This window comes from Phoca vitulina, unplaced genomic scaffold (genome assembly GCF_004348235.1).
Source record: "Phoca vitulina isolate PV1807 unplaced genomic scaffold, GSC_HSeal_1.0 scaffold6, whole genome shotgun sequence".
NCBI lineage: Eukaryota > Metazoa > Chordata > Mammalia > Carnivora > Phocidae > Phoca > Phoca vitulina.
The window spans coordinates 28,477,720-28,766,077 of record NW_022589709.1 but is presented as its reverse complement, the minus strand read 5'-3'; the positions used below and the strand labels follow the sequence as shown (position 1 = coordinate 28,766,077).

The window sequence follows — 288,358 nt, the reverse complement described above, 5'->3', positions numbered from 1 at the left end:
TTATTCCCATTGTGATCCCCAACACTTGGTTAAATCTGTTTTAGTTTTCCCCTCAGCAAAATGGAGGTAATTTGTACAGGGGTGTGGGATTAGTGTTTTTTGAAGAGGGTTATCATTTGATTAATTTTTTATTATATTATTCTATATTCTACAATGTAATATATATTAATATATTATTTGATATTATTGAATAGGACTATTATTTCATATGAATTCTTGAAAACTTGATCTTGCAACATATGATAGATCCCCTTTCTAATGTTTAGAAAGCGAGATTTCAGATTTAGTGTTTTAAGGAAAATGATTTGATGTTTAGATATCTAAATCAGCAAAGTAGCAATCTGTAACATAGTAAGATTTTACCAAAGTTTAAAATACGTAGGAATGAAACTGTACAGAAATATATAGCGGTAAAAATAGAGATCAGGCTTTTAAGAAGTTTATGCAAACAGGTACAAGACACAAGTGGAAACATTTAGATTTTTAAACAACCTCGTGTTTACTTGTTACTCTTGCTGGATACTGCGGAAATACATTTTTCAAGACCTTTCTATATTATATGAATTTAACAAAAGGCTCTATTTGTTGTTTCATGATTATTGCTTTCGTCAACAAGTTGGTGACTTTTTTCTCCTAAAGAGAACCCCAAGAGCATGTTTCAAATTCTACACATTCCAGAAATACTCTAACCAATTTACAGGCTTGCTAAAATTGAATGTGTAAAGCACTACAGAAAAATTAAATTATTTCCATTATTTCTTTCCCTTTCTCTTCCTTTTTTTTTTTAGATTCATGCTAATGGATATTCCTCTCCCAGCCCCACTGCCTCTCAGCAATGCTGTTTTGTTTTTTGTTTTTGCTTTCCTTCACCATTCCTGCCTATAAATTGTAGAATGTGCATGGAGCTAAAACTGTGCGTGGGTGGGTGCCATTTAGGAAGACTTCGTTTGTTGCTCATGAACTTGAGTGCAGACTGCTGAGCCCATCATAACACTCAGGTTGTTGCACACAGTTGTCTTTGGAGTGCAGACCCCCTTTGTTTTGTTTCACTTTACTTTCTGCCTCCATTCCTAATTCTCCTCACATATTCTGCTCCCCACAATGGGCACTCACAGAACATGTTTGATATAGGACTGTGGATGCACTCTTTTGTGTATGTCTTTTTAGTTCACATAAATGGTATTATGCTAAGATCTCATTCTATTTCTGTTCTCTTTTTTTTCTCACTCTAAACCATGTTTTTTAGGATCTACCCATGTTGCTGGCTAAATGCACATCTTGTATATTGTTTCAAAGTGAGGCATAGAAGTGCAGAGTATGCATCAATTATTGGTTTATTTATCTATTGCCCCCGTGATGGTCACTCAGACCGCCTCTAACTATTCTCTATCACACAGAACACTGCAATGAACGTCCTTGTGTATGTCCTCTCAGCAGTTTCTTTGGGCTTATATCCACAGAAGAGCAATTGCTAGGACAAAGGATTTATAGGTGCTTCACTAGATGTTGCCAGACTGCTCTCTGAGATGCCAGTAACACAGCAAGGGTACATGAGGATTTTCATTTCCTCATAGCCTTACCAAAGCTGGCTCTAATCTGATTTCTATTCCCCCCCCCAATCTGGTGGATCTAAAGTGTCATCTTGTTGTTCATTGTATTTCTCAGATCACTAACAAAGTTATTTTCCTAGTTTCCGTTATTGACATTATGCTTTTAACTTAAAAATTGAGGTCTTTAATACATCTGAGGTCCACCTTTGTATATGGTATAAAATATAAAGCATAACGTAGGAATGTATGAATCCATCCAATTTATGGTTCTCTATAAAAATGACATAGTAAAAATTTTGTCTTCACCTCACTGTGCTGCTATTTGCATCATACATCAAGTTTTAATAAATATTTGAGTGTTTCTGAGCTTTCTAATCCATTCCATTCCACTAGTCTATTTCTGTAAGTGCCACACTTTTTATTACTTATTATTACGGTTTTGCAATATACCTTAATATCTGGTATGAAAAGTTCCTTTGTCATTGCTAGCCCTATTCATAAATGATCTAGCTATTTGTAGATGTTTATCCTTCTACATATATCTGAGGATAAGTTTGACAAGGCACTCAAACATTTTTAATAAAATTTTGTTGAAAATTTATTATTTGGATTAATTTTAGGGGAATTAAGATCTTTACAAAGTTTTTTTCCACCCATAAAGATACTATATATCTCCAGTTATTTAAGTCTTCTTTTATGTACTTTGGTTGAGCTGTAAATATTTTTTCATGAAGCTCTTGTGTGTTCTTGGTTTGATTAATTCTTTCCTACCTGGTAGTTTTGCTGCTATTATTAATCATATATTAGTTTCCTTTTATTTTCTTTTTGGTTATTACTGGTGTAGAAGAACACTACTGATTTTTATAAGGAGACCTTGGTTTGGTCAATCTTTCTCTAATTAGTTCTAAGCATTGGTGTATTGATTTTGTTATAATCATATAATCTGCAAATAATAACAGCTTTATTTCTTTCCTTCCACGACCATTTACCTTTATTTCTCTTTCTTGTGTTATTGAATAAGTCAGGACCTTAGATATCACAGTGAACAGAAGTTGTTAAAACTGGCATTATCCTTCTCAATCTCAAAAGAAATATGTTTGAAATTTCTCTATTAAATATTTTGTTGTGTATGTACTTTTACATACTTTTTTCTTTTCATGGTTAGGTTTTTGGTAGATAACCTTTATCAAGTTATAAAAAAAGAAACTTCTATTCCTACTATTTCGGGAATTTAAAATATATAAACTTGTATGAATTTTTTTTTTTTTTTTAAAGATTTTATTTATTTATTTGACAGAGAGAGACACAGCGAGAGAGGGAACACAAGCAGGGGGAGTGGGAGAGGGAGAAGCAGGCTTCCCGCCAAGCAGGGAGCCCGATGTGGGGCTCGATCCCAGGACCCTGGGATCATGACCTGAGCCGAAGGCAGACGCTTAACGACTGAGCCACCCAGGCGCCTCGAAACTTGTATGAATTTTATTACATGATTTTTTTGTTGTACTGAGATAGTCATGCAATTTTTTTCTTTGGTCCATTCATGTGATGAACTGTACTAAAATATTTTCTTAGTCGTTCTTATTTAGGGATAAACCCTACTTTATTATATGTATTATATGTAATTTTAATAAACAGTTTGATTCAGGTATCTACTATTTTTTTTAGGTTTTGTGCATCTATACACTCATAAGTAAAATGACATATTCTTTTATTTTTCATACTATACCTATCTTGTTCTGGAATCAAGATTATAGTAGCCTCATAAAATGAGATGAGAAGCATTCACTCATTCCTATTTTCTGGAAAAACTGTGGAATAGGGATAATTCGTTCTTTGGAAGTTGGAATATTTTCATCTGTGAAAGTCGTAGCTTGCACTTTTGAATGGAGGATGAAGTAGGCGTGGAAATGGGAGAAAAGTGAGGTGGTCTCTTTGTTTACTCTATAAATACCTTTATTGTGGTCTATATAAAATTTCTATTTATTCTTGCACTAATTTTGGCACTTCAAATACGTTTGGAAAATGTTCTCATTTATCTAGTTTTCACATTTATTGTTATATAGTTGTTCAAAGTAGTATTATTGAAAAACTTCTGCTTTTTCTTTTTTCTATCCTCTATTTTATTTGCATCTTTTTAATTTTTATTATTTCTCAATTAAAAGCTGTGTTACAGGGCACCTGGGTGGCTCAATTAAGCATCTGCCTTTGGCTCAGGTCATGATCCCAGGGTCCTGGGATTGAGTCAGGCTCCCTGCTCAGTGGGGAGCCTGCTTTTCCCTCTCCCTCTGCCTCTCCCCCCCCCCACCCCCAGCTTGTGATCTCTCTCACTCACTCCCTCTCTCTCAAATAAATAAATAAAATCTTAAAAAAAAAAAAAAAAAGCTGTGTTACAATCAATTAGTCTTAGAGATTAAGCCTGAGGAAGAAGTAATCAACTCCCTAATCCAGCTGGGTTCAAGGGCCACCTAGACGTTTCCCCTGACTACGCAGAACAGGTGCTGCCATTTGTCTGGCTTTCAGTGGGGTGGTTTGGTCTTGGCTGCCCAGCGCCAAGCCAGGGAGAAAAGCACTAAGAAGCTGTCCCTCAGCCATTCCCTGCATGAGGTATTGGGCTGTCTTCTGTTACCAGCCGCACTTCCCCTCTCCCGGAACACACGGAGGTAGGAAATGAACTTGTTTCCCTAAAAGTCTCTTACTGTCCTTACCGTAGTGTCTCAGATCTACAATTCACCTTTCTGCTTCTGAGGCATCTCCACTGTTGTGTTTGAGAAGGTTTGGCAAAGATACAGGGAGGTTCCCTGAGGGTCAGGGTCTTGGGGTAGGGAGGCCATGCTGGCAAGCAAGGTGTGGTAGAAACCAGATTATAACAGTAGATAAAGCCATCCCACACATAACCGCCAGGAATAACACTAGCTAGAGTGTTGAGTTTAGCTCTTCTCCCGTATCAATATTAGTTCATCATCGCTTGGAAATCAAAAAATCCTCTAAGTTTTAGAGATGTTTTCTGCTTTCCATTAACTGACAGAGTGAAGCTGAATGGTTCAATATTAACCAAGAACAGTGAGCTTCTTGGGGAAAAATAAAAGAAGACCTAAGAGTGGAAATATTACCAAAGTCAGGTTTTATTTAACTAAAAAAAACATTGGAAAAATAAATATTTGTGAGAAAGAACCTAGGAACAGCCAAATCCAAAAGTAAGGGGTAAAATCCCCTTACTATAGGGGATACCACCAATTCATTAGTATAATCGTTACCATATTATCTCGATTTCTTATCTCTGCTGCACATAGGATAAATATTTGTGTAGGACTTACAAGGAGTTGCTGCAAGTGCTCACTAATAGTGTCCTTGGATTTCTGATGCACGCAGTACATGACAAGTCCTACAGAGCAAATGCTCAGCTAAATCCTACATCAAAAATGTCCAGAATAGCTTATCAGGATACAAGATTTGTTAGTGATTTTCTTGTCCTGGTCTCCACTAAATAAGTCTCTCTCTGTTGCTAACCCTCAAGCATGATGGCATCACGAGAAAGGACAAGCAATACTTATTGTTCAGCAAGTTATACTTAGGGGACATGTAGCCTATACCTCGTGGGCAGATTTTTGCACACATTTTTATACCTCAGTGCCTGAGAATACATTTCAGGAGCACAGAGATATGTATGCAGTCCTTGGGAGGCCGGGAATAGGACACCTCACCAAATAGTCCCTGGATGGAACCCAGCATTTACCAGTTGTATATTTTTAGGTCTGTGGGGAGATAAGGATTTGTAACATGGTGTCAAAGAAAGTAACTTGTTTTGCAGAGAGGAAGATGGTATTAACCTTTCCAGAGAAAGTGAGGGGATGCAGGGTAGGCAGGGACATGTATTATTATTGTTCTCTTGGTGGTTCCTTCTGGGTCAGAATTGCTTTAAAGGCAGGCCTTAAGTGGCCCTAGGAGAATCTGTAGAAACTCTAGATTTGTGATTTCTTTCCTTCTCCTTCTCTCTTTTTAAAGATTAAAACCCTGAGGCTCTTGACTCTAAAAACTGATGGAAAGAAAGACAAGAAAAGCAAAAAGAAAGGAGGGAGCAAAGAGGCAAGGGAGGGAGAGAGGACAGGAGGAAGGAAGGAAGAGAAACAGTAAATAATTTCTCATAATGAGAATATTATTACAATGACATTTTTTCATGGCAAGGGGTTTAAGGACACATTTTTGGAATAAATAGGGCACATTTTGTGGCCATTTTCTGGTTTCACTTTTGTAGTTGGCCATCGATCCAGAAGGAACGTGGGGGCAGAAACATTTAATTCCTATGAAATACCATGTTGATAACAAGGTATTAAATGGAGCTTCCGGGGAGAAGGGCCTTTGCACCCACTGTGCTGTTGCGTCCTCCCCATGTTCGAATTCCCTGGTGTACCGAAGCTCACTGTGTCTTCAGGTTAACTCTGAACTCTGTGGCCAGCCCACCTACCTTTCCTTGCAAGGTGCACAGCTTCTGCGTGCTCCACGCTGGTGACCTCTGTGCCGTTGACAGCCAGCACCACATCTCCAATCTGGAGCCCGGCTTCCTCCGCGGCGCTGTCTGTTAAGTGGACAGACAACAAGGGTCTCATTGAGGAGGGGTCCCAAATTGAGTGCCCTGCTGTTTGTCCTCTTTTTAAAAGGCTCTTTTCGAAAGGGCCTTTCTTTCCAACTTTAGACAATTGCCTCTGTCATTAATAAGAAGGCAAATGCTATCCTCACAGCCTCCCTTTCATTTCCTGGACGCAGTTTCTTTGCACATTCAGCCAGGCGTCTGCATGGCCTCTTTGCAATATAATAGCCAGGCTGCTCAGAAACTCAATCTATTCATCCACCAGAAGGTTGAACTGCTAGTTCTCATTCCTTCATTGCTGCTAGGTCTCTTTGTAACCCTGAGAAAATCACTTAACCTCAATATCTTCATCCATAAAAAGGGGGGTGGGGGCAGTGCTTCTCTGCAGGATTGTTGAGGGAACAAGTAATTGAAATACTTATGAAGTTGTGGCAAAAACAGATCTGGGAGTAGTCGGAAAAAAAAAATAAAGAGCTGCTTTTACTTTGATTGTAGAGGCTCCTTTCTGAGCCATCTCAGAAAGGAAACCAAAAATAGACTAAGCCTTAGGATTTAGGCTTTGGAAGGTGAGGAGGACCTCTCCAGAGGCTATTTATTTTATCTCCTGGTTTTCTAGCACCTGCATTTATTGTAACATACCTAATATTTCTAAGGGTAAGAAAGGGCGTAATAAGCCATTTCAAGTTTAATTCATTTTAAATAAGCTCTCCCATATATTGGACCAAGATTTTTTCTGTAGCAATTTAAATCCATTTTATTTTTCTTTTTTACATCAGCTTACGCCTATTTCCTCTTTTTAAAATGGTTTTTAATGACCCTTACTTAAAGTTTTTTAAGTTTTTAATTTTAAGTCCAGTATAGTTAACATACAGTGTTATATTAGTTTCAAGTGTACAATACAATGAGTCAACAACTGTGTACATTACACAGTTTTCATCACAACAAGTGTACTCCTTAATCTCCATCACGTGTTTAACCTGAGCACCCCCCCACCCTCCGCCAGCCTCCCCTCTGGTAACCATCAGTTTGTTCTCATAGTTAAGAGTCTATTTCTTGGTCTGTCCATCTGTCTCTCTCTCTTTTCTCCCTCTGCTCATTTGTTTTGTTTGTTTCTTAAATTCCATACATGAGTGAAATCATATGGTATTTGTCTTCCTCTGATTGACTTATTCCACTTAACATTACACTCTTTAGCTCTAACCATGTTGTTGCAAATGTCAAGATTTCATTCTTTGTTATGGTTGAATAATATTCCATTATATATATATATATATATATATATAATGGCTGCTTCCATATCTTGGCTATTGTAAATAATGCTGCAATAAACATAGGGGTGCATATATCTTTTTAAATTAGTGTTTTCGTATTCTTTGGGTAAATACTCAGTAATGTGATTACTGGATCATAAGGTAGTTTTATTTTTAACTTTTTGAGGAACCTCCATACTGTTTCCACAGTGGCTGCACCGGTTTGCATTCCCACCAACAACACAAGAGGGTTCCTTTTTCTCCGCATGCTGGTCAACACTTGTTGTTTCTTGTGGTTTTGATTTTAGCCATTCTGACAAGAGTGAAATGATATCTCATTGTAGTTTTAATTTGCATTTCTCTGATGATGAGTGATGTTGAGCATCTTTTCATGTGTCTGTTGGCCATCTGTATGTCTTCTTCGGAGCCATGTCTATTCATGTCTTCTGGTCATTTTTAAATTGGACTATTTGTTTTTGGTATTTTTTTTGTGGGGTTCTTTTTTGGTGTTGAGTTGTATCAGTTCTTTATATATTTTGGATACAAACCCTTTATTGGATATGTCATTTGCAAATATCTTCTCCCATCAGTAGGTTACCTTTTCATTTTGTTGATTATTTCCTTTGCTCTGCAGAAGCTTTTTATTTTGATGCAGTCCCCATAGTTTCTTCTTATATTTCCCTTGCCTCAGGAGACATATCTAGAAAAATGTTGCTCTGGCTGATATTAGAGATATTACTGCCTGTGCTCTCTTCTAGGCTTTCAATGTTTCAGGTCTCACATTTAGGTCTTTAATCCATTTTGAGTTTATTTTTGTGTATGGTGTAAGAAAGTGGTCCAGTTTCATTCTTTTGCATGTAGCTGTCCAGTGTTCCCAACACCATTTGTTGAAGAGAATGTCTTTTTCCCATTGCATATTTTTGCTCACAAGAAAAAGGTATAAAAGGCACCCAAACTGATAAGGAAGAAGTATTTTACTATTTGCAGGTGACATGATACTATATATAGAAAACCCTAAAGATTCCACCAAAAAACTACTAGAAGTGATAAATGAACTTAGTAAAGTAGCAGGATACAAAATCAATGTACAGGATTCTGTTGTGTTTCTATACACTAATAATGATGCAGCAGAAAGAGAAATTCAGAAAACAATCCCATTTACAATTGCACCAAAATAATAAAATACCTGGGAATAAACTTAACCAAAAATAACTATAAAACACTGATGAAATTGAAGATGACACAAAGAAATAGACATTCCATGCTCATGGATTAGAAGAACAAATATTGTTCAAATGTCTGTATTACCCAAAGCAATCTACACATATAATGCAATCCCTATTAAAATACCAACAGCAATTTTCACAGAGCTAGAACAAACAATCCTAAAATTTGTATGGGACCACAAAAGATGCCAAATAGCCAAAGCAATCTTGAAAAAGAAAAAAAAAAAAAACAAACCTGGAGGTATCACAATTGCAGACTTTAAGTTATATTACAAAGCTGTAGTAATCAAAACAGTATAGTACTGGCACAGAGATAGACACATAGATCAATAGAAGAGAATAAAGAGCTCAGAAAGTAACCCACAATTATATGGGTGATTAATTTTTGACAAAGGAGGAAAGAATAAGCAATGCGAAAAAGACCGTCTCTTCAACAAATGGTGTTGGGAACATTGGACAGGTACATGAAAAAGTATGAAACTGGACCACTTTCTTATACTATACACAAAAATAAACTCAAAATGAATTAAGGACCTAATTGTGAGACCAGGAACCATAAAAGTCATAGAAGGAAGCATAGGTAGCAATTTCTTTTTTTTTTTTTTTTTTTTTTTTTTAAGATTTTATTTATTTGCGAGAGAGAGAGAATGAGAGACAGAGAGCATGAGAGGGAGGAGGGTCAGAGGGAGAAGCAGACTCCCTGCTGAGCAGGGAGCCCGATGTGGGACTCGATCCCGGGACTCCAGGATCATGACCTGAGCCGAAGGCAGTCGCTTAACCAACTGAGCCACCCAAGCGCCCAGGTAGCAATTTCTTTGACATCAGCCATAGCAACACTTTTCTTCTTTTCTTAGATCTTAGTGCTGGGTGCATGTTCATGGACTTGCAGAGCATTATGCAATAATATTCGGCTGTCATTATCTAAAGTGTCCTCAAAGACTTTTAATCTTAAAGCATGACTCAATTGGTGAGGTAACATGACTTTGAATATTTTTAGCAATGACTATGGTTTGTCTAAGTCTCTTTATAATAGTAGGGGGGATCTTCTGTGCTTGAATAAGCAATGGTCAATCAATGTAGGAAGGTTAAGTAAAAAGTAATAATTGATATAGCCTTTACTTACATAATATCATCCTTATAATAAATTAAAGCCTCTTGGTATGGTTGATCATTTGAATAAATTCTTTCCATAGTCTTAAAGGGCTCAAAGGACTTGTTCATGGCAATGCCTTCTGAATTGAATTCCAAAAAGAAAATATATGTCCAGAAACAACTTCTTACCAATTTTTGTACTCCCTGTGGTAACCATATATGATGTCTTATATATAGTGGTCTTCCAGGAAATACATAGTGAATGAACAAATGGATCACCTAAAAATTATACCTTCAAGAAACTTAGAATTACACTGGGGAAGATAAGACATGCACAATCAAAAAGGAAAGTAACTTTGCAATATGGTGAGTGGCAAGTGTAAAATAAATAACAAAGATAATAGGTATTGTGAAACTTCAGAAAAGGGAATTCTCACTCCTATCAGAGTAGTTAAGAAATGCTTTCCAAAGGAGGTGGAATTTTGTCTGACCTTGATGAATAAATAGATTCTCCTTATTGGGGAGTAATGAAGAGAACATGGTGGCAAAGACTGCTGGGTGGTCACAAACTAAATTCCTCTTCTGTCTGGGATCAGCTTTTCTTGGGCTCTCTTGCTGCTGGGTAGGCAATATGATTGAGCTCTAGCCATTGGAATGTGAATAGAAGTGGTGTGTGCCATGTCCAGGCCTGGCCCATAAAAACATCCCATGGACCACCCTTCATATTCTTTTCCCATCTTCCTGCCAGATGCAAATGCCTTCAAGAACAAATAAGTTTGGATCTTGAAACATTATGTGGGACAAAGCCACCCTCCAACCAAGAATAACCACACTGGACAATTAATGTGAGAGACTAATGAGCATTTATTATCATAAGTCATTAATATAATTTTGTTCCCAAAGCTAGCATAACTTCAAACAATCAGCTATCCATGAAGGACATGTTTTTTGAGCAAAGTTGCATGAACAGAATGTTTTAAGACATGCCAAAAATTTAGTGACTCAGAGCAACTAAAACAGAGGTTGTGGGTGGGTAGGGGCAGTGTGGAGGATAAGGTTGGAAAGATAGCCACTCTGTAAAGGGTCTTGTATGTAAAGATGAATTTGTCCTTGATACTTCAACAATAGAGATCCATTAAAAGTTTATGAGCAGAAAATATATATGCAGTCGTTTTTAGAATATTAATTTAGAGTGGGAAAAGATAGAGATAAGCAGATAAGCAAGGCTATTATTATTATTATTATAAGAATTAAATATAATCCTGCACTATGACTCTGGAAACAAGAGCTGGAAATGAATGGGAGGTGTAACATGCTGTCATAGGACTGAAAACTCTTCATTGCACTTATTTGCATATCTGCCTTCTACCCCTAATGGAGTATAAGCAGCTCAGAGGCAAGTAAAATTTCTTATTTATTTATTTAGGTATTTCCCATGCCTAATAATCCCTGGCACATGGTAGCGGCTTAAAAAAAGTTGGCTGAATGTATGTGTTTGTTTTTGATAAACTGAAATAACCATGGAAGAAAAAATAGAAAATGTTCATTGAGCTGGTAGAAAAATAACTTTGAAACCTAGGATATGAGAAGGGCCTGAGAAATTGATTTAGAATTTATAACCAAAGGGACAAGTTTAAAGAGAAAAATAAAGAACATTGAGCACAAAATCTTGAAGAATAAAGAAGAGCCAAAGAAGAACATAAAGAAGATGCAGGTAGATCCTAGAGACCATTGAAGCAAGAGTATAAGATAAGTAAAAGCAAGAGAAGAATTTTAAGATGGAGAGAATGGTCAACAGTTGTACAGTGACAGCACAAAAATAACCACAATGATAGCATTTTAAATCCTAGTCTATTCGAGAAGTCAAGAACAAGGATGGAGGAGAAGTGATTAAATCTCGAGATGGGAAAGTGAATGATAATTACATAATTTTAAGGAGTAGGATGGAAATGGAAGACAAATGTTTAAGCTGTTTGTGCTGATCAATACAGGCTAAATGATTGACTAGATAGAGTTATAAACTACTATAATCAAAGGTAGAAGACTTTGATAAAAGGTAAACCAAGTTTTACCTTTACCACCAAGTAAACAACAACTTTTTGACTTGAATGACCCATCAATGTGGAAATAATTCATTTTTTAACAACTTTGTTAAGTTATAATTAACATACCATATATTTCACCCATTTAAAGCATAAAATTAAATGGTCTTTCGTATATTCACAGAGTTGCACAACCCTCACCACAATCTAATTTTAGATCATTTATGTTACCCTAGAAACTCCATAACCATAGTGGTCATTCTATTTCCCCTAACCTCTCAGCTCTAGGCAACCACTAATCTATTGTGGGCCTCTATGGCCTTGTCTATTGCATACATTTCATGTAAATGAAATTCTACAATATTTATTCTTTTGTGTTTGGCATCATTCACTTAGCAAAATATTTTCAAGATTCATCCATGTTGTATCATGCACTATATTCCTTTGAACTGATGAATAAATGTTTTATTACAAGGGTCTAGCACATTTTGTTTATCCATTCATCAGTGGACAGGAATTTGTGTTGTTTTCACTTTTTGGATAAATAATGCTGCCATGAGAATTTGTGCGCAAGTTTTTTTTTTTTTTTTTTTTTTTGTGGACATACGTTTTCATTTGTCTTAGGTATATACCTATGAGTGGAATTGCTGGCAAAGGGTAACTCTGTGTTTAACTTTTTGAGGAATGAACAGACTATTGTATCTGTAGTATCTGTAATGAAAGTAGCTATATCATTTTACATTCCCATTAGCATTGTATGAGCATTGTGGGTTTCTCTACATTCTTGCCAATACTTATTTTTGACTTTTTGATTAGAGCCATCTTAGTAGGTATGGAGTGGTATTTCATTATGGTTTTCTTTTGCATTTCCCTGGTGACTACTGATACTGAACATTTGTGTGAGTGAGTGTGTGTGTGTGTGTGTGTGTGTGTGCATGTGCGCTTATTGGCTATTTGTTTATCTCCTTTGGAGAAATCTCTACTCAAATCCTTTGTACATTTTAAAATTGTGTTATTTATCTTTGTATTATTTTGTTTTGCAAGTGAAAATGATCCGTGTTTGTAGAAAATCATTTCTGCAGTGTAACCCTTCTTGACAGCTCATTTGAATGCTTTTAGCTATAATTACAGATTGCATTGACTTTGTTCCCATATTTTGCAATGCAACCTACAAATTTTCCCTTTATTAATCATGGTGAAAGTTTGAGGAAGTAGGGCTTCTTGGAGGAGGGAGATATTTCAAGGTGACCCTGTAATATACCACACAGTAGGTAATCCTACTTGAGGCTATTGTAGGGAGCAGATGGAAGTATATACATCCTACATTGCACAGGAAGGATTGAGGTGGTAGGAAAACCAGACCATGATTTTCTAAGTTTGTTTCTCTAACAGGATACTTGACTGCATAGTCTTTTTTTTTTTTTTTTTTTAAAGATTTTATTTTTTTGACAGAGAGAGACATAGCGAGAACAGGAACACAAGCAGGGGGAGTGGGAGAGGGAGAAGCAGGCCTCCCGCAGAGCAGGGAGCCCGATGTGGGACTCGATCCCAGGACCCTGGGATCATGACCTGAGCCGAAGGCAGACGCTTAACGACTGAGCCACCCAGGCGCCCTTGACTGCATAGTCTTGTGTTTATTATAAAGAGTTAAATGCTGAGCTACTTCATCCTTTGATGCATATTTACATATAATGGAGAAACTGAAAAACTTATAATTAAAAGGGGGGCTTGTCCTTTCACTTAAAAAAATTGTACTATAACAGTAGTATTTTAAATTCTACAACTTCCAGAAAGATGGGCCTATCCATAATTTCCTCTATGGTTTACCCATCCCTAAATGTATAGTTTTCTTTTCAAGTTTGCTTGGTATCAAAGTTGGAACATCTGTTTCTTTTGTTTATGCCAACAGATCTCATAAGCATTTAGGCTTTCATAGAAAATGTTCATGCAAATGCCAGCCGGGTGTGGGCAATTAGTTATGTAAGCTACAAGCAAACCCCCTCTCTGTATAGTTATGGATAATCATTTCCATCCCACCTACAGGTCTCCCTGCTCTATCTTTTTATCTTCAGTGTGTAATTAAGCCTCTCTAGTGCATCCCGAACAATGTTTTGTGGTGTGAATGAGATTTTCAGAAGTGCTGAAAATACGCGTAATTTTAAAGTTCCTCAACCCCTCATTTAGCAGATTTGACTAGACAATGGATTTCAGAGGTTGATCTTCAGCATTGAGGAATACATTTTAAAAAAAAGAGAAGTAGACTCAGCAGCTACATGAATCCCTACTTCCCGATGTTGAATAAAATCCTAGGTTAACTCTGTATTGTACCATTTCTGCTAAGTAGAGATCCTTCAGCGTTTCCTTTTACCAAACCTCAAGACCTTCTAAATACAGTCACTTGCAATGCAAACATTTTGATTTGTTTCCCATTTGAATGGATGAGATACACTTAACTATCTCATTTGAACAGTTACAAAGGTTATCAGAAAATATAACATTTTATTAAACTGCATTTAGTTATTTTATCTAGAAAGACAGGCATGAAAAGTGTTTTGGATATTTTGCAAAAATCTTAAGTCAGACCTGTTTGATTTTTAAAGAGTAGTCCTTTATATTTTCCTTATATAAGTTTTATTTCTTTGTTTAACGTTAATCTTGTAAAGTCAGAGGTAGAAAGAAGAGAGTAGGGACAGGGAAAGAGGGAGTGGGAGAGAGAAAATGGAAAGAAGAAGAGGAGAAAGTAGAATGGGAAGATGAGAAACATCCATGAATATGTTCCCTATGAATAAACATTTCTTTCCTTAAAAGCAGAGGTCTTTTAAAAACATAGTAAAAACTCAGAAGCCACTCTAAGATAAAAACTTGCCTATCTTTATGTCTATATAGAAATAATTAAGCCCGCAATTATTTTTGCTCTTGTTAATTTGAAGGACACTAAGGGGTCAAGCAAGGTTGACCTGGCAAAATTTGTAATTTTTATCTTTTGTCACCTGAGCTCGTCTTCTGCTCTCCACCCCACACTTGCGTGGGGTCTGCCTTTCTACCCCCAAATTCCACGAATATTTGGGTAAAACCCCTCTCTTCCACAATCATTAAGGGATTTATTTGCTAAATAATCATTTATATATTTGATTAACTGATTAAACTTTAATTGAAAAAAAAGAAAAAAACTTCACTTAAAATTCATTCACATCAAAAAAAGTAAAAATATATCCATGCATTTGCATTTTAATATCTAATTATAGAGTAAAAAGGCTTTTTCCCAGATGAAAGAATTCTCAGCTTAATAACTTGGCCCTTTGCTTTCCTATAAACATGTTAGAATCTCATTAAATTTTTTTTTTAACTGATAAAAACAAAAACAGCTACTCTCCTAGAATTTTAATTAGGAATCCACATTTAGGTCAATTTAAGGAAGAATTGACATCTTTCAATATTAAGGCTTAAAAATGATACATAAGTTTTTCCTGCTGTTAATTTAGGTGTTCTTCAATTTCTTTATTATTTTCAAAGTAGTATTTGTTATATCTTTATTAGAACTATCTCTATCAATATGCTTTTTTTTTTTTTCTTTCTAAGGGCTTTCTGTTCCATACCCTATATGGAGGCCTTATATCTACACTGTCCAGACATAACTTCACCTGCCACACTTTCTGATAGTCTCACCTCCCACTGAGGTTACAATCTTACCAGGAAGTCATCAATTCCAGCCAGTGACTGAATTTGGAGGCGGTACTGGAACCAGGCTCTTTCTGGCCAAGGCAGGACTTCTCAAAAGAACAGTCTTGGCTCTGGGGCTTCCTGAATCAGCCTGTGTCAGGATTTTTCAGAGCTACACTGCAGTTTGAGATTCTAACTACGTAATCCTGATTTCTTCTCTGTCTCCCCTCACAGGTGCCAGACCTCCATTATGAGGCCTTCAGAAACTTTCTCTATGTGTGCTCTCTTTCTTTTGTCTGTTGTAGTGATTTCCTCCAGTCTTTTGCACATCTATTTTCATATCCGTGACTATTTCGCAGACTACAGGAACTGAGCAAAAGGAACTCCTTTTATTATCTTAAAGAAATTTGCATCAATTCCCTATTTACTAACGTTTCTGTAAGCATGAGAAGGTGGGAAAATTGACCTTCAATTGGAAAAGAAGGAAAGGAGGTACAGGTAAAAAATTTGAGTACCTTTGAAAGTGTCAGGGTGAGATTTCTGATGAATGGAGAATAGAGAAGGGAAATAGTGAAGAAGATAAACCATGCTTGCAAGCCTGTGAGGCAGCCTCAGGCAGAGGAGAGAAATTCTAAATTGGATACAAATGCAAAGATTTTGATTATTACACTAGACTAATCTGTAATTCTATCATTATTGTATGGACTTTTAATGACAAAACAACAGTGCTTTTATTGTCTAAGACCACAGAAAATTAAGATCCATCCCAAAACTCACCCAGAGCAGTGAAGTATGGGTCTGTAAGGTAAGCTTAATGGAGAGTATTAAGAAAAAGTTATTTTACGTAACACACTGAATCCTGCTCAACCATACTCAGGTACTTGAGATAATGTCAGCTCAACTGTGTAACTAAGAGGAGTTGGTGTGGTTTTTAAGGTATTGTACATTTTTCTTAACAGTTGAGAATGGACTAGGTCAAATCAAGTCATGAAACAGTCAAAGGCAATTCCTTGCTAAGAATAATAGGATTTTTAAAGAATGTGATTAGATGGAAATAATAAATCAAGAAGAGACAGGACACGACCTTTGTGTGCACTAGGTAATACTTCGTTGGTTTGTGTGACTTGTCACTCGTTGGGTGCAGAGTGTCATGGCGGCAGTATGACTTGAGGCTGAGTGGTTATAGAGTTCCTTGAGGTCCTCTCACATCTTCTTCATCTCTTCTCCATTATGTGGTGGCTTGGAGTAGGTAAAGCAGCATTATTCCACTCTCAAGTCTGGGGCGTGCCCTGGTTTCCTAGCAACTCAGGCAGGCAATGCTATCCCCTTGCATTTGGCTTAAGTGAAATAGTTCACATTGTTCCGTAGGGGCCCAGAAACCGAAGGACATTTGAGGGTTGAAGCCCGTCCCCTCTCTCTTTATGACCCTGATGTGCCATTAGAATGCTAGAACTGCTGAAATCGTTTTGAATCCAAATGGGAAACTTGTAACACCAAGGAAATTGGGGTCAAAGAATTCATACTTTTGATGAAATTGAGCTACGGAAACAAATCAAACACCTGCGCTGTCTCAGAACCTTCAACTTCTGTGAGTCAATCAACCTCCTTCATTGCTTAAACCATTTTCAGTCAGATTTCTTTCGAGTTGCAACAGAGGGTCCTAACTGATAGAAGTCATAGGAAAAGAACTCTGTTTCCAGGGGTAGAAATTCTGAGATCTGAATCCTGGAGTTGTCATGATATAGTTGTATAAATTTAGGCCAGTTGCTTAGCCAGTTTGAGCCTTCATATATTCATCCGTTAGATAGAAGTGATAATGTCAAGTTACAAGTTCTGTTGCATGGGTTACATGGGAGAACATATATCAAATGCCCTGCTCATAATAGGTATCCAATGAATATGATGGTTTTTATATTTAAAGTAAATTTAATTTCCATTTTGATATTATAAATAAGCAAGTAAATTTCCTTTTTAAAAAACATCAATGAATATGTAATAGATAACCAAGTTACTTAGTACTAAATTAATCCCCTCTTGCTTAAAGGAGACTAATCCTCTACATTACACAAAATCTATGCCATTGATCACCTGGTGTAAGTGGTAACTTGTACAAAGAACTTTCCTTAGGAAGGGTTCTAAAAGTATAAAACTTCCTGTTGCATTAGGAATATCTCACATTCTACTTAGATACTCAATATTGCTTTCTTCTATTCCCATGCACTGAGAATTGATTGGAAAATTCTGTTCATATAAAAAATATGTGTTTGTCTGAGCCCACTGTTTCCCACTGGCATCACCCAGGACTGTGGAATGCTGGACTAGGAGGTGACAATTTCATATGCTCAGCTGTCACCCTTCTGGCCTTTACCAGAGCTGAGTAGTCATCCACATTTTTACAGATATGAGAACACATTCCCAATGGAATCACAGAGCATACAATGGAGGAACACCCGAATGCTGACTGGCAAAGGAAAATGAAATGTGACCCTGGGTGATAATGGCACCAGAGAAGGAATTATGACACCGGGGCAAAGCAGGAAGGGTTGTAATCCTGGGGGTGGTACTCCTCCCTTCTTCTCTGCCCCATGCTGCCCCAGCCTTTAGCCCTAAGGTTCTCACAGTCATTCAACAAGCAGTTTGGAGCATCTACTCTGTTTCCTTAAGACACTGCACAAAGTACTGAGGATAAAATGATGTATAAGATAGTTTCTGACCTTGGTGAATTCATAGTCCAGATGGGGACCATAATGTAATTCAGAGACCCCATAGTGGCCCTGGGCCTCCCTCTGTGATAACCTCATTAGATTTCCCCTATTGTAACATGCTTTATCTTATAGTCCTGCCAATTTTAGTCTTCTGGCTCCAATTTTGTCAAAGCATTGATCTCAGATTATTCTCCTGTTACATAGATCAGGGAGCAAAGGATCTAACTTTGATTAGGTGTCTGTGAATTTCTAATTTCCTTGTTAGGAAATAAGGAAATCTGAGAAGCTGTAAGGGAAATAATTTAGGGGGAACGGAACTCCCACCCAGAAACTATTGAAGACAAATAGATTGGTAGCTGCCTCCTCATAAGACCGTTCTTCTCTCCAGAGCTTCAGCCCTGTTTCCCCAGCTACAGGTAGGGCTCTTCTGTGTAGGGAGACCAAGGCCCTATGGTGACCAGGGGACCATGTTCAATCAGGAAAGCATGGTCCTTTAAAAAGTATTTGATCATGATGTGGGCACTTTCAATCACCATGAGTTTTTGATAAACTGAGATTTAGAAATTGCTTCTTTTGCATGTGTATGCTTTATGGGACTATGATATCAGAGGCTATTTATTAACTTGTGTGAGGTTTGATTGAGATAGTTGTTCTGGTCTGAATGAAAGCTGCTATAGTGAGACAACTTACTAGCATCCACTTCAGTTACCACGATTGGTTTGGAGAATTGAATTCGGAATCCCCAGGGATAATCACCAGTTCCTTTGAACAGCCTCACGGTTCGCTCACGAACTAAAGAAAAAGCAAAGAGGGCGTTCTTTTGAGTTACTCTTTAGATACCACAAATATGATTATAAAAGTAGCTAGTATTTATTGCTTGTTTATGACATGCCAGACCTAATAAAAATGTTTTAACCACTTACTAGTATTACCTAATTTAATCTTCATATCAGCCCATTATTACTCTTTTTTTGGAGAGGAGGAAACTGAGGCACAGAGAGTTTTTTGTGTTTTTGGGGGGGGGGTGAGAGAGAATCTTAGGCAGGCTCCATACCCAGTGCAGAGCCTGATGCGGCACTTGATCGCATGACCCTAAGATCATGACATGAGCCGAAATCAAGAGTTGGATGCTTAACTGCCTGAGCCACCCAGGTGCCCCAAGACACAAAGAGGTTAAACAATTTGTCTGAGTCACATGGTGAGTAAGGGGCAGTGCTCACCACCCCAAGGCAGCATGGCTCCCAAAAGGCAGCTGAGCCTTACGGGTTGGAGTCACTCGGATCCATAAACAATAGGACATTTGTTGCAAAGTTATACATGGAAATAAGAAAACAGAATCCTCAGCTGTACATTTAAGTCTTACAGGAACCCAGGGAAGCCTGAACAATCGAGTTCCTCAGAATAAGCAGGAACTGCTGGGTGGACTTTGCAGATATTGTAACTGTAAGGTTGTGCTGTATTGAAGGTGGAGAGTTCCAGAGACTTCACAGTAAGAATTCATGGATTTTTTACATTAGTCTAATGATCTTTAATTAATGTGGCCCTGCTATTTCTCAGTCTGCTTTTCCATGTATCTTCTCCCTTTTTCTCCTGCTACCTCCACAGCATCTTTTCTGTATATGTGTAGGGATGTGTGTCTATGTGCTTGTGTGTGTGTGTGTGTGTGTGTTTATTTCTTCTTCATACCTTCTGCTCACTAATGAGTTTGGCTTATTCATAACTTCAGCTCACTCATGGACCCTCTTGACTTTACCTCAAAGGCATTTTAACTTCTGTGATCACTACCATAAGGGCATCTTCCCACTTCATATTTCTGAGTGAGAATCTCACAGGTTGAAAACAACTCTGCTCATAACTCTTAGGGCTGTTACTCTTCCGGGGTGACAGAAGGTCAGGATTATAAGGCAGAAAATATGTCTCTGCAGGACTGTTCCTTTTGTGGCAGAACAATTTACATAATGGCAGGTGTGGACATTGTAAGCAGTTTGTCTTTTAGTGTATATTTTACATCTTGTTTTTTATTTAGAAAAAAAGTTATGCCTAAGTCATGCTAGAATATAAAACTGAAATAAAACATCTGAAGGGCCTACATGATCTCAAAAGATCCATATTTTTTTAAGTGCTTATAAAATTATCCAGTGAAGAATGATAAACAAAAGGCTTCAAAATACTGAGTGTTTGGTTGTATTTAAGGTCAGGTTCACCAGAGAGAACCACTCACCTAATACTGGGAGAATTAATCTGTCCCCAACAATTATACTTTATTGTGATATACTTTATTGGATGATTTTTTTCTTTTTCTATATGTTAATACCTAAAAATGATAAATAATAAATCATAATAAAGTATAACGATAAACTCCCTGAGCTCTGTAAGTGAATTATTAGTAATAGGCTTATTGTTAAGTCTGTGGGGGGCAAGTCAGGTAATTAATTATAAAATAAGAATACTCATCTATTCATAAGGACAGGGCAGATTCACATCTTAAAATTATAATTTAATAGAACCCCTTTCATTAAAAAATAGGAGTACATTGGAATTTATGGGTAATATATTTTCCTGCTGCTTTCCAACCATTCTTTGATATTTTTGTATTTCACTTCTCATGTCTCAGATAGTTTGAGATCTTCCTCCAGATTAGAGATCAAGGACATTTCCTCTCATTCCTCATTTGCAGGGTTGTATCCTCTTTAGATCCATATTCAAAGGCTGTTATGGAATGCCTAATGTAGGCAAATTATGGATAGAATTAGAAGCAATTAAGAGGTCAAAAGAACTTGGGGCGCCTGGGTGGCTCAGTTGGTTAAGCCACTGCCTTTGGCTCAGGTCATGATCCTGGAGTCCCGGGATCAAGTCCCGCATCGGGCTCCCTGCTCAGCGGGGAGCCTGCTTCGCCCTCTGACCCTCCCCCCTCTCATGCTCTCTCTCTCTATCTCATTCTCTCTCTCAAAATAAATAAATAAAATCTTTAAAGAGGTCAAAAGAACTCTTAAGAATTTAAAATGATTGACTTAACAATTATATTTTGAGTGGGAAAAGACCTTACTCCAGCTTTCTACTTGATGAGGAATCTCTTCCTTGCCATCTGACAGATGATCTGAGTCGGTGAGTCCCTGATCTTTGGAGATACTATTATTATAAATTTACATTACAGTTTAAAGATTTCTGATTACAAAGTTTGTAAGAAGATTTGCCATTATTTTATTAAATTTTCTCTCAGATATTCTGAGGTAAATGAGTGAGTTTTTTTTAAATAAATTTCCTATAAGAAGTGACAAATACAGTAAAAAGTTAGGCAATATGTCCAAATGTGTTTGGATGTGACCTTCTGCTTGGTTGGCTAGGGAACAGAAATATCTGCTAAAAACAAGGAAATACTTGTCTCTGTCTTTAGTGATCCCTTATAGCCTAATAGTGGAAGTCATTCATTCACAAACATTTACTTAATATCTACTGTGTGTCCAGATGTTTTCCTTTGTGTTACGACTATAATGGTAAAGATGGACAAGAGACTTTTTCTCATGAACTTTTCATGCTAGACACTGGCTGCCAAAATTGGCAAACATTTAAAGAGAGGAAGGATAAAGTCTCTTCGTGTGCATTCCTGAAGGAATGTTTAACTTTCCAAAATGTCTGAAGAAAATACACTGTTTTTCTGCTGTTGAGAACCGTATCAGGAAAACATGCCAAAGTTGCTGGGAAGGTACTAGGATGACCCAGCGCTAAAACTCTGTCCTCTGCTCTATTCTATGCTCTTGGGGAAGATTTCCAGCATTTTGTTAATTTCCTTTTGGCAGTCATTTTATATCACTGTTTTGATTGCCATTTACTGGACCTCAGTACAATTTAAGGGACAGAAATAAGAAATTCAAGGACACAGAAAGGGATATTTTCACGATCTGCAACAGGCTGGTAGCCAATCAGGGCAGAAAGAAAATCAGAAATCCTATTTCTGACCTCTGTAGAAATCTTTTCTAACATCTCCACTTGTCAAAACGTTTTGCTCCCTCTAGGTTACCCTCCTGATACTGTCTTCTGCTTTTGACAGATTGATTACCCAACAGATATTTGTTTAATGGAAGATTTTTATTGTGTTGATTCAAATCAAATCATGTTTCTTGTTTTGTTTTTGTATTACATGAGACCCTGAAGATAGCTACTGCTTTCAAGGCCGCGGTGATAGTGCCTTTTTTTTTTTCTTCAATCAGGCAAATTGAATGTCAACAATGTATGTGAAAGTATAAACAATTCAATGAAGTCTTTAAATGGTGAACTCAACTGTAGCATTCTCCTGTGGGAGACGAGACAATCAAAATGTTTTGCAATATGTTCCCCTCCCATTCTCAAGACAATTTTCTCATATTTTAAGATTTAAGGGCCTGGTTTCCCCTGCCACTGTCTGGTGGATAATCTGTGAGTGCCACATAGCTGCTGAAAAGCCACAAATGAATGTCATTGTCTTTTCAGAGACTTTGTGGGCACATCTTCAAGTAATTTATCCCCTCAAATAACACACTTCCTTGGAATCATCTTGTTAGATGTAAAAGTTCAAATGAAGGGTAAATATTTCCATAAACATAACACCACTCATATATTAAAAATACCCCAAAAGCTTTTGTTCCTCCCTCAATATGCTTTTTTTTTTTTTTTAATTTTAAAGAGAGAGAGCACACGAGTGTGTGCGCTTGAGTGAGCACAAGCTGGGGGTGGGGGGGCAGAGGGAGAGAGAGAATCCAAATTGGCTCCGCTTAGCATGGAGCCTGACACGGGGCTAGCTCCCAGGACCCTGAGATCATGATCTGAACCAAAGTCAGACGTATAATCTCAACCAACTGAGCCACCCAGGCGCCCCTCAGTATACTTTGATAGTGATGCAAACCTTTATCTATTTCTCCAACTTCTAGAGGAGCTCTTTTAGGGGATTAAGATTGATTTGTTTTTTAAGTGTAAAATTTATTTTCACAAAATACATGCTGGTAGATATAAATTAGTATTGCAGTACCTTAAGATGGCATTAGGTTAATTAAGATATTTTTTAGTTAAAAATAATTCATTTGCCTCCAGCTCACCTTTCCTCCCAGTCTCTGTTTTCTTCTGTTGATCTCTCAATATCATGTAGTTAAGAATATAAGCATCTGCTAACACTTCAAGTGTAAGGAAGAAAGAACAACTGCCACATTCTTGGACTAAGTTTCAGTCCAATAAATAGTATTATGAAACTCACTGGCCACACTTAAACGTTTTGTTTTTCTTATGTGCGACATGTATATCACACACATGAATGCATGGGAATTTTTTTGGCAAAATTGAACAAACATGTGTATATGCATATGTGTATATGAGATTATGTAGGTATGTGTGTGTTGTGAAATTTTTTGGCAAAATTGAACAAATTTTCTTTTTTTTAACCAAAGCAAATAATAATAAATCAACCAAATGCTTTGTTTTTTTTATGACCATAAGCAGTTGTAGAAATAGTGATAATTGTATTTTCTTACAGATATCATGTATCAGGTGTTAACCAAAATACTGTGAGGGAATAATTGTGTTTATTCATCTTATGTTTTCATACCTGCCTTCCATAAACAAATAGGCAATAAATATTCATAAATTTAGTATCTTAAGTAATAACAATTGTTTAGAATTCATAGAAAATATATATGAATATATACAAACATATATGTGAATATATATTTAATATTCATCCAAAATTCTCATAAAAATTAAGAAAAACGGGTGAGAGAAATAGTCAAGATGGATAGAAATAGCCAATTATAGTGATCACATATATCATTTCATTTTTTATAACACTGTAAATAGGCAGAGAGATAATAACAATAAATGACGTTTCTAAGGTCACATAGCTGGTAAATTTCCAAATAGTACTGAAATCTAGGACTTTTTATTTATTCATTCAACAAATACGTATTGGCTTCCTATGATGAGGCACACACTGTCCTAGGTGCTTGGAATACATCAGAGAACAAATAGACAGAAATCCTAACATCCCAAATTTTACTTTCAGCCTGGTGTCCTTTTCCCTATACTATTCTATTACTCAAATAAAAGTTAAATATAGAAAATCTTCTTAAAAGTTTATTCCTAGATCCTCATCATCTATTTTAATTTTCAAAAATTCCATTCTGAATTCTTTAAATTTTTAGATTTAGAGTCTTATTATACTTACTTTTCAATGAATGGTTAAGCTTATTATGATATGAATATAAATAAATAGTCTAAATGCACAAAATATAAAACTTATTTTATGCACGTGTGCAGGAACTCATTTAGATTTACAACTTTGTACTGAACATGATAAGTACATCTTTGTAAAATGTGTCACTTCTCACTGTATATCTTTAACAACTTCCACTAGTGCCTGGACCATAGTAGGCATGATATTTGTTAAATGCATCATTGCATAGTTAATTTAAAAGATTATTTCCAACCTGAATCTTTGCTTGCTCAAGTTAAATTGTTGACTATTCATCAAGGTCATTTATTTATACCAATAAAACATAAGTTTACAAAAGCTCTACCTCTTAATTTTTATAGCAAAGATTGCATGATATAATAATTTCACATACTAAAACTTGTGATTCAGGTATGAGTCTTTTTTTAATCATTAAGCTATTATTGCATTAGGGAAATATACATAGTTTCATTAAACTAAAAATTTCATAAAAATTATGAAATTATTAGAATATTAATAAAGTCTGCAAAAATATTTATATTATTAAATGAAGATATAATGACTAAATAATTACATTATTAATTGTGAAAAACAGGCTATAAAATCTTATGTATCAAACTATATACATGATAATATAAAATGCATATTTCATGTATACTTAAAAACAAAACTAGACCTATGTATAATAAATAATAATTTAAAAATGCAGAAACAATAAAATGGTTATATTTTGGTGTTAGAACAATAGATGTTACTTGTTCGTACTCTCCAGTACATTTTTTAAAAATAGTATTTTTACCCCTAGAATGGAAAATACTGGACCCTTCCTACATTAATCTTTACTCCAACTTTGGAATTATAATTCTATGTTTGAGCTCTTAAGACAGGTTTTATTTTAATAGCTTTAGATTCTTTCCCAATATTAAGAAATACATTGTATCTGTATATATACTTCCCTCCAAACACTCCACCCTGTGTGCATTTTGCCAACTTCAGAGGCTCCCCTGGAGCTTGGGTTACAAGTTCGCTGAGGTGTTTATTTTATACCGTAACTGTAGAGTCCTTACCAGCTACTGGTCGGGGTTTTTTACTAAGACATCTGGGACTGTCCTCCGGATTCCCATCATCCCCTCGGAAAACCCATGCTGCTGAATGGAAATTCTCTGTGTAGAATCCTTTCTCTTCAAGATCAATTCGAAAGCCAAGATCCACAGAACAACCATCTTCTGAGGTGACTGAGGAACAGAGACGGGATTAGGTGAATTATGCTCTGTCAAGAAAGGAGGAGCACACACGCTGATGGGCAAGGGGGAAAGCAGCTGAACATGTGCGGGGGCCAAGTCTTCACTCAAGGCAGAGTGGCATCCTCGAAAACAAGGAGCTAAGTTTGTTGGACAGTTCCCTTGGGAAAAACTTAGATAATCCTAAAATATCATAAATAAAATGGGCATTGCTTGAGGGCCTAGATGCTGGAAGTCAGTACATTAGAGACAGCACTGTGAATCTTTTTGTTGAGGAAAATATAGAGAAAATAATTGTTCTGAGACTTACATATTAATGCTTAGGCATTAAGAGGAAGCCATGTAAGACTGAGAAGGAGAATCTGTTTCAGAATTCCAAGCATAAGGGAAGAAACGCTATTATCTTTCTGTGCTTTGAAGAGGGCACTGCAAAAACATTCCTAAAAAACTCACTGTGGTCTTACATGTAGAATAAGGCCTATCGGGAGGCAGGTAAAGTTTCATTTGACAGTCTCATTCATAGCAATTTCGGGTTTTGATGTATTTGGAAGTCCCTTGGCTAGTGTGGAAGGCTGTGCTAGTTAAGACAATAACATTGCTTTTCTGTATTTGCTTCCAAGGGTTTTTTTGTCGCCCTGTTTAGGTAATTCAAACCTGAATAAAGTCATGCCCCAAGTCTTTCAGTCTTTCATGTGTGCAGAATTAAGAAGCAGCATTTCAGAACCAAAATATAATTTCAAGAAAAGCCTAAATCCATTACTTGCATTCCTCAGCTATCATGCAGTTTAGAGATCACAGTATGCTTCATAAACAACAACAAAACACCTCTCTTTCAATCTCTTCTCATGGACTACACACAGTTCTTCCTATTCCTTTCCCTCAAAAAAGAGGTAAAATCTCTTCCTCCTTCTCGCAATGTCAAGCAGTGACCAGCTGGACTTCCACTGAAGGTCAGTTATAGAAAGTCCCCAGGAAGAATGGTTCTTCTCCTCTTACTGATTTACTCTGGAGAACCCTTCTAAATGGTTCCTGTCCTAGGCCCTACATTTTCGCATCTGTTCTCTTAGTACCAAAGAGTGTAAATGTTACTTATAGTCCTGACACACAGACAAATGCAACAATAGGTTTCTATCTCATACATTTGTTTCAGTTGTGTAGAAATGGTCACAGGTGGTATGATGACAAAGTATGCAGCAGCATAGTCTCTTGCAGACAGTCAAGAACAAATTCCAATATCTTTATAAAAATGTATTATTGAGGTTTAATTGACATACCATGTTATATTAGTTGAACCCCGATATCTTTAATGCTTGTTCTTGTAGTTTTTATTTTGTACAGCAAATGAGATTTCATGAATCATTTGATAGTAATCCACAGTTTAAATGGTTTCAGGTGCATTCATTCATTGTTTACTCATTTATTGAATAGAATTAACTTAAAAGAATTGTTCTTCTGTCATGAGCAAGGGGCAAGTTAGGCATAATGGGGGTAGAAAGATAAGATAGGGGACTCATGAGGAAGTAAGAGAGTTTGGAGGAAGGAGAGAGGAATTCTGGATGTAGAGAAGGGAAGGATTAAAAGAAGAAGAACTTGAAGAGTGGGCAAAATCTCTACAGGAAGATGGGGTTGTGGATTGCTAAGTAAACATGATACGGACAAGCGGACGGCAGTGAGGAAGTAGGTACTGAAAAGATAGACCATGTTGATTGAATATAATGTTAGTGTGAAAAAATAAAGGGGGTGGCATATTGGAGTGCTATGTAATGATAAAGTAGGAATGTAAATTATATGAGAATGTTATCAGACATCTTGTTGATTGAAATAAAAATGATGAAAACTTTAGGATACTTTGACTCTGCATATAGCATGCCTTCTTTCACACATCATATTTCAAAATCACTTTTTTTGCATTCATTTTTTTAATAAGTCTGAGTGTGACATTTGGGTTTAAATGGTAGGAAAAGTAAACCAAAGAAATTGTAACAATTTGTTGACCTATCTTTCTGAGCTTTAAGCCTAAATCAAAGCTGCTTTCTACATAGTACTTGTTAAAGTTACAGAAACCTTAAAGGATTTTAAAGTATGAAAGCACCTTTCCTTATTTGATTTATATCTTATATCCTTGGCCTTAAATATTCAGTTATATTTTAATATTTATGAATATAAGGTACACAGATTCCTGGGCCTGTGGATTTATCTTTATTATTATTTTTTCCCCAAGCAGTAGGTAGGTCTTTAAATTATAGTGATCTTTGTTTTTATCAGCATGCAAGAGACTGTTACAGCAGCTCACTTATTTATAAACAGATTTGATTATGTGGATGAGCAGTTTTCTGTTCATTCAGTTACCAACACAGAGCTAATCAACATACCCTTACATAAACTGAGACATAAAATTTGTGATAAAATCCAATGAAGCAGCAAGCCACACACCTGCTACAGTTTTGAGCTTCTAGATTTCTCAACAACTGCCCCTGTGGAACTTTGAGCCAAGTAAAAAACAAATCCAAATGTACCTTTGTCACTAAAACTTTGTCTCCAACATTTGGCTTGTGGAGATGAGCCTTTTAATAAATGAAACTTTTAAACAGAATGAGCTCTTAAATATGCTTGGTATTACTGAAATTGGATTTGCACTTCTTGGCTCTTGAAAAACTAAAACTCTTCTTTTCTTTTTTCACTTTAGAATTAAAAACTAAAATACTCAGCTCAGTTCCAGATGGGTTTAGACATTCTCATATCTCTTTCATTCCACTGCATTATTTGAGATAATAATATGGCATCAGAGACCCTGTTTGGGCTTTCCCAGAGATGAATCAGGTTCAGATCTGAATGGTCCAACCAAAGGTAGTGGGCTGGGTCCAAGAGCATACACTCTTGGTTAGGCTATCTGGGTTTGAAACCCAGTTCCACTGCTAATTTACAGCTGAGTGACTGGACAAGTCACTTATCCTCTCCATGACTCAGATTGCTCATTTGATAGAGTGAAGATGAAAATATAGTTCTTAGCTTATAGTGTTGTTGGGATAATTCATAAATATTTTGTAAAGGCTGACATCATAAGCACAATGTAATTGTGAGCTCTTATTTTTAGAAGAGTTCTTTTGCCTGCTTGCCTCTCTCTCTCGCTCTCTCTCTCTCTCCATCCCCTCCTTTCTTATTTCCATGGAAACCAATGTTTGGAAAATACATTTCCATAATAACTTTTGTAGCTGAGTGAAATAAGGGAAATGCTATCAAGTATCCTCACACAATTAGACCCAAATTCTTGCCACATCTGTTTGTGATACAGGAGCCATTTGAGATTATAAAAATCAGAGCTCCATTTTGCAGGCCCTTTCTGACTTTAGTTTACAGCCTTCAAGTTACTTACCTGGTGTGCCTTAGTCAGCATTCCCCACAGCCTCAACTGTGTCCACATTCATAAATATGTCATTCCTAATGTCTTTTCCAGTTACTATGTAGGAAGTCAGAGACGAGTGAGATTAACAGACTGAGAGACACCAGCTGTAAGGACGCTCGATAAAGCTGTCAGGTTTTAAGTCATGGATTAGTAGCATATCCTGACTCTATAAACGAGATAGAATTTAAACCACACATTAAACAATGTTAGCCCCAGCAACTCGGAGTGAATTGCAGCCTCTGTTGAAAAGTTTCTGAAGAAACACGACATGAGGGTGTCTATGGCTTGGATAAACTGAGAAATAAAACGGCAGACAGTTCAATTCCCTCGTGTCTAACGTGAAACCAATTGTTCAAGTTTTCACTCCAAACAGAATTCACCTCAAGGAAAACATAACCATTGTTTTAATTTAAATGATTGTGCTCTTTTGGCCTGAGTGTGAATGTGTGTCAGTGACACCGCGGACTCCTGCCTCGTGTCATGCAGGTCCTGGTAAATGATTAACACGCGGCTCTCCAAAAGGAAAAACGACAGAACAACAACCCTGATTTGTAACGTTTGCCAGTCTCCATTGCATAAATACTCCCACCCTCACCAATTTCAAGCTACCACCCTGACCTCACTAAATTGCAGTGTTAGGAAAAAGTGTGCGCAGGGAGCTACTGTGAACCACCGACAGGCGGTTCCAGCACACCTATGGTAGTTTCTTTTTCTGAAGAAAGACACAGCAGATATGAATGTCTAACAGCGACGGTAGCGGAGGACTTGTCCATCAAACGAAGGATGAAACAGACTTGGACTGAAAGGATCCGGGGAACTCAAAGACATGGTGAACTAGAAGGAACTGGTCCTTCTATATGGGAAGAAACTGAAAACTAGAGAAAATGGTCCCTTTCACTATGCCACATACAGATCGTCTGTGGTTAATCAAAGCTTCCATGCAAACCAATTTTTTGTTTAGATCATTCATAAATTGTTCCAGGTAATAGTGGAAGCTACTGTTATAAGTAATAGATTTTTATTACTGCATGTAACATTGTGTTTCTGGTTTTGTTGTTTATAACCAGATTGTTCTTCCCTCAGGTTCTTCCTTCTTAGCTTTTAAGATGGGTAGATTCAGATTACTGCAGTGTTAGTGGATTGTTGAATACCTCGATAATTTTGGTTACATGGGTTTAGAGGTACGAGTTGCAGTTGAATTTTCCGTGGTATAAAAGAGGAATTTCAAAGGTCCAGAAAGGAGAAAACAGAACTCAATCACTATGGGGATTATATAAGGGAAGCGGTGCTATAAAAGGGCCTCCTCAGGTGACCATAGGGCGGCATAGGGACCTTCAAAGTAGAATGGGATCTAGAGGAGTTTTCAATAACAGCAGGACCTCAGTCTCCTCATTCTTTCCAGGCTCCTGCTGATCTTTACTCTTGGTCAAAGCCCACAAAAAGCCAGGGGGCAAATAATCCCCTTGATATAGTCCGGAGAAGTGAGACACCTAGGGCCGAGTGTAAGGTGGAGAAGAGTGGAAAAGGAAGCTAGAGGGGCAAATGGAGGCTATTGCAGATGTGGGTTCAAGATCAAGGAGTAAGCACAAACCCAGCCTCCAAGTTTGATAAGAATGCTAGAAAACATGTATGTGGATAGGTCCTAATTCTTGCACGGTATTTTATTAAAAGTGTGATAAACTGAATTATACATCTGTAGAAGCAAGGGTTGAGGCTGAATTTTTTCTGCATAATAAAACAGCATTTCAAAGTTCAGAGGAAATCAGCAAAGAGATGGAAGGGAAGGGTGTGTGTGTAGCACAGTATGTGTTTTAAGACCTATAGATGTGTTTAAAAGCAAAAAGGGAGTTAGTACACCAGTAGCTAGGAAATACCTGAAATCCAGGATCAACCTATAAGCCATGAAGTGAAATCATAGCAGAGAATACATGTAAGAAAAATTGTTTCCTATTGAAACATATTTGACATAGAATATTATGTAAATTTAAGGTGTACCACACATTAACTTGGTACATTTATACAGTGTAATGTGATTGCTATTGTAGCAATAATTGGCACCTGTCACATTTCATAATTATTCTTTTCAGTAGTTTTGAATAATGAAGTTCTAGTCTTTTATCAAGTTTGGTGATGATAATACAATGCTGTTGTCTGTACATTTTATCTCTAAGACATATTTACTATTCATTGCAAGTTAGTACCTTTAAGCAACATCTGTCTTTTCCTCCTATTCCCCAACCCTTGGTAATCACCATTTCACTCCCTGTTTTTATGATTTTGGCTTTTTTGATTCACATATAAGTTGTACACTACTTGTCTTTCTCTGTCTTATCTGTGAGAAAGTTTTGATGTAGAACAGTGGGAACACCACCAAGAGTGAGGGAGCTAAAGATGCCCTGGGGTGCAAACAACCGGGTGATCAATTGGACCACCATAGCAGAAACAGCAGGTAGTTTGACGTCCCTACATCACTCACTTTGAACTACACTGTGGGTCAAGAAACGGCAGTGATTGTACCTGTCTTTAGCCATGAGCAATGAGTGTGTGAAAAAGTCAAGGACTGAGAACAGAGGACACCCAGATGGGATATGGAATATCTTGTGCAGGAGTAAGTCATTTATTGCAACCTGAAGCAGGAGACTATGAGAGGAGAAAGGAAAATAGTATCTGAAGAAGTTGTATGTGAGAATTTATGAGAGTTGAAGAAAGATATGAGTCATCAGCATGTAATAGCCTATGGGATGACAAAGATGAAAACATATTTGAAATACACACAGTGAAATACATACTAGAAAAATTTTAGAATACCAAGGTTATAGAGAAAACCCTAAGAGCTAATAGAGACAAGTTGGATTAATAACAAAAGTTTTGAGAATGAGATTGGATTTAGACTTCTCATCAGCACCAATGCCCCAGGAAGACAATGAACCAGCTTTCAGTAGTTTGAACCTAGAATTCTGTACTGAACTATGCCAAACTGCCATTCAGAATTAAAAGGCAAGTAAATACATCTTCAGATATATCAGGACTCAGTTTATCTCCCAAATAATCTCTCTCAAAAAATTGTTACAGTATTATTGTAAGAAGAAAAAGAAATTCTCTTAGAAGTAATTGGTGCATAAAGTAATGATAAGAAAAACTAATTAAATATTAAGTATTGGTTATTAAAATATTTTTTTTAAAATTTGAACCAAATTCTGCAATATATCAATATAGAAACTGATGAGGGGAAGGAGGAATAGAAGTGGAAGAAAAGGAACCTTACAACAAAATGTGAAGCAGTGGGAATATTTTATTGGAAGTCCAATATAACAAAGGTATTCTCCAGGGAGGTATTTCAAGAGTCTATGAACAGAAGAGGGATAATAAAACCACCCTATACAGTAGTATATGTGAAAATAAAAATTTAAGATTTTACAGATCCAGAGTCCTTGCTGCCAAGTAGGAAGATGCACATAATTGATCAAGGGACAAGAATGAAACACTATCGGGACAAAATGGACCACTCAAGTTGTATTCTTCACTGTTCACATGAATGTAAGAACACTGTGGTGGGATAATACAGTAAAGTGTTTTATTATTTAATTTAATAATTTAATAATAATTTAATAATTATTTTATTATGATTTTGCCCACACATTAATAGCTACATTCAATTCCTAATCTGTGCCAGCTCTGTGACTCATTCTGGATAAATTTTACTGCTGCCTTCAGGAATTGTGCTTATGTCATTCTATCAGCTTTTCTGTAGGAAGAGCCTAGGATAGTCACCAGTGTCTCTATCATAAGGACTTCATTCTCTGCAACACAACTCTTGGGTTCCTGGACCCAATGGTAACGTGTGTGTGTGTGCGTGCACACGCGTGTGCCACGCCAACAGCAATTCTCAGGACACTTAGCTGAAAATTCCAACCCTCTGACCACTGTGGTAGGTTCCTCGGGTCCTCAGCCCCACCTAGGTTGCCTAGGGCTTTCAAAAGTCACCTCATTAGCATAACAAAAGACACCTTTCTTGCTCTCTTCATGGAAAATTCTAAAGATTTTAGAAGCTGTGAGACAGGAACCAGTGGACCAAGATCAACTTTATATGAGGATGAATTTGAATGACAAAATATATATTTTATATTTCTTATAAATCACAGTATTGCATCAACTCTTTCTTTTTTTCTTTTCCTTCTTCCTTCTTTCCTCTCTCCTCCGTTCGTTCGTTCTTTCTTTCTTTCTTTCTCTTTCTCTCTCTCTCTTTCAGGTTTCCATATCAGTATTTTTCATGAACAGCTGCTATGTTTTGTAAATAACATGGAAATGACAAATGTCTACTACTTGGATAAGTATCTTCTAACAACTAGCTGCTAGAATTTTGGAGCCAGATTAGTGGTGGTATATACCGAATGTACTAATGCTCCCCTCTATTTTCTTTAACATATTTTTCCCTTCATTTGGATTTCCTCACTGATGACCTACCTTCCATTCTCAATTGCAGTTGATTGTGGGACTGGGGTATAATGCTGATTTAATAATACTCTTTCAGTACCAAGAGAAACACCATCTCATTAAAATACACATTCATTTAAAGAACATTTTAGAAATGTTAAATCAAGAAGAAAATTGTTTCTTTTAATCAAACATACTAATCTTAGCTTTTTACATTATACATATTTTTGTAAGCCAACTCAAATTGTTTGCAGTAGGGGACAAATTTAATTCTGTAAAGAATCCTATAGTTAGTTATTTCAGTTTCTGAAGAGAAAGGGAGACTTAGTAGGTAGTTGTGTTTTGAAGGAGATAATTTACGAAGTTTGGATTCTTTAATGCATAATGAAGAGTTGATTGTTCCAAAAATATCTTTTATATAAAAGCATATAATCACCACATTGTCATGTTCAAGCAGTAAGGTTTATATTCTGGAGATAAGAGGGAGGGGACTTGGTTAGCTTTACCTGTTGCTTTGCTCTGGTTTTGGAAAAGAAGGTGATTGTTGGGGCGCCTGGGTGGCTCAGTTGGTTAAGCGACTGCCTTCGGCTCAGGTCATGATCCTGGAGTCCCTGGATCGAGTCCCGCATCGGGCTCCCTGCTCAGCGGGGAGTCTGCTTCTCCCTCTGACCCTCCCCCCTCTCATGTACTCGCTCTCTCTCATTCTCTCTCTCTCAAATAAATAAAATCTTAAAAAAAAAAAATAAATAAATAAATAAATGAAAAGAAGGTGATTGTCTACTCACTGGATCCTTCAGTGATGTTGCTGGCAAATGAACTCCCCCCTGCTGAGCTGCATCTTTTGCCATCTTTGAATTGCTGCCTCCTTCTGGCCCACTGGTCTATTGCTTCTTCTTGGGAACCATCACTGGCCCTTGTACCTCTTGGAGCCAATTCCTGGGATAACTTGCGGAGGCTATTTATTTCCAAATTCCAATCTAGATTAGAGTATGAAAGTGAGACAACATTTCAAGATAGAATTTCAAATATTTCAGTCTTTGAAACAGAATCACTAGAATAATACAGCTCCTTTATGATTCACTTTTTAAACTTGTATTACGTGAAAAAAAAATCCATATAGATTGAAGGTGGGGGAATCACCATGCATTACCTCAGCTGGATTCAATTCAATTGATAATCCTTGGGTAACAGGAGTATGCCTGATATTATATTAGTTATTCTGGAGGAGCAAAGTGCGCATAAATTGTTAATTAGTCCCCCTGAATTCTCAAAAAGAAGACAAAATATTATCTGAATTAGTTAAATTACAATCTATGATAATAAGTTTACTATTCCACTCAAGTGCTTTATGGTTTAACTTCTGTTAATCACAAGAATGCAAATTTCATGATACTTTTCTTGTTGCATGTATTGATTCAAAATAAGGAAAGGGAAAAAAAAATCAAAATGAATGAGACTTTGATAATTTCATATTTGAATAACAACTTGAAATACTTGATTTACTTCCCAACTGCTGCCTTCTGTCATCATAAGCCATGAGACTGTGTACTAATTAGAAGAAAGAAAATTACAAATAAACTAATTACAGTAAAATCAGATTTTAAGAAAACTAACAAAAGAAAAACCAAATAGCAAAGCACATAATACCTACTAGGTAATTTGATAGGCTGGAATTGGTTAAGATTTTACTTGCTTTTACTTTTTGACACTACATGAAAGGCAAGCAACATCAATTTAAAAAGAGAACAAATCTTAACCTTTTATTCTATTCTAAGGAGCAAAGGAGTTATAAAATTTGGTATTTGTAAATTAAAATCTAATTTATCAGTATCAAAGTTTGCTCTTAGAACTATTTAAATGATAAATGGGATATATCCATAAATAAATTATATCTTTATTTTATATATAATTATTAATGATCCATTTGCATAACAATTTAAATTTCACTTGTCAGGGACAAAGACCTGGAAGATGGGAAGAGTCATTATCCAATTCTTCTCATTTTCTATAACTCTGCTGTTGACCCCTACCTCTTCCTTAGGAGATAAGAGGGGGACAGAAAAATGACATTCATTCTATATTTACTGTTCACTTTCTATACATATATCATTTTTTTTTTTTTTTTTGAGAGGAGAGAGAGCACATGTGCACATGGTGGGGGTTGTGGAGGAGGGAAAGGGAGAGAGAGAATCTTAAGCAGGCTCCATGCTCAGCATGGAGCCCTACACGGGGCTTGATCTCACAACCCTGAGATCGATCATGACCTGAGGAGAAATCAAAGAGTCAGACACTTAACTGACTGAGCCACCCAGGTGCCTCATGTTCACTTTCTATATATTAATTTCCACTGTTACTGGGGCTACAACTATGAATAAGATTACCTTTTTTTTTTTTTTTTTTGTCCTCTGCGATTTTAAACAGTGGTGGAACTTTTAAAAATTCTCTGGCTATTTTCTCCAATGCTTGCTCTAGTTCCATTTGCTGAGATTAAGAGTCCAGGTTGACTCTGAAGGCCTCCATGAGATGAGAAGGAAAATTTTCTAATGTCAACTATTTTACATTAAGAGCAATTCTTGGGGCGCCTGGGTGGCTCAGTTGGTTAGGCAGCTGCCTTCGGCTCGGGTCATGATCCCAGGGACCTGGGATCGAGCCCCACATCAGGCTCTCTGCTCAGCGGGGAGCCTGATTCTCCCTCTCCCTCTGCCCCTCCTCCAGCTTGTGCTCTTTCTCGCTCGCTCATTCTGTCTCTCTCAAAAAAAAAAAATAATAATAATAAAAAAATAAAAGCAATTCTTTCCTGAAATTGCTGGAGAAAAAAGGAAGTTCTATGAGCCTAGGAAACTGTGTGTGATGGAAATATGGCCCTGTGATGTGGTAGGAAAAGTTTTCCTCTAGCCTTTTCTTATGTACATAAATGGAAAGAAATTGTGTGCCCTACAGTATGTTTTGAAGTGCGCTTTGAGAACCACTGTAATGCCTACTGAGTGCAAAGTATCACTCCCCTTGTCCTGCTTGGTATTTATAGAATCTCAGATTTGCAGAAGTATAAGGTAATTTGGTCTCATTATCCTCTGTATGCTTAAAACACTTTTACAAGATTTCTACTAAGTAGTCATTCAATCTAAGCTTGAACACTTCCCATACTCAAATGTATTACCTGTTTATAACTTGGATCAGCATAATCCTTGAATATTTCAAACTGATAGAAAGTTTTTACTTGCTGAATTGAATCTAGCCCAGTAACCTTCATTTACATATGAGCTTCTTCCTCATTCCATGAATGTGGATGTTTACTGAGCCTTTCTAGGAATCAGGCAATGTGCTTGCCTGATTTGGGGCTGGAATGAAGACATCAAGTATTCTGAAGGACTCTATTAAAATATACACAGTCACTTTGTAAGAATAATATGTTAATCCATTAAAAGACACACTAATATTTTATCAAGCATGAATGTAAAAATAGAAAAGTATCACTTTGTGGAAAAAAAAGAAAAAAAGAAAGAAATCTATCATTTTGAAAGCCAAAGGGAGGTCTACAGAGTAAGATGGAGACCAAGGAGAGGAAGATGCTCAGCTGGGAGGAGCCCTGCTGGACGAAGGATGGGCATTGAAAATGGACCCTGGTGTTGGATCCTGGACTTGCTCATCTATTGAGAAATGTTGAAATGGGCAGCAGTGTGAAAAGTACACAATTTCACAAAAGTTAGCTTGTTGGAAATTATCCTAACAGCTGTATTCTGCTATAAGAAAAGGAATATTTTCTTCATTCATCTTTTTATCCCTAGAAGTTGGTGCAGATCTTGGAACCCCCATTTGCCTTGGTGTTGGCTTTCAGAATCACTCCTTCCTTGGAACACAGCAAAATAAAGTATCTTACATATGACTGCAAGTTTTGTGTCATATTACATATAAAGGGCTGCTTAATTATATTTTATGCCATGTAAAATATCATTTAATCTTTCTCATTCTCTCCTTGTCATTCTCACAGAATAGCCTAGTTTTGGTTTCTTCATTAAAATATTTTATGATATAAAATTTTTTCTCTTCTTTGGCAGAAATCTTAAAGATATATTTCAGTCTATTTACAGCTAGAGAAATGAGGCCCTGAGAAAGTTCTTTACCCAGGATTACAGAGACCTGACTTAGCAGGGGAAAAACCCAGAATTTAGTTTTAAGAGTTTCAGACTGGTATCCTTTCCTTTATATCACTGGCTTTTTGACCTCTCACCCCCTGCTCATCCCCACCCCCTCTTTTTTATCTAGTTCAGAGGTCATAGACTGTTTAGTCTGCACTTTGTCTTGAAAGTTTTATAGTCTAGAGATTCATATATATACATGAGTTTATATATATATTTTTATATTTACATATATATTATATATAATTTATATTTATATTTTACATATATATATATAAAATCCAGATCTCCAGCTCTCTTGAAAAATCAGAAACCTGGCAGTACTGGACCTGTATTCTCATTCCCTGTGGACAGAGCTCCCTCTCGGTCACCAACACTCCATTATTTCTCACATGCATCCTGCTTTGCTCATTTACATTATCTGCCTGGCTTCTGGAAGCAGTCCAGATTGTGACCTCTAATCTAGTTAATTTGCAAGCCCATACACAGGTGGGTGGAAGGGACTATATAATACAGATCTTCTTCAACTTATGATAGCGTTGTGTCCTGATAAACTCATGGTAAATTGAAAATATCATAAGTCAAAAGTGCATTTAATGCGCCTAACCTCCTGAACATCACAGCTTAGCCTAGCTTACCTTAGCTGTGCTCAGAACACTCACATTAGCCTATGGTTGGGCAAAACCAACTCACACAAAGCCTATTTTATAATAAAGTGTTGAATATCTCATACAATTCATTGACTACTATACTGAAAGTAAAAAATAGAATGGCTGTATGGGTTCAGGATGATTGTAAGTGTACGGGTTGCTCGTCCTTGTGACCGTGTGGCTGACTGGGAGCTGGGGCCGCACTGCCCAGCATTACGAGAGAGCATGGCACCACATATCACTAGTTGGGAATAGATCAAATTCAAAATTCGAAGTACACTTTCTACCGAGTATGTATCACTTTTGTACCACCCTTAAGTTGAAAAATTTAAATTGAATCTTTGTAAATCAGGGACTATCTGTATTATTGTCAGCACTCTCATGCCAGGGATTCTTAATCTGAGGTACATGGACAGAATCTGAGGAGTTGGAGGATGCTTCCAAGAATTTAGGCGTAAGTTTGTGCTTATAGCAAATTTATAATTTTCTGGTAAAACAGTACAAAGATGTCCCAGTTCCTCAAAGCAATCTATACCTTGAAAAAATTACAGAATCCTGGCCTGAGGTATCAATAGTATAATAATAATAGTATTGAATAAAGTATAGAAATATTCATAACTCTAGGAGAGTCCAATCCATGCAAATATTTAGGGATTTAAATATTTTTAATACAAACATATCTCTGAAGCATTTCCCTGTTTTTTTGTTTTGTTGTATTTTGTTTTGTTTTCCCATGTGAACATAGAGTTTTGCACAAAGAAACCTAACGTGACTTCCCTGAATTCTTGCATTGAACAAATATTCATGGTGTGCCTGCTCTATTGGACAGGCACCGTTCTGGTGTTGTGGATGGAGCAATGACCGAAACAGAAAAAAATCCATGCCCTCATGACTACACCCTTGTGGGAGAAGACAGAACAAATAAACTAGTAAACCATATTAGAAGGTGAAAAATAGTGTGCATAAAAGTAAAACGCAGAAAAGGGATGGATTATACCTGGGCTGGAATGGACAAGACTCAGATTGCAGTTTTAAATTGAATGGTCTGAGAAGTCCTCACTGAGGACTGAGAAGGCAGCACGTGAACAAAAATTTGAAGGGAAGAGAGTGAACCATGTGGGCATATGGGGGAAGGGTGGTCTAGGTAGTGGAAGCAGCCCAAACAAAGGAACTGAAGCAGGATCTTGCCTGGCAGGTTCTAGCAACTCAAGGAAGTCAGTGTGGCTGGAACAGAATGATCCAGGGGAAGAGGAGTAAGGGTGTGAGAGGGAGAGTTGTAGGAACAGCCTTTTGCTGAACCACAGTAACACAGGGAACTAGGAGTTGCAATTGTTCACCCAATGAGACAATTTCAAAGTCTCCTGAAGTGCAGCATCAGCTTTGGGAGGATTCCAAATTGAATTATTAATTTACTTAAGGAAATATGCCTTGCTGGGAAGGGCAGTCCAGGGAGGAGAATGGCCTTGGGGGAAGGAGAGCCAGCCTGGGACGGATATTCATCCACGGGAGCAATGCATCTGTTCTGGGAAACACGAGTGCTCTTACTGCAGATCTGCCTCTTGCTGACTCAAGTAATTATGGACTGAAGCAAAAGTTGGAGTTAATGCCATTGATCTTGTTATCTGGAGGTATGTCGGCACTTGGCAGCAGTCTCTGTGACTGATGGATCTTAGCTTTTGGGTGTTCCTGTTAAGCGGGTGACTACAGCATTTGTGTTATTTTAGGACATTATACCTAAAATTCTCTGTACAGTAAATTTCATGTTTTATGCCAACACCTATATTACTGTGCTTTCTGTATTTTACTTCTACTTCTAGATCGTATTAATTCTATATAAAAAATTAGCGATGGCACAACAAAGAAAAGATAGTTTCATCGTTCCCGGACATGTCAGGAATGTTACCGGTGGTTTGGAAGGAAGTTTTTTATTTGTTCAAGATGTATTTTAATAGATAATGTGAAAAAATGCTAACATTAAATATAAAATATTTTTGACTTATTGAGGAAAAACAATGAGGGCCTTCTGTGAAGTGGCCAAAATGATATAATGTCGACCCAAGATTGAAAGCAGACAGGGCAGTATTATGTACTTAGAAAAGGGCTTCCATCTTAGCCCTCTCGAGGTCTGGAGAGCTGCTGGGTTCTATCAATGTTTTGAGCATAGGGCCAGCCAATGCACAAGGGAGGTCAGGGGTCTGCTCGAGGTCAGACGCCCCCTGGATGGCTCAATCAGGATTAGCCATGGCTGTTTCTGCTTTTTGTCCTTTGCTTTGATGACTATTCCACATGGCCTCTTGAAACATGTACACCACCCTTCTGCAACACCCCAGCAAGGTTTAAGAACATATTTTACCAGAAGCATATCCTTCCTTTTATAAATGTGCTTAGCTTGCAAGAAGGAAAGAAATGGTAGATTATTTAAGAGTGGCAAAAGGCTAACGTTTCCTACAAAATTGATTTGGCAATACATCAACCTTTTAAAGAGAAATTGATTTTTTTAAAACTTTATATTAAACTGCAGCCTTGGTGATTTTGTTATGCACTATTTATGGGTGGGGTAGGTGATAATGTAAAGAAGCAGGCTGAAATATGCTTGCCCATATTCATCTAACTCTAAAATCCTCAATATATCTTCAGCAATAAAGAAAAAATCCCAGGCAATAAAAAAAAAAAAAAAAAGCCCTCACATTAAGACTTTCCAAAGCTCAAACATGTAAGAACAACGAAAGTTAAAGATTCTGTATAGCACTGTACCTGTCAAAGCCTTCTGCTTCTGAGGCGACAGCAATACATCTATTTGGTGATAGTAAATTTCCTGTGGGTCATTTTTACCTCCTTCAGAATTTGGCTTTGTTGATGCACTCCTTTGGCACTCTGCTGGCTCCTGTTTGAAGCTGGTTAGTCCAAGGCCTTTCTCAACTTGGTTACCATGTTGGTCTGCATCACTGGGCAGTGTTTTCTCGATAATCAACAGATTATCTGTAGCACATGCTGTGCAGCTGAACTCAGCGGTGTTCCGAAAATCCATTTGAAAACAGGTGTTCTCATGGTTCTCATTTGATGATAGGTCTTCAAAATCTCCATGGCCTGCATTCTTTACCACTGGCATTACTTGGAATTTGTCTTTTTCACCATTTCCCAGAGTGTTGGGTGAGTCTTCAGGACTTTTCATTCCCAAGGGACAATTAGAATAAACTGTGCCTTCTTTGTCGTTTTGAATAATTAATCTTTGCTGTAACGCGTCAGTTATCAAGGTCATGACTAGCTCTGTTGTGCTGGGAGCAGCTCTCTCTGGACGACTTGCCTGGGATTTTGCTGGGCCCCATTCCACGGTGCTGTGGCTGCTACCGTTGAGCGGGTTGCCGGCAGAAGGGCTGCCGGAGGATGCAGGGCTGAGGGTTGGACGCGGTGTGCTCTTCATTTCCAACAGTTGCTCTGCTTTTGTATGAGTGTCACTATGCAAAGCGGCTTTGTGAAAGTCTCTGTCAGTCACATCAACATGCTCTTCCTCAAAGTTTTTCAAAAACTCAGCACACTGAGCGAAGGAAAACGTATCCCCAGGGATTTCTTTAGGTTCTGAATGCCTGGTGGCCCAGTGGGACGGGCTGAATGAGGAGGAAGACGTCAGAGCATTTTGACTGGAAGGCAAAGATGAAAAATTTGATTTCTCACAACAATCTGCAGGTGGAATTTTGCTGCCTTTGCAATAAATGCTGGTTGCCTTTTCTTCTACAAGCTGCATGCTCGGAGAAGATAAAGAACAAAAGTCAGAGTCTTTACCGCCTTGAACGGGGAAGATGTCAGTCATGGCACTTGGCAAATAATTTATTCCTTCTGTGCTTTGCCTTACACATAAGTCTGATAGGATATTTTCTGGCATATCAAAGATGATCTTTCTCTCTCTGTCCACATCCTTGGGATCCTCAAAAGGCATTTTCCTTAAGCCCGTATCACTTAAATTTGTGGTCTTTAGGGTATCTTGTGAAGTAGGAAGAAGGTTTTTGAGAAGAGTCTCAGCCTCAAAGAAGAGTTTCTTTTTGGGGGTGCTCTGACTAATTTTGAAGTCCTCCTGCTGAGAGATGGCAGATTCTACCTTATGGTGATCTAAAACTGGAGATAGTGTATAAGGCTTAGTATTCTCCCTCTCAGGGGTTGAGCACAGAAAATCCACAGCTGTATCGACATTCTTCTCCTTCTGGACAGCAAGCACAATAGGAGGAGAGACACGCAAACCATCTGAACTCTGATGCTTGTTCTCAAGCTGCCGCTTCTCAGGGTGCCTAATATCAGACAGTGCAGAAGACCTGGAACGTTCTTTAGTAGTGTGATTGGAGGAAATGTTTCTGTATGTAGCTATTTTCCCCCTTCTTTTAGGATGAGTTATATTAATTAATATGTTCTGTTTCTTACTCATGTATTTAACTTTAATTCCTTTTTCTACAATGCTTACTTTCAGAGAAGGTCTCTCTGCTCTGGCAATGTTTTCAGACTTAGATGGCACCTCGGGTTTTAGTTCTTCTACCAACATATTCCTACATCTAGAAAAGCAGCTTCTAGAAGTGTACCATCTCTGAATGTGTCTGCAAGAGTAATGTTGGTGACATTTTGGACATCTCCTTTTTGTTGGGAACTGCATTTCTGTTTTACAGAAAAATCTGTTCTTGATTTCTACTTGCATGCTGAAAGCCCCACATTTTACTTCTGTAATGATTTTGCCTTTTGCTGGTTTAAGGGCTTCTACTGTGTTTGGGAAATCCTGCAGTGTAATTTTTCCTGATAATGATTCTTCACAGGCGTTAAACATGGCCACTGACAAGACTCTGTCTCGTTGATGAGAAATAGATGAAGGAGGATTATCATTTTCCTTCTCCCTACTTAGTTTGCTGTCAGGTGAAAGTTGTTTATTATCTTTAGGGAGGAAAGGGGAATTCTGTTTTCCATTCATAGAAGCAGATGTATGTTCATCTCCATTTTCCTTAGATTTCCCTGATGCCCTAGTCTGATGAAACACAGCCTTTGGGGTGTCTCCTTTGACTTCCTTTTCAAGATCTTTTATATTTTTTTGGTATGCTTGATTAGCAAGCTGAGGTTCACCTAAAGAAGAAGCAAAAAAAAAAAAAAAAAAAGGAGAGAAGAAGAAGAAAGAAAGAAAGTTTTCTGTGTCCATTTAGAGAGCAGATGGGATGCAAATTCTAGGGTACAATTCACTGCATATTCTTTGTATTTTGAGCAACATTTTCATTCATTTCTAGTATGTAAAGGTATTTTACATAAAAATTCATTTCTAATAAATATCTTAGTTTAAATCAGTTATTTTGGAATGTGGAATATTACTTGGTAGTTCTAGGAACTAAGAATGTAATTAAGCTTTACTCTAAAACAGAGACTTCCAAAATGGGTGAAATGAACATTTCAGAATAAATTTATGCAAATAAATTTTAAGAGACTTCTAGATAAAGAATAAGTTGCCATGATCAAGTATTTGAACATGGTGTTATAATACTACATATAATACTACTATAATGCAGGCTAAATCAAGCTTGATTTAATTTGAGAAGGTACAGCAAATAAAGAGACGCAAGTATGGGTTATAGATAGCCTTTTAAATAGGTCCATAGTTTCCTTTGCCCAGGTAGAGGCTTTTTATAACACAGAGAAGGTATCCTAGCATTGCCAGATGCTATCATCTTCCAGGAGAGAACTAGAGCCTGGATTTATTATATTGTGAAATCTCCTAATTTCTAAAGATTGTGTCACATTTAAAAAAAACCCTCTATAGATGGAGGCCAATAAATATAGGGACCAGCTTTGGCCTAAGAACTGCCAGCTTGCAACCTTTACTCCTCTACTTCGTAATTTTAGAATATTTTGCTTGAAAACTTTGTGAATCTGAGTACGAGGTAGCAGATCTTGTGTAAAAAAAGAAACAGTGGACAAAATATGAAGATCTCATATGTTTTAAACTATGTCTGAAAGAGTATTTGGAAAGGAAAAGAAAGAAGAATGGGCAACAAATAGATAGAGATGTCATGGAAATCTATGAACCAGGTCTCCATGGAAATAATTTTAATAAGTTGATTAAGCTAAAAATCGGAAAAGATTACTTATAATTATTTTAAATGTTCTTAATTTATATGTAAGTACATATAAAATCATATTTTATATAAATATTTATGTAAATAATAAATAATTAAATTCTCTTTAACCAGAAAAAGAAAAACATCCTACCAAAGTTTGGCTAGAGGTGGCATACAATACGGAGTGCAGAAATATAACTACTGTTTCAGAATCAAATAAAGAACCATAGGTTTAGGAATTACTACTTTCCAACTTTTGGTTCTCAAGCATCCTGGAGTTCCATGGAGTTCCCATTTGCCTCTCTGCTAGTCTGATTTTCTCATGGCAAGTACTGAAAGACTTCCCCGCAGGCCTGCTTACAATCTGAGAGCTGTAATGTAGAAATCGTGGGAGAAAAGACATGGAAATGTGTCTCTCTAAAGCCCATTTACAATATAGCATGAATACCCTAGTAGTTTATATACTGGTGGACTGCCTTCCAAAACTATAGATAACAGTTTATTCTTAAAATAACACCCTCATGCCAAGAACAGTTCAGTTTATAGCCCTTTTCAATTTCATAATTTTGTAGTTTATAGCCTCTTTCAACTGACTGTACTTCAATTTCTATGAGTAACATAGAACGGAGATAGTTATATAATAAGCCATTGATAACAGATTCTAAGAACAGGGGTCTTAATAGTCTTTGAATAAGTATATATATATATATATATATATATATATATATATATATATAAATTTTTATTATTTGCAATATGTACATACTTACCAAACTTCTAAATTGCTTTATAACATTAATATGTATTTATCTTACTTTTATAGACATTCTGTGATTAAAAAAAAGTACATAGCTGGGTAGTTCATTTTATACATACTTATAAAGCCAATGAATTAGACTTACCTACTGTGGGATACAAGATTTTCAATTTTTTATACACTTTTCTTCTTTTCCTTCTCATTTTGGGAAGCTGAGCATCTTCAGCTTTCACTGTCCTTTGAAAGCATAAAAATTGAAATTATTTTGCACTCAGAATTTAGGTTTAGTAAAATTATTAACTTATTTGCTAACTTGATAGCATAGTACTTTCTCTGGTGTCCAATAGTGTTCTCCTTTGAATATATTTTATTACCATAATTCTATTTTCCTTTCCTGTTTAATTCTACCCCAACCATTTAGTGCATTATTATATCCCATGTGGACATTCAAACATGTATTTTTTTCATATGTGTAGACATTTAGGATGCAAGTTATAAAAACATATTCTGTTTAATCAATTATTTTTGTACTCCAACTTTTATTAGCCTAACAGAAATATGATTTTTTGTGAAGTTGATGTAAATTTATTATCATCAGATTTATAGCCCTGTTAAATTGAGTGGGGTAGGGAGATGGGGAGATGATTTGTCTCCATTACATTATCACCATAAACACTATATTTAAATAGTCCAAGATTGGATACACACTCTATGGTCTTTGTAGAAGATTAAAATCAATTCTGTACCTTTATTGTGAAACAAAGGCTTATTTTCCCCGTTGATGTCTTAACTAATAAAAAGTATTAGGAGGGGGTGGAGCAAGATGGCGGAGGAGTAGGAGACCTGGATTTCCTCTGGTCTCAGGAATTCAGCTGGATAAGGATCAAACCATTCTGAACACCTACGAACTCAACAGGAGATCGAAGAAAAGAATAGCAACAACTCTCTGAACAGAAAAGTGACCACTTTCTGGAAGGTAGGACGTGCGGAGAAGTGAATCCAAGGCGATATTCGGGAGGATAGACGGCAGGGGAGGGGCCTCTGTCAGCCACTTCTGGCAAGTGATTGAGCCGGGGAGCACAAAATCGGAACTTTTAAAAGTCTGCTCCGCTGAGGGACGTCACTCCGGTGGCTAAGCGGGGGGTGGAACCCTCGTGGGACAGTGTGGACTCAGGACCCTCGGGGTCACAGAAAGACCGGGGGTGCCTGAGTGAGGCAGAGCTCCCAGGGATCGGAGCTGGGAAGCCGGCTGCAGAGACGGAGCTCAGGTGCGGGCTCTCAGCTCGGGGTTGTCATAAACCGTGATCTGCGGCACAGTCAGGCCACTGCTCCTCCAGCAGGGACCCAACAAGCGGCAGATCCCGGGAGACTCACGTTCTTCCCCCGGGAGGAGCGGGGCGGGAGCGCACTGCAGGGATCTGCTGGGTTTAGAGACTCCAGACGGGGTTGGGTGTCAGAGATAGAAACGCGCGGTCACAGGCCGGGTGAGCACGGAGTGCGGCCAGAGACCGGGGAGACGGGAGTGAGTGACTGCTTTTCTCTGGGGGCTCACTGAGGAGTGGGGCCGAGTTCTCGGCTCCTCCGGGGCGGAGATTGGGAGGCCGCCATTTTCATTCTCGGCCTCCAAAGCTGTACGGAAAGCTTGCAGGGAACAAAAGCTCCTGAGAGCAAACCCGAGCAGATTACTTAGCCCGGACCGGCAAGGGTGGGGCAATTCCGCCTCTGGCAAAGACATTTGGGAACCATGGCAACAGGCCCCTCCCCCAGAAGATCAGCGAGAACAGCCAGCCAAGACCAAGTTTACCGATCAAGGAGAACGGCAGAACTCCAGCACTAGGGGAATACTGCACATAGAATCCATGGCTTTTTTACCATGATTCTGTAGTCTTTCAAAGTTAATATTTTTTTAACTTTTTTTTTTTTTTGAATTTTTCTTTTTCCCTTTTTCAACCAACATCTTATCAATCCCTTTTTTAAAAAACATTTTTATTTTTCATTTTTAGAGTCATATTCTATCCCTTCATAGTAGTTACCCGTATTTTTGGCATATATATATAAGTTGTTCTCTCTTTAAAATTTTGAGATAGTTTCTTCTAACAGATCAAAATATACCCTAAATCTCTAGTGTATGGTTTTTTTCTACTCCCCTGCCTGATCACATTCTCTCCCTTTTTTTTCTTTTTTTTTTTTAAATCCTCTTCTTTCTTTTTTCAAACAACTTCTTATCAATTCCTTTTATAAAATTTTTTATAATTTCCGTCTTTACAGTCATATTCCATCCCTTCATCATATCAACCCTTATTTTTGTACATATATAAGTTTTTCTTTCTTTAAAATTTTGGGAGGCACTTTCTTCTAACAAACCAAAATACACCCAAAATCTAGTGTGTGGCACTGATCTATATACCAGCCTGAACATATTTGATCATATTCCATTTTTTTTGTTTTCTTCTGTTTTTGTTTGTTTTTATCTTTATCTTTTTCTTTTTCTTTTCCTCTCTTTCCCTTTCTTTTCCCACTGCTTCCGGTCTTTTCTGATTTGTTTAGAGTATATTTTCTGGGGACGTTGTTACCCTGTTAGCATTTTGTTCTCTCACTAATCTATTCTCCTCTGGACAAAATGACAAGATGGAAAAAATCACCTCAACAAAAAGAACAAGAAGTAGTACCGACTGCCAGGGACCTACTCAATACGGACATTAGTACGATGTCAGATCTAGAGTTCAGAATCATCACTTTAAAGATACTAGCTGGGCTTGAAAAAAGCATGGAAGTTATTAGAGAAACCCTTTCTGGAGAAGTATAAGAACTAAAATCTAACCAAGTCAAAATCAAAAAGGCTATTAATGAGGTGCAATCAAAAATGGGGGTGCTAACTGCTAGGATAAATGAGGCAGAAGAGAGAATCAGTGATATAGAAGACCAAATGATGGGAAATAAAGAAGCTGAGAAAAAGAGAGATAAACAACTACTGGATCATGAGGGCAGAATTCGAGAGATAAGCGATACCATAAGACAAAACAAAATGAGAATAATTGGGATCCCAGAAGAAGAAGAAAGAGAGAGAGGGGCAGAAGGTATAATGGAGCAAATTATAGCAGAGAACTTCCCTAATTTGGAAAAGGAAACAGGCATCAAAATCCAGGAAGCACAGAGAACCCCTCTCAAAATCAATAAAAATAGGTCAACACCCCGACATCTAATAGTAAAACTTACGAGTCTCAGAGACAAAGAGAAAATCCTGAAAGCAGCTCGGGAGAAGAGATATGTAACCTACAATGGTACAAACATTAGATTGGCAACAGACCTATCCACAGAGACCTGGCAGGCCAGAAAGGACTGGCATGATATATTCAGAGCACTAAATGAGAAAAATATGCAGCCAAGAATACTATATCCAGCTAGGCTGTCACTGAAAATAGAAGGAGAGATAAAGAGCTTCCAGGACAAACAAAAACTAAAGGAATTTGCAAACACGAAACCAGCCCTACAAGAAATCTTGAAAGGGGTCCTCTAAGCAAAGAGAGACCCTAAAAATAACATGGACCAGAAAGGAACAGAGACAATATACAGTAACAGTCGCCTTACAGGCAATACAATGGTACTAAATTCATATTTTCAATAGTTACCCTGAATGTAAATGGGCTAAATGCCCCAATCAAAAGACACAGGCTATCAGATTGGATTAAAAAACAAGACCCATCGATATGCTGTCTGCAAGAGACTCATTTTAGACCCAAAGACACCCCCAGATTGAAAGTGAGGGGGTGGAAAACCATTTACCATGCTAATGGACACCAAAAGAAAGCTGGGGTGGCAATCCTTATGCCAGACAAATTAGATTTTAAACCAAAGACTGTAATAAGAGATGAGGAAGGACACTAAAGCCTACTTAAAGGGTCTATCCAACAAGAAGATCTAACAATTGTAAATATCTATGCCCCTAACATGGGAGCAGCCAATTATATAAGGCAATTAATAACAAAAGTGAAGAAACACATTGACAACAATACAATAATAGTGGGGGACTTTAACACCCCCTCACTGAAATGGACAGATCGTCTAAGCAAAAGATCAACAAGGAAATAAAGACTTTAAATGACACACTGGACCAAATGGACTTCACAGACATATTCAGAACATTCCACCCCAAAGCAACAGAATACACATTCTTCTCTAGTGCCCATGGAACATTCTCCAGAATAGATCACATCCTAGGTCATAAATCAGGTCTCAACCAGTACCAAAAGATTGGGATCATTCCCTGCCTATTTTCAAACCACCATGCTTTGAAACTAGAACTCAATCACAAGAGGAAAGTCGGAAAGAACTCAAATACATGGAGGCTAAAGAGCATCCTACTAAAGAATGAATGGGTCAACCAGGAAATTGAAGAATTTAAAAAATTCATGGAAACCAATGAAAATGAAAACACAACTATTCAAAATCTTTGGGATGCAGCAAAGGCAGTCCTAAGAGGAAAGTATATAGCAATACAAGCCTTTCTCAAGAAACAAGAAAGGTCTCAAGTACACAACCTAACCCTACACCTAAAGGAGCTGGAGAAAGAACAGCAAATAAAGCCTAAACCCAGCAGGAGAAGAGAAATAATAAAGATCAGAGCAGAAATCAATGAAATAGAAACTAAAAGAACAGTAGAACAGATCAACGAAACTAGGAGCTGGTTCTTTGAAAGAATTAACAAGATTGATAAACCCCTGGCCAGACTCATCAAAAAGAAAAGAGAAATGACCCAAATCAACAAAATCATGAATGAAAGAGGAGAGATCACAACCAACACCAAAGAAATACAAACAATTATAAGAACATATTATGAGCAACTCTATGCCAGCAAATTAGATAACCTGGAAGAAATGGATGCATTCCTAGAGATGTATCAACTACCAAAACTGAACCAGGAAGAAATAGAAAACCTGAACAGACCTATAACCACTAAGGAAATTGAAGCAGTCATCAAAAATCTCCCAAAAAACAAAAGCCCAGGGCCAGATGGCTTCCCAGGGGAATTCTACCAAAGATTTAAAGAAGAATTAATACCTATTCTTCTGAAACTGTTCCAAAAAATAGAAATGGAAGGAAAACTTCCAAAGTCATTTTATGAGGCCACCATTTCCTTGATCCCAAAACCAGACAAAGACCCCATCAAAAAGGAGAATTACAGACCAATATCCCTGATGAACATGGATGCAAAAATTCTCACCAAAATACTAGCCAATAGGATCCAACAGTACATTAAAAGGATTATTCACCATGACCAAGTGGGATTTATCCCTGGGCTGCAAGGTTGGTTCAACACCCGCAAATCAATCAATGTGATACAATACATTAACAAAAGAAAGAACAAGAATCATATGATCCTCTCAAAAGATGGAGAAAAAGCATTTGACAAAGTACAGCATCCTTTCTTGATCAAAACTCTTCAGAGTATAGGCATAGAGGGTACATACCTCAATTTCATAAAAGCCATCTATGAAAAACCTACAGTGAATATCATTCTCAATGGGGAAAAACTGAGAGCTTTCCCCCTAAGGTCAGGAACGCGGCAGGGATGTCCACTATCACCACTGCTATTCAACATAATATTAGAAGTCCTAGCCACAGCAATCAGACAACAAAAAGAAATCAAGGCATCCAAATCGGCAAAGAAGAAGTCAAACTGTCACTCTTTGCAGATGATATGATACTTTATGTGGAAAACCCAAAAGACCCCACCCCAAAACTGCTAGAACTCATACAGGAATTCAGTAAAGTGGCAGGATATAAAATCAATGCACAGAAGTCAGTGGCATTCCTATACACCAACAACAAGACAGAAGAAAGAGAAATTAAGGAGTCGATCCCATTTACAATTGCACCCAAAACCATAAGATACCTAGGAATAAATCTAACCAAAGAGGCAAAGGATCTGTACTCAGAAAACTATAAAATACTCATGAAAGAAATTGAGGAAGACACAAAGAAATGGAAAAACGTTCCATGCTCATGGATTGGAAGAACAAATATTGTGAAGATGTCAATGCTACCTAGAGCAATCTACACATTCAATGCAATCCCCATCAAAATACCATCCACTTTTTTCAAAGAAATGGAACAAATAATCCTAAAATTTGTATGGAACCAGAAAAGACCCCACATAGCCAGAGGAATGTTGAAAAAGAAAAGCAAAGCTGGCAGCATCACAATTCCAGACTTCCAGGTCTATTACAAAGCTGTCATCAGCAAGACAGTATGGTACTGGCACAAAAACAGACACATAGATCAATGGAACAGAATAGAGAGCCCAGAAATGGACCCTCAACTCCATGGTCAACTTATCTTTGACAAAGCAGGAAAGAATGTCCAATGGAAAAAAGACAGTCTCTTCAACAAATGGTGTTGGGAAAATTGGACAGCCACATGCAGAAGAATGAAGCTGGACCATTTCCTTACACCACACACAAAAATAGACTCCAAATGGTTATAAGACCTAAATGTGAGACAGGAGTCCATCAAAATCCTAAAGGAGAACACAGGCAGCAACCTCTTCGACCTCAGCCGCAGCAACTTCTTCCTAGAAACATCGCCAAAGGCAAGGGAAGCAAGGGCAAAAATGAACTATTGGGACTTCATCGAGATAAAAAGCTTTTGCAAAGCAAAGGAAACAGTCAACAAAACCAAAAGACAACCGACAGAATGGGAGAAGATACTTGCAAATGACATATCAGATAAAGGGCTAGTATCCAAAATCTATAAAGAACTTATCAAACTCAACACCCAAAGAACAAAGAATCCAATCAAGAAATGGGCAGAAGCCATGAACAGACATTTCCCAAAGAAGACATCCAAATGGCCAACAGACACATGAAAAAGTGCTCAACATCACTTGGCATCAGGGAAATCCAAATCAAAACCTCAATGAGATACCACCTCACACCAGTCAGAATGGCTAAAATTAACAAGTCAGGAAATGACAGATGTTGGCAGGGATGCGGAGAAAGGGGAACCCTCCTACACTGTTGGTGGGAATGCAAGTTGGTGCAGCCACTCTGGAAAATAGTATGGAGGTTCCTCAAAAAGTTGAAAATAGAGCTACCATACAATCCAGCAATTGCACTACTGGGTATTTACTGCAAAGATACAAAAGTAGGGATCCGAAGGGGTACGTGCACCCTGATGTTTATAGCAGCAATGTCCACAATAGCCAAACTGTGGAAAGAGCCAAGATGTCCATCAACAGATAAAGAAGAAGTGGTATATATATACAATGGAATATTATGCAGCCATTAGAAGGAATGAGATCTTGCCATTTGCAATGATGTGGATGGAACTGGAGGGTATTATGCTGAGCGAAATAAGTCAAACAGAGAAAGACATGTATCTTATGACCTCACTGATATGAGGAATTCTTAATCTCAGGAAACAAACTGAGGGTTGCTGGAGTGGGGGGTGGGGTGGGAGGGATGGGGTGACTGGGTGATGGACACTGGGGAGTATATGTGCTCTGGTAAGCGCTGTGAATTGTGCAAGACTGTTGAATCTCAGATCTGTACCTCTGAAACAAATAATGCAATATATGTTAAGAGAAAAAAAAAAGATAGCGGGAGGGGAAGAATGAAGGGGGGAAATCGGAGGGGTAGACGAACCATGAGAGACGATGGACTCTGAAAAACAAACTGAGGGTTCTAGAGGGGAGGGTGTTGGGAGGATGGGTTAGCCTGGTGATGGGTATTAAAGAGGGCACGTTCTGCATGGAGCACTGGGTGTTATGCACAAACAATGAATCATGGAACACTACATCTAAAACTAATGATGTAATGTATGGGGATTAACATAATAAAAAAATTTAAAAAAAAAAGTATTGGGAAAGGTAGTTGGGGGAGATGCAGCCTCCTAACTTCCCCAGTATCACCTCAGTAGGCACCTGCCTGTGCTATGCTTGATTCAATTGCTTTCCTTTTAGAGGATTAAACTGTCTGCAAAGAGGCAAAGAGAAATAGCTTCACTCTGAAGCAATTGTTTTGAGTGTATTTAGGTAGACTGTGCCTTTGGATACCTCAGCAGAGCAGCTCAACTTTTATCTGTTTTACACATAACTCAAATAAAACGGGACTGTTTTGTGGCCAGTTTTGGCAAAAATTTATTTAAATTCTTCTTATCTCTGTCCTCAAAATCCCCTATATCCTGGAATGTGATGATTTCAAATTGTTTTTCCTCCATAAACTCTCAAAATCTCATAACTTTCTGAAAATTCCTTCTCCTTAGGCAACCTTTTTTATATAGAGTAACTGGCATTCTTTTGGCGTCTTCCAATTATCCTTTCTATTCTTTCCCCCAGTAGGCACAATTAAGTTCCTATGGCTGACTAAGCAAGCAATAATCCTTTCTTCTTAGAAGGCTAACATGGGGGTTGGATTGGGGAGAGGATTACAAACACCTAATTCATATTCTTTCTTTTTTTTTTTTTAATTTCTGTCTTACACATATTGGGTTTTCTAATTTTAAAAAATGCTTTAAAAGCACTTGACTAGGTTATTGATTATTTCTCTGTGTTCCCATATAGTTTGAACAGCAAAATGTAAGGGGTTCCTCTGTGTTTAGTAGAGAGTACTCTGGGCTTTGACTCCAAAGTTCTGGGTTGTGATCTGGCTCTGTTGCTTATTCAGGGCGGGTCATGCAATTTCTGTGAAGCTGAGTTTCCTTTGACTCTGAGATGGAAATGGTAACAATTTTCACCTTACAGAGTTGTCTTGAAGAAACAACTGAAAATGTGTGATAAATAGTTCCAGTCAAATGGCATCTATCATTCTTAACCTTATATTGGAGTGTATATACATATCTGTAAGACATACACATTAGTATTGAGCAGTGCTTGACATGGGGAGAATACCCATCCCATCAGAGCTGTAAGTGAATGCTTAGATAAAGCTTATCAACCCATCAACTCTTTTTGAGCTAGAATATCTAAATGAAGTGTTCAAGATCATCCCATTCAAAATTCTCATTTTGCACGGGAAAAACTGATACCCAGAGAGTCCTTGCTTCCTTTGTCACACTAATAGTGGCAAACTGAGGACTAGAACCCAGGCTGTTAGGAATTAGGCTAACTCTCTCTTTGAGCAGACATGCAAAGTACAGATACCCTGAGATTGCTTCTGATCATACAGAGCAAACTTTATATTCTTTTTGCACTTAAGCTCAGAAAGAGCATGACAACTCTGATCCAGGAAATTGAATGTACTGTTGAACGTTGAATATGTAACCTAGTTTCTAGCACAGTGCCTGACACATAATGGGCACCTAATAAATATGTATGACTAAATGAATTAGATGGCCAGCTCAATCTGCGTCTAATTATGTTTTTAAGAATGTACCCTCTTGTATTTCTAAATGTATTCTTTCTTATTACTGTGTATTAATTTGTTGATTGCTAATAAAGTTCTATTTTTCCTCACTAGTTATCTCTCTTGCTCTGTACACTTCATAAGAGGTACTGAAGTCGATGGCAGTGCCTGGAAAAATTGGTATAGGTCGCACGAGCAGTCTGTCGTGGGTGCTACAAATTCTAGTCTACCTAAATGGCAGCAAACATTTCCCCCATTTGCCTGTTAAACAGGGCATGGCTGCAGTGACATTGTCTTAATTGACCCTGAGCAAAATGAGGAGTGGGAGAAGGTGTTCCTTAGTGTCCCCAGTCTGTTTCTTTGTGGGGAACCCTCTTCTTCCTAGTCAAATCACTGTATTCTCTCCCCTGCCTCTCTCCTTTCTTTTAGAAAGAGCTTAATAAATTTATTCATAGAGACAGTGCTTGCTTAGGACACCAGAAAGCAGGGGACACCAAAATTTTAAAAGATTAAAGAATTTGGTATTTGATATTTCAAAAAATTTCAGAGCAGTCATCACTGGGAAAATCAGAATAGTGTTGGATTTCCTTCCACATACTTTAGAATTTTTAATTTCACATTGGCATCACAATCATTTCAAAGCTTTCCTACAGTGATTTAATAAAATTTGCAAACTGGGGCGTCTGGGTGGCTCAGATGATTAAGCCCACCTGAATCCTGATTTCTGCTCAGGTCATGATCTTAGGATCATGAGTTTGAGCCCGGCCTCAAGTTCCGCTGGGCATGGAGCCTGCTTAAGATTCTCTCTCCCTCTTCCTGTGTCCCTCCCCTCATCGCCTGCACACGTGCGGACGTGCGAGCTCCTTCTCTCAAAAAAATGTTTTTGCGGGGCACCTGGGTGGCTCAGTGGGTTAAGCGTCTGCCTTTGGCTCAGGTCATGATCCCGGGGTCCTGGGATTGAACCCCGTATTGGGCTCCCGGCTCAGCAGGAAGTCTGCTTCTCCTTCTCCCTCTGCTGCTCCCCCCTCCCCGTGTTTGTGCTCTCTCCCTCAAATAAATTAAAAAAAATTTTTTTTTCATATTTCCTATTTCTAAAACAAGTAATTCACACTTTCTCTTTCTCCCCCCCTCCTATCCCTGCCCCTCTTCCCACTTTCCATGATGATGTGGACACATGATCAGAGGAAATAGAAGCTGAGTGAAATTCTCTCTGTTTCCCAATACCAAAACTGCAAACTTCTTTGTTTCATTTGTATCATATACTATCAAATCTCTCTTATTTGGAAGATGAAATGGTCCCTAGGACCATTTTCCTGCAATTATCCCTCTCCTCTCATGTAGTGTCAATTTCTGTCTTCTGTTGCATCATTCTCATGTCAGAGTACAAACATTCCCTGACCACTCCATCTGTTGTCACATGCCTCTGTTCACCTTCACAACAACACATCTTGGAGGAGTTGTCTGTCTATTCTGACCCCACTTTATCTCCTCATATCTCCTCCAAACCCACTCCAAGGAGTCTTTTATCTGCCCACCCTACTGGGAGCACTCTTGCCCCAGTCACCAGTGACATCTATATTGCCAAACCTAATGTTCCTTCTCTGTAGTCAGGTTTTTCACACTTTTAGCAGAATTTGACACAATTGGACATTCTATTCTTCTTGACTCTATTCCTTCTTTTAGATTCCATGGCGCCATATTCTCCCAGTCCTTGTCTTGCTCCACTGACCATTCTTCTTAGACGCTTTTGCTATATCTTCCCTCACTCAGGATCTAATCTTCAGCATCTTCGGTGTTCTTTTTGCTTCTTCATCACCTCTCTCCCTAGGAAATCTCAATCATTTTCATGGCTTTAAGACCATCTATATGGATGACTATAAAATTCATAATTCCACTCCTGACTTCTTCCCAAGTCCAGTGAATCCTGAGTCTTTCCAGTCTCAGCCAACAGCTTCACCACCTGTCTAGCTCAAATCAAACACTGACATACAACCTTTGACTCTTCCTTTAACTTACTTTCCTCCTCAAAACCACCAGCCAGTTTGACCTACATTATTTCAAGTATCTTATCTTAATATATCCATTTATTTTTTTCTCCTTGCTACCACCCCAATCTAAACCTCCCTCCTTCTCTTCCTATATATGTGTATATCTATGTGTGTATACATGTATATATATGAGTCTAGATTTTTAAAATTTATGTATAATATATACATGATAAATATATATATTATATTTAAAAATCTAGACTATAGCAATAGCTTTCTAATGGATTTTCTTCTATATTTATATCCTTTGATTATTCATATAGCCAGCAGAATTTTTAAATATATAAATTAAATCATGTCATCCTCCTGTTTAAAATTCTCTAATGGCCTCTCCTTCCACTTTGAAAAAATTTTAAGCACTTTAGTGTTTTTTTACATATATGCAATAAGGTATAATTTTATTCACAAGTAAAATATATCATCACTAGACCTTGGGATGTACATTAAGGTATCCATTCCATTACAGATTCCCTGGATTTATATTTTTCATAAATGTTTATTTGTTCTGTGCACAATTGGTAATAAAATTTTAGAAAAGTTACCATGATTGCTGTTATATATCAGCTGAATCCTATCACATTTGAGACCTTTATATTGGATTTTATAGATCTTTTCTCTAACTGGGTTTTGACTCATTACTATAATGAGGAAAAATATAAACAGGAAATACCAACAATATCTTTCTACTGCAGAATTATATAGTGACACCATTATCCTGAGAAAACTGTTAGATGGTAAAGATTTCTCTTTAAAGTTATTAGAAAATTTTATTGGTGCCACTTTTCTGACAAATTATTTAAAAATTCTCTATTGCTAAGCTGAAATGTTTTCCTTGGAACATTCAAAAGCAATGACCTATTACCAATAAGAAGAGAAAGAGTCATAAAAGAGTACATAATGATCACTGTTAAAATTCTAAAAGGAGACTAAATATGATGTCAACGATACTTCAATTTAAAAAAGAAAGAAAAAAAGAAAGGTTAAATGTTTAACCTCCAGGGTAGCATACTCTCTTTGATGTCTTTAACATCCATTGGCTCCAGTTTTCTGTAGAATTTGAAAGAAATCTTAGTGTATTTCTTATGGCTTTATGTCCTTGATTTTAAAACAAAGCCCATGTTCTCTGTACTAAATGTTTAAAGGAAATTTATACATATAAAATGCACTATGGAAAGTTCAAGCTTAAAAATATTCAAAGAAAAGAAAATTCTAAAATTTCCATTTACTTTTGAAAGTGTACCAACCTGTCTTCTGTCATTCCTGATTTTTAATGGCATGGATTTTAAACTATATTCTTTTGGCCTTTATTTTTAAAAATTATATAAGGCATAAGAATAATAATATTGGAAAATGGCTGTTTCAGTAATGCCCATATATCACTTCAAATTTGCACTCAGCTTCCATGGGGCTGCAAGGGTGGAAGTTTATAAACTTGGTTGCTGTGTAGTAATTCTTAATGAATAGTTTGCTAGTGTCTTGAAACTAAACAGCTTTAGTTAAGATCATTTAAGGCAGTCTCAGTACTATTGCAAGTTGTTCTTTATACCTTTACTTCTTTCTCTGTGTTGGAAACATTGAATAGTAAATGCATTTCTATCTATATTTATATACATTCATCTGGGTAAAATACTGGAATCCATTAGGTTAAAATTTTAAAATAGAAACATCCAAATCTCACGTCCAGTGAAACCAGATTTTCCTTTTCCCAGGCACACAATAAGTAGGTTGTTGAAGCTCACAGGTAGTGTTCATGTTCTTGGTGATCACTGGACATAATCTGTAAAGGTTTGGGTCCAATAGATATAAAAGAACCTCGGTACTAAAATTATTATCTTTAAACATAAGGTTTGTTGGAATGCCATCACCTTACTTGACCCATAATCGATCACACATAACTTAGAGGATGAGGGTAATGCTTGGAGAGCAAGAGTCACACCCCATATAAGTTAAATTAGAATCTCTGCAGAAATGAAATGCAGGTAGAGAAGAGTGTTGTGCAGTGTGGAATTTATTATTGTTCATATTACTATTATTAATGTTTTAAAAACTGGGTAAGGAAAAATTTATATTAGTGAACCAAAAGGAAACTGAGCTCAGTATTTAATGAAGTTTGATAAATTAAGTAATACTAGTAGAGGAAGGAAAGGATAAACTGAAAATGAAGGTCCCTTATACTTCTGAAAGCATCTGCTGTTTGTTCCAGGATAGATAGGTGTGAGATCACCTACCCAACTCCCTCATAGCTCATTAGAGGAAACAGAGAGGCAGCAAATTGCCCAAGGAAATGTAGCACTGAGAGGAAGCCTCACTTCCTCTTCTACCATGGCAAGACTCTGAAAGTGAGTTTTTTTACTTAAGATTTTTGAAAGATGTTTATTGCTTTACTGTGTTAAATGTAGAGGATCTTCCTGACATGCTTCAGGAACTATCCCTTTCCTCTCTCACTTTATTATAAAATGAAAGGAGTTAAATTATGGTTGGGGAAACCCAGTGTACTCCCCACAGAGGTAGCCTTCCCACAGAGGTGCTATGGGCTCAAGGTCCTGAGCTGGACTTAAGATGGAAATGTAAATATAATGTAAACTTCAAGGAGTTTACAGGGTAGCACAGGGATTCTCAAACTTGAGAGTGCTCAAAATATCACTGAGCAACTTGCTAAAAATGTAGATTTGGGGCCTTACTTTAGAGATTCAGATTCTGAGGCAGGGCACAGGAATATGCATTTTTAGTAGGCACCCATTCTCCTACCCCCCTGCAACCAAGTGATTCTGATTGAGAAACCCCTCAATGGGATGGAACCTCATTCAGCAAATCTTTAACAGCCTTAGGATTTTAGAGTAGGGCAGTCCTGAGGAAACTTGTAATGAATTCAGTTTCATTTCATTCCTCCTCTCCTAATTGGTACATACTAAAGTTTAAATTTTAATTGTTTTGGTTTAAGCACAGATTGTTTTTCTTTCTATATCAGCAAGCTTCTAGAGAAAAAACTCCTTGAGAGAACACTTTTTTTTTTTTTTTTTTACATTCAGCCCCATGTAAAGAAGCTCTACTAAAATTGTGTCCTATATCTATCTTAGGTGTTAACTCTCCAATATCCTTCTTTCATCTTGTGCTAACCATAATTTGTGATAGAAACTAGCAAGTCAGATTAGCAAGCCAGGGCCACTAGAATAAGAAGATGTCACGTTGTAATTTTCATTGCTTATCTCCCATGTTCACATTTGACTTCTCAGAGTTATTTTGGGATTGACTTTGTTTATAAGAGCCAAAATGGTTGGCAGGTACATGGGGCATTACAGTGTAGTAGAAGGATTCAGGAGGAGGGTACTTGGTAGAGTAAATGAGGTACCCAGCTCTTGATCTTCCTATTTATAATGGTGCATCCATCAGCTCAGTTCCTTAGAACTCCAGTATTTGCTGGGCATAGCTCTTTATGAAGCACCTCTAGTGAGACTATTCTCCTCCTCTGAACCAGACCTCTGGCTGCTCCACAGTCAACCTGACTTGAGCCAACAGAGCTTTAGGGGAAGTTTAATTTTGGACCCAGCAAAGGTAGCTAGAACGCCCCAGTGTATTTAGCCGTAGATTATCCCAGTCTCCTGAGAAATCATTAGAGATGTGGACTGAAATGTAGGATCCACAAGGGCAAAGAACTTGTCTATCTTATACTTGGATGTGTTCCTATTCCACATATGTGGAAAAACACAGTAGTTAGTAAGCATTTTAGGGGGAATGAATGAGTAAAACTTGCTCTATTGTTTCCTGACTTCATCATTTGTATACTATCTTCATGATTCTGATTATTCCCATTAAATATCATCCTGATATTTGCTTAATAGTTTCTTGATTCATTAAAATTTTACTTTAGCTTCACGTTAGATAATAATGTATGTGAAATTCTGGGTTGTAGCTATTGCACATTAAAACAAAAACAATAATAAAAAGAAAATACCTTTATGTTGTACCACCTCAAAAGATTTTGCATACCAGCTGTGGTATGTTGTCTCTTACTTGAGAAGATACAGTCATGTGCTGTGTGCTATTATCATGAAATTATTAGACTAGAAATCTATTTGTATTTTGCTTCATTTCCTTTTTGGCTTTGGAATGATTATTAGACTACAAGTTTTGCTAATCCCATGTGCAGAATGATGCATGAATTAAATATCACTGTATGAAGAGGAATCACCCTATTCAACTACAATTAGAACCCTAGCTACTCTAAATTTTTTTCAATTGCTAGGTCTGAGAAATCTGTAATTATGGTTTTTCCCTACTTTGACCTTGACCAGCACAGGGACTTTCAGAATCTATCTTGAGAATCTCATTTCCATTCTCTCAGTCCTAAGTAACAATTCACATTATTCCTCTTCTGCTAATTATACTGTCTGCAACTAGATGAGAGATGACAACTTTATTGCAACATTTATATATTTCAAATAATTAAAAGTTTACTAAACAGGTGTATTTCTATTAGACGAAGAAAGAGGAAAAATAAAGCACATATGTGCACTTAAATATGTCATTAGATACTTTGAGAAATTGGCCAAGAATAGACACAAAAGGATAATTGAATAGATATCAGGGACTACTTTTTTCCTGCTCAAGACTTTCCCTACCTATTAATTAAATGAAGAATGCCTTTGAGTTTTCTAAAGAGGAATGCTGTCTCCTTTTTCACTTACTGAAGTGGAGCCACACTACTTCACTAGGTTACAGAAGGGCTATGCTTCTCTGAAGATTTAATAATTGCTGAAATACCAACTCTTGATGGGTTTAAATAGCATCCTCTTAATTTTGAAGCATTCAACCTTAAAACTCAGTTTGAAGTAGTGTTTGAATATACTGTGTCTTGATCTTCATACAGAAACCTCTGTGTGTAATTTCCCCCAAACATGGAATCCCTGTGATTCTTTCAATGAGATGTCTTATCCCTCAGGGGCAGATCTCATCAGTTCTGCTGACAACAGAGTTTTTGACAGCTCAAAACAGAAAATGTGTAACATCTTCATCCCTTTTCAGCATAGAACCAAGAAAAACCAATATATAACCACACTGCTAAATTCTAAAGAATGAGAAAAAGCTGAAGTCAATATTTAAACATTCAAAATACTTCTTCCTACCCCTAAGCAAACCTGTGCTTTGCTCATAGTAGCCTTAAAAATGCCATAGGTTAATTTCTACTTCTTCCAGTCATTCAGAAGGAAGTAATGAATATATTCTATATATTCTATATATATATTCAGAAAGAAGTAATGAATACATTCAGTGGAAATGTTATCATCAGCTATTTATTAAGAGCCAAGTTTTTATTTTTATTTATTTATTTTTATTTTTATTAGGGTACTTTGGGCATTTTTATTTTTTATTTATTTTTATTTTATCAGGCATTTTAAAATAATTTCATAATTCGAGATAACTGGAATTGCCTTAAAATTACTTGTGTTACCTCTGAAAAAATAATTTGGTGAGAATATTAATGTAAACAAGATGTAAGGACTACAAAGAGGCTTCAATCAAAACATTTAGAGACATCATCTTCAATAATTTCAGAATCACCATTTAAAAATTTTTTCTATGCTTATTTTACTAATTCACTAAAGTAAATAAATTTTCATAGCTTAATCCAATCTAATGCATGTTCTTGAAAGCAACAAAAAGGCATTGATATTTTAAATGTTCTATGATATTTTCTGCTGACCTTTCTTTTACATAGCTTGAGCTACCAGCTATGCTATAGTTTGCCCACTCTCATAAAAATGTGTGTAAATTGCAGTCTGGCCAATGATGAGGGAATGAGAAATTATACTTAGAATTAATCTGCTGGGTTAATTTAATCACTTTATGATTAGGTTTATATTGGGCAGATAATCAGTGCTAACATTCCATCCCATCCCTCAAGTTCATTGAGCTCTGGGCAGTCTCATGAGATAAGAATAAGATATCAGTGCATTTTGTGTAATGAGCATATATCTTCACAAGTCAGCACATTCAGAATTTTTGTTCCACTTTTTGCAAAAATAATCAGGAACCAGTCTATGAAAGAAGAGTCATCATAACTGAGAGAGTCAAGAATTTGACCCATCACAGTTAAATTCCTGGTGTGTCATTTTAAAGACCTTTTTGAAAACCTGGTTATTGAATGATTTTTTTCTCCTGAAGACACCAAGGCTGTTTTATAAGCATCCTGATTATAATTTCATCACATGATTACTACAGATTTCTTTGAGAAGTTAAATGACTGCACATAAAATTTTTTTAAAAAGTGAATTACTAGCAACTGAGAGAATATCTGAGAAAACAAAAAGTAGACAACAGAGATTTATATTTCAGTTTACTTTCCAAATGAAGGGTTTTAGGATACTTACTTATTCAACACTGTTGCAATCTGACACTAGAATAAAATAACTAATGTTTAAATGCTGGGATAAGAAAAGAAGGTTAAAAACCATCTAGTACTTAAGTTCTAAGTGAGACTGAGGAAGGTAAGAAGGACTGGCTGAACTCTTGATGGTGAGAGAAATCTTTGTAAATTTATATTGACATCAAAATCTTGGAAGATATCATTTAAAGATCAACTGATGGTGAAATTGCAAATAAATTATTTTGCAAACTTTGATTTGGGATTATTTATACAAAAGACATCAGCCAGAATATTTTGCCAATGAAATTGGTCTAAATCTCAGAGTAACTGCAGTTGTTTATAGGAAAAACATTATTCCTTAATGTCTTCTTTCTTGAGATCACAATATATTTCAAAAAATTAAATATAAACTTTTATATAGGTAAAATTACTTCTTTATAGTATAAAATTAAGGAAGAAAAATTTTAACAAAATCAGATGAGAAAATCATTTTGGTGATTAGTAAATTTAATGCTGCAATAGAAAAAAAAGCAGAATTATAGAAATTCAAAACAAGGGCTATTGTTCTGAAATGAAACTGATCTACCATGAATTCAGAATGAATGTCAATTACACTTAGAAGCCTAGCTTGTCAGTTGCATTTTCCTTGCTTTCCAAATGCACAATTTATTTCAAATAACCAAATTAGGATATGGATGGTAGCTATTCAAATGTGCATATGATGTCTTTCTTAGCATAAATAAAAGAGTCCTAAACACACTGACTATTTAGAATTTTTTTTTTCCTATCCATCCTTTTTCTGTATCCATCCTATTTGGTAACACAGCAAGTTACAAACAGCTGTTGGATTTTTTGTGACTGGAAAGAAATGAGTTGTTAAATTGTCTTCATATATAACATTCAAATAATTTCCCCTTTGCTATCATCCTTTGCTAAGCAACTAATCTAGGACAGCAAGGATTAAAATAGAGGATACTTCATTCAAAACAGCAAAAGAAAAAAAAAGGAGAAAGTAAAAAGAACATATAATCAACTCACCTGGGTAAAGCCTTCATAATTCCTCAGCTCTGAAGGAGACATAGATAAAACACAAAGATGTATTTTGAAAAACAAGAAAAGGAAGTAAGATTTGAATACTTCCTCTTGTTCTACTTGGGATTTATCTGGGTTGTCTAAATCCAAAATCTGATTAGCATACTTAATCTTATGCAGTGTCAGGAATGATCTACCATCCTTTAATCAGTCTATTATTATCTGTCTTAACCATTCCTAACAGTCTGTTGGTTTTCAAATATACCTTTAGTGAACAATGATATACTGTGTGCTTTTGTTGCCTAGGAGTTTGGATAGGGGTACTTCAAAACATGGCTATGATGTTCATGTGGTAAATGGAGTGGAAGAACCCCTCCCCCAATAAAAAGGAATAAATGATCTAGTTTGGCTCTTGACACTGGTGGGGTTAATTATAAGGTAACACATTTATCTTTGTGAGACAGATACAGGGTCAGAAACAGTCTGGTGTATGGTATGGGGTGTATGGTGTGGCAGAAGTTGTAGATTTTCATTAGGAAGATTTAAATTTGAATCACATTTCCATATCCTATGTTGATTTTGAGGGTCATTTGACTTTTTTTTTTATAAAGATTTTATTTATTTGACAGAGACACAGCGAGAGAGGGAACACAAGCAGGGGGAGTGGGAGAGGGAGAAGCAGGCTTCCCACTGAGCAGGAGCCCGATGTGGGACTTGATCCCAGGACCCTGGGATCATGACCTGAGCCGAAGGCAGACCCTTAAGGACTGAGCCACCCAGGCGCCCTCATTTGAATTTTCTTAGACTCAATGTGCTCATTTGTAAAACTGGGATTAATAATATAGACCATGATTTAGAATTTTTGAAATCCTATGAAAGATGTAGATGAAATTAGTTTAGAGATAGAGTTTAGAATCTTTAAATGAGACATTTCTATTAAAGTAGTGATATTGCTCATAATTGTTTAGGTGATTCTTATTAATGCCCAATAAAAATTTAAAAAGTTTTTCTGTGGCTTTTTGCAAACACATAAATTATGATATATATGAGGCTGGAAGGAAGGGAAGTGATCAGAGTTGAAACTGCAGAGGTAAATTGCTATACTAAGGACATTGGACTTGATCTTTTGTCCAAAGGGGAGTCTTTTTGAAGAATTTAGCAAGATCTCTTTGGCTGCATTGTGAAGAATGAATTGGGAGTGAAACCTGAAGTCAGGAGACCAATTTAAGAACCAAATGTAGAAACCAGATTAATAGCCTGAGTTCAGATGGTGGCAATGGACAGAGAGACAAGAAGTATTAAGATTCAATAAATATTAAGAAGTAGAGAGAAGGAAAGAGAAGAAGATACTGAGACGAAGTATGAAAGAACTAAAAGCAATAGGATTTGGAGATTGCTTGGCCGCAGGGTGGGGTAGGATAAGGAATAAAGTAGACAATAAGGATAATACCCAAAAGTTCCATATTAGAAATTGCAAGATTATTAAAATAGGTGACTAGAAGCAGGAATGTACTTGGGATAAAAGATAATTTAATTGTACACAGGTAGTATTTGGGAGGCAGTGAGATGTCCCAGTAGGAATGTCTGATAGCAGGAGATAGAAATCTGATTAATTAAGCAAGTAGTGAAGGTCTTACAGAAATGTCCAGAGTAACAAGAATATAAGGTCCAACCTGAAAAATGACCAAAATTTAAGGAACTGAGAGAGAAATTTGAGATTGTAAGTTCTCAATGCAGCATTATTAAGAAAATTCTGTAAGGTAGCTCTGGTAAGTGGAAAGATGAAAGGATTTGAAGTGAAATACTTGGGTTCAAATTTTGGCTCTCCTATTTATTCACAATGTGACTTTGATAAAGTTAACCCCTTCTTAGCCAACTGTATAATGGGGATAATGATATTGACATTCATTTCATAGGGGTAAGGATAAAAAGAAATAATAATTGTCAACATTTTATATATAAAGTCCTATGTAAATAGTATTATGAGAATAACCTAACCAAAGAGTTACATTTTCTTAGTAGTTTGTTGTAAATAGGGATCCATAAGTAGTTCTGAGAAATATGTTGGGAGAGAAAAGGCAACAAATAATTTTTACAAAGTTCAGAAATCTGGATTTGAATTAAACCTACAACTTATCAGTGTTAATGTTAGAGATACTGAACAAGGAGAATATTCCTACCCTCTTCATGGTCTAAAACAAAACAACGTATTTTATATGATCATCTTAACAGAATGATGATAAATCATTAAAGAATACTAGGATTTATTATCATATAGAATATTATGATTTATCATCATAATAAAATGAAAAACATTTATTATTCATGAGGATGTATGAAATGGCTGGGAACTAAAGAAAAAGAGCAATATGACAAACCTAGTATTATGTGTAAAATAAGAGTATTTTTCTGAAATAATAATTATTAGACACCTGTACCGCCATGAAAACACTGAGGTCCACGCTGATACATGCATGTTTCCTTTTCCTCCTTGACAGTCTCTCCCAGAACACACAGAGTTCTAAACTTCACTACATTCCCAGTGAAGACTTCACTACATGCAGAGCAGATGATGGTCAGGACCAAGGCAGCCCCTGAGGTTTGAATGTGTACATGTCATTAGGGCTTCTTATTTGGAGTTCCAAATCCTCCAAACTGGCATTAGAGTACTCAAACTTGTTTCATAAACACAAGTAAATCCAGCAAAAAAGCAAAATAACCCTTAGCAGCAAAGCCACTGGATAAATGGCATTTTAAATTGTTTCTAGCCCCACTGATAGAGATGACTTCAGCTCACTGCTACCTGAAAGCAGTATAAATATTTATAAGGTACTCTACTGAGGTGTTCAAAACATCACACTGCTCCAATAGACTACAATTTCAGGGTAGAGTAAAATGGACAGGATAAAAAAAAATAAACAAAATAAACTTCAGACATCACTTGTCCATTTATGCTGGCTGTTCTAAAATAATACGAGTACTCTTTTCAATTTCTACTTCTGGGTGGAACTTTCACATCACTAAAAATGAAACCACCTCACAAGTTAAGTGGTTAGAATGTTCTTAATCCATCAGGATGAGACAAAGAGTTGGTCTGGTATAGTTTCCATGAGCCAAGGACTGGAAAGCCAGGATATTTTTTTTGCTCCTTATGCTATATTTTGTCTGTCCCTTATCAGACTTCTAGTGAGAAAAAAGTTTCCATTAGCAGAAAGTCTTCTTTTTAAACTTAAAATCGGTTTTAAAATTTCACAGCTGCCCCCACTATTCTGTACAGCATCATTACAATGGGAATTGTGAAAAGGAGAAATATCCATTGTCCAATGCTGTGGCGTTGTGTGCTGAGCAATAAAAGAGAAACAGTATTCTTGAAGGTATAAAGAAAAGTTGAAAGTGCTATTTCCACCAATAAGTACAATTATATGTAGATATCCTTCAGTAAAAATAGAATGAGGAATTTGCCTGTTAACCCAATTAACATGTCCAAATGTTTGTTTTATAGTTGAAACAATGTCTCCCAAACAATAAAGTAACTCAGGCTTCTGATTACCCATTTTTCATATGCCATCTTTATTACTTGAATAACTTTCCTTTTGACCCTTCTACTTTGGGCAAATAAAACGAACCATTTGAAAACCTATTGTAGATGATAATAAACTGTGCTTGCTCTTACAGAAGCTGTTCTGAATTCCACCTGAGTGTCCTGGGAAGAAAAAGGACAAGGCGTAGAATAGGGGGAAAAATCATTTTCAGCATTGAGTTTATTTTCACAAAGAAACTCCTTTCCATTTCTCTTCTGAGTGGTAAAACGTTATGAAGATGCAGGCTCTGGCGACATTATCCCTCTCTCCTTGAAATACACCCTCTGTGTCTCTCATCTGTCCCTATGTCAAAGCTCCCTAGCATTTGAACCCCTTATTGAGCGCCCTCCACCTGCATTGAAGTCAAACTCTCTTGCCCTCTTTTTCAACCCATTTGCAAGGACTTCTGGTTTTGCCCCAAGACCTAGCTCTTTTACATTTATAGACAGATACTCTTAATTTTGCACTTTGGATTACTTTGTCCTAGGTATTTTTCTACTAGAGAAAACTGGACCTTTTAAGCACAGCACGTACATAAATTTCAACACCCATTACTCCTACCTTGCTTGAAAATATATATAGATATATATATATACACACACACACACACACATATATGTATGTATGTATGTATGTATGTATATATTCAGAAACTAATAGTTGGCTCTCATCTTTAATAAAATTTGTGTTGTGGAAATTTTATTCTAAATAATTAATGGATTTGTTTTATAGAACATGTACACCTACTATTTTGCTATATATACATTAGCAACACAGTTCTAGAACGAGCTGTCTACTGTTATATGAGATTTAATCAAGTTTATTTGGCTTATTAACAAACATACTCTCTCCTTCCACCTCATGGTCTCACCCTTTGTTTTTCCATTCTTTTGTCCTCATCCAAATCTCTAACATGATCTTTGAAAGAGTTACTTCATAATTTTTCCAACTAAAGGAAATATGTGTGCTTCTAATTCTTTTAGCCCTTCCATGAACAGTAAACAGTGAAAAATTCAAAATGCAAAGATCAGTATTTTGAAACAAGTAATAAAAATAGAAAGTAGACATATAACTTCAAATCTGATGATGAAAAATTGACTGTATATATATGTATGTATGTATATATGTAAGTTTGTATGTGTGTATATATATATATATGTATAGCTTAAAGATTTAAGTCTTCCAGATATTACTACTTTTAAAAGGGCTTTTGTATTTTTTGTTTACACATCATTATACAGGGGAGGATGACTGAAATTTGGCTTTTTTCATTTTTCAGAAACATTTATCAAAACATATTAAAAAATACATAACACACAAAACAGAAAATAGATTTTTAATATATTGTTACCTTCATTTCCATTAGAATACATTCATGGCACTTGAACCTCTAAAATTTCTTTGCTATTCCTTCTATTTACATGTAGCTATTCACCTCTCAGAGGTTAGCAATTTTAAGAATGATTATTAACAACAATAACTTACTTACTGATTTTCCTGAGAATAGGATTAAATATCCAAAACTAAATTTATAACTACATTTTGTTGATATTTTATATTTCACTTTGCTATCTGAAAATGGAAACCTGGAACTTTATGATGTAATCTTAGAATCTCTAAGTAAATTTGGAGTAAAACTGAACCTTAAGTCATCATACTTCATAATAATCAAGGCACATAATTTTCTATGTACTTATGTAGTTAAAATTTTATTATGTATCTAAATGTCCAATGTAAGTCAATTTTGTCTAAAGACCTGATACCAATAAGCTTTCACCAGTTACTAAGAAAATCACTGTTTATTAGTAAAATAAAGTTCTTTCTAAGAAAATTATCATATTTAAGTTAGATTTTAGTACCTAAAATTTTAATTAACAGTATTGGTAAATTAAATTTATTCTTCTTATCATCACTTATTTTAATTTATTCTACCTATATTTTTAGTAGTAGTTTCTACTTCCTATTAGAGGGAGAGTCCTGCACTAGGCTATATTGTTAAAATTAAGTTTTTAACTATAATTACAACTAATTGTATGAACAATGGTACGTTGTAATTGTGTAGCTTTCATCGATTAATTAATTGATTCAACTTTAATGGATTAATTAAATTCACCTCTCAGGATTTCTTTTTCCTTATCTATAAGAGAAGGTCACTAAACTACATATATTATCCTTAAGGTCTCTTCCAGTTCTAACATAAAATAATAAAGAGCCAAATTATATAAATTTATACATTTATAGACTTTTAAAACAATTTCATAACAGCCTTATAAAATATGACAGTTCTATATTGTAAAACTGTGAATTACTACAATTTACTTTTCTCTGAATCTTACTGATTCAGTTCTAAGATATACTTATTTTATAAAGACTTCTTAGGATGTGTTAAAATAAGGCCAAAATCAAAATACTGCATTTGAGTTTAATAAATATAATTAGTAATGATTACATAACTTTTTGCAAATGCAGATAAATTCCTTATCACAAAATGACATAAAGCCAGTGTTTTTACTGAATATGTAAATCTATCTGGGAAATATTTAACATCTGATCTTTGAGGAGAATTCCTTTCAAATACATTTAATTTCAGTGAAAAAGCAGAGTTTTGATTTTTCTTAAAAACAACTTTTGAGTGTAACAGATAATTATACATATTAATTGATTTTAGGTTTAAGGAGGAGGTCCCATACATAGTGGTATGCTCTCATTTAAACTCTCCTTTCATGAAGTCATGGTATTCTGATCATCAGCAGAGTTGTTAAAGTAGAAAATTCTTAACACTGATCAAAACAGACGAGTGGCAGGACTATAACAGCACCACTGCTAGAACAATGAAACCAGGAGAAAAAAGTGGAATACAATGCGAAGTGAGCAAAAATCAGCTACTGATGCCTGAAAGAACCTTTATGGTAATGAAAAGACTGGAAATGAAGCTTAAAATTAATTAAAATTATTTTGCCTGGTTTCTCAAGAATAGAACTTTAGTGATTGGTCTAATGCTTAAAAGAGGCAGTGGAATTTGGGTTTGTTTACATTGTTTTGTTTGTTTACATTTTTAGAATATACGTCTTTACAACATGATTTTTCTTATTAGAAATATGGTTTTGTGAGATAGAATTGTGGAGCACAACCAAAAAAGTATTTGGAGAGGTTGACTTGGATTTTAACAAAATCTGAGGCAGTCTTGTAATTTATAAAAACACAAGTTCTATGGTTAAGATGGAAAGTACATGTTGAAAATATTTCTGAAACCTAATATGATATTTTGTGTTGTGACATTCCAAAGAGCACTAAATATTTCTAATCTCACTTGAGGAATAAGTTATTAGAAATCAATTAATACTCAAAGTCTAGTTATTTGATTTAGAGATTGGGGTTCATTCCAATCCAGTGTTTGATTAACTGATGGGCAATAGCTCGGCTTGGTGGCACAAAGAATGCCTGCTGCTTCCCTTTGGTAAGAACATCCACAACCTAAAATACACCATAATAAAATGTATTAGGATTTTAACACTGTCATACTTAAATACTATTTCTATGCTTTAACAATTTAACTAAAATGTGTTGATTTTACAGCGAATAACAACAGTACAAAGTGACAACATCCATGTTCAACATGCAAAATTTAGTATAGTATTTTTAGTTGATTCAATGAGTTAGTGAATCAATTAAAAAAAATATTCCAGAAAGGCATATTCCCTTAATGAAAATAAGGACATGAAAAAGAAAAGTACACACTCCACACTTATTTTCAAAGTGACGTCAACTTTTGCAACAGGTTCCCTTTTATAAAATTCTAAAAAACAATTTCTACTTTTTGAATTTGAGCATAAAATAAAAAAATTTTGTTTAGGCAAAGTCAGAAAGGATTTCAGGTCTTCACTACTAATAGTGTATCCATTTGTTTTCTATACAAATACTTTGGGTTAAGCAAAACACAAACAGTAATTTATCTTTCATCATACTACTGAAGGATGACATTTTAAAAAGTTCTTGTGAGTGTATCTTTGCTATATAGTTTTGTTATTCTTGTCCTTAAGCACATTTTAAAATGAACAAGAACTTTTCAAAAATTTTAAGCATTTTTACTATTTTTTGAGAGCTACCTGTTTTAGTGCTGTAAACTAAAATACAAAATGTCTAAGAAAAATCTTCCTGTCTCTCATCTTTGAAATAATGTTTACCTATTTTAAGTCCATTGAAAAGTATCATTAATCTGAAGGAATGGCATTTGAAATTAGAAAATGGCACAGAATCATCAACTAGAAGAACCTCACAGAATGAGTTAACATAGGACACATCAATTACATTGTAATCCATGCATGATGGGTGGGCCATATGCATTCATTCAACTTGGAGAAAACATGTATCCTTGCTGCATGCCCAAACTGATACAGTCAGAGAACAATCAATAGAAGAAGGAAATTAAATTGAACTTTACCTGTTCTCTAGTGAACCAGCGGGCATCCTCTATTTCACTCTTGTCAACTTTAATTTCTGTAGACACTGCCACAGCTAAGCAACCAATCATTAAGGAAGAGGGCATTGGCCATGGCTGACAAGAGACATACTGAACATGGCCAACTTTGACTCCACTTTCCTCTTCTACTTCTCTCCGAACAGCATCTTCTATTGTCTCTCCTAATCAAATGGGGCAAAAGAACAAGCAGCTGATGAACATGCCTTGGACATTTTGTGCTCCGAATGGTTCAAACATATGGAAATCACTTTGGACAGAAACCCAATTCAAAGAATGAGAAAGCAGAAGCCTAAAACTAGATGGGAATTTAAAAAAAACATTATTTCTTAAAGTATATGACCACAGACATAATCAAAATGCCGGAAAATTTTCTTGAAGGTCCAAATTTTTCGATTAGAGTGTAAAAATGGTAACATCTACAACTATCCAGCACCTGCTATTAGCTAAACACTATGCAAACATTTTATATATTATCTCATTTATGTATTATCACTAAATAGTTACAAATTATTCCAAGATTTTTATAAATGGCTAGCCTTCTCCTTACTAAAATTTTGAAATCTTTTCTTATGTTGTCAAACAATTATTGCAGGTAACTTTTCTCAAAAAAAGTTAAAACTAAACACTAAAAGTTTAAAAACCACTTAAGATGAAACAGTATTTTTTCTTTCTAAATGATTTTTTTCTTCTAGATGACTACTGACTCAGGTATGATAAAATATAGTGCCTAGAAATGTACTTTTTATTTCTGATTTGTTGGAATTGAGAATCAGAATAAAGGCAATGGTTTGTAAATTTACCTGAAATTTTAGAAATATTTTATTATTTAAATACAGCTTTTTATTTCAAATAGATTGCTATATTTCCTATAGTAAAATTAACAACTTATGTTCACCAAAAAAATATAGTGGAAAAGTAAGTCATAGACTGGCGTTAAGATATTTGCAAGACCATAGCTAAAGAGTAGCATATAATACGTTCTACAAAACTCCTAAAATGAGAAAAAAGGATAAACAACCAAAACAAAATTAGGCAAAGAATATAAACATGTAAAATTCAGAGAAAATGAAAATCGGATGCCTAAAACACATGTGAAAAAGATGCTCCATCAGTAGGGAAATGAAAATGAAAACTACAATGACACTATTTCATAACTATTGGAATGGCAAATTATAAAGTATGAAAATCCTAACTTGGTGAAGATGTGGAACAATAAAACATTTCTTATGCTGTTAGAAATAGTGTAAATTGGTAGGGACACTTCAGGGAGCAACTTGGCAATGTCTACGAAAAGTTAGGATGCTCATATCCTACGAGCTAACAATTCTACTCTCAAGTATATACCCTTGATAACTCTTGCAAATGTGCACAAGGAGTAGTATAAGAATATTCTTTGCAGTGTTGTTTGCAAATGCAAAAACTGATATAAACTAATTGTCCAACAACAGAATGGATGAATTGAAGAGTATTTATAAATAAAATGGTACATAGAAGTTAAAAAAAATGGCCTAGAGTTATTAGAGACAGCATAGTGATTAAGAGCATGGACTCAGCCAAACTGCCCAGGTTTGTATCCCTGCCCTATCACTGATTAGCTGTTTGATCTTGGGCAAGTGAGTCAGCTCCTGTACCTTAGTGCCCTAGCTGTAAAACTGCTGTAATAGTACCTACTTTATAAGGCTGTATGAGGGTCATATGATAGAATATCTGGAAAGCCTTCAAAACAGAGTGTGGCACAAAGTATGTTTAGTACTACTATTATCAGTGCAGGTTAATACTGGAAGTTAAGATTAAACATGTATATTAATTATGACTTATTCCACAGATATTTATTGAACTCCTACTACATATAAGGCACTGCTCTAAGGGTGTGGGCTACAATGATGAGTGAAATAAAGTCCCACCCCTATGCAACTTACTTTCTGGTATGAGCAGATAATAAATGAGTAGATAGATAAATAGATACATACATACATACATCAGATAATAAATACAGAGATACATTCATACATACATACATGTCAGGTGGTAATGAGCACTATAGGGAAAAGTCAGGCAGGATGACAGAATTATGAATGCAGGGTATGATGCTAACTAATGTATTTGGGGCTATCTGGGAAGACCCCTGAAAAGGTGACACAGTTGGGTCTAGTAAAGAAGAAAGTGAGGTGTAAGTCATGCAGATACTTTGGTAATAGCAATACATGAAAGAGGAAATGCTGAATTTTTAAAACAGACAAAATTATTCTGCTAGTAAAAACAAATATTACATCACTTAAAATACACAGAAAATATTTAAAAATATCCCAGCTTCATAGCATGATAATTTGTCAAATGCTGTCTAAAATTTTTATTTGGAAATTATAAGTTAAAGGAAGATTATTATTAAAATTATTAAGAAAAGGCTTACCAGGTTCAATAAATCCAGCAAGGCAAGTAAACATGCCTGGGGGAAATCTTTTCTGCCTGCCTAAAAGACATTTGGTCCCATCTGGATGAATAACTTGCATGATTACTACTGGATCTGTTTTTAAAAAAATCAGATGAATGAATGATAGGAAAAAATAATTTAGACTCATTGTGTAAAGTCACTGTCAAATAATATAATAAAAAGGTTTATCTCCTATAACAACAAGACTCTTGTCTAATTATGAGATTGTTTCTTTCTGCCTGACGACAGAATATTTCAGGGAAATTGCATAGAATATTGTACATTAAAGGAAGACCAATTTTGTCTTCTTCTTAATAGCAACACTTATTATATACTTATGGTATGCTAGGCATATATTTTAATTATAAAAAAGTTAGAGTAGGTATTTTTTTAAAGATTTTATTTATTTGACGGAGTGCTTTAAAGAGAGAGAGCACAAGCAGGGGGAGCTGCAGGCAGAGGGAGAAGCAGGCTCCCTGCTGAGCAGAAGCTTAATGACTGGGCCACTCAGGCACCCCCAGAGTATTATATGGCATGAAGAAAATACAAATTTTACAATAGTAAATGTGAATTTTCCTCTCCCTTCCAACCCAATCCTGAACAAAAGTTTTTATTTTTTTATTTTTTATTTATTTATTTTTTTTTTTAAAGATTTTATTTATTTATTTGACAGAGAGAGACACAGCGAGAGAGGGAACACAAGCAGGGGGAGTGGGAGAAGGAGAAGCAGGCTTCCCGCGGAGCAGAGAGCCCGATGTGGGGCTCGATCCCAGGACGCTGGGATCATGACCTGAGCCGAAGGCAGACGCTTAACGACTGAGCCACCCAGGCGCCCCTAAAAGTTTTTATTTTTTAAATATTTTATTTATTTATTTAATTGACAGAGAGAGAGAGAGAGACAGAGAGAGAGGGAACACAAGCAGGGGGAGTGGGAGAGGGAGAAGCAGGCTTCGCACCGAGCAAGAAGCCCGATGCGGGGGGGCTCGATCCCAGGACACTGGGATCATGACCCGAGCCGAAGGCAGTCGCTCAACCAACGGAGCCACCCAGGCGCCCCCTGAACAAAAGTTTTTAAAAGCTAATGTGGCTCTATGACTAAGTTTAAGCCATTAAAAAGATAAAATTTAAATTAAATAAGTTTATTTCCCAGAAGTCATTAATGCAGTGAATTCTCCTTACTAGAGCATGACTGAAAACAGGAATCAAATGTAAAAGGCTCCTGAGCAGTGAAACCAGGTATCACAAAGCCATGCATTTTACTCTCAGGAGACTTCCTCAGGTATTGCTCAGTTTATCTATTATTTTTTCACAAGTTTTAAAGGACTAGGTTCTCAGATTTCCAAACCTATGGAAGACTCCAATGCAGCAATTAGAAGGAGAGAATGTATAGGCAGACAACAGCAGTGATGTAAAGCTAGCTCCAGGCTGTATTGCTTTGGTGATGCCTTGAACAGGCACTGAACTGTTGGGGTACTTTTTTTTTTTTTTGTCTCTGCACTAAGTGGACCCAGAATGGTAGACTTTTGAAATCATGTATTTTAACACATCAAATTCATATTGATTAACTCAGAGTTAAGAAATGGCTAATTAGGGATGCCTGGGTGGCTCAATCAGTTAAGCATCTGCCTTTGGCTCAGTTCATGATCCCAGGGTACTGGGATCGAGCCCCGCATCAGGCTCCCTGCTCAGCAGAGAGTCTGCTTCTCCCTCTGCCTGCAGCTCCCCCTGCTTGTGCTCTCTCTCTCTGACAAATAAATAAAACCTTAAAAAAAAAAAAGGCTAATTATGTACAATGTCCCTTACTTAAAAGTCATGAAACCATATACTACTTTAATACTTATAGTCTTAAGTTATATTAAATATGCTTTTAATAAAAAGGTAAACCTCTCAACAACTCAAAACCTTGTCTTCCCAGAATGTCTTATTCCCTAAGATTCCAGATGGCTGAGATTTCACTATAAAGGAAAAGGCTTACCAACTCTTGGATATGATGTATTGTGAACACCATGGAGGCTAGGACAGTCTTCTTTTAAGCATACTCTTTTGTAGCCACCTTCTTCAATTTTAGTCACACTTCCACAGGTTGGGCAGAACTTATATCGACTGTGCCAGGCAAGAACAGATCTTGCTTGAGCTACAACCCCTTTAAGAAAAGCATAAAAAGTTTTAATTCTGTGATAAACTGTAAACAAATTAATATCAAAGTAAAATGTTCGCAAGTCAAGGCATACACTATATTTTCTGAATAGCAACATAATCAAGAATTTTTGTATTCCTATTTTTATGATGTATATTTCTTTTGAAGTAAAATATTTAATCCAAAGATGACATGAAAATTTGATTTAACTTTAATTTGAACTAATCAAATATAACTCTCATATAAGATAGATGTCAGCACACCTATCTTATATACTATATTAGCTCAGGCTTTTACTACAGGTGATTTTTAAATTTTGGATACACAAGATTCTAGTGTATAGTGATTTTACAAATACTGACTTTACAATAGTGACGTTTATAAAAATACACTATGCAGCGGGGCGCCTGGGTGGCTCAGTTGGTTAAGTGACTGCCTTTGGCTCAGGTCATGATCCTGGGGTCCTGGGATTGAGTCCCACATCGGGCTTCCCTGCTCTGCAGGGAGCCTGCTTCTCTCCCTCTGCCTGCCACACTCCCGCTGCTTGTGCACTCTCTGTCAAATAAATAAAATCTTAAAAAAAAATACACTATGCAGCCACTTCCTGATTTAGACTTGGACTATAAAGAAAATATTAATAGGAAACTGCAGGAATTCTCCTTTCCTGGGTGCTTAAACCACTACTGCTCCATGTCACTGTGAAACATATCCTGTTTACAACTGGAAACTGCATAGAATATTAATAAAATACTATATTTATAACATTCATGGTTAACTTCGTTCATGAAAAAAATGCCTACTAGAATAAATCTTACAATATATATATACTTTGGCTATAGCCTTTACCCTGGTACTTTAAAAAAGAATATGGCCTGACCAGAAATGTTATAATTGAAACAATAAAACTAGAAATGTTACATATGCATTTGCCTGACAAACTTGTTCTCATTAAAATACATTATTTGGTTTAAGGATTTTTGAAAAAAAAAAAAAAAAAATAAAAAAAAAAAAAAAAAAAAATAAAAATAAGTTTTTCAGCAAAAAATTTTTTTTAAAAAAAAAAAATATTTTGTTTAAAAATTTTTAAAAAAAAAAAAAAAAAAGCAAAATAACCACAAAAAACAATAACAATGTTTTAAACTGGAAAAAACAAAATAAACCATATATAAAAACAAATTAATACTGAAATTCAACAAACCATAGGCAACATTAAATATTTCCCTGCTATGTTACCTTGTAATACATAATTTATGCTATCTACATTATTTCAATATTGTTTCAATAAGAAAGTTAATATTTATTGAGTACCAACTATGTGTGAAGCATCATGCAAATAGCTTTATATGTATCATTTATTTATTTATTTATGAAGAACAAAACAGGTATATTTCTATTGGACTACCTGATACAGATGGCAGTGTGGTATGGATGGATAGTATGAATGACAAATAATACAAATATATTTTATGTGAAATAAATAAAAATATTTACATAGCTCAGTGGGTTACCTCATCTTATTTAATGTTTAGAGCAATCCTATGATGTAGGTACTATTATTATCCTCTGTTTCTAGAGTAGGAAACTGAGGCACAAAGAGGTTAACTGTGGAAGTTTACACAGCAAGTGAATAAAAGGGCCTCAGTTTTCTTACTAGTAAAAAGAGAGAGAGATCCTTTTGATCTTAAAATTATAGCTACAAAGAAAATATATTTTCTTAAAAAGCGCAATGTTTTCTCCATAGATGTGGAGAATAAAACATACCAATCCAGACTCTGGGATGAGATAATCTAATCATTCTCTGGAAGGGCCCACCACACATCTGCTAAGGGAAGGTGGACATTGACAAGTGACCCCTTCCTTACCTCCCATTAACTTTCAGTCTACCAAAATTAGCTTATATTCCTTCTACTCCATTGATACCCCTCTTGTCAAATTCATCAACAGCTTCATATTACCAAAACGAAAGATCCTTAAAAAAAATCTTTGTCTATCTTACTCAAATTCTCAACAGCATTCAATATATGTAATGTAATGTAATGAAGGGGGGGAAATCAGAGGGGGAGATGAACCATGAGAGACTATGGACTCTGAGAAACAAACTGAGGGTTCTAGAGGGGAGGGGGGTTGGGGGATGGGTTAGCCTGGTGATGGGTATTAAAGGGGGCACGTATTGAATGGAGCACTGGGTGTTATACGCAAACAATGAATCATGGAACACTACATCAAAAACTAATGATGTAATGTATGGTGATTAACATAATAATAATAATAAAAAAAAAGAAATACCCTGCTCTCTTGATTTTCATGAGCATATTCTCCTGTTTTCCTCTTACCTTATGGCCACCTTTGATGGCTCCTCTTTTTCTACCTGACCTCAAAATTTAGGGGGATTCAGGTACGATTCTGATGCTTTCTTGCTTGCTTGCTCTTAACTCTCTCAGTTTCCTGAGATTTAAATATCACCTTCACGTTGATGACTCCCATATGGGTAACTCTAACTCACACCTCTCCTCTGTGTTCCAGATTCTAATATCCTTCTCTAAAACTGAACATGCCCAAAACTAAAATCTTGATTTATTTACTTCAAGTCTGTCCTGCTTCCCTTGCTCAAACTGTCACCCTATTTTATCAAGAAATAGTATCACTATCCACCAAATTACTAAAGTCTCAAACCTAGCAATCATTCTTGATCTTTTCTTTCATCATTATATACCCCACACCCAATCCATCAACAAGTGCTGATGATTTTCTAAAAATATACCTTGAACGTACCCTTTTCTCCATCTCTACCATTGTCACCTTAATTCAGGCTGTACTCCAGGTTACTATCATCTCTCCCTCACTTATAATAGTCTCAACCTACTGATCAAGCCCTGTCAGTTTTACCTCCAGAACATCTCAAACTCTCCCTTTTTCTCCATCAACCCAATCCACTGCAACCTTTTACCTTAGCTACTGTAATCTCAAATCCCCTCTTAACAAGACTTCTGATTTCATATTTAATTACCTAGAATTCATGATCTACAAAGCAGGCAGAGTGACGGTTTTTGTTTCTTTTTAAACCATAGGTTGGGTTACAACATTTAAATGGAATTTAGAATAAAACCACGGCATATAGGGCCTCACATGAACTAGCATACCCTGCAACAGAAAATAGTCAAGGTCTTTGACATCATGCTCAGTGTATAGCAGGTGCTCAATAATTACTCACTGAAGAATCAAATAAAACAAGCATGCATTAGGATTAATTCTGGGGAAACTAATTTTGGCTGATTAAAACTGCTGTAACTGCTCAGGAGAGTAGTCCCCTAGAATGAGAACTTTAGGAAAGGTCTAATGAAGACAGCCTAATTTCATTGCTTACTGAAAAAAGTGTGCCTCCTAGAAAATGAAGATATGATGTATAACTCCAATCCAGTTCCAAAAACCAGATTACCACCAACAGGTAATTATTACCAACAGGTAAACCATGTTCACTTCTTACCAGCTTCTTTTTCTTTCAATTGCAGAAGAGCAGGCATTGGAGGATGAAGAAAATAACAATTTTCATGTCTTTGCTTAAATTCTTCGGCAGCAACAGGATCTATACCTAGAGCAAACCAGGCAACCAACCCATCTTCTTCTCTTGGGACTTCTCCAGTATAATTGAAAGACTCTTTCTTCATTTCAAGTTCTACTCCAAGAAAAACCAAGGTGATCTTTTCACGCTGAGCCAAATAATTTTTTATATCTGTGTAGTTCAGCTGACAAAGCCTGACTTCTGGCTGTTGGAAACTTTCTTTATTGCCACCTAGAGTAACTAAGGGATTTAAATCTGAGAAAAGGATATAAACTGTGGCTGGATGGCTTTCTTTAGCTAGTAGCCAGTCAGAATTATTTCTTTTTTCACTTTTTCGGTCTAATAGTGTTCTGCTAAAATAATTTTCACATTCTTCCACTTCATTAGTTAGGAACCAAGGCTTCATCCCACCTTTAGCATTAGCTAGTAAGTTAGTTATATGCTTATAACCCCAAAATTTAGCAATATCCAGTGCAGTCTGCCTTGATTTATTGACAATGGATCTGTCACACCTATAGATGGAAAGAAAAATAAAATAGGAAATAAACATTTTCTTTAATATTTATTACAATAAAATATTTCCAGATGCACTTGATAGCCCCTCTAATGATTATTATGTAGATTTTTTTTAGTACATAATTTACTAATGGGAAGGTTAAAAGAAATAATCATAAATGATGAAAAGTTAGAGATAGTAGATATTTAACATTTCTGGAGAATTATAAAATAAAAAACAGTAAGTTTCATGTGTTATAAAAAGAAATTAAAATTTTACGAGGGGTTCTTGCTAGTTATAGTGGGTAGATCTACAGTTTCTATTTGGGAGAAAAAGATTAGACTAACTCATAAATTTGCTTTGCTATTAAGTATGAAGGATTTATCCCTCAATAAAAGAAGTTAACAGCTTTTAGTTAGATACTATGCTATGTTTTTATATAATGAAACTGGTCAATGAGTTATTTACAAACCCAATGATATAAATATGGCTACAAGAAAAATTTAAAAGGAAATATGTAACCCAGAAATTAAACCAGAGCCGTTCAAGTAGTAGTGCCTAAAATGTTTACCCTTTCTCAAGTAGAAATTGGACAACATCTGGGTGCCCATTCCTTGCAGCATACATTAAAGCAGTCCAGCCATTTTCAGAAGTTTCATTGAGAAGAGATGGAGAATGACTGAGGATTACTGTTAACCTGGCAATATCTCCTTCTGCAGCTGAAAGGTGAAGCTGGGAAATTATTTCTTGCTTTGGGCTTCTTTTTATAGAAGACATTCTTCCTTAAAAAGAGGAAAATAGAAAAAAAACCCCTCATTTTCAATTGCTCTTTGTTCAATGGTGGAACATTATCTGAATACAGATGTAATTAGGATAGTTATAGTTTTTAAAGCTATATACTCTTCAAAAGGTAATTAGTACTCAACTGTCATCACAGCATACCTTTAAAAATTGCCTTAAGCATAATTTAAATTTTAAATATAATTCACCATGGGATGTATAACATAATGTATAAAGAGCTTTGGTAATAAAGATGGGCGGGCATATCCTTGAGAATGGGTGTCAGGTAACAAACATTACAAAGAGGAGGTATCTGAAGTAGACCGGAGGGATTTCACTATAGATCAGGGAAATGAGGGGAGTTAAAGCAGAAGTCAGAGGTTTTTTAGCAGATGACTAGTATTCTCTTAGATTCTATGGTACCAGAGATAGGTGCCTGCCCTTAGGAAAATTATGATCCTTACAGCTGACTATTCAAAACTTGTGTTAAATCTGCGTTGGTGGTATAGTGGTGAGCATAGCTGCCTTCCAAAACTTGTGTTAAGTTTCACATGAAAGCAATTTATTGCTTTCCCATGCACAATTAATTCTACAATCCATCTGGGATTGATTTTTGTTCATAGTGTGAAGTAGGGGCAAGATACATTTTTATCCCAGTGGATAATCCATATGACTTGGCACCATTCTTGAAATTACCATTTGTCCCATTGCACTGCAGTTATCATCTTTGTCATAAATCAGATGACCATATATTTTGGATCTATTATTGAACACTGTTCATTTGGTCACTTTGTCAAAATTTGAATCCAAGAAGCTTTTTAAACCATTAACTTTGTCTGCTTTGTTACTCGCTTGTTTCAGTAAGGAAAAAAATATAGAAAATATGATTCATACCTCTTCATAAATGTTGTCTCAACGTGGATTGAAAGTGGTAGGGCACAAACTGATCTATTCTTTGTGGAAATGGTTCATGCTTAAGTTGTCTATGAGAACAAAGTATTTTTTTTAAGGTATGAATTTTTGTTTAGTGAAATGCTATTTAAGAATTGATTTGGGATTCTAACTAGGTTTCTATTATTCTAAGCAATAAGATATTTAGGCTATTTAGAAAGGTTATAATCCACACATTTTGACTGCTCTTATCTTTAGTATTCTCACACTGCAATTTGGCTGATCAATTATATAGTAGAGGGAGTATGAACAAAATTTAGGGAAAAATGGGCTGAAAAAATTGTTCACTTTTCCTGACTTTATCTTTCTGCTACTTATAAAAAGGTCAAATTTGACTATACACAAAAGGGGAGGCGGGTAGGGGGATGGGTGAAATAGGTGATGGGGATTTAACAGTATACTCAGGATGAGCACTCAATAGTGTATAGAATTGAATTACAATATTGTACACCTGAAACTAATATAACACTGTTCATTATACTGGGATTAAAATAAAAGGCTTAAAAAAACTACTCACAGGAATGGTGAAAATATGTTTATAATTTAAATTAGGGGGAGTGACTTCTATATTAGAAAACTATTTCTTTACTGTAGAATTTCCTTCACTGTTCTGTTCATATTGAGATTTCTAAATGCTTTACAAATATTATCAATTACAAAACTACAACTTTTCAGGACTTGATTTTGAATCATTGCTGTATACGGACTCATGTATAGTATCCCTTCCAAGCTGCCTTTCCCTTGAATTGATTTTCCACAAAATATCACACTGGTCCTTCAGGTAGGTTTACTTTAAGCAGTATTTTACTGTGTCATGTTCTGAGGTCATAGTCATTTCTTCACCCTCCCCACAGGCCACTCCACAGGACAAAGTGCAAAACTGTCCTCCAAAAATAAAGTACTACTCACTACCTCCAGTGCAATTCTTATGCATACAGTATTCTCAGGAGAAAGGCAGTGAAAAATGTGTACTTTCTCCCTTAGCTTTTTTTTTTTTTTTTTTTTTTTGGCAGCATAGCCATCTAGAAACAACCATTTCTCATTACAGAGAATCACACAAAATCTGCAATCCAGCTCTACTGCTGGATTTACTTTTTCATTTCTCATTGACAGGTTTTCCACAAGGTAAGGATCCGAAGGCAGGATGAGGTGATTCACTTAGCAAAATGCTGCCCCTGCTTTCCAAAAGGAACAGAGACCATTCTGAGAGGTCCTTTAACCAAACCACATCCACTTTTACCGATGTGTACTGGGGGCCCATGACTTGCTCAAGGTCACATGGTTCAAGAAACAGGGCAGAGTTCAAATACGGCTGTCAGTGAAGTCGCTGACCATTATTGAACGAATTCCATGTCCTTCGGGATTCGAGGTGGCCATTTAACAAGTCAAGCGCCACCTACGCAAGGTCTCTCCAAACATTTAAATGCCTTGAGAGTTTACTTTCTTGTCACTACTGTGAGACTCCTTCTTTTAAACGTGAATCTTAAACGCTGAAGTAGCCCTTCGTTTTCCCCACCTCAAGGAATGGGCTCTAAACGCCACTAGCAGCCCATGGGCTGCGCCCCCTACCCTCTCCCGGGAGCCAGGGCTACCAGCCCACAGCTCCCGCCCCTGCACCCTCACCGCATCCGGAGGCTGCGCCAAACAACCCAGCATGGCCAGGCCAACAGCGCTGAGATCAAAAACACTGAGAACTGGTCACCCAACCCAGGGAGGGCACGGGGCCGACTAACTAGTCGTTGCTGTTACTAACCCAAAGGTGACCAGAGTAGAGAAAATCAGGATATAGACGCAAGACCCGGAAACCCCACTCTCACTCTTCCCGGCGCCGGATTCAGCCTTCCTGACTTCCGGCGGAGGTTCGTTGTCTTCGAACGGTTCTATGGGAAATGTAGTTTAACTGTCATAAATTGTGCGCTATCCGTGAAGGGGCGGGGCTTGGGGGGCGGGGGGAGGTGAAGGCGTTCGGGAACCTTGGCGGGAGGTCCAGGATGTGAGGTCCAGCATCTTGGCGGTGAGTGAAAGGCTGGTTTTCCTTCCCGGTCATACCGAGACGTGTGAAGTGTGGTGAGGCCGCGGAAAACTGTTGGTCTGTGGAAGCGGTTTTTAAGTTTCCAGTATTTCACACCCAGTCCGCTAACCTCTGTTTTATGGTCCGATGCAGTGTTATGTTCAAAGCATCCTTTCACCTGCAGTATTGGCTGGGCCAACTACAGTGCGTGACTCTAAAACATTTGTGCACCTCTAAACCTAAACTCGTCATGTGCAAAATGGTACCATGTATTGATGCCTCCTTCATTTAATCGTCCTTTAAAAAGTATATATCAAGTGCCCACAACACCTCGTTGGGTTATGCGGTTAAAAGAGGATAATGTATTCAAAGCTCTTATAAAGTTTAGAACTTAGAGTTAGTACTCACAACACAATTATTATTCGTGCTGTTATTTCACTTCCTGTGCTTTCAAATTCCAAAATCTAAAGTTATGTGAGTCCGAGATTACAAAGCTAGGTGTTGGTAGTCTCCTAGACCAGGGCTTTTTTTCTTTACCAAACTGCCACCTTGGCAATCAGCAAGTTGAGTCAGCTAAGGCTGACCATTGCTTCCTGACTGAATTTGAGACTCTGGAAGCTTTTTCTTCTCACAGTGAAGTTATGTATACTTGCCGGCATTGTGCTTTCATTACTGCTTTTTTATTTTTAATTTATTTTAATTTTTTTAGGTTGTTTGTTTATTTATTTTTTAGTAATCTCTACTCCCAGTGTGGAGCTTGAACTCACTACCCCGAGATCAAGAGTTGCATGCTCTTCTGACTGAGCCTGCCAGGCACCCCATTATTACTGCTTTTTAAAACTTTGTCCTATGCTTCTTTCTGTGGGTAGTTATTTTAGTCTCTATTGATTTCAAGGATCAGACAGGAGATCAGAAGTACTAAGTTTTGGTAACTCACTTGAAATATGCCATCTTTGTATGCAAACATATATTAAATAGATTAGTATAAGGGACACTCATATATTAATCATCTAACATAAATAATTACAAATATATAGTCATCCCTGTCCTTTGGATTCTTGTGAAGTAAATACTGGACACCATATTATTTTACTGATAAATATTTAAGGGTAAGCTTTTCGGAATTATGAATATATATCTAAAATGTAAAATGTCTCTTAAAAAGAACATAACTATAATATCATTAGTACAATTAAAATTTTAATAATAATTCTGTAATATCATGGGAGACTCATTCAATGTCAAATATAATTGTCTCAAATTTTGTTTTATATATTTTACAGTTGATTTGCTTAAATCAGTCCTAAACAAAGTTTCCACATTACATTTGAAGTTTTTAGATCTATAGGTTCCCCTATAATTTTTTCTTGCAATTTATTTGTTTAACAATAATGATTATCTGCTCTGTAGAGTTTCCCATATTCTGAATTTTATAAATTGTATTCCTACAGTGTCTTTTTGCCTGTATTTCTTATAATCAGGCATTATGATGCCCCCAGCTTTGTTTTTCTTTTTCAACATTTCCTTGGCGATTCGGGGTCTTTCCTGATTCCATACAAATTTTAGGATTGTTTTTTCCAGCACTTTGAAAAATGTCATTGGAATTTTGATCGGAATGGCATTGAAGGTATAGATTGCTCTGGGTAGCATAGACCTTTTAATAATATTTATTCTTCCAATCCATGAGCATGGATGTTTTTCCATCTTTTTGTGTCTTCTTCAATTACTCTCATGAGCGTTCTGTAGTTCCTAGAGTATATATCCTTTACCTCTTTGGTTAGGTTTATTCCGAGGTATTTTATGGTTTTTGGTGCTATTGTAAATGGGATTGTTTCTCTAATTTACTCTTTCTACAGTTGCATTGTTAGTATATAAAAAAGCAACTGATTTCTGTGCATTGATTTTGTATCCTGCCACATTACTGAATTGCTGTATAAGTTCTAGTAATTTGGGGGTGGAGTCTTTTGGATTTTCCACATAAAGTATCATGTCATCTGTGAAGAGAGAGAGTTTGACTTCTTCTTTGCCAATTTGAATACCTTTTATTTCTTTTTGTTGTCTGATTGCTGTTGCTAGGACTTCTAGTACTATGTTGAACAATAGTGGCGAGAGTGGGCATCCTTGTCGTGTTCCTGATCTTAAGGGAAAGGCTCTCAGCTTTTCCCCATTGAGGATGATATTCACTCTAGGGTTTTTCATAGATGAATTTTATGAACTTGAGGAATGTTCCCTCTATCCCTATACTCTGAAGAGTTTTAATCAGGAAAGGATGCTGTATTTTGTCAAATGTTTTTTCTGCATCAATTGAGAGGACCATATGGTTCTCTCTCCTCTCATTAATGTGTTCTATCACATTGATTTGCGAATGTTGAACTACCCTTGCATCCTGGGGATTAATTCCACTTGGTTGTGGTGGATGATCCTTTTAATGTATTGTTGGATCCTATTAGCTAGGATTTTGTTGAGGATTTTGGAATCCATATTCATCAGGGATATCAATCTGGAATTCTCCTTTTTGATGGTGTTTTTACCTGGTTTGGGTATTAAGGTAATGCTGGCCTCATAGAATGAGTCTGGAAGCTTTCCTTCTGTTCCTATTTTTTGAAATAGCTTCAGGAGAACAGGTATTATTTCTTCTTTGAATGTTTGGTAGAATTCCCCAGGGAATCCATCAGGCCCTGGACTCTTGTTTTTTGGGAGGTTTTTGATCACTGCTTCAATCTCATTACTGGTTATTGGCCTATTCATGTTGTCAATTTCTTCCTGTTTCAGTCTCTGGAGTTTATAGGTTTCCAGGAAGGCATCCATTTCATCCAGGTTGCTCACTTTATTGGCATATAGTTGTTGATAACAATTTCTAATAATTGTTTCTATTTCCTTGGTGTTAGTCGTGATCTCTCCCCTTTCATTCATAATTTTATTATTTTGGGTCCTTTTTTTCTTTTGGATAAGTGTGGCCAGTGGTTTATCTATCTTATTAATTCTTTCAAAGAACCAGCTTCTAGTTTTGTTGATCTGATCTATTGTGTTTCTGGTTTCTAATTCATTGATCTCTGCTCTAATCTTAATTATTTCTCTTCTAATGTGCAGCTTAGGCATCATTTGTTGCTTTTCCTCTAGTTCTTTAAGGTGTAGAGTTAGTTGGTGAATTCGGGATTTTTCTATTTTTTTTGAGTGAGGTTGGATGGCTATGTATTTCCCCCTTAGATTCCCCTTGGCAGTATCCCATAGGTTTTGGACTGATGTATTTTCATTCTCATTGGTTTCCATGAATTGTTTAAGTTCTTCTTTGATTTCCTGGTTGAACCAAACATTCTTGAATTTGTTTTGTCTTTAGCTTCCAAGTGTTTGAATTTCTTCCAAATTTTTTTTTGTGATTGAGTTCCAGTTTTAAAGCATTATGGTCTGAGAATATGCAGGGAATAATCTCAATCTTTTGGTATCAGTTGACACCTGATTTGTGACCCAGTATGTAGTCTATTCTGGAGAAAGTTCCATGTGCGCTCGAGAAGAATGAGTATTCTGTTGTCTTAGGGTGGAGTGTTCTGTATATATCTATGAGGTCCATCTGGTCCAGTGTGTCATTCAAAGCTCTTGTTTCTTTGTTGATTTCCTGCTTGGATGATATGTCTCTTGCTGAGAGTGGAGTATTGAGGTCTCCTACAATTAACGTATTGTTATCAATATGACTCTTTATTTTGGTTAACAGTTGGCTTATGTAGATGGCTGCTCCCATGTTGGGGGCATAGATATTTACAATTGCTAGATCTTCTTGTTGGATAGACCCTTTAAGAATGATATAGTATCCTTCTGTGTCTCTAACTACAGTCTTTAGTTTAAAATCTAATTTGTCTGATTAATAAGAATTGCTACCCCAGCTTTCTTTTGAGGTGTTTCTGTATGGAAGATGGATCTCCATCCGTTCACTTTCAGTCTGGATGTATCTTTAGGTTCAAAATGAGTCTTTTGTAGATAGCATATGGATGGGTCCTATCTTTTTATCCCATCTGCAACCCTGTGCCGTTTTATGGGAGCATTTAGGCCGTTCACGTTGAGAGTGATTATTGAAAGATATGAATTTATTGTCAACATGTTGCCTGTGAAGACCTTGTTTTTATAGATTGTTCCCGTAAATTTCTGTTGTATATCACTCTTGGGGTCTTTCTCATTTTATAGAACCCCCCTTAATATTTCTTGCAGGGCCGGCTTGGTGGTAACATATTCTTTCAGTTTTTCCCGGTCTTGGAAGCTCTGCATCTCTCCATCCATTGTAAAGGACAGCTTTGCCGGATAAAATATTCTTGGCTGCATGTTCTTCTCGTTAATACCCTGAATATGTCTTGCCAGCCCTTTCTGGCTGGCCAGGTCTCTGTGGATAGGTCTGACGTTATTCTGATGTTCCTGCCTCTGTACGTAAGGAATCTCTTCCCCCTAACTGCCCTTAAGATGGTTTCCTTGGTTCTAAGATTTGCAAGTTTTACTATTACATGCCGGGGTGTTGGCCTGTTTTCCTTGATCTTGGGAGGGGTCCTCTCTGTCTCTAGGACACAAATGTTTGTTTCAGTCCCCAGATTAGGGAAGTTCTCAGCTATGATTTGCTCAAATATATCTTCTAGTCCTCTCTCTCTCTCCACCCCCCAGGGATCCCAATAATTCTGACATTGGAACGTTTCATTGTGTCACTTATTTATCTGATTCTATTTTCATGGATTCTGAGTTGTTTTTCCCTGGCCTCCTTTTTTCCCTTCTTGTTTATCAATTGGTCTTCTAGATCACTAATTCATTCTTCTGCCTCGCTTACCCTAGCTGTTAGATTATCTAGATTAAATTGGATCTCATTGATAGCATTTTTAAGTTCTGCCAATTCAGCTTTCATTTCTGCCCTTAGAGACTCTATGTTGCCATTAATCGATTTCTCCACTCTAGCTATTGTCTTCACAACTGCTACCCTGAATTCCATCTCTGACATCTTGGTTATATCTGAATCCATTTGTAAATCTGTGGCATAAATCATAATCTCTGAATCTTTCCTATTTTGGGGGTTCCCTCCTCGTAGTCATTCTGTTGAGGGGTGGTTGAGGGAATGTATAGAGTCCAAATTATTGACCACAATGCAACCAAGATGCACCTGTTTTATAGGGATCTTAGGGTTGCTGACCTCTTTTTTTCCCAGCCTGTCTTCTGGGGGAGGGGCCTGCCAGGCTGTTACTCAGGCAACGCTGTTTGGGGAGAGTTGCCCTGCCCCCTGTGGCAGGGGATGGACTCAGTGAAAACCGGTTTTTTGGCGCTTTTGTTCTCTGGCGGCTTTCCCTGGCAGCTTTCCGCATCTCTTCCAAGAGTCAGAGCAGAAGAGATCATTTCCAACCCTCTATCTCAGAGCAGAGAGCACAGTCTCTTCTTCAGTGAGCTCTCCAGGCCACACTATCTCTGTTTCTGTCTGTGCTGCTATAAACTGCAGCGTCCTGGGTTGTGCGCCCCTCAGCAGTGCTCGAAGTCTTTGCCTCCAGGTCTGGGCACATCTCTGCCCTTTGTGCTTCTAAAACCGCCAGCTGCCCCCAGTTCACACACGTGGCCCTGCTGCTACAGGTCCGTCAGGGGGCTGCCCTAAAGTCCTTTCCCGCCGCTACCGGTCTGTGAGTCTGTGCCCTGTCCACAGCATGGGAGGCTATCACTCACCAGCAGTGTAGGATCCCCATGGCTCCCTCCCCTTCTGTTTATCTTCAGATATCTGCCCGCAGAATCACGGCTCCCTGCTTCATACCTCGAAACCAAATGCCTGTGATACTCTGTTTGTAGAGATCCAGATCTATCTTCTTACATCTCAGGCTGATTTCCTGGGTGTTCAGAGTGGTGTGGTAGATATCCAGTGCAATTCTGGGGTCAGTTGGAATAGGGTCCCCTACTCCTCCGCCATCTTTTCCCTCCCTCCTTATATATTTTTTAAAGATTTTATTTATTTATTTGACACAAAAAGAGAGAAAGCACGCACAAGCAGGGGGAGTGGCAGGCAGAGGGAGAGGGAAAAGCAGGCTCTCCACTGAGCAGGGAGCCCACCGACATGATGCTTGATCCGACCCTGGGATCATGACCTGAGCTGAAGGCAGACACTTAACTGACTGAGCTACAGAGAAGCCCCTCAAATTTTTATATTAATACTTTATGTATTTTTGCCTTATTCTTTAATAGATTATATTTTTTTAATTGAAGAGTGATTTTTAAAAAATCGAATATGATAATAGCTGCTTTTCTTTCACATGTAAGGCACTTAATAAAGTTGGTGGTTGATAGTGATGAGGTGTGATGGGAACCATGCTTTAACTCGACAATATAGTGGTGAATTCCTTAAAAGTGAGAATATCTTTAATTTTACATAAGGTCCTTGATAAAAGATAATGTCATATGTAACTATAGTTAGGGGTGTTTCTATTTTACATACATCATACAAATATTCTACATTCTTGAATATACCAAGTTTGCTTTGGACTTCGGACAAGCTTTTCCCTCCTTTAAAAATATTCTTCTCTTAGATCTTCTTTTTTTTTTTTTTTTATTTATTTATTTTTGAGAGAGTGAGAGTGCAGGGGGAGGGGCAGAGGGGGAGAGAGAGAAAGAGTCTTTAGCAGATTCCACACTGAGCATGGAGCCCCATGCAGGTCTTGATCTCAGGACACTGAGATCATGACCTGAGCTGAAACCAAGAGTTGAATGCTTAACCAACTGCACTACCCAGGCGCCCCTCCCTTAGATTTTCTAATTACTGACTCCTTATCACCTTGCCCTCCAGATCTTTATTACGCTGTCATGGCGATATGGGTATGGCACGTTAAGACCACCAAGTCACAGGGAGATAGGACTGGCACTCACCCTTGAGAGGGAGCTGCTATGGATGGCTGCCAGACTTGAAACAGACTTTGTATGAGTGAGAAATAAAACTTTTTGGTGTAAGCCAAAGAGATTTCAGGGTTAAGTCGCTACCTCACCATAACGTAGTCTGTTCTAAGTAATATAGAAAACAGGGAGGAGGTAATCTCTGAACTGAGATTTGAAAGATCAAAAACAATTGAAGGACAAAATCAGTTATCAGGGACTCTTCCTTTCCTTCTTGCCAGGATGGAGCCTGGTCCCTTAAAAAAGTAGGAGCAAACTTAGAAATAGAAGTAGGTTAGTACTCCAGATTCTAAGGAGATAGTAGAGTTTACTAAGTATCAGATATGTCAGGAAAACGCACCATAAAATTCTGATATTCAAGGGCCCTGGTAGGCAGAGTGCAGACAGCGCTTTGTCAGAAGTCCCCAACTTGTCTGATTTAAGGCCTGTTGTGCTCACTCTGCTTTTGCAAATACATTTCCCCTTACTGAAAATGACAGCATGTAATAGCAGTTGGCAGAGATGACCAAAATAAAATACTTTCCTCTTTGCGATACGTACATCCAGAAATGCATTTAATCTTTAAATACACTCATTTATGATTTTTATGGGTACCAAGCCACTTTTGTTGAGTTTAATGGTAATTTCATCTGTCTTATGATTTTCAAAAACAATTTTCAGAGTTTTTCACTCTTGGAAGTATATGGAAATGACTGTATTTTTCACATAAACATCAATTTAGTTTATGTATTTTATAAAGAATTCCCAAACAGCAGTTTATTCTTATTTATAAATCATCTCTCCCCTTTTGCTGTGTGAGTTGTGTTTTATGAAGCAAGAACCGTGATATGAGGAGGAGTCTGATCAGAGGCAGAATTAACATTGCTTTGAAAGAGCAGCATTCTTTCTGTGTACTCAAGTTAATTGATGCAGTAATTTAATCATTGAGCCAATACTCACATTTCATGTTTAAGTCACTTAAGCTTGATTTTTTTTTCTTTTTTAGAATATCTAGGCTGATGAGGATTTAAATGGATTTGTAGCATTTAAAAATGTCGTCAAAACTGATTGCAGCATGACATTCATCAGATTCTGTATTCAGTTTCAGTTTAGTTATTTTGAAGCTATCAGATGAAAAAAAAGTCTGCACTTAATATTCTGCAACAGGTTTTTCTATCACCATCCCAAAGCCCAGAGGAGCACAATATATTTTTTTTTGTTTTGTTTTAGTCTTCTATTTTTCCTTAGGATATTTTTGACCCTAGATACATTTTCCTTTAAATTTGACTGAGCTGTGATCATAACTGTGACCTCTAGCCTTGAAAGAAGAGGAGTTATGCCTCTCAGGAGCGATGCCTCAGGCACTTTGCAAGTCCGCTGGCAGGGATTATTTCCCAGGCTGTGAAGCGATGACCTTCTACAGAGAGTGAATGTCTTCAGTGCACGGAAATTCTTTCAGCCGTGATTGAGAGCCTTAGATTTGTTACCTGCTCTATGAATCAGAGTCCATTCTATCTCTATGGAGGGCGAGTAATTTAGTGCTATATTTAAAGCCACATGTTATGTGCTCACATGTCAGTTAATTTATTGTTGGTGGTGAATATATTTTGTTTTTGAGCCCTGTATAGGGTTAGTTCAGAAGTAAATCTGGAATTTTGGAATGAAAAATTGGGATTACTTTACTATTATAGAGGGCACCTTACCTGTTATTTCTAAACGGAGTGCCCCAACAGTGCTCTGTCAGCTGTCTCTAATTCGTATGATTTCAGTATCCCAGAGAGGATTTTTGTTGCCTCCTAAGCTATCATTATAACAATAATATAATGCTGATTGCCACGATATTCTCAGAATACATTAAAAAGAGGAATGAAATTTAGAATGATTAATAAACACTTTTTGAATCTGTGGGATGGCATTTGTTTTTATTCTCTGAGCTGTCAGTCTATATTCAGTGAATTTCTAGAATTTTGAAAAATTACAAGAATATTCCCATCTCTCCCTCTTTTTATTCCAAAAGTACCTATACATTTTCAAGGTATAAAAACCGCATATTTAACATTATATTTAACAGTCATGGTAAAACACTTTATATATTTTATTGATTTTTTTAAAAAAGTAATCTCTATGCTCACTGTGGGGCTTGGACTTCCAACCCTGAGATCAGGAGTTGCATGCTGTATCACCCGACCCAGGCACCCCAAAAATGCTTTATGTATTTTAAGTTCTTGTGAAAAATCCTTGAGAATCCATTTATTGTCACTATACTGGTTAGCCAGTTTCAGTATAAATCTGACTGGCAGAACTGTGGGAAAGCCAGAGTAATTTAAGAGAGGAGCTGTGCCACTGAAGGCCACATGAACTACTTAGAAAACACTTTACCCTTTAGAAAGCCAGGATAAGGAACCATTACAAAATGCGAGGAGCGATATCTCCTATAATATTCTGTTTTGTCCTAGTTAAAAAGTTATCTGCTATGGTGAAAACATTTCCAATTTAAATCACATGGAGCTTTTCTGGCAACAGGGCCACCCATGTGATACTTCTTATGTAGGACTAAGCACTTTGATCTGAAATAAAATTTGAACAGTAATTTATTCATTCAGAAATAGGTAAGGTATTCTTCAAATGTTGATGGAGAATAGTATTGGAAGGTATGACTTAATCAAGTTCTATTATCAAATCTTTTCCTTTCCCATAGAAAGCTAAGATGCTCAGATGAGTTTAACCTTAATGGAGATCCGTTATGCAGAATGTATCTAATTTTGTTAAATCCAACTGTTTAAACTCCCGTGGGTAAAGCATAACTTACCTAAGTTGTATCTCATTATTTGTTCTCTTTTGTTTGGTTTCTGGCTCTTAGCAAAGGAAATCTGTGATATATTTGGACACAGATTTATTTAAAAGTCCCTGTCCTCTTGAACCTTTCTGGTAAAACAGAGAAGGAAAATGGAAGCAAATACTATCTTTCTTCTATCACCAATATGATGGCATTGGATAATTAGATACTCATCTGAGCATCTTAGCTTTCTATCATCTAGTACCTTTCACCTTCACCTTTGCCTTCCTCCTCCTTCCTTTCCTCTCATCGTCTGTGAGTAAGATTTAAATGAGCTTACATGAGAAAAACTAGAATGATATAGTTTGGATAGTGAATATATTGCTTTTCAAATATTGGTCCTAGTCATGAAATAAGCATATTAAGTTCATCTTTGAGTTTTAATGATCTCTAATAGGATAATAGTACATTTTAACTTGACTTGTAAGCCACCTTTTGGAAAGGTATGTGGATTATCTTTGTGGAATTGTGTAAGGCCCAAAATGTAATAAATGATGTAAATCAATCTGATTTATAGTTTTATACTTTTTTTTTTTTCCTTACAAGCAGCCTCTGCCTCCTCCTTGGCATTCCTCTTGCGCCACCATCATTATTTAAGATATTCTCACTAGGAATACCATAGTGGCTTCATAACTGTTTTACCTGTCTCAGGGCTCATCTTCTAATTTACCCTCTAGAATACAGTCAGAGTGACCTTTTAAAATCCAATCATTGGGGCGCCTGGGTGGCTGAGTTGGTTGAGTGTCCAACTCTTGGTTTCTGCTCAGGTCATGATCGCAGGATCTTGAGATCTAGAGCTCAGGTCTGAGTCTGCTTGAGATTCTCTCCCTTTTCCTCTCCCTCCCCCCACTGTGCCCCTCCCCCAGCTCTTGGGCACGTGCACACTCTCTCTTTCAAATAAATAAATAAATAAATAAATAAAATCTTAAAATCCAATCATTATTCATTTGCTTAAAATGCTTCATTACTATGCATCACTTTGAGGATAATATAGAATGAGGTTCTTTCTTTTTCTTTTATTGCAATATCACTAATTAAAATTTTGGGAGGATATATACCCAATGCATGTTTTTTTATTTACTAAAAAATCATGTCCATTAAAGACTATGTTCAAAAAATAGAATTTTGAGGAAAAGGTGGTAAGAATAATTGTAAAAGAAGTTTTAATATTTTATTCCTGTACTCTTATATTTGTCTTATGCACCTTTGGGTGTATGCACCCAACTTGGGAGAATCCATCACTTCCTTATTTGGTACCTACCCTAGACCCATAGTTAAGTAATTATAAAGGATGTGGCATCTCACTTCTATTTCTTCTGGTTGAAATACCTACCCCATTCCACTTCTCACCTATACCGCCTCTTCTGGAGTAATGCCTACTTGATTTTCAAAGCTCAGTTCATGTGTCACCCTCTCTGGGAAATTGAGTTATATCCCTTTGTTTCAAGAGCACTCTGAATGAATCTATCTTATAATATTTTATAGTATAGGTATTTATTTTTCCTGTCACTCAAAGGATTAGGATCTCCTTTGGGAGCAACTATTTTGTTCATCTTTTTAGACTTAGAGGCAACCATAATGCCCAGCACATGTTATTACCCTCTATAGAAGTTAAATGAATTCATGAGTTAATCAAGAATGAAGGAATGAAGGTAAGAAGTGAGCCAGAGGGAGGGAGGGAAGAACTAACAGGTGTGTTCAAGATAAAACAATTGGTTATTGGTGGAAAGAGAATCTTAATCCACATCTCCATGGTTCCCTGATGGCCATTGGTAAATATTCAGGGAAAGTAACTTTGCATTATTTTTAGGTGAGAAATTCTGATTATATATCAGTATCAAATATAAATATTGTTGGGGCACCTGGGTGGCTCGGTCAGTTAAGCATCTGACTCTTGATTTCGGCTCAGGTTATGATCTCAGGGTTGTGAGATTGAGCCCTGCATTGAGCTCCACGCTGGGCGTTGAACCTGCTTAAGATTCTCTCTCTCCCCCTGCCCCTCCCCCTTCCTCTAAAAAATTTTTTTCTATATATAAATATTGCTGTGTAAATGTTGTCTGATTTTGTCCAGTTCCTAAATATTCACCTGGTTACTTCTTCCTATTCAAAGCTTTATTTTTGTCCTTTAGAGAAAAATACTCTGTTTTATGTAATGCCATAGGACCAGCACAGGTATGTAAAATATTCAAGTGCCTAAAGTTCCTTTTGAAATGAGTATGAGGATAGAGTGAATCATAGGAAGCAGGTTATGGATAAGGATAATGTATTTTGATAATATTCAAATTCATGCAGCAAAGACCAAATAAGTCAGAGCAGATTTGCTGGTTCATCAGTTGTGCTTCTTCTGCATCCTTACTAGTAAATTGTAACACATTTTACAAAGACCTATCATTTCCCACAGGGTACAGCTCTAGGTTAAGCCTAAAAAAGCAGCTTTCATTATAGATCGTTCATTGAAAGTGGAGTGAAGCAATTACAGTATCTCTCTGAAGCAGTATATTGGCCAAACACTACTTTGGAATAGTGCATTGTACTGGATTAGTTATTTAATATGTTGACTATTATTGAAATTTGGAAATGTGTGTAGATGCCCTCTTGGGCCTATTGATTTTGTTAGAAAAGCAACAGATATGTTCCCGGGGGTGGGGTGGGAGAAGAGCCCTCACCAAGTTTCTTAAAAACTGAAATGTAGTAATTTCCCAACTGTTGTTTTAGTTCTATGCAGTTTACAGTACTAATGAAAGTTGTTTTGAGAATTTACAGAAACTGGTATTTCTCACTACAGTAATCATTATTCTGTGACACATTGGTATAACCAAATTTCTATTCTGTTGATAACTTGTCTTGAGCAAATTTCGATGTAAAAATATAGAGACCCTTCTTTTATATTTAATTTGTCTGAATTTTCTCATTTAAAAATTGGAATAAAATGCGTAAGATCTGCTTTTTCATAATGGACCAATAATAAAATCCTGGCTCATTTTAGGCAAATTAGTTTTTCTAAGGAGTCAAATAGTCTCCTTGGAAATGTTTGACTCTTTTCTCCTGAAAGTAATGGATTTTTGTCACCTTTCTCTGATATTGGGACTTGGATATTTTCTTTTTCATTTCTTTAAATTTAGAAGATCTGAGTTATTTGAATATGTCAAATTTAAGTTATTTAAATTAAACTGAATCTTCTTTCTTGAAGGTTTGGAATATAATTCCAAATTGGAATTTCAGAGTTGAAATTTCTCTATTTACATGGCATATATTCTAATAAAAGTAATAGCTTACAAAAACTTGTCATTAGTATTCAAATCTCAATCTAAGATATGTTTCTTTCACTATTTGCAGAGAGTTGTTATACATTTACACATTCCAGGTGTGTAGAAGTCCGTCATTCTGTGGGACTTTTTTTTTTTTTTTACATTGCCATCTTTATATATTCATTCTTTAAAAGGTATTAAAAGATATGATAGATACATGCTATATATATCCAATTCGGAATGCATTCTTGTGGAGTACTGTGTTACAGATGCCATAGCTGTTACTTATTGTGTTGCAGTTACCACACATTTATTTGTTCATGATCCTAGCTTTTTCAACTTTACTTTTTCATTACCAAGAACAAAATCTAGCTCAGAGATGAAAATTTCTCAGCTGCACTGGTGAAACAAAAATGGACTTTTTGAAGTTGATTCATCAATAACAATGAAAGAAATTGTAGCAATGGAAGTAATGGATTTAGATGAACAACATTTATGTTAGTTGATGCATTTACATGATTTCTATCAATATAAAATTTCAATAATTTAAGTGAATGGGATTATTTAAAAGACAGGCTTAATATGTACTAATGAAATAGTAGTTTATTATTGACACAACTACATTGCATTTTTTCCCTAAATTCTTTTTGGTTCACTTGTATTGGTATGATACTATTTGGTTGAAATGGAGTTTTAATATTGCCTGCCTGGTTTCAAAACCTGACTCTGCTACTTAAGAGCTGTGACTTTTGGACAGTTACTTAATCTGTGCCTTAGTTTTCTTATATGAAGAATGGACTAATTAATGGTAGCTTCCTCATAGAATTGTTATAAGGATTAAATGAGTAAATACAAGTAAAAAGCTTAGAAAAATATTAACATATGCAATTTAAAACACGTTGGGATTATTTCTTAATCTCTTTTGTTAAGGACATGAAAGTATTTTTTTTTTCTTGAAATGGAGATGTTTTTCAAATGACCACCTAGAATAAAAAAGTGAATTACATGAGAAAATTCTCTTATTAATACAGTTTATTGTGGTTTTCATAGTGGGGTTAGTGGAGAAGTAGAAGCAGTTTCCAACATTACTTGATTCTTCAACAATCTAGTTTTTGTACTAAGGTTTATGGAAACTATATTTATGCATCTCTTCTGCTTCTGTTGTGATCATGTGGCCTTTTGTTTTTTTAGGATAGGGAAGAGGTTATAGCATTATTTGGTTCCTGCAACATGTGGTAGTCATAGATTATTATCCTCATTTTTTCTAAGTTTCTCTACTGACTCAGAGAGGTTGATAACTTCCCTAAAGTCACATAGCTAAACTTAATGGCAGAATGTATAGCATTAGCCTCATATTTTATCTTACAGTTATTTGATAACTATTTCCAGCTATCAAAACTCTATTAAATATGATACTGCTTTCAGAAAGAGCTACTTAAACAACAGCAAAATTAATATCTGGATTATAGAGGACTTAAGGCCTTTGGTATTATAAAATGACCAAGGAAATAGGAATGGTATTAATAATTTTTTTGGTTTGTACTCTTTGGAAGAATCAGAACCCTTGGTATCGGTTTGTTTTCATAAGATTGAAGGAAAGCATACAATTTGTTAAGAACTTTTTCTCAATCAATACATTGTTTTGAAAAACCTTATTATACAGGTTTTGGAAAAGTACAGAGGGCAAAATTAGAATATCTTTGAAATATATTTTAAGAAGAAGTATGTCTTTTTGATAAATCTGTTGACCATTCTTAGAAACACGGAGGAAGTACTAAATCTATCCATTGGTAAGCATTATCTATAAAGATCCTTAAAATCATCAACAGTATGATAGCTTGAAAATTAAAAAGCCTTATTTAAAATATGAGCTTATTGGCAATATTTAAATGAACTCCAGGATGAAGTATTTACTTTCATACCGATTGGCTTTATTTGTAATGTATCTATTTGAGACATGTACCTGTCTGCTTTTGCTGATCCAATCAACTCTAAAATTTCAGGGACTTACAACAATATAGGTTTATTTCTTATTCCTGTTTTGCACCTATTGCAGGTTGACAGGTAACACATCCGCGCATTATTGTAACACAGGCTCACCATTGTTTTTTCTTGTGTGGTCAGAGAGAAAGGAAAGCAGACTGACTGTGAAACTGGAAGCTGGCTTCACGTTCCTGCTTGGCAAAGGCACAGTCACTTGGGCTTACTTTGGATTGGCCAAAGCAAGTCATGTAGCCAAACCTGAGGTTGTGGTGGTGGGAAATATATTGCTTTCACTGAGAGAATTACTAGAGAGGGAATTTAAAAGGAGGAGGAATGAATATTTTGAAGAAATAATACAATCTGCCACAGTCACCACTGTAATTCCTAGGTAGGGCCTCTGTTAAGGTAAATATTGCAGTTTTATGTTGAGGTTGCTTATCTCTAAATTTGTATTTCATAGGCAATATCTGTATCTTTAATTTTTTATTATTGGATGGGGTTCTAATTCTTTGGTTGTTGTATCAAAAATTTCTCTGTATCTCTTGTATCAACAAATTGTTGGAGTCAAGGCTTTGTCTTTAAGAAACAAAATCCCACTGTAAACTAGTGTGAGTACAGGTTGGGAGGTAGGGTGGGGGGGCAAATGAATACAAGGGAATGTCGTGAAGCCCATGGGCTCCTGGGCTCATGTGGGACTGGAAAACTTTAAGACATTACTCCCTATCTCTTTCTGTGTCGTCTTCTCTTCTTTATTTCTGTACATGTCTTTCCTTATTTTCTCTGTGCATATGGACATTTCTCTCTGCCTTTCCATGCATTTTGTACTCCATGACAATCCCATAGCTCTTGAGTTTTCCTGTCACCACTTCAAAAAGCATCAGAGACTGAACTTATCCTTTCTGAATTCCAATTCTGAACTCCTAGGAGAGAGAAGCACTGGCCGGTAGGTTATAATTGGCTAGAGTCATGGAATTTAAATTTCTATGATAGGGGAATTGGGAGGGAAAATCCACAGAAAGAGAGTTGTACAGACAACCCCAAAGCTGTCTTTTATGCAAATGTTAGGTTTCCTGGTAAAAAAATAAGCAGCTTTAAAATGAATTTTCTTTCTTTTTAATAATAATAAAATCCTCATGAATATGTTTTAAAGAAGTTCTCAGTTATGTTTTTTTACTGTTTGATAGACAGGGAAAAGGAAGCACACTGGTAAAGCTTTCAAGGCAACTAACAGTTCAGTTTTGAAGCTGTTAAATTATAAAAGAAAAAAGTATTGGGTATACTCATGTTCTTTTGTACACTTTGTTCCTGCCTTCCCCAAGAGGCAGTGTTAGGTCACTGCTCCAGCTACATGACTAGCCATCTCCCATAAGACCCTCGGCTGCTGTAAATCATGTTTCTCTAGAACGGGGAAAATAAAAGAAAGCCTCAATATTCTTTAAAAAAAAAGTATTTCCACCTTTCTCAGACTTAAAAATACATATTAAATTTGTCTATTATAGTATCAGTGTTCCCTTAAAGTTTATAATGTTTAACTGCACTGGTAAAACAGATTAAAAATATCAGCACATTATAATTTTTTCTCCAACTTTTTATTTAGAAAGTTTGTAAACTTAAGCAAAGTTGAAAGATTCAAAAAATGCTTTCCCCTATATCCTCCAGGTAGATTCACCAGTTTTGCCACATTGTATCTCCCTACATGCTTATATCTTCCTTTATTTATTAGACATGGCTTACTCAGTTAGAAGGAAATCATATAATTCCTCCTGGAAGAACTTAATTACTCTCATTTTTCTGGATACTGCAACCCTCTCTTTTTTGTCAGATAAATTATGCTCTTTTAAAACTATACCACGAACAAATGTGCATAACTAAAAAGGCTCAGGGCCTTTACAGTTACCTATTTTGTTCCTCTTGCATAGTAAGAGGCTTATTACAATATAGATATAACTTTATCTCTTGTTAGGAAAAACTTTATCCGTGGTTTGCACGCAAATTGTCTCTAAAATCTGTGTTGCTACTTGTTTTCTAGACCAGTTTGCCCATGCTAATTTTATTTTGATTTTTTATTGATATATGCTGGAAAATGATTTAGAATCAACAGCAGGTGGCAGTGCTAGTAAAGGTTGTGACTTTTGGTGTATAGTCAGCTTGGAAAGGGATGTATCTTTTAAATCTACACAAGTAACACCGTTAGTAAGGAATCTTTAAATTTATCACTAATTCATTTTATTTCAAGAATTATTTTTGCAATCAATTGAATATAAGATAAATGTATTTAAAAATACTGGTTTAGAGACTGAATTTTGTTTTAATTGTGGGACTAATAACTGAGAAAAGTCAGCTTATTTTTTTCCTTTTTTTTTTTTTGCTTATTCTACAATAAGAAAAAATAAACACTGAATACTTAAAATTAGAAAGATTAGGTAGTTTGAATCCTGTTAAAATTTGCAGGAAAAATGTCACAGCAAAATCGTTTATTTTTCTATTGATGAAGATGTGGTTATTTTGAAATTTTGTGGCAAACTTCAAGAAATCTTTTATGAAGCTAAAATACTCTATTTTAACAGGGTAGCACATTTTAGAAAGCTTAAACTTCTCTAGGCATTTGTGGAAATAATTTAAAATTTCCTCTTTAAGTTATAATTTGTTTCATAGATCATAATTTTGCTGTGTTTGTCTGCTTTCATTTTAAAGAAGAGAAACCTGGAAAATAATTTGTTCCCATTGAGGTATTCTACTTGGTTTTTCACAATTTTTTTGTGTCATTTTACCACAAATGATGAATTTTGAAGATGTATCAAAAATTTAATTGTTTCTTAGATTTTTAATAGATCTATACATGTGTTTAAATATCTTACATATTGCATATTTAAACATTCATATGTTTGTATATCCATGTGTCATCTAGACATTAGCTTACAGCAGACTAATTGATTTCTGTTATTAGCCCAATTTAACTTATTAAGAACTCACAACACTTAAAACTACAAGAGAATTGAGAAATCAGGGTCATTGCTCAGATGAAGAAACTGAGGCCCAAGAGAAATTTCATTGAAGGAGACTTAATGTTGTGGGAAGACCTTGTTACATTGATTCTTGGGACTCAGGAATGACTCAGTTACAAGTTATTATTTTATTTACTTATATTCTCTGGACTTCTGCTGTGTTCCTCCCCCCCCCCCCCCCGGGAACAGGGGAATGGAGGGGGCAGTATCATTCACTAGGTCCTGTATTTTATTATGAAGAAAATGATTTTAACAAATATTCTTTTTCCTCCAGGAAGCACATAGTTAGCCACTTAATTAACTGAAGAGTTGACTTCATGCTTGATGTGTAATTAAAATTAGATGAGCTTTTCTGAACCCTAGTTTCAGTGCTTCCTGAGAAATACCCTATGTAGTAACAGCTATTATTATCCCTACTTTTTAAGAATAAGTGAAAAAAGTGACAAAATATTTTAGTTGCTTTAAGATAAAACACTGAGTTATCAGGAGATTTGAGTGGGACAAAAGGACTCTTAGGCGTAATCACTGTTCCCCAAGGAACAGCTTTTTCCCTGAAGAAGAAACAAACAGAACCAAATCTTAAATTTTTCTTCCAGAACTACATTAGAGCTAGGAAATGAGATGGAAACATCTATACATTGTATATAGGGTAAATCATTATGAAATAGAAACACATTGCCTTTTTTCAAAATATCAATGGTTTATTAAAGTTATTAACTCAGACAATTTTTTGTACTTTTGAAATTTAGTTGTGATTAATTCTTAATCATTACTCCTTAAAATGTAGTTTTTACACACAGAGTAGCTTTTTTTTTTTTGTTAAGGTTAGGCGAGTCACTGTTCCTTGAAAATTCTCAGGTCATGTCCATAGCCAAGTGAAGAACCTTTAAAAAAGAACTTTATCAAGTTTGGCCTGTGGTAATCTATGCTTTAAATTACAGCACAACTCATTCCAAATCAATATAATGAATTGATTTGTAAACGTTTCAGGCAGGATTGCTTTCTTTGGATTTTGTCTATTGAATGTGCACTACAGTTAAAGCATCTTCTTTTTTTCCCTGCATAATTAAGTCCATGTTCTTGGCCTTTCACTGAGTTTAAACTGGTTTTAAAAGGCAGAAATGTATGTTAAAGCAAAATTATGCACATCCATTATTCTTAGTCTTATAAATATTGAAGCATTTTTTTTCTCTTTTGTTGAGAAATAGAAGAGAAAATAAAGCTGAATGCCCTGAACTTTAGTTCCCATTTTTTAAGGTATTTTATGCCTGGAAAAAATTGAACTTACTGTTTTCGAATGCCTAAATTTCCTGAATATACAGTAAAATTCTTTATTTTTATAGATATGATTATGTTTAAATTATGGTATATGACAAAGCGTAAGAAGGAACATGATAGTTGTTTAAATTTTGAAAAATCTGGAGAGATTTTGAGTTAATATGTACATGGAAGGAGCTGCAGGGAAAGATCAATTCAACTAACATTTACTGAGCACATAGAATAGTGCCTTCTATGTGCCTGGCACCGGGCTAGTCATTTTATAGGTATCTTTCAGTTTCCCAGGAATCCTGTAAGGAATAAAATACCTAATCATTTACATATATGGAAAATGGAAAGTTCAGTGCACCTAGGATTAAAGCACAGGTCTTCAAAATGATGTTTTGGACTCCAAAACCATCTTGTTGCTTCATCACCTAGTACTTTTCAAGTCCTGGGAAATATAAAAATAAATCAGTTCAGTTCCTGTCTTTAAGAAATAATATATGGCAGTCTATTGGGAGAGATAAGCATTCAAGCAAATCATTTGTATTATCATGTGATAAGTCCCAATATATAATGATGTACTACAATAAGGGAGGGCATTATTTCTGATAGAGGGAGGTAAATATGTAATCATTGGGATGTGCAAAGGTATAGTGCTGAAGAAATGAAAAGTATTGTCCTATGGCTGATTTTGAGGGCATGGAATTTTATGCTAAGTAATTTAGGACCCCTGGGTTACTCTGCTTTCAAACAACCCTCAATACTGTCTTCCTAAGTCATTGCTGGGGCCAGTAGATTTTAACTGTTTTATATCTTTGAATGCACAATTAATTTATCAGACTTTTGTAGGACACATCAGACTTTTGTCGAATAGGATACATTTGAACACTTGTATTTGCAATGCTCATTAGCAAAACATACTCACTTTTTAAAAAAGATACACATATTTATAAAGTAGATTCCAGTTGTCAATGATTATTATTATTGTGAAAGAATGCATGCACAAGGAGGTGCTGGTAGGGCTCACTCGTTAACTTCATATCAGATTTTTCAGTGTTTATGAACCATGAATAAGGTATTTTAGACAATGTACATGGTTGCATTGTAAGAGCGATGACTTGTAGGATTTTAGATTCTTTGGAAGTATGATTATAAAGAACATTTCTGGAACTGGCAATAACCTAATGTTCTGAAATATGTATTTGCTGTGAACAAATCTGACACACTGAATAACATATAGGAAACCTATGGATTGATACCTTGCAGGCATTGGTGATCTTTGTAAGTGCTATTATCTACTGTGAGAAATCATTGCATTTTTCAGTTCAACCACCCCAGATTGTATTTTTAAATTTCATTTGTAATTTGGGAATTAACAGAAACTTACATATTTGGAGCATCATCCTATGTAATATCTGACTTTAGCTTGTTGAAATTGTGTTTTCTGTCTCCTTAAATGTTATTCAGTCATGGGATTTCTTGCACTCTTGGTTTAGTGCACTTTTGTGCCCTTAGTAATAGTAGTTGTATTTTGAAACCAAAGTTATTGATTTATAGATATATCTGTTGGTTCTGAAGTACTTTTCTGACAAAAATATGAATGTAATTTAAGTTAGAAATTTAAAGTCCATACAGTGCTCAAGTTACACTTCAATCTTACAATGTGAGGCAGTCACCCCACTAAGAAAAAAATATATGGAAATGCAACAACAGTTCTCTTCACAAATATTTTAAATAGTAGTTCCTCTGCCATATGTAGAGTTTGGACAGTTGCTTCTCTTCACCACAAAGCAGATATCCTTATCACTAGCAGCAACATGAACTCAGAAATAAAGCTTATCATTATAATTTTTACATTTTTCCTAAATGCTTTCTAAACATGAAACCATAAGTAATAGAAAGAAGGAGATTTTAAGTCAGGAAAGGAATAAGCAGTCTTTCTTTTTATTATGCGTGTCAAATTAAACATAATAGAAGGGTAACAATTGATCATTAGTTGTTTTTTTTTTTTTTAAGATCTCTAGGTTTAAAGGAATTTAACGTTTCCAAGACAACATATGAATCAATTGAACTATAAAGTGTGTGTGTGCGTGTGTGTTTCATCTTGCTATTGCTACTTTTTAATGAAAAACAGCCACGTTTCCGGTGTTCTTTTTAGGTTATTGTCTTATAGAAGTCATTTTCATGCTTTGTAAACAGGCCCAAACAAATTCTAAGTTGATTTTTGTCATATCGGTATCAGGAAATAAGGCCTGTGATCCTAATCATGGCCTTACTGTTGAGTTGTTTTATGCGTAGGAGGCAGAATCTACAATTCTTATTAGCTTGTTAATATGTCAGACATAATTGGAAAGTATGGAGTGCTTCCTAATTATTATCCTAGTAACCTCAACTCAATCTACTTTGGTTTTCTCAACAGTGTGAAGAGGTGTGAGCTTCAATTAATATTTGGGATTATGAAATCACAGATTTAAAGGTGTGAAGTGTGTAAATGTCATTATTCTAATAAAAATTCAAATTTACAAGATGAAACCTTTGAATAGCCTTGAATAAATTGAATCTCCCAATAAAGCAAATCCTAAAATGACCATAAGAGGGTGCACAGGCATTGTAGAAACAAACAAACCCAACTCCTAGAATGACACAGAGAAGTTTATCTTTGTGACCATGAAATATTTAACATTTTAGAAAACATTCAAAGCTTCCAGAGTATTTTGTTGAACATGACATGAGTGTATGCTCATCTGAGTATAATCCTACTTTTCTTGATTTCTTCTCAATGCACAAGTTGTCACTATGTTGGTTCTTGAAAAGCTTAAATAGGATCAAATCAGGAAAGCAGTGTCAAAAAACGGGATGTAATTATAGCTGTTGCTATTAAACAACTGAATCTAGGGGTTTTTAAGTCATAAATTACCATATTAGAGAAATCTAGATCCTGTTTTATACTCTACTTGGAAAGGTGGACTTTTCACTTTAGGGAAGGGGAAATTAATTCTTAGAATAAGAGGCTTTGGGAAAATTCGAGAAAGACAAAAATGCTATAAAATGTCTTCTAAATGCAAAGTACAAGGTTTCCATTTGTTATTTTGGGCCTTAAAATTATTTTCTACTTTAGATTATATAATTTTGTGGAACCTATCTGTTGGCTGACTTTAATGAACCATTTCATCCTTTGCAATTTTTAAGAAATAAACCCAATTTTTTAACAAAGAAAGAAAACCAACTTAAACAAAATAGCTAACCTAAAATTAACTTTAAATATTAGTAGATTAATTGACAAATTCTTGTTGCATTAGACAATTAGATGAGATCAAAAATTTTTTTAATATAACATCTTTTGTTTCGTGATAACCTTAGAAAAAATTGAGAATTATATCTCCTATTAGTTATAAATGAGAGGAAATAAAATAAATGATTGTTGGGCATTCAGTATTAAGGCTATACCTAAAGGAACTACTTTAGAAATAATCTCTTTGGTGATTTCATGTTAGCTTTTCAAAATAAAGTCAACTTTTGAAGTGAAATTTTATAGTAGATGTTAAGTCAGTGGAAACATTTCTTGGTTGTAGTAGGTCATCTACAAAGAGAAGCCCCAAAGCCCACAGCATTCCTCAGTTTTTTTCCATTAGGATCTTAGAACCACAGGAAGCCCCCCAAAATCACCATCGCCATACCTTTTAGGTGACTATTCGTCACAAGAGCTGAATTAAGGGAAGATCTGGTAAAATGGTTCTTCACATTGCTGTGTATGTAAGAATCAGATTCTTGGAACTTGGTTATCCAAGTAGATATCCAGATCATAACCCTAGAAATTTAGCAGTAGAAATATCTCTGCTTATACCTCAGCAAATTTTTATTACAGGTAAATTATTATAAAGAATTCTTGGAGTGATAAAATAACAATTGTTGAATACTATAGACAGGTATATGAATGTTAGAAATTATCAGCGAAGTCTGGGCCTAATCTAGCTTACACTCCAGTTGTTCAGTTTCTAGTTGAGATGGAGAAGGTGGTCAATTTAGAAAAGAAAATTAATATTCTTGCTGAACTTTCAAAAATGTATTTCAGCAATGATTGAAAGATCTACTGAGATTCATACTGATCTCAAGATTTAACAAAGGTAACATAAACCTCAGCTGCGTAAAATAAGCCAATAAGAATCTAGATATAAGCAATTACACTTTTTAAAAAAGGATTTATTTTATTTTAGAGAGAGAAAGAATGTGCATAAGTGAGGTGAAGGGTAGAGGGAGAAGAAGAGGGAGAGAATCTCAAGCAGACTCCCTGCTGAGTTTGGAGCCACCCTGAGATCATGACCTGAGCCAAAATCAAGAGTTGGAAGCTTAACTGACCGAGCCATCCAGGCACCCCACAATTATACTTTTTTTAAATTGAAGTATAATTGACATACAATATCCTACTAGTTTCAGGTGTACATCATAGTGATTTGTGGTTTTTATATATTATGAAATGATCACCATAAGTCCTGTTACTGTCTATCACCATACAGAATTGTTACAATTATTATTGACTATATTCTCTGTGCTCTCCATTACATCCCCAAGACTTATTTATTTTATAACTGGGAGTTTGTACCTCTTAAACTCCTTCACTCATCCCCTAGCCCTTTACCACTCTGGGAACCAACAGTTTCCTGTATCTATGAGTCTGTTTCTGTTTTGTTTGTTTTGTTTTTTAGATTCCACCTATAGTGGAATCATATCTGATTTATTCCACTTAGCATTAAACTAAGGTCCATCCTTGTCACATATGGCAAGATTTTATTATTATTATTTTTTTTATGGCTGGGTAATACTACATTGTATGTACATACCACATCTTCCTTATCCATTTACTTGTTGATGGACACTTAAGTTGCTTCCATATCTTGGCTATGCTGCAGTGAACATAGGGGTGCATTTGTCTCTTTGAATTGGTGTTTTTGTTTTCATCAGGTAAATACCCAGAAGTGGAAATTTTGGATTGTATAGTAGTTCTATTTTTAATTTTTTAGCGAACTTCCATACTATTTTCCATAGTAGCTATACCAATTTATATTCCCACCAACAGTGTACAAGGGTGAGTTTTTCTCCACATCTTCACCAACACTTGTTATTTTTGTCTTTTTGATAATAGCCAATCTGACAGGTGTGAGGTGATGGCTTATTGTGGCTTTGATTTTCATTTCCCTGATTAGTGATGTTGAGCATTTGTATGTTGGCCATCTGTATGTATTTTTTGGAAAAATGTCTATTCAAGCCCTTTGTCCATTCTTTAATCAAGTTGTTTTATGATATTGACTTATGTACGTTTTTATATATTTTGGATATTAACTCCTTAATCAGATGTATGATTTGCAAATATCTTTTCTCATTCAATAGGCTGCATTTATGTTTTGTTGATGGTTTCCTTTGTTATGAAAAAGCTTTTTAGTTAGATGCCATCCCAATTGTTTATTTTAGCATTTGTTGCCTTTGCCTGAGGGGACTAGTCTAAAAAAATATTGCTAAGACCAATGTCAAGGAACTTACTACCTATGTTTTCTTATAAAAGTTTTATGGTTTCAGGTCTTACATTCAAGTCTTTAATCCGTTTTGAGTTTATTTTTGTATATGGTGTAAGATAGTGGTCTAGTTTCCTTCTTGTACATGTAGCCGTCCAGGCAATTATACCCTGAATGAAAAAGAAAGCAAAGATATGTTAATCCAAATTTCATACTGGAAGGAGAGAGAGGTCTGAGCATATTGTGAAGGGCAGTAACTAGTCATCTTAAAAAGAACAAAGGACAGAAGAAAGAAATATAGTCCATTTATTCAACATTTAGTTACTATATGCCAGACATTGGTCAACCTGTTGCTATTTTAAGACTCATCAGCTCTTAGTACCTGGAGTTCTAAAGAGATGAACTTATCTTTGTCTTAGATTCTATGTCGACTCAGAAGATGTCAGATATCCTAGTACTTTTAATAAACATTCCAGTCACCCTGCATTAATTACTAGACACTGCAGACTTGGGCATAACTGAGTTCTAAAAGGCAGTTATGTCTTCTAATTTAGTGTTGATATGGGTCTTCTGTGGCTCATTATGCTACATTGGTATTTTTCATAGTAGTCAATTAATTTTGTAGCTCAAATGGACAGAGTTGGTGCTACTTTGACATTTAATGTCAGGGTGGCAGAGAGTTACATTTAAAAAAGAAAAATTGCTGCACTGGAAATAGAGAGTGTTTAAAGGAATTGTTTTATATAGTGAAGATAGCTAATGTTTTGTTTCATTTTGGTTTTCCTGACTCATAGGCACTAGGGACAGCCAAGGTTTTTTAATTCATTCTTCAACCTGTCGTAAGGATTCCATGTCATCCTTCAAAGACAGTTTGATATTTATCTTCTTTAAAGGTCTCAAGGGAAGGAAAATCTATAAGCTACCTTGGTGACCCATCTTAGTGTAGAATAGCCCTTATACATTTACATAAGAAAGAATGAAGAAAATTTCAGTTTGACATAAAAATTATCATTTACAACAGGTCACTGAGGATGAGGGGATGACTACGCATTCTTTCTCTTCCCATGTGAAGACTAATGACCTCTCACAGCTCTAACTTTCCCCTGTGTTCTGCCTGAAATCCTTGTGATCTGTGAGTGTTAAATGAATGGAGATCAAGAACAGCTCTCAGGCCGTGGATGTAATTTTGGGGAAATGAGAGGTTGAGGAAAACTCCTGAATATCCTCTTCTTCCATCCTTTTTTTTTTTTTTTAATCCATAGCTTTTTTTTCTGACTTTCCGCTGGTCTCATCCATTTCTCCCAGCTCATTTTCTCCCAAGTTCCCATCAGTGAACACAAGCTTAGGTCATGACAAGTTATGACATTCAGGTGCAGAACTCTCTGAGGCTCTGTGACAGAAAGGAGGCGATTTTTTTTTTAAAAGGAAAAACAAAAACCAAAACTGACTTAAAGTGAATGAGGTTGGGCCAGGCATAAAAGCTGGAGTGTACATCTCAACTCTGACTCAGAAGTTGATGCCCTGGGGATAGAATGGACAGGTGGTGGGTGAAGGGAATACATTTTGAGGAAGCAGCATAGTAATTAGACTCTTGGGCCTCTGTTTAACATAAGGCCCTGTTCTGTTAGGTCTCAGGGATAATCTGTGTTCTTCTGGCTGCATATACCATAGTTTGAAACTTTAAAGAAAACAAGTAAAAGCAACCAAAGCAGGAGTTATATTTTAATAAGATGATAGTTTTGAACTACTCTCTCCAGAGATGGTCTATTCAAAAGTTTTGTGGGTATGACGCTCTTTTAATGAAAACATGAGAAATGCATCATATTACTACATAATCAAGCTGTGATAATGTTTTCATTGGCTATTACAGCACCGCTCTGTGATCTGCTCTGATTCCAGATGAGATTTAAGGTGTTGACTACAGACTATAAAGTCCAAAATTATCTGGATCTTGATTGCTTTATTCTCCCCTAATGTGATCATTGTAAATTTAGAGTTCTGGGGCATTTTTGCTGCTAGTTTTCATTGATGGAAATTGGAGAATAGGATACATGAGTCCTTGCTTATTAGGCAATCAGCTTTTTGAGGGGGGTGGAGAGAGAGAGAGACAGGGTGGACTTAAAAATACAGCAAACAGCATCTGTGAACACTGAGCTTCCTTTGAGAGAGGAAGTTTTATTTCAAAATGTTAAATATTTAAATTATTTTAAATAACTGGTTGCTTTTAAAATCTTAAGTATTGTTTTGCATATATAATCTTGTACTTAAGTTGTATGGAGTTAAATTTATGTTATACAATAATGCGGTTCTGGCTTAGGGCTAGAGGTGTGTTATAGACTGAATGTTTGTGTCTCCTCAAAATTCTTATGTTAAAGCCCCTGCCCTGAACATGATGGTGTAGGAGTGCTGACAGTGTTGGGATTACATGTTCTGGGCCTCTTGGAGATTAATATACATACTTTAGAAATAGCCATCAAGGCTGGGATGGGGGGAGGCTTACTTCAGGCTTCCATAAATCTGTTAGAGATAACATAGTTTTTTCTCTTCCTGACTCACAGGTGGCCCACAAAATCTAAAGTTTAGCTGTCAATTAGGTGTGCCAACCCTTTGAAATGCATGCAAACTCTTTGATCTTTCTATAGTGCCCACCACCCTTGCCCCACCATCTGTCCCCTTGCTCTATAAAATTTATAGACTAAGGTCCAGACTTTGCAGAGAATAGCTGTTCAGGGTCTGGGTCATCACCTGCCCAGTCCATCCTGGCAGTAAGTTACCCTAAATAAAACTGTGTGAACTGTATGGAGTCAGTTGCCTGCTTTGTTTTTCAATCTCAGAGTGCCTCCTCAATTTGGGGGATAGTTTTCTGTTCCTCCCCCACCTTCTAGTAGGCAGTGTTTATAGGTAAGGACTTTAAGAAGTAATTAGGTTTAGATGAAGTCGTGAGGGTGGGGCCCTCATGATGGGATTAACATCCTATAAGGGGAAGAGAGACAGGAGTGCTTCTCCCCGCGAACTCTGCCCTATGAAAACTCAGTGAGAAGGCAGCCTGCTGCAAGTCAGAAAGCTGGCTCTCACCAGGAAGCATATCTGCTAGCACCTTGCTCTCGGATTTGTCAGCCTCCAGAATCTTGACAAATAAATATGTATTATTTAAGCCACCTAGTTTACAGTATTTTGTTATAACAGCCCGTGTTGACTAGGATAGGATGGGAATATCGAAACAATTCTAAGATGTAAAGTATTATTCCATTAGCTTCTTTTATGAATGTTCTGTTGAACTTTCTAGCTATCTTTCACAAATCCCTTGCTGCCATGGACCCATCCTGGTGGCTTCGGAAAGTATCCATCTCTCAAAATGTGTACTTTGGAATTTTGCTTGTTTTCTATTACACAGCCAAAAATCTATGTCATTTATCAGTACATCCCCCTCCCTCTTAACCCATATTCAAATTACCACTAATTCTCATACCAACGCCCTAAAATATTTTGATTCTCCCCTTTTTATACTTATCTACACTAGTCCAATTTATTACCATCTCTTGACCTGATTGCAGAAGTCTCCTAATTGGGCCTCTACTTCCACTCTAGCTCTACTCCAATCCATTTTATTCAAAGTGATCAGCATCATCTTTTTTTTTTTTTTAATGGGTTTATTTTTCAAAGCAGTTTTAGGTTTATAGAAAAATTGAGTGGAAAGTACAGTTTCCATACACCTCCCTGAACCCAATGGTTTCCCCTGTTATTAATGTCTTGCATTTTTGTGCTATACTTGTTACAGTTGATTAGCCATAATTGATAGATTATTATTAACTAAAATTCATAGTGTCATTTTAGGATTCTCTCTTTGTAGTATACATTCTATGGGTTTTGATGAATGTATAATGATATGTATCCACCGCCAGAGTATCTATTCAGAATAGCTTCACTGCCTTAAAAATCCTCTGTATGCTCCTGATTCATCCTGCCCTCCGCTCCCTTCTGGTACCCACCAAACTCCCACCCCTCTCCATTCACTATTTTGAGAATGAAAGTCTAACAATTTAACACATTGTTTTCTGGTTTATCTGTTCATGCTATTAACAATATCAGAATTAATTTGTTTTACATTATAAAGTCCTAGAGCAGTGTGTTGTGGTGTTTTTGTTGTTGTTGTTGTTGTTGTTGTTTTTAAGATGAAACCATTTTGAGGATTTCAAGGAAGTTAAGGACCCTCATCCTGTATTCACTGATATCCATCCTATCATGTAGTTTCACATAAAATTTCACTGGCTTTCAGTATTAACTAAAATGTGTAAATTTAATGTGCAAACTAAAATTTTAAGCTGTCCTCCTGGGGTAGTGCTATTGGTTATAAAGAAACAGAATTTACTTTTAGAACAAATTTGATGAATATATTTTTTCTCTGGTGAATAGGGATTTCTTTCTACCAGAGGTCTGAGTTTTTAAGATTGCCCAAACACTCATAGGTTATAAAAAGTCATTCTCATTTCTGTGTTTGTGAAAGCCATTTCAATCTGTGCTGTTTCTCATTTGTAGCATTTTCTCTTTTTCATTTTCTGTTCCAATTGTTTTAACCTATTCAGTTCTTCTTATAAATTATTCCTTCTCCAAATATGGGATTCTGTTTCTAGATAGAATATTTACTGAAGATACTTGAGTTCATAGAAATAATAGGACTGCAGATCTAGGAAAACCCTCATACGATAACATTAATTTCCTTGGCTTGTCCCTCTCTCCACCATGATCCCAACAGGTTCCACAGCAGATTGGTAAGAGGTCCACAGCTTCATTGCCTTTCCCATAGCCATGGTCCACTCTCTGGAGTTTGCAAAGGAGGCCTGAGGGTTCCATGGACTCCTGGATTTCAGCAAGATCTCCCAGTCCTGTGTGTTTGATGAGTCTACCTCACTAAGACAAGCTTAAGGGAAGGAAGCCCAGAGACCTCACTTTTTTCTGGTAAGGCAATCACTCTTCATTTATCTTATGACTACAAGTATCCAAGGTAATAATCATCAAAAAATGCTGCATTTAAACTGCTTACCCTTCTAAAAAAAGCATCAGGACAAATCCCATTATACTTTACTCTCATGTTTATCTAAGTCACTTTCGGAAGCCCCCAAATTTCAGTTCAAATTTCCAGATCATCACCTGGTCTCATGGTCCATAAGCTTCAAATATCTCCTGATATGACCATGTCATTTGCCTTCACACCATACTTCAAATTCTTTCACTGTGCTTTTACGGTGTATCATGAAAATCTGAAGTCCTTGATACTTGCAACTCTTCTCTCATCATTCCCTTTACCCTTTTTTCTTGAATTGAGACGTGGTCATTCCTGAGGACATTGATTCTCATCTAATTCTCTTTACTAGTGGAAATTTTAAAATCTCACCTCCTACATATAATGGAGACTGAAGATGAGGTAGATGTCCTCCTTCTGTTTCACTGTTCTTTCTAGATCGCTGTATTTCCCTCTTCTCTCCAAAAGATAAGATCCTCTGAAGTACATCCCTTCTTGGTAATCTACAAACCTCTCCCCGTCATTCATTGAAGATTTGAAAACCTGGATCACTGTTTTCATTATTGATGACTTCAGTAATCTTGAGGATGATCATACTCAACCCCTCTGAACTTCTTGACCTCACTTTTCCTGACCACACTGTAGTCCATGTGCTAAACTCTGTCATTACCAAGAGGTACTCCACCTTTAAAATACTGAATTCAAACATTCCACTCTTTAACCAATTGTATTAGTTTCCTATTGCTGCTATAACGATCTTAGTGGCTTAAACAACACCATTGTTTTATCTTGTATTTCTGGAAGTAAGAAGTCTAAAATGGGTTTTAGAGGCTAAAAGCAAAAAATCAATAGAGCAGCATTCCCTCTGGAGGCTCTCTGGAAGAATATGTTTCCTTGCCTCTTCTGGCTTTTAGAGGCCACCTGCTTTCCTTGGTTTGTTACCTCTTCCTTACTGTTCAAAACCAGAACCATGGCATCTTCAAATCTCCCTCTGACTTGCACTCCTGTTTCTATCATCATATCTCTTATTTGTCTCTGATTTTTCTGCTTTCTTCTACTAGTGGCCTTTGTAATTATATCTGGCCCACCTGGATAATCCAGGGAAATCTCCCCATTTCAAGATATTTAACTTAACCACATCTACAAAGTCCTTTTTGCCATATAAGGTAACATATTTACAGGTCAGGGGATTAAGATATGGACATCTTTAGTAGGCCATTATTTTTTTCTGTCAGATCAACTATCTTATATTTCCAGGTCATTTATTGATTTTTTCTTCATGATTATTTGATTACATTTGGATCTAATTCATTTAATATACTACTTATTCATTGTCTATTACTGTTTTAACAGACTCACTTTTCTCCTTATCCAATTTATATTTGATGGTCTTTTACTCCTTTACAGACACTCTCAACACCCCTCTCCCTTTCTCCTCTGCACCCCTGCCTTCTGTAACACTCATCAGGTTGTATTCCTGGTTAAACACAAGCAACTCTCTGTCCACCCACTTTGCACCTGCACCTGAGCAGCAGAAAGTGGCTGTTCATATGTTGAAAAATTAAAATATGAAAATTTTAGTATATAGCAAGAAAAGTTTTGTATACCAGAGTCTATTTTCTTTTTTTAAAAAATATTTTATTTATTTTTTAAGGAGAGAGAGAGAGAGGGAGTAAGCATATGCAGGGGGGGAGAACAAGGGAGAGGGAGAAGCAGACTCTCTGCTGAACAGGGAGCCCAATGCAGGGCAAGAGTCTATTTTTAATAGAAGTATGTAATAACTAACATCTATCAAATATATCAAACATATATCAAATTGTGTGTTCTTCAACTTGGGAACATCTTTCCTCTTGTCAGAAGCATGGAATATTAATTTAAATTTTGGAATTGAAGCAAAAAGGCAGAGTGGTTAAAGAAATCATTCAATAGAGAAAAAAATACACCATTTCTTCTTTACAACATGTTATAGGGGAACAAACAAATTTTTGTTTGAAAAAAATTTTCTTTGTGCCCTTTCTGAGTTCAGGTGCTTGAAAAAGTGAAAGCATGATAAGAGATTCTCTTTTGAAAGCTGTGATGAAATTTGGTTCCATTAGCAATGGTTAGAGAAATGCTGCTAAACAGGAAAAAAGTTTATTTGAAGTCTCAGAGTGAAAGATATAACAAATACCTACTGTTCCTCTTTTCTGATAGTAGACCTAGGTTTCCCTTTTGTGAGTCTTCCCTTTCCACTTGCAGCCCCTGTGATTCAGGTGGGCCTGATTGCCCTCCTAGTTCCAGAGGGTTTCAGAAGGATATCAGGCTTGAATGATCACCATGTTCCATATCCCTGGCCACAGTCACTGGTACGGAGATGACCCAAGCAGTCTTGGTCAATGGTAATGCCAGGACTTCAGTTGGAACTCTTGGAACAAAGTGTGCGTTTTAGATGGGCTTGATTGGCTTGGTAGAATATAAAACTGTGGCTGCCAGGGCTGTCTTGCTGGAGGCAGGCCAACTCACTGAAAACCAATTCTACGAAAATGAATTTTCTGAAATTAAATTTCCCAAATGAAAATTTGCTTCAATGACAAATCTATCGATTTACCAAAATCTTATTTCTTTTAACTACTTACAAGGATTACTACAATTTAAACTTATTGGAATACTTTTAAAAGATGTAAATGCTTTTTAAAAATAAGTTTTTATTTTTTTAGTTATTTTTATATAAGCATCTTAAAGAATTTACAGTTGATAAATTCTAAGGATCATAGGGTGATTTATTCTTCTAAATAAATATTTCATATTTAGAAAACATTTCATCATCAATAACTATTAGAGCATTTCATGTGAATTTTTTCAGTTTCTGTTTACTTCATATCTTTTTAATATCATTTTTTTATTGTTAAAATTCTTCTGCCAGTCTTCCATGTGACATTTAAATTTTAGTTTATTTCCAAGAAGTGGTAGTAAAATTTAATATTTGGTGTGAGTTTTTCTTCTTTCCTGTTAATTGTATACTTTAAACATATCATTTTTAGGATTTTTAATCAATTTCTATTCCAATTCTCCAAAATTTTTTTGGTTTCCTATGTGCCAGATATGACACAGTAATCACATAGTACATTACAATAATAACAGCAGTCGCCTCTGTTCATCCTAATTTTCCTAACACTGCTTTAAATAATTTTATTGTTTAAAGTCAAATCTCTTAAATTATTTCCAAGTTCATATATTCAATTGTTTATTGTGAGAAACCAGAATAACTTCATTTCTTTTGGATGATTTGTTTTATGTCATATTCCCTCCACTTTTGGGCATTTTTAGCTTTCTTATACCACTTCCTCAGATGACATATGAGCTTAACTTTATTTTTAGCAATTGTTTGCAAAATTTCAACAAAGATGTTAACACCAACAAAGTTATTAGACAAATTTATTTTCACAGAACTGATTTTGGAAAAAAAGAATTTTGGTAAAATGGCATGAAATCTACTTTCTACTACAGAGGAGAGACTTGTTAAAAATGAATTGAATGCAGAGCAGAGAGATAGATTGCTGACAACAACATCATTTGAACACCTGGATCCTACTGTGCTTTAAGATAGAGTTTGGAGATTGGGTTCTCAGGGATGCAAACTCTGAACTAGACATTAGCATATAAGAAGTATATTGGGATCATCACCTATGGAAGTGAAGTGAAGGAGGCTGATTGGGCAGAGAGAGAAGTTGGGCTGTGATGTAGTCTCAACAAGGACTGCAGACAATCCCACTTTTTCCGGGGGCTAGAATGCCTTGATCTACCTCTGTCTTTTCCTAGCATCAAGGTACCAGGGAAGCTGAATTGTAAACAGAAGGTTGCATGGGAAAAAAGGGGAAGTAGAGACTTTACTCAGCACACAGTGAAGCCTTAGATATCTTGCACAGTGGAGGATTTCTCTCTGATGACTTTTCATGTCTTTTATTTTTTTTTTATTTTTATTTTTTTTAAAGATTTTATTTATTTATTTGACAGAGAGAGACATAGCGAGAGCAGGAACACAAGCAGGGGGAGTGGGAGAGGGAGAAGCAGGCTTCCCGCAGAGCAGGGAGCCCGATGTGGGACTCGATCCCAGGACCCTGGGATCATGACCTGAGCCGAAGGCAGACGCTTAACGACTGAGCCACCCAGGCCCCCTTTTCATGTCTTTTAGAAGTGGTACTCTCTCCCATGGAATGTGTTGGACAGAATCACAGTGCCAGTTCTACCTCTGAAACTCCCCTATTTCCAGTCACACTATTCATAACTTTTTTGTAACAAAATTTAATTTCTCTTATTTCCCAGTTCTTCTGGAAGGCTCTTGCTAGAGCCTCCATGAATAGCTTCCATGTGACTCCTAGTGCCTTTGACTCTTAGAACTAAACTTATGTTGTTAAGACTGATGAACATATAAATGTTTTCATTGCACAGGAATTAGCTGTTTCTGGGAAGGGGAAGTCTCCAAATAGGGCTTTTACTTAGTATCCTGTATAAATGGGGCCTATTTTCACTTGCCTTGAGGCCAAAGTCTTCATGGTATTAGATACCAAGACATTTAACATCTGTCTCTGAAAGACGTAAAGCATACAGGCATACACCTCTTTTTGTTGTGCTTTGTTTTATTGTACTTTGCAGATACTGTGTTTTTACAGATTGAAGGTATGGGATAACCCTGTGTTGAGCATGTCTGTTGGTACCATTTTTTCAACAACATTTGCTCACTTTGTGTCTCTGTGTCACTTTTGGTAATTCTCGTAATATTTTAGACTTTTTCAAGATAAACATGATCACTTCAAATAGTGATAAGTGCTCTGTAGAAAATATAGCAGAGTAATGGGCAGAGAATGGAAAGAGGGAGCCACTTTAGATAGTGTGATCAGAAAAGGCCTTCATGGGTAACATTTGAGCTGAAAACTGAATAACATGGCTATGTTAAGGCATGGGAAAGAGGATTCCGTGCAAAGAAAATAAGTAAGTGATGATGGTGGATAGGAGCCTAATATAGACAGTAATACACACTTGGATTTTTATTCTAATTGCAGTTGTATTCTGGTGGAGGATTTTAAGTCAGGGAACAATATAATCTGATTCATGGTTTAAAATGATAACTCTGGATTTGGGGGACGTAAGATTGTCCGGGAGCAAGAGAAGAGGCAGGGAGACTGGTTAGCGATTATAGTAATCCAGGAGAATGATGATGGTGGCTTGAAGTGGTAGGGTAGCTGAGAAGACGGAGAGAAGTGAGAGAATTGAGATATACTTTAAAGGTGCGACTATAAGACTTGCTGATAATTGAGATAATGCTAGGGAAGATAGTAGTGAGGAAAAGAGAAAAATCAAGGATGATAAATTTCCTTCTTTCTTTCTTCAAGCAGTTTCCTCATAAGGTGATGGTCTTCCTTTGCCACTTCCATATCTGCCCCCTCTCATGTTCAGTAATAGACCACCTTCCAGGTATTGTCATGAGAGCTACTTTCTGGAAAGAAAAATCTATCTTTTGCTCTGACTGCCTTGTTTTTGAGAAACAGGCTACTAGAATTTTGTTGACTATATATTTCCATCTTGAAAATACCATGTTATATTTACTGCCTTTGTTTTTGCTGTTACCCCTTGAATGTTTGTGTCCCCACAAAATTCATATGTTAAATCCTAACATGTTTTTTGCTATTATCCCTTGTTTGTGTCCCCACAAAATTTATACGTGAAATCCTAACATGCAGTGTGATGGTATTTGGAGATGAGGCTTTTGTTAGGTGATTAAGTCATGAGGGTAGAGCTATCATGAATGGAATTAATATCCTTATAAAGAAATCTCAGTTTCCTGGACCCTTCTGCCATGTGAGGACACAGCAAGAAGACAGCCCTCTATGAACCAGGGAGCAGGCTCTCACCAGATACCAAATCTTCAGGGACCTTGATCTTGGACTTCTCAGCCACCAGAACTGTTAGAGATAAATATTTGTTGTTTGAACCACTCAATCTATTGTATTTTTGTTATATCAGCCTGAGTGAACTACAATACCCCTGCCTTAAATTGTTTGACCTGTGTTTCTGGCCTCCCCCAACCCTCTCCAAGCTCTAGAAAGACAATTTTATGTTTCACATATTAACTCTTCTCTTTAGTTTTCCCCACTATCTTTAGCAGAATTAGCTGCTCTTTCCTTCTCTATCTTTTTGTACCTGTCTCTAATATTTTATTAGAATACTTTCTGCATTCTATTTTCGTTGTTTAAATTTGTGTCTCTTCTGTTGGAATGTGAGCTCTTGAAAGGTAAGAAAAACATCCTTTTTCATCCTGGTATCCCTAGCACAGAATCTGGTACATTATAAGCTCTGATTAAATGTTTGATCAATTAAAGGCATTGAATTACCTCCCATTCTGTTTTAATTACTTTTACTTGTAACCAATTACTGAAATAATCAAAAATATTATCAAATAGCACCTAAGTGCCATTCTTACCAAAACAGTTAATTTATGTGTTTAGTGTTTATTTAAAGGGATATTTTAAGATTTGCATTATATGTTTCCAATCTCTAAAGTTCTTTGCTATACTGGATCCAACAGATGTCTCAGAAAGTTAAATTTTGCTTACCTGTGTGAAAACAGGTGAATACTAACTGACCTCTCTCCTTTTCCTTGGTTCTGCTAATGTCAGTTCTGGAAAGCTTCAGCCCTGTGCTGTTTGATGGAAACTTGTCAACAGTATGTCATAGTGTTGCCACATGAACTCTTCCTAAGGAAGACTGTGGAATAGCTTGGCTTTTTTGGAGGAGCGTCTTACTTCTGAAAAGCAACTTGTTCTCTGTTGCCTGAAGTCTGCAGGTAGAGATGCTGATGGTGAGAGTGATGTCCTGCGTGAAGGGTGACCAGAGATTTTAGATTTGGATTCATCTCCTGAAAATGTGTGTGTGTCTTCTAATTTTGGAAGACTTATCTTTTTTTGCTTTGAAGCAAAAGGATAAGGAGAGAAACAATTTGATGATTCAGAATAAAAAGGGGAAGGCACTAGTGTGTGTCATATTTTGGCAGGAAGGGATAGAAGGATAAGTACACCTTTCACACTTTACCAAGGTGATAATTGTGGTAACTAAGTTGAACTAGGAGAAGGCATTCATTGATCGAATATGTTTAAAAAGTATTAAATTGTTAGCAGGATTGAATACGAATTTTTCTAAGTTAATCATTGAAGGGAAACCAAAATAATTATATTTTGACCAAGGATAGAATTGAGAATTGTGCTACTATTACTGCCATCTAAAGAAATGTGTGACTTGGGGTATGTCTGTGATTATATTTGAGTCTCAAGCAGCTTGCCGTTGATATATATTGGGAACCGCATGGTATTGGCTCATCTTAAGATAAAAATCTCCTCTTCAGCCTGATTTCTTTGCTTCTTTTTTGCAGTAAAAGTCCTCAAAATGGTTATCTGCACTTCTGGTCCCTGAGTCCTCTCTTTATATCTCCCTACACTCACTCTTCTCAGGCTGTTGCCACTCCACATCCCACCAAAATTTCTCTCATCAAGGTCAACAGATAGCCTCAGGCTGCTCAGTCCAGTTCTCAGTCCTCATCTTACTTGACTATTAGCAGCATTTTACACAGTCAAGGATTCCTTTTTTCTGAGAACTCTTTCTTCACTTAGTTCCCAGGATACCACACTCTTCTGATTTCTTTCTGCATTACTACTGCATCTTCTCTCTCTCCTCTTTTCTGATTTGTCTTATTTATCCTGACCTTTTAACACTACTTTGGCTCAGGCCTCAGACCTTGGATCCTTTCTCTCTCTCTCCTTACTCTGTTGGTGATCTCATCTGCCTCGTGGCTTAAATTTCGTCTGTGTGTTTATAATTGCCAGATTTATATCTTTTGACCCAGACCTCTCTCCTCATTCTAGAATCATATATCCAGCTGACTATTCGATAGCACCATTTAGATCTCTAATAGATATTTTAAAATTAATATGTCCACAGAGGGATTTCTAGTCTTGCTCTCCCCCAAATTTATTTCACTCACAGTCTCCCCCATATCAGTTAATGATGACTCCCACTTTCTAATTGTCCAGCTCTGAAAGCTTATACATTGACTCCACCTTCAAAACAAATCCAGAATTTTGCATCTGCTTACAATCTCTTTTGCTACTAACACAGTCCAGTCTACCATCATCCCTCATTGGGACTGTTGTAATAGTTTTCTAACTAGTCTCTCATGTTCCATACCTACCCCACTCTAGTGTATTCTCAAATGACAGTCTGAATAGTCTTACTAAATGTAACCCATATCATATCACTCTTCAAATCACATTCCACCAATGGCCCTCTGTTTTCTTCAGAGTCAAAGCAAAAGGCCTTACAGTATATTATGTATTAGTGGCTTGGTTAATTACATCAAACTACCATAGACTGAGTGGCTTAAACAATAGACATTTATTTCTCATAGTTCTAGAGTCTGGGAAGTATAAGATTAAGGTACCAACAGATTTGATTCCTTTTTTTAAAAGAAGATTTTATTTATTTATTTGAGAGAGACAGAGAGAGAATGAACAAGGGAGAAGCAGAGGGAGAGGGACAAGCAGACTCTACACTGAGTGGGGCTCAATCTCATGACAGTGAGATCCTGACCTGCGCCCAAATCAAGAGTCAGATGCTTAACTGACTGAGCCATCCAGGCGCTCCCAACAGATTTGATTCTTAATGAGGGCCCTCTTCCTGGCTTGCAGAGGGCTTCTTATTGTATCCTCACATGGCAGAGAGAAAAAGCTCTGGTGTCTTCTCTTCTTAGAGGGGCACTAATTCCATCATGGGAGCTCCACCTTCATGACCTCATCAAAACCTAGTCACATCCCAAAGGCCCCACCTTTAAATACCATCACATTGGGAGTTAGAGCTTCAACATTTTGGGGGAGACACTAACATTCAGCCTATAACAGCTTATAAAAATCTACCCCCCCCCCCATAGTTCTCAGGCCTCCTCTACAATATGCTGGTCTGACCATGACAGCCTTCATACTTTTCCTTGAACCTACCAGATAATATCCCACATCATGGCTTTTGAACTGACTGTTTTTCCTGAAATGTTCTTTCCGTAGATACATGTATGGATCTACCCATATGCCCCTTTAAGCCTTTGCTCCATTGTCACTGGGTAAATGAAGCTTACTCTGAGCAAGTTGTTTAAATTTGTGACCTCCTTCCCAACACTCAAAATCCTTTTTACTTTTGCTCACTTTTATCCCATAGTACTTTTTACCTTCTAATATATTGTATATGTGATGAAGACAGTGGTTTGTACTCATTGAATATACTTCCTGGCTGTACCTCTTATGCCTCTTGCATTTTGGTGGGACATATAACTCTTTTTTGCATATGGAATATGTGTGGAAGTGATGTGTATCACCTCCAGGTCAGGGTGGTTCAGAGCAAGTATTTCTTCCTCATGTTTTTACTTTCTTTCCTCATCTCTTGGCAGGATGCAGATGATTAAGAGAAACCACTAGAAGGAGAAGCCTGACTTTGTGAATCACAGGAAGGATGTCCATAGAACACCCAATTGAAACATGGTATGAGGAGGAAAAATTGTTATTGTATTCCAAAGTTATATCCAGCTTCCATTCTAATTGGTTAATGCCCATGCTATTTTATTTCATTATTTATTTATTTATTTATTTAAATTCAATTAGCCAACTTATAGTACATCATTAGTTTCAGATGTAGCATTCAATAATTTATCAGTTGTGTATAACTCCCAGTGCTCATCACATCATGTGCCCTCCTTAATGCCCATCACCCAATTGCCTATGCTATTTTAGAACATTTAGAATATCGCTCTGGGTACATAAATGGATCAGTGCATTCTCCTGAAGCTGAATGGGATAAGTAATAGTTATTAATGGAGGGGAATATCAACAATTAATATGGATACTATAGGTGTCATCAACAATTTCAACAATTCCTTAGATGAATTGAATAAGGATCACATGCATTCAAGATTATTTAATTTTGACAATAATTTGGGCTAGTTTATGTGAAAGTTAGTATCTTAACTTGGAAATTTGAGGAAATTCAAAGTCATTTTCATTCTTTCAATGTTATAGATGTTCATCAGCAAGCATTTTACTTTAGCATTTATTCCTGACAACATAAGTTCAAACAAACCCCAAATTAATACATGTATTGTTTCCTAGCTATGGAAGTTTGCATATCCATTACTTATGCTAACATCTGAACTGTATCCTGCAACTTATCAGAACTGAGGCTTAGTTAGGAGTAGATGTGTCAATTAGGATAAGGTAGGGGCAGGAGAAGAGAAGGCTCTACAGTCCTGAACAGGTGAAGTAGTAGACCTTAAAAGAAGGCATGAAGCTGAGTTTTAAACAGAGCAAAAATCTTAGCTAGTGAGTTGGACAGGTCAGGAGAAAAGGTTTCTAGAAGGGAGTCAAGATCCTACTTTAGATGTCTGAGCCAAAGGTAAGGAACCAATTATTATATTTGGAATTCAAGAAACCAAATAGATGTTCAGGTAAAAAGAGAAATCTAGGTGCTACTATGAACAGCCATATATAGGCTGACTTGATAATAAACTTTGGGGCTTTGAGTTTATGGTACAAAATTGGTTCCTGCATCTGATATAAGACTGAACTTAGAATTGAAAATTTAATGTTCCAAAAGCTAAAAGTTTGAGTGATGCGAGGCAAGGAGACAGAAGATGTTTTCACCATTGCTTCCCAATAAATACCCCCACAATGGTTTGTTAATAAAATAAAGGAATGAATAGGCAGAATGGTTTAATTTAGATATTTAAAAGATAGTTAACTGAAACAATCTTCAGTTGTTCAGTGTGTTAAAATATATTTGGTTGTATCTTGGTAATCTGAATATGAATTTTATTTTCATAATTTCAACTTGTTCTTAAGCTTATGTGGGGAAGTTTTTAGATATGAAATGTATGTATAAGACATTTTGTGATACAAAGTACATCCAGTTGATCCTTGAACAACTCAGGGTTTAGGGGCTCTGCCTCCCCCTGCCCAGTGTAGTTGAAAATCTATGAATAACTTTTGACTCCCCCAAAATTTAGCTGCTAATAGGCAGAACCAGGAGAGATCACTTTTTACTGCCATGTGCAATTTACTAGAGAGATGAACTGCTCAGGCAGAAATGATTGGTGTCACACGGCATTTTAAGCAGATACTTGCAACCCTTGAGCTCTCTGCAATAGCAACAGGAAGTGGCTATGAAATTATTACAGTAGTACAGTATGTACTGTAGTTGTTGATTGAATTCTTCATCTTTATATTTGTTTACATTTCTAAAAGTGAATGGCACCAAGTATGGTCTGTACATGTCTGTGTGCATAACTTTTGATAAACTTTAACTTTTTACAATAAATTTGTGTATGTTTTAGAGTAGTAAATGATAAAATAGAGTAGTATCTATCTGTATTTTATGCATTCATGACATACCTAACTTTCTCTTAATTGTTTCACTATTTCTAGGCTACATGGTTTGTCTCTTGAGTTTTTTCATTGCTAAAAATCTTCCAATATATTTATTGAAAAAATCCTCATATAAAGGGATCCATGCAGTTCAGATTCATGTTGTTCAAGGATTAATGTGTATTATTTGCAATTAAAGCCATTTAATTAATAATAACTTAAAAATAAGTAAACAAACTAAAAATAAGGATAGCATTAGTTTGAATTAGCCTTTTTTTTTAAAAAAAAAAGACTACTTGAGAGCGAGAGATAGAGAGATTGAGATAACGAGTGGGGGTGGGGGTAGAGCGTGAAGTAGACTCCATGAGGAGCAGGGAGCCCCATGTGGGACTTGATTCCAGGACCCTGGGATCATGACATGTGCTGAAGACAGACACTTAACTGACTGAGCCACCCAGGCACCCTGAATTCGCCTTTTGTACATAGAACTGCCAATACTTAGTGTGTATAAAAGTGACCATGTATTTTCAAAAGTCCACAGGTTAAATTTCTTCAAAATGTAGAAAACTAGGATTTTAATATGAAATCTCATATGCTTGATTTCCTAAGTCAGGAAATTAGGGTTTTCTTCTCAATGAACAAGTAGGAAAAGCCAGAATTATATATATGCTAATTTTGAGTTGAAATAAACTTTTGTTTCAAGAAGGATGCATGGCCCACACCCTCTTTGGGTGGGATTTAATGCTCAGCTGTATGGCTCTTTATTAGCTGGAGTGACGGGTGATAGTAAAAGTTATATTCAACCGCCCTTGCTTTGTTGAATCCAGCTAAGTTCTCTTAATGGTGAGCTGGAAGGTTGTGTTGACCCTTTGCCTGCTCCCTGAAGATGTGGCTGGTGGTTACTGACTTCTTGTCAAGTTTCTCTCCGTTGTCTCCATATTGCCCTCTCTTGGTCCACAGGCAAACATGAGAGTTTTGATGAATTGCCTAGAGACTGTGTATGTTGTTGTTGTTGTTTTAGAGAGGGAGGGAGAAAGAGAGGGAAGGGGCAGAGGGAGAAGGGGACTGAGAGAGAGAGAGACAGAGAGTAGACGCCCTGTTAGTGCAGAGCCTGATGTGGGGCTCGATCTCACAACCCTGAGATCATGACCTGAGCCAAAACCAAGAGTTGGATGCTTAACTGACACCCAGGTGCCCCAGAGATTGTGTGTCTTTGATCTTATTGTTACAGTCACTCAAATATCTTAAATAACATTCCAGCCACCATTCTAATCAATGCTTTGTTGTGTCAACTCTCTATAGCAGGATAATCTTTTGAGGTTTTTAAAACATATTTCTCCCCTGTATTATCTCCTTTTTCTTTTATGCAAGTAAAAGATTAAGTGCTTCCTTTGTTCAGAGGTGTATGGAACAGCATAAATGTAAAAATGGTAACTAAAATTTATTGAAGATCTTAAAAATTTTTTTTTATTATGTTCAGTTAGCCGACATATAGTACATCATTAGTTTTTGACGTGGTGTTCAATGATTCATTAGTTGCGTATAACACCCAGTGCTCATCACAATATGTGCCCTCCTTAATAACCATCATCCAACTATCCCATTCCCCCACCCCCCTCCCTTCTGTAACCCTCAGTTTTTTTCCTGGAGTCCAGAGTCTCCCGTGGTTTGTCTCCCTCTCTGATTTCTTCCCCTTCAGTATTCCCTCCCTTCCCCTGTGGTCCTCCGTGCTATTCCTTATGTTCCACATATGAGTGAAACTATATGATAATTGTCTTTCTCTGCTTGACTTATTTCACTTAGCATAGTCCCCTCCGGTTCCATCCATGATGATGTAAACTGTAGGTATTCATCTTTCCTGATGGCTGAATATCTTCTGAATGTTAAGTACTTTACTACTTTCTAAATGGGAACTACTTTAATTCTCATAGCGCCTTATAAAATGGGTATCATTTTTATTCCCAGTGTTGACACAAGAACAGAGAGCTGCAGTGAGTATATCACAATCGTATTATGCAAAACAGAAATGGCTAGGGTATTTTCCTTTCTGATGAGAATTTCCAAATCTGAAGTCACCTGAGGAGACTAAAACTGGTGTCCTGGAAATAGAGGAGAAATGGCATATCTCTAAGAGAAAAATAACAGGACAGAGGAAGATTTTCCTATGATTAAGGTGAGATTCCCCAGACTGGGAAGAAGAGATTTGTGGATCTCAGAAGCCACGAGAACTTTTTTGATTCCTGAGGCAGGATTAACATACTCTAAAAGCAGGTCATCAAACTATATATAGCCTGTGGGCCACGTCCAGTTGGCTGCCTATTTTTTGTTTGTTTGTGTTTTCATAGACTTTATTTTTTACAGCAGTTTTAGGTTTGTGGAAATATTGAACATAAGGTAGAGATTTCTTATATGCCCTCTGCCTCCGACACATACATAGTATCTCCATTATCAACATCCCCCACCGGAGTGGTACATTTGTTATAATTGATTAACCTATATTGACACATCCTTACCACCCAGAGTCCATAGTTTACATTAAGGATCACTCTTGGTCTTAAATTCTATGGGTTTTGTCAAATGCATGATGATATACATTTACTATTGAAGCATCATACAGATTATTTTCAGTGCCCTAAAAATCCTTTGTGCTTGGCCTATTCATCCCTCCATTTCCCTACCCTTGGCAACCACTGGTTTTGTTACTGTCCCTATAGTTTTGCCTTTTTCAGAATGTTATGTAGCTGGAATCATATGGTATGTGGTCTTTTCAGATTGGCTTCTTTCACTTTGTAATATGCATTTAAGTTTCTCCATGTCTTTTCATGGCTTGACTGTTCATTTCTTTTTAGCCCTGAATAATATTCCATTGTCTAGATGTACCACAGTTTATCCATTCACTGCTGAGGGACATCCTATTGCTTTCATGTTTTGACAGTTATGAATAGAGCTGCTATATGCATCTGTATGCAGGTTTTTGTATAGACATAAGTTTTCAGCTCCTTTGAGTAAATACCAAGGACCATGATTGCTGGATTTGTGTGGTAAGAGTTTGGTTAGTTTTGTAAGAACCTGCCAAACTGTCTTCCAAACTGGCTGTCCCATTTTGCATTTCCACCAGCAATGAATGAGAGTTCCTGTTGCTCTACATCATAATCAGCATTTGGTGCTGACAGTATTTTGGATATTGGCCGTTCTAATAGGCTGCCTATTTATGTAAATATATTTTATTGGAGCACAACCATGCCCAGTTGTTTACATATTGTCTATGGCTGTTTTTGAACTACAGTGACAGAGTAGAGTAATTGTGACAGAGACCTATGACCTGCAAAGGCTAAAATATTCACTGTCTGCCCCTTTACAAAGTGTTTGCCAACCCGTGTACCATGGGATTGCTGTTACCATATCTATTCTAGGTATGGCTGTTGTACATCAAGCTGACATGCAGAAAATATTTTCCTGTTTCCTGTGACCCTATTAAAACTCTTGCAATATCTTAGTTGTTATGGATTAAATGAATTCTTGAACAGACTGCTGAGGCTCAATATTATTTTTAAAAATCATGCTTTAGGAGTGCCTGGGTGACTCAGTCAGGTAAGCATACTCTTGATTTTGGCTCAAGTCATGATCTCAGGGTCATGAGATAGAGCCCCGTGTCCTTGGGCTCCCCGCTCAGTGGGGAGTCTGCTGGAGATTCTCTCTCTCTCTCTTTCCCTCTGTCCCTCTATCCCCCACTTCCTTGCTGTCTCTCTCTCTAAAATAAATAAATAAATCTTTAAAAAATCATACTTTATTTTGATTTATAGTCACATATCTTTATTTCTTAGAAGTCATTTTTTTATCAAGATAAAATTATTTCCTTAAGTACATGAATTCAATTAAAGTTTATTTTTAATATATATTTTGGAAAGTGTAACATTTTCTTTTAGCATTCTTTATTGCCCCCCTCTTTTTTTCTAACAAGCAATTATGCCTTCCCCCGTTTCACTGATTCACCCTCCTATGTAGCAATTTAAAATAGTGCCAAGGAAAGATGCTTGTCCCTGTTGAATCTGTCAAGCTGTTAGCTAGTTTCTTCTCAGGTGTCTGCTGAAGATGAAGCAGGTTTTCAACAAATGTGTTTCAGGGACTCTCTGGCTAGTTTTTCATCATTATTTTCAGCTACAAGAGGGTTCTAACCAAAGGAATCCTTTGTATTCTAAATATTATTTTACCAAATTGCCATCTTCACACCTGTAGTAACTTCATATTTATTTGGCATAGGCAACACGACCTACAGAATAATTTATGATCTAAATGTGGCTTGTAATAGCAGACTTGCTGCTGGTGCTTTGAAATTAATTCAGAAATCACTGTCTGTAGCGTAATAATTTACCATTGTTTTTGAACCATGTTATGGAACCTACAATTATTAATTAAGAATTATGGCATAAGGCCAAAGAGAATCTGGTGAAGTTTTATATTGTAACAAAACAACCAGTTATCAAAGTATTTTTAATAAAATAAACATTTTCATGTTTCCAGATCAGGTTGGGAGAGATACTGTTTAATGTACTCTGAGGGCTTGAATCATGCCAACACCACATTTAGTCTACAATTTGGATAGTCTAATAGATAAATATGTCCCATTTTATGAATTTTAAAAACTTAGTAAGAATAATTCACCAAGTTTGAAGCAATTGAATGGATTTAAAATTGAAGTGAGACTTAAAGAGGAGGATTTAATAAAGCAGGTCAACAGTGGTGATTTTTAAAAGTTGGATTGAGTTGAAAAAAATTCATTAACAATTAAAAATAGAGCAGAATGAAGTGGAGATTCATGGGATGTTTAAAAAATATGGTCTGTCTCAGATATAGTGCATCCCTGAAAGCTTAGTTCAAAGTAACTTTCTCTCCAAGCAGTTACCAGAAAATCCCTACTGAAAGTGATGATGCTGATTAGAATGGTCATTAACATCTTACAGCATTTGATAGCACTCTAGTCTATAATGCCCTTTCTCAAAATGAAGCTTATTTGATTTCACAGTGTGTCTAGAAGGTATCTTTATTTCCCGAACTCCTTTATTTATAATTGCCTGTCAGTGCAATATTCTTCTATCAATCCTTCTTTATCAGGGATTTATGTCCAAGATTCTAATTCGGGAAGAAGGTCTGGGATTAGGCCCCCACTCCTTTTCTAATCTTCCTGATTCTAACATGTACCACCAGGATCAACTTGTATGAAACATTTTATGTGCTCTTTTGCCTCTATGTTCAAGATTTGTTTTTCCAACTGAGGCAACAATTATTAAATGAATTATAAGGCTAATCAAAACAAAACATATCCATAGAATAGGAATCCTAGAAATTAAAACCTGACATTAAAATTTTACAAAAAACTCCCATTTGTCCAGAATTTAACTCAACTTAGTTAATATGACAACTCTTCCAAGTATTATATGTTAAGTACTGCAGAGACTTCCAAGCTGAGTTAAACATGCTCCTTGTCCTCAAAGAGCTGGCAACGTGGGAGGTGAGATAAAACAAAGCAGAATATTATCACAAAACGAAATTCTCAGATTAACTGAGAATTATTACAGTTATCCTAAAGAGGCTATTGATGGCCAAAGAAATAAGAAAGCAGTATAACATACTTGATACCCAAAGCCCACTGTATGATTTACAATATTCTTTTGATGCTTATGGAAGAAGTATGACTTCTCTCTCTCTTCTAATGTGTTAGAATCCAGGAGAATCTACCTTTTGTGGGAGAGAACCAGACATACTAAATAGGGGAAAATAAAATGGCATCCAAGGAAAGTGCAGATTGCAAATGAAGGCAAGTTTAAGTAACCAGTTGGGGGGTTAGAAAACTGGAAAAACAAGATGATAGAAAATGGGAGAAGATTGGGGATTAATTCCAGATGACAGAATCATGTGCGCCTTGCCGAGATTTCTGTGTGCTCCCAGGAAATGTTCACAAACAGTATTCTAGGTACATATAAAAGGGCTGTGACTGGTGGACAACTTGGAAAAAGCTACAAAAATATTGGAGGATGTTACGGTTAATTGGATAATAAATAAAAAGTTATTTTTTCTATGCAAAGAAAGAAATTCCTGAAGTGTAAACTGTGCTTCACTGTCAAAAATTTCTCCTATTTTTTCTTTTAGTAATTAATTCAGGAAGGGTATACACCATACAGCTATGTATCACAACTGATCACTAGGCACTACATGGCACTACTACCATCTAATAAAACCTTGTCATGCAGAGTTTTTTTTTTTTTTTTTTAAAGATTTTATTTATTTATTTGAGAGAGAGAGAATGAGAGACAGAGAGCATGAGAGGGAGGAGGGTCAGAGGGAGAAGCAGACTCCCCGCCGAGCAGGGAGCCCGATGCGGGACTCCATCCCGGGACTCCAGGATCATGACCTGAGCCGAAGGCAGTCGCCCAACCAACTGAGCCACCCAGGCGCCCTCATGCAGAGTTTTTTTTCCTAGTGAAGAAATCTCTGTCAGCTTTGCTAAAACATAGATTTACTGTCTGGCATTGTTCTTTCAGACTTTCACTTTATGAGGCTACAAGTGTTCTCGATCCTAACAGGAACCCATTTTTGTTGTTATCTTTCTGGATAAGTGGCTTCGTTTTCTTTTGCTGATGGCCTGAGGTGGATTGGGCTGAAGACAGTACTACATTAGACTTGTGTTCTTTTGAGGCAAATACAGTTTGTAAATAACGGTGGAAACATACCTTGATGAAGAATGTTCAATAGACATTATGCTTTTGAAAGTGCTTAGCCTTTCCACTATATGTAATGGGATCAAGATTCATCCTCTCAGTTAATAATTAGTGAGTGTTTGTTATAGACCAGGTAGTATTTTATATGTTAGCAGTACAGTGGTACACAGGCCAGGATTCTAAGCTAAACACGTTTATTAAACAAGTGAGCAAGTATCTGAACAAGATAATAATTATTGCTAAAAGAAAACAACAAATTGGTGGGATAAAAAGTAATGTGAGTCAGAGTCAAGTGGTAAATTCAGTGAACTGATCGGGGAAAGCCTCTCTGATGATGACAGGACATTTAAGAACTGAATGACAGAGACAGTGGCATAGGATGATCTGGGGCTCTGAATGTTCAGCACAGGGATCCAGACTAGCACATCAATGGCTGGATGGAAGGAACAAGGCTATAGGTGTGAAGAAGCTTGTTGGGCATTTCTTAATGTTGACTTGGTAGAGATGTCCGTGTAAGCCCTAGTAGTTCAACTAGGGTTGGAATACAGCTGAATTTGGAAACTTTGATAAAAATGAAAACTTTTCTTTATTTGTTTTCTTTGTCGTTTCTTCTAACCAGATGAAAAGTATAAATAAGTTACCAGGGGAGGGGCGTCTGGGTGGCTCAGTCGTTAAGCGTCTGCCTTCAGCTCGGATTGTGATCCCAGGGTCCTGGGGTCGAGCCCCTCATCGGGCTCCCTGCTCAGCGGGAAGCCTATTTCTCCCTGTCCCACTTCCCCCTGCATGTGTTCCCTCTCTCACTGTCTCTCTCTCTCTGTTAAGTAAATAAATAAAATTGTTAAAAAGAAAAAAGTTACCAGGGGAGAAAATTAGTTTAACCTACTTAGACAACAAGCAATTTTCTTGTTTAATCACATAAGATTTACACCCAAAAAGCAAAATGATTTTATATTATATAAAATTGTGTTTTATGTTATTAGAGCAGAATTACCAAATAGTTATTGGCAGTGTTTTATTAATCTTGTATAATTGTTGTGGGATGTGGAGTAAATGAATGTGAGCACCCACAATATTTCAGGATGCACTGTTCAAAATTCTTTGTAACTGTTGTCTTCTTTAAACTTGCTCCATTTTATGGACAGGAATCTGAGGTACAGGGAATTTAACTTATGCAAGTAGGAGAGCTGGGCTCTCATGGCTCCTAAGCACAAACCTGCCATATTACTCTTACCCTTGCAGCTTGAAAGTATTGACATTTCTTTATAAATAAACAGAATAATTATGATCTTTCACTTGTTCAGGTGGGGCATCTTTTTACCTGGTTCTAAGTAGTGAAATTTATCCTGGATATGATAAAACATACATTTTCTTTTACATTTGTAAACTTTGATAAACCTTATTTTTTTTTTTTTACTCCGTTTCAGGAAATTTTGGAAGATTTCAGGCCATTAGTATCATTTAAAGTTTTTTTTTTATACAATTTTTTTTATTATTATGTTATGTTAATCACCATACATTACATCATTAGTTTTTGATGTAGTGTTCCATGATTCATTGTTTGCGTATAACACCCAGTATCATTTAAAGTTAACTAAAGCTTATTATGTGGAAGCATTAAAGGTTTAGATGGCTTTGTTATTATTTATCATCTAACCTACTGTTGTACTGGGGCAAGAATATAGCATTTGGGGAAAATAGAACCACTGGTTATTTGACACATTCCTGTACAAGGACTTATAGTTCAGAATGAACTTCATTCCAATACTGCTTTTGAAGTAGCTGCAGTTTTGAAACTTTGTGACACAATTCATCACTGTGATTTAAATTTTCAAAATTATTCATTTCTGTTTCTACTACTGGAAATGTTTTACTTTAAAAATGTTCAGTCCCCTGCAGGCCTCATATGCATAGACTTGCTAATCCATATACTTAGTTCATGGCTGTGAGTTACAACTTGTATTCTCAGTGACTAGGTTAGTGGTCACCAGGAAAGCTAGCTACTAAATGTGACTGGTTTAGTATAACTCAAACAGTGTGTCATAACAACCGTAAGTCAGCATATCATTTTGAGATACAGATAACACGTTGAAAATAAATTTTCCCATCAAGTCATAGAAGCTAAGAAATCAATGCTTTTTTATGAAGAAATATTTGGAAAAAGAAACCAAGCCACATAGATCCACCCTGGTTTTATTTAAGTGAAACGAATGCCCCCTTATATAAAGAATGTCCCCTTATATATTTTCAGTCTTTTTGAAGAGGTAAATGAGAAACGGTGTTTCACTGTTGAGATGTATCTTGCACATTTGATGGAAAATTACTGAAGAGAACCAGTCACATTTCAGAGTCTCAAACCTGTTAGAAAGTAAGAGCAGTTTCTCTCCATGGAATTATTATTGTGAAAAAATAGGCTAGCTTATAACACTGGCGTGCTTGATTTCAAGTCCAAGTTTATTTTGGGCCCTCAACAAGTGTGGAACTGTAATAGGATGTGGTGGTTTGATATAAGGTAGTTTATAAGTCTGATCCTTAAAAGCCCCTGACATTCTACTGAGAATTCTCTGCTCTGATTTTTCTCAAGTAAGAAATGTATGTATGGGGGTCACTGTTAGACATTCTGTGTGGTTAAAAAAATAAATATGAAACAATTACTACTGTATGGGAACATTTCCTGAGTGTTTATGTTATGGTATATCTCTGGCATATTTGAATTCTTGGCAAAAGAAGAAAAAACTACCATAGATATATTGATACCCATAATAACTTTGGGACAATATTGGCCATATTTAATTATCTTGGAGTACAGATGTTCTACTCATATTGTTTTCAGAAAAGAGATAAAAATAAGACCAATTATGGGCGCCTGGGTGGCTCAGTTGTTAAGCGTCTGCCTTTAGCTCAGGTCATGATCCCAGGGTCCTGGGATCGAGTCCCACATCGGGCTCCCTGCTCCGTGGGAAGCCTGCTTCTCCCTCTCCCACTCCCCCTGCTTGTGTTCCTGCTCTCACTATGTCTCTTTCTGTCAAATAAATAAATAAAATCTTAAAAAAAAAAAAAAAAAATAAGACCAATTATAAGAAGACCCAAGTCCCCTAGGTTTTTTCTTCAGTGGGTAAGATTTCAGGGAAATCCCAATTTATCTGATTTAATGTCTGTGAAAAAGTAATTCCCAGAATATAAATAGTTCTAACACAGATTTTTTCATTGCTTTACAAAATCCTCAGTGTTTCAACCACCTTTAATTACTACCATGCTGATGTGTAAACGAAGATCTATAGTGATCACAGCATATGTCCTAGGCATGCTTACTTTGGCAGATCCCACTCCTTACTGTATCACATTCTAATTCTCATGCACCTATTTGAATGCATCACATTAGATTGATTTTTTTTGATGTAAAATTTTTAGATAATTTTATTTTAAAAGAATAAATTATTTCTTTTGCTCTTGAGATTAATTTTTTTGTATTTGCATATGAGCCGAGTAGCAGTTGACATACATTTCTGTGGACATTATTTGTACATTGATTTATTTTTGTTTTTGGAGCTGATGATAAACAAATTTGGGGGAGGGGGCCCTTGGAAAGCTCATAGTTCCTAGGTTTTGTGTTGCAATACCCAATGCAAAAAATGTCCCTGGCTGTGCAAAGCTGGTCTAAACTACTACAATTCTATACAGTGGTTCTTATGGAAAAGTTGGTAAGTATTTGCTTCTACTTTTGTAAGAAGTAATGTTGAAATGTTTGGGTTTCTTGAGACAAAATACTGTCACCTTAAGGATAGAATAACTGTCAGAATCGATAAATCTGAGGTGATACTGCTACTTAATATAGAACAAGTATTACTCGGATACCAGTTTTTCAATCTAACATAAAATGATCATTGGTTAATTACACATATACATCCATACATATGTATGTATGTATAACTTTTAAGATGACCATATTATATGTCTTTATAAAAAGGAGACAGAAGCCTTCCTACCCCTACCTATACTGTAGACACTGCAGATTAAAAAAAAAAAAAAAAAAGGTTGAACCTTGTGGATCGAAGATGAGGCAGGAGATATAAAACGGATTAAAGTTAAAATGAAGGTAAATTCCTGAAAGCAAACAAAGGCATGAGAAAATGCAAAAAGCTTTCAAGGTTAAATAGAGTGATAATCTCAAAAGCCAAATGAATTTAAAGTTCTATTCAGTTTTATCACAACCTTTCACAAATAAGACCTTAAAGAGATGCCTGGGTAAACATGATGAGCTGCTGCAGTAGTTCCCCACAGGAATATGGAAAGGAATACCATATCTATCATCTGATTCCCTCTTCCTTACAGTTTTCCCCCTATGTAAAAAAAGTCTCAGTTTGAGACTGTTTTAATGAATTACTAATATGTGGGTCGTCTCAATACAATGTGTATTTTGCTTTCAGTTCAAATCATTGGCTCCGTGAAGTGCAGTTACCATTTGTTAAATAGAGAAAGAATATTTAAGTTGTCTGAAAATGGTCAATACCCCGGCATAGAGTTCTGTGCCAATGTGGCTGGATTTTGTGTTTAATATCTCCATAGAACAGCTAGTTTTACTGTGGCATTAGCTGAAGATTTCTTTCTCTTCCCATTAATCTTTTCCTGTATACTTGCTGAGGGCTTTTGACCTGGTCACTCACAGACTTGCCAGCCAGCAGTTGACCAGTATGTGTCCTTTGTTTTGTATTCTGGATGATCTGGTGGGTCATCAGGTCACTGCCCAACTATATTAGAAATAATAGCTGTAAGTTAAATCATGGTGAGCCTTTAAAAGCCCATAAAATGGGGAAAAAAGCCATTTGATCACATGTAATGTTTAAGAAATAGCCTGGTAGAAGTTTGTGTGAAAAATGACAGGTGCATGTACTATAACTAACCCTGACCACTGACTCTTAGTTTATAGCAATGCTGAGTCTTTCTAGTCTTCAACAATGCTAAATTTGATTTTTTAAATACTAGGATAATTGGAAAGGGGGTTACAGTAAAGATAGTACAGAACATCTTCATTTGACTGCTAACATTTCTTTCTAAGGTCATACTGTGCTTCCTGTAATTTCAAAAAGAAAGTATATATTGTACTTGCATTGCTTGACTGTTTTCTAGTAGAAAGTATACCATGTTGTAAATTTATAGTTTAAGAATATCGTGGATAAGAAAAGTATCATATCCAAAATTAGAATTTGTGGAAACTAGAATGAATAATGTATTTATTCAAGAGTTGAGAAACGAACCTTGTTTCCCAGTAGAATGTGGAGTTACTAATGTGGAGAATGAAGGAATGATATTAAAGCTCGAGACAGCAGAAATTCAAGGAAGACAGGCGTTTCAGGTATCTTATTACTTGTGAGAAACGACTAAACCTTTGAAAGTAGGACACTGACGTGAAAAAGTAAATCTGCAGGAGGTATAAGTAGATATGCGACCCACCATTATCTTTTTGTTGTGGGGACTGAGCCAGAAGGTTGCTGGGTACTGGTAGCCTCTAGCCTGTGGTGGAGTCAGGCGGGAAGCAGTTTCCTAGTCTTGCTCTGAGAAAAACACAATGGAGATTAGTGTGGTTGGGGAGAGGGGAGGGAGAACTCAGATAAGATTGTAGATGACGAAAGTGATACTGAATTCTGGACCAATTAGAAGTGGCAAGGTATGGGCTTATGAAATTCTGGATAATTTACAGCAGTGTTTCTCAGAATGCTGCTTGGCTGCCTGGAGGTACTTGAGATGATTTTAGAAGGTACATGGGCACAACATTAAAAAACACTGAGCCACATGGAAAGAAAGTGACTTTCTTCGCAATTTTTTTTCCTAATTAGAATAAGGAGAAAAAAAAAAAAAAAAACCCGGTGTGGGACTAGTGTGTCCTTAATAGCTCACTAACATTTGCTGATCTCCATGTTTAATAATTGGAAAGCAGGTCTTGGCAAACCACTGCGTCTAGCTAGAGGTTTTTGGCATTTTTTACTGACACATACTGATTTTTCGTTTACAGTAGAAGTAGACAGTTTTTTAATGTAAATTCATTTAAGTAAAAATAATGATTCCATTTAAACTAAAATATTAAGAGTATAAGAGTCTAGGTGTTATAAGGATAATATTATAAGTCATGACAGCAGCATGCAAATGAAGGCAGTTTGGCCAACATTGATGGAGAGAGATGGTTCAGGTCCTCTTAATGAGAGATTCTGGAGATACTTGGCCAACCAGTACATGCAAAAGTTGTCTTGTGTGTCTCCACCTTCTTAGCGGTCAGAACTCTATTTACTGGGAAGAGATTAAAAAAACTTCCCATGTCAAAAACTAGGAAAAGCAATCAAATAGTTCAAGTGGAGGCTTGGATAGACCATCCCTGCAATAAAAAGGTGACTTAATACTATTTTCACCCCCAGATACTCATACTTCTCATTTGTACAAGTTAGCTTGCAATAGTAATGTTTTTGGTAAATAAATGGGGAAAATACTGGCTTTTCTGTTGACTTTTAAAAACATATGCAGTTTATTATACAGGTTGGATATTTAAAAATAAAACATATTTGGTAATATTTAGTTAAAAGTATAGCTAAAATTTGGGCCTTAAACAAAAATCACAGATATATTCCCTCATCTTCAATAAATCATAACATAATTATGTGTCAAAATATTCCATTGAGGGGGCAGTGATTCTTTAATGGTCTGGGCTGGTACCTAGGAATCCAGAATGGGATGTATTTGGCAGGAGTTAGTCTTCTTACTCTGACTCTCAGTTGTACTTTTCTTACCAAACCAGGGTCATCTAAGAAATTAACACTCACAAGTTATATGACTTTTCAGCAAGAAACTAACTCATAAATTTAGAGGTTGCCACTTAAGAGGACAGCGATGTAAGTGGATTATTTTATGGAGGCTTTGAGGCCTCCAATAACTTTCTGTAAAGATTCTTTGATGTATTAAGAGAGCTTTTGCACAGCTGATTTATTTACTGCATGCTCTTTACCCTCTGCACCATGGGCATTAAAAAAATGCCTTGAGTGCTAACTAAATCTAGAAGTGGCTGAGTTGAGTATGGTATAGAAAAAAAGTTGAGTTGAATGATAAGCATTTAAGAATATTAAAAAGAAATACATGTGGGGCGCCTGGGTGGCTCAGTCATTAAGCGTCTGCCTTTGGCTCAGGTCATGATCCCAGGGTCCTGGGATGGAGCCCCATATTGGGCTCCCTGCGCAGCTGGAAGCCTGCTTCTCCCTCTCCCACTCCCCCCTGCTTGTGTTCCCTGTCTCGCTGTGTCTCTCTCTGTCAAATAAATAAATAAAATCTTTAAAAAAATAAAAATAAAAAGAAATACATGTATATCCATTGGGCTTTACTGGTAACAGATTGGTTCAATGCAGATCTCAATAGGTTATAAGGTAGTATTGGCCGTTTTCATGTCCACCCTCAGCCCTGAAATTGCTTTTTCTTCAGTGCACTTTGCTTTTCTTTTTTCCCTAAACACTCTTTGTTCTGTATCGCAGTTAGTGGTGGATGCATTGGTCTTTTTTGATAGGTTTTTAAGCTCTATATCTTATATATCTTATTCAGCTCCCAAGACACTGTCTTACTGATAGTAGCCTTTCAGTCACTGCTTTTTGAATTAAATCTTGAGAACAGTTTAGCCTGTGTCAGGAAATAAGCAGACTGTCTAGAGCCTCAAGTGCCATTCCAGCTTTACCACTTGCTACCTGAGTGGCCTTGGAAAAGTTACTCAGTCTCTTTAAGGCTTAGTTTCTCCACCTGCAAAATGGGCTAATAATAGTGCCTGTCTCTTAGAGTTGCTGTGAAGGTTGAATAAAATAATTTATGTCAAGACTAAGAGCAATGCCTAGAGCCATATACGGGATACATATAAGGGAGTCAATACATTTGAGATACTTGATTTTGATGATGATATCCCAGTACTTTTTTCAGAGACTACTTAAAAAAATTATAGATTAGTAGTAGAAAGAAAACTGTATTGAAATCCTGGAGATTTTCATCTTGTTTTTATTGGTATTTATGTAACCCTTACCCTGACCAAGATTTCATGAGCTTGATTCCTCATTTAGAAATGAAGGTGTTTGGACTTGATGTCTCTAAAACTCTGTCCAGTTTAAAAGTTTTATGATTATTATCCTGTTCATTCTAATGGAAGGGTATTTTAAAAATACAGGTTAATATATGAACCTTTAGGATATTGCATAATCTATGTATAATAGATAGTACTTGATTAAAAGTTGAAAAATATTAAGGCCTTATTGAGACCATAACAATTAAATAATCTTTTTATCTGTATAAACCTCATTTAAATGAAAGTAAGATGTATGGTTTTTCATAGAATTTAACATTTTTATCTGCTTAGCAAAAGTTGAAGCTAAACAGATGATTTATCAGGTGAAGTGATTAAGCCAGATGTTGCTAGAACTGAATAAAATGCTGCACAAACTTAAAATGTGTCATTTTCCCAGGGGCAGCTTCCTAATGCTTTGGTGACATCTTTGGATCCTTTATGCTTCTGTCTGGATGATTGCTGAATAGTTGAGCTGTTCTTCTGGAGTTCTCTCTGTGACTTGGGTTCCAAAGCAAATTAACATTTAAATCTTGATGACTGGAAAGTAGAAATGACCCATTCCATCAGGTTGTCCTTGAAAACCTGGATTCGAAGAGATTACCCTGGATCTTTCATGGTTCTGAGTCACAACACATGATTGATTAAATCTTCTTTTTACTCTAAATACCCAGCAACTATAACCCTTTTCTTTCCACTCTGTTGAGTTTTGAAGTGATAACATTTAGTGCTGTCTCTCATTCCTTGGGCCCCATTCACTCTCCAAACCATTGCAATCCAATTTCTGCCTTGCCACTTCATTGAAACTGCTTTGGCAAAAGATAACACCTTCAAAATTGTTAACTCCAATGGATATTTTTATCCTTTTTTTTTTTTTTACTCTACTGCTTTAGACGATATTGCTACATTCTCCTTCTCTAAACTTCCTTTAAACAAATATACTTTCTTTGCTCTGTGCATTCATAACTTGTTTTCCTTTCTTACTGACTGGTCCTTCTTATTTGAGACTTTGTATTATCTCTTGAACCTTAATTTTATCCTTTCTCATATACTCAAACTCAAAAGATCCTGTGAGCTCTACTTTCAAAAGGTACCTGAATCCTACCAGTTCTTGTTACCACTCTTAACTACTATCATTCTCTCATGAATTAATGGTATGGCCTTCCAAAACAACAACAACAACAACAACAAAGGCCTGTTTTTGCTTTTGCCCCACACAGTAGATTCAGTAGGTAATAGCCAGAGTAGGTTTATTAAAACATAAATCATATTACTTTGCCAATTTAAATTTCTACTGGCTTCCAATATTATTCAAAGTAAAATTCCACATAATGAAGTCTATATAATGTTCATTAAGGCTCTACTTCATCTGGCTCCTTATTCTTTCTCTGACATCACTTTCTTCTACTTTCTTTCTCCATTTGTAATATTTTTCATCCGTACTGACCCCATGTTGTTTCCCAAACCAAGCACACTCATAACTCAAGAACCTTGCATTTGCTATTTCTTTTTCTTGGAAAGCTCTATTCCTAGATATTCATATGACTCATCTTCTCACTTTAGATTTTTGCTCAAAATCACCCTAAAAGTGAAGCATTTCCTAACCACGCCATATAAAATAGCAATGCTCTCCCCACTCCAGACCTTATTTGATTTTTTTCAATTGTACTTATCTTCAACTTATTATGCTATTGGTGGCAGCTAGATATTTTGTCTTGACTTTTCTCCTAAGCTTCCTGAAAAATATTTCTACTTAATTGTCCTAAGGACACCTTGAATGCACATGTTCAAAACTTAAGCACATTTTATGCTTCCTGAAATACCCATTTGTAACCTGAACAAAACCTTTGGCATCATGCTTCTAGGTAATTATTCATATTCTTTTTCCACTTGTAACACTCTTTTTCATTTGCTAATTCCTACCCATGCTGTAAGATCAGATTTCATTTCTTGTAGTTTTTTATTAGCATTCTTTCCACCCTTAGAATGGTTAATTGTTCCTCCTCTCTCTCTTTCTATAAAACCTTGAGCTTATCTTTAACCACTGTATGTATTGAATTATAGCAATTTGATTTCTTTAATTATCTCTCTCCCCTAATAAATTATAATCTCCTTAAGGATAGGGATTGTGCTCTACATATCTTTCTGTTCCTAGCACCTTAGTACTGTCAGCATAGAAGGCACTCAAGGAGTGTTTGTTAAACTGATTAGAATTTTAAAGAAACGACTAGCCCAAAAGGGCAGAAGAGAAGAGAAACAGGAGGAAAGGAACTTTGTGCCCCAACCTGATTCATTACCAAGATTAATCTTTATGCAACTCCAAAAACTTGAAGTCTTGGGGACTGGAAGTAAGGCATAGGGGTAGAATAGGATTGGCATGCGACAGATGCACTTGAAGAGAGGGAAGATAATAGAGGTAAAACAACAGAGCCTCCTTCTCTGAAGTTTCACAGCACTGTATCAGGTGGGTGGCCCAGCTTGAGTCATCCTGTTGGATGGTGGCAGAAAGATAAATTACACAACAATGAATTCTTACATCCAGAAGCATCTTGCAAACAGAAGGAAAATAGAGAACAACGTTATGTTTCAGAGAAATGCCATGAATGAACAATATAAATAACAAACTTTTAGTATATTTTAAATTTTAGATAATTGGATAATTGATTTCCTTTGATGCATGGCTGTGTTCTTATCCTTTTCTAACCAATGGCAAATAAATAGATGCTGAATTGAGGCTTAGAGTAGATAATTCAGTGGTTGATGTTTCCGTACCTAGTAATTAAAGAGAATAGAAATCTACTTCTGACTCCAAATATTTGCTTTTTGTTTAATCTCTTGCTTCTTCAGAAAGAAATGTTTCCAAAGACATGTATTCAAGTGCTGGCTTCCTTCCTTACTAATTAATCACTTAACTTACTGGATTCAGTTTCCTGATTTTTGAAATGAGTGTAATAATATTTGTACTACCTAGCTCCCAGTGTTGTTGTTGTGAGGCTCCAATGAAAACTATAAAGTGCTACATGGAGGTATTATTTTTAAGATCACCATAAAAACAGGAGACTATCTAATTGGTATATATTGTCATCTCATTTAAAATTATATTATTTGATGTTTGGTATATTAAAATGACAAATAACATTTACTTTAACTAAACTATTGTTTTGTTATTATTACTTCCAGAACAAGCAATATGATTGATAAATTAATTATGAATATATTGAAGCCTTTCTCTGAGACAGTCTCCACACTCAAAAACTCAGAGTCCACACTCAAAAGCCAGTTATGATGAGCACGTTTTCTTTTGTTTCTGCTGGTGGCTTATGCTTCCTGAATGGATTCCAAGAAGGAATCATGTTATATTGATTTCCTCTTGTAGCAGGTTTGTTGTATAGCCAGCTTGGAATGTATACATGATTGTAGGAGTTCATAATATTTGTTAGAGGAAGCAGATCTATCTTTATAATAAGCACTTGGCAGACCATTTTTTTTTCAGGAAAAAATATTCCAAGTTTTTACTGGATATTAAGTGAATTTCATTCATTTACTCATTTAACAAATATATACTGAGTAGCTATTAAGTGCCCATGTTTTAGGCATTTGGAAATATCTATGAGCAAAATAGTTTCCAGCTTCTTGTATCAGTAGGGGGAGACAAACATTAAACAATAAATATAATAAATGAGTATATTATGTAGTATGCTAGAATGTGAAAATTAATATGGGGAATAAAGGAAAGCATGGTAACAGAGATCCAGAGGCTGAACTTACACAAATAGTGAGTATTTAAGTACAACTGCAAAGAAGATAATATCTAATTCATAGTGTACTAGCAGTACTTAGAGAAATCCAAAATCTAGCTTGAAAACATCAGCAAAGGTGGTGATGATATGGGGAAATGAGGCTAGCTAACAGATTGCTAGTGGGTGTGTGAATTATTCCAACTTGTAAGTAACATAATCTGACATTATTTATTAAATTTATAATGAACAACTATTTCACCAACTTCTGTGAATCCATCCTACAAAAGGGAAAATATTTGTATATAAGGAGTTTATTCCAGCATTTTCTGTTGTTGCAAAAGAAGGAAAAGGAGGTGATTGGGTAGGAGCCAATGCACAACTAAAGCAGAAGATGAGCACCCATCTGAATATTACCAAACATTTAATGATAACTGAATCCATGAAATTTCATGGATAATACCAGAGAAAATAGAATTAAAGAACAAGTAGGATTTTAAAGCAGTATAATTTATATCCCTAAAGAGATTAAAGAAGCTAATGCAACCAGGAAACAATGACAGGCTTAAAAAAATTAGCTGATTAGAGATCATCAAAATAAAAAGCTCAGTAAATGGGCTGAACAGTAGCATAATCAGAGATGAAGATTTAATTAATGATTAAGAAGACGGAACAAATGAGTTTACTTAGAATTCAGCACAAAAGACAAAAAGATGAAAAGTATGAAAGAGATAATTCATTTAGGTTCAAAAATTGCTATATTCATTTAAACGATCTCCAGGAGTTTCCAGTTATTGCAGAGTGAGTCACCATGAGCAGCAAAGGCTCCAGAGACACTCTGTACAAGGCCAGGGTTTGGGGCGGGGTGGCGGGGTGGTGGGGTGGGGGGTGGGGTGGGGGGGTCGGTGGAAGGGGAGGGGGAGGGTCCTGCGCTGTAACCAGGAAGTTTTTGGAGATGGTGGAGCTGCAGATCATCTTGAAGAACTGACCCTCAGAAGGACAAACCCTTCTTGGGCACCATCAGGCTTAAGTCCACTCCCTGCCCCAAGTTCTCTGTATGTGTTTTGGGGGATCAGCAGCACTGTGATGAGGCCAAGGTTATGGATATTTCCCACATGGACATTGAGGCACTGAAGAAACTCAACAAGAATAAAAAGTTAGTCAAGAAGCTGGCCAAGAAGTATGATGCCTTTTTGGCCTCAGAATCTCTGATCAAGCAGATCCCACAAATCCTGGGCCCACACCTGAATGAGGATGGCAAATTCCCTTTCTTGCTGACCCACAATGAGAACATGGTGGCCAAAATGGATAAAGTGAAGTCCACGATAGATGCCAGATGAAGAAGGTGCTGTGTCTGGCAGTGGCTGTTGGCCACGTGAAGATGACAGATGATGAGCTTGTGTACAACATCCACTTAGATGTCAGTTTTCTGGAATCATTGCAAAAGAAGGATTGGCAGAATGTCCGGGCTTTGTACATCAAGAGGATCATGGGCAAGCCCCAGTGCCTGTATTAAGGCACAGCTTAATAAACTCTAGTGCTACCATTAAAAATGACAATAATAAATAATAAATAATTAAAAGATTTCCAGGAGGAGAAAAGATTCTGTGACAGTACCTGTACCTGTATAAGTGTATATTCTCAAACATTGGTTATTTTTAATGTAAACTTTTTTTTTTTTTTTTTTTTTTTTGCAAATCCAATAGGTTAAAACTTATGAATGGCATTGAGGTTGAACATCATTTTCTATATGGAGTAGATATGTGTGTGTGTGTGTGTGTGTGTGTGTATTATTTTCCCTCATCTATTACCTATTCGTGACCTTTGACTTTTTTTTCTATTAAATTATTGCTTTTTAAAATATATAAACCTTCTTTCTATGTAAGGGATAATAATCTTTTGCTCATCATATAAGGTTCTAATACATAATCTTAGTTGTCATTTAAAAAATTAGTTATATTTCGTCTTTGTGATTTTTCCCATTTATTCAAATGTCAATATTTTCTTTTATGTTTTCTGAATCTTATGAGTATCTTAAAAAGTTTTCCCTTTTGCTTAGCCCTCCCAACCTGACCTGTATTTTATTTAACTACTTTATAGTTTAGTTTTTCAGTTTTAGATCTTAAATCAATTTGAAATGTATGTTTAATTACCATGTGAATTAGGTAGTTCTCATATTAAGTCTGTGTGTATGGGTTTAAAAATTTGAGCTATTATGTTCCATTCATCTCCTTACTTATTTTCCTCCTAGTACCATACTGTTTTAGTTACCAAATCTTTATATTTATAGCTGGTAGAGAAAATGATTGCATATTATTCCTTTTTTCCAAACTTATCTTTGCTATTTTTCTATATTTACTCTCTAGAAAAACTTAAGAATCTATTTGTTAGGTTTCTGTATAAATTATGACTTTTTGTTTTAAAATAAAACAAATATGTAAAACCACACAAAAATATATGTAGCTTCATGAATTAATATAATGTGAACACCCTTGTAGCCACTACCTGAGTAGGAAATAGAATTTTGTCTGCCATCCTAGAATCCATCCATGTGCCCTATCTGAATCCCAATTGCCCCAATAAAAACCACTACTTTGATTTTTATACTTATCACTCCCTTGAGTTTCTTTATTAGTTTATCACCTGTGCACACCAGGGTGCTAAACTAATAAACTCAAGGGAGTAATAAGTATAAAAAGGAAGACAGTATAGATGTTTAATTATTTCTTGTAATTTACCAGTTTCCAAGATACAGAATTGATTTCCAATCATCTTGCAGAGACCCATTGGCTTTTTTCCCTATCATTATGAACTCATAGATTTAAATGTGTTGTGATATGTTTCAGTCTCTTGGCATTATTATTTTTCTGAAGCATAAATTGTCTCATTTTTGCCTAGTGGGAACCTCTTCCATTTGGCCCATGAGTGTTTTGACAGCATTCTGGTAGTTTTTGATTCCTTCCTTTCTCTACTCTCTGTCTAGTTTGCCAGAAATTTCTGGCCTTATCTTGTGTATTTCCCATCTCAGTCCTAGAATCAGCCTTTTTCCAAGAAATCAAACTCTGGATTATTCAGTGGAAAGTTGGATTTCGAATTTAAAATCTGGATATTAGGGATACCTATTTATGTTGGTCTAGTCATTGTTTCTAGGCATTTTAATAAAATTAAGTTTGTAGGAAGAGGCGGGAAGCACATAGAAATACTATATCTTTAAATATATACATATCCAAAAATAATATATGAGTTTATATTGATATTTTCCAATAAATTTAAGTACTATAGGATTTTTATGTAACCTCTTCTCAGGGACATAGGAGATGATCAGATTAAAATTATGCCATAATTTCTTATTTCCTTTATCCTGAATTATACATACAACAGCCTTAAAATGACATTACTAATACAGCCATTATCAATATGAGTATGGAACACAGTTATAAGTAATTTTTGTATATGCTATTCACATTCCTTGCTCATTTCATTTTTTAGTGGTTGAACTATAAGGTCTGAGTATATAACAGTTACATACTATATCCTTTTCCTTTTAATTTAATTCATTTAGTTTTAGTTCTAAATGTAATTATAAATGTAATGCTCAGTCATCAGTGCTTATATTGATATTTCTGTAGTCATTTTGGTTGTCAGAATTCTTTCCATAGTAGATTTCTTAGGAAGTGCTTATGAGAGCATTCTTGAATTCTTGAACGTTGGTAATAGTTTGTCTTATGCCCTTTATATTTGAAAATCAGTTTTGCTGGATGTGAAGTCCTTGAGACACATATTCTGTCATTGAGATTCTCAAATATATTATTCCATTTTTTTCTGGCATAAGACATTGCTGTCAAAGTCCGATGATAATCTAATTTTATTTTTCTTATAAGATAAATGCTTTTAAAAAAATGCCCAAAGATATTTTTTCCCTTTAAAGTTCAGTAATTTTTTAGAGTATACTTTAATGATAGTAGTTCCGAGTCTGTAAGGTACATGGGTGCTCTTTTAATATGCAGTTTCAAATCTTGAACTCAGGAAAGTTTTCTTGTATATTAGTTTTTAGTATTTGTTCTATCCCCTTGCTTTGTTTTTTTTTATTTCAGGGACTCCTATGATCTATATCCAAGATAATATCTTCAGTATTTTATCACTTCAGTATTTGTCATGTCCTTCCTTCTAAGCCATTTTTGTCATTTCTTTTTCAAAAACTTCCAAGGTGTAATTTACATAAAGTAAAATTCACCCATTTTAGTGTACTGTCCTTTGGATTTGAGGAAATTCACTAAGTGGAAATGGTGTAAATGTGGTTTAAATGTCATCACAACCAAGATATAGAAACAGCTCCAGCACTCCCATCCCCCAGACTTCTCTGTACTCCTTTGTGGTTGAGAATTTCCCCCATACCAATCCCTGGAACCACTGATATATTTTCTGTTTCTATAGTTTTGCATTTACAAGAATGTCATATAAATGGAATCATATAGTGTGTAGCTTTTTGAGTCTGAGTTATTTCATTTAGTGAAATACATTTAAGATGCATACATGTTGCATTTATCATAGTTTGTTCTTTTATTGCTGATTACTGAGTAATATTCTAGCATGTGAACGTACCACTGTTTGATTCTTCATTCCTCAGCTGAGAGACATTTGGGTTGTTTCTAGTTTTAGGTAATTATGAATAAACCTATAATATTTTTGTATGAGGTTTTTGTGTGAACTAAGTTTTTATTTCACTTGAGTAAATACATAAGTGTAGGATTTCTGGTTGATATGGTCAGTATGTGTTGAGAAAGGCCTCTGCATCTAGAAAGAATGAAGCTGGTGTGAGGAGAAAGGAAGAGCTGAGTGATCTAATGGTGTTAAGTTCTTGGTCTCAATTTTTCCTAAGATCCAGATGCTTCTTTGTTTTCCCCATAACTTGGTTGTTCAGTTATTCTTTAGATTTCGTAAAATAAACTAATGTCCTTTGGATAATTCATTTTTGTCCCATTAGGCAGTTCTAAATATATTTCTGATGTGTGCAACAATGTAAAACTTGTTTTATAGCAACCTTTTATTGAGCATTTAGAGGGAACTAGCCACTGTGCTCAATCCTTAACATGCATTTTATAATTTGTGCACTGAGATTATCCAGCCCATTGTACATTGGTTGCAATGACAATTTAACTCACTGTTGTGAAGAAGAGAGAGAAGGAAAAATGAAAATAGCCTTATGTGGAACTGATGTGTTTACTATAGGGTTTGTAACAGGCTGTCAGGCTGTGCCAATGTATTTATTGTTTTGGAGAAATGCACTTTTGATTACAAAAGACTTTCTTGTTTAGTACAGGAACTTTAATGTTGACAAGTCTACTTTGCACAAAAGAACAATCACATTGCTATGAATTCACACATAAATATGTAGATTACTTCTTTGTTGTATATATTAATAAATAAAATATTCATGAACTAAAGCCTTAAAATGAGAAATTTAACATCATGATGGTTAAAACACTTCACTATTTCCATTAGTTCTAACAAAATCCAACTTTCTGGTTCACTTTAGAACAGATTTTAAAATATAAATGATATAATATACCCCTCAATTTGGCCATGACCTTTATTGAATAATTTAAGATATTTTGATTTTCCTTCTGTTTTGGGATGAATGTTGTCTTTTCTTGATTTATTTTAAAAGGACACATATGATAGGTGCTATTTGAGCAGTCCAGATGCTATGTGCTCCTGGAGTCGAGAAGAGGGAGTCAGTTTCTGGTTGGATCTCAGGGAAGGCTTTGTGGAGAAGGTGATAGTGGAATGGGGCCTTGTAAGTTATTTGTGTTCGGAGACCACTGGTGCCAAAGGAATACCTTTATTTAATCTCTATATAATTATATTTAATCTCTATATAATATACTAAACTGGTGTTCTGGTAAAAGATTCACCTAAAAAAAGTAATTAAATTTCTTTTTCACAGTATTTTGAACATACCGTTAAAATCATTAAATCCATATGGCTGGATTCTTGACTAATTATTAAAAGAAAATCATGCCCTCTTTGATCCTATTTCCTAGAATACAATTATTCTCTTATCTAATTCATGGTGGAATTTTTTTTTATTTAGTCATAATTCTATATTGCATCATTGTAATTGATTGACATGAATTCCAGCAAGAGTTATTTTTAAAGTTTCATGATCTCCTGGAAAAATAATAGGTCATTAAAAATGAACATTATTTATTCAGTAGAGATCAAAAGAATCAATGTGGTCACTCAGTAAAATATACTTTTGGACTTAAAAATGACTCAAATGGATTTTTAGAGTAATAAAACAATCCAGAATGCAATAAAAATACACTTCAAAACAGGAAAAATCATCATGACATTTAGAAGCAATAGAAAAAATAATATATAACCTATCTGTAATTGATTATAATAGGACCTCTGACATTTCTGTGTACTAAGGGGCTTGTTCATGGAGCCATTGCTAATAAGCAGGGAAGTGTTGCTGATTATTTATGAAACATTTAAGAAATAATGGTTCATACTCGGCATAAATTCTGAATCAATGTCTTGAATAATTGTATGCTATATAGCATTATCAGCCTGATATGCTGATATACAGGGATCACTATAGACACTTGTAAACAGAAGTTTTCTTAATATTTACAAGATGTTGAAAGATTTGATTGCCTTAACCAGAAACCGCAGACATTTGCTATAATGTTTGTGTGTCCTATAGTAAATGTGGTGTTTTACATGTGGTACTGTGTTAAGCATCACACAAATGAATTTAATCCACTATGCAAATTTTATTTAGTAATACAATAGACTACATGCTTTAAAATGCTTGTGTAGTCATTGATTAATTCCGTTAGTCTTTAGATAACATCAGTGGGGCATATTGTGGCCCCAGACTCTGGGCAGGTGAACCTCTTTTATTTTAACCCGCAATATAGGTTCCAATTTTCATTTTTATTATTTTTATTATTTTTAAAGATTTATTTATTTATTTGAGAGAGAGAGAGACTGGGGTGAGGGGCAGAGGGAGAAGCAGACTCCCTGCTAAGCAGGGAGCCCGACTCGGGACTTGATCAATCCCAAGATCCTGGGATCATGACCTGAGCCGAAGGCAGATGCTTAACAGACTGAGCCACCCAGGTGCCCAAGTTCCAATTTTCATATATGCCATGCCAATAAAAAGTTTGGGAAGCTCTGAAAGTAACATTTATTGATCAATAATTATGTGGAAGATATTGGCCTCAGAACTAAAAGTGTTTAAAAACAACAAAATATCTTATGCTTTTAGAAGTATTTAAAATCTAATGTAAGAAGACTATATAATGAAAAAAAATACAGATTGGTTATTTCTTTTTAAATGAACTTAACATGTATTCCAAGTCCCCATTTCTACTATAATGGAAATCAATCTTGCCAAATCACGGTAACTTCTAGTCTAAAGCTGTATCTTCTGGATAAACTCCGGCAACTTAAGTCTCCTTTCCTGCCCCTCTTCCCCAGGAGGATCTAGGTTCTAAGGCGCTTCCATATTTTCATGACATTGGAGGGAGATAATAGGTCTGGGGTTCCTATCTGCTGTGTTCAGTGCTGGAATACCTTGCCATCTGTTTTGTCAGTGTCAGCAGAGGGCAGTGAGCATTCTGGGAAGTTCATTCTGTGCTGTAAGCCTCCCCACCCTCACCCTATTTCTCATCCCCTTAACCTTCAGGGACACCATATCTTAATTTTCATTTATTTTTCTCCCTGACTTGGGCAAGAGAGTCTTTTCCGATTCTCTCCACATCCTACAGGATTCAAGGAAGGATGGTGGAGTGGGCATGAATATCAAGATATTTTTCTGTCTATGCCTGTCCTGTTGTAATCTATACTCAAAAGTGATGGCTCCGTGTCGGCAAACATCACACTACTAGACTGCCTAACTCCAAAATCCACACGATAAATGGCGTTTTTTTCTGCCTTCATATTCTTATGAAAGTTTTGGTGGTTTCTGTAGACTCTGCTTCTCTGGGTTTCAAGCCATCAGTGGGAAAAGAAAGAGTCTGGTACAACAGTTGAGCAGCTGTGCATAGCTCCCCCCCCCCCCCCAGTCCTCTACAAGCTCTCTCTCCCATATCACCCATGAACATACAAAGGTTCTGGACAACTGGACTTACATAAGCATATTCCTCCCCCTCCCTAATGTGGTTTATAATCTAAACTAGTATTCTTCAAATTTCTTTTTGATAGAAACACTTTGTGAGATATACATTTTCATATCAACCCCAGAAATCACACGCTTACCTTAGTCTTACTAATTGCAGTGTACTCTGTTCTAATTAATTAGGGAAGAAACGAACGAAACAATGCTAGTCTAGACCTAGGAAATTGTTTTTGTGACTTACCTGTGGGCCTTGAACACCAGTTTGAAAAGCAATGCTATAAACCTTTGCCCTGAGATCCTTCTTAACTCCTGATGAACAAAACCAGATTTTTAGAATTCTAGTAGACCTCTTCCCCTTTCAAGTGGCTGGGTCTTGCAAATCGAAAGAGCTTTGACCTTCAGACCAGTATCAATGCTATATGCTTTAAAAATCCATTTGAATTATTTGTTTTGGTCTGTACCCCACTCTCCACCTTTGACAAGGAACAACTCTGGGTATATGGGCAGACAATAGTAAGAGAAATGTGGGAAAGCATCTACAGATTTTATCCTGTTACATAAAAATCAGACAGAGAACCATAAAATTTTAAATTTCCAAAGACACTTAGATTAATTTTCCCAGCCAAGCAGTTCACAAAGGACACTGCTATTCTGGGGGATTATCTGACTTGTCCAAGGACACAGAGCTTGTTAGAGGCACAACTTGAACCCTTGGCTGTTGACTGTCATATGATCATTTTTTCCACCTAACACTATTTGGCCTTTTCTTAAAATTAGAAAATTGGTCAATTGCAAAGTAATATAAAGTACTAACATGGAGTGGGGGCTGATTTGCATCATGTACTTACTAATTGTTAGGGCTTTTTTCTCTTCCTGACCTTAATGGGTCTGAGGTTGAAGTATTCATTGTGTCTGATCCAGTTCCTAATTTTATATATTCTCTCTCTCTTTCTCTCTTTTCCATCATACTTAGGGTGCTGAAGGAAGAGTGAATACTGCATTTATTTTTGTGGGGTCACTATTAAGCCTTGGTGTTAGAGAGCCTGACAACTCATGTACCATAAGACAAACGTTTGGGGATTAAACTGGTAGTCACTTTGTTGTTTGGCTGATTTACTTGGTAATATAGAACCATCTTCCATTTCAACTCTTCTTAGAGAAAACATATTTCATACACTGACATACAGATATCTGGACAGTTTTGATGATCTACATCAGGAATCAGCAAAAAAAGGTTTATTTAAAAAAATATGTATCTAAAAAGAAACATGTCAACAATTCTTTTAGAAAGTGCTTTATGAATGTGTCAAAGATCTTTGAAATACACACCAGTATTTATCTCAGAGTTATGTCTAATCACAAAATACTATGTTGGATACAACTTAAATATCAGCAGTAGTAAGACGATAAGTGGATTATGGTACTTGTGCAAAATAAATTATTATATAACCCTGAAATATGATATTTGATGAACAGTGTCCATGACTGTGGGAAATGTTTTGCGTTTTTAGTTTTATAAAGGACATATAAAATTGCATCCTCAGTATGAGATTAACTATGTAAAAACAATTGTATAGAAAAAGATTAGATAGAAATAGATTAAGATAAAATTTGTACTTTCTCTTTTCCCTTAATTTTTTTCTTCAATTATCATGCACTACACATACTTAGAAAAAAACAGTTTAATAGAGGTATTTTACAAATATGTAGTATCAGTTTAAAATGTTGGAAGCAGGAAAAAAATCTCAAGCTTTGAGTTTTTATGGATTTTAGGTTGCGTTTGATTATAATGTTCAAAAAAGCTTTGTGAGTTGAGGCTGTAGCGCAGTTTTTCTCATGGAGTATCTGGAGATGTAACATCAGTGAATCACAGCCACTATTAGTAATTCCCAATATGAAGAAAGAATATGTTGAATGGAAAGAACATCAATCTTTAAACAACAGGTGGAGCTATTATTTAGCATTTTGAGTGGGTCAGGGTGTTTGTTTATCTCCTGCTGCTATTTATAATTCAGGACTGTTGTTATTTGATCCAGAATAGAGGAGCACGTTGAAAAGAGAAGAAGAAATGAAAAGCTCCTCCACCTCCTCTCTAAGGAAGCTTACCTGCAATCAATCCTGCCTGAATGAGCAGCCCCTACAAGTGGGTGTGCTCTCTTGAATTCACTGGCTGTACCCACAGTCCCCGCTGCAGTAGTTGAAGCAATCTTTCTTTGAAGATATTGATTTCCTATGGAATTGTCATTTGAAATGATGGATCTACAGTTGGGTTGGGACCTGGAGGAAAGATGGTTGTGTTTGTGTTGCAGGCGTGAATCTTGACAGGCTTTGTCCTCCACACAAAGGACAAAAGGAAAGGAAAGAAATTATTAGAGTTGGGAGAAAGATTAAGGAAAATACTTTAATTGGCTTCTGGTTTTATAGGCCAATTTCTAATACTTAGGACAAGGTTATTTATGGGTCCATCATTTCACAGCAGTTGAATTTTTTTATTATTTCTAAAATGAAAGTAGTAAGACTTACGGTTGTGTACTTTACAACAGAAATGCAGAAAGTTTTCTGTTTTGGCTAGAGTATTCATTGGTCATAATTTCTGTTTCTCAGAGGTGGTCTGAAGGCTGATCTTTGGGTCACAGTGATAACAGTCCTTTTCCCATAGGTTAGATTTCCTGGACCCCTGGAGCCTTCCATTAAGAAGGACTTGATTCTTGATTGTTTGCATCCTAAAATATTGGACCTTACTCCTTTCTTTCCACTCTCCCTTCTGTTATCTACTTTTAAATAATATGAATTTCACATAAATAGATCATATTTTTCTGTAATTATCTTTGCTTTTTTTTCTGCCATACTTTGAGGCAAGTTATTCTATCCTTTCTTTTTTTCCTCTTGTCATTTGTTTTTCCTATATGCTCTACTTTTTACCTCAGAAACAACCAACCTCATTGGGTTGGGGTTCGTTAATCAGACTGATTATTTGCTTGACACACATTCTTTTCCTATTATTCTAAACAGGCCCAAAGATATTAATATACCATTTTGTTTTCTTCGTTTTTAGAGAACAGTCAATGATGCAAAGTATGTACGTGAGATTCTTAGAGTGTGTGATATACAAAAACATTAAGTTCCTACAGCAGTTAGTGAATACCTATCATCAATGAATGTAACATTCTTCCTAAATAAATTTTATAACAACAAAAACTTAGCTTTATTATCAGACTATATTTTTTAAACCATTTTCTACAGAAAATTTTCTGTAAAACTCATTTTTCTACCTACATCAATTATAATAAAGTTAGATCACTTGTAGGTGTTGGAACATCATCAGTATATACTGTATATATGGTACTTTTCAGAGTTTTTGGGTCATTGAGTCATTATGTCCTTAGGGTAAATGACCACTGTGATTCTTTGTTATTGCATTTAATATATATACTGATTTTTTTGATATTGCATTATATATATATGTCTTTAAGCAGCTGACTTTTCTCACTGTCTTATACATGTGCTTTCCCTCTTCTCTCATTTTCTACTTTTAATCTGCTATGTACTAGAAAAATCAGGGCGCCTGGGTGGCTCAGTTGGTTAAGCGACTGCCTTCGGCTCAGGTCATGATCCTCGAGTCCCTGGATCGAGTCCCGCATCGGGCTCCCTGCTCGGCAGGGAGTCTGCTTCTCCCTCTGACCCTCCCCCCTCTCATGTGTTCTCTCTCATTCCCTCTCTCTCAAATAAATAAATAAAATCTTTAAAAAAAAAAAAAAAAAGAAAAGAAAAATCATATCTGTACTAACCAGAATTCTGTCTGATGTAGGAATAAGTAGTAACTGCGTAATATTTAAAAACACAAATTTTGTAATGTAAGAGTTGAGTTTTTGGTGCAGCTTTGACCTCTATTTTTTTGCTGCCTTGAGCTCTTTAATAAAACACTTGAGTTCCTGATTCTTACTAGGATTGCAGAGATTTGAAGTTGTTGGGTGAGTGGGTTATTGAAATATGTGACTATTTCTAAGCAATGCCCATAATAATAGGTAGATCAACTCTCAGAATGTTATGAGGATTAAATGTATCCTATACGTGAGCATTTCATACATGATAGTAACATAGAGTGTGTGTGTGTGTGTGTGTGTGTGTGTGTGTGTGTGTGTGTGTGTGAAACAGTGAGAGATAGAGAGAGAGAGAGAGAGAGAGATGGAGAGAGGTAGGAGTGGGAGGGAGAAACCAAACCCATCCTTTCAGGAAAGAATTGACCATAAGGGGTGGCTTAAAACTTCTTTGGTAAGCCATCTCTAGCATATTTCACTGATCTGAATCACAATTTTCAGCACCAATGTCAGGCAAACAGCAATGCCACTTTCATCTTTGTTTTGTTTAAGACACATTCTCTATATTTCTTTTATTTAAAGAATCTATTTAGTTTGGGGAATGGACTAGGATTTGTGTATGTGGATTAATGTAAGGTGAAATAGAGTATGAAAACATCCAATTGGAGCAGTGATTCATCTGATTTTAGTATGCAAATGAATTTCTTTCACCCCCCAAAAAGGAAAATTCACTTGGTAGATGCTTGCTGATGATCACCTGTCATCTTGGCAGTGACTTATGACTGAATAATTAAAATCACACTTCCAAACTAGAGAAACCCTTCCAATTTGGGCATAAACACATACTAGGATGCAAGTACCATTTTAGATTTCAGTGAATGAAACCTTAATTAATTAGAAATCAATATGTTAGGAACTCAAATAGATTTCAATAGTTAAATAATTTCTACTCTATAATGGTAAAATAAAACAGCCTAATACTTTTTAAAGATTCTTCAATAACAACAACAACAACAAAAATGTGTATTTTCTAGGAAACTCTCAGATAGCCAGGGTTCATCCTCCCATTTCTGATAGGATATTGTTAGTTGAGTTTTTATTGTAACAGTATTTTTAAGGGAGAAATTTTTACTCCTTCAGGACAGTGGGCCTACATGCATCCTTTAAATTCGTACAAATCAAACTCTGATTAGACATATTTATAAAAGTTGTTTGTTATGGATTTTCTATATAAAGAGAAAGATTTTTATATTCTTCTTCATGCATGTCCATTATTAATGGGAACAATATCATTTGAAAAACTATTTTACATAGATTCTCACGTTTATTTTAACAAAGTAAGTAAATTCTATTTGGTGTTCAGAGAAACAGGCTAAGTTATGTTGCTGGATGTGTAAATATGTGCCATTTCTCACTCATCTTTGTTTAGACAAACATTCATTTCTGACATTTATCTATTTTATTTACCAGTCACTGCTATTTATATTAGTAGGCAACGCTATTTCCTATTTAACTTTGGTATGATTACTATGCAAGTATAATTTTGAGCTCAGCCACCTGTTTACACATTCTGTCATATGGCAAAACAAAGCCCTTTCTAGAGTAAGTATTTAAAAGGAGAGAGGCAATGGTGTGAGTGAGACATTTGGCAATCCTAACCATAAAGCAGCCTTAAATTAGATTTTTTTAAACTGTTAGCCTGCATTAATTACTGAGGAGGCTTATTGGTAGGCAGTATAATTGAGATGCTGGTGAGTATGAATGGAGTAGCAGGACCATTATGGATCTAAGCTTTTAGCTTATAAATATTGAAACTGTGTTAACATGTATTGATGTTTGGTCATGAACCCAGGGGCAGTGAAATACATAAAGAAGGCACTGAATACATAATAAATGAAGGAGCCACAACTCTGCTGTTACATTGATGATGTACTTTTCACAAGCATTTTTTTTTAACATGGAGAATATTCTTTCTTGTCAAATATTTGGAAAGGAGCTATGAAATCTTCTAGTGCATAGGTTTGCCAAATTTTAGCAGTTTACAGAAAAATCTCAGAGTAAGCTTCTCAGTGAGTGTGGTGTACTAGGGATTCTAGAGATCAGAGTTTAATTACCTGTGTTGTTTTCCACCTTAACACCAGGAATCCATTTGGACATTGATTTCAATGATCTATTATTAGGTGAATGTCATTTTACTGAGTGCTAAAACTGAATGAAGTCCCCCAGTCAAATGTTTTGTCTTGTATACAACAGTAAAGGGTGCATGAAAAAAATAATTTACTTTGCGAATATGGAATTTGACGTGGTAGGCTCTGCTGTAAAATAAGGAATTCTGTTTTCGTGAATTAGGGGTAATCTGAACATATAAAGGAGATGGAATTCTGGTGAGCAGAAATAGTTAATATATTTTTGTTAATGAAAAACATTTATTTCTGATATCTTTTTTTTTTTTTTTTTTTTAAGGTGAGCTGAAAGAAAAGCTATTAGATCAAACTTTAAGTAGTGGAATGAGAGTTTTGACCAAGGTTTTTTCTTCCTATCATTGAAAAGAGTTTTCTGAGTATGAGTTTCTAACAATATGGGTAATCAGAAATTTAGAAAAGAAAAGACTAGTCTTGTAGGATGTCAGGAAAGGGCATGAGCAAGCATTAGATTAAATGAATGCACACAAAAAAGACCCCTAATGGGATGAATACACAGCTTGTCACAAAAAAGCTTAATGATGGAGTAAAATAAATTTGTCAGTTTCTCATATGTTGAATATTCATCATATAGTCTATGCAGCTGTATCTTAGAATGCCATTTCCTTTTTTTTTTTTTTTTTTTAACATAAAGCAGATTACTAGTTTATTCTTAGGTGCTGCATTGTGTACCTTGTATACTTAAATGAACTGTTGTAAGACAGGACTTTAAATGATATTTTGTTATTCTCAGTATTTTTTTTCTTACTGTATGATCAGGTTTATGGAATATGGACTACATTTTTTTTTGGAAATAGGCAAAATGTTATGTGAAATGGGCATATTCCTAGTTGGTACACAGGTATTCCAATTGATATTTATTGAGTCTTAAATGAAACTAGTGCTATATTAAATCATATATGCACATATATGTTAAGGTATGGATGTTGTACCTGATTATTTATTAGTAGAGGACATGATCTCTATTATTTCTCTAGTATGTTTTATAGGTTAATGCAAAGTCTATCATATCTTTTCAGACTCAATAACACATATGACTCAAATTTTACAAAACTGTAACTTGGAAGTAATATTTATAATATCTTATTGGTCTTTATAATCTTTATTTCAAACTAATTTAAATGACCAATTTAAACATTTAAAATAATTAAATATATAGATTGATACTATAGATATATATAAAATACCTGACTCCAGAAGTGAATTTAAGATGAAATTCATGAAGGTTAAGCCTTAGGGCCCCCACTTGCACAGGTCCTTTTCAATTCCAGTGTATCCTCCTCTCTGGATACAGAGAGGAAGTGCAGATCATGCTGTAGGTAGTAGTCCTCTGACTGTGGGTGGTTCTGGGTCACCAGCATCTCCACGTCTACCCACCTCCTCCATGAAAACCTTATCCTGGTAGAACTCATTGTTCATCCAGACCCTACCATTATTTATCCCGAGGATCTGAACAAATGGTGTTCTCTCCCTGTCTGTATCAGGGGCCTCTGAAGGTCTTGATTTGTGGCCATTTGTGTCCTCTCCCAACAAGGACCAGCTCACAAGGGGCAAGGAGGACCTAGCTAGGTCCAGGGGTAAGTCTAGGGAGGATCTAGCCAAGTCCATGGGGTGGGGCATATATTACAGATCAAAATGCTGAGATTCTTCAAGAGCTTGCCCACAGTGATCGTAAAACACCATAAAACTGTGGTTTTATAGTGAACATCAAACAGTAGAGTAAACATAAAACAACATAAAAAACATAAAACTCCCTCTATGCTGAAGCTTGAAAAAAAAACCTTCTAAGCTACCAATAACACAAAACAAATTTCCATTAACCATGCTAGAGGAAAGACTGAATTATCATTTTTTTGAAAATGATATACAAATTATTGATAGAATGAACCCAAAACGTAGGGGAAAAAGTATTACACAAGTATTATGGAAGTAGCAATTAATAATATTGTTAAAAGTGATGTTATTTTTTTGGATTTTGTTATGTTCATAGTATTTTTCAGCTTTTTAAAACTTTATAATTTATTACAAATTCTTTCCTCATTCTAAATATATACTCACTTTCACAGCTACTTTTGTATTCATAGTATTATATTATTTTCTAAAAAACAGTTCTCTAGCTACACAAAACCTGGATCCCTTCTCTGCCTGGTACATAATAGCTATTTAAGACATGTTTATTTTATTCCCCTCTAGATCCATTAAATTTCCATTGACTGTATAAGTAATGATGACTTTATCTACTAATATTTGTTACATACAAATGCATAGTGTCTATCAACTATGTTTCACTTACTTATTATGCCATTTTAGTGGGTTGAATGATGGCCTTCAAAAAGGTATGTCCACATTCTAATCCCAGAAATTTGTGAATGCTATCTTATTTATAAAATCAGTTTTTGCTGGCCAACAGACGCATGAAAAAAATGCTCAACATCACTTGGCATCAGGGAAATACAAATCAAAACCACAAGGAGATACCACCTCAAACCGGTCAGAATGGCTAAAATTAACAAGTCAGGAAGTGACAGATGTTGGCGAGGATGTAGAGAAAGGGGAACCCTCTTACTCTGTTGGTGGGAATGCAAGCAGGTGCAGCTACTCTGGAAAACAGTATGGAGGTTCCTCAAAAAGTTGAAAACAGATCTACCCTATGACCCAGCAATTGCACTACTGGGTCTTTATCCCAAAGATACAAATGAGGTGATCTGAAGGGGCATGTGCACCCCAATGTTTATAGCAGCAATGTCCACAATAGCCAAACTATGGAAAGAGCCCAGATATCCATTGACAGATGAATGGATAAAGAAGATGTGGTATATATATATATATATATATATATATATATATATATATATATATGATGGAATACTACTCAGCCATTAAAAAAATGAAATCTTGCCATTTCCAATGACGTGGATGGAACAAGAGAGTACTCTGCTAACTGAAATACGTCAATCAGAAAAAAGTTATCATATGATCTCACTCATATGTGGAATTTAAGAAACAAAACAGAGGATCATAGGGGAAGAGAGGGAAAAGTAAAACAAGATGAAATCAGAGGGAGACAAACCGTAAGAGACTCTTAATCATAGGAAACAAACTGAGGGTTGCTGGAGGGGCTGGGGTGGGTGGATGGGGTAACTGGGTGATGGAGATTAAGGAGGGCACATGATGTAATGAGCACTGGGTATTATATAAGACTGATGAATCACTGAACTGTACATCTGAAACTAATAATATATCATATGTTAATTGAATTTGTATAAAGAATAAAATGGGTTTTTGCAACTGAAATTAAGTTGAGGATCTTGAGAAAAGGAAGTCATCCTCCATTTTTCAGAAAGGCCCTAAACTTAGTGACAAGAAACAAATAGAGAGGACAGACAAAAGAGGAGGAGGCAATGTGACCATGGAGGTAGACCACAGAGGAGGAGTGATGGGTACACAAGTCAAGGAATGCCAATAGCTACCTGAAGTTAGAAGAAGCAAAGAACATAATCTGTCCTAGAGCCTTCAGAAGCAGAGTGGCCCTGCTGACACTTTGGTTTTGAATTTCTAGTCCCCAGAATTGTGAGAGAATAAACTTCTGTTTTTTTAAGCCACCTGGTTTGTGATAATTTGTTACAGCAGCCACAGAAAACTAATACACCATTCATTTTATCACAAACATTTTCTGATGTTATCATCATGCACATTTTATTGTAGTAAACAAATGACCAGAAATTAGGTGAAGGAGGTGGTATTGGAGGCTGAGAGGGAGAAATAGAACAAATTTTGAAGACAGAGCAAAATCAGGAATTTATATTAATGAAACAGACAGTTCTGCTTTTTCCTTCCCCTGTTGCATTCTTTCTGATATTATGGTTTATTTTTTTCTATCTGTATTGGGGAAATGGTTAAAGAATAGACATTATTAACACTTTGTGAATTAGAAAAGAGCCTAAGGATCACTGTGGTAGTTCAGGACCAGAGTCACAAGAGAAGTAAAGAAGAGGTAGTTACAAATTTTATGAAACTTCTCAATTGAACAAGGAGGCACACTGTGTTTTAGCCATATGAACAATCACCTAAAATACATCCTTTTCATATATACAGGCTCAGAAATGTATCATTACACCAGGAGGTTGTGAATTTTCCAATTTGCCGTAGGTGTGACTTATTAATCGTACTGTTTCCCTGAGTATATAAAGATCTTGTTTTTATTTTTATAATGCATTTTAAAAAGTATTCACTTAAACTGACTTCAGTATGTTTTTGCTTCTTTAGTTGTACAAATGTTTTCATGTAAATGTACATAAGATGTAAATACTCATAAGCTAATAAGTATACAAGTTTTTTTCATTAAATAGGGACAGTGATCTAGACTTAAGAATTGATGTGACTGTTAGAAAAAATATATTAGTCATTTAAATGAATGTTAGGAAATATACTGAACTAATATATGTGGAAAGATTATTTCATTTTCATCCAAGAAAGTAATTTAACCATTTATATTTAATAATGGCTTCCTGTTTTGATGTGTCTATATATTGAATTTTTATATATCATCTTTGGAAGGTATAGTCATTTTTCTTAAAAATTGATGAGGACCTCATGAATTGTATCCACTGAAAATCAGACTCATTGTTCTTTGTAAGAATAGAGATGAGAAGGAATGCTTTGTTTATCTTGTTTTGTATTAAAGGACATTTTTTCTTTTTTTTAAAGATTTTATTTATTAATTTTACAGAGAGAGAGAGAGAGAGGTAGAGCACAAGCACGGGGAGCAGCAGAGGGAGAGGGAGAAACAGGCTCTCTGCTGAGCAGGGAGCCTGGTGCAGGGCTCGATCCCAGGACCCTGGGACCATGACCCGAGCCAAAGGCAGACTCAACCCACTGAGCCACCCAGGTGCCCCAAAGGACATTTTTTCTAAGAGGAACTTAATGTATGGACCCTGGGACCATGACCTGAGCCAAAGGCAGACACTTAACCCACTGAGCCACCCAGGTGCCCCAAAGGACATTTTTTCTAAGAGGAGCTTAATGTATTTTATCAATATTGGCCCAGATTCTGTTGGTAGTCTGTCCATTAGAAAGACAGGTGGGAGATAACGGGTTCTCTTATTTTTTTATTTTTTATTTTTTGAAGTCTATTTTATCTGATATAAGTTTGGCTATCTTTGAAAATTTTAATTATTATTATTATTATTATTATTATTATTATTATTATGGTTTTTATTTTAATTCCAGTTAGTTAACATACAGAGTAATATTAATTTCAGGTATACAGTGTAGTGATTCACCACTTCCATATAACATCAGGTGCTCATCAGGCTGGCTCAGTTGGTAGAGCCTGTGACTCTTGATCTCCGGGTTGTGAGTTCAGGCCCCACATTGGGCATAGAGCTTACTTAAAAAAGGGGGTTCTCTTCTTTTAGATAAATCTCCTATGTTGTCCCATCCCAATCTATCCTCTGAATCCAATTCTATTTATAAAAAATATAAATTGCTTCTCATTGTCCTCAGGGTAAATTTGAGTTGTTTAGCATTCATAAAAAAGCCCCTTTTAGTTAAATGACTCCATCTCCTACTATTGCCTCCCCTCTTCATCCTCTGTCATTTTATATTGCAATTATACTGTACTATTAAGCCATGCTATTCTCTGTCTCTGTACATTTTTATAAGTATGTCGGGGTTCTAAGTGAGATGCAAACATAATGTAATTTGTCTGGAAAACTGGTGGGGTGGGCACTTTTCCTACATTGACAGAACTTTTAGAAGAGCTTATTCTGAGGCAAAAAGAAGGATGAATGTGTTGTAATAAGTGAACCTTGGCTGCAGAAGGGCAGAGCTAGCCTCAAGTTCAACATGTTGCCCATCACTTGTTTAGCTTCCTGTTGGGCGCATGTCTGAATCCTATGGAGACTAAGTAGGAGAGAGATGTAGAAAAATCATAAGAAATGTTAAAAGGTAGTAGGTGGGGGGGATGGGTGAAATACAGGATAGGGATTAAAAAGAACACTTATGATGAAAAATAAAATGATAAAAAATGGTAAAAGGTAAAAAAAAATCATAAATCACATTTCCCCTAAACTCTATGTAAAACATTTAGGCTGCAGCATCCTTGCTTTTTGAATCTTCTTTTTGAGTGGAATTCCTACTATGCTTTGCCATAGAACTCCCTAGAACTTGGATTATATGAAGATCCAGTGATGGCCCCCAGAGAGCTTGGTTTCCTGTGATATGATACTCCCTACATCTGTTGATGCCAAGGAGATGTTCCTGGGAATATACTTTATCATAGGTTTCTAAAAGACACTTTCTATGATCTCAGAAATATCTGGTTGCTGGTTGGCGTTGGAATTAGTAGGAACTATACATTCTGAATTAATAGATAGAGAAAAGTTAGAAACTTTTGGAAGTTTGGAAGTTCCTGACTTAATTATTTGGTGTCCTAGAGTCTTGCTAAGTAAATGAATCTTATCTGATATATTTACTTATGTTATTATAGTAGTGTCTGGAAATGGCTAAAATATGTTCCCTCTACTGCTATTTAAATATTATCAAACTATGAAATTTATCCAGAAATTAAATTCTTTAATTCAAAGACCTAACTCTATTATGGTGGGATTTTAGTCCCTTTGACAGGGTTGCAGACCTGATTTTTGATGAGATGTTTTTCAGGTGTCCTCCCAAATCACAGCTCCTAACTTCCTATAGCATCAATCCATCCAGAACTGCCTCCAAATAAGTAAATTTCTCTGGAGTCTAAGGGCCCTCCAAGATAGCTGATGGCTCTCTGAGGAGAGGGCCAGATGCTCTATTTTTGACTCCTGACACACTTCACTACTCCCATCTACACATGAGAATCCTCATATTTACATGGAATATACTGAATAGGAAAAGGTCAATGGTGATGGTTGATAGAAAAGCCAGTCCAAAGCAGTTATCAAGAAAGATGTGCTCTTTATCTTCTTTTTGTTTTGCTTTATGATAACCCACAGAAATATCAAACTAAAGTGAGGAAACAGTCTTGGCATAATAACATTGTGGGTTGAGATCTACTAGCTTCATGCAAGATTCAGATTTGTGCATTGAAAGAAGTAATTGGTCCAAGAGAACTCAAAAGACCTGAAATAGTTATTGCATCTCCTTCAGAATAATATAGTTAACTAACTTATTAATTAGTGGGAATTTTTGAAATCCAAGCTTTTATCTATAAAACCTCGATTAAATTGAACAGACAAGCACAATCTTAACCCTTGACCCATGTGGATGGAGGAGAACTTAGATAGCGTCACATGAACTAGGGATAAGAATGACCACCTAGGTTTGTGAACATCCCTGTAGACAGACCCATTGTTGGGATCTCCTGCCCCTCAGTCTGTGTATTGCTCTGCTGAGGACCAAAGTGGACCTCCACATCCTGTTATGCCTGAGATACTGCTGGTCAGACTTCCTTCCTCTTTAGTACATTTTTGTGGCCCGTTTCTGTATTTTTATGCAGATTCCAACAACTGGGTTCATGAAGAACAGTATTCTTTCTGTTTTAATGGCATTCAAGTGTTTCCCTCTTTGAAATTGCCTGACCAAATTTTATCACTCTGTATATGAAGCAATTGGAGAAGTTAAGCAGCTTTCTGTTCACATAGGTTGCTAAGACCAGAAGCCAGGTCTTGACTGAGACAGACCAGAGCCAGGACTCTTGTCTGCCTCTCAGTCCATTCAACCTTTTTTTTTTTTTTTTACATTATGTATTTTTTGACTAAAACTCAGAGTAAGTGGCTCCTTTTCTATCTGAGAATGAAAAATGGCTGAGGTGTTCTTGGAAGTAATTAGAGCTTACTATCCCAGCCAAGGGAAAAACAAAGCTCAGTCTGATCGCTTATTTTTAAGTATTTATTAAATGGTTTCTCAGTGTGGGCATTGAAAAATATAAAACCTTAATGAAGACCATACTACATGACATGGCATATTATATATTTATTTGAAAAAGGAAACAATGAAATTATTTACAAAGCACATAATGGCTATACTTACTTAGCTGCAATTTGGAAATTTGAGAGCACTTAAAAATTTTTTCACAAATATTAAGTAGGAGTCTACAAAGTGTCAGGCACTATGTGAGTGCTTAGGATGAAATGATAACAGTTTGGACATGTCTCCTGCCTTCATTGTGCGTACTGTCCAGAGGGGGATATAGACAAGTAAGTGGGTAAGTAAGATGGAGTGGAAAAATGAACATCAGAGGTGAAGTACAAGGCATGTGAGTACTTATTAGCAAGGGCACCACATCTAGACATGGGGAATATGTTTTGCCAGTAGTAGTGACATGTAAGCTGCAAGGTCAAGGATGAAGAGAAGTTAATGTGGTGAAAATAGGAGTTGGATGGGGATGGACAAGCATTGTAGATAGAGGAGCAGCATGTGAAAAGGTTCCAAATTAAAAGAAGAAATAATTTTTTTTTTCAGGAACCAAGAGAAGTTTAGAATTGTTGAAATATACTGGCTATGTGATGCCCCCAGCTTTGTTTTTCTTTTTCAACATTTCCTTGGCAATTCGGGGTCTTTTCTGATTCCATACAAATTTTAGGATTGTTTGCTCCAGCACTTTGAAAAATGTCATTGGAATTTTGATTGGGATGGCATTGAAGGTATAGATTGCTCTGGCTGGCATAGACATTTTAACAATATTTATTCTTCCAATTCATGAGCATGGAATGTTTTTCCATCTTTTTGTGTCTTCTTCAATTTCTTTCATGAGTGTTCTGTAGTTCCTAGAGTATAGATCCTTTACCTCTTTGGTTAGGTTTATTCTGAGGTATCTTATGGTTTTTGGTGCTATATTACAAAGCAGTGATCACCAAGACAGCATGGTACTGGCACAAAAACAGACCTATAGACCAATGGAACAGAATAGAGAGCCCAGATATGCACCCTCAACTCTATGGGCAAATAATCTTTGACAAAGCAGGAAAAAATATGCAATGGAAAAAAGTCTCTTCAATAAATGGTGCTGGGAAAATTGGACAGCTATATACAGAAGAATGAAACTCGACTATTCTCTAACACCATACACAAAGATAAACTCAAAATGGATGAAAGACCTCACTGTGAGACAGGAACCCATCAAAATGCTAGAGGAGAACATAGGCAGTAACCTCTTTGACATCGGCCACAGCAACTTCTTTCAAGACACATCTCCAAAAGCTAGTGAAACAAAAGCAAAAATGAACTTTTGGGACTTCATCAAGATGAAAAGCTTCTGCACAGCAAAGGCAACAGTCAACAAAACAAAGAGGCAACCCACAGAATGGGAGAAGATATTAGCAAATGACACTACAGATAAAGGGCTGGTATCCAAGATCTATAAAGAACTTCTCAAACTCAACACCCAAAAAACAAATAATCAAGTCAAAAAATGGGCAGAAGACATGAAAAGGCACTTCTCTGAAGAGGATATACAAATGGCCAACAGACGCATGAAAAAGTGTTCATCATCATTAGCCATCAGGGAAATTCAAACCAAAACTACACTGAGATACCACCTTACGCCAGTTAGAATGGCAAAAATGGACAGGGAAAGAAACAACAAATGTTGGAGAGGTTGTGGAGAAAGGGGAACCCTCTTACACTGTTGGTGGGAATGCAAGTTGGTACAGCCACTTTGGAAAACAGTGTGGGGGTTCCTCAAAAAATTAAAAATAGAGCTACCCTATGACCCAGCAATTGCACTACTGGGTATTTACCCCAAAGACACAGATGTAGTGAAAAGAAGGGCTATATGCACCCCAATGTTCATAGCAGCAATGTCCACAATAGCCAAACTGTGGAAAGAGCCGAGATGCCCTTCAATAGACAAATGGATAAAGAAGATGTGGTCCATATATACAATGGAGTATTACTCAGCCATCAGAAAGGATGAATACCCAACTTTTACATCCACATGGATGGGACTGGAGGAGATTATGCTAAGTGAAATAAGTCAAGCAGAGAAAGTCAATTATCATATGGTTTCACTTATTTGTGGAACATAAGGGATAGCATGGAGGACATTAGGAGAAGGAAGGGAAGAATGAAGCGGGGGAATTGGAGGGAGAGATGAACCATGAGAGACTATGGACTCTGAGAAACAAACAGGGTTTTAGAGGGGAGGGGGGGTGGGGGGATGGGTTAGCCCGGTGATGGGTATTAAGGAGGGACGTACTGCATGGAGCACTGGGTGTTATATGAAAACAATGGATTGTGGATCACCACATCAAAAACTAATGATGGTATGGTGACTAACATAACATAATAAAAAAAAATGAAATATACCTGCTACAAACTTTTCTGTGGTTATTTCAATGGTAAGTATACAATGTTATTTTTTTTCTCAGGGCACACATTATTTGGCAAATAAATACTTTTTCTAGACCTGGACATTTAGGAAACAATTTTGGCTTCTTTTTCTTTCTTTTTTTTTTTTAAAGATTTTATTTATTTATGAGAGAAAAAGAGAGAGAGTGGGCAGGCAGGAGGGAGGGGCAGAGGGAGAGGGAGAAGCAGGCCTCCTGAGCAGGAGGGAGCGGACGGAGGGCTCAATCCTAGGACCCCGGGATCATGTCCTGAGCTGAAGGCAGAGGCTTAACCGCTTAACGGACTGAGCCACCAAGGCGCCCATCCTTTTTATTTTCTGAAGAAGGGACAGAATGATAATCTCCAAACATACTGGTTGTTTATTATCTCTGCCTCATGTTTGTGACTGTGTCTGGGAGTGTTGCCTGTAGGAGTGGATACCATGCTTTTACATAACTTGAACTCTGTGAATCATGACAAATAAATGCCTTCTGTTGTCACTTGCAACATAGAATGCAGGCATTGTGGTCAAAAACCTTGTGTGACTTGTAGTATACAATAGTTAACACGTTTCCAAGTCTTGGCTCTCTTAAACTTTATTTTATATATTTTATAACTTCCTTGTTTACTTACAACACTTCAGAATCCTACTTTAAAGCTTGGAAGTTTCTGAGAATTTTGCCACATTGGACAGTTATACTTGACAACTGAAAGGGAAAAAAAAAAGACGCATAAGAAATGATCGTAACTAACTTATGCCTATCCAGAGCAAACTGGTGATGAAAAATTGTCCTGTTTATCTTTCTCTGTACTGAAACAACTTGCTCCCTTCCAGCACAGCTGATGCTTATATATTAGGTCATTCAATATTACAGTGATTATGTAGATTCCTAATGCACAAATATGCCCTAATAATGTATAGTAATTATTAGCAATTATCATCATCATCGTTATTAATGGTATTAATAGCTAAAGTTTGTGTCATGTTACTATATATCAAATACTGAGCCAAGTGTCTCATGTTTATTATTTCATTTAGTCTACATAACGTTCTTATGAAGCAGGCATTATCATTTTCTTTATCCTACAGTTAAAGAAATAGATGCATAGAGAGGTTATATACCTTGCCCTAAATCACAGAACTAATATGTGGGAGGCAGAATTTGAATCTAGGCTGTCTGACTTCAAAGCTCCCTTACATACTATTTAGTAGTATGTAAGATAGTACATACATAAGATAGCTGAAGATAGTAGCATCACAAAAGTTTGCAAAAAGTTTGCAACTAGCAGCCTGCCTAAGAAACCAGTTGAGTATGACATTAATTTAAAGGATAAGTTTCCTTGGCATGATGGACTATCTTCTTATGAGTATTTTCAGGATATTTATTAGGTTAAAATTAACTTGCAGTTCTTGTGGATGCTAATAAGCTGCCCTGTTTACCTTTAAGCTGAACTTTACAAATGGTATTGTACCTTTATAACCTTGACATTTATTAGGGTTTGAAAAGTGCTGTTCACTACTTGAAAAAAGAGTAAATGGACTCTTAGAGTGCTTTGAAAAAAAAATCAGTGCTATATGTGTGAATTGTTTGAGTGGTTCTTTATGGTACACCAAGCACTTTTGCATTATTTTATTTTATTCTTATAGTGCTCCGAGAGAGATAGAGTGGGCATTATTGCCTCTGTTGTGCTGTTAAGGAAACTGATTCTCAGTGAGTTAAGGATGAACCAGAACCAGAACATGGAACTCTACTATTTTCCCTATATGCTGCTTTTCCCTATATGCCTCTATACAATTCGGAAGAAAAATAGATTAAGGAAATTTCATAGGGAATAATATGTAAAAAGATAGTCGGCTCCCGTTCAGGTGAACTAGAATGTGACACTGCCTCTCGACTGCTTAACATTACCAGATATGACTTGGTTAATAACCTCACTGCAGACAATGAAATTCCCAATGATCACAACTCATAAACATGGCACATGGCTTTTTTGCTGGCACCTACTATGTCATTAGAAGATGGAGGGTGGGCTTCATGGACTTTAGTTCTCCCCCTTTACCCTACACTGATGCCTCCATGGAAGGAGGACAAGTGTTTATAGACAGTAGCTTTATAAGCCCTAGGAGAACTTGGGAAGCTCCTTCATTTTTTATGGAGGAAACTCATTGACTGTCTTGGCAAGGATTTAAAAAGAGTTTGTTATTTTAGTAAATAGAACTAAGGTAATTTTCTTTTTGAGAACCCATTGTAGGAGGAAACTCCATTCCAATAATTTGCCAGCATACTCAAATTCTTGCTAAAATTTGTATTCAAATAATCTGTGTTGTGTTTTGGAAAATGTAGGTCTTGGCCAAAATTTTCCACATTGAACTATAGAAATAAGAATGAGGTAAGTGGAGGGGTGACTGGGTGGCTCAGTTCGTTGAGCATCTGACTCTTGATTTTGGCTCAGGTCATGATCTCAGGGTCGGGGGGTGGGGAGATCAAGTCCCCACATCAGGCTCCACACTCAGCAGGGAGCCTACTTCTCTTGTTCTCTCCCTCTGCCCCTCCCCCTGCTTGTGCATGCTCTCAATCTCTCTCAAATAAATCTTTTAAAAAAGTGAGTCAAGTGGCAAAATAATTGAGTTGAAAGTGTAGATTTTGGTAAATAATGGGCAAGAATTGGATGCAAAAACATGTTTGAAGAGATCTTGGTAACAGTCCCAAGACACCAACAATGTTAGCCTAAAGCAAGTATCTGAAGTGGCCAGTGTGCATAGTGATAGGAGGGCAGGTAGGTCAAATAGAAAAGGCAAAAATCCGTGTACATTAGCCAATACACAATATCTTTTTCATTAAAATACTGTTAGAATAATTTTACAATGATCACATGTTATGGGAACTTTTCTTCAAATGTTATGATAAAAAAATAATTTCCTTCTATTGAAGAAATACTTCATTACCAGGCAAGTACTTAATAGTCAGAAGCCTGGGTGGCAAAATTGCCCATTGTATTGGCCAAAACATCCAGCTTGATGCAGACCAGGAAGCACTACAATCCTAAGAACTTGAAGAAAGTAAAATTACACAGGGGTGGATGGGCTGATTTAAGACTCCTTTAGAAAGAGAGATTTGAGGTCTGCCCGGGGCAGAGACTTCATGACTCTGGTGAGGAGGTCTAGTCTCTCTGCTTCAGAGATGTAGGCCTTAATCAAATCTGTTATACCTGGGTTTAGCCCAACTCTAGTTTATGTACTTACCTTTAGCAATATCTATCATGGGTCTGCCTCGAACTAGCTCTGTGACCTTGGTCTAATACTTAACCTCACTGGGTTTTTTTCTATAGCACAATCAATATACTTCCTGTTCTTTTTCAGTCCTCACAGGGATGCCTGTGAACAAATAACGTAGTAAATGTGAAGTTGTTTTGAGTTCCTCAGAGGAAAGACGCATTGAACATTGGAAATTATTGCAGTTATTAAAGTTGATGATTATTATTAGCAGTACATTGGGATAAACAACACTGCCAGTCAAGATTTGAGTATTCTGAGCTAAAAATCGAGAGTTAAGCTTAAATGTTATGAGGGTTCTACTGGAGTAGATACAAGGTTCAGGTATAATATCTTTTTTTTTTTTTTTTCCCCCTGGGAATGGCATTAAACGATAGGTTTATTTAGGACCCACTAAAACATTTTCTTAGATTTTTTTAAAAATTAGGATTGGAAGGTGCTAAAGTATCAGAAAAAATCTGTTCTATTAGATGAGATTTACTCATTTCAGTGATGACTGACTGGCTTCAGTTTTTTTTTCTGCTCCCTCTATACATCCCCTCTCTTCCTAGGCCCCTCCACACACAACTGTGAAATAATTATAAAAAGCAATGCACTGAACAGTCTCAGCTCAGCAACATGCAAATATGTAATATTCAATTTTTTCAATATTTTGTCAGCATTATTTTCTGTTCTGCTACCCACTGATAAGACTGGGGAGTAGAGGACCTTGATCTTTACAGTAGAAGTATCTCAATACATTCAGATAATTTTTTTCAAGTCACATTCAGTATTTATTATGGTCAATGTCTACTTTCAGTGGAGGGGTAGAGGCCTGCATTCTCTTTCACCTGTGTTGGTTGAGGTCTGGGATCTAGGTAAGGACTAACTCCCCATGTGAGGGACTGCATGCTCTTTGTGAGGAATTTGGGGCACCTCTGTAGTTGGCCATCACCTCTTCTCCATCTAGCTACTGGCTGTCTGATAAGATTCGATGCAGCTGGTCTCTAAGTGCCTGTTCCCTGGGATGGCACTTGAGATGGGCATGGGTGGCTAGGGGCATTCTCTCTGTGGCCCCCTAACTGAGAAACCTTATGGGGATGGTGTCACTTCTTTTTCCTCAAAATCCTTAATGGATGGTCTCTGTGTGGGCTCCTGCGGTGACAACCTATCCTTGCCTGACATTATCTTTGTAGCCTGCTCTGAGCACTCAGAAAGCCTCAGAGCCCCTGCCATGGAGCTTCAGCCTAGGGAGAAATTGAAGAGAGTAAGCTTTGCCCTATTCCCAGTTGTTTGCAGGTCTTGGTGCTTAGCAAACAGCTGTATAATGAACGGCCTATGAGATGTCTGTCTACTTCCACAAAGGACAGAGGAGAAAGGAGGAAGTGCGAGTGCCCTACAAATTCTCTCCTATCTTTTCTCCATGGATACCACTTCTCTCCTACAACTAGGCTTTTTAAAAGTTTTTATTTATTATTTTTTGGTGGCAAAATTTCGGTTTCTTTGGAAATGCCTAATGCCAGGTAATTGGCATAAAGACCACTCCATTTCACATCCCTACATGATTCTTGAATGGTTCTGAATCTTTTAGAAATTAGTTTGAAATTTGTTTTTATTCATTCTCTTTAATTAGGCAAAATAAGACATCAATATTTCATGGTAAATGAAATCTCTCTCCTATTTTAAAAAATGCCAAGAGATAAAAATCTAGGCTAATCAGTTCCAAATTAAGGATGTGTGTGTGTGTGTGTGTGTGTGTGTGTGTGTGTGTGTGAGTGTGTGTGTGTTTCTTCCCACAAATCAGAAATGTAGACATTGTTTTCCTGGCTTTACTGATGTGGAAAATTAATCTCAGAGAAGTTGTCACATATCTAATAGAAGGCAGAGGATATATTCCAGTTGAGATTTGGCAGACTTCAAATTCTGCATTCTTTCTGCTAGACACAACTACCTCTTAGCCTGCCATTCCACTTGGTTGGCCAGCATTTGAACCCTATTCCTATGTATGGGAATGACCTTTTCCTTATGCATTTTGGAAGGGGCATGACCACTTCCCATGATAAAGGGTGAAAATATTAGATACTTTCTTAGCCTCCCTTTTAGCTAGGACAAGGACATGTGATCTAGGTACTGACAAGTCAGTTCTGGTCATCCTAGAATAGGGGGCACTTTGAGGAGTTCTCTCTTGTCGGCGGTAGGAGTTGCCTTGTTGGGTTGAATCTCAGGGAGAGCCAGAGCAGTACTGCTTCTGCCTGTGTCCAGTGTCGAGGGCTGGCAGTGCTGATGGTGCAAGCTGCAAAGTCTAACTATGTGTCTCATTTCCCAACTTTGCCAATGAAATTGTGACATATCTAATATTCTTTTAATAGATGCCTTCTATTTAAATTAGCTAGGATTGGTTTCATTTTGGGGGTAGTTCCAATCTATAGTCTTCTGAATCATTTTTGGCCTTATTCTTCTGTGTTTGATTTTTTTTTCTGGGTTTGGGGTCTGTGGTGTTTATTAGAGAGCAAGGTAGTATTACCATTGGATGTGTTTTGCAAAACACTATCCATTGTTTCCTTAAAACTAAGTGTGATCATTAGGATACAAAGAATATAATTGCTGGAACATACCTGGCAATATGCAATAATATGCAAGAGCATAAATGAGTTTCCCCATAACTTAACAGGTATGGGCTTTGGATTTTGTGGAAAGGGAAGCAAAATAAGCATCTGAAGGGATTAATTTTATGAAGCGATGCCCTTCAGTTGCCATCTGCCTAGCAGCACCCGCTCAGTTCAAGAGTTAATGCACTTGAAGCCCTTTCTCTGTCGACTCCTCCCTTTCCTAACAAACCAGTCTCTCCTTTGATTTTACCTTTACATTCTTTATTAATTAATTTTTTTTCTCTCTCTTTTTTGTAAGCTTATTCCCAACACACACCGATACATAGAATACATTCAGTGGCTCCTCAGGGTTGTGTCTCATTTTCATTTTCCTCCTCCAAAATCAAGGATACTGTGTCTCATTTGCATTTTTCTCTCCAAAATCAAGCCCAATGCCTGAAACAGAGTTGGCAATCAGTGAATATTTATTTAAAGAAACAATTAGTACTGTAAATTCTGGTATGGTTAATTTCTTTCAAATTTCACCTTTTCTTAAGTTAAATTTTCAAGAGAGGTATCTCTGCATGATTTATGTAATTCTTCATTAAATTTCCATGATTTATTTGGCTTCTTCTCAAACCCCTTGTTCTTTCTTAACTCCATCCTTTCCATATTCTCTTCCACCACTCACCTCCCCCATGTAAACCCACATATAACCTATGTGCCCTATACAACAATGTGGTCCAGGGTTCATGGCTATTTTTTTTTTAACTTTAAAAATCTCCTCTGAAAAACCTTGGTATTAATAGCAGCACATTTTAAACTACCTTGTATTTTTACTTTCTCTGGCTCCACTCCATTGTTGCTACTCTCTACCCACTAATACTTAGGAAAAGGGTTTTGATTGCTTAGTGACACATGGTTATATTCAACATTTTAAATATAATTTTGGGAAGAGAGAAGTTTAGATTGGACTTAGACATGCCTTTAACTTTATATGCTTAGAGCCTACCTCCCAAAGTTCTCTGGTACAGTCATTATCCTAGTCTATAGTGTAAAACTCTATTTGTGTTATCTGTCTCAGAATTCTGAATTTCATGCTGTGAAATATGGGGTTCCGTTTTGTAACACTCCCTTTCTAGAACCTACTCTTTATTTTCAAAGAGAACAAGGATTATAGTGGAAGAAAAGAATGAGGATAATAATGGCTCCATTTTTACAAGCACCCTGTCAGGTTTTTGTGATGTAACCTTCGTCAATTTAAGTAAAGGCAGGTGAGAAAGACCCAGGGGCTCCAGCCACACAAGGCTGCCCTACATGTCCCTACTGTTCTATCTAACCCTAACTCTCTCCCAGTCTTTTCAAAAGGAGAAAAGAAAAAGACATGAATAGTTCCTGTCTGTTGTACTGCAAACTGGATAGAATATTTCAAAGAGGAAATTATACATCTGGGATTTGGAAAACATTCATTATAACTGATCATAGAACAAATTGACATGGACTAGTGCAATGTGCTGGCCTTACAGTAGATTTGAATATGTAGAACAAAGGCAAGGACAAGCAGTAACTTAACCTTGATTTTCAGTCAATTTCCTTAAATATTCTTTTAAGATTTCTACTGTATTTTGGGCTTAAAAAAAATACTGAGGGGCACCTGGGTGGCTCAGTCGTTAAGCGTCTGCCTTCAGCTCAGGTCATGATCCCAGGGTCATGGGATCGAGCCCCGCATCAGGCTCTCTGCTCCGCAGGAGGCCTGTTTCTCCTTCTCCCACTCCCACTGCTTGTGTTCCTTCTCTCGCTGTGTCCCTCTCTGTCAAATAAATAAATAAAATCTTTAAAAAAAAAATACTGAGATCCTTTTCTAAAATGAAACTATGTTAAGCATCACATTGTATAAACAGATACCTTTGAGGCATTTAAAGTTTAGTCAGAGAGGAGGCAGGGAAGAAATACAGCAAATGATAATACAATATAAGATTTAATACTAACTACCTTACAGTGATTAATTACCTTGTGCCTTAAACTCTTCTAACTGCCGTACCAATAGGACCTCATTTAATCTTCATAACAACCCTATTACTAATCTGCATTTTACAAAGAAGGAAACTGAGGCACAGAGAGGCTGCCCAAGGCCACACAGAGAGTGAATGGTGGAACAGAATTCAAACCCAGACAGTTTGGCTGCAGAGCACGTATGCATGTTTTAGACAGTAATAAGAGGTGACATAAGGCAGGACATGCTAAATGAATGAGTATTTCAGAGGTGGCAAGATGGGGGCTTGGGCTAAATCTGTTCCTTCACTCTTTGGGTCACACTCTATTTTACCTGCAGGTTGTCTTGAAAAGTTTCTGTGTATTTTTAAAAATTTGAAATTAATTGCCAGTACTTAAAAAGTGAGGGGTTTTCCATAAATATTCAGATATTTGGCTCTTCCTGAAAATTCAGAGGAAATCCACATTCTTATGAGGAAACATTTTGCAACTCTGCAGCTGCTGTTCACTTAAAGAGGCATTACTCTTCAGTTTGCTGCAGTCCTCAGCACTCCCTTTTATTTCCCGGACGAACATTGTGTGTCAGCTGCCGTTTATTTTCCCACTTCAATATTTTTTGTTTGTTTCTCTTGTGGTAGAGTTAGGAGGAAAATTACTTCTTGTACTCGTGTCTATGTCAACTGTGAGAAAAATGAGAAATGTACATAGATACCAAGCATTTACAGTTATTCACTCATTTATGTTATTTGTCAGGTTTGTGAACTTGAGGTTGTAAACTATGGAGGCCACAACACAAGGCTCACTTGGATAGGAAAGCTGCTAAATATAAAAAAGGAATTTACTTGGTTCTTAGAGAGTGGATAGGATTGTTGTAGGTAGAACAAAGTATGTTAGGGAAGGTAGGAAGGTTAAATGGGTAAAAATGAAATCGCAATTTGTATAAAAAATAGATTCTGTAGCAAAACGAGCATTACTTAGTTTTTGACTGGAGTCATTTGTGATGGTTTTGGTGGATTTTGAGGTTGAAATGAACGAAATGCATAAATAAATCTAAGAATGTTTTAATGGAAGGACAAATTATGTTTTCTCTTTCTCTCTGCCCCCTGTCTGTAAGACAGACACACGTGCACATACACACACATACTCAGATATATATGTATATACCCAAACATACAAGTATATGCACACACAGATACACATTCTTTTTCCCTTTGAATTGTTTGATGGCTTTAAGTGACAGGATAAGACATAATGTCGATGCAGCTACCACAGTAAATTAGTTACTGGACCATAATTGCACCCGGACGATCAGGTATAGTATTAGAGATACTGTTTTCCTTCAGGCAGACATTTATGGTATCCACAGGGTCACAGAATCAGTAGGGAATAAGGGATGAGCCATGAATGCCTTACAGATAGAATCAACAGGTAACCAAGTCCATGTGATTGCTAGCTAGTAAAGGTCTGGCTTTTCAAATTACCTGCAAGGTCTTCTATTGTCATCTTATCTCTACAAGCTCTGAGTGCAGCGTCCTCCAACCCTTGTTCCAGATGGAAGAACTAGTTTTAAAAAATATCGTTTTAAATAGGTTATTACCTGGCATCTTTCAGAATAATAAAGTAAAGAACAATTTCAGAACTGTCCTTGAGTGCATTTGACTGAAGCATCTTCATGTGCAGTGAGGCTCACTGAGCATCAGTTTGCTACACTTCACTGTACTAGAGATAGTTCTCAGTGCAATAGTCCATTCCAATTTATCTTATGCCAAGAAAATGAGTATTTTTTAAACTCTAGAGGCACAATTTCCTTTCTTATGTGTTCTGTCTTAAAAGAAAATATCACTTCCAAACAAAAAGCAAATATTTAAATCTCTCCCTTACTCCTTTCCATCCCTATCTTTAAAAGATTAGATATCAGAGCAAAATAATTTGTGGTAACCGTGCGAATTTTTAAGATGTAGCCTGGCTGAGCTACTTCTGTTCAATACATAAATTTTTTTTTAATAAACTGCTTGAAGCAAAATAGGAATTTCACAGATGTTAAGTCTATTTTTCTCTCTTCAGATATAACTGCTGATTTCAAACATGTAGATTTGGGACCCATGAACAATAAAATTACTGTCCTGCCGATGCATAATAATAAATAAACATTAAAGGTTGAAAGTATATGCAAAGCACATACAAAAGCAAGTGCTAACCAGGTTTTATAATTGAGAAGTGTCAGCATTTGCTGCAGTGGAAAAAGCCTAGACATTTTGGAGTTTTGTTCTGTGGACACTAATTTCCATCTGTAAGGGACTCTCTTCTTTCCTTCCTCCCTTCCTCCCTCCCTCCCTCCCTTCCTTCCTCCCTTCCTCCCTCCCTCCCTCCCTCCCTCCCTCCCTCCCTCCTTCCCTTCCTTCCTTCCTTCCTTCCCTCCTCCCTTCCTTCCTTCTTCTGTCCCATCTATTCTTTGTAAAGACCATGTCCTCTGCACCACTTACTGTACCAGGTGCTGGGACACAAACTCCCTGTATTAGTCTGCTTGGGATGCCATAACAAAATACCACAGATTTAGGTGGTATTTTCACAGGTGGTATTAACAACAGAAATTTATTTTCTCATCTCCCTGGAGGTTAGAAGTCCAAGATCAAGGTTTTGGCTGGTTTGGTTTGTGCTTACGCCTTTCTCCTTGGCTTGCAGACAGCTAGCTGTCTTCTTGCTATATCCTCACATGGTCTTTCCTCTGTGGACATGCATCCCTGGTGTCTCTTCCTCTATTGATCAATACACCAATCATATTGGATTAGGGCCCCAATCTTATAACCTCATTTAGCCTTAATTACCTCTTAAAGTCTCTATCTCTATATGCAGTCACATCCTAAGGAACTGGGGGTTAGGACTTCAATATATGAATTTGGGAGGTACAGTTCATTTGGAGAGGTTTATAAAAGAGAGAAATAGAGAAGGGAACAAAAGTATGAATCTCTTGACCAAAGATACTTAGTCACTTCACCTGTCAACTTCTCACCATTTTTCCTGTAAATGAAGAGTTGGGTAAATATCTAGGGTTCCTACCAGCTCTGATGGTCTGTGATTCCAAATCTATGTCTAAACTTAGGCTTGACACACAGTGTGAAATAAATATGGAGAATGGGAGAAGAGCATGACTAGGCAGTGGGGACAGTAGCAACTGAATAGTTACTACTCTCTTTCCAGGGGCTACTGGTATGACTGCCATCATTCCCCTTCAATTTTCTAAGAATGGTTCCTCATCTCCCATGTATTTCAGGCAGTTGGTGATTTTTATTAATCAATCACCCACCAACTTTATATTCTGAAAGAATGAACTAACATTTAACAAATTCTAAGCAAAACAAAACAAACAAGAAAACCCAAAACTCTCTCCTGGGAGTTGGGCAGACATTTTGTTGCCTGATTTTAGGGACTGAGTTCCTGAAAGAATTAAAAAAACATGTGCCACCAATCAATAAAGTAACTTCTCCCCTACCATAATATCAAATGCATGCAATGGAAACCCTTAATGTTGCATATTCAGTGACATATATATAAGGCTTGTTTTCATAAATTGTAATTCCTCTTTCCAAAAATGAATTTCCCTTTTTCTTTTTACCTTTTATCCAGTGTGAAGTAATTTAAAAATCCATTAACACATATTGCCATGTTAATTGGATGATATTTTTCAAGGTCAAGAAACTATCAATAGATATTGAATAGTGACTATAAATAAACTCATCACAGTAATTAGATTTGTCAATTAAAATTGGGAACAGCTAGCTCTTTATGACTGGATTAAAGGTGGATCACTTTGGGAAAATAATTTTACTCAACATAATAGATGAAGTTTGGATGATGATCTCATATGCAAGTTTGACCCCATGAGTGAAATAAGCTTTTGATTTTTTTTCATATCAACCAATTCTGAAACTCTAGGATGATGTATGGATGCTGCTGAATTTTCTCTAAAAATATTTAAAAAATTAAAACAAGTGAAAACTCCAACATATTTACAAGACACTCTAATAACAAGATCTAACATTTATTAAGAACTTGGTCTATGCTAGCCTGTGCACTAAAACTTTAATGCATTATCTTTTTTTATTCCTCATGAAAACCACATGGGGTATATAATTATCTTCTTTTTGCAGGTGAAACTTATCCAAGGTCATTCATACTACTAATAAGTGCCAGAGCTGGATTAAAATTTAGGTCCATCTGACTCCAAGCCCAACACTCTTGTCACCTCTCTGCATGTCCATGACTAGATAAATATTTTAATTAGTTTCACTTTGTTCGTTACTCTCTCCAAGTGAGAAGGTTTTTGGTGAAGAAAAATGTAACTCTTGTTGTTTTAGTTTTAGTAAATTTGGAGAGGTTATTCTGAAAACCAGATCGCATAATTTATTGCATATTTCTTCCTTTTTTAATCTGGATATTGTACAGTATATAGAAATTTGTGGCCACTATTTGCATTCAATTTTGTTGGTGACACAGAGCTGTATATTTTTTTTTCCCATGTGTTCTTTCTTTATAAGGAGGTCTAAATTGCATAGCAACTTTAGCATTACTGGTCTGGGGATGTCAAGTGTTTTGAATGCATGGAAGTGAGGTGTGACTGTCAATTTTTGATACTGCCGAAGTGACCTATTCACTCAGCAAATAATCATGTGCCAAGACCTGGTCTAGGTGCTGGCAATACAACAGTGTAATCAAAAGACAAACATTCCTGAATTCAAAGAATTTATATTCTGGGGGTAGAAAGGCAGAGCTAGTGTGTGACCTCGGAGCTGTCTGACCCCGAAGTGTGTGCTCTACCAGTAAGCTATTCTGCTTTTATATCTACTGAGTCACTTTTTTTTTTCTTACATAAAACACATACATTTGGTGTGTCTGTGTGTGTGGGGTAAAAGTTTGGGGTGTATATAGAATGTGTGGGTCATAGCTGGGTAGTAACATTTAAGCTTTGTCTGCTTTAGTTTATCAAAGTGTGACACTCACTACTGCCATCTGAGAGCATGATGCAGTAGGGCAGCGTTCCTACTTTCTGATTGTTGCAGAAAAATGTCTGGACTTCGTGCTGTGCTGGATCCCCCAGGGGAGCGGCTCCCAAGAACTTCTGTGATGAGTGAGGGATTATTATATGGACTAGCTGTCATTGCTGATAATCAATTTGAATGCCAAGTTTTTATTTGTTATTTTAATAAGTATTGTCATTGAGTAATCATTATGTTTTAGGTTCTGGAGAGTGGAGATAAGTAGAGATTTGGAAAAATGACACAATGGGACATATATAGCAAATATCAAGTATTTTGACATGGATATCATATTGACTGGAAGTATAACTGAAAATAAGGCTGAAGAAAATAGAATGTATGCTGTACTGAATGGTGTTTGATCTTATGGCAACCCATATGAGCTTTCCATGCTTCTCATACTGGGAAGCAGACATCTCCGGGAACATGTGGTTGATGCTAAGTGGTATAAAGGCTGGTATATAAACCTGTTCTCTCTGTAATACCAACTTTTTCTTGATTACCCAAAGGAAAAAAAAAAAAATTAAAAATACTAAACATGGATAGATTACAAAGAAACATGCAAAGTCTATATGCATTTTAATTTTTATATCTATTTTTGAAGTATAATACACAAGAGAAAAGTAAGCATATGTGTAGAGATGGTGAATTTTCACTAATGACAACCAATATGTCATCAAGAAATAGAACATTACAAGCACCCTGAATGCCCCCATGCACTTTTCTGGTGTCTACCTCCTTTCGCCAAGAGTAAGCATTCTCTCCAGACTTCTAAAAGCACAAATTAGTCTCACCTGTTTTGAACTTTATAGTCATGGCACCATACAGTGTATATTTTTTTGTGTCTGGCTTCTTTAACTCATCATGTTTGGGAGAGGCGTCAACATTTTCTGTATAGTTGTAGACTGTTCATTCTCTTGGCTCTATAGTGTTCATTGTGTGAATATACTACATTTTGTCTATACACTCTGCTCTTAATGGGCATTTGGTAGTTTACAGTGTTTGACTAACACAAGTAGGTGTGATATGACATAAAACTCTGTCTTTTCATGGACATATGTGTGCATTTCTAAGAGCCACGTTGCTGGGTCATGTGTTTGTATATGCTTAGCTTTAAAAGATACGGTTTTCCAAAGTGGTTGTGTAATTTATATTCAGACTAGCAGTATGTTAGAGTTTTGGTTGCTCTAGATTCTTGATAAAAGTTGCCATCTTTTTAATTTTAGTCATTCCAGTAGGTATGCAGTAATACTTGATTGTGATTTTTAATTTGCATTTCCCTAATGAAAATTTTTGTATTTTTTTGTCATTTTGGTATTCTTTTTGGTTAAGTGTTCATTTTTGTGCACTTTTTTAAAAAAAGATTTTATTTATTAATTTATTTGAGAGAGAGAGAGAATGAGAGAGAGAGATCATAAGCAGGAGGGAGGGGTAGAGGGAGAAGCAGACTCCCCCCTGATCAGGGAGCCCCATGTGGGACTTGATCCCAAGACCCAGGGATCATGACCTGAGCCAAAGGCAGACGCTTAACCGACTAGGTGCCCCATTTTTGTGCACTTTTTATTTTTTTTTTATTTTTTTAATTTTTATAGATTTTATTTATTTGACAGAGAGAGACACAGCGGTAGAGGGAACACAAGCAGAGGGAGTGGGAGAGGGAGAAGCAGGCTCCCCACTGAGCAGAGAGCCCAATGCGGGGCTCGATCCCAGGACCCTGAGATCATGACCTGAGCTGAAGGCAGACGCTTAACGACTGAGCCACCCAGGCGCCCCTTTGTGCACTTTTTAATTGGATGTTTCTGTTTTTGTTTTTTCTTAGTGATTTGTAGAAGCTCATTATGTATTCTGATATTAGCCCCTTGCCAAATATCTATGTTAATAATATCTTCTCTCAGACCATGCGTTGACATACAAGTATATTTAGCTAATATATGTGACTTGAATGAAATACTGCTCACAAGAAGGCACTTTGGGTTATGCCCCAGTCATAGGATGAAACTTTTCTCGTGTATTTGTTCCACTACCACTTAGGGGTCCAGGTACCTACCATATTCTCCAGCCCTGTCCTGGCCCCCTTTCAATCCAGAAAGATTTGAGAAGTGATTAACAAGGCTCAATTCATAATGTTTACTAGTACACTTCATAGTCTCAGGAATATTATAGAATTTAGGATATGGAGTCATATTTAATAGATTTTAGAAAATTAAATTCATGGTTTTTTTTTAAGATTTTATTTATTTATTTGAGAGAGAGAGAATGAGAGTGAGAGGGAGGAGGGTCAGAGGGAGAAGCAGACCCCCCGCCGAGCAGGGAGCCCGATGTGGGACTCGATCCTGGGACTCCAGGATCATGACCTGAGCCGAAGGCAGTCGCTTAACCAACTGAGCCACCCAGGCGCCCTAAATTCATGTTTAAGGATGAGTTGCACGTGCATTTGAATTAAATCCATGTTTTAGGAGCCTTAGGTGGTGCTCACTCAAAGGAAGAAGTGGTTTTTAGAAAACAGTGCCCTTTTTTGTTAGTAGATACATGGCATGTTCTAAATCCGAGAATGACAACACTATTGTTATGTTGAAGCCCCGGTAGAAAGGTCACTGATACCTTGGCCCATATCTTGTTTGTGCACAATGTAACTACTTTTCTCATTCTGTTACTCTTCCTCACTATTTAAATATATGTATTGGTTAAGAATGCATTCTTCTGTAAATAGCAATTTAAACCCATGAGGGCTTATTGGTTTTATGAAAGAAATTCGGGGTGAGGAGTCCAGAGCTGGTATAGCAGCTCAAGATGGTTGCGAGGGACCTGGTTGCTTTCCATTTGCACACTCTCTTCTCTTTAGCATGTTAGCTCTTTGTCCTCCTGCTAACTGACTCAGGGTTATAGGATGACTACTGAACCTACAGGGAGATAATATGTTATCCAGGCAGGAAGAAGCCAGAGAGCAAAAGAACTAATAGGCTAGTCCCTAGTAGGCTTATGTTCATATTGAAAATCTCTAGGAACTTCTGCCTAGTTCTTACGGCCTGAACTCTGACACGGCTGCACTTGGCTCCAAAGCAAGCTGAAAAGTGCGATGTTTTTGCTTTTGAGCTGAGAGAGTAGGCAGACATGGACAAAGAGACCTGTAAAAGGGATATAGTCCCCAGAATAGGCCACAGAATCTTCACCTCCCTCTCTCCTTTCTTACATATTTTTTAAAACTATTGGTTATCATTATAAAAGTATTAGAAGCTTATTGAAGAGGGGCGCCTGGGTGGTTCAGTCGGTTAAGCGTCTGCCTTTGGCTCAGGTCATGATCCCAGGGTCCTGGGATCGAGCCCCGCGTCAGGCTCGCTGCTCTGTGGAGAGCCTGCTTCTTCTCCCTCTCCCTCTGCCAGCCACTCTGCCTATCTGTGCTCTATGTCTCTGTCAAATAAATAAATAAAATCTTAAAAAAAAAAGCTTATTGAAGAGTAGTTGAGAAATACTTAACATCCTAGACAGTCACTATAAATATTTTGGCTTGCATTTCCTAGTCACTTTGGAAAACAAAATTGGGGTGCTCAGTGTCCTCATTGGTGTTGGGGGTGTCACTGCTCACAGGTGTTCTCAGTGGACAGAGGTACGTAATACACACATACACATTCCATCTATATTTATTTCTACACGTATCTGTTTATTATGAAATAAGTGAGTTCACACTGATATATTTAATTCCAACCCCACATCATCCTAGTTGTGTTCTTTCCCCCTCTATTTGTCAGCCCTAAACACTGCGAGAAACTTGGCTCTCTTTATTCTCTACTTATTTACTTATTTGATCAATCTCTCTGTAACCAATCTCCTGTCTTACCACTTTCCTCTCCCATTGCTCTGGATGTCTTCCTAGCTCTGTTCAGCCTTCAACATCATGTGCAAGGCTGCTCCCTCACATAGACATGACCTTCTCTTCCCACTTGAGCTCAGACAACTATGTGAGGCTGCTCATCTGCTCCTGCTCTCTTCCTACTTCCTAGAGGAAGCCCCTTCCCCTAGAGGCAGCTGAATGCTGCAGCTTCTCACCGGTTCAGTGGACCACCTACCCCTACCTTGATGGGTCCTCTTAGTTAATTCTGGACTGAGTTTGGCAGGAAAAGAAGGGAAGGAGATGAAAGCAACCATTTGCCTTTTTATTGTACGTTGTTTTCTGATGTTAGAAATTTTATATTTTCTTTAAGTAAATTGGTTGATCTTTTTTGGGTGATTTAATATATTATTTTTAAGTCTAAAATAAGATGCCCATAGAGATATTGAAAAATATATTAATTTTTCTAATTTTTTTGCATTTAGTTATCTAATCAATTGGACATTTATTTTGTCATTTAATCTTCCCCAAGAGGGGAAGATCTAAGCTATTTTTTTCTATGTTATTGCAATACCACCTTCCTTTTTTTACTTTCCTCATATTCTCTTCTTGTGGCTCCCCTTATCCCTTTTTTGTTCCTTCTACTTGTATTTACTTTTCCTCTTTGCAACTTCATTTCTATATTCCCTCAGATCCTGCCACCAGAGATCACAGCCCCTGCCAACTCCGCCCTCGAGTGCCCTTTGCTTTCCCCTCTGCCATCTGCGGAAGGCTCTCTCTTATGCCTTGAATAATTGTCAGCTAGGTTTTAGGCAATCAGGCTGAGTCATTCACAGTAATGAAGGCCAAATAAATCACAGATATGTAAGGCTCTTCCTAGGAGAGGTGAGGGAAAGAGAACCCTCTGATTCTCTAAGATCTTCCAGCCCTAGCTTTCAGTCAGCAGAATTATTTTTTTTTTTATTCTTCTCTGTGAGGTGATCATCTTACCTTATGCAAATTATGACTTGCTACTCCAATAGATTTCTACCCTTGGGATACACTGGTCAAAAAAGGTTTCCCATAATACCTAGGTCAAATATTTTACCTGTTGGAGAGGGTGAGTTTAGAGGTTCCAGAAACATCCTAGGACAGCTGCCTCAGTCCTCCTTTTTCTTTCCCTCCTCTTTCCCAGATAAACAGAAACATGCCTAGTTTGCATATTGGAAACAGTCAAGAATGTGAACTGCTTTATGTTTATGTCTCAGTAAGATACCATGAGAATAACAATTACTCATTTCACTACTGTAGGTTTTATATTCCAATATTATTTACGTTTTCTAATATATTTCTAGTCTTTAAAGTCCTAGGGCATAGTTCTCAGACCACAACTTAAAATAAGTAGGGATTAAGGGGCTAAAGAGATAAAGATGAGATTTAATGAAAATGAGTTGGAAGGACTAAAGGACTGTAAGTAATTTTCCTCTCCTCTTGATTCCTAAGTGAATGTGTTTGTGAGGAACTTTTAGAAGGATGCTTATGTCCTGAGTAAAGTCAAAGAAAGCACTAAAATGATGTGGTTACAATTAGGAAATGTTTGGGGATGGAGAGGGACAGAAAGTATATAACGTATTTGTGAGCTGAGTGATTTTTGAAACTACCTTCAAGGTGAAAGTAATAAGCCAACCCTATGTCAGTCTTTCTGGAATATACAGTCAACTCTTGATTATGTAAGGGAGCAGTGGAGTGGATAATTAGCAGAGAATGGATAGTTCCCTATGCTTTTCTATTAATGCGGGCAAGAGGGTGATTGGATAAGGTTGTTTAATAGAGGAGAGAGAGAATCTTTTTTCTCCTGAACCTTCTCATTTTAAACCATAACTTTGTTTCTCATTTCATAGAAGTAGTCAGGAGAGAATTTCTTTATCTTCCTATCATCACATCATTCAACACCCTGCATCCATACACATAATCTCTTTCACTATGGGTAAAATGTATCTAGTTACGGTAATATCCTCTGTCTCCCCTCCCACCCCAACAATTTACTCTTTTTTTTTTTTTTTTTAAAGATTTTATTTATTTATTTGACAGAGAGAGACACAGCGAGAGAGGGAACACAAGTAAGGGGAGCGCAAGAGGGAGAAGCAGGCTTCCCATGGAGCAGGGAGCCCGATGCGGGGCTCGATCCTAGGACCCTGGGATCATGACCTGAGCCGAAGGCAGACTCTTAATGAGTGAGCCACCCAGATGCCCCCTGACAGTTTACTCTTAAGACCCTATGCTCTCTGGCCTAGTTAAGGGTGTTACTCTAACAAATCTTTTCTCTCTTGCTTTATCATTTCTTGCTTTTTACCAGATCATTCCAATGAATTAACCTATAAGCTTTCTCCTATCTTCAAAACAAATGACAGTAATAACAAAACCCCCAAATTCCCTGTACTCCATTTATTTACTCTTCTTTTGAGTGAAACTACTAGAAAAGGCTTTTCTGTACATACCGTATACTCTTTGTCCTCATTCATCTTTGAGCCCACTTGATGATCTTGAAACCACTCTCATAAAGTACGCCTGCTTTCATGTGGCTGAATGGAATGGTCAATTATCACCTTGTCTTACTCAGCCTCTCAGTATCATTTTACACAGTTAAACACTTTCTAACTTCTAAAACACTGTAACTGATTTCTAGGATGCCCCTTCAATCTTGGTTTCCTACATCACTAGAGATCCCTCCTTAGTGTCTCCTCGCTACCCTGACCGTTAAAATTTGGAGAGCAATTTCTTGTTGTTCTTTTCATTCTTATGGCTTTAAATACCATCTCTGTGCCAAGGACTTCTTTACCCATATATAAACAGCTTGGTTTTATTTATTTAACTTTCTTGAGGTTCCTGATCAAACATTGGGTTTTTAGTGTCTTCCCCGACCTGCCTTTGTAGAAGAGTGAGCCTCCATAGTCACTCTCTGTAGGCCCTGATCTTCCTTTTTCTCCTTAGTCCCAAGCAACATCTGACATGCTGTATATTTATCCTAAAGTTTAAATAGAATATAAACTTACTGAGTCAGCTTTTTTACTTTGTAGACTCCTGACTCCTAGCACCTAGAACAACATCTGTCATGTAATAGGTACTGAATAAATATTTACTGAATGGTTGGTAATAGAAACAAGCATACTTCTTATTTTGCTTAAAAGTTGCAAGGGCTGGAGTTATATCATGTTTGTGTAATAGGATGGGGAGGGGAAGAAGGACATGTTGTGGGAAGAGAATGGAGGCCAGAGTCCAAGGGTCAGCTGGTTGGGACCAAACCAAACGCTTTGGAAGGGAATTCTAGCTCTGTCTGAGTTATAATGAAGTGATTCATGCAGTATAAAGATGGGTGATAGACTTTGTTAGGCATCAGGGTAACCAATTAGGATAACCTCATGTGGAGGTGGATAGCTCCAGAATTTTTTGTTCAGTTGGAAAGCAAACCTGAGGATGTGCTAGCTAGAAGAAACTATTTTCAGGACTGATTAGCCCCATGAATTCTTCAAGTCTATTTGTCACAAACTATAACTTCTTCAATAATATATATTCATGGAACACTACATCAAAAACTAATGATGTAATGTATGGTGAATAACATAACATAATAATAAAAAAATAAAAAATAAAAAAACAAAAAAATATACTCTAACTAAAATACAAAAAAATATATATATTTTTCTAAAAGATGGGAGACTAATGTTCTTTTCTTAAGAAATATTTTTGGCTTACAAAGAGAGGCAGCAGAAAAAATAACACATTATATATATGAAAATCAGCAGCTGCAATGGGATGAAAATAAGGCAATGGGATTTTTAAATTAAAAATATTCTGATTTCAAACCTCCTGTCTCTTACTATTAAAAAAATTCTCTAAGGCAACAAGATATAGCTATAAAAGCTTGAAATCTGTTTTAATCTTGGCTCTACTGTAAAACTAATGGAATAGCAAAATGGGGAATTACTTATATTCTCATTACTTTCGCTTTTTTTTATTTGTACATTGAGGATGCTGGACTGGAGTAGCGTTAGCAAATATATTTCATCTGCTGTGCCAACTGTGATCTATTGGTAAGGGCAGCCTAGAGCACTGTGTGGATAAGCATTGGAGACCACACCTAGGCTCAGTGAAAAAGAAAGCTGAAATTGATTTTTGCTGTCTGCCTTGGGTTTAGGAAAGATGAATGGTAGCACGTGTGCATTGTGTCTTTGCTATACTGCAGTATACAGTCTATAAGGTATTTTCAGTTCTAAAATTCAGTGATTGGGAATGCCTAGTATATTATGTGCCGTCTTTGCAATAAAGGCAATGATAAGATTTTATATGTAAGATATTAAAATATTATTTTTAGTGTATGTTTTTGGAGAATCTGAATGTTTCCTATCCATTTCTCCTAAATGTCCTGGGATTTATATATATTAGTCATAGTATTTTTACATTGTGTGTTAAGTGCAACATGATAAGTCTATACAAGCAGCATATAGAAAGAGTAGTATTATTTTGCCATGGAAAACTCAAGTGAGCATAATGAATATAATTTTTTATAGATTGTAGTTTAATTTCAAAATAATTTTGCTGTTTTTCCCACTGGCTTTGCTTCATAAAAACCCATAGAAAGTACTATTTTAGCATCCAGGAAATGAGGCATTTCAACTGCAGTCTTTCCAAATTACTCTAGAAACTTCTAGAAATCAGTGATTCTGTCTACGTTAAAATATAAGGATGAGACATAAGGAAGACTACCTAGAAATATTTAGAGATAATTCAACTTTAAACGTGGAACCTTAATTATGATGCTTCAATTTGTATTTCTTAGAGTAATTCTTCTGTACCCTCCACCCCCAACATACCATGCAAAAGAAATAGGAAATTTTGGGTCAAACATATGGGTCTGATAGAATTTAATCTATTTTTCCAGTAAAGTACCAAATATGATACAATTATGTAACTGGATGAAAAAATCATTATGTTTTGAATGTTTTTAGTGCCAGTAATCTAAATGATCACAAGAAAGAAATGTCTGTTTGTAGAAGTAAGCACGTGTTCTTCATGTAACTATTAAATGTGTTTAATTCATCTTCAAACCTGGCACTGAATTTGGCACTTAAGTTCTTAAACTTCTTGAATAGAAATAATTTAAATTGGACTTTGGAAAATGTATTCTGAAATATATTATTCCATGTATAATCCTGGAGTTATTTGTGATGTTTGGATGGCCTGGACACATTTTCTCTAATTCCTAAACTTGATATATAATGAAGGGATTTTTTTTTTTCAGAACGGAAGAAGGATAGTTAGAAATCATCAAATTCAATTTTCTCATTTTCTTTTCCTTTCCTTTCTTTTACTTTATAGTTGATATGATTTCTGTATTCATCTTGGTCATTTATTTTTCTTCTGTTTTCCCATCTTTCTTATCTTGCTCTTATGATTTTAGAAGTACTACAATGAAACAAGCCAGATACCACTTTCTAGATGAAACTTAGTGGCAGCCAACCACCTGGTTCAAAGTGAAATGTCTGTTAAATTAACTGAACAGTGGTTTGCTTTCACACCCTGACCAAATTATTTGATTTTAGTCTGGACTGGGTTGATGGTTTTCCATTTAGGCTATCCAATTTAGTCCTTTTAGTAAGCTGATTTGATTAACTGAATTTATTTTACTCACATTACTGTAATCTCCCAACTGATGGTCTGCAGGTAGCTCAAGGGCTTGAGGGTTTTTTGTTGTTGTATTTTTACAAAGCAGTCATCTGCTATTGGACAGGTCCACGATGTGTTCATCTTTCAGCATCTTGGACAGTGCTGTCTACCCAGTAGGCTCTCAGTATTTGGTTTATTTTAATCTCTATGTATTCTCTTACTCTATTTACTTGAAATATAGGTTAAGAGGTTTTATCATAAATTAGGACCTCACTTACGTGGTTCTGATATGAATTCTCTGGAGTCTTAGTTGAATCACTGGATATTCTTCTGAGCTCTTTCAAAGTCTTCCCAAATTTTGACCACCTTTGAAGACTTCATGTTAATGGGAACTCTATCTGGTATATGAGATTCTTTCAATAGTTGCAAATACCCCATTCTTTTCGCTTTTTATTTTTTAGATTTATTGAAACTCCAAAATTTGTTTTTTCATTGAGTGTTACTGATATGTGTATAGATGAAAATTTCTGAATAAAGTTTACCTGAGAGAAATGTAGGTGATTAAACCCCAAATCTCTTTTTGTCAATGATAAACCACTACAGAGGGAAGAAGTGTATTTAAGAACACTGAAGGAAATGCAGAAGTGGGAATCTTGTAGTCACCATAGGGAATTTGAAACTGGATGTTGACAAGCCTCTTCCTTTTACATATAAGGAAATGAAATCAAAGAAAGATTGATTTATTCAAGATGCACACTAGTTAGTGACTGAAGGACCCTGACTTCTATTCCAGTGCTCTTTTGATGCCACTGTCCTGGGAGGTAATTCCTAAGTTCCTTAGATGTTCTCATCTCTCCATCTCTATTCCTGCCCTTTCTTCTGTCTAGAGTAAATCATAAATGGCCGGGTCCCTCTAAACCTTTTACTGAAACTATTAAAAGAGAAACAGTGAAAGATCCTGCTAAGCTGGGGGGTAGTTAAATGTGGGAGACTGGTAAGGGTGAGTAGTGAGTGGTTAAACATCAAAGACTTCATAGGTCATGTTTATCTAATATTTTCAAAGTTGTTAAAAAACCTCACCAACTTGGATGGGCTTTTACAGCAAAGACCAACCATCGCACAATCATCAACACTCTCCAGCAATGATTTTCTTCCTTATTCTGTTATATAGGAGTGCATTCCAATTTAAGGTACTTTAACTGTCAGAAATATCAGAAAGAGCTTTTGCACTTTAAGCAATCTTCTCAAACCCCTCTCCAGTAGACACACAGTGAGAGCAATTTTGAAGCAATCCTTGTTTTGCCTTCCCATTGCCCTTTCACCCCAGATGTAGCTTTCAGCTAATTAGCTCTTCCTGACATCGAGATGAGAGTTATAAGGTGCTCTACCTAGAGAGGTAAATTGGGGAGGTCACACAACTCTAGCCTTGCTGGGATTTATTTGTGAAAGCCATATTTTGTTTAGCTACTTGACACCTAACTTTTCAGTTGCCCAAGTGCTCACAATTTCAAGGTTCCAATGAACTGAAACCTACCATCTTAACTTTAGGTCAACCTCTTTACTCTGCTCTTGCCTCTTATCCTTAGGTATTACCAGTCCCAATCATAATCCATTTTTATTTTACTTTTTAAAAATTTGAAGAAATATTGAATGTCAGGACAGAATCACTGGACTTATTTCTATAGGCACATTACTTGAAGATTTAAAAAGGCAATGAAAGAACAAGGACCCCCTCAATATTTTTAGCATACAGTATGCTTTGGGAGGCAGCAAATCAGAGGACCTTGCTCTGCTAGACCTTCAGAGAGGAATGAAGCCAATTAATGTACAATTACCAGCAGCAGTGCTTTATTTGAAGGGTCTTTTACAATGAAACTTTTTAACAGGGTAATTGCAGACATCTGCTTCATGTACCTTAGCAGCAACATAGCCAGTATTTGCTAAGATCTTCTGAGCATTTACAGCTTTACACAAAAGGACATATTGGCAATTCCATTTTCTATATAATAGGCAGACTATGCAAAATACCGAGCTAGAATTCAGCATTGTTGTAGAAATGCTCAATGTCACCAGAGCGATTGACTCATTCCACCTGGCTTTCAGACATTTGGAGAAGCAAAACATATGTACCTTAATTGCAAAATGTGGGCTTAATGAACGTGCAGGCGTTATGTTATACCAAATGCAACAATTGACATGATGGCAAGCTGCTTAAGAACTTGTCACAATGTTTGGTTTTTAAGAGGTTTGCCTTTGGCAATGTTTCAGAGAAGAATGTGTTCCTTACATTTGCAGTCCTGTGAGCCAATAATAAAATGTTCAGCATATGAAACTGGTATTTATTTTAAATTGCTATGTCAATATTTTTGTTTAAAAGCAGGTTTGATTCCCTGTGTGGACTTTGTTGAAGCCTTCTATCACTGCTTTTTATTTGAGTTTGATTTAGCTTCTTTTCCCCCTGATTTTGTGTTTTGCAGAATGGCTTGCATGAAAGCCTTCTGATTGGGTTGAGGGGGATAAAGTTGCTATGTGAATTTCAAAGCCCAGAAAATGTAAAAAGGAGCAACACTTGCTGAAGGCATCAGAGAAGTGAATGCAATCAAGCAGTGTTGGTTTGTGACCTTGAAGCTTCCCAGAATAGCTACCACATTTGGCATAATGGAAGCCCTGGATTCAGATGCCTCAGGATGACCTCATCAGCAGCAGCCCCCTTCCTCCTACTGTGATGTCTCGGGGCTTTATATCAATGTTTAGTCCGTTAGCAGGAATCCAGAAAATCGGGCTTTTGTTTTCAAAAATACAAAATAAAGGCAGCCAATGGAATATTGCATAACTGATTTAATCCTAATGTGATGTCAAAACAAATTTACCCCGCGTTTGAGAGAATGCTTTATCTACCATGGGTACCATTGCCTTGTGGATGTTGGGTGCTCTTCCAATAAATTATTGGGCAGTTGTGTTCATGAACTCTCATGATTCTCCATCCAGGGCACATTTCTGTGGGGTAATTAAAGCAGTCTTTTTATAACAGCAGTATGAAACAGTATGCATCATCTATACACACTGAACTGAAAAAATATTGTATTCATAAATTAAATTGGACATTTTGAAAGGTTAACGCAAAAAGCTACTTTGCTCTTGGTAATCAATAAGGAGAAAAGGATTTCAGGTAATTAAAATCTGTGAAGTGAACATTTCTCATTTGAAACCTATTAAAAAGAATATAAGCAGACAGAGGCAAGAGATAAATATGGAAAACAAGTACTTCAAAATTTTTGTTAAATGTTGGCAAGGGAATATAATAACATATATTCAGAGGTCTGAAAGAACATAACATGTTATTACAGATAATATAACAAATTATACAGTCTGTATATAAATTATGTGTGTACATTATTTAATTTATGCATTAGGTTGTGATTGTAAAATATGACTGTTTTATATTTTGGGCTCCAGTTTAGCTATTATGTATGTCTTCCTTACTCAAAGTGTAACTCAGGAACCAGTATGAACCATGGATGCTTGAGAAAAATACAGAATTACAGGCCCATCTCTGACCTACTGAATCAGAATCTGCAATTTAATGAGATCCGCCGGGGATTTCTATGCACATTAGAGTTTGAGAACATGGCTTTGGGTGATTGTCTTATGGTAAGGTGGGTTGCCTCTTAGAAATTTGTGTTCATTTTCTTAGATGCAAATCAGTAGTGTTTTTGTTGGCTGAATGCAAGGATAATAAGACTCTACAGAGGCTATTCTAGAGTGCCCGACTTCCTGCAATGTAGCAACTCGGGGAAATACTCTCTGAGAGTGGAGCCAGGCTCTAACACATCTTACTTCTGGGCCCTTGTTGACACACCTTTTCTTTTTGTTCAGTGGCAATGTTCTTTCCTTTCTTTATCATTTGCATATCAAAATTTAATCTCTGGTTCCAGGTTACAGTTTCCTTTATCTAGACTTCAGAAATCACCTCAGTGGAGTTTTTTTGATATCTTTGTTGGAATATTATCAGTTCTTTAGAATTTTTCTAGAATTTTGACCCTGGTTATAGATGCTAGACTTTGAAACATCTGAACACTTGCCCTTCTGTGGTGGTTAATTTTATGTGTCAACTTGACTGGGCTAAGGGTTGCCCAGATAGCTGGTAAAATATTATTTCTGGTTGTGTCTGTGAGGCTGTTTATGGAAGAGATTAGCATTTGAATTAGTATACTGAGTAAAGCAGTTGGTCCTCCCCAATGTGGGTGGACATCCTCTAATCCACTGAGGGCCTAAATAAGCAAAAAGGCTGAGGAAGAGTGAATTCACTTTCTCTTCTCGAGCTGAGACATCCATCTTCTCCTGCCCTTGGATATTGGACATCAGCTTCTGGTTCTTGAGCTTTTAGACTCAGACTGGGACTTACACGATCAGCTTTCCCACCCTCCCTCCAAGGTGGGTCAGTCCTTAGGTGGCCTGCCTGTGATTCCTGCTTTCCTCATTTAACCTTCTGGTCTCAGGCATACAGCTTCTGCTAGATACAGTATGCTAGAATATAAAATTCATTTTGCTTTCTCTTCAGTTTTCATATAGCTCTTAGAACATTGAAGTGGTAGCATATGCTTCATTTTAGTTTTGACATAGAGTTGCAAAGACGTATTGTTTTTATGATGGAAGAAATTTGTTTTTTGCTAAGGATTAAAATATATGGCTATGGATTATGGATAATAAATATTAATTTATCTATTTATCTATCTCTCTATAATCTTTTCCAGTGAAGAATAAGGCCCTGTGCTGTGTGCTGTGTGGTATAAGGATGAATTATAAAAAACATGGTCTAGAGCTCCTAGTGCATGTAACTGTAATACAGGTAGGCCAGTATATAAGTGCTATGAAAATAGAAGTGACAGGAAGGGCATTAGGTGCTCAGAGTAGAAAGAAATCACATTAGCCTGATATTCAGGAAAAGGCTCAAAGAAGAGGCAGTGTATGAATAGAACCAAAATGGAATAGGGAAATGGTATTCCCAGCCCAGGGCACAAAAAGGGCACAGATGCTAAAAGAGATTTATATATGATGTACCCAGAACCATAATGGACATTTTGGTGAAGCTGAATGTATGTGAAGGCAAATGATGGGAGACAGAGGAATCAGAGGATAATGTGCTAAGCATATGAACTGGATCTCTGGAAGGAGCATAACTGTTAGCAACAAAAATGGGAGGAAAATAATGCTGGAGGGAGAAAGGACACAAAGTTCAACAATTTCGTGCCTGAATACCTAGTTACTAAAGGCTAGCCATGGAAAGGTCACACTTAGCAATGAAGGAATGTATATGAAGTCTTTCTTTGTCAGTCTAAACAAGATTTCTCATTAAGACGGAAAAAGGATACATTAGACATTAATGGCACCATCAAGTGATGGGCAGCTATATTGGGAATACTGGAAGCCCTGGACAGACAGAATAATACATGGGCCATATGTTTTGGCCAAATGGATCTAATAGATTGAGAATCCTGCAAACCCATTTATCAAACTTTGCAGCTCAGGACAGATGAATCAAGAAAAGTGGTTCTCATGTACCAGAAGAGAACAGGTGAGTGTGGGGTAAATGGAGAATAGTGTAATGGAGAAAGCATGGACCCAGGACTTAAGACAAGGACTACCATTCAAATCCTGTCTTGATTCACAATGTGACTTTTGGCAAGTCATTTCAACTCCCTGGGCCTTGGTGTCCTCATCTGTAAAATGAAGATGGTCTCTATTCCTGACCACTGTGGGTACTTTTTGCCTAATTTTCTAGTTCTTTTGAAGATCACAAGTGATCCAACAAATTTCAATTGGGAGACTGTGCCAATCAATATGATGAGGTGGGCAATTTATATTTCTTCCTGAATATCAAGATAATAAAAAGTTTGTTGGGTCTACATTCCAGATATCGAGTCACATGGAACTGTTGTTGAACACTCAGGTAGTAGTGGTTGAAGTGCGGTGCTTGAGAAGAAACACCAGTGGACCCAAGATCCATGTTCATGGCCTTTTTGACCACTGGACTGCTGGAGGAATCAGAGGAGAGTAGGGATTAGAAGTTAGTACTGGGGACATCCCAAGGTGACTCTGTAGCATAGGACATGATATTGGGTCTTCAACAATAATATTCCACCCCTAGCTTATGCCTGAGTCCATGATGCTTCAACTTCAAGTTATATGTTTTTTGGGTTCATCATTGTGGAAGTTCTTACAACAATTTGTGATTAAGACTTTTGCTCCCAAGTGTGATACAGTCAGTTTATGCCCTGCAGGGAGTATCTGCCAATCAAGTAATACATCTCAGTGCAATATCAAAAAGAGAAAAAAATTCTGATGGCTGTAGTCCCTTCTCATTACAATTTTCTGCACAGTCTACTCTGGAAAGAAAATCGCAAAAATAGAAAAAGGTGTATTTTCAGAAATTATTCACAATTAATGCCAAGTGAGTAAAATCCCTAAATGTTTAAATGTCAAGGGAAAGACAATGCTAACTTGACCTCCTTCAATTTTCATATGGAGGCTTGTGAGGTTTGGGTAGGATAAAGAGAAAAGCACCTTTTATTCCCAGAAGCTTTTTAAACCTGCCTTTAGTAGGCACTGTGTGTCTTCTTTTTGTAATCTCAGGTTTTATAGTCTCCTTTATCAATTGTGAGAGGTGTGGAAGGGCTAGTTTATATCTTTCAGAAGGGACACCTGGGTCAACAGGTTGAAAGAACTTTGAAAGTTATTTGTATCTTTGCCAGTCACTGCATTGTGTGAGAATCACTGTAGCTAGTGTGTAAACTACCTTTGAATAAGAGACAGAAAATGGAATTTATCAGGGGACAATGCCCTTTGTTTAGAAGGAGCAACAAAAGATGAATAAAAGACCACAGCCAGTCTTCTGTGTTTAGTGTCCCATTTTTCCAGATAAAAAAGGGGATAATATTCAATCTTGATTGTGCACAGAGGCCTTTGGTACTTTAAGGAGATGGAGGAAGAAGGGAAATGAAAAAGAAATAAAGCGACCAATATGTTCTTGAACTGTGACTTCTGGCAGCTGCCTTTAAAAAACAACCATTACATTTTGTGGGTAGATCTGTGAGGCTTATCCATTATGTGTGCAAACACAATCTGATTAGTATTTGTTATAAGCGCGTCCTGTCTGCTTTTATTACAGACATCACCTTCAGATGTGGGGCCACTGCAGCTATTAAATCAGGAATATTTAGCTATTATTTGTAATAAATGTCAGCAGGGCTGAACTGAAGCCAGCAGGAAATGTTCAGGGCAGAAAACACACTGACATTCATTCATGCAAATTTGTACCACTGGTAGAATTAATCATAAAGAGGGAGGGTAGAGCATACAATGCATTTATATTACTGGTTTGGCCAATTCTCCTTCTTCCTGAATATGAGAATTATAATGAAGAGAAAGCAATCTGCTGACAAATAGTCCCATGTGAAGTGCAGGCGGTGAGATTAACTTTCCAAAGCAGACATGTCTGGGTTTATAGTGGACCACCCCTCCTTCCCTCCACGCCGCCCCAGCCCTCTGAGGCAGCTTTGTGGTATCCTTTTTTTCTCTTTAAAAGACATCTAGATTTAGCATGCACATAACTATTACCTCTTAAAATCCCAGGGACACTCTAAAGAACATTCCATGCATATTGTTGAGTATTGGATCAGCCTTACCCTATTATAAATCAGAATGCTTACATCACCCAGGGAACGTATGATGATAGGAACTGGGTGGATGACTATGAAGAAATTGTAGTTTACCAAAATGGAGAGAATTTAAATTTTTAAAAAATCTGCGTCTGTGTAAAGTGAGGAGAAATAACCCATACAACTGAAAAATGTCGTCTCCTCTGAGATGATTGCAATCACCATCATCAACAAAGCTATGGCTTGCACTGAACCTCACGGAGTATCATTTCATTGTATGAGTGAGTAAAGTTAATACCAGAAAAGAATTAGTGTACTTATTTTTTTTTAAAAGGTGAGAGAAATACAAGATGAAAGCATCCTTTAAAATTTTTCTCATTTTCTCACAGCATGAAATTATTATTCACTGGGAAACAAAAACTACTTGAAAGAACAGACATAAAAATTATAGGTGACTTCAAAGATATTAATTATTCTTAGTTGTTTTAGTCCTCTGATTTGAATTAAAAACATGGAGAACATGAAATAAAACTATGCTTAAGTTAACACAAAAATTCTTTTAAAAATTGTACGCTAATATTGGTCAAAATTAAGAGAAGTCTTCTAAAATGTTTTATGTATCATGGAAGTCATTTCAAAGTAATGCTTTTCTAAAACTGTCATTTTCTCCCCACTGCACTGAATTTATAGAATGTGTATTATAAACTGAATACTTTTCTTCCTCATTTTAATCCCTGATGTGATTATATTGCTTGCATTATTTTTCTTTGTATAGATTTTAGAAGAGAGCTTGTACAAATCAAATGGAGAGGGACATTTCTGTTGATTAAGTGAAAATTGTACTAAGTATAGTAACTGAATTGAATGACTTATGCTATAATTCGGGAGATCAGTAGTGGCATCAAGGTGAGGGATGGAGTGTGTTTTCACCTGTGGGGTTTCTGCAGCACTAATGGAGAAAATCAGAAAAGCTGATGCAGCATTGTGATTTCATGACTTTTCAAAGCTGGAGCTACTTTTTTTTTTAAATAGTGCCCTTATAGTATAATTATTGATTCCATGTCTTATTCTCCAGAGGATTTTCAGGAATTATATTGAACATATTTTTTAAAAAATAAATGGAGAAAAGATGTATAAATTATTGGCAATAGTTAACATATACTTACAGGGAAGGTCTGTATAAGGCAGATACACATACACAGACTATTAGGTCTTACATAATTTTTAAAGCTGAGTCAAAATTTTGGCTTTGGGCTTCCTGGTGGCCAAAGAGAAAGAGCAATGTAATTCTTATGTGATTAATGTTGTTGGAAAGAAGAAAAAGTATTAATAATATGAGGCAGGCAGACTCTGTGGTAGCCCCCAAGATTCTTGCCTCCTGGTATTCATATCCTATGTAAACCCTTCCTTTTGAGAATGGGGAGGATCCATGACTTCTAACTAGTAGAGTATGGCAAAGGTGAGGGGACATGCATGATTACATGTGAGTGATGATATTACATAAGATTATGCCACCATCTTGCTAGGACTTTCAAATTCTCCCTTGCTGGCTGTGAAGAAGCAAGATGGCATATTGTGAGCTGCCATATGGAGAAAGCCAATGGCAAGGGGAGGGTAATCTCCAGCAAACAGCCAGCAAGGAACAAAGGCCCTGATTCTGGCAGCACAAAAATTGAATGCTGCCAGCAATTGCATGAGTGGATCATTTCCCATTTGAGCCTCAGATGAGACTGCAGGCTTTGCTGACACCTGTATTAAAACCTTATATGACTCTGAAACAGAAGGCCCAGGTAAGTCATTCCTGAACTCCTAACCCACTGAAATTGTGAGATAATAAGTGTGTCTTGTTAAAAGCACTGAGTTTTTGCAGCAATAGATAACTTATGCAAAATATAAGGAGAAATCTTCAGTTTCTCTTCTGTTTGGGTCCTAAAACTATTCTTTATGTTTAATTTACCTTTGGGACCCAAGGATTTTTTTTCTTCTTCTCCCCCCATCAACTTGCCTGCATCCTTCCCCCTCTGAGAAATTTGTTCCCTTTGCTCTCTAAAGACATCACTTTCCTATGTTTCTTCCGTTTTCCATCTCGAGACAGTTCTTTCTACACCCAAAGAGAAATGAATGTCCAGGGGCGCCTGGCTGCCTCAGTAGGTAGAGCATGCTACTCTTGATCTCAGGGTTGTGAGTTTGAGCCTCACATTTGGTGTAGAGATTACTTAAAAATAAAACCTTTAAAAAAATTAACATCCAATCTCTGGAGAGACTACCTGATGTTTTCCTAAGAGATTTTGATGCTGCTTTAAAAATAAGCATAGCAAACACATATTTATTATGTGTCAGGCTCTGTTCTAAGTGCATACATGTTAACTCATTTTACATTAATAAAAACCATTTTTTTTTCATGAAAGAATTGAAACTCCGAGAGATTAAAGAATTTTCTTAAGGTCACACATTTGTTAGTGCAAACTGGAATCTGATTCCAAGCAATTTGGTTTTGGAAGCTGTACTTTTACCTAGTAAGTTATCCTCCCTCTTAAAGGCTAATAATAGGGAAGATAGCTATTAGAGTGTGTATGTGATTGGATATAAACCTGAGTCTAAGTTTCTTTGTGGTACTTGCAAAAGGTGAATGTGCTAAGTCATTTAATTTCCATCGTGTAAGAATACATTTATGAAATGGGCAATGAATCAACCATAAAATAAAAGGCAATTCAAAGTTGTTTTGGCTTCTCTGTTGGGCATGTGGCCCAAATCACCTCATCAGGAGGCTCACTTCAGTGCCAATTTTGATTACTCTGAACTTTACTTAAGAAGGCAGCTTTTTCTTTCTCTTTGATTATTCTCCTTGAACCTTCGAGTTTAAGCAACAGGACCAACTGGTGTGTCTTTAAGAATAAATCACCTTTGGCCTCCTGTAGCCATTCCTCCATCTCTACCTTTACTTGCTTGATTGCTGAAGTTTTGTACAGTGTGATGATTAATTTTCTGTGTCAGCTTGGCTGGGCTACAGTGCACAGACATGTGGTCAAACGTTATTCTGGATATTTGTGAATGTTTTTTTTTTTGGATGAGATTAACATTTCAATCTATGGACTCTGAGTAAAGCAGATTGACCTCCCTAAGTGGGTGGGTCTTATCCAATCAACTGAAGGTTCGACTAGAAAAAAAGACTTACCTCACCCCAGCAAAAGGGAATTCTGCCAGCTGATGGCCTTTGGACTTGAACTGAAACATGAGCTCTTCTTGGATCTCTGGCTTGCTGGCCCATCCTGCAGATTTTGGAATTGCCAGCCTTCATAATCATGTGAGCCAATTCCTTAAATAAATCTTTCTACATATATATACACATCCCAATGTTTCTGTTTCTCTGGTGAACCCTAATATAGTAGCCATGTGCTTTGGAGGGAGGTTGGTCCTCCTTTCAGCAAAAGGAGGTAAAAATGAAATGTTAGAGGAATTCTACTGGGGATATTTTAGGTAATGTTTCCTCAGTGATAAAAAGAGATACAAAAGAGGAGAACCCTCTCTTACATCACTCTGTACTTTATTGACTAGTGAGACGCCAGGGCCAGTGCTCTTGAACTTAGGATGAGAAGAGACGGTAGCCAGAGAAACTGAGGTGATATGCTCAAGATGGCAAAGCAGGAAGATGAGAGATTATAGTCACTTGGGATATCATTGAACTGCTGAATTAGGCAACCTAAGAACTGAGTTCAGAACTTCTTGACATATAAGATAATATCTATATTGTTTAATAAATTCTATTTGGATATTTATTTGCTGCTGAAAATATGCTAATGGATGTTTTTAACCACAATACATCTCTAGGGAGCTGAACAAGTAGATGTGCTATGTGTAATTATTAGATATTGATTACTAAATCAGGTTACAGCCTTTTGAGAATATAGGGTCCAGGTAGTTAATGTATTTGAGTGAGCAGTAGGGAGTGGTGAGGACTGTGGGGTACTTGAAGAGGGTATAATCTGCCTAAGGGGCAGCTACCCAGCTCCTATAAATTGTTGCTATTTGAAAATGCTATCCTGGTACTGTCAGGTTTTTTGAATTGTTGAGAGAATCCGAAAATCTGGATATTTCTTTGAAATCTCTCAGTTCTTTTTTTTTTTTAAGATTTTATTTATTTATTTGAGAGAGAGAGAGAGAGCCCGTGTGCGAAAGAGAGCACGAGCAGGGGAAATGGCAGGCAGAGGGAGAAGCAGGCTCTCCGCCAAGCAGGGAGCCTGGGATCATGACCTGAGCTGAAGGCAGACGCTTAACTGACTGAGCCACCCAGGCGCCCCTGAAATCTTTTCAATTCTTAAAGGTTTAGAATTAATTCAATTTAAATAAAATTTAAAACGTCAGTGGACCAAACAATTCAAGTTGAAAGCCAGAGTCTACCTATAAACTTCTAGTCTGCAATTTCTGACATAAAAAGTGGTGAGTTTCTGCTAAATATAGTGATTTCTTGTTTCATCTTATGTTATTGTAATTAATATTTACCTCTTTTTCTTTGTACTACATAGGTAGCACTACTAATGATCTTTTAAGGCCATTCCTGGGTAATGATAATAAGACCACATTATCTGAATACAGGAGAATGCTTATCTTCCCATTCGCTTTAATTTAAAGCATTAAAAAGTAATTATGATATAAAGTTTAAAAGACAGAATGTAGAACACATTCTTTTTACTATCATTTAAATTGATATCAAGACACCATTTCCTCTACAGAAATTTTCTATGATTTCTTATTTTCATTTTGTTTAGAAACATGCTTGCTGAATTAGCAACGCAGTCCATCTAGATTTTAAATTCTAAATGAATATGCAAAAATTCCTATGCAGGCTCCACCACCATTTATTCGACTCTGGGAAAATTATTTAAGCTTTTGAAAGCATTGTTTTTCCTTCAGTAAAATGTGAAAGTTGAGAATTTAAATAAGTAGCATTCCTTTTGACTTTAAGATATAATGATTCTTGGTTTATGGCAATAGCATACAAGTTACATTTTGGGAAGCATTTATGGTACTATCTTTGTAACATTATTCTCTAGTTCAAGTATGTTACCCTTTAAAAAACTTTGTAAGGGAGTCAATCTGTTAATCCACCTCAACCTTTAAACTTTTTCAGAGTTACAATTTGAATAACATTTTGGGGTTAATGAGTTCCATATGTTCTCTAATCAACAGGTAATGAAGTACTTCATTTGTTCCCAAATAGAGATTTTAAAAATGAACCACAAAAATAAAAATATTTACATAACTTGTCCTCATAGGTGGGACTATGACACCATTCATAATTTATTTGCAAAATTAAAAAAAACTAAATCTATAAAAGTATAATGAAATGGGTGTAGTAATGTTGCTGTGGTTTACTACAGTGATGAAAAAAATAGCAGCAACATCACACCATTGTGGTATCATTTATTAAAAGATGACTTACACTTTTCAAGTCGACGAGTTCCCCAAGCACACTCCAAAGGCATTCTGAATTTTCTTTTTGATTCGTTTGTATCTCTTTTCAGGCTCTTGGCTAATTATGCCACATTCTATATATCAATCTTCTGTGTGAATAGAACAAATATATGCTAAATAGAAGTTTTTTACTGAATGTGTACACAGAATTCATTGACTAACAAATATGACCTAACTCTTTAGGGAAGGAGAATGAAATTGACATGTTCCCTAACACTGAGGTTTGGTGTTCGCAGTGAATTGAAATAATCTGGTCTTCATCAGAGTTCTCACCTGCTTGAGGAGATTTTTGTTATGTAGAGATTTCAATGCCCTCTACTTTACATTCTAGGTGTTTAATGACCATTTGTGTAAAAGAAAATTTTACACACAAAAAAAGAAAACACTGCCCCAAATAGGTTTATTTTGAGGTTGGAATATTTAAGAATTTTATCCTCTTCTCGAGATACTTTTTGTTATATTAAGCACTAGGAAATTTTTAGAGATCCTGGAAGCAGTAGGGATGAGTTATTGTGTTTATTAAATCTAAGTTAAAAACTCTCACACTTGATTCCTCAGCTGGCAGCTCTAAACTAGAGTATTTATGTTTGTTAAAAATTGATTTTTACCATGGCTAAAAGGTTTATTTATTTTTGTCTTTTTTTCCCTCAACCATTCTTATAAAAAGGAATGAATATAAGTGTTTTTGTGAAATTCATTCACTTTATTTTTTTGGCAGCTGAGATTTCTCTGGTTATTTGAATATGACCTTGTGATCCCCTATCACCATGATCTGAGATTCTTAAATGTCTTCCAGTTGAGGTAGGAAATACGTCAGAACTCATTAAGAGGTTACCTGCACACTATATTGATTTTTATAAATTGCTCCTTAAATTGTAACAGGCAGCCTGACACACATAAAATCACTGAGGTCAGGTAATATTTGGATGAAATTAATTCATTTTGCTAGTAGTTATGGATATAGCTATTCTCTGGTACTGTGCCATAAATAATTGTCCTTTGGTAAATTATTTAAAATACGTATTTTTATCTTCATTTTAATGAAGGTTGAGTAAATTGTGCTCATTGTTATGTTAAAGATGTCAATCTTGGTGCCTAACAAACTATGATCCTTCTCAGGCCAATCTTACCTATCTACAGCCATTGCTGAAGATTCTGACCTCTGCAGATAATGGAATCCTGTCCCCTTGATTTGACTGTTTGGGAAATTGGGAAACATTAGTGGTTAAGAAGGGGAGCAGAAGCTGAAAGATGTTGTGAGATAGAAATAGAACTCTGAGTGATGATCATAAATCAAAGTTCTGAGGCGGTAGAATTGTGAGTAATCAAGTGGTTACAAAGAGGAGAAAGGATTATAGATCTGTCTCAAGGTGTATGAATAGCGACAATGGAGTATATAATTGGCAAAAAAAAAAAAAAAAAACACCCTAAGTTAAGGTAATGCGAGGACACTGGTGTAAATTCTACCATGTCACTAGGATTTTATCCTTCTGAGCTCCAGATTGTCCTGGGTTTCTGTAGCTGTGTAATCCTTACGGTACATTTCTTGTTATATAAGGTAACTCAAGTTTGTCTCTATTTCTTGACATACAGTGAGAATTAATCCATTTTTTTCTAGCCACAAACCCCATTCTTTAAGTGAAATATTTTTTAGCTCACTAATCTATAAAAGCAGATGAAGTCCTGCACACTTGAAGCAGTGGTGGGGAGTGTCTCTCACGCTCTTCCCTTTGTTCTCCCCATTCCTTATTGTCACCTGCTGAGACAATTTGTAGTCCCCTCCTCCTATAGTTTAAAACCCACTAATCCAAACTGAAGATATAGGTAAGCCCATAAACAGGTGATGAAAGGGACAGAGGGATCCAGATACACAGAAGCATTTATTTTTCTTGGTGGTTTTGGATCATTATTTTATTGTGATTCCAGTCATGATTCTTTGGCTATGGGACCTCTTCTCTACCCTCATTCCTCCCATTATCTCACAAAATACCACAAAATTGTGTTCAACTTGTAAGCTTAATATTTCCAGCCTAAACCACTTCCCAGAACTCTGGATTTCTCTGTCTAGTTGCCTACCAACCATGCCCTTTGTGTGGCTAATAGACATCTCATAAAATAGTGGGAAGAAAGAAGCCATTACACAAAGCAGTTGTGTAGTTACACTGAACTTATGAAAAACTGTGTTATAGTAGCCAGTACTGTAAACATGTTGGATCTGGTAATTTGACTAAAGCAAAGCATCATCAGACATTACATTAAATTAATATTAATTTTAATTTATTGCTTTATAGCTTTGATTATATTGAATTCATCTTTTTGATTTTATGTTTATGTGAAGAGTTTACATCTGGATTTATGTTTTAAATATTTTAATTACCATGAACACAATTGAAATTATTACTGGTAATGTACAATGCTTTCTTTTTCTATAAAGTACCCGTGAGAACCACTAATTGACACCGTATTACATACTGTTAACATTATTTATGTAGTTTTTTTTATCTTTTATCTGTAAGCATCCCAATAGCAAAACTTTTTTTTTTTATCAGACAATTTTAGAATGGGAACTATATACTTTTGCTGAAAAAAACAGGATAAACTGATGAGGCCCCCTTTTAATGTGTGAAAGTAGAAAAGCACTATTTAAAACCAAGTAAAGTATACAAAGATATTCCTTATATCCACTTCATTTTTGACCCTTACCATGTCTTTGGAAGTAAAGGTTATGTTTAGAGGGTTTGTTGAGAGTCAGTTACTAATATGAATAAAAAGGTAGTAAGTAGTTTTTGAGGTAGTATCAGATGTCACAGCTTCAAAATACGTTGATTTGCTGAAAATATTTGGTTTACTTGAAGACAGATTTCCTTTTAGGAATACATGCTTTTGTTGATACCAAGAGACATATTAGTTTACCTTTCCTTCCGAATATTCCCCTCTTTAATAATTGTGGTATGGCAAAAGGACAGAGATTATGTGTAATTGGAGGAAGCTAAAAGTGAAGTAGAGAGGAAGAGAATAGTGGAGTAGGGAGGAATCAAGAAAATGATCAGATAAAATAGAATTTCATTGATACTGGTGATAAAAAATAAAACTTCCTCTGGCCACTAGTATTGTTTTTATCGCTAACAATCTTAGTAAAATGATCTCCAGAATTAAAAGAAGTGTCTCTGCTTTTGCCTTCTATATAATTGTGGAGAGGTTGTTTATGGACAGATAAGATTTTTAAAGCAGATAAGAGATAAGAGACTGTGAATAGTGTTTCTTACCTAATTTTACCCTCACAAAAGTCTTCCAGGTCTGTGTTAAAACTCTTGTGCAGACTATGAAATAGAAATGCCAAGTACTTAGGTAATATGCCCTGGGTTGGAAATATGTAGTGGACGTGGGTTTCAAACTCAGAGTTGTCTGGCTCCCATCTTCATAATGTTGCATTACATCTCTTTAATGAAAATGAGAAAGATGACCATGGAATACTATGCATTTAATAAAACATAAGTCTTGTGTTCTTGTAAAACTAGTTCTAAAGATAATTCCTATATTAATACTCTAGTAATATTTGAAGCCCTGTCCGTATTTTAAACCTTCCCAGATAACTAATTTAAAGAAAACAACACAATTTTATATTTATTTTTAGAACATCAACCCAAAACAAATATTATTTTTGAGTTGCACTCCATAGAGTATATCCTAAAAAAAGATAGTGACTGAAATACCTGTCATGTTGAGATGGTTGTCTTTCAGGATCTAGAATTATATACCTAATATTCTTACAATATGTAGACCAGTATACTAGTTCCTTATTATTTCTAACATTATTAGTATTAATCTTACTAATAATTTCCAAAATTGGACACTTTCTTGGACCTGTAAATAATTTTGAGAATTATTGGACTCTTTCATTTCTCCAGGCTAAAGCGCTTGATCCCATTAGGTCATAGTTATCAATACCAAAAGGCCATTCCAATATTCATTTTTGGGACACCTGTTAACTTGGCAGTTATCAAGAAAAAGGTGATGGTATGTGTTTCTTAAATGATTAGTGGGAATTAGAGAACACACTAGTTCTTCCCACGACCCTTTACCACTGACTTCCTAGAAACCTATGGTCAAACTTAGTACACATTTGTTATAACTAAGCTCCGTTCTTGGTAAAAAAAAAAAAAATGGTTTCTCATCTTTAAAAGTTTTTTATTTCTTTTCTGAAATCCAATTTTATTGTTCTATTCTCACATACACATTTTTTTGGTAATATGCTTATAATTTAGATTGTTTCCAATTCTTTTTAGAAAGAACAAATATTCTCTTTCCACAGAATAATATAGTATTACCTTGTCAAATACAAATAAAGGATAATTTGGTTGTTGAAACTATGAGGCCAAGGAAAATTATGACTAGAGACATAATTTATTGACTGTATTACTGAAATTTATCATTGTCTTACCATACGTCCTGTGTAACAATACTACCTTTCAAAAAGTTGTCTAAAAGGGGTTGCATTTGTAAAGTTTCTTTGGAATATAACTGGCTAACTGCTTGAAAAATGTGAAATGGCAAACCACAGACTGTGTGCATGTTTAAAAGTTGATCTTCGCAACTAAGAGGAAATAGTGGCTTTTGACTTAGTTATTCATTCCACACAGCAGTGGATGGGTGGTTATTGTACAACACCAAACATTCTGGGGCGAGATTTGCTGTAATAACACAAACCAACAGGTTTAAACCTCAGAAATGACCTTTTAAAGGGCAGGCATTCAATTTTGACAAAAATGATCAACAGCAGGCTTGAAGGTAAAATATAAAAATTTAAAACCCTACAATTAGGTAGCTTATTTAAAAACACAGGATGAGAGGCACAGATGGTTCATATTAACAAAAGCAAACAAACAAAAGACTAAACACAGGAGTATAAAATTAGCAATGTCAAGAGATGAACTACCTTAACAGACTGGCTCTAAAAATATATACCTCTTCATCTATGAGCATTTATTGGGAACTGGAGGTAAAATAGAAGTCTTTGCTTTAAAGAAGTTTACCATCTAATAAGGAGGGTAGAATTTATATCAGTTATTTAAATCTATGTGCAAATGAAATTTCACCCTATAAATTTATCTGTACAGAAGTATGAAACAAGTTTTGAAAAAGATTAAAGAAAACTCATGCATGGATACAGATACAGATGTAAATTGTTGTGCTTCTATATGTTCCAAGAGCTATATATTTCTCTCAATCTGTTCTTCTGCCAAATTATGTAAAATCAAAGTATAGAAAAGTGATACTTGTTTCCAAGAGTAATCACTGGATTCAGATGATTGGACTTACAGGTCAGGTAACATTTCTGAACCAGTGAACCATCTACTACGTCTGCATCGTACTTCACTGAAAGCTGGGTGAGAGTGAGAAGATAGTGGGTTGGATAGGGGGCATGTTCATAAAAAAATGTGAGTGGTTTTTGTCCTTATGAGAGTAGTAGTTTGAGATTATAGTTATGGCTGGGAGAAAAAGAAGTGTGATTGAATGTATTCCATAAACTATTCTTCATCACCTTTTGCCCTTTGTTCCTGGGCTTGTTCTTTCTCTTTTTAAAAATCTTTTATTTACCAGATAATTCTGCACTGAGCCCAAAGTGGTTTGAATGGAAGAAGTTGGATTGCTTACGGGGCAGCATTTTAGTTTTTCTTTTCTATTGGCCTCAATTCTTGACTCAGTTCTTAGTCACAGTGGATCCACCTTTGTGACTGTTTTTGGCTGTGTGTGGAAGGGCAATTTGATTCTTTTGCTCATCTAAAGGCTTGGGATTCTGGATTTTTCCTAATTTGAGGGCCTGAGCAAGGGAGGAGAAGAAGAGGCCTTCTCAAATGCCAACTAACTCTGAACTTCAGTTTTATGAATGCCCTAGGCATTTGATTGTTGTCCTTCATAGATACTTTCTGTGATAGCATGTGAGGCTGTCAATAGGAAGCTAATCTATTTGATCTCTTAAAGTGAATGGTTTCAAGGACACCTGCTTATATGGAACACTATTCTATATCAAATTGCTTTTATTAAGTTATTTTATAGATTGAAAAACTGAGTAGCATGAAAAGTTTAGTGACTTTCCAGCACCGCTCAGCAAGTCATTGTCAAGATAATGCAGACTCCTGAAACTGAATGTAAAGCCTAACAATCAGGTAATTGTATATGTGCATTTTTTTTGCCCAGGCCTCTTATGGGCTCCATTATATTTTTTGTGGTTGCTTGTTTCTTTCAGCTGGCCATACTTCAAAAGCACCAGCTCTCAGAAGCAGTAACTCTGAGAATGGCACCATTGGCAGCATCTGGCTCATCATTGACCTGGAGACTCTGGCTCTGTGTAGCAGCCCATCCACACAAACGTGCCTGTGATTGACCCACAAAATGTACTCACTCCATGAGTGAGATTGAATGACTTGAATGGGCCAGGGGTAGTAATGTGTGCACAGAAATCTATAACATATTTTTCTTTTTTGAAACTGTGAATGCCACTTGTCATAATAAAGAATTTTCTTTTCATTTGCAAGATTTCTCTCTGTCTCCGACTTCTCCATGTTTCCTCTCTGCTACATTAGCCCTGAATGAGCTGTAAATGGGATAATATGGAGCACAGGAAGGATAAGATGTTCAAAGGGAGCAAGGCGGTGGGGGGTGGGTGGTGGTGATTCTTTTCACAGTTGACTTGCTGAGCCGTGCTGGAAAGTCACTAAACTTTTTATGCTACTCAGTTCTTCAGTTGATCTTCTAATGACTCGTTCAGTCTTCCAGGTGGCTGGCCCCGTCCTCAGTACTAACACTTGAGACAGTGCACCCTTCCAGCTGCTGGTACCTTTGTCATACCTACTGTTGCACTTCAGTGCCAGTCTGACAGGGCAGCGTTGGCAGAATTTTTCTAACCTCAGGTGCAAAAGCAAAGCAAAACAGTTATATGATAAATGGATCAGAGCCATCTCCTATCTCTCCTTGAAAGGAAATACTTACTTTTCTTTTTCCTCGGACAAATGAGGGTGAAATAAGGCAGGCTTGTTGTGGGGAAGGCGATGAATCAAAGAATTTCCTTACGTTTCAATCAATACTAAATGCTTTGACATATGTTTTCCACTGGGAGGGCGGAACTGGGGTTGTCATAGAGTAATTAGAGGCTGGTGCACTGAGCATTGTTTATGCCCTTCAACCAAATACCACAGGTAGTTAAGCCTTTTTGTGTGTCTCTGTGGCAGGGATTCTCCTTCCTGGCGGTGATGGAGAAGTGTCTACAGATGTTTTCTACAGATGTCTCCCAGTTGGGACTCCCTTTTACTGACTGCTTTCTCTTGTCGCCTGCTTCCTTTCTTCTCTCTCAAATCTATCCATTTCCTCCCAGTGAACTTCTTGCTGCTGTCTGTCTCTCATACCTGCCTCCTAGATCCCTTGCATCTGACTTAGCTTTGTCCCTTCTTCTTCCTTGCACCTGCAATCTGGCAAGAAGGCTATCTGTTTTTTTCCAGATCTCTTGTCAAAACTCGGTTTTGGAAAATGTTTTCAGTATATTACCACAATAAGTACATTTCTAAAGATTAATTGTCGTGTATTCAAAGGAAGAAACAATATATACACACACATAAGTATAATAAAAATAGTGTCTCTAATTTAAATCAGGCATTACATGTGAGTATATGCTATGCTTAATGCCTTCAGTTAATAAATATTTACTGATTAAAGGGGCCTGCAAGTCTGGATTTAGAAATAAATTTGACTGACCTGCAATGAAACAAGATATGAAAAAGTAAATAAATACATTACTAAAAATCAAAAGTTGGTCCATCAATATTGAAGCTGTATTTTCTTCTGCTAATATGATTACCATTAGATACATTACTATTATACTAGGAAGAATAGGAAAGTCTAATTGAAATAAACTGTTGGACTAGATAAGCAATCTTGTCAACAGTTAAGACTTTTTGAATTTTTGTGCAAAAATAATATATACAGTATTTTAAATTTGTTTAATCCCCCTGGAAAATTATTTTTCTTTTACTTCTATGTACTTTTATTTCTCCTCTAGATTTTTCTGCAGAACATATTGTTTTCCCATTCATTATTCTCATACTATTGCTAGCATACTTCTATACTTCTAGTCAAATTGTACAAGTCCAGAGTTTTAAACAAATGTTTTTAAAATTGTAATTTATTTATTTGTTTATTTATTTATTGGATTCTTTTTTTTAAATTTAAATTCAATTAGCCTTTTTTCTAAATTTAAATTTAGTTAGCCTAAAATTGTAATTTATAGGGGTGCATGGGAGGCTCAGTCAGTTAAGCAGCCGGCTCTTGATTTCCGTTCAGGTCATGATCTCAGGGTCCTGGGATCTACTCTGGAGTTGGGCTCCGTACTCAGCAGGCAGTCTGCTTGAGATTCTCTCCCTCTACCACTACCCCCACTCGCACTCTCTCTCAAATAAAAAATAAATCTTTGAGAAAAAATAAAATTGTAATTTATATTAGTTTTTGTGATCGAAGATAATCTGGATACATATCAGATTTATTATTCATTGTTTTTATTCTTTTGATAGACATACAGGTCAGATTGATAAGGAACCCTTGGGGAGCATTTATCTGTAATTGTTTGCATAGCCTATCTTTCCATCTCTAACTAGCTTTGGAACCTAAAAGGAAAGGAAAAATATATACCTTGCTAAAGACAAGAGAAGCATACATGGTGCTGGAACACAAGAGTTTGTACAGATATGGAGAATGTGTTCTGTCCTGGCTCACAATTGAGAATCAATTCTATAGAAAGGGAGTGGGGACAATCTGAAAGCGTCATTAGCTTCTTAGAAATCATTCGAAGTGGAAGCAGAGAAGAGATGAAATGGGATGAGTAGAACAGAGGATAAAAATAAATGCCAAACCTGAAGGCATTAAAATAATACTCTGTGTATTTTTTTCTTTGGGTTAATTCTCATTTTTGTTAGGAGACTTTATCTTCTTAATAGCAATAAACTGATTGATACCTTTAGCTCTAATTTTTATCCTGGGTGAAATTTACAACCATGAATGCAAATCTGAGTTGTTTAGAAAATATTCCAGGTGTGGAACAGTTCTTTTGCTTCTTGTATTTTTGTGTTAGAATATGTGGGAAATGCCTGAATTTGGGAACCCTGTGGATACCTAACCATTTTCTTTGCCATGATATTTGAAAATATGTTACTAAAGACAGTATGTTACTAAATTCTCACTGTAAACCAGCGAGAATTCTTCCATTTGCCTTTTTGATGCCTGAAGACAGAAGAGAAGCAAAGATGATTTATAGTAATGTTCTGTACCCAGAAATTTTTTTTAGACAAATACTTAACTACATAATTGGGTGACTTCATCTAGGGAGGAGAAATTAGCACACTTTATTAAAAAGAGTATACACCAAGGGCAAACAAAGCTTTAATGAAAATTCATTAAAACATTTTTAAAAGTACTTTTTTAAAAAAATATTTTTCAAAGAAGGTAATTTAAAAGTCCTTTGGTGGAAGTGTGCTCATTTTCAGACATAGGCACCTCTCTGGCATCATTACATGAACACTAAAGATCCATTAGGGCCACTCAAACCACCAAGGAGAACAGAGACTTCAGCTGAAAAAAATGAACAAGTCTTTCTACTGTAGGGGAATCTTTTTTAAAAATCAGACCTTTTCCTGCTTTCTAAAGTGGTAACAGAGTTTCAAAGTTATCTCTCCCATGAGGCAGGTGACCCAGTTCAGGAATATTATAAATATAATGATAACTCTCTGCCTGATATTGCTTTCAGGAAAGTCCTTATCTATGGAATGCTCATAGTAGGATGTCCTTGTTTTAAGATTGCCAAAGGTAAGCAAACCTAGAATCTGTAGATTTATGAAACATACTCTCTAGGATCTTGTCTGTTACTGTGGGCCAGAAAGTTTGTTGTATACAAAAGGGAAGGGCTTGTAGAATTATGTGGGATACCCCAGAGCCCTCTTGGCTTCATCTATGCCTCTTGATTCTGGGTAGGATCTATGATTCATGTGAGTCTTATGTGACAATCTAAACCTTTGTGTTGCCCCCAAAATAGCTTCAATGTATTAAATAACTACATTGGATAACTTTTGCAATAAAGTATTTTGCAATACTTTTATATATGTGATCTCATTGGATTGTCACAAGAACCAAGTCATTGCCCTTATTTTACAGAGGAAATAACTGAAGCTCAGAGAGGTTACTAATTTGTCTTAAGTTACGCAGTGAATGGTAGAGCCTGGCACTATGCTAGACTCCTTACGTTCAAATGAAAATATAAAATCTAGTTTCTGTTTTCCTGTAATAATCCTCTATGTTTCATACAAATGATATTCCCTGTCACAGCAAATAACATGTCAGATTTTTACTAAAAAGAAACATGAGTATAAGGTTGAAGCAGTAGTAGGATAAAACCTATTTAATTCTGTATGTAAAAAAAAAAAAAAAGACTTTTTAAGGAGGGGATTTAACTGGAAAGGAGACTGAGAAGACTGTAATTTCAGGGAATTTGAGAGAATCTGAACTTTGAGTAGCTAGGATAAAGGCTAACAAAAGAGTAGCCAACTTGACTTATATTCTGAGATACGTGAGGAATAGAAGTGTTTCAATGGATGTTAGAAATCATTTCATGCCATCTACTCTGTAGTGATGTAAATCTCAGTCGACAAAATCAGGTGTGCTGGAAGTGTAACTTTACTTTTTATTACTTATTTGAATCTACTCTAGCCTCCTTTTCACTGGGTAATGGAAAATCTAAGTCAAGTCACAGTTCTGATCCCTTCCCTGAAGTGAGTTTGAGTTCTAGGGGCCTTTGAAGAGCCCTGACGACGCCCTGATCCCGGACACCCTTAGGTCCTTGATACCTGCTGAGCTGTGCATCAACTGATCGGATCCTTGGTCTTCGCCTTTTTTTTTTTTTTTTTTTTCCAGATCATTGCTGTGCCATGCCTTGACTTTTGGCTAATAGGCTGCTAAGGGCTCATTCTAAGTTTGTTCTCTTCCTGCATTATCCTAGCGCAAGTAGAAACTGCAAGCTTATCTCAAGCCCATTGTTTTAACCCCACCCACTGTCATGTCTGATGTGCAGGGAAATTCTGGGGTCTTCCTACCTCTTTGGGCTTTACTGGGCAGTGAGGTAGTTTCCCTATAATCTGAACTTCCGACAACTCTTTGAAATTGTTTTCTCCCGCTGTAGACTCTTGGTCTGATAAGGGGTATAGTAAGTGCTCAGGCAACTTTGTTCGGGCCACATAATTATCTAAGCTCTCTTTGCTTCCCCTCTTAATGAAAGTAGAAAACTTTACTTTTACTTCTGTATTTTTTTATATTCTGGAAGTCCCCTTGGCCTTAGATTTTAGACACTCCAAAGTTTATTCTGTGTTCTCCTGCTGTCCCAAACTTGGGATGCCAAGTGTTTAACTGCTCAAATGGGAGAAGTTTTTTATTTTTTTATTATTTTTAAAATTTAAATTCAATTAATTAACATATAATATATTATTGGTTTCAGAGGTACAGGCCTGTGATTCATCAGTCTTATATAATACCCAGGGCTCATTATATCACATGCTCTCCTTAATGTCCATCACCTAGTTACCGCATCCCTCCACCCTCCTCCCCTCCAGCAACCCTCAGTTTATTTCCTATGACTAAGAATCTCTTATGGTTTCTCCCTCTCTGGTTTGTCTTGTTTTATTTTTTTTGCTCTCTTCCCCTATGATCCTCTGTTTTGTTTCTTAAATTCCACGTATCAGTGAGATCATATGATAATTGTCTTTCTTTGATTGACTTACTTCACTTAGCATAATACCCTCTCGTTCCATCCATGCCATTGCAAATAGCAAGATTTTTTCTGATGGCTATCAAATGGGAGAAGTTTTAAGCAGTAACAGGAAATAGGAGAAATGTAGATGAGAAATGAGAGCTGTGGGGTTGAGGAAATGGACTGAAATCGAGAAGCAGAGCCAAAACTATTAGGTAGGTAGTTCAAGTTTCCTTCCTTCCATGATGCCATAGCCCGCGGACAAGAGAGAAATGTTATAGCAACAGTAATAATGATGGCTAACTTTTATTTATGGCTTAGTCAGCTGGGGACTCCTCTAATAAGTATTTATAAACTACCTCATGAATCCTCACAACAACGCTACGAGGTGTATGCATTTTCTTCATTTTACAGATGAGGGAACTGAGGCACAAAGAGCAATGGCATGTGCAAAAGGAAGCAGTAACAGCGACCTTCTATGGTATTCTACTTCAGTGGTAATAGGCCATATGGTTATATTAGTTATATGTTGCTTCATAACAAATTACCCAAAATTTAGCAGCTGAAATCAATAAACATCTTATGTTGTTTCTGTTGGTCAGAGATTTGGAAGCAACTTAGCTAGGTTGTTCTGGCTAAGGCTTTTTTTTACCAAATTGCAGTTATTGTATAGGCTTGGTCTACATTCACCTGAAAGTTCGAGTGGTGCTGATGAATCTGCTTCCAGTGAGGGTGACTCACACGCCTGGTAAGTATGTTCTTGCAGATGGCAGGAGGCCTCAGTTCTTGGCCATATAGACCTCTCCACAGAGCTGCTTGAGTTTCCTCATGATATGGTAGTTGGCTTCCAGACAGAGTGATGAGAGATGTAGAGAGGAAGAGAAGCTGCAATACTTTTTATGTCCAAGACTTGGAAGTCACACTCTGTCACTTCTTTCATATTTGCTTATTAATTTGTTAATTTCATTTCATTTGTTAGGAGTCAGTCACTAAGTCCAGCTTATCATTCAAGGGCAGGGCAATTAATCTCCACCTTTTGAAGGGAGGATATCAGAGAATAGGTGGGCATATTTTCAAAGCATCAAAGTGGACATTCCACATTCATCATGAATGTTATAATTTAGTCTAATTTGACTTCTAACTTGCTCTTTACACATGTGTGTAAAAAAATCGTGTCTCTATAAAGAAACATATCCAAGACCTTATTAGGAAGCTATCTTATATGCAATCGAATCTGCCCATACTTTGTGCTAGTACTATGGTATAAAATGATCAATCATAGCTTTGATGTGTGCTCTATGGTGCTTAGGAAGCAAATTTTTAATTTATAAAAATGTTAGTTTCCTTTGCTTTTATTTGTAGCTATCTTTTATGGGTTTTCCACTTTTCCCCTTGATATATTGAAGTCAGTCTCTGTGATATATTAATCAGCCTTGGGTTACATTTCTAGGTAAAATGCAGTTTACAGGCTCCAACTCTACACACATAGGTTCAAATCCCCACCTCATCACTTCAGAGTTTTGTAATCTTGGATATATTAATAGTTTAAATCTCAATTTCCTTGTCTGTAAAATAGAGCTAATAATAGTACACATGAAAGATTATGCTGATTAAATTATTTAACTGCATATATATTGTTTAGTCCACTGCTTGATATGTTAAGTGTTCAATAGAGATTACTGTGTCATTGCAGTTATTTTTCTAATTATCTCATAACAGAACTAGCATAATACCCGCCAAAAGACATACTAACTTAAAAAAATTTTTTTTGAGTGATAAATGATATGAGACCACCAATCTCTTTCTCATGGGATCATAATATTTAGAAAGTGCTTGCTCTTTAAGAATGAAGCTTTAAACCAATCAGTTGTCATGAACCTGATTTTTAAGCACCTGACTTTCAAAAAAATGTATTCATATTCCCATAGGATCAGGCCAAATGATTTAATTGATTTCTCTACTTCCCGGTAAGGTCAGTTGGTTAATGATGGTAAAACACTTAATTGTGGTAGAGTCACAGGTCAAACTTCCCAGGTCATTTCAGTTTTACTGAGAATTCGTCTTTTGTTTTCTCTTTTCAGCCTTGTTTTCCATTAAGTCAGATCTCAGATGATTGTATTATCAATCACTGTGGCAACACTTACTCTATATGCCCAATAATATGCTCAGAAAATTGTGTACATTCTTTTCATGATACAGTTCTATTGCTGTTTTCATTGCACATGATAAGCAAAGCAATATGCCAGTTTCTGAGCTGGGAAGTGGAATGTACCAAGACATAGAATTGATTCTTCTTCTTTTTTTTTTTTTTTTTGAATTCAGGAACTATTCAAAATGTTTAGTTCCTGGGCTTTTTAAGACTATGATTCTTAGATTGAATCTCTAGAAAAGTAAGTAATTTAATTATCTGAATTCAAATAAGTGTATGCTTTCCTCTCTTATAATGAACATCATCACTATTTAATGATAACATTGGAATATTCTGTTTCACAGAAAGCAATGAATCATCCAGCTATCTATGAAGGCAGGGTATGATAGATGTGACAGTCCACAGAAGATTCTGTAAGGTAATTTGGCTTCAATTTGCCTAGACCAGCCCAGTTCAATGCTTAAAACTATATATCTCTTCAACATATAAATGGGTATTGTTGTCCTGTGGCTGTGGAACTTTTTCCATAAAAGCTGTTTCTCCAGAGAAAGTAGTGGGAGAGAAGAAGATGCTTTAAACTTTTTCTTTTAGGGGGCACTTGAGTAGCTCAATTCGGTTAAGCATCTGCCTTCGGCTCAGGTCATGATCCCAGGGTCCTGGGATCGAGCTCTGCATCCAGCTCCCTGCTTGGCGGGGAGCCTGCTTCTCCCTCTCCCTTTCCCTTTGCCCCTCTCCTGGCTCCTGCACTCTTTCTCTGTCTCTCAAATAAATAAATAAAATCTTTTTTTTAAAAAAGCATTTTTCTTTTAGTAGTTATATAGAAATTCTCAATTCTAGGTGTGCATCAGAATCATCTATGGAGCTTTAAAATATCCAGATGCCAAGGCTCCAGCCTAGATAGACTTAATGAGTCTAAAATCTAGGGGTTGGGAACAGAGGTGTATAAATTTAAAAATCTCCACTGTTAATTTTAATGCACTTTTAGATTTGATAGTTATCACATATGTTGAAGTTTTGTTTGGAAAAATATACCAGGAGTCATTTTGCAATTTCCTTTTACTGAAAGCATATACTAGGAATTGATATACAGTAAACAAGCTCTGTTGTGAGTAGGGATTTTGCACAGAGCTTCAAAGCCAGTGTTGAAGGAAATAAGGAAATGAAGTGGTTATAGGGAGCCTCTCTGTTCCTGTAGCTTGGATTAGAGGAATTATTGGGGAAAGCTCTGCTTTTAGCAGAAATCTAATAAATTTTGACCTGGGTTTCAATTTGATTTTTGACAAACATTTCAAAGTTATTTTTTTCTCGTGTTCAATTCTACAGACTTTATTGACTTGCGATTCAAAGTAAAGTTGCATAATGATTGTGTTTTTGTGATAATTTATACTTTCTGTTTAGAATCTATTGTATTCTAGGGGAGCCTCTGTGGCTCAGTTGTTAAGTGTCTGCCTTTGTGCCAGATCATGATCGCAGGGTCCTGGGATCGAGCCCCGCATGGAGCCCCGCATCGGGCTCCCTGCTAGGCAGGAAGCCTGCTTCTCCCTCTCCCACTCCCCCTTCTTGGGTTCCCTCTCTCGCTGTCTCTCTGTCAAATAAATAAATTTTAAAAATCTTAAAAAAATAAAAAAAAGAATCTATTTCATTCTATAATCTTGCATAGGTCATTTGCTAATTTCAAGGTTTAAAGTTTCAGAATGAATACTCTGTTACATTAATCTTACTTCTGGTTGTGGATAGTTGTGGATATCCTTGTGGATAGCTCATGTGTTTTGCTCACAACTCTGTATCTATTTATGCTTATTGTGTTCACTGTTTTGGCTCTATCTCCAGTGTCTAGCCTAGTACTTGGAACATGGTTAGAGGTCTTTATCTACTGAATGGATAAATTCTCCAAATCTGCTCAGTTTTTACTCTATTATTCTACTTCTTTTGGTGTGATAGAAATGTATGACATGTTTTATTATAGAAGCTTTTTTTTTTTTTTAAATACCTGCTATAACCATGTGGTACTTTTTGGAGCATGAAGAAACATTCCCACTGAGAACTGAGTCAGTCCCCTACTCTGTTCCCTTTGCTACTTCACATGACAACACCTCTCTAAGATAGTTTTAAGTGTTGAACTTGAAATGTTAATTCATTTGTGTTCATGAGCTGGACCAATTCTTTAAAGCCATCACCATCCTGCTCTTCATAGTACAATTAACCACTTTGCACTTAGATTTTCTGGCGCCAGGCTGCATATGTATTACTCTGGAAAAATATCTTGGCTTTTGTGAAAGATGGCTTGGGAGAATTCAATGTGTGTGAAGTGAATGATAGTGAAAATAAGACTTATTTTTAGGAAGATGGTCTTTAAAAACTAGTTTTCAATAGAAAATAAGACAATGATCCTTAGCAGTAGTATATATGTAGCTTTTAGAAGTTTTACTGATTTTGCATATTTTATCATGTTTGATATCATTTTTAATCCTCAAACAACCGGGGATAAACTTGAAACTTTGTACTTCAAAAATTAAGCAGTAGAGAAAGTGTTGCAGACTTTCTTATGACAGTTAATAGTTATAATAATATCTATCATTTAATGAACTATTGTAATATATCAGGAGCTGTGCTGCTTGTTTTATAAATATTATTTTATTTAATTCTTAGGGCAGTCCCCAAAAGTAGGCATGGTGAATAAGCAAACCGAGACTTAAAGCAATTATCATGCTGAAGACCAGGCTATAAGTGGCACCGTGTTGGGGTTTGGCCTCAAGTCCATTGAAAAGTTCTTGTTCTTAACCACACTAACATGCTCTTGGGGCTTGAGTGCAACTTTACTAATAATGAATTCTTATGTTCCCCATTACATGATGCTTTCTCTTTATCATGACGACTATAGGCCTCAAATCCATGAAGACAATGTAAATATGTTCTCCACACTTTATTTAGTTTTACTCAAACTAAATAAAACATTATAAAAGTTATACAATAATGAGTTATATGATGAATTTCAGTATTGATACTCAAAAGTAATTATTATTTGATTTGGATTTTACTGTTTTACTGCTTCCTAGCATGCAAAACAATAACCTGGCTATTGTTTACATTGAGATTTGTTGTTTTATAAACTATAATTCTCAGAGAACAGATATTCACTCTGACCAAATAATATCTTTCCTCTATCCCAAGCATACCATTATTCACAGGTGTACTCTAAAGAAATCCTTTTGGATTACGGTGATATAAGTAGCTAGTACTTTAGAAAATCCACAGAAAAGCAAGCCATGGAAAGGCCAAATAGGCTGGTTTTGAGAAAAATCCTTTTCTTTTCTTTTCTTTTCTTTCTTTCTTTCTTTCTTTCTTTCTTTCTTTTTCTTTTTGTCTTTTTTTCTTTTCTTCTTTCTTTCTTTCTTTCTTTCTTTCTTTCTTTCTTTCTTTCTTTCTTTTCTTTCTTTCTTTCTTTCTTTCTTTCTTTCTTTCTTCTCTTTCTTCTCTTTCTTTCTTCTCTTTCTTCTCTTTCTTCTCTTTCTACCAGTCCTCACCTTCACCTCTTACCCATTGCATGGCTGGATTTGCAGTGCTTCTGTTAATGTGCTGTTTCTCTTTGTCCAATTTACTGGCCAGATGACTGTGTCATAAAACCACCATCACCACCACCACTTCTGGTACTAATTAGCACCCTGTTTGTCAGCTTCAGTCCAGTGGTGAGGACTTGAGTGGTTATAAATCCTGTAATACCTTTTCACCTGTGAAAGTAGCTCTTCCAAAGACAAAGAAGAAAGCACAGCAGGCAGGAAGCCTGCACAATTGCCACCTGAGCTATTCCTTTCTCTGGACAATTTCAAGCTTTAACATCTGTTCTAAACACTACATTTATTAAACTAAATAACAAAATACATTCATCTGTGTATAATAGTCCTCCCATGGGATACAGAATGGGATTTCCCTCTTCTTAAAGAAAGTGAAACACAGTGGACAGAGTCTCAGGTCTGTTTAATGTCAAGAAAAGCAGCCTGGGAAATAGGAAAGGAACTTATTAGGAAAGATTTTTTTTCCCCTCTTTGACCGTGGTATGACTGCTGCTGAGGATATGCTTATGTGTATTCTCCTACAATTTTTAATTACTGGGTTTAATTGTTGGCAGGTGGGTAAGAGTTCTGTTACATGTAATGTTTAATTGTTTATCCTTTGCTCTTTGTTAGAAATTGAATGCATTAGTTTGAAAATGAGACTCAAGAGGTCTGTTGCGGTAATGTGTTCTTTTCCCTGCTAGAGGACAAAATAAACTCAGATTATAAAGTTCTGATTCTTGCAAGGTCAGAAACTTTCCTCACAAATAGAAGTCACATGACTACCTATGACTATGTAGGTCACTCACTTCACATTCTTAATAAAAGTAAAGAATGGCAGGAAAATATAGCCCTTTTTAGATGAATATCAAAGTCCATTCTGAAACTAACATAGAGACCATCAATAAATATTCCAACTTTCTCCCTGCATTATGATAGTTAAGACTTAGACCTTCACTCTTTCTCTCATCTTTCCCCTACTTTCCTCCTAGTCTCCTAAAGACTTCATCCAGATTCTGAACATACTTCCTTCATTCACAAGACTTTCATTTAGAACTCCTATCCTCTCAAGCCTCAATCATCTATAGACCACAACCTCTGTCAGTTTACCGAGCTCACAGGAAGTGGCTTGTCTTTTAGAAAAGGGACTGGAAGAGTGGAAAAGTCTAAAGGGGAGTAAAAATAAACTGGTTATAGTTTATAGAGGAAGTTGGTGATAGATGTGATTCTAGGTTATGAATGGTGGTGAAGTGTTGGAGTAGTGGAAGATAGCACTGAAGTGGGAGCAGTAAGTTAGGGGAGAAGGGAGGAGGATAGGCCTTAGGGAAGATGAAAAATAATGTATTTGGTGAACACTGGAAGAAAACATGCTCTGAGGATGTTGGTAAGCTTTTGAAATGAGGGAAAGAAGACAAAGAAGGTTCAATACTTACTGGTCTTGAACTTACATTAACAATATCTATAGTGTACCTGGGGTGATTATTACCTTATCCGCAAATACACTGTTTCTCATTGTGACCCACATACGATTGTACATTTATGGCACATGCATGACTACTGACTCACCTATCCGGTATCTGGGTAATATATGGGAGCTTGACCTTTTGTAAAAACATACCTGTGGTGTGAAATGCAGCAAAAATACTGAGTGGTATGAATTACTACTTTGAGTTTGACAAAAAAGTCTTTTGTTTAGCCAAGTTAAGCAAAAAAGTACTATATTTCACTTATGAAGAACTTTATGGATTTTATGAATCCAAGGGAGAGGTCCAGTTTGCTTGCTATAGACTTACTTAAATTGGTGATTTGGCTTGCTAACCTATCATAAAGTGACTTTTTTTGGTTGTTGTTATTAATAGATACAGGAAAAAACTTAGATCATTCTTAGATCTAGACCACGATAACCATGAATTCACATTCTCACATAGTTCCTCCTGTTCACCTTAAAATGACTCAAGCTGATTCCTTGGTATCTGCCTCCATATCTTTAAAGACCATCTGTGTATTGCACTTTATTTTAAGACATTATTTATTGAATTTTCATTAAGAAATGTGAGGATTTAGTTTTATTTCACCTACTGCACATGTATATTTCCCTTCCTTCGTACTCCCAAAATATTATAAGTCTGGGTAGGTCAAAATTAGGTATGAGGAACTGAATGCTATTTAAAACTGATCCATGTAGTATATTCTTAGCACTCTTCCTTTCTTACACAAGAGTGGGAAGGAGAGGGCATTTTAAGAGAACACTGAATGAATAGCTCTTGATGATCTCAAATGGGGTTGGAATTCTAAGTTAAAAGAATTGTCTCTCAGAAATTTGAAGGTGTTGTCCTACCAAATTTGCTTTCCATTATTTATTTGAGGACGTCCAAAGGTCTTTAAATGCTTGATGCTTTGTTTATGACTTTTTCCTCCTTTCTGAAAGCCAATACAATCTTCTTTTTATCTCTTGCAATTTGGTCTTTTACAGTGATTGTTTCGTTGAGCTGGGCGTTCATTTAGAGGGCTCTTTCAATTGGAAATTCATGTTCTTCAGTTCTGGGAAGATCACTTGATGTGTTTCATTAACGATTTTCTCCCTTCTGTTCTTTCTGTCATTTCCATTATTTGCATATTAATGATAGTTTTTGAGGTTTTCTTTATCTGGAATGGCCTGTTTCTTTCTAGGTGATTTTTTTAAAAATAGGATTTTACTCTACTTCATGTTAGAGACTTTCCTAAGATGTCTGTTCACATTTATAAGGTGCTAAAATGTTGGTTGGATATTCTGAATATTTAGGTGGAGCTTATCAATTCTGCACTTTACTAAGTTGGCCTTGGATAGGCTATTTCCTCTAGGAACGCTTGATGCCAGTATCTTTAAATCTTTTCCTATGGGATGGCTGGACTCCCAAGGTGAGTATCCTCCAGCCATCTTCCTAAAAGATATTAGCCTGGCTGAGAGATTCTGAAATCCAGCTGAGAGAGGAGTCCTGTGGGTGACATGTAGGGCGGAATGTTGTATTCACTTATTGCTCCTATTTCCCCATATAGTCTTGCTGTCAACTGTGCCTGTAAGCTCTAAATTCATAGATTCTTTTTTTCACCCTCTGTGAAAATAAACTTCCAGTCTTTTGCAGGGATGAGGCAGTTCTTTGGCTGCACAGTGTGGGAGAGAGGGAAGGTATCTATGAACTCTAACTGCTTCTAATGTAGATTTCAACCAGACTTCCTTTCTTTAGTTCTTCTTTCACCCTGCTTCCAGGGGTAACTAGGTGGAACTGAACTCAAGGGATTCACTGCTTGCGGAGCATCAAATTGAACACAACCCAAGGAAGTGCTGAAAGCAAAGAACTTTTTATTACTTGTTACAAGTAAGGTGACAGGGAGATAGTTCTCAAAGCACTCTCTCCCTCTGTTAGTACAGGAAGCTTTTATTCAGTGCATTAGGGGTGGGGGCAGGGAGCTTGCATAGGCACTTTGGTTCTATTGCACATGCCTAGTATGTCAACATGCTTGTGCATACATGGTATGTTCAAAAAACAGTAGAAAACTCTACCTATAGGAGGAGAGCTTAGTATTATGATGAGCTATAATGAGATCTTACTATTACAGTGAGTATTATAATTAGGTAACGAGGTCAGCTCAGGGAGCTTCTGTACAGGCCCTCAGCACAAGGTGGCTCATGTAAGGGCCACTTAGCAAGGGACGGTCAGGTGAAACACCTCCTTGGGTGTCTCCTTACTTAGACGTGTTGGTTCTCCAAAATGAAACACATTCCTTCCCTGCTTTTGTTCCTTCCCCTCCTTCCTTCAGCTGAAAGCTTTCATCTCTCTTATTTGAGTAACTTCCCATCGCACCCCAGCTAACATAGGGAGGGGCTCCAATTCCTGAGTTTTTGTGGATTCTGAGTGTGAATATTTCTTTCCTTTCAGGATCAAGTTTCTCATAATTCAGTTACAACTCATCCATCTACTTTCCAGCTTCAAAATGTCATTGCTGCCTTCTTCTCTTATTTCTTTGTTTTTTCTTCTGAGTTAATACCTTTAAATATCACTTTATTATCATTTTAATGGGGTTTCAGGAGAGAGCTAGAGTAAAAGCAAGTATTCTGAGAGCTTTACTTGGAAGTTGAACATTCTTTTAAAAGTACTATTCCTCTCTGAAATGTTTATTTTCTCTCAATTGGGCCAATGTTTGATATATTGTTCTTAGAATATTGTGGAAACATTCCCTCCCACACTGAACAATAAGGAAAAGAAAAAAAAACTTAAAAATTTATAAATGTAGCCAAACCTCTTTACAATGCTGGTTATGCAATATCTACCTGATCTCAAACTTTTACCCTGGATATATGTGTTTTACATGTTTTGACCCACTACTTTGCAGTAAGATTAAAAGACAAGGTAAGCTGGTTTTAGGGTAGTTCTGACGAAGCTAAGAAATTCTGGCATATACACACAAGCATGCCCAAGTGATAATTGCCAGCATCTCAAGAGGAAAAATAAATACTTTAGATCTTCAACATCCTGGTATAAAAAGCACCCATAGTACACACAAATCAATAATAACATGTAATTTTTGAAATAAGATTTTATTTAATGACTGCCAACAAGAATTTAATCCCTGCATTTCATTGAAAAAATGTTTTATCCATTTGAATACATAAGGTGTTTTTTTCTTCTTAATTTGTGACTCTAAAAAGATTTTGCAGACATTAGAACAGCTGCCAATGTTATAAATTATGACATACACTAATTAGAATTGCACTGAGTATTTAAAAGGGAAAAAAAAAGAAATGTACAAACACCTTTAAGGTATTAAATTGTTCAAAAAGGCATTCTTGTTATTCCCAAATGCATGTAAAACTTCATAAAATGCTACATAAAGTTATTGTCCATTTGGTTACTTTGGAAAGAAATTTGTGAGTAGTTTAAACAAGGCATTTTTTATTGTGTTTGCAAGATATTTCTCTATCATGGCTGCTCTTATTAATTTTTGTGTGTGATGTGTATGTGGGAATTAGTGATACTTGAGAGATCAGAGCCTATTCAAAGACATAAAAGGAACATACTTTTAGAAATTCATGTTAAAACAGCCTGAAAACTCCTGATACTGATGTTTCTCAAGAATTACTTAACATTTTAGAATTCTGAGCCAATGTATCTATGCAGGAAAACAGTCCGTCTTTGAGTTCGGTTCTCCATTGCCTTGTCCTCAGCCCACTTGGTTCAGGAGAACAAAATACTTCTTTGTTGATCCGGATGAATCGATAGGAGTTAATTAAAGCAGCAGTTCTTCTGCCTAAGACAGTTCCAAAATGAAAAGAGCTTGATTTCAGTTTTTTGGGGGAAGTTTTTCTATTTACCAGTGCCTTTTTATGCATGGATGAGGTTTCCCCCACTGCAGTTAGGACTCCAGGAAATGTTTGATGTACAATATTTAGAACATTAGGGACCAAAACAGACAAGCAATATTCCCTCCCTTATCAGGGAGTTCTTTACCTAGCACTTCCTCTAGATGGATCACAACAGAGAACCAAGAAATGAATAAATAAGGTTTGTGGGTTGCCAACATATATGCCCATGTACTAAATAAAGCTCACAAACTGTACTCATAGGAAATCTTCTTAGATCCTTTTATAACAGTTGTTCAAGTTTCTATTATAAACGTCCAATAGGTTCTTTTCTACTACACCAATATTATTTCAAAAATATTTTAAAAGAAGGGGAAAGGGAGGTAGAGAGCTAGATGCAGAGAAGCTGAAGGGACACGTACTGCAGGTGAGGGAGGAAATAAGTCGATAAATCCCTAAGATTCCTGAGGACAGCACTGCACAACTCAGAATATAATGGTGATGTTGATAGTGGTAGTCATTGTAATGGATTTAATTTCCTGAGTTGTTTCTATGGGCCAGGATTTGCTTTATGTAAACTTTCATACTTGATCTTTGTAATAAATCTGTGCAATACAAATTGTTTTCCTGAATTTATAAATGATGCACCAGAGGCACAGAGAGGTTAAGTCATTTGAATGAGGTTCCACAGTTAATGATGCAGATACGGGGTATGCACTCCTACAGCTATGCTATGCTCTACTGAATAGCTTTCATTTGATGCCTCTTAGTCATCAAGAAAATGTTAAATTGTGCTCAAGATTTTTGGTTAAGAAGATAGTACTGTAGCAATGATTAGAGGGATAACTGTCAGTTTTCTAGAAGAATTCTCTTTTATCTAATTGCAAGTGTATGTGAGGGACAACTAAACAAGGCCCAGTGACAAACCTCTCAGGGATAAGAGAGGAAATGTTTGATGTGCATTTATTATGGATGTTAGTCGAATCAGCAGGGTCTGATGAATGACATTCGAGATGCCTGAGACAAGGGTGGATACTGCTGCAGAGCCATTAAGGGCTGTTATTGAGGATTTATTTGAGGATAGCCAAGCCTTTCAAATTTGTCCAAGGGAACATTTGTTTATAAAAGGAAAAGCAATCTTGTTGACATAGATGAATAGAATAAAATTCAAAAATAGGAAAAATACTAGAATAGTCAATGCAATCCATACCATTGGGTACAGTCAGTGATACCCCCTTTTTTTTTTTCTCCTATGAATGAGTAATGTCTTGGATAATTTAAAAAAAATCAGTCGATGTCAGTCTTTAGGTGGGTATGCCTATGAGTAGAAAACCACATAAAGAAGTTGTGCTATCTCAACCTCAAAAGTGGGCCTAATTTTTTTAAAGATTTATTTATTTATTTTAGAGAGAGAATGAGAGAGAGGGAGAGTCTTAAGCAGACTCCGAGCTTAGCACGGAGCCCCACATGGGGCTCCATCTCACAACTTTGAGATCATAACCTGAGCTGAAACCAAGAATCAGACACTTAACCCACTGTGCCACCCAGGCACCCCAAAAGTGGGGCTAATCTTTGATGTAATTGATTTTTATCAAGTTAAAAAATAATGTGTCTTAGATGAAACTTGGTACATATGTATCAAGATGCCTATGACTGCTAACAACTTGGATGACAAATGTGCTAAAGTTGAACAGATCATGAAAAATTAGAAAATAGCCAATAAAAGTCAACTAGGAGTGATTACTTGCAAGTATATTAATGATAAAAAATTAATAATATATATGATTGAAAAAAGCCTGGCTTGGAAGAAATATGCCTGGAGATTACCTAACAGAGAGGACTATAATGAAAAATAAGAATCACAAACCTAAATGTGAAATATATACATGAATTTATAACATCTAAAGTTATTAAAAGTTGTTAATTTAATAGTATTTCTGATGGTTTCATCGATGAAATTAAACCAGGATTGGAAAAGGACCCTGATCCAATGTCCAAATACCAAAATAATGGCTGAACTAGATAACACAAAAGAACAATGTTAAAATTCTATATTTCACACTGCCTAAAAAGTTTTTAAAGTTTACTATGCATCTTTTTCATGACTATAATTTAAATGATGATTTTTAAACAATTATTTAGTGTTATAAAATGGAATATAGAAAAAGTCAGCTCTTAAAGGTAATTGCATGTTCCGTTTTTTTAAAACATGTTGTAGGTTGACATTTATACAACCTTTCTTCCATATTTCATACCTTTTCTTCAGTGCACTGCAATATACTTTCACTTTATATGCTATGTTGTCGTAGAGACCGTTAGTTTTTAATGCTCTCAAGCTGAATTGTAGTGATTTGTCTTCATAAATAGGCCAAAGTCATAAAAAGCATGATTTAATGCATTTTCTAAACAACATATGACATTATATAATTAAATCTTAAGTAACTTAATGCATAAACAATGTGATTCTAATGTGCTACAGAGTTTTTGTGTAAAACAACACAATAAAGTTTCATTAAAATCTATTGTTTATTATGGCTTTAAGTGTCCTAAGCCCAGAGTTCATTGTATGGTAAGTAGACTTGAAATATAACTTTTGAGAGAAATTTAGACTTACTTCATGTTACCCTAAGTAGTGTCCAAAGTTTGGAAACAGGTATTTGAAATTTGGGAGGTGTCAAAGTAGATAGTGTAAGTAGTAATACAACATTTACACACATGCATACACAAATCCCATCATGTAGTGCTACTTATTTTATAAAAATGTTTTATTTGTACAGGCCATGTTTATCATGTGCAGCTCTAATAATAGCTAGACAGAGTAGGGAATGATTAGAGGGACAGTTTCTGTTTTTTCTGTGAGGAAATTTTAGGAGGAAATAGCTTAATAGCACATGGTAAAGTTCCTGTTATTTTTGGTTAAATCAGATCAGAAAGCAGCATATAAATGCTTTCTAGACAGTTGGATTTAGAAATAACATAGATTATATCCTTATCATAGACAATAATATATTTAGAGTTGTGGTTCTCAGTTTTCATTAAATCTATACTCCTTCTTCTTTCCATATCTCTTATTTATAATCATAAAATTTTCTTTCCATTCCCTAGATTTTGATATACTTCCTTATCCTGCAATCTAGCTTGAGAAACACTAATTTAGAACATGACTTTGAAAACAGTGACTCAGTTTTTCTTTTGGGAACCACCTTGCCCTCTTTTAGTCCATAGAGTTTGGTTGAGCTAATTCCAATCTAATCTAGAGAGTTAGGAGTAGCTCCTGGATTTTTTTTTCTTTAATCTCTAGCTGCAGTTCAGAGATTGATACATGAAGTAATAGGTACACAAGATTCAATTCTAAGAAGAACTTTGGCAAGAACTTGTAGAAAAGGCTCTTTTTACTTATTTATATTCTTTGTAGGATTGCTTTCTGTTAGGATAGTGCAAGGTTGGAAATGTCAGTACTCACAATATAGAGAGGTCATGCTAAAATACAGCTATTGCAAAATGAAGCTGTGCTAAGTGTTGGAAAATGATGAAGTACTGATCATATTGTTTGAACCCCTGGGTCCAACCATGCCTGAAGCTAACATTTTTTTTTCTGAAATTTTCAGTCATAGAAAATAGCAAATTAATGCCCCTACCCCATTTTTCCTGTGCTTTAATGAACTGATTTGGCTTTCCTTTCATTGCAAGCAAAACATCCTGACTAATACAGAAATGATTCATGGAGATATGCATATTCCATTAATTAATTCTTATCTGTTTGTCACACACACCCACACCTACGCACATGCACACATGCGCGCGCACACACACACACACACACACACACACACATATGCAATGCAATATAGTTTTCCTCCAGCTTGTTACCTCTGTTATCCACAAGCTCTCTGGCAACATGAATATGGATTAATATATTCAGTAACCATAATAGAAATTATTCTTAAAGCACAATTACTTTCTTCAGATTGGATACTAACAATCATGTCCTTTTAAACCAGTGTAGTTAGCTTATTACCATGTTTACCTGCAACCTCTTTATCACTGAAGCTGACAGTATTCTTTTGTGCTCAGTTTATGATTCTCCTCTTAATTCATAGTGTAGCTGTTGCTTGGCTGTTTTGTTTCCTCATCCTCTCTCTTTCCAACTGAGTTTCTGTTTTTGAGGTGTTACTGACTTTTAGCTCCTTTTCCTTTCTCATACCTACTATATGCCTTACTGCTAATCCTTAACTTACCCCTCTGTTGCAGCTGCTCCTTTGCTGATCCCCTCCCCCCTCTACCAGTCCTTAAGGCATCTTCTAGGAGGTACATGTATGAAAGGAGTTTTGTGACTATGGTGTTTGGATTTCTTAGCACAGTGTGCCAAGGACATAGCAGGCATTCAATACATGTTTGTTGAATTAGTATAAACCTACCTTACTAAAATAGCACTCTAGACTTCTAAGAAAATTAATGCTGTTTCAGAGCTGCCTGATTTATGCCCAGAGAGCAGATTAGACAAGGAGAGAAGTGAGCTTATTAATCTTCCCTTCAACATATAGTTAATTTTGATGATGCCTGTTAATCACTCGCTGCTGTTCGGAAGGTAGCGGCAGCCATGTCTCTCTTTTTAATGAGGTTAGGTCTTTCTACAAATGCTCTAAGAGCTAAGCAATGAGACTTCAAATGTTGGTAAGCAATTGTTTATCTTTCAGCACAAGTTCCTGTACTATTTTATCCATTTTTTAAAAGTTTATGAGACTCTGGGGAGATTATTAGGAAGAAAAGGCGGCCGTACTTTTGGCGTTGTACTATTGCTGCGTTCTCTATTTCAGATCCTCTCCCATGCTCATTGCCCTGTTTCTGCCCTTACAGAGACCTCTAATGGCCCAGTTCCTCATTTCCCTCGGTCATTATTCCCTCTGACTGCGCTGGAGTCCTTGCTTGTTTAGAATTTTTGTCAGTCACCTTTGTACAGTCCCAATGCCCTGGGTTGCCTTGCCTTCAACCTCTAGCCACATCTGCTGCGTCTGGATCCAGTCCTGACCAGTTTATCCTTTTTTATGTTCCTAGGGCTATAGAATATCAGTAGAGAATCATTAGCAAGTGTTGCTTTGACTGGCTGTGGGCTCTAATTTACTTTTTAACTCACTGTGAATAGCAAGACTTTTTAAATTCATCTATCAATTTCCTAGTAACAATTTTTCTAAAAATTTCTGATTGCTTCAATCCTTTAATCTCATTCCACCAGCCCCAATATTGTCAGATAACCTTACCTCAGTTCACAAAAGGATAGAGACCATCACTTTAGTCACACCTTTGCCCATCTTCCCTCTTTACTTCTCATGAGTACCCTCTCTTGATACTCTTCTTTCTTCCTTGTGTCCTTTTGTGTGGAAGTTGTGTCCTGCCCTCTTTTTAAGGCTAGCTGCAATCCATTTGCTCCTCAAAGACCCTACTTATTCATTCTTTTCTTGATCTATAGCATCTTCAATCTTTTCATCATCAAACTTTTCTTCTCTGAAACCTGCAAATGTACAAAGATCTCACCTCTCTTTCACCATTGCCAAAATCTGAGATTCAGAACTAATAATCGTTGTCTCTTTATAATTATGTACTCTAAGCCACTGTTTATTTAGCTTCGCTATCTTGAGCCTACGAAACCCTTTCTTTAAATTCACCTACAGGATCCTAATTGCCAAATCCAACAACTTTTTCTGTTTTTACTCTCTGAGCACTTGGCTTTCTCTAACATGCTGTCTTGTCATTAAAATTCTTTCTACCTTTGCTACAACATCTTTAGAATCTCGTTTTTCTTATCAATAGACTCTGCCTGCAACTCCCTACTCCCATGTCTACTTTATTTTCACCTTACATCTGCTTGGGGATCTAGTATACTACTGTGAGGTCATCTTTTACAATACTGGTTTATTATGACTCTATGCTCTTGAAAATCAAGGTAAGGTCTTAACCTCACAGCCAGGCAGATAAAGGCAGCAATCTTCATCTCTCCTACTTACCCTACTTACCCTACTTACCTTATCTCACCCAATTTGGCTACTACCCCATCCCAACAGGGATTCCATGCTACCTCTAAACTAATTCGCTCACCTTACTAAAATAATTCCCATGGGACTCCTTCCTTTTTGCCAGCTAAAATTTCTATGACTGGGGAAAAATAATACTCTTAGAAGCTTATGATTTCCAAACATCTATGATGAACAGAAACATTAACTCACTTTTGCTTTCTTTGAAATATCTCCTTCCTTTGATGGGAAAGCTAATATTTATTAACTTCCAGATGAGATATCCACAGAATATTGGTCTGTGCTGTTGAATATCTAAAGTGTGCCACGACTGAGCTAGGTTTAGGGATGGCCTGAATGAAAAAACAGGCTCTACTCAAAAGGACCTCAGTGCTAGCCTGTGGAGTAGGGCATTAAGCCTAGCTTTAGCTCATATCTGAAAGCTTTCACTAGTTTAAATATGGTTACTTTTTAAAAATTAAAATATTCCTACTTGTGAGAGATAAGTAGATGTTTTATTAGTATTCCTAAAATCATGGCAAGATATATATATATATATTTTTTACCCAAATCTGTGACACTTTTGGTTCAGCATGTGAAATTTAATTATTTTCAATGATGTATTGCCACTTATCCAATTCTAGAATATGGACAAATCCATGTTAGTGAGTTTATAATTACTTTATGACTTACTAACTTACTATGTCAAAATCATATCCATTTCTATTTAAAGGTTTTTAACAAAATAATCATTTATGCTGAAAAGAAAATATGTTAGATACATATTTACTCTATTACCCAATGAAAACACAAACACAGAGTCCTTATAATGAATGTTTACTCAAATACACAGTGCCCCAATTTTTCCCTCTTTAATGGATTATTATGGTTTCAGGTGTTATGCTATGTTAAATATATTATATCATGGCATCATATTCATGGAGAAATAGGAACACTCACTTTATGTGTGTGCTAGATACAAGACATTTGTTATAAATGCTTCCAGTGGCTTGCATACCTCAGTTTAAAATGTGTGTACACTGTAACTTTTGGGTTTCTCCAAAATATTGTATAGTTTATAATCATCATTAACATGAATACTGTGAACAGCAAGAAAAGTTGTATTTTTTTCCATATAATTTAGCTACACTTCTTTGTGAAGAATCACTATTAATTTATCTGATGACTTCAAATGATTTAAAATGCTGCTTTTGATATGGTTATTTTATATACAGTAACCTAGCTTCTTACATTTTCTTGCATTCTTTAGGTTATATGAAGGTGAGTAAAGAATGCATGTTTTATGTGTAATATATATTATATGTTACATATGTATATATAATTTGCTTTCTCTTATACTACTCTTAAGGAAATTGTCAAGATTAGTTTTAAATGAACTATGTCTTCCCATGGAATGTTTTAAAAATCCTAGTCTATTTCAAAACAATATATTGAGACACTCCCCATAATAACTCAGAAAGAAGTTTGAAAAGTGGCGTCATGAATCCTAAAGAATATGAAATATGGGTTCTTCTATTTTCATACTATTTTGAGGTTGATATTTGCCAGTGTACAAGTCACAAAACTTCATGGTTTAACTTCTTTACCCTCCATTAATGAAAATATATGTGAGGATCATGAGGTCACATCTACCACAAAATTCTTCCACTGGTATCCATTCTAAGTCTGTGAAGCCTTTGTCTTTCTTGTTGGGGTTGGATTTGGAAGACATGTGAGCTTTGTGGCCTTTATAAAGTCTACAGTTCCAATAGTTTTGCTTGCTTTATCAGCCTATGGTCCTCTGGGGTCCTCTGAATTTGACTTCAAAGACAATTTGGTGCAAGAGTGAGGTGAAGCCTTTCTGTACTGCAATAGTGACGGGTTTGGGTGTCTCTGCTTCACTAGAGGTCTGATTGCCTGCCTTGCATCCTACATAAATGCTTTTTTATTTTTAACTGAGAGTCTATTTCCTTTGATATGGAACTCTTTTGGACAACATGTCCTCTGACCTGAACCCAAATATCATTTCTTGTATGTTAGGGATCTAATGAGGCATTTCTAGGATGTCTGAAAAATCCCTAGAGCATAAGATCTTTGAAATTACTACTTCTCCTGATAGGGACATAATGTGAATACATGATTAAAAGCCTGGTTCTGTTTTTGAAATGTCTGAATACAAACACAGAACAGATAAGAAAATGGTGTTCAAGGCCAATTGCCCATTCTTCCCTGTATACTTAGCCAACTCAGAAGAGTGGCTAATACTTTCCATTCTGTTTACAGAACATCCTACCCTCTGCCCAGGTCCCGCTGAACACAAAGGGCTAACAGGCTAATAGCCTGCTCTATGGTTTGGTATATTTTTACAGTTATACTACTCGTTGGCTTATATGCTTACAACAGTGTATTCCCAAACTGATTGTGTCAATTATTATTATAATTATGTAATTTACTTGATAATCTATGAATTAATGTAGTGTGAGTGTGAAAAGAGAGTTGTTTCCATGATAACTAATTAGAATGCTCTGGAAAGGCTTGATAAAGGTGAATTGCTAAAAATACTGTGTTTGCTGTCAAATTAGGAGTGAGCAAGCCCAATATAAACAATTGGAGGATAAGTTATTAAAACATAGAAATTTGTTTTTTGATAGAATTTTAAAATTCTTGCTTAAAAGACACTAAGTAGAAATTGCATATAATGATTTATACGTATGACTAATGAAAGAAGGTAAAAGGGGAATTACAATCAGCAGATCCATATATTTGTTAAGAAAAAAGCCTTGTCCTACATCAAAATATATAATGAGTGTGGTTTATTTTTCACGTAAAATGAAATATTTAAGATGTTACATAGTTTTTCTTTGATTTACATACTTTTTCTTTGCTCTTTGCTTTCCTACTTTTTCAGTTACCTGACCAATCACTGTTCTAGATAGCATAAGACCTTGTGTACTGTAAATGCTTTGGTCCAAGTAACTGTCTTTTGCTGCTTATTTTAACTCAGAATCCCCAATTCCAAGTAGGAAGCAGATTTTTTGCTTGGTCAAGTCGAATTTCCTTAGTGCACTGTATTCTCCTGCATGGGGCTTCTGCACTACCTTCCCAACATCCTCCCCAACCTTTTTCTTATACGTCCAAAGCAACAGCCTCATCTGACTCCTGACTACTCGGTAACATGTCATAGACTTACACTTTTGATCATATCGTTTGGTATTGCATCAGCTTCCCACCAATCTGATCCATACGCTCTGTCCACTAACAAAGTCCTACTCAAGTATTCCAGCTCAAATATTCATCTCCTCTGTAAAATCACCCCATAGGGAACTCCCTTAATATTCCAGGAATACTTTGTTTTAGCACTTACCACTCATGTTGCAAGATGATTTTTTTTTTTTTAATGCAGCATTTATTTCAGCCAGAGTCTAAGCTCCTTAAAGGGGAGAGAAACCATGTATTGATTGTTTCTCTATCCCCAAATCCTAGCAAATACTAGGTATTCAGTAAATGTGTGTAAAATGAAGTAACAAAGAGATCAAATTTGTTTCAAATTGAACTACTAGAATCTTCAGAGAATAAGGTCTCCGTCAGAAGCTTGTGAACTCCCTTGTCTTTCCACCTTAAGTTACCTCTTGTCTCTTTTCCTCTTACCCCATTCTTGAATTTGTCTCAACTTCTGTATCTTTCATTAATCCTAAACCCACTGTATTTCAATTTCAGCCCCCACAAATTTATGGGAGATTTTTAAGAAGATGGTAAACAACTGCTAATGGTGAATTCTAGAAGGAATTAAACTATCAGATGGTGGGTTTGACCACGTTAAATTTAAGGCTCCCTCTTGCGCTAACATTCTGTGAGTTATCTTTCAGCAGGTACTAGTTCCTTCACAGATTTATGGTGCCCTTTACATTACACCATATGGACTGTTATCCATTCTACTTGGTAACTGTGACTCTCTTATGGAGCCTCTCTTTTATCATCCAATTGGTGACAAGTAAGAGGGAGTGGGTAAAGTGCCCATTTACTATTCTACCTACTTCTTAATAAATCCACAGCCAAGGGAATGGACTCTGTAGAATTGGAAGTTTGTCCTGGCAGATCAGATGGCTGGCCTTGTTTACACATCTCTACATTCTACTCTCTATTATCTGAGATTAGCAGAGTGATAAAACTTTGTGTGTGTGTGTGTTTCCTACTTTACATCCATAATCTACATGAAACAGAAAGGACCATGTACTTCCAGTATATAAAGGAAGTTGCAAGAAGAAACAGCTTGAGACATATTCAAACACTGGGTCACATCTTATTGTCAAATATATTCAGATGGATTGGGATAAAGATGGTCCAATGCATGTATCCCTATTACCCCTGAGCATAAAAGCTGATATCAGCAGATTCAATTTAGGATGAACATTTCCCTAGGATTAGGTGGGGACAGCAGGATCTTAAGTACTCAGGGGTGAATGCCAATTTCTGTCACAAGTACTGCCACAAACTCAAAGATTTCCTTATCATCAAAGAAGAGTAGATTTTTTATTGGTGGAGCATTTAATAGGACTATGATCATGGAAATTATCTAGAGCCCAGTATTTGTAACAACCAATAGTCAACTTCATGATGCCCTATATAGAATTCTGCTATTTCTGGCCAATGGATGATCATTTCATTTGTTTGCTGATTATTTCCTAAAAACATGCTATACACTTATATTCTACCACGAGTGGTTAAAAACTCTGAAGTCTTATTTTTTTTTTTTTTGTGATTATATGTTGCTGATCATTTTATTTCTCTAAAGCTATTTTTTGGGAGCAATTTGGTTTAAGATTTCAAAACAAAATGTGGGGATTTAACCATATGACTTTCCACTGTATTTACAAAAACAAAGTTTCACTAAATAAGTTTATACACGGCTCTGAAATTTTACCTTTATTGAGACTAGAAAATAAACATTTTGAAATAGGTTTCCTGGAAATCTTCTTAATGCTAGCATTGCAAATCATGTATGTAGGGGTGTGTGTGTGTGCGTGTATGTGAGAGAGAGACCTACAAATAATAAGAAACAAAATGTAGTAGATCAACCATCTATAAAATCAAACAGGACACAGACTAGAAACAAATGAACACTTTCAAAACTTAATAAAACACCCAATTGAGGGTATGTGGGCTAGAAGCACAGCTACATCTTTTAACCACACAAAATTGCATTTCATTTCAGGTTCCTGTCAAACAAAGCTACATATATCAGACACTTAAAACGAAAACTGACATTAGTACCAGCTGTTGGATGAAGGCAGGCAACAATCCTTCTTAAGTTTAGCTGTTTGCTGCATCTGTAATCTGCAGTTAGCTGTGACTGATTCAAGTTTATGTCCTTGAAATAGAGAGTGAAGCACCCTGGTAGATAAAATTAATTGATGAAATTTAAGTATATGATTTAATGCACAAAAATGAGTCACATGGAAAACAGAAATTAATATATATTCATAATAAAATTACCCCTTGGCTCACTGACAGCAGGGAGCAAAATAATTCTGGAATCGAGAGGAATTCAGGTTAGAGCTGAGGGACTTTGCCGGTTATGCAATTACCTTGTGGCCTGAAGGGGCCAATGTCTTGCACTAGGCAATGCTATCACTCTCAAGTATTCCAAAGCCCTAAACAATTCACTCACTTCCCTTCCAAAAGTGTATGCATAGATGATAATCCAGGGGAACTGGGGAGCTTCAGATGCCCTATTATTAATATCTGGCATGTAATATTTCATTCATAAAGTAATGACTTTGGTTCTTTGGACCCTCAGCAAGAAACTAAAACAAATGTGACTACACTTTATAATAAGCGACAAATCTCTTCTTGCTCCCTTTTGGTATTCATTGTGATATCATTAATCAGTGCTGTACTCCTGATAATAAATCGTGATGTTCCCGAGAATGCGAAAATGCATTATTCTTCTGTTGTCCAGTATTCTGTATGCCACAGTCTTAGTTAAAAACAGCTAGAAGAAAAAAAAAAAAAAAAAAAAAAACAGCTAGAAGGGTCTAGGAAAAGCATTTAGTTTAAATTCAGTTATTCAACTGTTTTACTTTTGAGACTATCATGATTACCTTGGGATCTCATTAAGAATTGTGAAGATTGCTTTGTCATTTGTCTATTGTCCCTGGAAGGAAAATAAAATTCCTTCTTTTTGATTTTGAATCTGTAGTCTAGGAATGTTTGCTTTTTTCAATCTATATATTATGAATATGCATATTTGCCTGTTCTAGTGTCCATTGCAGATGATGGACATAAAAAAGGAGGAAAAAATTATGTCCATTTGATCCACTTCCTAATGGGAACATTATCCATCTGTTCTTAATAGACTGTAATCAGCCCTATCTATTTTTGATTTTTTTCTAAAAGAAATTGACAAAGACAAAATAAAAGATGCATTTAGGATTCGAGAAAAATAGCTTCCTCATCATGAATCTCTACTAGATCTAATTTGTACCATGTCACAGATCACATCATGAAAGCAATATCAACAGATTAAAATAATACTCGTACAATCTGCAATCAAAACAGAAACAGTTGGCATTTGATGTCTGACACTCATGTTTTCCAAGTGTATTTTTAAAATTGAAGTAATAGTAATATCCACTTACTAAAAAAAGTAAGATGGATTTATAAAATAAGGCTTAGGATGAGTTTTCTTTTGCACCACACCCCAGGCTTTTCCTGGAGGAACTACACTCAATACTTTCAGCTGTTTTATTCCTGATATCCACCCCATATTTCTATAGTAAGTGGTTTATGTATGTGTATGTTCTTTTTCTTCTACAATTGCCCCAATACTGGTACATCATAATATTTGATTAAATAAATATTCAGTTTTTGCATTAAGGATTACATATATACTTTTAACTGGTAGGTCGGGGGCATAACCCACTACCTTTCTGGCATTATACATTTTTTTGAAAATTGCCTTTTTATATTTTCTATCTAATTTCTTTCAAACTCTTCAGTGGAACTGTGAAACACCTCTTAGTACCTTTATCCACACAGTAAAATATATCAGATAATCTGTCAATTTCTTTTTTTTTTAACCAGGAGACATCTGACTTGGAGCCCTCCCATGCTCACTTACAGGCATAAGGCGGCTTGTGCTACACAACCCCTGGGTGTGCATTTTCACAGACTATGATGTGAATGGCAGTTTCTATCTCTATTCCAACACTAGTTGTTCCCCAGGCCTGATGCATCACTGTTGCCTTGAGTCTTCTTTTTACCATTATTGCGATATTCCTTTCATCTCTCTCTCTGTGTTTTCCTGGATTTTAGATTTTCATTGCTCTAGGTTCTCTACATCATTTTAGAGGAGCTCTTTTCTAGGTTCCAGAAGGCATGCAAAGGATGTAAAGCTTACAGTTTAACAATATTTTCATTCTACTCTCCCACTTGTTTGATAGTTTGGTTGGTTATAAAATCATAGTTTGAAATGTTTTCCTCAGAATTTTAAGGCATTTCCCTCTGTTGATGTTGAGAATTGCTGTGTTATGTTGTATCTCAATCCTTTGTGTATAATCTTTTCATTTTTTCTATGGAAACACTTTAAACCAAATGTTTTAGAATTTTATGATAATGTGCCATAGCATGGTACTTTTTCAATCCATTGTGCTTGGTATTTAGAGTCCCTTTCAATGTGGCAACTAACCTTCAGTTGTGGGAAATACTATTTCTTATTTAATTCCCTTCCTCCTCCTTTTTTTTTTTTTTTTTTTTTAACTTAGATCTCTTGCTAGGTAAATGTTTGACTTCTTGCTCCAACCTTCTAATTTTCTTATTCTTTCTTCTTATTTGCCAACTTGCTTTTTTTTTTTTTTGTCCTCTTTTTGCAAAGTAGGCTTGATTAAATCTTTCAAAGTTTCTATCAAAACTTGTATTTCGGGACACCTGGGTAACTCAGTGGTTAAGTGTCTGCCTTTGGCTCAGGTCATGATCCCATGAGTCCTTGCTCAGTGGGGAGCCTGCTTCTCTGTCTGCATGCTGCTCCCCACTGCTTGTGCTCCCTCTCTCACAAATAAATAAATAAAATCTTTAAAAAAACCCACCAAACTTGTATTTCATCTATTTTGTTCTCACATTTCCATATGCTCTTTGTTTTTTATACCCCATTTTAAAAAACTACACCTTTTTTTTTTTTATTTTGAGGATGAAATAGCTTCTTTTATCTCTCAAATAATGTTTGTTTGTTTGTTTTTTTAAATCTCATTACATTGTCTCTGTTTTTGCCAGGTTCCTTTTATCTGCTGTCTCTTTTTCATGTTCGAGGCTTTTTTTTTCAAATCTCTCTGGGTTTTGGCAACCATTCAAATGTAGTAGTGAGGACTGAAAAACCTAATGGGAAACTTTATGGTATGTGTGTGTGGAGTAAGTGTTATTTATAGAAAGTAGATCTAACACAGATCCAGAGATTTGTTGTGGGGCCCCTGAATGTCTTGTTGGCCTCTTTTCTGATCATTTTCTCCAGAGATTAATTCATTCTATTGCTAGAGTGTATGGCTGCTAGCATGATGAGGGTTTAGGTGGGACAGAGGGCTGGGAACTCATTGTTCAGTACATAGAATTTATTCTCTATTTTAGTAATAGAATTTAACTTTATTCTCCTCACCTCTGCCTTCACCAAGTTTTTAGCTTCTCTGGTCAATTTCTTTAAAGGCTGAAGCTCTCCATCTCTTTATAAAGGGAATAGTTGCCTGGTTGTCTAGGGTAGGAGTCTGAGCTTGAGGAGAGGGGTTGTCTGAGGGGAAGCATTGTACTATATACACTTCTGGCTTTTTGCCTCCTACTCACCAAATTCTACACTGGCAGAGGCTTCCTAAGGCTCTCCAGAATTCTGCAGCATAAACTGGCTTTATCTCATTGGTGTGCCCCACCACATATGCTGACGTTTTAGTTGTCTGCACTCACGTATGTTACAACTCATTCACTTCCTTTACACATCCCAACATTTGTGGACATATAATGTCTACTGTTTCCTCATTTTATTTTCCTTGTGGTTTAAAACTCTTTATTATCTTGTTATCATTTTGGTAGGGGCTCAGAAGGGAGTAAACATAAATACATGTGTAAAATCTGCCATGTCGTACAGGAAATTCTCTTAATAGAATTGTATTTATCAAAGAAATTGCCATATTGAAAATATCTGTGTGTTTATATACAGAGTATTTTCACTATGCTAAAAATCCTCTGTGCTCTATCTATTCATCCCCTCCCCCCAAAGCCTTGGCAATTACTGATTTTGGAATCAGTTGGAATCATCCAGTTTATAGCTTTTTCAGATTGGCTTCTTTCACTTAATAATATGCATTTAAGTTTCCTCAATGTCTTTTCATGGCTTAATAGTTCATTTCCTTTAAGCACTGAATAATTTTCCATTGTCTATATGTATCTCAGTATTTTTATCCACTCACCTAATGAAGGACATTTTGGATGCTTCCAAGTTTTGACAATTGTGAAGAAAACTGCTATAAATATTCATGAGCATGTTTTTGTGTGGACATAAGTTTGCAACTCCTTTGGGGAAATACCAAACATATGATTAGTTTTGTAAGAAACTTCCAAATTGTCCTTGAAAGTAGCTGTACCGTGTTATATTCCTACCAGTGGTGTATGAGAGTTCCTGTTGCTTCACATCTTCACCAGCATTTGGTCTGTCATTGTTCTCATAGGGTCCATGAACTGTCCTGTGAGGTGGGATGCTGGGGAGCAAGAATGACAGATGTTGAATTTCATGCCCATTTAGCTGAGAGACAGATTCATAGTCAAAATTACTTTGATTTAAAGAATGTGAAAAAATTGATAATCTTTATATATCTGGTATTATGGGTGCTGTTCATGCCCTATTGCTGCTCTAACAGATTACCAGAAACTTGGTGGCTTAACACAAATTTAGTATGTTACAATTGTGAGGTCAGCAGTCCTAAAATCAAGGTGTCAACAGGGTTACATTCCTTTTGGAGGCTTTACAGGAGAATCTGTGTCTTTGTCTTTTTAGCTTCTAGAGGCAGCCTGCACTCCTTGCTTCTTAGTCCCGTCCTCCATTTTCAAAGCCAGCAGGGTAGTATCTTGAAATCTCTTTTTCCTCTGTCTTTTTCTCTAAACTTCCATTGTCACATCTCCTTCTCTGATTGTCCTGTCCTGATGAACCTCTGTAATTACCCTGGGTCCACCTGGATAATCCAGAATAATCCCTAACTCAGGATCACATCTTGAAAGTCCTGGTTATAATGTAAGTTAACATAATCATAGGTTTTGGGGATTAGGATGTGGATATCATTGGTGGAGACATTATTCTGTCAACCCCACATGAATTGAAAATATTGCATACAAATGTAATTTGGATCAGAAGAATATAATTTTAACTCAAGAAGAAGAGGACCAAAAACAAACAAACTGACAAATAAATAAGGGTTTATAATTCATAGTTGAAATATTTTATTATGAAATAATCCTGTGTTCATTATGGCTCATCCAACTAGTAAAGAAACAGTTTATATATATGTATACTGTATATATATAGTTTCTTCACTTTTATTATATATGGATATATACATATACATATATATTGTTTCTTTACACACACACACACACACACATATATATAAACAAACAGTTTATGTATATGTATACTGTATATATATAGTTTCTTCACTTTTATTATATATGTATATATACATATACATATATATTGTCTCTTTACACACACACACATATACATATAATATATATATATATATATATATAACATGAAGTAAAAATTAACTTAAAATTCTAAGGCCCATTGACAATCACTATTAAAATTTGGTGTTTATATTTCCAAATCTTTGTCTTTTAAAGAGGAATATCAATCCATGAACACAATAGTGAAATCCGATGCATGCTTCAACCATATTGATAGACTGCATATTTCTTTGATGGAGATCCAGGAAATGATTGGCTTCAGGTCAAGTTCTGTATGTCTGTTATTCTAAATAATTAGTTCATTATTTCCTGTTTTATTGACTCACTATGAATGTGAAATGTCAATTTTAACCCTCTACTTTTACTATTCATTACTTATCACTTATTAATCTCCTACTTATCCTACTCATTATTTATCTTAATTGAGGAACAGACTATTGTTTAGATCATCACTTGACTGAATCTTAATCCCTTCTAACATGAACCTTCTTGGTATTCATGTCATTTTATTATTCTACCATAAATTTTATATTTAGATTTTATTCTACAGAACATCATTTTGGAGTCTTCTGGCAAAGAATTATTAGTATTCAAGATTTAATAAAATAGGAAACAATTAACCGAATGAAAAATGAGCTAACAAAGTAAGAGTATATTCCTTGAAAGACTAGCAAAATAACTTTAACTGTGCCAAGACAGATGAAGAAAAAAAAATTTAAATAAAGTCTGTTTTAAATAGAATATAGATATAAGGTAGCACTTTTAAAAAGAAACAACAAAGCCAAAAATTTACATGAAATGTAAGGTTTTCTAGATGTAAATGTATAATTAATGGTCCCACTGTATAATGAATTAATAGTAGGAACCAACCATCTGAAAGGGGTATCAGGACTGAAGGGTTTTACAAATACTTTTATTCAAAAGCTCTAAAAACAATAAATCTTATCTTGAACAAAATGTTCCTGTTATTGGCTGGCTCCTTTTATGTAGGTATTAATACCAGGGATGCAAGAATAATTCAACAGATCAAGGTAATTTTCTATACAGAGTAATATAGAACAAACAAGTGAGCATTTCAATTGATACAGGAAACAATTTGATAAAATTCAACATTTGTTCATGATAAAAATCTAACAGATTAGGAATAGAAGGGAACAGTCTTAATCTGATAAAATTATGCATTAAAATCATTTGAAAGATATAACTAATGGTCAATCAGAGAAAGACAAGTATCATATGATCTCACTGCTACGAGGAATTCTTAATCTCAGGAAACAAACTGAGGGTTGCTGGAGTGGTGGGGGTGGGAGGGATGGGGTGGCTGGGTGATAGACACTGGGGAGGGTATGTGCTATGGTGAGCGCTGTGAATTGTGTAAGACTGATGAATCACAGACCTGTATCTCTGAAACTAATAATACATTATATTATATATAATTATATATTAAAAAAAAAAAAGAAGATAGTAGGAAGGGAAAAATGAAGGGGGAGAAGTCAGAGGGGGCGACAAACCATGAGAGACTATGGACTCTGAGAAACAAACTGAGGGTTTTAGAGGGGAGGGGGCTGGGGGTATGGGTTAGCCCGGTGATGGGTATTAAGGAGGGCACATATTGAAAGGAGCAGTGGGTGTTATACATAAGCAAACAATGAATCATGGAACACTACATCAAAAACTAATGATGTAATGCATGGCTACTAACATAACAAAATAAAATTTAAAAAAAGTATAACTAATGGTGAATAAATAGTACAATGTTACTTTTGGGACAACTTTTATGTCTTCTACTTTTGAAAATGATAAGCTGATATAAGAAGAAGAAAGGTAAAAATAAAATATAACAGCTTTATTATTGACAAGGATTCTTAGAGAACTTGATTTGTACATGCAGCCACATTGGCTTTCTAATTCTTTTCTCCTGTTTTGAACTTGTTTCCCAAATGGAAACCTTCCTCTGCCTGTCTCAAGGTGAGTACTGCATAGATGACCAAAGAATCCAGGATTCCAAATGGTAAGTGGTTTTGAAGAAAAGTACCCCAGAAGGGGGTGATTAGAGCATGCTTAGTTCCTTATCCTAAACTTATCAGTTTGATGAAGTAGTAGCCATAGTCACATGGTATTGTAAACTTGGAAGTCTATGGAAATGTGAGGAATGAGTAATAAAGTTATACCTTAATAGATTTTATTGAAGCCAGGAACAAGGTGGTGATTCCTACATTATATCCACTATTTGATATTGTACTAGAGAACCAGGACAATAGACTAAGTCATCAAAAATAAATGGTTTAAGGAAATGAAAGACACAAAGGTAACAGATGCAAAATCAAGAAAAATAGGTAAGAAGTTAGAAACATTAAGAGAGTTCCATAAAGTTGCCAGATATAGTATAAATATTGAATATTGAAAAAAATAGAAGAATATTGTAAAAAGGGATAAAAGAAAGCTTGAAAACTGGAGAAATATATTATGATTATTAATGAGAATACATATTTTATAAAGGTGACAGTTTTCCTTCAAATCATTCTATACATTAAATGCAGTATCAATTACAGTCCAAAAGTAATTTTTTGTGTAAATTTACAAACTGATTGAAAAATTTCTGTGGAAGAGTGATGGCCCAATAATAGTTCAATAAGAAAAGGTAAGAATATGGAGATTTGCTGATAAAATATACTAGGAACTCAGAAACAACTCGTGGATCTCATGGAAATTTGATGTATTTGATATGAAATAAAGGAAGAGAGGTAGATTATTCAATAAATGGTGTTAATTCTATTGATTTTCATGTGAAAAAAGAAACATTACTACACTGTGTACAAAAAGGAATTATTTAAATTATAGAACTAATGTAAAACATAAAATTTTAAAACAATTCGAGGAGATTATGGGTGGATCTTATACTTTTTTGTAGGAAAGTATTTATTAAACCAGACATTAAAAATATCAAACAAAAATGGAAAATTTATAGGTATGTCTATTTCATAGTTTTAATATTCTGAGAATATATTTCAACATAAATGAAAAAAGATTACAATTAAAATTTTATGCATTTTCATGGGCCCCTGAATCCTTTGAAAATTATACAGAATTGCAAAATTATGTCACAGGCATTTTATCAGTCTGTAAAATGGGTGTATGACCCCCAAAATTAATTATAAGAATCACTATTTTAGGCGATCTGTACTAAACTATACACGTATTCATGTATACTCAGGAGAACAGGAGAGTGCTCTTTAATCTATTTCTTCCTCAAATTCTAACATTTTTGGCACTTGTCTTTGCTCTTCCACTGGTCCTTGGCTTTTAGACTCAGTACATGTATACCACTCTCCTTTTTAGGAAGAATTTGATTGACTTTTTAAAGGTGTACCTGTTAATGATAGTCTAGGAAAGACATCCTTTTCCCTCAGTTTTGCAATAGAACTATGGTGAGGTCATTCCCTCTGAGAATTAGAAATTAGGAGCAGATGTATCTGACAGCTGTACCTGATAGCTTGAGTGTTAAATTCAAATTTCTTATGAAATTAAAAAACAATGAATACTTTTTATAAGTATATTTTATAAAATATAAATATTAAAAATATTTATATTCTATAAGTATATCCTATGAAATATTTTGAACATACTTCTAAAAATGTGTGGCTTATGTGAAATTCAAATTTAAGTGGTATGATACATTTAGCAACCCTACCTTTCTATGTTGTGAAGATCCTTATCATTGCCCACTCCTAAGTAACTTGGGTAAGACCAAGGTGTCCATTCTTTGCAACATAAATAGGGATTTTATGAATATTGCTCTCTGACCCAGAAAATGATTCAGCCCTGGACTCCTACATTAAATTTATTGCGGAAGACCAAAACCATTCATCATTCATTAAGTCTATCTTCCTAGGTGATTAAAAAACAAAAAACCAAAACAAAACAAAACAAAAAACCATGATTTAGTTCACCAGGATTACCAAAAGTATTCAAATCATTTAAAACTGTAATTTGAGTCAAGTTTCTAAAACACCAAGAATCCTAAATTTACAGATTCTCTTTGAGAATGTTTCTTCTCTCATCATTACCCATCATGTCCCCACACATACACACTGTTATTATCTCCAAGTCTGTTGTTTGACTTTCAAGTTCTACATTCCAAATACATTTTTGGTGTGTGTTATGCAGGAAATCAGGGAACTAATACATAAAAGCAAGACTTAGAAAAACCTAGTCAAAATTGAAGAATTTAACTGTACAATACCTTTTGAGTACAAGAAATTTAAGGTTCCTTTTAAATCTATGCTCTCTGATCCATAACGTTTTAAAATATTGACTCAAATTATACTTTATGTGATTAAATTCTTTTGGCAATCTTGGTGTTCTGTAGCATGATTTTATATTTTCAAATCATCCAGGAAGGTAAATTTATGAATGATGAATAATTACATATTTGAACTTAATTACTGTAGGAGTCCAGGGTGGGTGTGTTTTCTGGGACTGTAAGAAACATGAATAATACGATGATTTAAGGTGAATTGTAGAAACTGTCATTTTGCAATTCAAAGAATAACTTTAAGGATAGATGTTGTGGGGGCAGAATAATGGCTCCTCAAAGATGCTTGTGTTCTAATACACAGAACCTATAAATATGTTATTTTACATGCAAGGAGGAATTAAGGGTACAGATGAAATTAAGGTTGATAATCCGTTCACCTTAAAATAAAGAGGTTACTTTGGATTATCCAGTGGGCTATGATCACAGGGGTTCAAACTACAAGAGGGAAGCAGAAGAGAAATCAGAGTCAGAGAAATATTTGAAGATTCTATTCTGCTTGTTTTAGAGATGGAGAAACTATAAGAGGGAAGCAGAAGAGGAATCATAGTCAGAGAAATATTTGAAGGTTCTATTCTGCTTGTTTTAGAGATAAGTCAAGGAGCATAGGCAGACTGTTGAAGCTAGAAAAGGAAAGGAAACAGATTCTCCCCTAAAGCCTCCAGAAGAATGGAGCCCTGTTAATATCTTGGTGTTAGTCCAGTGAGACCCTTTTTGGACTTCTGACCTTCAGAACTTAAAGTTAATAAATTTGTGTTGGTTTAAGCCATTACATTTCTGCTAATTTTCCACAGCAGCAATAGGAAACCAATACAAATATATAATTTATATAACACAAAAGATTTTCAATTCTAGGCTAAAGTTTCTCTCTTCTAAGATAGTGCATTAAGTTGGTATATTTACTTTTTAGCCATCATTTATTGGGCTCACTATATGTGAGTACTTTGCTAATGCACTTTACATATTTTACTTCATTTTTTCCCCAACCAATTAGGTTGGTTATTATTGTGCTCTCTTCATGGATAAAGAGGCTGAGCCTCAGAGAAATGAATTCATGTGCCCATCTTTGAAAAGCAAAATAGATCTATCTGAATTTAAAAGCTCCTAAGTATTATATTTCATCTTCATTAGTGGAAATAGCTAATGTGTGATATGCCCATTGTTAAAACAAATAAATTTTTTGGGGGAAAGGATACACTGTTCTCAAGGGCAGAAAGATTAAGGAAGATTTTGGAAGAACTTTGGGTTAAGAAAAGTTTGCGTGTATTGTTTATAATATAATCTGGGTAGACATTTCTAAAATTTTTTTTCAAGATTTTACTTATTTATTTGACAGAGAGAGAGAGCACAAGCAGGGGGAGTGGCAGGGGGAGAGGGAGAAACAGGCTCCTGCTAAGCAAGGAGCCCGACACGGGGCTCGATCCCAGGACCCTTGGATCATGACCTGAGCCGGAGGCAGATGCTTAACCAACTGAGCCACTCAGGTGCCCCTGGGTAGACATTTCTAAAGAGACACTATGCGTGTTTTCTGGTGTGCTAGTACTGAAAGAGATATATTTTACATGGGTTGAAAGTTGTGACTTTTCTTGCTTCATGCTAATGTTGGCATTTTGTTATACATTTAAAAGGAAATTCTGATATTAATTCAAGTTGTGACCTTAACTAATATTGGTTGTACTTTTGGTCCTGATAAAAATATGAGTTGTGAACATGACACTGGATGTAAGATGGCTAGAAGAGAAATTGAATGATCTAAGCAGTTCACAGGAATAGCATCATATTGGCCTAAATGAAACAAAACTTAATTTGCCCAACCTTAACTATATATCAGGGCTTGCTAATGGAACAAAAGATGGGGGAGAATCTGCTTTATCAGTTAATTCTAAAATTCTCTGATACTACTTTTCTACTTCGTTTTATTCCATTTGACTTTATTTTAAAACAATCAGGAACCATGAATAGAATGTCTTCTGTTTTATTCTTTGCCTTATTTCCTGCCTGAAGGCAAAATCCCGTTCACTGCTGGGGTTTATCTCATCAACTCTTTTTCCCAGATGAGAACTTAGTGGACCACAGTTAATGATAAATAAGTGTATGCAGTATTTAGATAAAGTTTATATTACTTATAACTGGTATTTCAGAAAGTGTTCAGACTCTGGGGGGGGGGAGGAATTGACTGAAAACTAAGAAAGCAGTTAAATTGCTTTGATAGACATCTTTTTTTTTCCTTTTCTTTTTATTAATTGAATATTGTGATACTTTACTTCGCTTTCTTGTGTCAAAAGTAATGTTTTGCATCTGATGGGTGATGTCTCTATCTTTAGTGGAGTAGATTTCAAGAACTTTTTGTTTTCCAATTGTGTGCCCAAATGCATTCCTACTATTTCTATGAAAGAAACTCTGACCCCATCTGGCTGAAGCAGAGACTCAGCTTACTGAAAAGTCCTAGTGTACAGCTGTCTTCATGGGCTGAAACGTCATCATTAGAATTGACTTTCTCCCATCTGTTAGCTCTGTTTTCCACTGTTTTGGCTGTAATCCCGTGGGGGCATCAAATTCCTATCATCACAAAATCAGTTTCAGGGGAAAGAGAGCTTGCTTTCTAGGTTTGAGATCTGTTGATATAACTGGTTTAATGTAAATCTTGTGCCCTCCCTGAACCAGCCCTGTGGTTGAGCAGTGGAAAATCCTAAGTAGCTAAGCAGAAGTTATGTATTTCATTTGTGGGGACGGATTCAGCCTCAACAGATCCAAATAGTATGAGACTAGTGGCATCATTATCGTAAGAAGCGGGGATGGATGCTAGGTTGCGAAACCAATGAATAATCACGAGGTCTTATTTTTCTAGACCCTGCTTTACAACCAAAGTGTGAGGAAAACAGTCATCCTTGATTGTTTTGACAAATGGTACTGTGCATTCTCTTTGCCTGGTTAGGATGAGTTGAGTTTAGTGTTTCCTTTGAGGATCCTGGAAGTGACTTGACCTTTGTAAGAATAAAAGTAACACCACTGACATCAGCTCAAATGAAACTAGTTCTCCATAGTCAAGTGAAAAGTTGCTGAACAGTGCCTATTCTAAAAGCAGATTACAATGAAAGATGACACACAGAAGAATTAAAGTAGCTGTTAATTTTAGATTCTTGCTAGTTTTAGTTACAAGAAAGAATTTAATTAACTTCAGTTTAGGTAGATAGCAGAAGAGAACATCTGCCTTCTTGATCTAGAGGGAGTTAAAATCAGTTTTGAGCCATTGAAATAGAAGGGTTGGGAATCCTGATTGAACTTTATAGCAGATGAACAAGTATAGGAATATAACTTTCCTAAAGCTACGTAGATGACTAGCTCGAGTTTTTTTGGACTGGTTTAATGGCAGGATAGGTTTATTATTAATTGAGTGAAACCCTAAACATGTTCAACGTCATATATAAGTACCACATCATTTAAAATTATGAGTAACTTTCTTAGAAAAAGATTCGAGGAAATCAAGTTTGATAACTTGGATGACCACGTATATTTACTCACTGAAGTGAACTTTTAATCAGTTTGTTTTAAATGACAATGCAGTTGGGATCCAAGGAAATGAATCTCATTTACCACTCCCATTATCCAACTAATTGAAGTCAAATGAGTCAGACTTAAGCACTGCCTTTGGTGCTCTGATGTGTATAGTTTTCTGGTTTGATTTCTAATCCAAAGAATTCATTGATGTGGCAATTTGGTATGCTGAGAGCTCAGCCAGCTAACAGAAAAATGGTACACAATGTATAAGAGACTCCTCTGAAATCCAGTTCAATGAAAGATAGTGTTTAGGGCTTCCTGAATGAATTACAGCCTGGTAAGATACTGCTATAAAAGCGGCGAAACCATTAGCATAGACAGTAGAGATGCTCGGCTGGAATGCTTTTATATGCCAATTTAATGTTTGTGATTATGCTGCACAGATTCAGTCCTTCATAAACCCATTTCTATGGCAACAGAGAAATGCTGAAAGCCCATGGCATATAACTAAGACTTTTGTGAAAATTCTGACTAATCTAAAGGAATACGTTATCTTCTTTTAATGCACAAATTTTGAGAAATTGAAAATTATTGAATAACACATGAAGCAGAAGATCTGACATCTTATAGTTAAGCCTGCTGAAAGCCTTATTTGATAGCTTATTAAATGCAGCTGGTATATTTAAAAGTAAGACTAGAGGGGGAAAAAAGAGTTGAGTCTGTAAAATGCTTTAGTCCAAATAAGCCTTTAACACTTTGGTGATAGTAAGAAAATGCAGCCAATCTTCCTGCAGCAGTTTACTTTTAGGATTCATTTACAGTTTTTGAATGGGATATTGTGAGATGCAGCACAGAGATTTCAATAACAAATAAATAAACAGAAGATAACCCATGGAAACTTTTAATAATCTGATAGCCTTGTAAATGCTTTCTTCAGAAATCAACTTTGGGGACTTTGACATTTATTTTCTTATAACAAGGGTGAATCGATTATTGAATGGTTGAAAGCACACACTGCATATTGATCTGTTCATGCGTAGCCACTTTCTCCCAGCAGGCACCTTGCTGCCTGCAACATATTTTTAAATAGGATTACTACTCATTAAATTACAATGACCTGAAGCAATGGTCAACGAAAATGAAATTGCCTCGGTTCATCATGGTTTGGAGCATTGCCATGGACATTCAGTGGCTTGCTTTCCCTGGTGGAAGTCGACCTGAAGAATGTACATAGATGACTGCTTCAATGTCTAGAATTTAGCTAAGCAAACCCCAAATTTTGTGCCTATGACCAAGACTGAAATATGATCAAAGCATTATATCATAATGACAACTAGTTTTAAGGAATCTTTATTAAGCAATATATATTTTTAATCAGATATCTGATATTTTGTATAGCAATTTACCAGCTACTGATGCAAGAGATTAGAGTTTAATTTTAGTCAATATCAGAATGCTGATGAATACAAAAACCTGTTTTCTTGCTGTGAAAATAAAGCATGTTTTGTAATCTATACTATACAAGGCACTCTTTTGAAAAACAAAGTAATTGTCCTCCCTGATTTTATAAGCTAAGGGGAATTTTTTCCTTTTGTTTTTTGCTTTTTTTTTATGGCAGAGAAAGCATATAGGCAATCACTTTAAAACAGTGTCCCAAGATATTAATGGAGGCATCTATATTAGATGATCATAAGAGGGTAGGAAGAGGTATAATGCGGACATAGTAACATTTTTCCAAGGGTTATGTATTATTCACATAGTAATTCTTGACCATCGGGGATAAAAGGCCTTAAGTGCCTTGTTACTCTTTTCCTGCTTATATTTTATTATTCTATGACTTAACCTATATTTACACATTACAATCTGTCTAATAATTTCCAGTTCTTAATTCATTTGTTGATACATGAGGACTTGGTATTCGTATATGTTTCATATCTTTCTCTGAGAGATCCAGGGCCTAGGTTATGATAAAAATTTGGGGGTCCAAAGCCCTCATTCAGGTATCTTATAACTCTCTGTCTACCAGGACTTCCCATTATATACCTTTATGCATTGAGAATTTGTTATTGGTAGAAAGATCATGTAATCTCTTCATTTCCTCTGAGAAATTGGGGCCAAGTTCAAAAAGCTCTTCTGATAAAGTGTCAGGACCATAAGGTCAGTCACAAGGTGTGAATTTTCTTTTCTTTTCCCCTTTCTTTACTTTTTTCTTTTCTTTTCTCTTTTCGCATTTCTTTCTTTCCTTTCTTTTCTTATCGCATGTAATATAGCTAGTTAAACTTACAGAAGCACATTTAGTTCCACATCTTCTGTCTCTCTAAAGTTCATGTTATTGCCAGGTTATCTTCATTCTGGTGTGACTCTGACTTCTATGTCTACTTGAACTATTGTAACTCTTTGGGAACTCAGAGACTTCACTATTGAGTTAAGTCCCTCGGGCTCTGGGCTGGGGTAGCTATGAGCTTAGAGTTCCTTGATGCCACATTAGTGACCTTACTATCCAGGCGTGGTCTTAGTGTTTACATGTTGTCTCTGTATCCATACTATTTCTTTACATTCAGAGTGAGCTTCACTTTTTTCTGGGGTATCCATAATAGGACCTTTAGCACCCCACTGACTGTCCTATATAAAGTGACACCCTCTCTCCACTCCAGCATTCCCTGTTGTGTTACTCTGCTTTGCTTTCCTCTATAGCACTTCTCATCTGACATACTATACATCTAATTATATATTTATTTATTGTTGGTTTCCTTCCATCTGAGCCCCTTTAGGGCAGAGACTTTGTTTACTGTGGTTTCTCCTGTTCCTAGATATAAATGCTAAGTAAATATTAGTTGAGTGATTGATTATATGCATGAAGGGCTGAGTTTTGAGGGTTAAGAGCCTAATCGCAGTCTCATCTCTGCTATTAGGAACATTCATTGACATGAGATTCATGGGTCTTTGAGGAGGATAAAACTGAGAGATCAAATTGCATTCCTGATATTTATAAAAATGTTATAATTATTTTAGCTTAATAGTTTCATGTTTTACTGATTGGCACCTTCTGATAATTTAGATCCGCATAAATTGATATTATCTATGTTCCAAAGAAACAAGAAAAAGTGGAAGGTTAAAAACTGATTTCTATCTAAGAATGATGTTGCCCTTTTGGAGAGTAATATTAGGTAACATAGGTAAGAAGTTTCTGTGTAATAGCTTTTGCTTTATTCCTGGTGCTGAATTAAGCTATTCACTTTTATTGTTCAAAAGTGTAACTACTGTTTGAATGCAAATATAAATGGATTATGACCTTGATAATGTAATGTTTGGAAAACTTAACAGTTCTTTCACCATAAATCCCAGGAGAAACTAGCTCCTGGTGGTGGGTTCTGTGCAACCTTTCTGCTGTGGAAATAAATAACATGACCACTTATGAGAAAGAACTATCACCATAAAAGAGAGATCATTGCTCAATCAGGGTGAATTTAAGGATGGAAATTTAAAATGCAATAAAAAATGTCAGCTGTTTAGGAATAATTGGTCAAATGGAACATTCAGCCTCACTTGAATGATTTTAGATTATGAGTCATGACTTCATCTCAAAAGTTAAGTATTGCAAACCCCTGTGAATTTTAAAGTCTAGTAAATAAACCAAAAAAAAAAAAAAAAAAAGGAAAACTAAGCTGGTTGGAGTATAAAAAGATGTTAACAAATGAAAGTTCGCTTGAGGATATGAGCAGATGTGAAGTTCCGGAAAATATCTAGAATTGATGATCTTTTCTTTATGCTGTTCATCATTTCCTTCTAGAAATTGTGCTGCTTCCCTTCTTGGAATTCTTCTCTCCCTGATTTTATTATCCAAATCTTACCCATAATGAGGGCTTCCTTCTCCAGGAAACCTACCCTGTCATAATTTACGCTGAGAAATCTCTTCTTTTATAAAATCTGGGAGACTTTATATTTATATATAATATTTCTAAACTTTAGTTCTTTGATTCTTCAATAGGATTTTCAGTAACCAGGGGTCAAGGAGCACAGTGGTTTTGCTTCCTCATCCTTTTTCTCCTTCTCCTCTTTCTGCTCTTTTTTATTTCATTTGACTGCTGGCCCATTGATAGAGGTGAATATGTTTTCTATTTCAAGGTGCTTGATACAGTTTGGGGAACGTGTAGTACAGTTGAAGGGTTTGGAGTCACACAGGTGTGGCATTTAATTAATACTCTGCCAAAGATCTAGTAGGTTCTTTGACCTTTGGCTAGTTTCTTCCCTTTATTTTTAAGTGACCACTTTAAAATGATATACCTGTTAATGTCATTGTGAAATTAAACTCGATAATGTATGGAACCTGTTTGACATACAGAATGTACTCGATCATGTCCTATCTCTTCTCATCTTTATTATCCTCATTTGACTTTGTGATGATCCTAATTTTTTGTTTGAGTCATGAAAACTTGTATGGCAATTCTAAATGAAGATACTCTGCCTGATCACTGTGGTGCTACCTAGAGGTGCTTGGTAAAGTGGAAGATAAAAAGAATTATTTAGTCAAGTAAATGATCATTTTGGGGGTATAAATATTGTTCTTTCATTTCAGTTTTCTGACTTTTCTTCCTCTCTTCCTCCTTCCCTTCCTTCCTGCCTGCTTTTTTCCCCCAAAAGCCTAACACCTATATCCAGAGATAAAAAGCAATTTAAAAACTTTAATATAGTGGCTTATAAAGTGGGTATAGGAATATAATTCATTTTATAACAGCTCAGGAAAAAAATGGTATTTCATTACTTCAATCCTTCCTTAGTTTGACAAACAGAAGCAGTATACACATAATACATTCTTTCCATTGACGAAGATATTCTCCAGAAGCTCACAATTGTGAATTTGAAACTATACATGACTCTGATTAGGCACATCTTGCTATCATTTCAAATTCTTATCTAATTCTGGTGGTTAAACTTGACATTTCTTTCCTACATTTCCCACAGATGATTTACATTTCATATGATATATAAAATTAACATCAGTTTTCCTAAACTTAATCTAATTTTATTTCTTGTCCACATTTCTTTTTACTCAGGTCCATTTGTCTAGCTTTTCTGTCCTTACTGAAATTTGCAACACCATCTGATTTATCATGAACTGAACATTTCATTTCCTAATCTTTCTTCCAAACCATTACTGATCATGTTAAATGAGACAGATTAATTTTCTGTCCTCTCATCAATTCCTTAGTGGGCTCTATTTTCATTATTATTTACCTTTACTTTTAGCCCTTAAAATAGTTTTTATTCTCTATTATAATATTTTTATGGAGGCCATTTAAAATTTTTGAATAAAATTTTATGATACACAAAATGTTACCAGAACTGGAATGCATTATGTCTCTGGTACTTCATTTACTCTCTCTCTCTCTTTATATATATTTATATGTATATTTTTTAACTAAAATTAAAATGTGAAGAAATTGCACTTTTCTCTTATGATGAACCAGTGTTGTTTCTTTGTACTTTTATTTCTTAGTATCTTTTCAATTTTTATCTTGCCTTTTATTTGCTCATTCCAGAATGGAAAAGTTTTGTGCACTAGAAAATATGGACAGGATTAGCCTGTTTTTTGCTTTATTTCACTTTTGAGCAATATGTTTAGTAACATCTTTCTTGAGAAAAATTTATTTGGTTGATTTTTGTAATAACTACTTTGGCATAAGAAAGAAATCTCTATACTTTTGGGACCCTAAAATAACCTTGTATAATTTAGAAACGGTATTTCTAATTACTGAACTTTTTGTAACTTTGATGATAATATTTATTTCTAAACTTTTCCCATATTCATATAAATAGATCTGTGTTTACTATTGATCTTGTGACCTAATTTTTCTCTCTGGGCCATTTTTTTTTTCTTTTTGTCTGAGAAAAAAGATGCATTTTCAAAATACCTAAGGATCAGACTAAATTTAAAAAAATATTTCCAGCATTAAAGTTTTAGTTGCACCTACAGTCATTTTTTTTTTTTTTTTTACTAACCATTTGGAATAATTTTGCCTAAAGCAGCTCCTTTTTATTACTTTCTTACTGGCACTTAAAAAAAATATACGTGTTGCCATCTAAAACTGGCATCCCTTCCTCAACCTTAATGTATTCACTAAGGAGTGGTTGTAAAATTTTAACTTAAAGTACTTTGGGGTTGTTTGCCATTCCAACAAGCTCTACTGGAAAAGAAAATATCTGGGAGGGGAGCATACCTAGGAATGATTTAAATATAAATATGGTAACTAATGTTAGTCTCACTCTATGAATATATTTATCATTTTAATTGCTGCATAGGGATTCTAATTATTATTTGTACTTGCCATTATTAATAATTTTTTTCATTTGGCTTCTTTTGATACCAATTTAAAGAAATTTTTTCTAAGAAGTAAGGCACTTGTAAGATATTGTGATCTTTAATAATACAAACAACTATTCAGACAGATTTATAATCAGAGATTACTTTGAATTTCTGAATTCCTTGATGTAAATTGGCACTTGACTATATATTTAAGTTTTTTAAATAATTTGGGTATAGTTGACACACAATGTTACATTAGTTTCAGGTGTACAACATAGTGAATACTCGACTATATTTAATAAAGCTTCTAATTTTACTGCTCCAGGCTAGTCTTATTCAAAATTTAAAATTAAACCTACTTTTCTTTAAGGCTCCTAACCTCTATTTAAATCATTTCTTTTGAATGTTTAACAACTTAGTAACCAGGTACTAGCGGTGTTTATTTCTTGTATCCAGTAGATCTGGCAAAGACTCAAGATGGTTCCAAAAGTTTCCTTTCAGCAAGAATAAAACTTTCCTGTGTTACATTTCTTTGATTCCCTGAGCCTAGCTATAATAGATTGTGTTAAATTATATGGTCTAATTTATGTTAATGTGTAAACTAGCCAATATGTTGTAAACTAGCCAATATGTTGTAAACTTCTCCCCAAATAGTTTTTCCTCTATCTTATCAACAGAGAGAATTTCAGAAAGTTCAATTTAACAGAAGAGGTAAATTTTGCCATGTTGATATATATTGCATCTCCCACATCATAAGGCTTTTTTATCTGCCTATTTTTCCCACAAGTAAAATCAGTTCTGTTGAGTAGACTTCAGTGTTAGGGCCTCATCTGGGTTAACTGAACCTGATCATGTTTATCTCATGAGATTTTAATTGGTTTGATACAAGTATGATGCATTATGCATTTAGCCCCAAATTAGTGATAATCTATCTATGTAGTACAGTATCGTTATTGATTGCATTTATCACATTTTAATATACTAGCAATGTAATATTTCTAAAATTTTAAAATTTAACGTTTTTGAATAGGTAATCATTTACATGGCTTAAACATTCAAAAACTGTAAAATGATAGTAAAAATTTCCCTAAAACCAATGTCTCTCAACCACCTGATTTTTCTTCATATAGACAACCACAGTTATCCTTTCATTTATATCCTTATGAAAATATTGTATGTATATGTAAGAAAGTACATAAATTCACACACATCCTTATTTATCTTTTTTAAACCAAATGGTTGAATATTATAATCATACATATCAGATATCATTATTTCGTATTAGTACATAAAGATGTAGGTTATCCTTTTACTATGGATGCAATATATAGATGTACCACAGTTTATTTAACTAGACCCCTATTAATGGATATTTAGTTTTTTCCCAAACTTACTCTAGTTCAAACAATCCTACATTGAATAACCCTGTACATAAGTTATTTGTACCCATCTGAGTTGAATTATATTTGAATTAGTTGAATTAATAATATTTGATCCTGATTTAATAATATTTGGTGCCTTGCCTTAGTTTATGGAAGTTTACTACTTTCCTTTTATTGAGTTAAATTTATAAGCATTTCCAATTAAAACATTTTGTCACTGAAAATAGAAGGATGCTATACCTTTTTTAAAAATTACCTTTTAAAGAATGAAGTATGAAATGGTTGATTTAATTAAATTTAAGAAAAAGGACAACGCTTTCAGTGTTGGATCTGTCTTATTCAACTAGTATAGCATGAAAATATTAGAAGTAAAAGGATTTCTAGGATGCTCTTCTGTAGTAAGCCAAAGAATCAATGAAGGGGGATAAAACTGCTTTTCTTCTTATTTCTAAAGCCAATTACAGTATGAATTTGAATCTGGATATGGCAAAGTTTTTGGTTTTCTTGCTTCCCAGACTTGGTGTTTACTATGAGAAAGAAAAGCAGGCACTCATTTGAGGCTGATTACATTATGGATACAGGGACAAAATCATAACATCTCTCTTCCTATAATCACATTTTCACCTCCTCATGCAGTGCACACCTGTGCCTTGTTGGCAGTTGTACTCAATGGGAAGTCACACATCACATAGCTCCAGTAAGGGAGGAAATTAGTTTCTTGCAATATGTGTCCTTTCAGATGACACTGGGTGTTTCTTACTGAAGACCTGCAAACTAAATAAATAAAAACTCAGAAGAGAAAGTTTGAACAGAATTCAGTGCAAAGAGCTTCTGGCATGATGGGTACAGATCTCCATGCCATGGGTAATGGAATCATAATGACTTTAGTAAATGCTCATGTCTCAGTTTATTTAAAATTTAATAGCAATCCAAGGAAGAAAGTGTTAGTATAAAATTATGTATACTAACTCTGCACTTTGCATGAATTTTCAGGCTGGCTCAGCTGAACAATTAAGATGTGGCAGTGAATTCATTTGCCAAATGAGTTCAACATTGTCTTCCCCTACCCCACCCCCTGCCCAGCCCTCACTGGAAATATTTTGCAGCTGTGTGACTTTCACATTGTAAGACTCTGTCTGAATTTCTCTTGTAAAGCCAAGATAGTTCTTGGAACTTTTACTTTGCTAGATAGTTTTCAGCCTGCCAATTATTTAATCTTCTTTTCATTTTTGTCTTATTGCTATTAGCTACTTTCAAGCTATCTTTCCTATCTATGACTTTGTTTTACATATTTTACAATCTGGACTATCACATGCTTGGATGTGTTTTGCTACCTCCTTAATACAATTAATGTCTGTATATAAAGGGAAATTACTGCATTTATGTATTTAATTTGTCAAGTTGGATTACTCAACAAGCATATTAGATATATGATTAGGGCAAAAACAGAGAGGGAAAATCATTCAAAATTTTATTTGAAGTCATATGTTTATTTCACAATAAACATAAAAGTAGTCATAATTAGAAAAAAATCAGGATTTTGGTGGAATTATTTATTCTTATTTTGTGACTTAGTGTTGTTTTATTTGGAATTATATCCAGGAGACCATGAAGTCTCTTGAGATCCTTAGGATCTTTAATAATTTTAATCTGATCCTACTCATGCATTCTCCCAACAATTATTTTCTCTTCTTCCCAAGTTCCCAGATATTAGAAAAGAGAAAAGCTATTTTTCTTTTCATTTGTCTACCTCATTCTTTTTATGGGCAGGTTATTGTGTCTACAGAGCAAAAATGATCATAGTTCTAAAAGCTTGATCTATTTTAGGGGTTGGCAATGATGGCACATGAGCCAAATCCAGTTTGCCACCATGTCTGTATGGCCTACCTGCTAAGCAGGGTTTTACACCTTTTAATGGTAGGAAGAAAATGAAAAGATGAATAGTATTTCGTGATAAATTAAAATTATATGGAATTGGGAGACCTTTACTTCCAGGAAGAAGGAGTACTCCTCCTGCTAAGTATATCTAAAAACATTACATATGAAACAAACAAAAAGACCCTGAAAAATAGAGAGGAAAAGACAAACAAATTAGGGTCCCCAGGACCCAAACAATAACACTGTGATGTTGTGATGAGTTTCTTTATTTTTCTTTTTGGCTCATGTAGCCTACACTTGGAGCTGAAAGAACCAGAAGCCTGGAAATGTCATTGGTCACACAACAACAAAAGCTTCATCTTTCTAGTCAAACGCTAGGAAAGGGACAGCCTAGGAAGAAAATTTTCTGACAATAGCTGCTATACTTCAGCCAAACACCACATAAAGATTAGTCCAACTCCCAACTTTTCTGGCAAAGGCTGAGTATGAAACCCTTGCAAGGCTGTAATGAGGCATCCCAACCTCAATGGTTTTTCTACCAGGGTCCATGTGGTGGGTCCCTACTTCCATCTCCCTAGCATCTGTGGAAACAATGTGGGGAGCCTAGACTCTTATCTAGTAGTAATGAGATGCGTCTCCTCCTTCCCACTGTGGTGGTGTCAGAGGAAGCTTAGTGGTGATTCAGGATTTTCACCAGTGCCCAGTTGTAATGAGTCCACCCCTTACCAACCCATGGTGTCAGTGGAGGCACTCCTGTTCCTCCCAGCCATGATAGTATTAGTGGAGGCCTAGAGGGGAGCTAGAACTCCCACCCTGCCAGTAGTATCAAGGAGGCCTTTCTGCCCTTGAGAGTCAGTGGATGTCAGGTGGAGAATTGGGATTTCTACCCTCACTTTGAAGTAATGAGATGGTAAAACTCCACATTTTTCCTTTGGAGCAGTGTCTAAAAATAGAGGATTTAAAGAATACCTAGAATCTCATAGCATAATACTGAAAATGTCCTATTTCCATTTGAAAATCTCAATTTGAATGAAAAAAATCAGTATCAATATCAATATGACAAAACCTTAGAATATCTGACAAAGATTTTAAAGCAGTCGTCATAAAAATGCTTTGATGAGCAGTTACACAGTTGAAATAAATGAAAAAACAGAAAGTCTTAACAATGAAATAGGAATTCTCATCAAAGAAATAGAAGATATAAAGAAGAACTAAATGGTAATTTTAGGATTAAAAAATACAATAACTGACATAAAAACTCAATGGGAGGACTCAACATCAGAATAGAAAGATCAGACGAAAGTCAGTGAACTTGAAGATACAACAATAAAATTTACCCACTCTGAACAACAAAGGTAAAATTGCTTGAAAAAATAAATAAACAAAGCTTAAGGACATGTAGGACTGTAACAAAAGATCTAAGACATCACTGGACTCTCCAGAGGAGAGGAGAAAGAGGGTGGGTCTAAAAAAGTATTCAAAGAAATAATGGCTAAAATCTTCCTAAATATGTTAAAAGTCAGCAAGTTGTTGTTCAAGCCCAGAACCCAGAGAAATCCACACTGACACATTATAGTCAAACTTCTGAAAATTAAAGGCAAAAAAAACAAAAAACAAAAAAAACTCTTAAAAGCCATGGGAGAGAAATGAGTGTTTATTAATAGGGACAAACAATTCAAATGGCAGTGTGTTTTTCATTAGAAACCATGGAAGCCAAAAGAAAATAGCACACATTTTCCAAATCCTAAAAGGAATGGGGTATTAACATAGAATTCTTTATCTGGTGAAAATATCCTTCAGAAATGGTAAGGAAATCAAGACATTGCTAGATGAAAGAAAATTAGCATAATTTTTCACCAGCAGATTTACTCTAAAAGAATGACTGAAGAAAACTCTCTAAACAGAAAAGAAATGATAAAAGAAGGATCTTGGAATATCAGGAAGAAATAAACAACATAAGATCAAAAATATGGGTGAGTACTATAAAATTTTCTTCTCCTCTTGAGGTTTCTAAAGTATGCTTGATGGTTAAAGCTAAAATTATAGTACTGTCTGATATGGTTTTACAAATATGTATAGGGAATATTTAATGTAATTACATTACAATATAGGCAATTATATCTATAAATTATAAATTATATTATAATTGGTAAAATGTTAACACCAGTAGACTGTAATGAGTTACTTATATATAATGTAATACATAGCACTACTACTACATAAGCAATGCAAAGAGCATCCTGAAAAACTGTTGGAAAATCAAAATAGAATTCTAAAAGAATGTTCAAGTAACCCATAGTAAAACAGGAAAAACAAAAAATGAACAGAAACCAAAAAATAAAATGGCAGACTTAAGCCATAGCATATCAATAATTACACTGAATGTAAATGGTCTAAATATATCAGTTAAAAGGCAGATTGCATAGTGGATTAAAACACACACACACACACAAACTTGACCTTGCTTGTATGTTTTCTATAAAATCTCACATTAAATATAACAAAACAGTTAGGTTGATATTTATAGATCATGTGACTATTAGTATATGAAGTATATGAATAGCATATATAATCCTAAATATGTATGCACCAAACAACAGAGCTACAAAGTATGTGAAGCAAAAACTGATTGAACATGAGGAAGAAATAGACAAATACATAATGATAGTTGCAGACTTCAACACACTTATTTAATTTCCTAAAATGTCCATAACAAAGAGGGTGGGACTAAAAAAGTATTCAAAGAAATAATGGCTAAAATCCTCCTAAATATGTTAAAAGTCAGCATGTTGTTTTTCGAGCCCAGAACCCAGAGTCATCATAAAAATGGTAGCTTAAAACAATAGAAACTTAATCTCTTTGAATTCTGGAAGCCAGAAGCCTCAAATCAAGGTGTTGGCATTTTTTTTTTTTTTTTTTTTTTCTGGATGTTCTAAGGAGAATCTGTTTTATACCTCTCTTCTAGCTTCTGGTAGTTGCCCAAAATTCTTGGCATTACAGACACACCAATTCAATTTCTGTTTCCATATTCCCATGATCCTCTAGTGTGTGTCTCTGTGTCTCATATCTATCCCTCCCTTTCTCTATTAAGGACCCTTGTTGTTGAATTTAGGGCACATCCTCTCTTCAGTATGATCTCATCCCAAGATCCTTAACTTAATTACACCTGCAAAGAGCCCCTTTTTCAAAATAAGTTCACCCTCACAACTTCTGAGTGAAAATGTCTTTTCTGAGGCCACAAATTAATCTATTACAACTCCTATATCAGCAACTGACAGAGAAAATAGACAGGAAATTGGCAAGGATAAAATGATAACACTGCTATCAACCAGTAAGATATAATCAACATTTATAGAACATTATACCAAACAGAAGAGTACACACTCTTTTTAAGTGTCGGCAGAACATATACCAAGATAGATCACTTTCTGGGTATAAAACAAACCTCAAAAAATTTAAAAGGATTGAAATCATACAGAATTTGTTCTTTTATCACTATAAAACTAAACTAGACATAAATAACAGAAAGAAAACAGGAAAATCTCCAAACACTTGGAAACACAGAGTTCTAAACAACACATTTCTAGATAATTTATGGGTCAAGGAGAAAGACTCAAGAGAAATGACAAAAGGAAACATTTAATTAAATGAATATTAAAATAAAACAAATTTGTGGGACACAGGTAAAGCAGTTTTGGGAAGGACATTTATAACACTGTTTAAATTAAATAAGCAGAAATGTCTCAAATGAGTAATCTAAGACCCTATGTAAAGAGCCTATTATGTAAGAAGACCATAATTAAACCCAAAGGAAGAAGAAGAAAGGAAATAATAAAGATAAGAGCAGAAATCAAGGAAATTGAAAACAGAAAAACAATGGAGAAGATCAATGAAACCAAAACTGGCTCTTAGGAAAAAATAAAATCGACAGACCTCTAGCAATATTGACAAAAGAAAGAGAGAAAAGACAAAATATTACCACTACCAAGAATGAAATGGGACCTGTCACTACAGACACTTCAAATATCAAGAAGGTCATGCAGGACTAATACAATTATATACACATGTATTTGACAACTTAAATGATTTCTGAATTCCTCAAAAAGTACAAATTTCCACAACTCACCTAATATGAAATGGGACATTTGTATATCCCTATAAATATTAAAGAAACTAAATTTGTAATTTAAAAACTTCTGAAACAACATATCTAAGCCCAGATGCTTTCACTGGAGAGTTCTACTAGAAGTTTAAAGAATTAATGCCATTTCTATACAATCTTCTTCAGAAAATAGAAGAGGGAGAACATTTCCTAATTCAATTTATGAAGCTCTTATTACCTAGATACCAAAACCAAAAGCAGTTAGAAAGATAGAAAAACTATAGAATTATATCCATACAATGGCATACTACTGAGCAGGAAAGAGGTACAAATGTGACGCATGCAACAATTGGATGACTCTCCAGAAAATTATGCTATATAAAAAGAGCCAATTGCAAAAGGTGTATTATAGCATTCTTGAAATGACAAAATTACTGGATGGGGAATAGATTAATGGTTGCTAGGAATTAAGAATGGGGGTTGGGGGAAAATGAGTGTGGCTATAAAAGGACAACATGAGGGTTCTTTGTGGTGCTGTAGATATTCTGTATCTTGACTATATCAATATCAATATGCTGGTTGTTATATTGTACTATGGTTTTATAAGATGTTACCATTGGGGAAATAGGGTGAAGGGTGTATGGGATCTCTCTGCAGTATTGTTTACAACTTAAGTTAATCTACAATTATCTCAAAATAATCAAAATTATAGAAAATTCAAATTTCAGTGTCCATAATTAATTTTTTATTGGTACTCAATCACATTCATTTGTCTATATATTGTCTATATGTGCTTTTGTGCTGAAACAGCAGAATTGTTTAATTGTGACAGAGACTTATGGCCTATAGAGTCTAAAATATTTACTATCTGTGTTCTTATAGAAAATGTTTGCTGAGCCCTGATCTATTTGATGAACTTCCCTCATCTCTGCTTCAGCAGCTGTCTTTTTTTGCCAGTCTTTAACATTTTCTTGGTGGCTCAGTCCTGCCCCATACTTACCACCTGATATTGTTTTCAGGCTGAGAATGTAATGCCCTTTGGCTCTCTTGATTAGTGCTCTGCTGTTAACTTTACTTCAGGTCTATTCTAGAGCTTACCTTGTATTGTTGGTGTGGAAACTCATCTTTTGCTTTATTTCTGAGGACAAGCCTTTAAATTGTATCCCATTTCTAATAGGTGATTGCTATTTGGCTGCCTCAAGAATATTTGTTTTTGAAACAGGATAGTACCTTGTTTGGATTTCTTCATTCAATAAGTACTTATTAAATTACTGTTATGTCAGACCCTAGAAATTCAGGATCAACAAGGCAGATAGTTTTCACTCTCATATAACTTAAATTCTTGCAGGATAAACAGACAACATTCAAGTAAGCAAATAAATAAACAAGATAATTTCAGAAAATAAGAAAGTGTTGTGAAGAAAATAAACCAGTGTGTGAAGAAAATAAACCAGCGAGAGGTGGTATGGGCGGCTGGCCTTAACTAGGCAGGTAGTGGTGTTCTGTCTGAGGAGGAAGCTGTTTCACTGTGCCCCTGGAAATATGGAGCCAGCAAGAGAATATCCTGGGGAATAGCATCACAAACCCTTTTAATAGCAATTACCAAAGGCCTAAAATGCCATTTGCTTGTAAAGCTTAACTTGTTTGAGCAACAGATATGTGGCCATTGTGGCTGGTATGCAGTGGGTGGTATATGAGATGAATTTGAAGAGGTAGCAGAGGCCAGATCAGCTGGAGCCTTATAGGCTGTGATGGCAATGAGTTTAGATTTTACCATAAATGAAGAAAAGTCATAGGAAGATTTTAAGTAGAGGAATAACATGAACTGACTTATGTTTTTAGAAGATCATGTTGACTACTTAATGGAGAATGGAAAAGTTAAAGAAATTAGTAAAGTCATTCTTGTGATAATCTGGACAAGAGATGATGATGTCTGCCTATGTATTCTCAAACTGAATTAATTAAAAGTTCACATTAAGTTAATAAAGAAAGGGGAACATTAGAAGTGGTTAATTATTTCAAAAGTTCTCCATGGGAGCAAGAACGTGAATAATGGAGTCTTAGCTCCTTGGTTATTTGATCAGTTGAAGGCTGAGTATCCTGGGAAACTGGAAGGAAAGGAAGGTTCATGTTATCATTAAATATTAAGGGTTACTTCCAGAATAGTCAGGTATGTGATACATCTAGTGTGGTGTAGTGGTAGGGTTCTTCAGAGAAACAGAACATATATACATGTATGTATATGTGTATATACATATATATGTATATGTGTGTATGTGCACACATATATACATATGTGTGTGTGTAAGAAAGAGAAAGAGAGGGAGAGAGGGTGCAGAGTTGATTTAAAGAATTGGTTTACACAATTGTGGAGGATGGAAAGTTTGAGATCTGTAGGCAAGCAGGGAAGAGCTGATGTTGCAGCTTAAGTCCAAAGGTAAACAGCAGGTAGAATTCCCTCTTCCTCAGGAGCGATCAGTCTTTGTCTTAAGGTCTTCAACTGATTGGATGAAGCCCACTTGTGTTATAGAGAGTAATCTGCTTTACTCACTCTACTGATTTAAATACTAATCTTAAAAAAATAACTTCACAGCAACATCCAGATGTATTTGATCAAATATCTGTGTACCATGGCCTAGCCAAGTTGACACATAAAATTAAACATACCTAGGGAAGTTGGACTGTAGATACCACAGCCCTGAAGAGACCATGTAGGCCAAAGCATAGGAATCTCAGGAGTAGTAGGTGGAGTCAGATGCTTAATGACGAGAGGGACACACCTTGACTTTGGGGCTGTACAAGTCTTGTCATAACTATTGTTGAGGTATGACTAGAACCTTGGAAATAATAATTAAGATTAGATTTATCAGCTGTTCAAAGAGATGAAGGCTTAGAACTGGATTTAAGTTGATTCAAAGAAAATAAAAATATAAACATGATGTAGAATGCCAAGGAGGTTGAGAGTAGTTCGTAAGTTAGGTTTTAATTTTATGAGAAAACACCAATTTAAGAATTAAAAAGGCACAGGTAAAACCTCTATTATTTGTGCTGCTAGTATTGGGGTAGGATGTCTCTTTTACTGCTAATTCTAGTCAACTTTGGTTCCTGTTTCCCCTCTGAGACTTGGAGCACTTCAGGAGGCAAAGAATAAGAAAGACCACTATCAGAGTTTTTGTGATTAATTTTCAGAGTTCTCATTACAACAAATATACATTAGTCATCTTCTATTTGTAAAACACGGGCTGTATACTCAGGGCAACACAAAGACATAATTTCTGCACTGAAGGAATTAACACTGTAGGTGGAGGTCAATAAGCAGGCAGTGTATATATTGGCCACTTTGGCTTTTGGGTCAGACCAGTAGGGGTTATAATTCCATACTTAAACTAACTACAAGCTGTATGTCCTTGGCAACTAATATATTCTCTTTGAGACCATTGTAAAATGGTAATAATACAGTGGATTCACATGTTATACTTGAGTTACTTTCTAAAGTAAAAGATAAAATGATAATCCCATCTAATCAATATTCTGCTTGAAAATATCTCATCACTTATGAAATACTGCATCCACAGTTTCATATATACAGAGCTACACAGTACCTCTTATGTAGTAAAATTTGGCAATTTCTAAATTGGACTTATGAAAGAATAAAAGGATAGTCTGTAAGTAAGTGTCTGAGCATTCAACCATTTTTCTTTCAAAATGGCTATCAATCCCCAGGGAAAAAATGGGGAGTTAGGTAGGGAATTATTTGTTTCTGCTTTCTTAAAGCATTTTCTCCATAATAAATCTTTTTAATTATGTATGTGTGCTTATAGATTTGATTTCATTGTGAGAAGTAAATTGAATAGTGAAATAGCTACATTTTTTAAGGAGTCGAGGGAGAGAAGATTTACTGGGAATATGTTCTAAAGCAAGTCTAACTGCAACTCCAATGTTGTAAGACCGTTGTGCAGAGTAAATAAAATACTTAGATAAATCACCTACTATCACACATGACATAGGGTAAACACTCAAATGGTAACTATTTTTGGTTATTTTAATTGATTTATATATTGTAGATATAATTTGATCATCACAAGTTTGATTGAACTAGGTGATGTTTATAGTTTCATTCAGCCTTAAATTTTCTTAAATATTTTTAAAGTCTAATACATGATTGATTCTGACAATTCGCACAACTGTTTAGAGTATCTTGAAAAGGGAAAAAAATGATGCCTGGTTTGGAAATCAGGAAGGGTCTCATGGAAGGTGGAGTGTTTTTGAGACACCCTTGAATAGTGGTGTTTAAAGGCTAAAGAGTGATGTTGACAGCCACCTTTGGTCGAATATACAATAGTCACTCTCTCCCTAACCTAGCCTTTCCCTATGTCCTTGCTGGTAGAGCCCTGACTCCACAACAGACCAGAAGCTTTCTTTCCCAGCTTTCCATGCAGCTAGGCATAGACATGATTTGTAAGTTATGGCTGTTGGGTAGCTTCGAGGAGATCTTTTATCTCTGATTATCAGAGAGAAAGGAGAGAGAGACAGACAGACATTTTCCCATGAGCACAAAAATATAGAAAACATTTCTGTAATACTATGTGCCACATGCCATTTTACAATTTTTACAGTTTTTCATATTAGAATATTAAATCCTCACTTTACATATATTAAGCCATTAGATCCTAGAAACTATTTTTATCTCTATTATAGATGAAAAAAATAAAGCTCGGAGAACTTATATGTATTCTGAAGGTTATAAAGCAGTAGATTTTATTTTTAACTCAAGTTGTCTAATTCCAGCAGCTGTGGTCTTGACTATTAGCTATGTAATGAATCCCAGCAGATTGAAAGAAGGAAAACACTGGCTCCTTGAAAACTGTTGGGTCAGAAAATTAACCAAAACATGCAACTGAGTTCCTCTGCATTTATAGAATTTAGGAATATTTAAGGTCTTTATTGTTTAACTCATGGTTAAGTGGATTTCCTATTATTTGCAAGTAATAGAGATAATCTAGGGATTCCTTAGGCAGTACTGGTGGTAGTGTTGGAGTGGGAAATGAACATTTCAAGCAGAGAGAGCAGCATGGACAAGTTCAAGGATGGGTTGGGTTTAGGGATAGTTATTAACCTCCATTTGCTGGACCAGAGTCCATTTGAGAGAGTCGTAGGCAGTGAGTCTGGAACTACAGGATGAGGTTTAAAGTAACAGCATCTAATTCCAATCTTCACTAATTGCAGGTAGCACTGAGAGTTTCTTTTTAAGGTCATTAATGTGAGAGCAATAAATGGAGAACATTGCTTTAGGAAAACAACCAGATAATGCAGAAGGTCTTTCTTCCAGAGATATGGACAAAGCAGCAATTACATTTCATAAATGTGGCTACAGAAACAAATTTCTCTATGGCATCTGTAACTGAAGAGTTATCTCTGGCCCTGAATTGTAGTTATATATTTGCAAACTCCTAAGAAATATCTGTGCCAGGACTATGTGCTGCCCATTATGTTTGCGTGGAGATGTTTGATTTCTCACTATTTTCTCTTTAATCTATTGCAAAATGTTTTAGAGCAAAATTACTTCCATTATTAAGTCCTCTAATGCTTTTTTTCTTAGAATCCATATAACGTACTGCTTTGTAGTTCCCCTGTCTAATGAAACACTACAGCAAAGGCTCTAAATCAAACTTGGGCTTCTCTTCAGTCCTCCCATTTTGCTGAAACTGAAGGACAGATCATCTGTATTACCAAGATTGGCTATTTTCTTTTTAACATTACCTCTATTCTCGTGATAGTAGAACATTCTTTCCAGTATAAAGAAAAAAATGGGTTTTGATTGAAACAGAACTAATTTCAGATGTGGCTCTAACATTTCTATTTTATGTCCTTGGATAAGTTCTACTTAGGCACTCCAAGCCTCAGTTTTCTCATCTGTAAAATGAAAATAACAGTTCTTTCCTTGTAAGGCTGTTGTGAAGGATAAATGAGTCCATATATGTGTTCAGTAAATGCTAGACATCTTATCCTTTTTTCTGACTCCTAAAGAATAAGTGGAGGTAATTAAGAGTTTTTGGAATATATCCTGGAAATGTGAAAGATTAGAATTATTTTTAAAAAAGGAATTAATCATTTTGAATCTGTTTAAATGTTACTTTATATTATATAATTCAAGATAAAGTGTCTGCTTCTGTTGGAACTCTTTGTAACTTGTTTCTTTAAGATTCTTGTATTACATTGATTTACAGAGAGCTTAACCCATAATTTTTATATCTAAAAAAATATCTGTTTCTTCTATAGTCATCTGCTACCTGTTTATGATATCAACAAGGCAGTCACTATCAAATGGTAGCAAAATGGAAAATCAAATGAAACATGGAGGGCATTCTTTGTGTCCTATTTGTACTGATTAGTTCTTTGAAAAACAAAGATTTTATCATAGGTTCTCAAGGAAGTTCTTACTAAATTTGAATTTATGTTCACAGATTGATAGTAACAGATTTTCACTTTGTTTTGACATAAAGCAACCATGACATTTAACAGTGACTCACCTGCAAGAGAATGATAAAGAAATCAGGCAGTTGATCAAATGAAAATCAGTCACTAAGTCATATATAAATCTGATTCACTCTGATACTCACCTTTGGTTGGATTTTCATGGGTATCTCTGTCTGGAAATTCCAAATGTATCTACTAAAAGCAGATACTTTAATGGTTATAAACTTAGGGATACTCTGAACAGAGAAGTTCAGGAACTGGGAGACCCATAGGCAAAGGCATGAGATAAATAAGTCTAAATTCAGGACAAGTCCAGGACAAATTTTCTTAATAATGTGATATTTTTCACAGAACTAATAACTTCTAAAAAGAGCAACAAAACTAAAATCATCCTTGGAAATTGAAAGCAGTTTCATAATTTCCTACTAAATAAGTATTGATTTAATTTTGACATTCAGTATTTAAAATTGGTTTCACCATGTGTCATTCAGAGTTGACTTTATCCCAGGGACGTTTAAGTAAGTTGCTGGTTAGTGTCAGTACAGTAGTGATAATGGGAAGAAAATTATAAAAAATCCATACATTTCAAACTTTAAAAAATTTTGTAGCACAGTTATATTACATATTCCAGATAGAGCCCTTACCATCCCTGTGTCTTCCCTTAAACATCCAAGGGAATTATAGATGCAGTATCAAGATTTAAAGAAAGGTCCAAAAAGCATTTTAGATCCCCCAAATAACACAACTGGAAAGGACTTGTTTGATCCAACATACTCATTTCACAGGAGCAGAGACTGAGGCACTGAATTGACTTATGTTGAATGATAACAATAACAAGGTTTAGGAAGATTTTACAATCCAACTAAACAGGCAATCACTGTAATCACATTATTTGCATGTGAACATCAATTATAAGGAGAAACTTGAAGGTGATGGTCTTTCCGATAATACTTGACATAGAAAAGAGAAGAGAAGATGAAAGGACCACCAAATATGACAAATAAACATGTAAAAAATGCTTCACATTGTGTGTCATCAGAAAAATGCAAATTAAAACACCAGTGAGATATCACTATACACCTATTGGAATGCCCAAAATTCAGAACACTAACACCACCAAATGCTGGCAAGGATATGGAGCAACGAAGGGGGACTCTTATTGCTGATGGGAATGAAAAATGCTACAGCCACTTTGGAAAAGAGTTTGACAGTTTCTAATCTACTAATCATACACTTACCATGTGATTAGCAATTGCACTCCTGGTATTTCCCCTAAGGAGTTAAAAATTTATGTCCATATGAAAATGTGCACATGAATGTTTATAGCAGCTTTATTCATAATTGTCAGAACATGGAAGCAATCACAAGTCCTTCAGTAGATGAATAGTATATAAACTGGTGTATCTACACAATAGGATATTATTCAACACTAAAAAGAAATGAGCTATCAAGCCATGAAAGGACATGGAAGAACCTAAATGCATATTACTAAGTGAAAGAAGCCAATATGAAAAAGGTACATACTGTATGATTCCAATTATATGACATCTGGAAAAGGCAAAACTGTGGACACAGTAAGACCCAAGTTGCTAGGGGTTGGGGTGGGGAGTAGAGGAAGAAGGGATTAATAGGCAGAGCACAGAGAATTTTTAGGACAGTGAAAATACTCTGTATGATACTATAATAATGTATACATGTCATTATACGTTTGTCCAAACCTACAGAATGTACAACACCAAGAGTGAATCCTGAGGTAGACTATATGGACTTTCGGTGATTATGTTGTGTCCATGTAGGTTCATCAGTTGTAACAAATGTACCACTCTGGTAGAGGATATTGATAACAGGATGCAATGCATGTGTGGGGGCAGGACATATATGAGAAGTCTCTGTATCTGTCTCTCCATTTTACTGTGAACCTCAAATTGCTCTAAAGACATAGACCTGAGGATAGAAAAGTTTGAGAGAGATAGTAATGGGTTAGCCTGATCCCAGATTGTCTTGGTGGAGTTTGTGATGAGCTCAGTCTAATCCAAAGGAGCCATTGTTTTCACTCCTATAATTTGTTAAAGATAAATTGCACCAAACAGGTTAAACTGGCAAGGAAGACTTTATTCAAGACTATTGTAATAGGGATTGAGGTTATTGAAATAAGGGAGACAGTTAACTCAATTCTGTTGAAACAAAAGGTAGAAGAGTTTTTAAACACTGGGGTAAAATATTGGAAAACTACAGGAGGACACACTGGTCAATGTGATTAGATCATCTGTGTTTGCTAATTGTTGCTTATCAAAGTTAGGCTCCTACCTTCCCACAAAGACTCAGAGATAGCAGTACTATCTTTCTTGATTACTTCTCAAGGGGATGGTTCCCAGGTCTTAGAGGAAAATATCTTTGGGTTACAAGAGTCTCAGAGAAGATTTATATCTGAGAAGCAGAGAAAGAATTTACAATTGCAAGTTTTCAATAAAAAGGGAGATTGGGGCTTATATTCAGGAAGACACCTGTCTAAAGTATTATCAAGGTAAGGGGAATGGTAAGGCTCTCTTGGCATGATACCACTATTTTGTAAGTCACCTTTTGTACATATTCACATGACATTTATGATTGTCTAGATGAGTCAGATGCTCAGGGAAGTACGTGCTTAGTCAGAGTCTCACAATAAAGACTTGAAGGAAGTTGCATTTAGACTTTTCACTAGTACTTATTCTACTGTGTTAGCTTATTTCTTTAAAATAACAACTAATATTTGGGTAATATTTACAGTTTCTATAGCACTTTCATGTAGATTATCCAATTTGCATTTCACACTGAAGCACAGGTAGAGAAGCAATAATTACCTTTAATTATAAATGAGGTAATTGAAACTCTGAGGAATTAGGAGACTTTCCAAATAATGGAATTGGAATCCAGATCTCATGATCCCATTAACTAATGAATTAAGCAGATATTTAGACAAATACCCAATATGTGTTCAAGTTCTATGTCAAGAGCTAGAGATTCAAAAGGAAGCAATGTTTCTGCCCTCGTGGAGCTTGCATCCTAATGAGAAGATGAAAAGACAGAATGAAAGGAAAGAAATATGAGAAGGAGATTATGACAGAAACCAATGAGGGCATTGAGAGCAAGGGTATCCTGTCAAGGAGGCTAGTTTTGCTTCTTTGAATGAGATGTTTGGGAAGGCTTCTCTGAGGAGTGGACATTTGAGCTGAGAACTAGCATGATAACATTCCTAAGAGAGGGGACAGTAACTATACAAGTCTAGAGGGGGAAGCAATCAGCAAAATACTTATTATGTGCCAGACATACTTCCCAGCCCTTTATGAATATGAACTTCTCTAACGCTCAAAGTATCCTTTGAGGTAGCTATTTTTTTTTTTTTACTCCAAAGTTATAAATGGCCACTAGAGGTACTGGAGGAAGGCTGGTGTGGCTGGTGCATAATGGGAAGGTAGGAGTATAGATAAAGCTGAGGTCAAAGAGGGACATAAGAGTCAGACTGCTCAGGGCTGTGAGCCATTGGAAGGACCTGGGGTTTTATTGTACAAACTATGAAATAAACTAGAGTGTTTTCAGCAGGGAAGTCATGAGGTCTGACTTACCTACATCACATCAAACATTTGTTTATAGACTCCAGGGTGCCTGGGTGGTGCATCAGTTAAGCGTCTGACTCTTGGTTTTGGCTCAGGTCATGATCTCAGGGTCATGAGATGAAGCCTCGTGTCAGGCTCTGCACTGGGCTTTGCACTCAGCACAGTCTACTTGAGTTTCTCTCTCCCTCTGCCCTTCCTCTCCATGCATTCTCTCTCTCTCACTCTCTTTCTCTCTCAAATAAATAAGTAAATCTTAAAAAAAAAAAAAAATAGGTATTCCTTCTCTCTAATGTTTGCTATTTATATTCAGGAACTACTCCTGAGGCCAACTATTATAAGCCCTCTACCTTAGAAAATAGGTGAGGGGAAAGAGTAAAAGGGTTGGTTGGAGAGAGGTGGGGCTGAAGCTAGACCATACCTTATTGTGTGGAAACCCTCCAGCAAAACACTGGGGCATGTGTTACAGTATTGATATTGACAGATATCTGTGTCTTGTCAACATGGGAGAGCTTTGGGGTATAAACATTATAGTGGTTATTTCATTTTACTTGTTTTTTTTTTTTTAAGTTTTTTATTTATTTAAGAAATCTCTATGTCCAACATGGGGCTCAAACTCAGGACGCTGAGGTCAAGAGCTGCATGCTCCACTGACTGAGCCAGCCAGCCATTTTAATACACTTACTGCAACTCCTTATCACTAGTAGCATCATTCTGGATATTTTTTCAACAAGCACATTTATCTCTGGTTATTCAAAGTAGTTGGCATGTTGATCTGCAGATTTATGCCTCTTTGAAGAGACTGTGTTTATTATTACTATGTTGAGACAGTTTATCAAGGTTAAAGTATAAATGAAAATAACCAATATCTTACACAGGAGATTCAGGAGGAAAGTTGCAATTCGTTCTTGATTCTGAGTACATGGAGCTTAGGTTGATACTTGATAAATACTTGGGAAAGAATATGATGGATGTATTGAAAGTTAATGGGAATAAAAAAATAAAAGGTATATAAACTGCAGTCTTAAAAATGAAGTTAAAATTTTTTCAGCAGTTTGTATTATAGATTTTATAATCCTTTAACATCCTGAAAATGGAAGAACTTACACAGAGATTTAGTGACTTTCAAGTCAAGCAAATTAGTTGATGAACAGGGATCGTACAAGAATATCTTTCTTAATAGAAAAGGCTGAGATGAATAAAAACCCTTAAAATCAAAACACTAAAAAGATTAAGCCAATTGAGTTCCAATCAGCATACTTCTCAGTAGGCAGAAGAGTATTTTCAGCAGTGTTCAATGAGTTCTTTTTAAAAAATGATATCTGAGTGATGAAGTGACTGATACTATTACAATATAGGGAGAAACACTGATGGCACTTCTCTTCCTCCTTATTTGCAGCACTTCCTTCAGTGCAGTTGGTGGTCTTGTTACAGACAGAAGAGCCCACTCAGCATATCCAGTGTTAGGTATTTCCAACTTCTAACGTTGCATCTGGGAGAGATTGAAGATGAATGCCCTGAGAGCTCTGAGTGTCACAGGATGAAGCTCACGTGAGTGCCAGTGTGAATACATTTATTCCTGGGAGTAAACATTCTTTTCCCTTTCTCCTTGGACTTTGGTAGAATATCTTCTTATGAACTTCTAGGTGGGTACTGTCCTTACTTAACAAATCTGGATTCTGGGTCGTCTGTTTAGTAAATGCTCTCCGAATCTCCAGTGTGCCAGACCCATGCAGCTGTTCTTGTTTGATTGTCGACTTAACTGTGAACTGTGCCTCCTGACATTTGCTTGTGAAGATAACTTTGGCAGAGTTGTTAAGAAGGAGAGAAGGAGATTTTGTGTCAGTTAAAATGCATCAACATTTTAATTGTTTTCGTTCATTTTCTGTCCAGAGAGCTCTTGAAAGTTTGCCCATTGCGCCTGGAAATCCTGGACATTTATTCTGCCCTGGGGGTTCTTGGTGCTCGGGTATATCCATTTGGCCCTGTTTCTCTTTGGTATGATTTCATGTTTATAAATTATTGTTTTTCCCTTTTGTAATAAGGCACAGGACAAGATACTAGGGAGGAAGAGGGAATAATTACTATTACCATTCATGGGGAAATAGAAATATGGCAAAACTGTCTTGCTTCCTTGGAGCGTTTGGGATGAACTACCATGATTTGGAAGCATTTTGTGAATTTGCAAAGATCTTTAAGACTAACCATAGGTTTCTGTGTTAATTTCATATTGATTTTTAGCAATTTCAAAAGTTTGAGACTTAGCTTAGTATGTGCTTCTAGGCTTTTTAATTAGATCTGTATATATAATCCCAAACTGTTGATGGAAACTTTATGAATTGTTTTAAGGTTTAGGAGAAAGAAAAAGAAAGAAGCATTTTATCCTTTTACTTAGTGGTGATTTTCCTTATGGTGATTGAAGTGAATACAATGGAGAATTTTACTCTTGTTAGAATATTTTGAATATTTTAAAACTTTTATGGGGCACCTGGGTGGCTCAGTCGTTAAGCATCTGCCTTCAGCTCAGGTCATGATCCCAGGGTCCTGGGATCGAGTCCCACATCGGGCTCCCTGCTCCGCGGGAAGCCTGCTTCTCCCTCTCCCACTCCCCCTGCTTGTGTTCCCTCTCTCGCTGTGTCTCCCTCTGTCAAATAAATAAATAAAATCTTTAAAAAAAAAAAAAAACTTTTATAATACTGGTCTTTCATATCATTCCACTGTGTTAGAGCGTGACATTTTCATAATCCAGTGTTAAACTTCATAAAATAAGAAATTGTTAAGGCTTTATTTTGTTTTAGAAGGAATGTGTATATTTTCCACTTAATTTTCTAGGCTGCTAATTTAGTTACTAAGAGCTTCCTAGATTCTCTTTCTATAAACTAGAGAATTATAAAGGATGATTTACTAAAGGCAATGCATGTGGAACAAAATCTAAAGGTTTTACAATCGCTGCTTTTCAGTGAAAAATGTGGTTTAACTTCTTTTACCTGGATAATTTTGCTTCCTCTATCACTAAGACATGTCTCATCTTGTCTCCACTTTGATCATCTTTCACAGGGATTAATTCACAACCTCCCCGACTTGTCATTTCCTCTTCATTCTCACACACCACCGGCTAGCTCATTTTGTATTTTAGTAGAAAGCCTGCTGTACTTTAGTAAAGGCTTGGCTCTGAGTCTGGTTTATGCCACCAAATAACACTATGATTTGGGGAGGATCATTTGATAATAATCTCTTCATGCCTCACAGAGTTTTGTGATTAAAGACATGAGATAAAATACATTGGGACGCTTTTTAATGTTAAAGTGCCATATAAGTAAGAGGCATCCCACCCTTATTTATGTCATTCCCTTGCTCAGAAATCTTCAACTGTTTTCTGTTTCTTAAGTAATCAATTCAAACTTTTCCTATCATTCAAGGACTCCAATCTCCTACCTTAATATTGCCCCTTAATATTACTCCTTCTTTACTTTTCCAATCCTCTTCCATTCCCTCTCATGCACTATTGATTTCAGTGATGTTTTCCAAATTCTGAGCTTTTGTACATGTTAGTTTTTCTACATAGAATTTTCTGGCCCAAATATTCAAATTGTTGTGCATTCAGGAGGTTTTTCATGACTGTGCTCCTACATATGGAAGCAATCTTTCTATTATCTGAAAAACCAAATCTGTTTTTCTTTATTTCATCACTTTCTATGTTATTTATGGTCAGACCTTATCTCCTGTACTTTAGTTTCTTGAAGGGTTCTTTGTACCCCAAAGTACCTAGAATTTCCCACTGCACATTTTAGTTGCTCTATAATATTTGATGAATAAATATAAAAGAGCTTATTGTTTTTCTTTTTTTTCTCTCTTTAAAAATTTGTTTAAGCTTTTGACGTATAATTGACAAAGTAGTAAGATACTTAACATGTACAGTGTGGTGATTTGATATACATATACATCGTAATGGGATTCCCCTCATTGAGTTCATTAACATATCCATCATTTAACATATTTACCATTTTTGTGTGTGTAAGAATATTTAAGTTCTACTCTCTTAACAAATTTCAATTATACAATATAATATTATCAACTATAGTCACACATTAGATCCTCAGACCTTATACATCTTATATTTGAAAGTTTGTACCCTTTTATTAACCTCTTTCTATTCCCCCTCCCCCTAGCACCTGGCAATTACTTTTCTACTCTGTTTCTATGAATTCGACTATTTTTTTTTTAGATTTCACTTACGAATGATACCATGCAGTATTAGTCTTTCTTTGTCTGCCTTATTTTACTTAGCATAATACTCTCCATTTGCAACCATACTGTTGCAAATAACATGATTTCCTTTTTTTAAAGGCTAAATAATATTCCATTAAATGTATATTTGTGCGTGTGTGTATATACATAGATATATAATATATAGATAGATAGATATATCAAGATATAGATATTCTTGATCCATCATCCATTGACGAACTCTTAGGCTGTTTCCATACCTTGACTATTGTGAATAATACTGCAATGAATGTGGGAGTACAGATAACTCCTCAAGATGGTTTTGTTTCCTTTGGATATATATCAGAAGTGAGATTGCTGGATCATATGGCAGTTCTGTTATTAATTTTTTGAGGAAACTCCATGCTAGTTTCTATATGATATACCAGTTTACATTCCTGCCAAAGTGTATCAGGGTTCCCTTTTCTCCACATTCTTGCCAGTATTTATTGTCTCTCATCTTGTTCATACCCATCCTAACATACTGGTTTAGGATAACTTCATAGCGATTTTGATTCGTGTTTCTCTGATTAGTGATGTTGAGCACCTTTTCATGTGCCTGTTGGCCATTTGTACGTCTTTTTTGGAAAATATCATCTATTCAGGTCCTTTGTCCATTTATTAATTTGGTTATTTGATTTTGGTTTTTTTTGCTATTGAGTTGTATGTGTTCCTTATATATTTTGGGTAATAGCCTCTTATTGAATGTGTAGTTTGCAAATATTTTCTTCATTTCCCATTCCATAAGTTGCCTTTTCATTTTGTTGATGGTTTCCTTTGCTGAGCAGAAGCTCCTAAGTTTGATGTAGTCTCACTTGTTTATTTTGCTTTTGTTGCTTTTGATGTCAAATTTGAAAAATCATTGCCCAGACCAATGTCTGTGGAACTTACCCCTATGTTCTCTTCTAGGAGTTTTACAGTTTCAGATCTTACATTTAAGTCTGTAACCATTTTGAATAGATTTTTATGTATGGTATAAAATAGGGGTCCAGTTTCATTCTTTTGCATGTGGCACTCTAGTTTCCCCAACACCATTTATTAAAGACACTATCCTTTCCCTACTGAATATTCTTGGCTCATTTTTCATAAATTAACTAACCATATATGTGTGGATTTATTTCTAGGTTCTGATTCTGTTCTATTGTTCTATATGTGTATTTTTATGCTACTAACATACTGTTTTGATTTTGATGGCTTTGTAATATAAAGTCAGAAGTGTGATGCCTCCAGCTTTGCTCTTCTTTCTCAAGAATCCTTTGGCTCCTCAGGGTCTTTTGTGGTTACTTACAAATTTTAGAATTGTTTTTTCTATTTCTGTGAAAAATGCCATTAGAATTTTGATAGGAATTGCATTGAATCTGTAGATCGCTTCGGATAGTGTGGACATTTTAACAACACTAATTTTTTGTTTCTTCTTCAATTTCTTTCATCAATGTCTTATAGTTTTCAATGAATAGATCTTTTACTTCCTTGGTTAAATTTATTCCTAAGTATTTTATTCTTTTTTAATGCTATTGTAAATGAGATTGTTTTCAGATGAAGATTTTTTCAGACTTGAAGGATTAATAAAACATAGTTTCAGAGAAATTAAGACTATCATTTTTCTTATTCCCTGAACTCCTTTCAAGAAGTTTCTGTGCTTAATGGATCCTAAAGAAAAAAAAATGTTACTATGATGATGATTACAAGTATGTACAGATTGCAAAAATATGTCAACCCTCATTTTTTAATTGAAAGTTAGATAATGAGCAAATTTTTCATTAAAAACTACTTTTCTGTGTAGAGATTTGTCATTGAAGGTTATCAATTTCTTCTGACAATCCCCTCAAGTTAGTAATATCTCTTGCTTAGACTTTACTCGCAGGGACAAAATGCTGGAATATTGTGAAGGCAAGGAAAAATTTTTTCTGTACCCTCAACGTCTTCCAGAGAGACAGATTAACAGGAGAAAGAACAACAGTTTTATTACATGTGCACAGAGGCCCAATAATGAAATTGAGTCCTAAAGAAATGACCAAGGCAGGCAGTTTTTGTACTTTTTAGACAAAGTAACAATAAATCTGTGAGGAGGAGTTGACAGGACAAAGAAAACTTAACTTTGGGATCTTCAATTAGTAAATAATTCTAAACAGAATTTGTGTTGTGTAAATTAGTAAGAAGTAATAAGGGTTGTTTATACAGCCTTCTCAGCTCTAAATTTCCCATCTCTGACAATAAGGATGTCTCTTTATTTTCCAGTACCTGGAGAGTATCTTTCACGTGAGAGATTTATTTCCTGCTTCCAGGGGGACATAGCAGGGTCCAAGTGTCCTTCTTGCCTCGACTGTCTCTTAAGTAACTTTTATTTGAAATAATCGATATGCCAAAGTGGCCCAATTGCGGGTAGCCTACCCCTGACTCCTACATTTGGAAATAAGAATGAGGAATAAAAGGGACATGTATCTATCTTGTTATTTATCTCTTGGCCATATTAGGGATAGTGTGTGTGTGTATGGGAAGGGATGTGTTGGGGTTGTCCCAGGAAATGTGGGCAAATGACAGAACTTTGAGGCTCATTTGGGAAGATTTTACATTTCATTTGATCTTAATGATAGTTCAAAGTATTTAATAGGCATTATGTCATTTGTATTTGTATAATTGATGGGACATGCACTTCTCCTATTTCATTAAGGAACTGAATACCTATTTGGAAATGTTACACCATTCCTAAAAGGCAGTAAAAAATGAAGGGAAGAGTTAGATTCACTAAGTGGAACATTTGTCCCAAGTTTACTCTATATTTCTTTTATGTGGGTGTTCTAGTCACTATAATGGCATAGTAAAACTTCCTAAAACTTTAGTAATACAAAACATCATTTATTATTTTCAGAGATTCTGTGGGTCAGAGATCTTTTCAGGACATGATGGGCTGCTTTGTCTCTGCTCCATAATATGTAGGGCCTCACCTGGAAGATATGAAGACTGGAGGCTGGAATTATTTGAAGGTTTCTCTGGGCATCTCTGTCTCTAGTCTCTCTATGTGACCTTGCTAACTTGGTGGGTTTAAGGTAGTTGGACTTCTTGCAAATTGGCAGAAGACTCCCAAGGCTCATGCCCAGAGAAAGAGAGGGAAAGCCAGGAGAAGCCAAATTGTCTTTTTTGACCTACTCTCAGAAGTCACACAGCATCTCTTCCTGTATCCTCTTTGTCAAGGCAGTCACAGAGTCCTACTCAATTTCAAGGGGAGGAGAAATAGACCACACCTTTGGTGAGAGAGCAGCAAAGTTCCAGAAAAGCATGTGGGACCAGAAATCTCACACTGACCATTTTTGGAAGACTATGATGCATGTGTTGAACTTTCAACTTAAACTATGGTATAGGATTACAAAATTTAACATGAATTACTAGGCCTTGGTTTGGGAGTGTAGGTCTATTTCAGACTACTATTCTAGCTTTATTTATTTATTTATTTTTTTGGAGGGTTTTAGAATTTTTTAGTTTTTCTTGGTAAGTTGCTTCAGCAATGGTCATATGCTTGACAGCAAAAAATAAAAATTAAATGGCCATATTTAAACAAATATATACTCCTACAATGATTTCCCCAGAAATAATGACTGTGTAGAAGTAATTAGAACTTCAACTGTGTTAAAGTTGGCTTCCTTTTGCTGACTTGGTTCAGCAGATGCTAATCAAGCTTAGGAGATGCTAATACAAGCTTGTAATTTCATCATACAATATCCAGAAATGAACGTGAAGAACTCTGTGACCTTCAGAGATGGAATTATGCCCTTTCTAGCAAAGCCTTTTATTTCTAGAATGTGTGCTGTTTTCAGCAGGCCTGAGTCATTAATGCCTGTCTCCTTTCCATGTTGTTCTGGATGGCCAAAGCATCATTATTGAGAAACTACTTTGTGCAGGGCACACTTTTTTCCTAATTGCTTTGCATAGGTATGAGTGCTTTTTCAAGGTTGAAGCCTTTGGATGAGATAGACTGCTATTGAGCTAATCAGAGCATATGTGAGGAGGGTAAGGGGGTCAATGATGTTCTAAGAACAGAGCCTTTTTCTCTTTACCTTTTTCTCTTTTCAAATACAGATCTATTCTACAAACTTTAACATTTTCTTATTGTTGTTTTGCTTTATTCACATCTGTATATTCATTTTCTCTGTCACAGTAATACCCCTTAGACACACACATGCGTTTGTGCACACACACACACACACACACATTAATTCTAAGAAAGATTAAAATCAGTATTTCCATGATATGGGCCTTATTTTAGAAAACGGTTCTTTTGTGTTGTTATGAATATTGCAATCAGTTGGTATATTTCTGTTAGCCCACTCTAAATATACACTTTATAGAACTGAAGGCAGAGAATACATACTTTGGCGTGCAACTTTATGCTTCTAGAGTAGTCAAGATTTTAGTATATGTCATGATCTAACTAACTTTTAAGGCATAGTGGTAGACCACTTTTTTTTTTATAGACTTTACTAGGTTGATAGTAAAGTAGTAAGTTGATATGTTGACAGCTTAAGTCTATACTTCAAGTGCCATTTTTTTATTCACTAGTTTTTATGCATTTTGATTTAACTCATTATATTTTTGCCCTGAAATAATTCATGCAAAATGTGCCATTCAGAAAAGCAGAGTATATCCTGGATGATTGTTAATGTATTTTTTACATGGATTTAGATAGCTGAAGTGCAAAATGAAAATGGACTTCTTGCTTCAATAATGAATATTTTAGTCCTTGTCCTCAGGGAGGTGAAAGTGCTGATGATGTAGCTTCATGACGTGCAAGTCTTGGTGTTAGCATTACTTGGAGTGGAGAAACTCAAATGAGGTATTTGTGATGCACTTTTCTTACCCACCCCCATGTTTGTGTGGCCCAGTGACATCTGTAATGAGGTGTCTCTCAGGGTCAGGGTGCAATATTAGTTACCAGCATTCTGTGATTTCTCCAATGGTTCAGTGAACCAATGGTGTTTCTAGTAATAAAATAGGAAAAGAAAAAAGGAAAGAGGGACAATGCAAAAATGAATAAAGGAAAATACATCTATGTGTAGGCAAGAAAGCAAAGATTAGGTTAGCCATACGGAAGCAATTCCTGTCTGATTTGTTGAATAATATAATTTGAAAAAATGAAAAAGGAAAATTGAACCAAAGGAAATAGCATGGGCATATGGACCAAATTGAGTCAAGATTATAAAATTAGAATTTAATTTTTTTTTGCCATCTTCTGTTTCTCTAAATGTTTATTTCTGTTCAGAATCTATGGCTATAAAGACATACGCATCTTTTCTCTCCATGTTTTGAAATGTTTTTCTGAAGTCTGGGCTATACCAAAATTTTAGTTGTTTATTATGAACTTTAGGTTGCTTAGTAACTTTCTATATTCAATAATAATAATGCCAACAATATATTAAATATCTACTCTGAACCAGAAATTGAACACACACACACACACACACACACACACACACACACACACACACCCCTTAAGAGTAGGTGAAGGTGTGCAGAATTTACTACCTCAAAATATTCCTTTTTGGCATATGGGTTATTTTAGGCTGATTATTTTTAGGAAACAGAAGACAGGAAAAGCTCTGAAAACAGTAAAACTTACCCTTTTGTAAGAGACATTTATATATATAGGGGAAATCCCTCTCTGTACCATGAAGTGAAGGATGACCCCAAATCCCTAGAGACTGCTATTAATGAAGAAGGCAATGACTTAAATCTGCATAGAAACCTTACCCTTGTTCACTGTGCTTTTCTTGGTAACCTCCCATAACTGGCCCCCCACTACCCCAACATGTTCTTTTGTCTTTAGCTGGAGATGGTATTTAAGGTGGTAGCTTGGGCCATTTGGGGTAGTTACTCAGCTTTCCAGGGTGTCTCTCATGTATACTGGAGGTACACATGCTATTAATCTTCTGTTTGTTTTTCTTCTGTTAATCTATCTTATTTTACAGGGGGGTCTCAGTCAAGAAACTTGAAGGATAGAGGGAAAATTATTTTTCCTCCGCCACATAGATCATTTTGATTTCATTATACATATGGCAAAACTGAGATTCAGAATGTTTGCCCAGAAGTACATATTTTTTAATTGGCAGGCCCCAAACTACATCTTCATAAAAAGTCTGTTCTTTCCCTACTGTTCTGTCATATCTGTTGGTCACAAGTAAGTCATAAAATTTAGAATGATAGTTCTTAATGTAGCTTCTGCTTACCAGATGCAATTATTTATAACTCTGGTCAGATTTTAAAAGGAAGTTCCACTGTAAGTGGGAAAAGGCTTAAACTTGTGTCAGGATATTTGAAGTTGCCCATTGATATTATGGTTTTTTTTTTTTTTTTTTTTTGGTTCAGTTATGTCATCTTAAAAAAAAAAATGTAATCTTTATCTTTTACCAGCTAATCTACAGTTAAAAGGTCCTTTTAGAAGAATGAATATAGATCAGAGGTTTATATTATAAGCAAAAAGATCAGAAAAAAGGGAATTTAGTTGTTGCCTTAATAACATTGATAGCAAACAGATATAGTCTCTATGCTTCTGCGTTCTCTATTTTTCTGCTTTTACTAATCACACTAGAATTTAATCTTGGTCCTATCCTCCTTCTCTTACCACTCAGTTTTCAAAAAGACCTAGTTCAAATGCAGCCTGTTTCCAGAGCTTTCCTTAATACCTTTCTTCCTTCCCCAAATAAAGCAAGAATCTAGTTTCTGTTTTCCTGTAGCATGTTGCTTGGCTCTTACAGCACGGTTCTAAACTAACATTGTTGAGCAAGAATTCCTGTCCCCTCAGTGGCCCTTCTAGCTGGACTAAGAATCACACCGACATGAGACAGATTAACAGGAGAAAATCAAATTTAATAGGTGTACGTATGGGGAATCCACATAAATATGGAAATTCCAAAGACAGGCAAAATGAGGTATAAATGTGATTCTGAGGGGTAGGAGTCTGGGATTTCAGATGAAAGGAATGCAATTCTTGGGCCATAAGAAAAGTAGTATTTGGTAATTAGATGTTTGCCCTGCCATATAGGTAGGTCATCCAGATAAAGTTTATCTCTGCTAATAACCCTTATTCTGGGAAAGACCCCCAATTCAGATTCTTGTGTGTGATTAAGAGAGGGACAGAAGTTTCTCTTGGGCCTCCAGGGTTTCAAATGCCTTCAGCTCAAAATAATCCATATTCTGGGGGAGCTGTCCTGAACCCCTTCATGGTTGATTAATTATTAGTTATTTACAAAAGTCTCTTTTCTGTCTTTTAAGAGTAGCCCTAGTGTCCTCCCAAAAAATTCATCTTACTGTTTCATCCTTGATAACATCTCAAAAAAAATGTAGGTTAACCAAAATAAACGTTACCATCTTTCTGTGACTTCCTTTTATCCTCACATACTCTTAACTATGTTTCTGTTGATGTGAAAATAGCAAATAGCCTGTTGGCATTTTTAGCATTTGCCTAGCACACCAGCAGAAGAACATATTGGAGAAGAATTATTAATTGAAATTTCAAAATCTAATATAAGTAGTCATTATGGGGGGAATCTATCTCTGGATAATTTTTATACCAAGTGTATAATTTAGTATTATTCATGAATTACATATGGAGGGGATGAGGCTGGAAATGAGGGCTAGGAATGACACCTTTAGGTTTATAAAGATATTAATTCCTCCTTGATTCCCATTCGTAGGTTCACAGATTTCCATTCAGTTTAGATCACAGTTCGTACTACTCACTTCTCTCCTGCTTGATTTCCAATGTGGGTTTTCTCCATCCTATATCTTATGAACAAAATAAATCCTTCTATTACTTCATTCAATAGATCAATGTCCTATGCCATTGTATTTATTCCATATGTTAGTATTCGCAGCTGCCTTTGTTCAGTACCAGCAATCAGGGCAGTTTGACATTGTTTGGTTCTCTAGCACAGAAGGGAAGTGGCCCTGTGGCTAACTAGAATGACCTGGTGGTAACTTGTGGATATTTATTCAGGAAGGTACGTTCTTTAGGGGCTCCCTCTGTTCGTCTTAGTGCAGAGCTGGACTTCCTATTTAAATCTTGGGCTATAATGGGCTGCAATGTAGTTATTCTTTTAAAAAGAAGTGTTGATATTTCATTCAATTCCTATATTTCTGAGAAAGGCCAACAAATATTTCTCTTTTCTATAACATTAGTTTAGTTGTAATTTTAGTGGGGAAAATGCCTTAAGTAATTTAATTTGGGATTTACAAAAATTAGATGAGCAGGAACAGAGCTTGAAATGTAAGTGGAGAGCTGAGCGGCTGTACCGGGTCTTTGTTCTTGAGAAAGTTGCCAGACTGCTTACGTGTGAAAGAGAGAATGTGTTAGGGTCCCATGGTGCCTATTAAGGCTTTCAAAGTAACAACTGAACTTCACTGGGCTCTGAGTGCTTGAGGTAGATAGATGGCTGATGCTCGGATTCAAATGCTACTCCTGCCTGAAGGCCCTATTTTTTGAAATACTGAGATAGCTTGTAAATTCGCTGAATGCAAGGGAATAAAAGTGACTGTTATTCACCAATTAAATTCTTTCCTCCCAGTGCAGAAATCAATCCTGTACTTTAGTCAGTGGGGGAGATAAAACTCTAGGACAGCAACCAGCTGTGGTGGCAGAAGGAAAGGCAATGAGAGTTTAGAGACAGGAGCCACGCTTGGCTAAAACAGGGGAAGAGAATGGACTCAAACTGGCATTGGGTGTTCACTCAAGGGCATGTATCCTCTGTCCTCGGCATAAGCTGATAGAATAAAAATAGACCACATGGGGCAAAAGGCTGACTTAGAAAATCAGTTCAAGCAGCTTGGTTGCCTCCCAGAGATGTGGAGGGGCATTCTGCGGTCACATCCCAAGGGTGGACAGGAAGCGATACTGTTTTCACTTTGTTTGCCGTGACTATTAAAGAAAAGTCCAGGAGATGGCTGTTGGAGTAATGAAACCAGCGTATTATGGGTGAGTGGATACCAGGTGACTGGGAGCATTGTGGACTGAATGCAAAGTACATTAGAATGAATAACCCAAGGCAGTGATTGTAATTGAGTGAGATTAAATTGGAAAACTTTCAGGGGCCATGACGAAGGCATTATATTGCTCACAGCACTAGAAGACAACACGCATGTAAATTAATTGAGCTCATGTAGGCCAGAACCTGGATCAGAACATCTATATT

At 36.0% G+C, this 288,358-nt stretch overlaps 2 protein-coding genes, 1 long non-coding RNA gene and 1 pseudogene across 6 annotated transcripts; 2 read left to right on the top strand and 2 right to left on the bottom strand.

Moving 5' to 3' along the window:
- Positions 1 to 34,146: 34,146 nt before the first annotated feature.
- On the bottom strand, positions 34,147 to 45,201 carry LOC116632001. Its single transcript, XM_032403545.1, has 4 exons — positions 45,144 to 45,201; positions 42,730 to 43,258; positions 40,919 to 42,528; positions 34,147 to 34,355 (listed from the first exon to the last, which is right to left on the bottom strand). The coding sequence occupies exons 1-4, from the start codon at positions 45,199 to 45,201 to the stop codon at positions 34,156 to 34,158; spliced, it is 2,397 nt and encodes a 798-aa protein (XP_032259436.1). The 3' UTR covers positions 34,147 to 34,155.
- Positions 45,202 to 68,688: 23,487 nt separating this feature from the next.
- NUDT12 (nudix hydrolase 12) lies at positions 68,689 to 84,046 on the bottom strand. 4 transcript variants are annotated; one of them, XM_032403893.1, is made up of 8 exons: positions 83,952 to 84,046; positions 82,142 to 82,230; positions 81,039 to 81,249; positions 79,897 to 80,483; positions 76,251 to 76,418; positions 74,255 to 74,368; positions 71,806 to 72,005; positions 68,689 to 70,838 (listed from the first exon to the last, which is right to left on the bottom strand). In XM_032403893.1, exons 3-8 carry the CDS (start codon positions 81,242 to 81,244, stop codon positions 70,728 to 70,730), a joined length of 1,386 nt encoding a protein of 461 aa, XP_032259784.1. In that variant the 5' UTR covers positions 81,245 to 81,249; positions 82,142 to 82,230; positions 83,952 to 84,046; the 3' UTR covers positions 68,689 to 70,727. The 4 variants fall into 4 exon arrangements, with proteins under 4 accessions (XP_032259784.1, XP_032259781.1, XP_032259782.1 ...); XM_032403890.1 differs by having other exon boundaries at positions 81,039 to 81,245; XM_032403891.1 differs by lacking the exon at positions 82,142 to 82,230.
- An 89-nt stretch (positions 84,047 to 84,135) lies between these two features.
- LOC116632194 lies at positions 84,136 to 276,682 on the top strand. Its single transcript, XR_004299355.1, has 4 exons — positions 84,136 to 84,212; positions 113,672 to 113,874; positions 123,402 to 123,492; positions 276,313 to 276,682. It is a non-coding gene; the product is annotated as an uncharacterized LOC116632194 (long non-coding RNA).
- LOC116632193 lies at positions 144,706 to 145,476 on the top strand (annotated as a pseudogene).
- Positions 276,683 to 288,358: the final 11,676 nt, after the last annotated feature.

Bases quoted from the DNA above. Each gene is read 5' to 3' on its own strand.
- LOC116632001 (XM_032403545.1), bottom strand. From the start codon at position 45,201: ATGAGAAGGAAAAGAAGAAAAGTGTATAAAAAATTGAAAATCTTGTAT. The intron at 43,259-45,143 runs GTAAGTCTAATT...CTTCTTCTTTAG, and splicing joins AATCTTGTATCCCACAGTAG to GTGAACCTCAGCTTGCTAAT. The intron at 34,356-40,918 runs GTACAGTGCTAT...ACTCTAATCTAG, and splicing joins GAAGCAGAAGGCTTTGACAG to ATTGGAATTTGGAAATAAAT.
- NUDT12 (XM_032403890.1), bottom strand. The intron at 80,484-81,038 runs GTAAACATTTTA...TTCCATCTATAG, and splicing joins CAATTTCTACTTGAGAAAGG to GTGTGACAGATCCATTGTCA. The intron at 76,419-79,896 runs GTAAGAAGTGAA...CTTTTCTTAAAG, and splicing joins ATTGAAAGAAAAAGAAGCTG to GGGTTGTAGCTCAAGCAAGA.